The sequence below is a fragment of the Cyrtonyx montezumae genome, unplaced genomic scaffold (genome assembly GCF_038088225.1).
Source record: "Cyrtonyx montezumae isolate F1298 unplaced genomic scaffold, pur_monq_1.0 scaffold_16, whole genome shotgun sequence".
NCBI classification, from domain to species: Eukaryota; Metazoa; Chordata; class Aves; order Galliformes; family Odontophoridae; genus Cyrtonyx; species Cyrtonyx montezumae.
Window position 1 is genome coordinate 9,276,431 of NW_027071892.1, and position 241,939 is coordinate 9,518,369.

At 50.1% G+C, this 241,939-nt stretch overlaps 8 protein-coding genes and 1 non-coding gene across 22 annotated transcripts; 4 read left to right on the plus strand and 5 right to left on the minus strand.

The window, feature by feature from the left end:
* Window positions 1-1,797: 1,797 nt before the first annotated feature.
* Window positions 1,798-29,766, minus strand: TRAF7 (TNF receptor associated factor 7). Of its 3 annotated transcripts, XM_065732737.1 has the most exons (21): window positions 29,650-29,766; window positions 20,916-21,034; window positions 20,617-20,674; window positions 19,610-19,701; window positions 15,760-15,876; window positions 14,361-14,453; window positions 12,682-12,715; window positions 11,261-11,444; window positions 10,430-10,564; window positions 9,386-9,603; window positions 8,897-8,970; window positions 7,817-7,865; window positions 7,241-7,368; window positions 6,099-6,181; window positions 5,591-5,630; window positions 5,142-5,258; window positions 4,029-4,151; window positions 3,268-3,387; window positions 2,967-3,098; window positions 2,710-2,829; window positions 1,798-2,464 (listed from the first exon to the last, which is right to left on the minus strand). In XM_065732737.1, the coding sequence occupies exons 2-21, from the start codon at window positions 20,994-20,996 to the stop codon at window positions 2,450-2,452; spliced, it is 2,013 nt and encodes a 670-aa protein (XP_065588809.1). In that variant the 5' UTR covers window positions 20,997-21,034; window positions 29,650-29,766; the 3' UTR covers window positions 1,798-2,449. The 3 variants fall into 3 exon arrangements, with proteins under 3 accessions (XP_065588809.1, XP_065588810.1, XP_065588811.1); XM_065732738.1 differs by lacking the exon at window positions 15,760-15,876; XM_065732739.1 differs by lacking the exons at window positions 19,610-19,701; window positions 20,617-20,674; window positions 20,916-21,034; window positions 29,650-29,766 and adding an exon at window positions 16,159-16,921.
* A 429-nt stretch (window positions 29,767-30,195) lies between these two features.
* On the plus strand, window positions 30,196-30,283 carry LOC136046487 (small nucleolar RNA SNORD60). Its single transcript, XR_010621986.1, has one exon. It is a non-coding gene; the product is annotated as a small nucleolar RNA SNORD60 (small nucleolar RNA).
* Window positions 30,284-32,559: 2,276 nt separating this feature from the next.
* On the minus strand, window positions 32,560-50,182 carry RAB26 (RAB26, member RAS oncogene family). Its single transcript, XM_065732757.1, has 9 exons — window positions 50,000-50,182; window positions 48,269-48,379; window positions 35,236-35,277; window positions 34,589-34,655; window positions 34,455-34,507; window positions 33,703-33,768; window positions 33,257-33,313; window positions 32,977-33,053; window positions 32,560-32,838 (listed from the first exon to the last, which is right to left on the minus strand). Exons 1-9 carry the CDS (start codon window positions 50,180-50,182, stop codon window positions 32,736-32,738), a joined length of 759 nt encoding a protein of 252 aa, XP_065588829.1. The 3' UTR covers window positions 32,560-32,735.
* Window positions 50,183-60,441: 10,259 nt separating this feature from the next.
* Window positions 60,442-142,044, plus strand: PKD1 (polycystin 1, transient receptor potential channel interacting). 4 transcript variants are annotated; one of them, XM_065732716.1, is made up of 47 exons: window positions 60,442-60,728; window positions 93,113-93,184; window positions 93,863-93,934; window positions 94,392-94,535; window positions 95,617-95,786; window positions 97,413-98,081; window positions 98,397-98,580; window positions 101,934-102,148; window positions 103,445-103,557; window positions 103,642-103,768; window positions 105,372-105,649; window positions 106,148-106,897; window positions 107,992-108,123; window positions 109,136-109,311; window positions 109,729-109,862; window positions 110,435-114,057; window positions 115,026-115,172; window positions 117,230-117,373; window positions 118,334-118,613; window positions 119,879-120,095; window positions 121,150-121,300; window positions 122,032-122,184; window positions 124,330-124,474; window positions 125,327-125,929; window positions 126,390-126,546; window positions 127,852-128,104; window positions 128,815-129,010; window positions 129,379-129,549; window positions 129,740-129,883; window positions 130,174-130,384; window positions 130,739-130,865; window positions 131,697-131,813; window positions 132,265-132,314; window positions 132,754-132,956; window positions 133,500-133,605; window positions 133,748-133,866; window positions 134,990-135,192; window positions 135,511-135,705; window positions 136,478-136,617; window positions 137,494-137,621; window positions 137,997-138,165; window positions 138,312-138,437; window positions 138,602-138,776; window positions 139,131-139,418; window positions 140,074-140,208; window positions 140,520-140,834; window positions 141,170-142,044. In XM_065732716.1, exons 1-47 carry the CDS (start codon window positions 60,466-60,468, stop codon window positions 141,770-141,772), a joined length of 13,293 nt encoding a protein of 4,430 aa, XP_065588788.1. In that variant the 5' UTR covers window positions 60,442-60,465; the 3' UTR covers window positions 141,773-142,044. The 4 variants fall into 4 exon arrangements, with proteins under 4 accessions (XP_065588788.1, XP_065588785.1, XP_065588786.1 ...); XM_065732713.1 differs by lacking the exon at window positions 94,392-94,535; XM_065732714.1 differs by lacking the exons at window positions 94,392-94,535; window positions 107,992-108,123.
* Window positions 142,045-144,260: 2,216 nt separating this feature from the next.
* Window positions 144,261-174,978, minus strand: TSC2 (TSC complex subunit 2). 7 transcript variants are annotated; one of them, XM_065732695.1, is made up of 42 exons: window positions 174,948-174,978; window positions 174,016-174,180; window positions 172,998-173,084; window positions 172,243-172,353; window positions 171,365-171,509; window positions 171,110-171,227; window positions 170,592-170,640; window positions 170,073-170,198; window positions 169,673-169,746; window positions 169,204-169,330; window positions 168,476-168,619; window positions 168,117-168,254; window positions 167,796-167,899; window positions 166,926-167,007; window positions 165,909-166,064; window positions 165,461-165,577; window positions 164,819-164,941; window positions 164,472-164,578; window positions 163,901-164,054; window positions 163,108-163,230; window positions 162,668-162,802; window positions 161,976-162,165; window positions 161,460-161,553; window positions 161,040-161,142; window positions 160,731-160,825; window positions 158,075-158,203; window positions 156,383-156,547; window positions 155,740-155,892; window positions 155,448-155,560; window positions 154,830-155,051; window positions 153,863-154,078; window positions 152,691-152,759; window positions 150,636-150,796; window positions 149,979-150,481; window positions 149,113-149,188; window positions 148,878-148,964; window positions 148,473-148,659; window positions 147,874-148,013; window positions 147,587-147,665; window positions 147,153-147,244; window positions 146,790-146,888; window positions 144,261-146,547 (listed from the first exon to the last, which is right to left on the minus strand). In XM_065732695.1, exons 2-42 carry the CDS (start codon window positions 174,151-174,153, stop codon window positions 146,380-146,382), a joined length of 5,499 nt encoding a protein of 1,832 aa, XP_065588767.1. In that variant the 5' UTR covers window positions 174,154-174,180; window positions 174,948-174,978; the 3' UTR covers window positions 144,261-146,379. The 7 variants fall into 7 exon arrangements, with proteins under 7 accessions (XP_065588767.1, XP_065588766.1, XP_065588771.1 ...); XM_065732694.1 differs by having other exon boundaries at window positions 158,075-158,206; XM_065732699.1 differs by lacking the exon at window positions 158,075-158,203.
* A 117-nt stretch (window positions 174,979-175,095) lies between these two features.
* On the plus strand, window positions 175,096-180,148 carry NTHL1 (nth like DNA glycosylase 1). Of its 2 annotated transcripts, none has more exons than XM_065732703.1 (6): window positions 175,096-175,153; window positions 175,469-175,689; window positions 176,586-176,756; window positions 177,305-177,464; window positions 178,915-179,020; window positions 179,664-180,148. In XM_065732703.1, the coding sequence occupies exons 1-6, from the start codon at window positions 175,096-175,098 to the stop codon at window positions 179,785-179,787; spliced, it is 840 nt and encodes a 279-aa protein (XP_065588775.1). In that variant the 3' UTR covers window positions 179,788-180,148. The 2 variants fall into 2 exon arrangements, with proteins under 2 accessions (XP_065588775.1, XP_065588776.1); XM_065732704.1 differs by lacking the exon at window positions 175,096-175,153 and adding an exon at window positions 175,224-175,280 and having other exon boundaries at window positions 175,473-175,689.
* A 542-nt stretch (window positions 180,149-180,690) lies between these two features.
* NHERF2 (NHERF family PDZ scaffold protein 2) lies at window positions 180,691-209,051 on the minus strand. Its single transcript, XM_065732702.1, has 7 exons — window positions 208,634-209,051; window positions 203,940-204,197; window positions 188,199-188,375; window positions 186,642-186,795; window positions 184,730-184,773; window positions 184,352-184,414; window positions 180,691-182,940 (listed from the first exon to the last, which is right to left on the minus strand). The coding sequence occupies exons 1-7, from the start codon at window positions 208,841-208,843 to the stop codon at window positions 182,782-182,784; spliced, it is 1,065 nt and encodes a 354-aa protein (XP_065588774.1). The 5' UTR covers window positions 208,844-209,051; the 3' UTR covers window positions 180,691-182,781.
* A 6,150-nt stretch (window positions 209,052-215,201) lies between these two features.
* On the minus strand, window positions 215,202-216,981 carry NPW (neuropeptide W). Its single transcript, XM_065733041.1, has 2 exons — window positions 216,598-216,981; window positions 215,202-215,605 (listed from the first exon to the last, which is right to left on the minus strand). The coding sequence occupies exons 1-2, from the start codon at window positions 216,979-216,981 to the stop codon at window positions 215,570-215,572; spliced, it is 420 nt and encodes a 139-aa protein (XP_065589113.1). The 3' UTR covers window positions 215,202-215,569.
* Window positions 216,982-226,865: 9,884 nt separating this feature from the next.
* Window positions 226,866-239,220, plus strand: ZNF598 (zinc finger protein 598, E3 ubiquitin ligase). 2 transcript variants are annotated; one of them, XM_065732705.1, is made up of 12 exons: window positions 226,866-227,108; window positions 229,422-229,534; window positions 230,865-230,994; window positions 232,924-233,135; window positions 233,414-233,631; window positions 233,704-233,821; window positions 234,845-235,023; window positions 236,171-236,243; window positions 236,879-237,639; window positions 238,074-238,209; window positions 238,446-238,590; window positions 238,835-239,220. In XM_065732705.1, exons 1-12 carry the CDS (start codon window positions 226,908-226,910, stop codon window positions 239,180-239,182), a joined length of 2,634 nt encoding a protein of 877 aa, XP_065588777.1. In that variant the 5' UTR covers window positions 226,866-226,907; the 3' UTR covers window positions 239,183-239,220. The 2 variants fall into 2 exon arrangements, with proteins under 2 accessions (XP_065588777.1, XP_065588778.1); XM_065732706.1 differs by having other exon boundaries at window positions 236,174-236,243.
* Window positions 239,221-241,939: the final 2,719 nt, after the last annotated feature.

Below are 241,939 nucleotides of genomic sequence, written 5' to 3' on the forward strand. Positions count from 1 at the left end.
AGGTTTCTTTTCTTTCATTTTTCTTTTTTTCTTTTTTTTTTGGTCACTTTTTCCTTCGTCGTTGGCGAGCACTGGGGCGGGCACGGGGTGGGTACCCCCGCAGCACCCGGACCTCTGTGCCTGCAGCTCTCCAGCCCTGCACTGCTGCCGTGGGCTCTTCACGTTGGGGTGGGAAAAGGGGCTTTTCGTTGGCACCGTTGCAAATGGATGAGCTCCTGCTTGGGGCAGGTGTGGGGCAGCGGGTCGTGCCCCTGCCCAGCCCCTCGCTGCCGGGAGAGAGGTCGTCATAAGCTATAAAGAAGTATTAATTTATTGGAGGGGAGGAAAAAAAAACGACTGAGAGATATAAAGCAGATTTCCCCCCCCCCCCAAAAAAAAAAAAAATAAAACAAAAAGAATAAACTTTAACAAATATATATTTAAAAGATTTAAAAAAAAAGTAAAAAAAATATTAGCAATTATATATAAAGCAGTTTAAAAAAAGGAAAAAAAAGAGAGAACTGGATTTTAGCTTGAGAAAAACTATTAGATTATACTAAGCTGTGTGTCTCGTGGCAAACTCATTCTCCGAGTAGCACAATATTTACCTTTATCTGGGTGGAAGGTACGTGCAAGCCGTTCTGTTCGGGTTTTCCATTGGGTTTCAGTGTCCTGTCTTTTCTTTTCACACGGTTAAGAACTCAAAGGATGTGCCTTGTTTTATGGAGGTTTTTGTTAACCCTTCTACCGGAGGAGTTTCGTTTCTTTCGGAGTGTCTTCAAGGTTTTCGTTTGACCTTTTTTGGCATTTGTTTGGTGTGTGTGTGTGTGTGTGTGTGTGTGTGTGTGCACGTGGTGTGTGCGTGCGTCCCGGCGCACGGCTGTACATTCATGTACAAACAGAGTCTGGTTCAGTCGCTTGAGTTCTGACAAATGCATTATTTTTTTGCTCGTGGTTCCCAACGAAGTGTTGCTGTCCCTCTTTCTCTCTTCCCAAGCCGTGCAGGCTGGGCTCGCCCCTCCCCCTCCCATCCCCCCCCTCCCCCAGTCCCTATCTCCCTCCCTCCCATTGTGGTCGCTGATCCAGATGTGTTTGGCACAACTTTGAAATTTCTTTACAAAAAAAAAAAAAAAGAAAAAGAAAAAAAAATTAAAAAAAAGATACACAACACACACAATCAAAAAAAAAAAAAAAGACTTTAAAAATAACAAAAAATAAAAATCACCCGCCTGAAAATATCTGTTGGAAAGAAAAAAAAATATGTATCTAAAAAAAATCCATAAAGTTCTACATGATGGATATATACATATATATATTTTTTATGATTAAGTTATGGACTCTGTATCGTATCCCATCTGTCAAGCTATGCATCTTGGTGCTTTCCCTGCTCTTCTGTGCTTAGATTTCACCTCTACTCGTCTTATTCTTCCTATTCTGAATAGTAGATGGCTCGTGGTGCTGTGAAGAAGTTTGCTCCTATACGAAGTCTGGCAACAAATATTTAAAGAAAAATAAAAAAAGAATAAAATAAAACCCTGCCGGGCTGCCACCCCTGTTTGTGAGCCAAGAGGTGCCCCCGGGAGCGAGGGTCCTGATGCCATCGGGGCTGGTGGGGGTGTGGTGGTGCTGCAGAGCTCCCAGTCCTCGTTGTGGGGTCAGGGTGAGCTGGGTGGATGTGGGGCACAGCCCAGGCCCCCCCCGTGCCTGTGCCCTGGGGGAGAGCCAGTGCCAGTCTGGGGCAAGGGCTGCAGGGTGCTCCCCATGTTGGTGCCTGCAGTCCTGGCTGGATGTCTGCAATAACTCACGCCGGCCAGGAACAACTCTTTCCACTTTTATTGTCAATGAAGAAATAATCAAATCTATATTACAATCTTAAAAACAGTAGAAAATGTGAGTAAAAATGCAACGGAGGTTTTTTCTCTTTAATGTGGAAACCATTATTACAGGGCGGTGAACAATGGGCTTGTGTTATTTGAGAACTAGCTGTGGCATAAAAATCGTACCTGGCTACTCAAGGAAACACCTCTTCCCAGATGGATCAGCCTGACGTCTTGGCAGTAAAATTAAATACTAGAGACAGAAAGGGCTTGGGGACCTATCCCTGGGCACGGCCAATGCTCAGCTCTACCATCTATGTGGGACCACCTCCCAGCCCCCACCTGTGCCCACCTGAACCACCAGGTCCCGGGTTGGCCACGAGGACCCGGTTGCTGCGGTGAGGGCACCATGTGGCTCTTCTGCTTTCCCCCGTGGCAGATCTGAGGGAATAACTGGAGCACCTGTGGGCCACACTTGTCCTGAGAGCTGCCCGCTGGGGTCCTTGCAAGGGGGAGAACCGCAGCTGGTGGGCAGCAGCGGGCAGTGCTCGGCGTGGAGCTGCAGCAGTTCTTCAGAGTGGTGGCATCACCCAGCAGGCCGACACAGGGAGGAGTTTTTGGTCTTTCAGTGTGCAGAACTAGGGCGGCTCTCGCTAGCACGTCCAGACCTGGAGGAGACAACAGCAACCCGTGGCCCTGGCAGTTCTGAGCAGTTCCACTGGCTTCTCCTCGTCATCTCGTGGAGTTTCTCGTTGGGTTTTCAGCCCCCACAGCACCTCTGCCAGGAGCTCAACCTCCCACCCATTGAAACTCATCTCCTTGGTTATTTAAAGCCAACCCCTCCTTCATTTAACACCCTACTTCTAGCACTGGAAGAGACCAAAGCATCACAGAGGAGGCCGAGGAAACCAACCTTTACAGTGCTGTCCACAGCGCCGGAGAAGAGGCGGCCCCTGGAGACTGCAAGGGCTGTGACACTGCCCTGGTGCCGCAGCAGTGTCTGAGTACAGATCATGTTGTCCATGCTCCACACCTGTGGGCACACACAAGGTATGAGCCAGAAGGCATGGACAGAAGAGGATTCCCCATCCATCCTCTCCCTTCTAATGCTATGTTGCTATGCAGCAGTGCCAAGAGCACAGCCCCAGCTGCACAGCCCCAGACACATACCCTGAGGGACCGGTCGTACGATGCACTGAAGACTTTGGTTTGATCTGGTGTGGAGATGACAGCAAGGGCATAAACTGTACCCACGTGACCAGTCAGCGTGCGGACTTGTTCCTTTGTCTCTATGTCCCAGACCTGTGGAAGGAGAGCAGGGCTCAGAGCTTGCAGGTCATCACCCATTCCAAGGTGTTCATCAACTCTCCATGCTCTGGGTGCACCACAAAGGGACCAGCAGAGCCAGGCTCCCAGTCCCTTGCCCCCCCCTACAGCCCAGCACATACAGATTGAACCCTGCAGCCCTTACATGGATGAGGTTCTCATAGGTGCCACACACAATGTGGTGGTTCGTAACAGCAATGGAGTAGACGCTGCCTCCCGATGTCTGCAGCACATGCACACACTCCAAGTTTCGGATGTCCCAAATCTGAAAAAGCCACCAGAGCGAAGGATGAGACCCATGCAAGCACCTCTCTCCAGGAGGGAGCTTCCTTGAAACCATCCTCCAGCCACACAAGGTCAAAAATGGTGGAGATTGCATACTTTGTGTGTGTGGCTGCACACACGTGCACAAATCTGTCTCTGAGAACACCAGAAACCGATGCGGGCAAACTAATGGGGATTTATTCATACTAAGGAGGGAAACTTCACATTCTCTGGTGTCATCTAGATGCTGAGAGGTGAACTATTCATCAAAGCCTGAGCCAACACAGATGAGAGCACTTTGGAAAGCACGTACAGATTTATGGTAACTCTATAGCCAGACAGTGACCTTCTCCTCTTATCAGCAGCACTGTCAGCACAGATAACACTGCGGCAGCTGCAGAGGCAGCGCGAGGCGCCACGGCCGCCTTCATCTTAGCGAGCATCCCTGGGCAGCTGCACTCACAAGGAGCAGCCAGAGCCCTGAATTAGTGCCCACAAAGATGCAATCAGCACACTAAAAGCTAGCACGTCAGCAGTGCTGCAGCAGTGTTCTCGCATCTGAGCAGCTGCCTTCTGTCCTGCTCAGCCCATGCTGATATGTATCAGGAAGAGCCAGTGGCTTACAACTGCCATGAGCCTCACCTTGATTGTTTGGTATGATCCACTGTACAGATAGTTTTGAGAAGCCACCAGTGCTCGCACCCAGTGATTGAGACCTGTCAGTTCTTTCTTCAGTTTGAGCTCAGTACCCACGATATCCCAGACCTATGGACAGTACAAACACACACAGAGGAGAGTCAGCTCAGGGCCCAAAAAGCTCACCAAGTGGAATCTTGTGCTGGTTCTCCAGCCCCATGGGAATCAGCTGAGCCCACTAGCTGGCAGACACAATAACTACGCTGAATAAGCATGTTTCCTGAGGGCTGGGAAAGCTTGAGCAGATCCTGCACTATTGCTGGCAGAGACCCTTCCTTAGCAGAGCTATAGGCTTGGAAAACCCAATCCTGTGCTGGACTTCTCCTCACAGCCTATCCATTCCCACAGCTCCTGAGAAACCTCGGCTGAAGCCCTCAGCACACAGGGACCAATGGAGCTCCAAACAGCACTGCTGACCCACTCAGCTCACGTGGCAGAAAGTGGCTGAGGATGACAAAAACAGAAGGCCCCATGTGCTGCTTTTGCTTAGTGCTGTCACTTCCAGCCCCAAGCGCATTGCAAAACCACTCCAGGCCCAGATAAAGAAAAGAGCATGTGCTCTCTTACAGATGGACAGTCCCATAAGCCGCCTCACCAGGAGCTGGAAGCAGAACCAAGGGAATCTAGCCAAGGCTTTAAAGGGCAACTTGCAAAGCTGTTCCCTGATTTCTGCATGCTTTGGGAAAAGAACACTGATTCAAGATCCTTTGGAGGCGGTTTCAAACAGGCAGCCTGAATCCCCAGCCAATTCTGGGCACTAGGCACAATTCCCAGAGGTCTGAAGTAGGTGTGTAAAGAGCCCAGGAAAGCACACACTTGGGAACTGCCAAGGCCCTCCACCTGCAGCCTCAGGTTTAGAGTTAGAAGGAACAAAAGGGTCTTTTCAGTCAGGTCTCAGAAAATGCCTAACCAGCACAGAGCACAGTGCTGACTGCTCCAGAAAATGGAGTAATAAGTTACAGACTAAAATGCCGCTTGATTCCTGTGTGGAAACTGCTACCTGACAGCTTGTAGCATCAGTCCCCATGCAAACCAAGAGGAGCTACCCCACAGCTCTACCTTGATGGCTTTGAGGGAGCCGCTGAACAGCATGTTGTGCGAGGAGACCAAAGTGCAAACAGGATTGTCATGCGCTCGGATCGTGTTCACTTTCTGCAGATTTTGGATATCCCAGACCTGCAAAGGACAGGAGGAGAGCCCATGAGGGGCAGGAGCAGCCCCCGTGCTGAAGCCCTTCCTCTTTGCTTCTGGAGTGAAGCAAAAACACAGGCACCAGTGTGAGTCACCAGCCTGGCTCGATGTGCTCAGTCTGCAGGGAGTAACCAAATCCAACCCTTGGGTACCCTGGTTAAAGGCATAGCATAAAGTACACATGAGATATCAATCCCATCACTGGCAGATGAAAAGCTCTATAGAAACCAGGCTGCAGGTCCCTGCTGAACCACAGGGGCTGCCCTGTCAATCCCACATCTCCACTCCCAAGCAGAGCCAGGGTCTCAGGTACTCACAATAATGGTGCAGTCAGCAGAGCCACTGTACAGCTTGTTCCTGTAATGTCACCACAAAACAAAAGGAGGTCAGTGAGGACAGAAGCCAGCACAGGGCCTGGTCTGGTTCCCAGGCTGTGTGCTGGGCCAGGAGCTGCAGCCCCACAGCTTCACTGGGCCAAGCCCCAGAGCAGCAGCCTCAGGAGCAGGGCTGGGGTTGCATGTGGGGCAGTTAGATTGTCAGTTCCAGCAGCAGCCCAGCACCATGCCAGTGAGCAGGGAAGAAAGAAACCAGGGTGGCAGCAGGAGGCCACAAAGATATGCCGTTTGTTAATCTTTTAAGATGTGAGATTTATGAAGGGGTCCATTCTTAAGGTGAAATCCAGGATTTTGGGCTCCTCTCCCCATCACCCACACCTCCAAATGCACACGCAGCCCTGGCATGTGCAGGACTCAGGATGGGAAGGTGCAGTGAGGAGGCCCAGTGCTCATCCCCTGTCCTGCAGGACAGATGTCCCTCAACACTCACCCCTGGATGCAGAGAGCCAGTACAATTCCATCATGACCTTCCAGGGTCTTTTGGCACTTGTATGTGGTACAGGTATCCCACACCTAACAGGAAACACAAGGCAGCAGAGGGTCACATGCCTGCACATACAGTGGCTGGGGGCCTGGGCAGGATGTCAGCAGACCACAAAGGCACAGAAAGGAGGAAACAGACTGTCATCTGGGCACCTGTGTTCCTGTCTTCCAGGCAGAGATAAGCATGTCTAGAAGAGGAAATTTACTGCAGAGTTGGGATGAAGTTAACAAAAGACACTGAAGAGGAGCACGCACCAGCCCTCTCCAGCACTGCCTTTCACAGCCCCAGGCCAAAACAACACTGCTGAACCACAGAAGCAGCTCTTGGGCTCCTGTTTTAGAGATTCACACCCTGTCCCTGGGGGCAAACCACACAGCACAGCCTCCTCTGTCTCTGCCACTGCAGAGCATTTTCCCCACTAAGCTCTCTCTTGACAGAGTTAACGTGAGAATGTGGTGCTTAGCTGGTTCTTGGTGTTGCCAAGAGCAGCCAGCACTGGGGAGAAAGCTGTTCTCTTTCAATAAAACACAAAAATGTCCGTAACTCTTCCATGTGGCTTTGCTCTCCCCCGAACAACCTGACCCCATGTGGCTCCCCAGCTCAGCCAGCAGCCACCACAGTGACACTGGAAACTGTTGCTTAGGTTGCACTGGAGCACTGCTGTCAGTCTGAGCTACTGAAAGCAGGGCAAAGAAAAACAAAGTCATAAAATGGAAAAAGAGCTCATTTTATCGGGAATTTTTTTTTTTTTGAGATGACATTTTCTAACAAGGGAAAATAAAAACAGAAGCTGAAACAGACTTAGATGCCTTAGACACCATATAAAGCAAAACCACAGACAGCAGGAATGAGAGTCTAAACAGGGCTCCACAAAAAGCATGTTTTGTCTCGATTTCCCTATCACATAACATTTCCCTACTGAAGTACATTTTGCCTAACTATAACCATAAAGAATCATTAAGGAATTCAGGAGGAACACTGGGCAGTAACACCCCCTTCAGCCTCCCAGCTGTACTGGAGCTCAGATTCTGCCTCAGCTGGAGCACTTTTACAAATGCAAAGACAAGTGGAAGGGGCAATGCTCTTACCTTAATGGTTTTGTCTGAAGAGCCACTGAAGAGCAAATCTCCTATGGAGTAAACGCACAGACACCAGACGGGGCCCTGGTGCCCCACAAAGGTCCCCTTGCACTTGAAGATCTGCTGAGGATCATAGGCTATGGAAAGAAGAGGGACAACAGTACTGCACCACACCGTGTGCCCTTGGATGGGACAGAGCTCCCTCCTTCCTCAAGTTTTAAGCTGCTGCAGCAGCCTGGTTGGATGGTCCCATGTCCCACCCTTACAGCTCATTACCCTATCACTGCTTTGAGCCCCAGGACTCTCTTCCCTCATGCAACTCTCAGGCTGAACCTAGGGAGGGCAGAGATGCAGTGCCCACTTGATATCTCCCAGCAACCAGCAACCCCGCAGCGCTGTGAGTTAGCTCCCATTAACCAAATCTTGTGGCAGATCATCTCCCACCAGTCTGCTTCAGTGGTGGTCCTGTGCACAAATCACTGCTGCAGAGAAAATTGGTACTTTGCCTGTCTGTGACTCAGCCTGAAAGGGCTTACTGCCATCACCCAAAACCAGCTCAAGCAGATGAAAAACAGGTATACTCACATCCAAGGATGCCCATGTTGAGCCGAGCATTAATGTGGGAAAGCTCATCCTGAAAAACAGAACAAGCTGCATGAGCTGCTGAGCTATCAAGACCAGCCTGCCCTTCTGGGCACTGTCCCCATCCACTGCTAAAACAATTCTCATGTTTGGATAGATTTTGACTCCCTGTGCAGGCTGTCCCCCAGCAGCTGACTCATTCTCCAGTCGGAGATGTCCTGCCCTAGGACTACACGTCTACATTCCTCTGTCACCTTCCTCCAGGGACCACAGGGTTCTGACAGCATCTCAGTCCTGCACTAACATCTTCAGTATTCATGCAGGCACAACAACACCTTCCAGAATATACTGTCCTTGCTCTGCCATTCACCAGATTCCTAATTATAATCAAGTCAGTTATGAGGGCTGCTTGCTCAGCTTGGCTTTTGAAGCCCACGTTGTTGGAGAAGAACTGGAAGATCTCTTTGCAGTCTCCTCCACAGCCCAGTTGCTACTGTACCCATGGGGATCTGCTTCATCAGTATGCTTAGGTAAACCAGAACAAGCTCCTCCTAATCTGTACAGCCAGTGGGATGCAGTCTGCCTAAGCTAGGGAAGAATGTCTGTCCAACATCAGTGCCTGAATAAGGTCCAAAATCATGAGACATCTCTCACTCCCAGCTTGTTAGCAGGGATCTGTTTATTTGCCTGCTTTCTCTGAAGGCAAGAAGGACACACTGTCCCTGTCTAGTATGAAAAGTACAGCAGTGTTCAGACTTTACAGCAGAGGTCTCTCTTTGTGCAGCAGGTGTCCTTTACTCTGGTTACACCTTTCAAGAGCAGCAACAGGCTAAGAAAAGGCAGCATAACCAACTAAAACAGCAACCTAGAAAATACACCTACTGAGCTGTCTGTAATTCAGCCTAGAGGAAACCTTCACCCACACTCCAGTTAATGTAAAAACAATCCAAAGGTGGAGTAAGCAGAGTCAGCAAGCTGGAGGGAGCCTCAAAGATTCCCCCCACCACAGGAGAAGCCCAAGGAACAGCAGAGGCAGGATCTGAATGAGTGCCACCCTGCCCAGCCCCAGGGCCCCATCCTCACATTCAGCATGGAGGCATCCCTGCGGAACTCCATCAGGTCCTCGCTCAGCTTGCTCTGGTTCTCATCCAGCACATCTACAAGAGAAGGACAAGATCATAGTTAACTTCTGAGGCCTGGATAGCACCCAGGGGAACAGAGCAGAGGACACATGCTGCCATCTGACTTTTGAACAAGGGAAGGGCATGGTACTCCAGTATTATTGGCTATTCTACTCATTTTTGTGGGGAAGTGTGCCCATGGACTACACAGAAAGAAGCCACAGAAGAAAGGTGGCAGCTGCCTGCAGACATTCCTAGGGCTCGCTGTAAGAACAGTGACTGGAGGCCCTATGATATACAGGCAGCATAGAAATCAGTGGAACCCCTTTGTTCCTCCTGAAACTGTGCAGCACCAGTTTTAAAAACAGAATGAATCCTACAACACAGCATCCTAACAGTGCTGCCCTGTCCCCATGGCTCTGACCAGGCAGCTCGTCTGGTACAGACTCACCAAATTTGAGCTCCAGGTTCTTTTCCAGCTGGTCAATCTTCTCCGAGAGCTTCCCCAGCATGGAGCGCAGGAAGGCGATCTCCTGGTCCTTCTGGGCCATTGCCACCTGCATCTCATGGAAGCGATCATCCGTCTGCTGAAGAAACTCCTTCAGACCCTCAAACTTGCACATCTCCAAGTGGGTCTCATAGGTGTCTTGATTTCCTATGAATGTACACCTACATGGGGAAGGCAGACACTGGTTTGGAGCAGGGCACACTCTGGGAAATGTACTTGCTCAGTTGGCTCCAGGCCTTCAAGAGTCCCCAGCTGTTTTCCTCCTAGAAGGAGCACTGGTACTGCAGTTTACCATCCTGCTGCATTACAGAGGCCAAGCAGCTCCCATTCTTCCAGACAAGGCACTGGCTACAAACTGGTCTGTCTGTCTAGGTAGTTGCAAGGAGCAGCAGATCTTGGGCGAGACACAATGTGGTATCCACAGGTGCTCACCAGGAACCCAATCTAAGTGCCATCAAAACCAGTGGAAAAAACTGCTGCTGACCTAAAGTGGTGCAGGCTGCAGCATGGCAAGGAGTCAGGGCTGCTTTGGCAGGACTTCATTGCTCTGCTTCTGCCAAGACATCACTTTCCATAACAGTAAGCTTAAGCTGCACAACCTGCAGGGAACCCCCAGCCCAGGCTGCACCCTCTGCTCAGGTGGCAGTCAGCCCTCTGAGGCTGATGAGCAGTCCTCGTGCCCTGGGAGAAGGGCTGGTTTGAAACACTGCCACGGTACTTGCTCTGTCCTCCAGCTCATTCTGCTGCTCACACACCTCATCCCAGCAGCCAGCAGGGCTTACAGCTGTGAGGCACGACCTGCCTGTTCTCAACAAGAGGCCCGGGGGCTGCCTTCTGCAAGCTCTGCCAGCCTAATTGCAGTATAAGGCACTGCACTGGGTAGAGCTGCTCACAGCCCATGGGGCTACCAGAAGGCAGCAGTAGCCAAAAAACAGCTCAGAAATGAGCTCAGTGCATCGCTCCCACTAAAAAGCACCAGCTCCTTACCCGTACTTGGAGTGGGGGCACTTGATGTGCTCGCACTCTTTCAGATGTGCCTCCAGGTTCATTTTCAGGAGAGGTGGGCAGCTGGGGTTATTGGGGCAACGAACTGGCCTGTAATCACAGCTGCTTTCATGGTCTCTGCCCATGGAGAAAAGCAAAAGGAAGGAAAATCAGTGACAAGCAAAAAACTAACGGAAATCACACAGATCACCAGGAAAGGAGCTAAGCAGACCTGTGGTCAAAAAGCCTTCCATTCTAATGCTGCAATTACGGCTTTAAACTTTTATTTGGTCAGCAAGTTGAGAGCAATAGGGTACACTTATTCACGGAACATCTCATTTTGCAGCTGATAGGCTGAGCCTTCAGCCAGCTATTAGCAGCAGGCAACGGCCAGGTGACAGCAGGAAGGTGAATATATATAGAGTAAGGACAGAAATGGATTTTGGAAGGCACATTTCCAGGATATAACCAGGATAATTCCTTTTACAAAAAGAATCCCCTAAGTCCCCTCTTGACCACAGTCACAGTGTTCCACCCCAGAAGTGAGGTGGCTGCTTCCACGCTGTCTGTCCTGATGCTGACTGCCAGGTAAGCCATGAGCACAGAACAGCATCTTTTCCCCGAGACCTTCCCACCTGTCCCCATGCTCAGATTGAGACACAGTGAAAAGAACTGTCCCCAGGTCCCTCTGCCTGTTCCTACATCCTTGCACAACCAGAAGAACGCTGCAGGTGGGAGCTGTGTTGCAGCCCGGGGTATCACAGATACAGCAGCGATTGCTGGTGGCAGGGCCCCCACCCTGGGGATGTCACATGCTGGTGACAAACCACTTACTTCCTGACACTCAGTTTAATTGTGAACGGGCATCCACGGGGGTCCACCTCAAAGGCAGCAGGCTTACTGCTGGCTGTGGGCCGGCAGCCATACTTGCAGTGAATGAAGAGCTCCCCAATCTGCTCAGCTACTGCGATGTTGTTCACCACCACAGTCAGCTTGGCGTTGTCCACAGGGCACTTCTCTGCAGGTGGGGAAGAAAAAGAGTCAGTGAGGGCTGAGACGCTGCGGGAGCACTTCCAAGAGTCTCTGTGTGGAGATTTTATTCTTTAATCTTCTCTATCCAAGATGGCCAGCTCCCACATTGGTGACAATGGCATGAGCCACAAATACTCACACACTGTCTGAAAACTGCCATTTCTGGTCTGCCTGGGAGTTTGGTGAAAAGTTCTATTTTGTGTTAATCCATGGCAATTCAAGGTAATTGTCAGTGAAGGAATGCCACTCTCCTTGAAACTACCTTGTGCATGCTGAATTGCAGAAGTATGCACAGAAAGTGCCCACAAACCTGGTGATGCCCCACACATAACCCCTTCTTCCACCCAAGCCTGGAGCTAGCTAGCAACAATGACACAAGTTGAGAGGACAGGAACAACTCGGGGCTACAACTGCAAAGCCTTTCGTTGCAGAAGTGTTGGTTGGGATAGATTCAGGGCAGCACAGTGACAGAAAAATCGGCATGCAAATCTGAGGGACTCCCTGACATGCAGAAGATGAGCATCTTAAAGCAGAAAGAGCTACTGTTTGCTGGGCTCCTCAGGGAACCTCCTCAGGGCTTGCTGTTCTGCTAATACAAATGGCTTTGTGCTGAAACAAGAGGGACACAGGCTCATGCCAAGGGAAGTAATTTTTGGAGTGCAGAGCCCAAACCAAGAGAGAAGTGGTCAGGCCAGGCTGCCAGCCAGAAGCTGGGGCTCCAGCAGGCTGCTGGGAGAGTGGGGTGAGCTCCAGCAGCTCTGCTCTGCAGGCAGAGCTGGCACTGAAGGGATAGGCAGACAGAGAGCTGGCACTAATGGGCTGGGGGAGGAGGGCTTGGTGCTTCCCTGCCAAACACGGCCCCCTTGTTCCACAGATGGATAGCCACAGAAAGCTTTCATTCTGAAATCAATGGGTCAACTCTGGGCGAGACACGTATTATCCTGGGATTATCCATTGCCTATTCCTGGATCTGAGAACATCCTGTGCCCAAGAGCTGGGCCCAGCCCTCCAGTGCCCGTGCTATACCACATACCATCAGAGCTTAGGGCTTCTCAGCCACTTGAGTCCCAGTCCCTCACTGCTGCAGTGGTAGCCCAGGACTGACAGACAGCTTGTTTAAAGCCCTTCAGATATCATTCTGCAGGTTTCTTTTAAGTGAAAGCAAACAAACCAGAAAATTACAGCATTTAGGTTGCATCACAAAAGAACAGTTCTGTACTCACCAGATGTTAAGGCACATCTCCTACAAAACGTGTGCTGAGGAGACAAAGAGAAAAAGCAGTGTCAGCATACACCGTATCAGATAAAATTATCCCCTGTGGCTAATGACGGGAAAGGTTGGAGAGCCCAAAGCCTGTTGCACAGGGATCTCAGCAGCTGTTCTGTCTGCTGTGTAGCTCAGGGTGCTCTGGGGTCTGTAGCAGAGGGCAAAAACGAGCTTAGAGGAGACAGGTGGTATAGGGAGCTGAGACTCCAACACAGCTCCTGCTCCTGAGAAGCACTAAGTGCATGGTTTGATCCTTTGAGGATCCTGCTCTGTTCAGGATCAAGACATAGAAATGTCCTGCAACACTGACATGCCTACTCCCTAAGTCCACATGGGATTTATCCACTTTGCCCTTCGTTTTAGTCCCTGACACTCCTTTTTTTTTCCTGAGCAGTCTCCAAGCAGAAGAGCATCAGTCTCTCCCTGCCCTTGGCCAGTCAGCCCGTCGTACACACTCCTCTGTAGCTCTTCTGTTGAAGCTGTCCAGCTCCCAGGTGCATGGGACAGCGATTTGTAAACCCCTTTAAATGCACTGTAAATTTTGCCACTTGATAAAGCTCACTCCCCATTCTTACAGCAGAAATGTATGGCAGCCATTTAACCTGATGAAGTAGCAAAGTCAATCTAACATGCTAAAGAAGATAAAGAAAGAAACAAAGGCTGCAGCATTTCACGGGGCCTGAACTCACTCTGATGGGTTCTCCAGGGCCTCCTCAGACATATTCCCCTGCCCCAGGGCCAGGGCTTGGCAGCAACACTGGAGGTACTGCAAGGCGTTATCTGCAGCCCTGCTCACATGGCCTTTTCCTGCCCTGCACAGCTGCATGCTACTCTTTCCAGATCTGCCAAACCAGAACTGCAAATGAAGCCACTCTGCTTCCTGCAGGAGATTATTTTTTCCAATATTAACCAGTAAATCTCTGTGTCTCCATGAAGAGCTGCTTACTGAAATGATGCAGCAAAACTGTACCAGCTTCCAGAACCTCCAGGGACAGCACCCCCCGCAATAAACAATCCCACTCTGTGCTTGTTGTTACAGCTCCATCCTAGCAATCTGAAGATCAGAAGCATTAGTGAGCCTGTCACAAAGCCATCTTTCTTCAAATGTAGCACTGAAGCAGTAATAATATACAGCTTCTATCAAAATCTCAATAAAATGGAATATAGAAGAATATTCATAATACTCTGTGCCTTTCATTAGAAGATGCCAAATCCCTTTGCAAGCATTAACTAAATGAAGCTTCAAGCCATTCCTGTCTTATAGAAAACACTTTTTTAACAACTGAAAAGCAACTGTTTCCAGGCTGCCCAGAGGCAGCAACACCCTGCAGAGCCCTTCAGACAGGGAATGAGGAGTTTTGACATCACTGAAGCCAAAGCAGGGAGACTGAACATGGCCAGGCCTGGCAGGCTGACAGTATACCTCTTCTGGGAAAAGCAGTTCAGTTGTGAACAAGCCTTGGGCTTCTCTGGCTAACTGCAGACTGGTTCACAGCTGCCTTTGGGGAACCCTGCCACGTGCTCAGCAGCATCTCTGCAGCCACTGACAGCCACTGGGACAGTCATGGCTTGGCTGTGGGTCACCTAGGACAGCTGTGGAAGCCAAGCTCATGATTTGGAAGAGTACTGCCTTACCCCACAGGTTGTGATGACCGGATCCTTAAACACACTACAGCATAGCTGGCAGCACAGCTTCACAGATGGCTGTTCAGCAAACACCAGTGGCTCCTAAAGAGAAGAGAGACAGGGACAGAGAGCAGAGTTAAAACAAACCCAAGAGCTTCCAGCTCTGCAAAAGGCTCAGCAAAGCAACTCTTCACTGGTGAGCCAGGGGCCCAGGACACACTAAGGATGTCATAATCTCTAAATAAATATTTGCTTGGATCTGTTTATTTCCAGCATGCAGGAGGTAATGGAGGAATGACGCTGGGAATGTCTGGACACCCTTGGATCATCACAGACTGGGAGCCACTTGCATCTGGCAGGATTGAAAAACTGACAGCAAACTGCCAGAGATCATCTTTGCAGGAAAACCTCAAGTCACCAGAGCTGCATGCACTGCACTGCCTGGTACTGTCTACATGGCTGGACTCAACAGTGTATTGTCAAAAACATTCTCGGTACTAAGCCTGAAGTTTAAAAGCCATTTTATGACAGCTTGCCCTTTTGTAATTTGAAACACCCAGAAGGAAGTGTTCTTTCACTCCCTTACGATACAAAAATAACACTGTTCTGCCCATGTGGGTCCAGCTCTCCCAGTTTTTTACCAACAGAGACTGCTTGAACAAGGGCACTGGGCACATCCTGTCCGAGTGGCAGTTCTGAGTGGGGCTCAGCGCATTTTAAAGCAATCACTGCACTACTTAGAACCAATCACTGCAGTTTACTCTCGCTTTTTCATCCCACGCTGCTCTCACAACTGCAAACACAACCCCCTGGGTCCGTAAATATGAAACACACACTTTTATCCTAGATCTGTGGCAAAATGCCACCTGACCTTTCATGCATCCATTCTAGGTTAGGCACTGGGTCACAAGCTAAGTGCTGCTTAGAAGTGCCTTTCCCTTCAGGGAGGGACATGTGGGCAATTCCTTGCTACCTCCTGGGGCTTACAATGAAGTTAGTGGGGTGCCACACAACCCTAAAGATAGGATGAGGCTCCGAATCAGGAAGGAATTGTGTTAGCTTGCCTGGGGCTAGACCACCAGCCTCAAGATTTACAGCTCCCTACTGCTCTACAGCAGAGCCAGGGAATCACGCACCACTTTGCAAAGCATTACAGTTTTTCAGAGAAGCAGAAAAGTCTCACCATCATCCCCTATTTACTTTTGGGGAAATGGTACACAAGGAAGCAAAGTAACTTGCAGAAGTCAGTAGGGAAAACAAAATTATAACCACGAGTCCTGAACCTTAGTTGGCAGACAACATGAAGATCTCCCCATGCTAGCAGTATGTACTCACGGGAGTCCGCTAAGTTACTCTTTTGACACTGAACTTCCCAATACTGCTCCTTCCGACAATCCCAAATACCTACTGGCTCCTCCTCTTCCTCATGGAGTGAGAACGTCGAGCGCAAGGACATGTTGGACTCAGAGTGCAATGAACGGACGGAGATAGCGGAGTCAGAGCGGCGTGGGGTGCTGATCGGAGGCTTCAAAGAGATAAAAACCAATTCTTGTTATTGCAAATAACTCCCCCTGCTCCAAAACCCAGAGAGTTCAATTCAGCCCCCCCCTCCACCAAACTCAGCTGCTCCATTTGTTCATCCGCTCTGCCAAGCTGCACTGAATGGTCTCTGCATGCCTCCCTGCTGGGGACACCACGCCGTGCAGGGACAGGACAGTCACAGTCCAGCTCCAACTCGCTCAACTAAGCTGGCATCCAGATTCCAAGCACGTAACTTTCTCAAAGGTGCATTTGTTTGGATACTTACTGCGCCCACCCGCAAAGTAACGGCTTGGAAGAATTAATCCTTCGCAGAAAGCTCTGTAAATCTCCCCCAGAGACAGCTACCAGCTCCTGCAGTTTCTCTAATCTCTGCAGCAGCACTTGTTGTTTCGCTCACGATCCAACTTCTGCCAATTTTTTTTGCGTAAGTGTGGAGACTTCCTTCTATTCAATTCAGCAGCAGGCTGACTTTGTCGCTTCCTGCTTGGGAGGGGAGAGCTCAGTGGACACTGCGTGCACCAATCAAGAAAATTCCCACTGGTTACAGTGGCCTTGGGGTTGGCTTTGAGGGAATGCTGCCACTGGAATATTAACCAGCAGTGCATCCCAATGGGTACAGTATCAACCAGCAGCGTGTAGCCAAGCTGCAACTCAATGTCAGAGCCAAAATAGAGACTTCAGACCACTGGGGCTAGAGGTCTAGAGCAGATGGGAGCACAGCTACTGCTGGGATACTCTGGAAAAGATCCTTCTGGCAGATGGAGAAAAGTGTAGGGAGAAGCAATTCAAGCTTTCAAGAGCAGAATGAATGAACTGACAACGAATTGGCAAAGTGAAGCCAAAAACTTTCATGCACTGAACAACAAGATGTCCAATGTCCCAGCTGTCTGCACCTGTGGTACCATGCCTGCAGGGCAGGACCTCTCAATTCAGGATCTCTGAGCAGATCCCACCATACCAGGCTGCTTCCTGCACTACCCTGAAAACAGAAAGCACCCTGCTCATGTTCAGTCTGCCCTGGCTGAAAACATGGAGTAGATTAAACCAATGAAAGAGCCTGGGGGGTGGGAGAGGCAGTCAGGAAATTCAGCAATAAAAGATGCAAGATGAGCTTCAGGGAAAGTGCACTGCAGGGGGAGTACACTCCTCACTGGGCTGCAGGAGAGGAGCAGCACAGGATCCTGCTGGTTCTTCACACTGCTCCACTTGGTAATTTTTATGGTACTGGGATCCCAGGAACTCAGCAATGCTGCATCTGCTTAGAAGCCAAAGTATAAAGCTCCTTCTATAAAAGGCGTGTTTATTGGCTAAATATGTAAACCTTGAAGAAGAATATTTATGAAATAAATCAATTTTATGCACATCCATTAATTACTTTCCTCTACTAGTAATACAAGGTTATTAAAATGACAAGAATGGCTGTGCATAGCTCCTGTTCTGGAAGTGAGACAGAGAAGAGGGCAGCAAAGGCAGGCTCTGCAAAGGCAGTTTAAGCAGCAGCACAGCCCATGTGCAGCAGCAGGCTGCATCCAAGAGCATTTCCAGCAGGCTGGGTGTAAGACATGGCCTGGGTGGATATAGGACACCATCTTCAAACAGCCCAAAGGATAGGAGTGCTCAGACATATTTTGATGGGAGATGAATAGCTTGTGGCTGGCTGGTAGCTTAGCCCAGCCGCTGGTTCATGGGCAAAGCTCCCTGTAAACTGCCCAGACCTTGGACAGCTTCAGTCAGCCCTTCATCCAGCAGTTCATACCTGCCCCAGTATTCAGCAGTAATCTTTAGGGCAGATTTCAGAATAGGTAATCCCCCATCCTCTCCATGAATGCTCCGGTACTGCCCTTGTTCCTGCTCCCTGAGGCTGGGAACACGTGGCACTGTTTTCAGGGAGGACGACAGCAGATGCTCACTAATCCTTGCCTTGCACGCAGAACACTCCACTCTGCTCTAGGTTTCATTAAAAGAAACTTTAAAAAGAAAGAAGGGGGAGAGGGGTCACAGGAGGGCTCTGACTCCTCTCCAGCTGTCTCTTTGAAGGCTGATAAGCCCTTGGCGGCTTCCGGAGAAGGGTAAAACTTTGTGATCAGGAAGGGAAATTCCAGCTTATTTTTTAACTAAGCAAAGAAAGCTTCATAAAGGGGTTAGCAAAGTTTGTCTGGAGCAGCAGGCAGAGCAGGGCAGCTTGTGGTTTGTTCGCACCTCATGCTGCAGGCTGCTTCCTGAACCACTCATTATTCCTTCTGCTATTTTTGCTTAACAATAGTTAGCACTTCAGGAAGGTGGACTGATGCTATCCAAGAAAGACGACTGAGAATAGGTCCTAGGAGAGATCTCTCCTATTGGCTGCACACCTCATTTTGTAACAGGTTTCCAAAGGAACCAAGGAGCTTTTCCATCAAACAGATCGATGCAGTGTCCCCAGCACCCCTGCTCCTCGTGAAAACCCTCATCTCTACTCCCTAAGAACTGTACAACCCATGAAAAGGGCGCAGTGAGCACAGTGCTTGGTCCACTGGATTGGTGCTGCCTGCCAGGAGCTGTATGGAGCAGTGGTCCAGCACCCTGGGGTCAGTGATGTGATGGAGAGCTGCTTCTGCCAAGGACACGAGCCAAATGTTCAAAGGACTTCTTGAAAAACAAACACATGCTCACATAAAACACAGCAAGAACTCTGAGCAACAGAAGGAACTTGATAGGATGCTGACAATAAAGCTCTTTGCAATCTGGTGTCAAATTTATTTTAAGAAGAGCTGTTGCTCTGCACTGTTGCTGTGACCCCAGGGCCTAAGTGAATCACCAGCAGTGATCCATGTTTCCCAGGTTCTGAAGCTGAGTCTCTTAACATGACACAGTCTACATGCACTCACTTCAGATGGAGAGGCTGCTACTCACATGCCTAAATCTAAGCAAGATCCTGTGGCTGTGAGCTGGGGCTGGGGCACCAGGCACCTGATCACGTACTGCTTTTGCTGCTGAGGTTTGCTTTGCCTCCGCCAATCTTGATTTAACTGATTTAGTCAATTACATTTCTCCTTAAGCAACTGTTTGGTCACTAAATTGAAAAAAAAAATTACTCAGAATTGTGTAAGGTGAATGAGAAACTGGATACAAAACCAGGCAGGGCTTCTCTGCAAAGACTCCGGGACATGGGCACATTTGTCTGAAAAGACCCTGCTGATGCAATCCCCAGGAGCTGAGCAGTCTGCAGGGCTGGACATCCCACTGCAGGTTTCAGTCTTGCTCCCTGTGGTCAGAAGCCCCACCTGGAGGTGGAAGGAGGAATGCATTTTCTAGTCATAGCTGCTGTATCAGCTGTGCTGCTGATGGAGATTGACACAGCCACAGCCATTGGTGCCAACAGCCCAGGAAGGTCAGAGCATCCTGCTCACAGCAGAAAGAAGGTGCACCCCCACAAGTAGGTCTGTGGGATTTGTAGCTCTTGGGCTCTGTAACAGCGTGACACTTTCAAACAGTCTGAAAATGAGGCCTAGCAGTGCCAGACCAATGGCCCAGGTCGGAAGCTGCCTCTGCTGCCTCACTGCCCAACCACAGGAGCAGGCAAGAAATGCTGAGGCTGCTCCTGCCTCCACTGCAGCTATCTGTAGCTGATGTAACAGTGTATGGGAATGCAGAGGGAGACAGAGCAGCACCAGATGTCTGTCATTTGAGATACAACCGGCTAAGCCAGTCACAATGGGCCTCTTGGCAATACCTACCATGCCATCGTCCTCATCTCGTGGGGAGTAGGTGAGTGTGCTGGAGGAAGATGGGGTCCGACGATGCTGCTTAAAAGTATTGGTTCCATCAGCTTTAAGGCAAATGAGAAGGAACAAGAAAGCTCCTTAGTAACATTTCTAAGCTACAAGTGTATGTAGCTGTAAGTGTTCCCTGGAAAAGATTCCCTTTCATCAATTCCTGACCTGAACATATCAGTACACACACAATAATCCTGATCTCTGACAGTTTGCTGAAGTGCAAGCCATCAGAGATGTTTATATAAGGATAGTATTACTGACTTACACAAAATTTAAATGTAAATACTCAGGAGTCCAAAATGATCTAGAGTTTACACATGTAATCCAATCATTTCCTCCAGGCAGGTCATTAATTTCCTTATCTAAATCAGTGTCAAGTGCCAGTTTCTTATCTTCACTAAAGTAAGAATATTTTTATTCCAAAGTGAAACCAGATCTTTTCCTACATTCATGCTGCGTATCAGAGCTCAGACTCCTCACCTGCTGGGCTTTGAAGAACAAAGCAGAAGAATTTTAAACAAGCAGGTACGTTCACACCCCCTTCCATGAGAGCTAAAATGACCACGGGGGTTTTACCGAAGTGTCCAGAGTGATACACAGGCAGAGAGTGAAGATCAGAATTTTCAGCCCTGGTGACGATTGCATGAGAAGTCATCACAGGGATAAATAAAATTTGAAAGTAAGCTCTGTATCAGATCCTGTTGTACTATCCTAATTTCAGCAAGATCTTCCCAGTAGTTCTCTGATTTGTGCACATGCTCATTCCATCATGCCTGGTGAGCAGATGTCATGATTAAGTAACACTTGGGCTGTGTAAAACTAAAAACAGCACTCTGGCACCTGTCTGCAGTGAAAACACAGTGACTGTCCCTACAGCTCTCTGAGCTGTGAAACAACGACGAAAAGAAGCCTGGTAGGATTCACACCCAGTGCTCTGGGGAGAAGCCCCACACATGAAATGCACTCACCCTTTGTGATAGTCGTCACAGCAGAGTACGCTGGCCCAAAAGTTGTTTCCATTCTTGTCTGAAATATAGACAGAGTGAATGTCAGTGTGTATCAGTGCAGCACAGCCTGAAGGCTGAACTGGTGACTATAGGTTAGTATAGTCCATATGCATTCTTAAGTTTCATTTGTGGCTACTGTGAATTTTCAGGGGGGGAAAGTATCAAGTTTTCTACTGTTGTCATCATTTTCTCAGAAGAAAGGATGAGAACACGAGAAGCAACCCCAGCCCCTGCTCAGTGCTCATGGCACCCACACTTACCCCGTTAGTGTTGTCTGAAGTAGTGATGGTTGGTGTGCCACTGGAGAAACGATTGAAGCGAGCGTTCTTGTTAGAGCTCATAATCTAGACCAGCACTTGTTAGTCATGGGAAGTTAGCTCTGTGGAAGAAAATGGACAGAAAGAGAGTTAGGTTTGTTGTACATCTTCTGGGCTTGGGGAGCATTTTCCTCTAGTATTAAGTCCAAGTATTTACCTACATTCACATAAGCCGAGCTTTTCAGAAGCAAGTGGCAAAGTCAAAGTCAGGCCCCTTCATACCACTCCTGGGAGAAGTATTCAGCATTTACAAGCGTAAAACTGCTTCAATTGCAGATGAGACTCCTCAGCAGTTGAAGAAAGACAGCACCCCACTGTCCCACTATCACTCTGTTCCAAATGAGACCCACAGAGACAGCATGTGCCAGCTGTGCCTGACAGTCCCATCACAGAGCATACCACACCATGAACAGGCAGAGGGGTCTGAGCTGAAGCCACAGAGGGCAAAAAGATGTAAAGCTGCACCAGCAAAGCCCTAATCTCTCTAAGAAAGAAACCTTACTTTAACTAACACATCTGTGATTCTGGATTTCCCTCAGTTCCTGCTCAGAAACAACCCACAGATCATCATCCAGAGAGAGAACTCCCCTCCCTCAGAAGGCAGCACAGGGGCTCATCGCTCTTCTTCAGTTGTTTACCAGGTTCAAGTTTGCAAAGTCAAAATATTGCACAATAATAATCTGCAGAAGCACATGGAGTTTGCTTTCTGTAAGTTATTCTGAAACCCGATGCTGGCTTGAGGGTCCTAAAACAACCTTTAGAGCAGGGTTTCTGAAGCTGCTCCCCCAGGAAGGAGCTGCAGCTCCTCACTGCCATCCTAAGGAGATGCTGCTGCCCTGGACAGTTCCCATCGCGGGCTCAGCACAGCACCGAGCTCTCCTCCCTGGCTGCCCCTTCATCCTTGTGGCTGGAAGTCAGTGTTGGCACTCACAGCCTGTCCCAGCACGCACAGTGCTCCAGGAATAAGCTGCTCAGGAAAAAACCTGCTTAAGGATCCTTTTTTGTCCAAGGTACAGTTAAATCTTGGTGTTCTCCCTGCCAGCCTTGGAGTCCAAAGGCTAAGAAGGCAAACCAGACAGACAGCAGAAGTGAGAACTGACTGGCCAGATCCTGTTGATGAAAACACAGTCCAAATCTGTTTCTGCAGGACAAAAGCCAAGCAGCAGCCAAAGCACCATGGGCTGCATCCAGGCAGGGCAGTGGTCCTGGTCACATTCCCTGCAGGAACACCTGCCTGCAGCCAGGCTGGGGCTGCTCCCCATGCAGCAGCTCCTGATGCAGGCAACTTGGCTCCTCCTAGCAAGCAGTCTTCTCTTATCCAAGGGTGACACATCCCAAATCTCCAAGCACTTCATAACAGTGTGATCACCTCTTCTACAGATGGGGAAACTGAAGCTCAAGGTCTGACATGACCATGCAGTGCAGCTGGGACCCAGGACTTGTGTGGGGCTCCCTCAGTCACAGCCCAAGAGCCCCAGCTGTGCGTGTGTCCTGTGCTCACATTTTAAATGCTGCAAACGTGATGCTGGAGAAATCTCCAGCCCCTGCCTTGCTCGTGGCCAACTGCTCTGCTTCCTGGCACAGCATGCTGTGTCCTGCATGGGACAGCATCCATGGAGATCACTGCCCCTGGGGCTAAACTCTTGGGAAACTCTACAGGCTAAAAAAAAATTATTAAAAAAAAAAAAGAAAAACAAACTAAAACCCAACCCAAAGCAACAAACAAACACCCCAAAACGAAGTCCAGAGCTATCTTAAAAACACAGATCTGAATAATGTTTTCCAAACATTATGAAGCTCTGTCCTGGCTGCTTTCAAATGCCAGATCCCTTAGGAAATGCTAAGCAGAGTTGCTGATGTCCAAGAACAGCAGGAACGAAGCAGGACCACGCTGCTGCATCGTGCAGATCGAGGAGCTGCCTCCCAGCTGCAGCACAGCTCCAGCAGCTCAGAACTGCAAGTAGCTGGGGTATTCAGGGGCACCACTTCAGTAAAAATGCAGCTTCCCCTGCTACAAAGCTCACCCTGAGGAATGCAAGATCCCATTTCAACAGATTGCGGATAAATCCAAAACAAGGAAGGGAGCACAAGCTGGAACACAGGGATTTTCCATCCATTTGTGCCCCAAACCCTGCAGTGTGGCTGAGCAGACTACCTGTGAGCAGCAGGAGGTAACCTGCCCTGCATCTCCTCTGAATAGAAACGAGGGGAATGCAAGCAATGGAAAAAACGTCAAGTTGAATATTTGCCAACATATATAACACCAGCTACCACAAAAATAGCTGCTCTCAGCCCAAACCTCTGCAACCATCGAATATAGGAGTGATTTCAACAGAGCAGGCACGTCTGCAGAGCAGCCTGCTGATGCACTCTGTCACAAGGCATTGAGAAAGGCCTTTGCCAGTTGATATCAAAGAACTTAAAAGGAAACAGAGAAGAGATGGTGTTCTTGACATTAATAGCAGCTTCCTGAAGCACTTACAAAAATCCCCTCCAGATCTCTGAACCACGGCTTTGCACCCAGACCTGTCGGATCTGAGCAGAACCATGTCCAGAGGAGATGCTGCCAACCATAAAGTGAAAGCCTGGATTACTCTGTGTTATAAAAGACACGCACTCTGTGACCTAGAAGGAATAACTAAGATTTAAAAGCAATCACAGGACTGTTTCGGTTCTTTCTCAGATGACAAAATACAAAGGGGCTGCAGAAATCCTGAGCATCTCCAGCAGCACCACAGAGCAGTGGGTCAGCAGCACTCACACAGGACATAGCATCCTGATATTCTGTCCCAGGACTCTGCAGGATCAGCTCATGGCTGACAGAAAAAAAACCAGCAGCTGCAGCAAGAGGGCAAGCTCCAATCCTCCTGGTGCATGAAGAGCTGCTGGAAGCCCTCATGTGTCCAGGCAGCACAGCCCTGCATGGGCCCAGCCTATGACCCAGGCTCTCTGTGCATGAAGTGGTGTTTATTTTTGACAGTAAAAAGGGGAAGAAAAAATCTCCCTTGGAAAAAGGACACTGTGGGAACCCGTTACTCACTGAATCACATGGCTGATAGCAACCAGATGCAAAGGAGGGGAAGGGCTAGTTTTCAGCATTTGCACGACACAGGGATAGATGCAAGCTTCAGATGCAAGGAGAAGAAAAGCCCTGAAGTTCCTAGTTTGGTAATCCAGGCAAAGAAAAACCCAACCACCAGCAGTAGCTGCAGACAGCTGGGAAAAGCAGCACTCCTTTTCCCCACTGTAGAGCCCAGAAAAGCAGCAGCAGAGCCGTTCTTCACTGGCTGTTTCCTGCTGCTGCCCCAGCACTACACCTGCTTTGTTCTTCCTTCTTCCTCCCTCCGTTCACTGAAACTGCCTCTGAATCTATTCACCCACAGTGGGGCTGGCAAAATCATACCCACAGGAGTTCTCGCCGGCAGGCAAGGCATGGTGTGCTGCTGAAGGCAGGCATGGGGGTACCCTGCAGCCTGGGAACGGGCCGCACTAATGTGAATTTCCTTATTTCACTGCCCACGTACTCATGGTAAAACACAAGTTTCTGTTCCTCTACTACACCGCAGCCAGAACAGGAAGGGTTACACATCCTTTAGGGGATTGGCACATCACTGGGGAAATACTACTATTACAAAAGTTAAAGTGAGCTATGCTGCTCTGGCAGCCCGGCTCAGCAGGATGTGGAGCATCACCCCACAGAAGGTGGGTGCTGAGAGCAGGGGACCCAGCTCACTCCTTGCCCAGTCTTTGGGCAGGCTCTGTCCACCCTGTTCTGTGCTAATGAGGTGTTCTCATTGTTTTCCATCTGTGAAGTGATTCTCAGTGGTCCACAGCAGCCTGAAAAGGGAGGACCATGCTCAAAGCATGCATGAGGCAGGGCTCATGAGCTCAAAACCCAGAACTTCTGCACCCCACAACCTCAGCACAGTCACCAGCCTTCCTGCCCAGCGTCTCTGGCAGAAACAGCATTCCTTCATCAGTGCTTGTGAAATTCAGTAACAGCATTTAGAGAACATTGCAACAATGGCAACAGCAAGTTATCTAGTCTGACCTGTAGGACATGAGCCTGGACAATGTGGGTGAGCTACAGATCCCTCAGACACATCTCACAGGGCGGTCATAACATGGGAAGGGAGAGGGTACAACTCCTCAGGTGATCCCTTTGCACAAATGCAGTTCAGAAAACGAAAACATTTTGTATGAAATATTTTTCTCATCCAAAAGGTTAATGATTCTTTGGGATGGACAGGCTGTTTGCAATAGTTGACACCAAAATGTAAAGCAATAACTTTCAAATACAAGGTCCCCAAGAAGCACTGCTGAGTAAGCTTCGTTCAACATCCTCAGTTATGGAATAAGTGGTGAAATCTCAAAGAGTACAGATTATTCTGTTTCTAAGCTTTAAGATTTACAAAGTCAGGAAGCCTGTGAATATACCAAACTTGGGTCTGTTATCCCCCCAACATTCTGTCCCAGTGTGCCCAGTGAACCTAGCAGGAATCTGATCTAACACAGGCAATAGGAAGCATTCCTTCACCCTGCTAACAGGGAACACCAGTGCCTGCTGCCACTGTGTGCAGCAGCACGACTCAGAAATGTGCAACAGGTCTATTAATGGATACAGAAGGACCCATCGAGGACATGCCTCCTCACATTCCTAACCCATCTGCTCTGAGTGCTCAGAAATGGTGAGGTGAATGGATGGTGGAAAGCAGTCGGGCTCGTGCTCCGCGCTGACAGCTTTCATTTGCAAGGTGGCTGCAGAGAGCTGTGTCTGAGCTGCTGGCTCCTCCTGCACCCCTGGGGTGACCTATACACGGCCAGGCATGTGTGCAAGAGATGTGCGTCAGTGCCAGAAGATCAAACATGGAATGAAGCTCAGCCCTACCAACAAAGCACGGCACTTCCAGCTGGTGGTTGCTTGCTTTTGTGGAACAGAAAGGCTTTTCATCATGCACAAGATTTTTTGTTGCTTTTAAAAGCCATACAAACTTCTCTGAGCTGAAGTGAGACCAGAGCAGTGCAGAGCTGTCATCAAGAAAAATAAATGTGACATTTTTAATTGCTGTTGCTTTTACCATTGCTTCATTTTACTGTGGAGCTGAGAGGACACATCCAGCATGACAGAAGCACCGCTGTTTGAACGCAGCCATTCCTTTCTGCAAATTCAGTTCAGAAAAGGAAATCATTTTGTAGTAAATGTTCTTCTCTTCCATAAGGTTAATGAGCCCTTGGGACAGACAGGCTGCTTGCAATACTTGATGCTAAAACCTAAAGCAATAACTTTCAAAGGTGGCTGAAACAGGATCAAAAGCGACTGCTCTGGTGGAACAAAGCATCTCATTTTCCTCAAAACACTAAAATTGAGTTAGAACAGAGGCCAATGTTCAATGCTGTTTCCATGTCACAAAAACCATAGTTGAAGCTTTACTTCCATTTTAGGAAGCACCCATCTCCCACAGCATTTTCCTTGCACATGAGCTGCAGGCGAGGTTTGGCAGTGCCTGACCCTGGTTGGTGCTGGTTGAGTGCCTGCACATTGCTACTGGTTTGGCTGGAATGGGTGTGAGCAGAGCCTTCACATCTGGCCCTTATGCACAATGAGCCTTAGCACTGGCCCTAAAACTACAGTGCCACACACTTGTGATCTTTCCCTTATTCTCACTTAAAGAATAGGAATCCAATAGATAAAAGGGCTCAAATTCCTTCACAATACAAGAAATGCACAATAGAATTCATAAATAGTGTTGGTCAAGCTCAGAGCTCTCCACAAATCCACCACAGCCCAGGGAAGGGAATAAGGAATTCTTCCAACACACACAATTTACATGCAAGGAACTCTATGGCACACCAGGTAATAGAACACTCCTGCCAATGCTGTCCTGGTAGGACAGCATATGAGAAAGGAAAGCCTATGCCTGGAAGGCTTCAGTTCAGTGAGCAGTGAAGCAGCAGCAGGAGCTCACGCAGCAAACCTGCTCCAGCAGCTCCTGACTGCCTTGCTCACCTCTCAGCTCCGCTGGCACTGTGCAGGTGGCTGAGGCCAGGTTCAGCAAAGCTGCAACAGATTAAAACAGAAAGTAACCCAGCCAGGTTAAAGTCACAAGAAACCTGAGCCTATCATCATTACTCAAAATCCACCAAGCATCACTTCCTTCCCCTGCTCTCCCCAAACATCTTCCAAAGCCTTGAAACTTGATGACATGCTCCTGTTTGCCTTCTGGGTGCAATCAGCACTTTAAAGATCCATCTGAAATACATCAGCTTCTTCCCAAATAAAAGATTCCAGAAAATTTCAGTCATCTGTGCCTCTTTTTTTTTTTTTTTTTGCACAGTTTTCTGCTGAGAACAAGCTGGAGAGCCCAATCCAAAGCAGCTAACACTGTGCCAGGGACTGTTAACCAGCAACCCACAAACTGTAGTGCCTTACATGCAGCATGTGAGCTGAGTAATGTTCTGCCCTTAGATAAACAAGCACAGAATCTTTGATTCCTGAAGTAATCAACAGAGATCAATTGTGGCTCATCTACTGAGCACTGAAGCTCTGAGCATTGAGCTTCAGTGTCTCACACCACACTAGGAAGGTTGTGTTTGAATTACCTCAGTGGACAGCCAGCAGCTGCACTGCAGTCACGACAGTTTGGGATGCAAGGGAGAGGCACTGAGATGCTACCTCACCTCACCAACACCACCTCTTTAAACAACATAGATGGTTTTGTACTTCTGAAACCACCAGGAACAACCTCAGAAAACACTCGCTGCATTGCTCCACACATATTACACGTCCTTGCAAAGGAGGGTCACAAAACTAGCTCAACACTGCTCCAACTAGCTGCAGGCAACAAGCACCTGCTTCTGAACCCACACTGGATTTCAGACACCTCTTGCTCCCCTTTAAGGCACGGGGAGGAAAACAGCTCCTCCACGCTGCTGCCAGTGAGCACCATGTTCAGCTGTGGGATCCAGCCAACGTGCACACCATGCTGCCCTGCTGCCCCCATGCTGTGCTGTGCCCACACCAACCTGCAGGACTCACCACTGGCAGCCTGGGTGCAGCAAGGCTGGGCGACATGCCACCAGGATCCAGTTCCTGAGCTGCAGGCAGGCTTCCCTCAGTGAGAATGCTATCTGTGTGCGTGTATGTGTGTATTGCTCCCCAGTGATGTAAACAGAAAGGCATGCGAAGCAGTGGGCGACATGTAAATTCGGCTGGAAAATCCCACAGCTCAGCCAATCCTCGTGCTGCCCTGTGACTTAGCCCTGGCTGTTCACAGACCAGAGAGGTTAAGAGAAAACAACCTGAGCATGCACTGCTCAGTGCCTGGGACCTGAGAAATCCGCAGGGACAGGAATCACCCACCATTCACAGTGACAGGAGTGCCTCGCCCTCTTTAAGTAGTTCCCAAACTGTTCATAATACTGAATATCGAGCAGCCCAACAAAGAGCAACGCAGTCTGTGCTCACAGAGATGCTCCAGGGAAAACCAGCTCACTAAGTCAACTCATTGGCACAGAAAGGAAGAGCATACCCAGGCTGCTAAGTGGAGCCCTTTAGTAAGGAGCAGCACATATACCTGAGGATGGGAGTCCATGGCACAACAGCCTCCTCCAGGCAGGTGTTACGTACCCAGCCAGCCCCAGGGCAGGGGGACATGGCCAGCACGGACTACACTGTGAGGGACTGCATGGGAGGGATGACACCAGGCATAGAACAGGGAGGGAAGAGGTCTGATAGCTGGAGCACGTCCACATTACACAAGTATTTGGTTAGTGAAACCAGGATTTGCCTTCCTCCTGGCACAGCTGGACTTGGCTTCAGAAAGTGCCAATCTGGGCTACAAGGGGCTGGAAGATGGCTCAGAATCAGCCGATGCTCAACCCATGGGGTGACAGCTGAACACCACCCAACTTCAGCCACAACTCCAAAATGTCTGGCACACAGAACCAGCCCATAAAGAGCCCTCTGTACTGCCGTGCCTAGATTTACCCTGAGTTTTCACAATGCCACCTTGGACAGAAGCACTGAGGGGCACCCCAGGATTCAGGAAAACCTGCAGGGCACTAAGCAGTGCCCAGATCCTGTCGCTTCCTGCCTGACCCTTGGGAAACTCCCAAATTCTTCGGTTTCCTCTTGCCAGACATGCAATGAGGACAGCGCTTTCTGTTCTCTTTGAACCCCTGGTCAGTACGGATCAGCACAGCCCAGCACAGCACAGCACAGCACAGCAGCTTTTAGGGGTGCATCAAGCACTAGAGCTCGCTGCTTAGGACGCGCTGCAGTGCCTCGCAGGGGTGAAAGTGTACAGGGAGGCAACAGCAGCCTGCTGGGGTAGGAGCGAATTATTGCCTCCCACGGCCAGGTGTGGGGCTGAGGAGCCCTGAAACGCTTCTCCCGAGGGCCCGGCCCCGGCCTGCCGCCCCAGTCCGGACCCCGCTCTCGTACCACGCTTGTCGGCCCCAGAGAGGCAGCGCAGAACGGCCGCGGGTGCGGAAGGCGCCCATCCAACAGCGGGAGGAACCGCTCCGGAGCGGTGACAAACGCTCCGTGTCCCGAACTGCGTGAGGGGCCCGCAGCTCCCCGCCCGGCCCGCCCGGCCCCAAATCCTCCCAGCGTTTCCGCAGATCCGCGTCGGCCCCGCTCGGCTGGGGGTCCCCCTCAAGCACAGCCCCCCCGTACCTGGCAGCGGCGGCGGCCGGAGCGCCGGCACCCGATCCCGGCACATCGCGGCCCCGGGCCTCCCAGTCGCTCGCCTAGCGGCTCAGCTGCCGCCCTAGCCAGAAGAGCAACGCCCTGCGCTCCTCGGGACTTGTAGTCCCGCCAGCCCGCTCCTCTTCGCGCCGCTGCGACGGCCGGGACTACAATTCCCAGCAGCCCTTTCGGCACAGCGCTGATTGGCGCTCCCGCCGTCACTGCGCGCTACAATCACCTTTGCTACTGGTTTCTCCCGACACCCCGCGGGAGCCAATCGGGAGACAGCAGACCACGCCTCGGGCCACGCTGCGCCGCGCGGCGCCATTGGAGAAAGGAAAAGCGGCGACCAATGAGCGCCGGGAGAGGCGGGACGGCGATCACCTCAGCTGCTCAGCATTGGCCAAGTCCACAGGCAGCCTGACCAATAGCGGCGGGGGGGTATGTATAAATTCTTCTGCGAGCGCGTGTTTGGCCCTTTCCAAGCGTGAGGTGAGTGAGGTGCTGTGCGGGCGGGCACGGTGAGGCGGGGCGAGCCGGGGATGATTCCTTTCCTTTCTGACACCTCGTCTGAGGGCGGCGGGCGGCCGCGGCCACTGCTGACGCTCCGCGGCTGAGGCTCGCGGTCCCGCGGCGGGGCCGGGCGGGGCGGCGCGGCTCTCTCTCACCGTGCTGCCGTTTCTCCTCAGGGCCCTGCGGGAAGCGGATCGCGGCGGGTCCCCGCTTTTCTCCCCGTGCGGCGGCGGTAAGTGGCGCCGAGCACGCGTGGGGAGCGGGGCCGCGCGAGGCGGGGCCGTCCCTCAGCGCGTGGCGGCCTCCGCGTGTCCTCGCGCGCTGCCGTGCCGGGCTGACGGAGCAGCCGACGGGTTTAATAAAGCTTTAAAACACAATTCAGCTTTAGCTCCCGTTCCTCCCCGCGTGGCCCTTCCACGCAGCCCACTGGGGGCGTCCGGATAAGGTCAGAGTACGAGCCGGTCGCTGCTGTAAGCGATGGGCCGGCGGGGCCGTAGCGACGGTAGCCAAAGTAGCCGCGGAGATTGCTTAAAAAAGTTTATTAACAGGAATGAAACGTAAAGCTGTAAACAAGAGCCGGCGTAAATGAGAAGTGCGAGGAGCGCCGGGTCCTGCGTGGGTGCACTGAGCCACGCTCCGCCGCTTGGCGGCGGTAAAGGCCAACGGGTGAAACGTGGCCCCGTGTGAGGAAGGGCGTCAGCAGCAAGGTGGGGCCCGGGGAAGAGGAGCAGAGGGGCTGTGTGGCAGGGTGCGGGTGGGAGTCGAGCCTCACTGAAGTGTAGGCGTGTTAAGAAGTGCCACAGATGCAGTCCTGATGTTTCTGCTGCTTAGGTCCTGATAGGTATATGCAAAGAGCAGTGTTTGTATCTCTTCTATTTTAATTTTTTTTTGTTTGCTTTTGGTCCCACATTAAAGAACCAAACAACAGCCAGCTTTTTCTTCAAGGTGGAAAGTACTGCTCCCTCAGCAGGCTGTGGGCTGCAGGAAGTTCTGCTCCTTTTTTAAACCTCAGCTAGCAAGCGTGTGCTGCAGCCCCGAATGAGAATGGAGGTAGCTGTTAGCAGCCTCGTGGAAGTTATTGATCAGCTGCAGGAGCTCAACAAAGTAGCACAGAACAGTTTGACAGATTTCCACTCGCTTCTTATAGTGCCTGATCAATGTGCAGGGCAGCAGCTGTGATGCTTGGAGGCTAGAGGGGAGGCTGTCTCTGCTGGGGCCAGATAGGGCAGGGCAATTGTTAGAGAACAAGTGATTGGCAGGGCTGATGAGAAACAGGAGGCTGTGTGCTGCAGTCATACCCCAGGAATAGGTTTTAACAAAACCTAAAGACCACTGAAAGACGTTTGTCCCTAAAAAGCTTTTTATGAAAAAGTTTGCTCTGTGCATTGCTGTGCTGGACCTGTTTCAGTGGCACATTGTTTTACTGCCTGACTCCTGAGCTGAGGGTCCTTGTCCTCTTTAGGAATACTGCAGCTCAAGCTGGCAGAACGCAGGGCAGCTGCACCCAGACTACTGCTGAGAAAGCTGGGGTTTGGGGAGTGAAGGGTGGGTTGACTTATGTGATCTGTTTAGGGCAGTGCAGGGAGGTTCAATGCAGTGTGCACCTGGTGTCAGTGCATGTGGAACTGCTGATTAAGAAAATTGCCAAAGGCCAGACACATCATCCAAATTTGTACTTTGAAGTGCAACTTGGAGAAAAGCAAAAGCCAAATGCTTGGCACCAGACAAAAGGGGTGAGGAGTCCATTGAAGAGAGCTGGCAGAAGAGTCTTAGACCTGTACAATCAATGCCTATGGCACTCCTTTCTTCTGTTAGAAGTAAGAGCTGCCCAAGAGAACTTTGAAAATAGCAAAGCATTGTTGTGGTCTAAAAATGCTATCACACTTACATAAAGGTATTTAGAACAAGCTGCAGAACAATTATCTTCTCATTAAGTTACTGGAAATGGCTGTAGTAAGAGAACCAAAGCCTTTACCAAACAGATAAACAGTCAGGAGATCTCTGTACACAAACGCATGTGTTTGCAGGAGCTCACTCAAACAGACATCTAAGCTCTTGTCTTCCACTGGGAAGAGGAGAAATCTTCATCAAGGAGGTGTGTTGCAACATGAGAAAGACTGACAGAAGTAAGCAGCTACAAAAATGGTTGCCTTGAAAACAAAGCCTTCCTGTGTGCCTCAGGCCAGGGATCTGAACAGCTGAATTCCAGGGATGTGGGAAGTGGGAATTCAGGATTTGTCCTGCCAAGGTGTTTGGTGGGGTGTGGGCACTCTCCCACATCATCACCCCCAATGCTAAGTGGCTCTGGGCAAGGCAGGAGTGGAGCAGCTGGGAGAGGTGCTGCTTCTCTGCAGGGACTGGAGCACCTGTGGGGCTCAGGGAGCAGCACAGCCAGCCCAGTGCTGGCCTGAGGAGCTTCTGGTTTCACCCCCCCATGCCTCAGCTCACCTTTTATGCACATACAGACACAAGACAGACATGCACACACTGTCCACGAGGAGAGAGTGCTGCGCACAAACATGTGGCATGAGTCCCTGTACAAATGCACTGAGTGCATCACATCAGAACCTGCAGCAGCCTGAGCCTCTCACTTCCTTCTTCACGTAGTCGTGGAGCTTGAATTTGGGCTCGTTGGGCAGCTTCATGGACCTGTGTTTCAGTTCTCTGCAGGAAGGGGAAAGCACATTACCTCTCTGCCCATGCAGCCTACTTCTGAGCTATATTACACTAGCCCCTCCACAGTGACCAGTGCATGCTGTCCTCCCCACACCCAGGAACACTCCCCTTTCCCCCCTCCCTTACTTTGCAATGGCTGTGAAGGCTAAGTCCACATTGAGGCCGCTTTTGGCACTGGTCTCCATGAAGGGCACCCCGTACTCCTGCAGGACAACATTTGTACAGAGCTTCAGAAGTGGTATGAGGACACAGAACTAAAGAGGGTAGCAGAAGTTTAAAGGATGAGTAGATGAGGGAGATGAGAATGAGACTAAGGGTGAATCCCACTGCAGTTACCCCATGACTATGCTGCCTGCCCAGCCTGAGGATAACAAATACCCCCACTCGCCAAGAGAGCCTCCCGTACCTTAGCCAATTTTTCTCCATCTTCTCTTTTCACCACTCTGTCCTGGGCTGAATCCACCTGCCAGCACCAAAACAACAAAGGGAGATTATGTGGAGACTCAGCATTAAAGTAAGCCCCATGGCCCAGGAAAGGTTTAATTCCCTCCCATCAGCAGAAGCAGCAATACTCTGGCAGCACTGGGGATCAGGGGCTCAGATCTGCAGGGTGAGCACAGGACACTGCTTCCATCACCTCAGCTCAGCGCAGCATTCCTGGGAGGGACTCTGCGGTCTGTGCACCAGGAGGGAGTTGGGAGGAGCACACCTCTGGGATGACAGCATCCCTCCTTGGGACAGGTGGCCACTTCCTGTGCCTCTGCTGGTCCAAAACACACAGCTGCAAGGCTGTGCTGCACCCACCCCTGCCCACATCATCCTGGTAGGACCAGCTCAATGGGGCCAGCTCACCTTGTTTCCCAGTAACATGAGGACCACGTCCTGCTGCGCGTATTCTTGAATCTCTGTCAGCCATGCCTGGAGGGAGACAACCAGAGATGGGCTGCAGTGAGATGGGCTCCAGGAAGAGTTGGCAGGAAGAGTTGGCTGGGACTGCCCAGCCCTGGGCACCGGGTGCCATGCATGGGGAACCTGTGGGTGTGCAGGGAATGAGGGGCAGTGGGATGTGGTTCTCCTCTGCCCAGGTTTGCTGCTAAGGCAATAGGGCAACGTGGGGATGCGCTGGAGCATAGCAGGGACAGGTGAGCGCCTCGCTGCTCACCAGCAAGCTCTCCACCTGGTGCTGTAATTACACATGGTGTAAATCTGCCACTGAACCAAATCCATCAGCCCTTCTGGTTGCCAGGAAAGGGAAAACATTGTCTGCACGTCCTTTGGCGTCCTCACCGACTGCAGCCCTTGGGGAATGACCGCGTCTCACACTGCCAGTATGCACCTCCCACAATGCCACCTCTGTGCTGGGGCAGCACCAAGCACAAGCTCCTTCCAGCTTTCTTTTTTCCCCAGGCTCCCCAAACCCCACTCATCACCAGCACAGAGCATCACGAAGGCTGCCAAATCCCCACCCCACCTGCAGCCAACAACCCACAGTTTGTTCTGAGCACCAGCCAGGGCTTCAGGGCTTAGGGAGCAACAACAGCACCCCAGAAACACACAGAACTGCCCAAAGCCATCAGGAGCAGACCGGGAGGTGCCACACATACCTGGATGTTGTCAAAGGACGCCTTGTTGGTGACATCATACAACAGGAGCAGGGCTGTGGAGAGAGTGGTGGCTGTTAGTGGCAGCACCATGCTGGGCTCCCCGAGCCCCCCGGCCCTGCTGGGGACGTGCTCACCGTGGGCATCCCGATAATACGCGTGTGTGACACTGCGGAAGCGCTCCTGGCCGGCTGTGTCCCAGATCTGCAAGGAGAGGAGAGGGGAGAGAGCATCATGGCAGCACTCAGAGGATGGAAACAGCACACAACCATCGCGTGCTGCAACCCCACAGTTTCTTGGGAATTTTGTTTCTAACTGCAACCTAGGGGCTGATGTATTTGCACATGAGCAGTTTACAGCTGGAGAGGAGCTTTCTGAGGACGCTAAGAGGAGAAGTGACAAGTGTAATAAATATGTAAGCAGCACTTCCCCGTTCTTCAGCACATCTGACCTCAGGGACATGATGTGTGACAAAGGGCTCGTGACCTCCATCGGAAATGGACCAACAGGATGCATGGGGACCATGCATTGAATTGATCCAGTTTTAACACAATGATGTTTCCAGAGCACTGAGCTGCTATCGGGAAGATGGGTACAGCTGGCATAGCAGGGCTGCACATGCACACGTGCACATCTGCATGCCAAAACAGCTGGCAAAGTGGGGACAGGGTGTCAGCTTCCAAGCACAGGATGGAGGTGGGACACTTTGGGCCATCCCCAGCCCTGTGGCTCGGAGGGGTTTTCCTGCACCCTGAACACTGTGGGCGCAGCTCCAAGGACTCACCTGCAGCTTCACCTTCACCCCGTCCACTGTCAGCACCTTGTTCTGCAAGATAAGAGAAAAGCAGCGCAGCGCTGAGGCCAGGAGCTGCTGCCCTGCACCAACTCTGCCAACGCGTGGATGCTGATTTTCTCTCCCCTTTTTTTACATTTGCACAACGCAGCTGCAGTGCCTGTTGGAGCATTTTGCAATTTGCACAGCGAGAAGATCATTTCCTGTGTCTGCTGCAAGTTACATTTATTTGGATACTTAAATCTTTGTGTCTGCAGCGCCGATTTAATGTGGTGCACGGCTCAGGCTGGACCACCTCTGGCAATAAATTAATGAGTGCCAGCATCCCATCTTAGCAGCCTTCAAGAGGCACAGCTAACCACTCCGTATTCACTTAGGAGCTTGTACAGATATGCTCTTCCTGCTGCCCTTACTTGTTGCTCTCCCAGCAAGCACTGGGCTGGATCCCCACAGCCATCTGGGGCGAGGTGATGCCTGCAGTGCCCCAGCTGGGGCCAGGCACCGTGCTGAGTGCCCTCTCCCTACATAAACAACTGCAGATAACGATCCAGCAGCTCCCACAACAACACCAGGATGCTCAGCAAATTAATTGGCCCCAACAGCGATTGCTGTGTGGACAGGCTCCAAGGTGAGGCTTGAGCTGTCACCATGTGATGTGCAGCAGCAGTGCCTGGCCAGGCGGGCACAGGCACACACATACCCCTGGCACCACCAACCACAGTTTTCCTATTTGGTGCCACACACTCCCAGGCTGCTCCAGGACTGTTTGCAGTGCACCACCAGCTCCTTGGGTGCTGTTTTCAGAGCCCCACTGAAGCCAGCAGAGCTGCAGGATGGGCACAGCGAGGCACTCAGTGTCCCCAGCACCCACAGCCCCACGGATGGAGCATTAACCAAGCACAGTCCTAAAGATACAGCAATCCCAGAGCAAGGAGCAGAGATCCACAGAAATTAACACAGTAACCCCTAGGGAGTGATTAAAAAAGCCCCAAACAATGGTGCATGACAGGGCCAGGTGGGACAGGGTGGTGGCACCTGCATGATGCCAATCCCATAGCTTTCCATTAGAGGTGGCATCGCAGCTCCTGCTTGGCCGTGAGGAGGTGGAGAGGAGGATGGCGTGGAGCAAAAAAGCACGCTAAATTTACACTGTCTGCTGAAGCGGGTGCAGGGAGACGAACATGGATTATAAATACCTTCAAAGGCAGTGATGGAGATGAGGGAGAGGAGTGACTCACAACCCAGGAGAGGAAGAAGTGGGCAGCACGGCTGCAGCCGCAGAGGGGAAGGGGAAAGGAAAAGGTGCAGGTGCACAGCTGGAGCTGCTGATGGAACTGCTGCATCACAGCTTCAAGCAGCACCAGTGCAAGCACCTGGCCCAGCCTGGAGCCACTGCCTTCCTAACAAAGCATCAGCACATTTGCAGTTTGCCTTGGTAGGATGTAAAATACCTTGCAATAATTGCATGTTATTTTTCCAGGATGCCTGTTCGTTTCTTTGTTGTAATCAGCCAGCTCTCACTAAATATTTCATAGCACAAACCACATTGCTCGGCGAAAGGAAAACATTTGCCAGCGGCCACAGGTGATTCCCTGCAGGCGGCAGGAACAGCTCAGAGACCTGCGGAGCACTCCCTGCCCTGCAGCACAGCTCAGGATGATACCCATATCCCAGCCAGGCTGCAGACGTAGCTGTGCCTCACCCAGCACTGAGCAGTGGGGGCAGCAGCCCAGGATGCACGTGGCTACTCCTCGACCCTCTGCTGGCCGAATGATGCCCGGAGCACGACAGGCAGTGGCTGTGCTGCAAACCTCACTCTGCACACCACCTCGTGAGCACCAACACCTCGTTCAGTGCCTGTCCTCTGGAGGAGCTTAATTAAAAGCAAGCGAGCAGCAGCGGGATTCACACTAATTGCAACTGCCCTATTTTTTGGGTTGGGGGAGGATTCTTAAGCTTAATCACCATCTGGAAGAGCAGCAGGGAGCTGTGCATTGAGGTGCTGCAGGACAAACTCAGTGCAAGTGAGGTAGCACTGTGCTTGAGCACAGTCTCACACAGCACACTGTAACAGAGGCAATGCTTGCAGCAAAGCTGTCCGTGCGACTGAGCTCTGCTGTCACTCTCTGCATGTCCAGGAAAGCAGTTCTTACATGGCCTTTCACACAGGCTATGACAGTGCTGTTAAAGCATTTTCTAGTAGGGATTACAGTGTGGAACACTCAGAGTGTCTCTGTTGCAGGAACAAGAGGTTTGTAAGTTAAATTGTCCTCAGGACATCAGATAAATAAAGCTGGAACTTTGCAGCTGCAGGGGCAAAGCAATTACTGTACAGACCAACCTCAGTTATGGGCACTGTCACCCACCCAGTGCTGCACCCATGGCATGGTCCCACCCAGAACTGCCACAGGGAAGCAGAGAGGAAGGGAAGATCCACAGGCTGCTCCCCGCACCCCGCAGCTCCCCAGTGCTGTGCTTGCAGCTGCTGTTGGGGCACTGCCCACTGCAGGAGGTCCTACTGGGAAACACATGCAGTGCCCACCAAGGCCAGAGCAGCAACTTGAAGTCAGCGACTGCATGGACAACCTGACCTGCTGTTCTCTGCCTCCCTGCAGCTTTTCCACACATTAGCTCATTAATTAAGTAAAGCCTTAAGCATTCAAATGGGTACATGGATTAGCTTGCTTCACAATTAGTGACAAATCAAAAGCTGCTCACTGCAGCCCTCCAGCACATGGAGGGGGAGAACCTGAGGGCTCAGGATAACCCAGCCGCAGCATCATCTCCATGCACATCAATGGCACAGGGACAACGATGGCATGGGGAGACTCAGGGATGGGGACATGGCCACTCCCTGAGGACCACATGGCAGGGCAGGCACTGAGCCCAGCCTGCTGCTGGGAGTTCAGCCACAGAGTGGACATCACTGCCACCCCTGCACTGAGACTGGAACAGAATGCCACCAAATGCCATTGGTGTGCTCTGCAGGCAGACCCCAGCCACTCCCTAGGCACAGATACCCCACAGCCACAGGGCTGCACCTACAGACAGACACACACACACACGCACTGCCTGCGAGAGTGGCAATGGGAATGGATGAAGGATCAATATGGAAAGCTGCCCAGAGCAGCAGGACACTGCAATTTGCTCATTACAACCCTGGAGCTTCCCCAGGGCACGCACACGTGCTGCCAGAGAGCCCAGCACCCCTAGCCATGGCATCCCGACCTGGGCCAGCACAGGGGCTCTAAGAGAGGCCCTGCAAAATTCAAGAAGCCTCAGTGGGTAGACTTTAAGACTGAGGGAAAATGAAAAAATCCAACCCCTGCTCGCCTGCAGCCCAGGATGGCAGTTTTGCCTTTTTCCAGCATGCAGCTCACACTGATAACACAGCACTGAGCTGGGGCACGTGGGATGCTCTGAGGGAGGAAAGTCCCAGGTGAGAACATCCCATACCAAAACTGCTGTCACCATGGACCTCAGCCCCAAAGCATCCCTCAGCCCCACTCAGGGCCAGCCCTGCAAGGCAGCTGGTTGTAAACCTCCTGTGGTGTCTGATGGGGGAAACGCACAGCAAGAGAACAGCAGGTGAACAATGCTCATGAATCTGAAACCAAGATCAATTAGCAGAGGTAAATACAAGCTGGGAACAAAACCTAAAGTTCCAACAACTGCCAACAGACTCTAGAGCAGTACTGCTGTGCCCTTACTGCAGCTTCACATGAGCCCTCAGAGTGACGCTGGGTTGGTGTCCCCACGTTGGGGAGCAGCAGACGGGGCACAGCACCAGGCACAGCACAGCGCAGGGAAGGAGCCCACCTGCCCCTCTCCTCCAGGCCCATGCATGCTTCATTAAAGCACAATTAGCATCTCCCTGTCTGCCAGCCCTGCAGCAGATAAGATTCAGTCCTCTTTTTAGAGCAGATACACCGAAGAATTAGGGGCTTATCAGCTTCTATTCACATCGGTCTGCACATAAAAGGCTTTTCTGGCAAGAAGCAAAGAGATGTGACTCAGGGACAGATTAGGGGTAAGAGGATCTGCTGAAGATCACGGGTTTTACAGTAAGGCCCTCAGCATCCTCCCCTCAGAGCCCCCCTTCCCAGCCCAGCAGTGCCCATGGGATGGGCACATCATGATCTGGGAGCATGGGATGCTGCAGGGAACAGCCCCAAGGAGATGTGGGCAGAAGGGGCTCAGCCCTGCTTTATCACAGAAGAGAGATTTTTAGAATATCCATGCTGACTTCCCAACCAGGAGCCTTGGAAACAAAGGGGCAGGAATGGCACACCGATCCGTGCCAACACCAGAGATAAGTAACGTGGTGCTCAGCACATTTATCTTCATTTTCCTCACCAAAGACATAGCGTGGTGCAAAGCAGAACAGGAATCTCTACTGCATGTTTATTGTGGCATCAATTCTCATGTACAACGTACACAGCACCTGTCAATGCTACGGGGATGAAAAATGGGTCATCAATTAATGCTGTACAGGGAATTGTTTGCTCTGCTCCTGAGGGAAAACAAAACCTTGCATCAGTTTTTGTGCCAGAGAAGCATCAGAAATGAAATGATCTGCTCTGTTCAGCATCTCTCTACACTAGCTGCCCCAGGATGAGCCTTCACAGCCCTGATTGTAATCCTAATCCTTGGATCGGGGTCCTGGGAATCCCACCTGAGCACTGCAGCCTTGGGGCTGCTCCTCTGACCTCGTGTGGTCACAGCTGCAGGGCTGTGCCTTCCCCCAGCACAGTGGATGTACCCCGGCTCGATGGAGATGTGCTCCCCAGTTCCAGCCACCATAGTGTGCAATTAGTGGGGTCTGTGACTGCAGCTGGAGGTGCAGCCAGGCTTCTTCCTATCCAGCACCCAAAAGGATGGAAACCTGCATGAACTTTCAGAGATCACTTTGCAATCCAATTAAAGGAGATCAGGTTTGAGCATCCAGCAGGAAGCATCCTGGCAGCATCTGGCAGTAACAGAGCACCTTCTGCAAACAACACCACAAACAGCATTATTAAACAGCACTTCTCATCCCTACACAAATAAATAAATAAAGAATCCCACAGATCTGACAAATGGATCTGGAGCTTTTTATCGCATCCCAGCACAAACACACTCATCCTTCACCCACAGCTGTGCCGCCGGGCAGCTCTGGGAAGCCAAACTACTTCTAAGCAGGAATCCTGGGTCCAGCTGAGCCTTTCAAAGGAAGGATTTAGGGAAAAGAGAGCAACTAAATGACTGCAATTCATTTTGTATGACTCCACTGAGACACCGGCAATGTGCAATATATATGAGGTCTTGGTGCTTGGAGCCCATCCCTGCTGCAAGCCAGCCCTGGGTGCACGATCAACTTTTCTGCTCTCCAGCAATATCCCCAGCTCTTGCATTCCTATTGCTATCAGAGCAGGCTCTCTGCAAGGTTTCTACATCGCTGCTTGGAGCTGCCAGCTGGGAGGTGACCCCAAAGAGCCCCCAAGGGAAAAAACTGTGGGGGCACCAGTGGCAGAAGCCATGGCCTGGCCCCACCTGTCCCACAGCCACGTGGGACCCACAGCACACCGGAGGTGCTGGGCAGCACTGCTGAGCACTGACACATTTCAGATGGTGAAGAAGGAAACACAGCTGCATGCTGTGATGGAAAGCAGGCTGCTCCAGTCCGGGTGCAAGGCTCAGAGCAGGCACGCCGCAGCCCCTCCCAGACCTATCTTTGGCATCTCGCTGCACCTCGGCAGCAATGATAGCAACGATGCTGTCTGCCAGGCACAGGCTGTGCTGCAGCGTCTGCGCTGGGAATGGAGCTGATGGGCACCTCCTGGCACCCACAGCTTTGGTCTCCTTCCACCAGCTCATGCTTCCCCTTTGCCAGATTCGCCTCCAGTGCCAGCACCCTGCAAGCAAAGGCTGCCACTGAGAAAATGTTCTATCTTCAGGGAGTGAAACCCCAACCAACCTTCAACTCCTGTCACAGCACAGATGCAACCCAGTGAAAGTCAGATGAAAATGCCCAGCGAGCAGCCACGAGTCACTGCAAACACATCCTGCACCGCAGCACCCAGGGACTGCGAGGGGCTGAGCACAGCAGGCACTCTGCTGCAGTGCACTGCCACAAAGATCTCCATCCACGAATCAGTTTTTTTCCACAGCAGCAGATGCCCAAATCCTGCTGCCCCAGCACCAGGGCAGTGCCAGTGTGCACCAGGCTCTGCTCCATGGAGCGGGCATCTGCAAACCCTCCTGCAAATCAAACTGAACCCAAAGCCGCCTGCAGCCACAAGGGTGGGATTTGCCCAGGTCTCATGAGTGAGCTGTGCTTTTAGCAGCAATGTGACCTCACGTGTGTCAGTCTTCAGTGGGGAAAAAACACATATGCCGTGCAGTAACACTTACTCAGGAACGAAGTTATTTCGGGCACTGTGAAGCACCTCTCACATTAAGTCATGCACATTAATACATGTTAATGGGTTCAAGAAAGCCCTGCGTGGCACAGCACCCACAGCACCCGTGTCCCTGCCAGCCCTTCCCCAGGCTGGCACTGCTCGGGGCCGCGTGGGCTGCCCAGCACTGCTGCCAAAACCCACACTCAGCTCTAAAAAGAGATGCTGTGAGTAGCAGCGAGCCCTCAGCATTTCCGCTACAGCAGCAAGCGTGCAGCGAGTGGGGCTGTGCACACCAAGGAGCCCACGCGAGCTGCTCCGAGGGAAAGTGCAAAGGGAGCCAAAGGTTCTGGGCAGACACAGGCTGGGTGAACCCAGAACAGGGATGGGGCTGACTTCATGCACAGGACCTTGGCTGTGTCAGTGGATGCAGCTTCTTTCCACCACTGGGTCGCAGTCTGCAGCCATCAGTATAACACCAGGAAGCAAACCCCAGCAATCCTGACCCAATGCTCAGCATCACCACCCAAGCATCTGAGCAGGGTCCTTGCCAGCAGGGTCAGCGTGCCCCAGAGAGGGGCTGGCTCTGCCTGGCAACCCCCTCAGCCTGGATCTGTGGGGAAAAATTCATGAATGGGCATTTTTTTAAGGTTCAGAGCAAAGGACATGGTGTCAATGCCATGAACTCTCCATGGCAGGAAGGGAACTGGGAATTATACATATATCGGATCAATGAATTGCTCACAGAATCACTGAACCAGTGAATCCATCATACAATCATGGAACAAATCACAGAGTCACCGAATGCCCCGAGTTGGAAGGGACCTCAAGGACCATCACTGGGATGGCAGCGTGGGGCCAGACTGGGGGCAGAGCTGCCTCGGCCTCATGGGGTGACAAATCCCAGCACCAAAACCCATAGCAGCACAGAGGGCCCCACTGATCCCGGGGCCAAAGCCCAAACAGTGCATGTTCCATAAGCCCTTCCCTTCCCACTGCCATCGGAGCCCGCTGGCGAGGGGAGGACGGCAGAGTGGTTTCCATAGAGACACCCGCGTAAGCAAAGCTGGAAAAGCAAAAGCCTCCATTTCCCAAATGTGTCACTTGGGCATAGGAACAGCATGGCCTGAGAGCCAGCAGGAAAGCATCTGCAGGTGCACTCAGGATTCAGCCGGGGCCCACGAGATTCCAGCTCGCTGCTGGTCCGTGGTTTCAGGGCACGGAACTGATGTGGGATCGTATGCACAAGTGCAGCTGAGCACAGATTCCCTCCATTAAACAGCTTTGGCTGAATTTAAAACAAAATGAAGCAAAACCACACCAAATGTTCGCAATGGGACCGGCTGCATCCCCACAGCAGTGCTGTGCTGGTGCTGACATGGTGGGTGTGCTCCGTGCCCCGGGATGTGCACCGTCCTCTGGAGCCGCACAAGCTCCTGACAGATATTACATGCAATCAGGGAGAAATATTTTCTCCCACGCAGGCATAAATATGAAATATTTGCTGTTGTTTCAGAGAGGTTTCTGCAGTCCTTCGAGGTAATGATTTGGTGCTTAGCCAGGGTTAAAAATACACCGTGCTCCTGTTGGACAAACAGAGCCATGGAGTGCTCTGCACAGCGAGCACCGGATGGAGCAGGGACAGTGCAGCACTCCTCCAGCACTGACCAAAAGGAGAACCCCATGGGGAGGGCGGGGATGTCCTGCGCAGGAAACCTCCTGGCTCCCACTGCCCTCCTCTTCCTCCCTCCTCTCCTTGTGCCCCCAGCAGCCATCAGCACTGATGCTCAGTGTTTGGTTTCCTCATGGCAGAGCTCTGCGGGTAAACAAGCTCTCGATCTGCCCATTCCCCATTTCCATAGTAACCAGTACCCCCCCTCCCCCCCCCCCCACTGCCAGCCAAGGACGAGTGGACAATGGCTCAGACACAGCTCCTTCCCTCCACAAACACTGCTCCCGTGCTCTGGATGGGATTCTTTTCTTAAACGTTTCCATTATCCGAAGGGAGGGCCGTTATTTTATTTTCTATTTTCATCCAAAAGGAGATGACCACTGGAGGACACCGCCTGCTGCCAGCGCAGGAGCACGAGTGCCAGGACACCATGCTCTGCCACCAGCATGCACTGCCAAAACCCATTCCCTGCCCGGACACGGGGGTGACTGCAGGAGCCCAACTGCCATAGCCACAGTGTCAGCACCCACTGCACTCCAACACCCAACCACAAGTGCTGGGTTGCTGACTGCATGGCCAAGATCACCAGGACCCGCTGAGCTCTGCTGCATTCCACTCCTCCAAAGGCTCCTTTACTCCGAAACGTGCCGCAGCGTGCTGGGGGCACATAATTAATCGGCAGTAATGAATGAGTCAGCAGCAGCTCAGGGAGAGGCTGCCCACGCTGTCTCTGCGTTGGGTGCACGTGGACTCGTGGCACCGCACCCAGGACCCCGCTGCAGTCAGCACCCACTGTTCCCAGGGGAACTCTGAGGGACGGCCCCCAGCAGCCGGTGCTGGGACAGACCATGCAGCCCCGCTTCCCTCCGCTGTCAAAGAAAATCTCAGTTCTGCACTGCTGAATTCAATATTTTATCACCAGCGGAAGATGAAAGTGAAATTAAGCCAAATTTATTCCATTAAATATTCAGACCGTTTGGACTCGCTCTGGCCCTATTTCAATGTTTTATGGGCTGTGAACCACCCCCTCGCAGGACCCGGTGATGAGCTGGGAGCAGCAACTCCTGCAGAATCCACCCCCTGCCCCAGTGCTCTCACTGCTGGCTGGGAGGGATGCAAGACTTCACAGCTGGGTTAGGTACCAAAGCCATTCTGGGCTGTAAGAGAGCCCCGTGTGCACCACGATCACCTTCACATCACTGCGCAAACTGCCTGAGAGTTTTCTTGCCTGGGCTCTGGGGCTCATGTAAAGAGCAACTCGAGCACTTTTTCGCTTTGAATGCATTCATCTCATTTCTTCCTGCCTTCCCCGGGGCAGGAATTGAGGCTGCTGCCCTCTGGGATTACCAGCTCACCGCCGTGCTGCAGAACCAGAGCACACTGAGGTTTATTATTTTCCAAATGTGAGAGCCAAAGAGACATGAATAAAACACCGTCAGCTGGGAGGGAGAGGGTGCAGCCCGCCAGGCTCTGCTCTCAGCATCTCTTGGCAACTGAGCCCTGCATGCAAATGACAACTTCGCCTTCGTGTGATCGGGAGCAGACTGCAAAGCTGCATCCCTCTGCAAGGGAAAGGAGCAGCAGCTGAAATCAAAGCAGGGCTCAGCTGCTCACGGGTAACGGCTATTGGAGAGGCTGTCCTGGGAGCAGGGAGCGGCTGCACAATGGTTGCTATCCAAATGTGAGGTCCCTGAACAGCACCGGCCCTACAGGAGCACCTCAAGCACCCTCTGAAGGCTGGCAGCAAGTTGGGGAGCTCCTCTGGGCAAACAGAGCTCAGCTCTCATCACAGCAACAAATGCCAAAGTATAAAATCGGCAACTGGCTTCTATTAACATTCAGAGAGCAGCGAGAAATGCTCAAGCAGAGCAAGAGCAGCTGGAGGGGTGCACCCAGCACAGGGCTCCCTCCCAGCCCCAGCAGGGCACCGAGCACCAGGTGAAATGGGCACTGCCCCTCGGGGATGTGTGCTGAGGACGTCCCCCTGTCCCCACACTGCTGCTCACGGCACTGCCAGGACATGCACATCCCTCAGCCCCTGCATGGGGACACTGGTGGGGTCACAAACAGCAACGCAACTCACAGCTTGTGCAAAGAACAATCCTGTCACACACCACTGATTGCACCTCCGGAGCAGCACAGGGCTGCACGTAACCACCTCGCTGCTCAGGGCCACCAGGGACAGCTTTTATTTACCGAGCACGGGAGCTGTTCCTGGGGGCAGATTAACAGCGGCAAGGCCAAGGATGAGCAGAGCAGTCCCTGCGAGCAGGGCAGGGTCAGAGCTCCAGGAAACATTCCCTGCGAGGGACAGCCCACGCAGAGCCGGAGTGGGGCTGTGGGGATCCCATGGGTCACGTCGGGAAAAGGAGCAGCAGAGCTGCTCCCCACAGACCTGTCTGTGAGGCTGACTGACACAGAAAGCATCTCCCCGGCTCAGCACGAAGAACCTCATTAGTGCCTCTTCCCAGGGAGAAAAGGCTCATCTTGAATTTTCTCTTTTATGTTCTCTCCTTTCAGGTCCAATTAGCACAAAGCCCTGAATTCACCCAACTCAGCTGGGCTCTGTGGGCAGCCCCTCTGAACCAACCCAGTCAGCTGCCACCCACTGCTGACCATCTCCTGCCGCGTTCCCAAGGCACGGCTGCTACAGCCCCACTGGGGAAGCTGGGATTCACCCCTCTGATTCCTAACATGGTTCTGTTTGAAGGCTCCTTCCTGCCTAAAGCACAAAGTTTTGGGGCAGCTCTGGGTGAGGTGAACTGCAGAGACACTGGATGAGGGCTCTGGAGACCCATAAGTCCCATGAGAAAGCAGTGCCTGGGGAGGAGGAGGAGGGAGAATGGTGCTCGACACAGCACAAGTGGCCACAGCTCATGGGAGGGGATAACTGGGCACCCATTGATCAGTGTGTGCTGGGAGTCCCAAAGCTGACAACATCAGAGGTGTTTAACATGGGTTGTTCCCCAGTGGAACGGGGCAGTGATGGGCAGAGATCTGGGTGCGTGGTGGTGGCCAGAGCCTGGAGCTGACCTCAAACACTCCCACCATGATCACTATGGGACAGAAAGCTGAAGGACATCTCCAAACCCAAAAGCCAATGGGTTCCACTCTGATGCATTTTATCCTAATGCCAACATCGTGATTTTCCCAGTCTGTTTGGAAAAGGAAAGGCTGCTATTTAAATCAAAACATTTTTGTTCTTTGTTTAGGAGAGAATTATAAATAAACAACAAAATGTGAACGACTCTCCATAACATAAAACAACGGGAGGGAAAAACCTAGGGGGTCATTAGGAATTGCAACGCCTGATTAATTTTATATGGATTTCTATTCATTTACATTTGCTCGAGCAGCACCATCCTGCAGCCATTTGCCCGAGCAGTCCCAAAGTATACAGCTGAGGGCCCCGGGTGCCCCATGGGGACCGGGTGAGGTCAGAGCAGAGCCCATCCTGAATTCAGAGCCACCCACTGGCACACATGGACTTGGGGGCTTCAGCCAGAAACCTGGCTTTGAATTCAGGGATGGCAAAGGAAGGGCAGTGTGACAGCTCTGTTATTAGCTGGATGCTAATTAAACACCAAACGTGCTCATGCAGCAGCAGCCTCTGGTACTCTCAGCCTGGAGTTCTGTAATTGTTCATTGTAACAGCAGAGGGGCACAATCATTCGGTGCCTGCAAACAGGATTATCATGATGGCAGCGGAGATGTACAATCACAGAACTATTTCCACGGCCCTGAAAAATGATGAGCATCTTACTGAGATGGTAATAATGAGGTTTGGACACACTCCTGATGTTTCCCGCTGCATAATCCACCCATTTTAGACCCATGCGCCTCCAGCAGCTCAATTACAGGAGTAAATTAACCCTAATTTGATTGCTGCTCGGTGGCAGTTGTTTCAGCACTCTGATCAATAAGTGACAGGTTGTAAGGCTGCCCTCGGTATCAGTCACTGTGATCGGTAATACGACGCTTTCCTTTTAAGAACACTTGAAATATGGTGTGGTTACCTTGGTATAACACTATGGGCTTTGATCCACCACTGTTTGTGTCCCCTGTGGCCTCACTGCACCAAGAGCTGCCATGCTTGAAACGCTCACACCTGAGCACAGGGAGAGCACTGCAGGAATAGTGGCACTGGAGCTTCTGTCTGTGCCCAGGACAGCATCTGTGCAGGCTCTGAATGAAGAAGGCAGCCAGAAGGGCACAGCACAGCCAAGGGCACCCCATGGGAACAAGCAGTGCGGGAACATCCACGGTGCTGACAGAGGTACTGTGCTGTCCTGCACAGTACCACACACCCCAGGCTGCCGCAGGGAGCAGAAGGGGGCTGGCAACCATCCTGCAACCTTGATCCATCCGCTCTTCTTCCAGCTGCCACTTCCAGACTGACACAGCCCATCAGCACCCCGGGGGGACGCTAGCTTGCCTATTTCCAGATCCCCCATTCAATCCAACACCCCCACCAAAAAGCCTCCGGGAGAGCCGGCCACCAGCTCCCAGCAGAGCACCCGAAGGCAGCGGCATTAGAAAACACTGCCTGGGCTATGGCCACTGCCCTCAGCCTGGGGAGGATGGGCTGAGGATGCACAGCCCAAACAAGGACACAGAGCTCCTGCACCGTGCCCCTGAGCTTTGCTTTGGACATGTTTGGAGGAGATGTTGGGCTGTGTCACTTTGTTATTGTTTTCTATCATTGTTTTTAACGCCAGGACACTGGCTTAGGGAAATATTTTCTCCGGGCAGATGGTCAGAGCCAAACAGTTGTGCGTACACAAACCCTCCCCAGGGCACGCAGAGGGCGCGCTCCCATCATCGCCGTGCAGAGCCGTAATTAGGCACTGCCGCAGCCATCAGCTGCCTCCTCCCCCCGCAGCCCCAGGGGTGCAGGGCCCCACACGGCCGGAGCAGCGTTTCGGTGTTCCGAGGACAGTCACCAACCCCAGGTAAACGCATCCCCACTTACCCTGAAGTCGATCCCCACGGTGGAGATGAAGCTGCCCGCCAGGAAGGCGCCGTCCTTGAAGCGCACCAGCAGGCAGGTCTTGCCGACCCCTGAGTCACCCACCAGCATCACCTGCAGGACGGAGGCACAGGGGTTAGGGGACGTTCTCCTGAAGCAGCCTCACCGCGGCCATTACCCCTCTGCAGCCCCATCCTGGGGACAAGCAGCTGCCCAGCCCTGCTGCACCACTCCGTGGCACTGCTCCACAAAGCCGGGGCACGGCACTGCCTCCGTGAGCCCGGCTGCCATTGTCCCTGCAGAGATTGTCAGCCCGTGACCAAACATCAGCAGTTCCAACACAGGCACTGCCCTGGGTCAAAGCAAACCCACACAGGAGCCAGCAGCACCAACCAGCACCACGGGCTCTGCCACTCTGCCCACTGTGCAGCTCTACTCAGAGCTGTGACACAACGAGCTCTGAGAAACCCACATGTATGTGTGGATCCAAGGGATGGAAAGAAGTCTTTTTTTTTTAGTACAAAATTTGAGTACAAAATAGCGGAGCTGATTTTCTTTTTTTTTAAACTTTCCAACACCAGTCCCCCGAGTGTGCCCACCTCTAAGCCCAGTGCTCCCAGCAGCACCACGGGGTGCTGGGCTCCCACGGAGGCTCTGCCACCAGGAACCAGCCCCACATCCACTCTGGGGAGCTGCTGCTGTCTGTGGGGCAGCTCAGCAGAGGGACCAGGGGAAGTACGTCGGGTAGGGCTGGCACCAAACACAGCACAGCACCCATCAGGGAGGAACACTGGGACACGCAGCACGGCCTTTTGCTGCACGGCATGGTGGGGTTTATTTGAGAAGTGAGCTCAGGGCAGCGTCCACGCGGGGTCAGCTCGGTATCAGTGCAGCTGTACCAGCAACCACTGCCTCGCAAAGGTCCAAACCCACAGCCCAAATCCTAACAATGCCACGGCCACACTGCAGGTGCTGCTCTCCTGGCACCGTGCACTGATGCTTGGACCTCACCGAAGCAAACACTGCCTTCCCCATAGCTCAGAGCCCCGCGCTGGGTTACACTGAGCTGTATTGGAAATGAGATGGGCTGTGCTGTGCTGAGCAGCCTCTGCCAGAACTGGGCTTGCGAGGGGCTTTGTGGGGGGCAGGATGCAGTGGGGCTGACGACGTGTTCGGGCTATGGCTCACAAGCCAGAACCCGAAGCAGTGAGACAGAGCCAGCAGAGCCCTTACAGGAAAGCACAAGCAGCAGACAGTTCAACAGCAGCCAGAGCAGACCCGACGCGACGCAAGGAAACCATCAGCCCGGTTTATAACCCAGTTCTTTACGTTGGTAAAGAGGGAGCAGAAGGTTATGGTAACGAATCCCAGCAGAAAGCCATCTATCACCACTTGCAAAAGTTGAGCGGAAGCCCTTCGGTGGAAGGCTTTGCACGGAACCTCCTGCGGAGCTGCCGGGTGGTGGGGCTGAGCCCCGCAGGTGTGGGGCAGGGGATGGCAGCGGGAAGCGGGCGGCCCCGGTACGGGGTGGGGGGGGTAAGGGCACGACGGTAGGTGCCCCACGGCCGCCCCATCCCCAGGGAACTTGCCGGCGGTCGCGGGGAGCTGCTCCGCTCCGCACGGCGCGGAACGGCACGGCGCGGAACGGCACGACCCCACGCAACCCCGGGCACTCCCCGCTTCGCCCCGGCCCGCCCCTCCCCGGGCATCCCGTCTCCCCGCAGCCCCTCGCACCTTGAAGGTGAGGTCGTAGAACTCTCCGCTGCTGCTCAGCGAGGGCCGCCCGGGCGCAGCACCGCCGTTCCGGGGCAGCTCCGGGGCGGGCGCGGGGCTCCGCGGGGCGGCGGCGGGGGGGGGCAGCGCGGCGGAGGGCGCGGAGCCGCCGCCTTTGCTCCGTGCCGCTTTCTTCCGCGACATGCCGGGGCCGGGCGGCCGCGCTGAGGGCGCGGGGCTGTGCCGCCGCCGCCGCCGCCGCTCCCGGGCCCGGCCCCGCTTCCAATGGCAGCGCCGCGGGGGCGGTGGCGGGGGCCGGGCGCGCTCCGCTCCGCGCCCGCTCGCTCCTCCCCGGCCGCGCGGCGAGCGGTGCCCGTGCGGGAGGGGCGCGGGTGCTCACACGTGCGGGAAGGGACGGCCCGTGGGTACCCACGGAAGGAGCTGCGCTCCGCGCGTCCGCGCGCTCCAGGGGCGCAGCACGGGCGCGTTCACACCGAGCTGCTGCGCCCCGTGCTGCCGTGTACCCGCACCCCACGGCAGTGCACAGGGGCGGCTGCTCTCTGGGTCTGGGCCCACGCTCTCCAGCGCTGCTCCACGCGTGGGCAGAGCCGTGGGCAAGAGGCAGGCACGGGGCAGCGAGGAGCAGGCACAGCGGGTGCTGGCTGCTCTGCTGGCAACTTGTGCTATCCCCGGTCTGTCTCAGCAACTGGTTTCAGCGAGGAACACTTCGCATCTTTCTTACTGGCTGCAAATGAAGTGTCACCCGAGGCACTTGCGACTCTCTCAACTGAAATAAATGTCTTTAGCTGTGTGACAGAGTTCCAGCGGCACAGCCTTATCCTTCCTGCAGAAGGAAGCTCAAGCAGTTCTGTCGAAGCAGGGGCAGAAAATAAATCTCTCTGGTGAGAAGCCAGGCAGGCACACAATGAAGGCATAAATAAGTAACAGGGTTTGCACAAGCCCAGGAGGAGCTGATGGCCAACACAAAAGAGCAGAGCCCAGGCTGTGCCACGGTGAAACCAGGCTGCTGCTGCTGCTACAGTCAGAGTGAGTGCTGATCTTTGGGCCCTTCTGTGTCCCCAGAGGCTGAGCTGCACAAGTAGGTGCCTCCGTGCTCCCAGGTCCTCTCCTCCCCTCCTAGACCTACAACATCCAGAGGCTGGTGCTTCCCCACGTACAGCAGAACAGCTCCTTTGGAAGCATTTAAAGCTGCAATGAGCCCCCGTTCTGCACTCCCAAAACATTCCCACCATGAGGAGGGGGAAGCAGAGAGCAGAGCTCCGAGCACTTCTGTCGTGGATGGAGAAATGAGCCTGGCTCAGCTCCCCCCTGAGGTCTCCTTCTGCCACCCTGAGCCGCACACACGGCCATTGCTGCAGAGCTCTGGGCTCCCTCCTGTCGTTGTCGGAGTGTCACAGCAGAGACTTCTCACCCTCTTCCTGCCGTGACCCATCCGCGAGATGTAGGACCTGACTTGGCAGGGCAGACTTGATGCCAAGGCTTTGCTCTATAATCTGATTTTCCGGGACAGCTGTGATCTATAGAGGCAGAGGGAGCTAAGTACAGTGCTGGAGCTACTGATAGCTCTGTGGGATTTTTAGCTTGCCCCCACGCAGCAACAAACTGTCACGGGGCATTCCCTGCACAGGGGAGAGGGCTGTGCAGCCTCCCTGGGCCTGGTGCTGCTTTAGCAAAGAGTCTTTGCTTTTCCTCCCCTCCCCACCACAGCCGATGATGATGGAAATCTTTAAGAGCCGTGTGCTCAGAGCAAACAAAGCCAGCTGCTTATTGCCACTGCCAGGGAAGGCCCCTTATCACAGGTGGCAGTGGGGACACTGCCTGCTGGCTGCTGCTCTGCCAAAGGTCGCGTGCTGCAGAGCTCAGAGCCATGTGGCCATGGGAGCACTGCGGGAGGAGCAGCCCCAGCAAGTTTCTCCCTCTGAGAAAATGCATATGAAGTGGCACAGCCTGCTCGCAGCTCTCAGTCATGCCTGGAAATGTTGCTCCTCATATAGTTACAGGAACTAATCAGATAACTGCTGCTGAAATAAGGGGAATGTGTTTGCTAAAAATAGCTTAATGGAACAACACACGCCTGGAGATGCGGCGTGCCTCGGGGAAGCAGGGCTGCAGGATCTGGCAGGCTCTGAGCGGGGCCGGCAGCAGTCAGTTGTTTCTCCCATACATCTCCATGTAAGTGGATTTGTTTCTCGAGGCAGCCCATCAGCACAACCCCATTAGGGCCATCAGCCCGAGAGCTCTGCTGTGCTGCAGCTCGTGGAGGACCACAGCTCTCTGCCTCCTGCCAGACCCGGGCAGAGCCTTTCCTGGTGTTGGTTGAGACAAGAAAGCATACCTTCATGGGAATGGCCAGCAATGCCTTTCCCAGCAGCCTGAGCCCACTGCTCTTTGGTATTACTGCTGGCTCAGGCAGAGCGGAGCTGTCCCTGCAGCAGAGAGGCTGCAAGGAAGTGCTCTTCCCACCAGAGACGATGTCAGCTGCCTTAGAAGATACTCATCTTCTTTGTTGGGTGGCCTGGCAGCTGCAGGGAGGCCGATGCAGGCTCCTGCCATGCTCTGCTAGTGGCTCAGCTTGTCCCTGCTGTCACTTATGGCAGTGCCTCCAGCCAAGGTTATATTCTCCCAACTGCTCCAAGGCCTGACATCCCTCCCTGCTTTCTCTGCTGCTATGATTGAAGGGCAAACACAGCTCTGACTCCAAAGAGAAGCCATACAGAGAGAGGACAGACATCACCCAGATGGGAGGCACAGGAGGGCATCCAGGCAAAGGTGACACCATGGTGACGAGGCCAACACCTTGGCCATGGTGCTGTCCTAGTGCAGTAGCAACAAAGAGCCTGGGCAAAACACTGAGAGCTCAGTGCTTTCCTTCTGCCTCCATGCAAGGGGCCCAGCCCACGCAGAGCTGAGCACTCATTGTTCCCTGCCTGCCACTTACTGTTCCTCCCTCCCCATTGCTCACTTACCTCCGAACACTTCAATCTCATTGCCTTTGTCAGTGTCGCTGGCTTTTAATTGAAATTCCTCAGACATCTCCTCGTCAATGCAGCCCATCAGTTATTTTCGTGTGGGAAGTGATTGTTTTCCATTTGCAGCTGTGAAAGTTAAATTCCAGTGTTTTGCTGGAAGACTGTTTTTGTCTTTCCACTTTCTTTTATTGCCAAGACAAGTCTTACCTTGCAGACCTCCTTCTTCTTTCTGGCTATTTCATTTGCCATCTCTCCTATGCACAGTCTCTGTTTCCATCGTTAGCTCACCTCTCTGACCCCTCCTTCCTCCCCATTGGACCTGTAAAGCACATCCACCAAACCCAGCAGCTGAGAGAGGCTGAGCTCAGGCTGTCACCCACTGACCAGGTGCTGGGCTCAATCCCTGCTCCCCAGCAGGGCAGGAAATCCATTGGTGCAGCTGCCAACCATGGGGCACTGCTTTCCCTTGTCCCCTTGGAGGCGCACCAGTGCCAGAAGTCTAGGGTCAGCCACTCATGACACCCAAGCTGGATGCTGTCCCCAGGATGAGCAGGGCACAGCCCTTGCACAGCTTCACAGTCCCAGCAGCAGTGCTGGGATGCAGAAAAGCTGCCTCGGCACTGCTCCATGGGCATCCCTAAGGAACCACAGTGCTGCACAGGCCCATGCCCGGCCCTTTGGAGCACAGCAGAACAACCATGCTAGGTCTCAATGAGTCTGGGCTGGGGAGAGGAAATCAGTTTTTCTCGTGCCAAGACAGAAATGAGCCAAGATTTCAGCCAGCAGAGCACCAAGCTCATGAGAGCCCTCACCCCGGCTCTGCTCCAGCAGTCACCCATGAAAGCTTTCAGATGTGATAAAGTCAAATACTCAAAAATCCTTTGAAATGTGTCCTACAGAGAGAAGGCTGAGTAACAAACCCTCAGCCTCACAAACAGAAGATGCTTCCAAGCTGTTTGGTATACTGCAAATGCTTTTCAGACATACCTCAGTGACATCCAACATTTTAGACATATCTCAGCTTAGAACCATCTAAGAGTTTATAGTGAGATACAGAGTCATCCTGCAATGATGAAAGGCTGGGACATGGGTATGATTTCCAAAGTAAGTTGCAAACATGGCACAGAGTCATTCAGTGCATGCACAGGTGGGTTTGCAGCATGCATAGCAGGGCAGGCAGCAGCTCCCTGCCTTCCTCGTGGCGCTCATGTCCTGTATCCATCCCAGCTGAGGCTGTGCTCTGCTGGGTCTCAGAGTGCTGTAGAACACACACAGATGCACAGCACCTGCAAGAGCAGTGCTGCAGAATGAAGGAGAGGTGCAGAGCAATGGAGCAAGTACCTTGACTGCAGGGTGCAGAGGTTCTGGATGCAGACAGCACAGTGAGTGCTGAGGGGCTGCTCATCCCTCAGAAATACAATTTGAATTTTGGTGGACCTGTGCAAAGCCAGAGGCTGGACTCAATCATCCTGGTGGGTTCCTTCCAGCTCAGGGGAGAGGATAGTCTGAGGGCTCTTTGTGCTGCAGGTCCCCACCACCAGCCCTGAGCCCAAGCAGCCTGAGCAGATAAAACCCTCCTATCTCAATGTGCAAATGCACTCGGAGTTTTTGGAACTATGGGGCCAGAGTCAGCTGGGGCCAGCCATAGCTCAGCAATGTGTGCAGCACTTGTTGTGGCATGGTAAAACAATAAACAGCAGTAATGAGCTAGCACAAGGGTGTGCAGAGGCTCATCAAGCTGCTACCTAGAGAATAAGTGAACTGCTAAGTGCCAGAGCTGGGAAGGAGCCCCTGCTGGAGTGAGCCCTTGCACTGCTGCTTGCAGCTGTTCTGACGTGGCAAGCAGGTTCCACATCAGGTAGAAGCAGCCTCACCTCCCTGCCTGGGGCAGAGCTGTGCTCCTTGGTGCCAGCAGATGCAGCTCCGTACCTGCAGCTTGTTCAGCCATCCATCAGAGCGAGACAGGACACTGTTCAGACGCCAGGCAGTATTTATCAACCCCGATCAATAGCTTCTGTCTTTCTGCTTATCCTCTCACACACCTGCAATGATGCTTGCCCATGGTCTGAGCTGTCAGCAAGCAGTGTTCTCCAAGCAATTAATAATCTGGGCTACAAACGTGCAGTGCAGTGCATTAATACGGTTTGTTAATGCTTTTAGAGGAAAGCTGAGTGTTTCCACTTAAGCAGAACTCTTGCGAGTTTAGGCAATTGCATTTTTCTTGAAGATGACAGTGAATGAGCAGCATGGGCAGCCCAGAGCTGGGCACATGAAGGTGCCCTTAACTCTGTGACATAATCAGCTGTGATGGATCCACACAGTCAGCACTTTCCTGCTGCTGCTTACTATGATTTTACAATTTCCTGCTTCACTGTAAAGTGTTTCTTCTTTATTGCTGGAAACATCCTTTCCCCCAGCAAAGCTAAGGGCTGTCCCAGCAGCTCTGCAAACATTTTGTCTGCAGGCAATTTCATTTGCATCTGCTGTCCTTCTGCAATCAGAGGGACTAATCACGTCTGAACAGCTGAGCACAAGTGGAAGCTATCGGGTCTGCCGGCAGGAGGCACAGCCAAGTGCAACCAGCCACAGCCAATTCGAGGCAAAGACACTGCTGCCAAGTGCTCCACGCTGGAGCACATGGTCTTTCCTACCAGCCGTGCTGGGAACAGCCTTAGGCCACCAGCACCTGCCCTTCTTTCTGATTCTGCACCTCTTGCTGGCTGCCCTCTGGCTTCAGCTTCATCAGCACTAATTAATGCACAGCTGTTTCTTCTGCATCATTGCATTACAAAGGAACAGCTTTTGAATCCTTGTTAAAAAAGATAAAATCCCATTTTCTGAAGTTCTCAAAGGCAGAGGCATGAGAGGGGGCACCATGCAGACCTGGCCTTGGGGGTGCCCAGCAGCATCACCAACCTCCTGAGCCATGTTTGTGCTTGTGATGATCCGTGAGTAAAGGTAAGCGAGGGCAATAGGAGTGGGGAACGAGAGGGGAGATGCTTCCCATAGCGCCTGCAGCAGGGAATGAGCATCTCCAGCCGCTAGCTGCCTACTTACCCAGCTGAACTTGCCTCTGTTAAAAACACCAACACCACCGCGGTGCCTCCTGGTGGTGTGCAGACATCAGCATTGCCATGGCAACGAGCAGAGCAGCAGCAATTTGGGGGGGAAGCGGTGCTCGGCCCCTTGGGCGGCCCCTGCATCGTTCCCTGAACTCCTCCTGTCTCTTGGAACTTCAAACCCTCCGGAGAGAGGGATCGTGAAGTTCTGTTTGCTTTGAGTGCTTGGTGAATAAAGCCACGAATGCCACCAGTTAGATCCTGAGCAGAAAGCGCTCAGCTCTGCTTTGTATTCACACTCCATCAAACAGTTGAAGGTGTTTGGTGTAAATAAATTCCCTTATTGGGTTGAAAACACCCACAAAAATTACTCAGAAAAAAAGCCCAACAGGGGCTCAGCCTCACGCAGCTAAAACCCAGTACAGAGCACCGCCCTAAGCACAGCTGGCTGGGGAGTGGGGGGGCTTTTCCAGGCATCCGGGGATGAGCCGGGTACCACGCTGTTGGTACCAACGCATCCTGCCCTCATCCTCTGCATCCCGTGCCTGGCGAGTGAGGGTGTGCAGCCCGGAGCACTCTGGAGGGGGGGGAATCGCTGCTTGGGTCACGCCGCGTGGGGTTGCGTCTGATTTTTGAGTCCGCTTGCCTTTTTTTCCCCGGTTTGGAGTTAGTGTTTTTTGTTGTTGCTGTTCGGTCGGGGCTTTTTTTGGAGGGAGGGAGAAGAAGCGTAGCGGCGGGCGGTCCTAGGGGGCGCCCGGAGAACACGGACCGCGCCGGGAGCCGAGCTCGGGGGCTCCGCGGGGCTCGGAGCTAGCAAACCCTTCCCCGGGAGCGTTCGTAGCATCCTAGAAGCCCAGCAGTTGAGCATCTCAGTAGCCCAGCAGCTCATCTCCTTGGCCCCAGGCCACCCCGTGCCCCACATACAGTCTGCCTTGCTCCACCTCCCCTCTCCCCCCAGATCACAGCTCACCCGCTGGGTGCTCCATGCTACCAGAGCCTTCCTGTGGCTCAGGACTGAGCTGCAATGCTGCTGGCAGAGGTTCCCAGGCTGGTATTCATTGTATCGACACCACAGAGTTGGCAACTTTTCTGTTTTTAATTTTCAGCCCTCTCTGAGAGGTGTTACATCTAACAGCTGGCGCACGAGGAAGTCTGTCTCAGCTGCAGATCTTGAAGGTGCCACACCAGCACGCTGAACCATACCCTGAAAGTCAACTAAAGACATCTACTACATCAGAAAGAATGAACAGTGGTTGGTGGTGGTAAACATAATATAACATAGGATGAAGTTTTGGCTTTCAGCTGCCCTCTTCCCCCAGGCCTTTCGAGCAAGGGAAGTATTATGTCTGGAGGAAAGGCAGCAGAGCAGAGGAGGCGGTTGCAGTCACCGGGTCGTGGGTGACAGCTGGGAACGCTTGTGCTGGCTGCAGGGCAGTGGGAGGAGATGGCTCTGCTGGGGTCGCTCCAGGTTCCTCCTCATGGGAATGGCCACAGTGACTCACGTGTGGCAGCCTGCAGGGATGGAAACTGCTGCTTCCTGATGGGAGAAAATAGTATCCTCGCCTCCTCCGAGGTACTCATACCCCACGTAAAAGGAAATATGACAGCTCTTCCCACCCCTTCCCCCCCCCCCCGGTACACACTGAGTGCACGCTGTCCTCCTGCAGTGCAGGAGTATTTGTTAAGCTGGGAGCTGCTGAGGATGTTGCGTGTGCATTCAACTTGTGTTGCTGGTGGGATGGATGGGGAGAATTAGCACCCTCTTAATTGGGTTTTAATTCTACTCCAAGTAAACAGTATTGAGAAACTCTCCATCCGCTTGCCAGTGGGAGGAACAAGAAGGATCCCTTCCCCACAGCACGCCCTGCTCTGAGCCTCCCACCCCCACAGCATTTTCCACTCCCATCATTTTCTGCAGGCTGCATTTTTAAATCCATCCCAGCTCGGTGCTGAGACCTTCCCCCAAGATCAAAAATTATGATCCAATGTGAACAAATTACTCTCTTGCAACTCAATCACCATTTGCCATCTTCCTCCCTGCTCGCTCCATTATTTCCCTGTTTGCTGCCTGTGTTACAGCTTGGCAGCCCCACACTGGGGGGAGAGCCCTTAACCTCATTACATCCTCTGGATTACATTAGCGACCCAATCTGATTACCATCCATACACAGGACATTTTCTCCCTGCTGTTATCTTAAGAAATATGGGCATCAGTGCAGGAGGTTAGGGAAGAAAAACTGAAAGCAGTTTGCAGCTGAGAGAGCAGAAGCAAATACACAGTGGCCACATGAGGAGGCAGCAAAAACCGAGCTATTCGGGGCATGATGCATTGTGCAAAACACGATGATGTGTCCCTCAAGTCAATTTCAAGTTCTAAAAAGTGCAAAACGTTTTCGGAAAGTAAATCTTCATATACTTTAAGTGCTGTGCCAAGGGGTGGAATAAGATGCTGTCAGGCATCTCAGATAAGGTATGTGCAGCATTTAGATAAGGAAAGCCAGAACCCAGCTAATACAATTTGCTGTTGCTCCTTGGTTTCAACAGGATGATGCATGTACCTGAAACCCAGAAGGTGTTTATGGATTTTATGGGATCTGGACCATCACAACAGGCAGAGCAAAGCAAGCAGCTCTGGAGGGACAAGGATGGATGCACTTCAGGGAATCCAAAGCATCAGAAGTCATACAAGTGGCTTAAAAAATCCTACAAGAAACACAGAGCGGCCCCCAAGGCCGTTCTCCCTCCACCCAGATTTATCCTCAGGCTCTTAGGCTCCCATCCTCCCCCTCATACCACCCCAAACCACCGTTCTGGCTTCCTGCAGCTCATCGCACCCTTTTGTGTTGTGGTTTCTCCCTTGAAAGCTGCCAGGAAGATTTCCTGAGCCCAAGAGCTGGCCTCACTGACACCATGCCTGCAGCAGGTCTCAGCAGGCCTGCTGCAAAGTGCAGGGGCACGACATCCCCAGCACTGAGCAGCACCAGCAGCAGGAGGCTCTGTGAGGAGGCCAGCCTTGGGCTTTGTGAGCTGCTCCAAAAAGCAACATGCCCTTTGCTTGGCACTGGGCTGCTGGAGGGGTGCAACCTCAGCAGATCTCAGCTTGAGTCGAGCACACGAGCAGTCCTGAGGGCTCCTACAGGACAGACACCAGCACTGAGCCAGAGAGATTTCCTGTGCTCAACTCCAGTGTTACAGGCAAATATTTGAAAAGGCACAAAGGTCTGTGAGAATTGATGCAATCGCATTAAGAAAGAGTGGATGGGCACAGTGCTGAAAGATTCATCTGTATCGACAAATCTCTCCCAAGGAGAGAGTGTTTTTGCTGGGCACTTCAGACAGAGCTCAGCAGTGACAGGATCGGGCTGTGCAGGGTTTGTCCCTCCATTCACATTCCCTGCCCCAGCTGCTTGCTCCCCTCCAGCCCGCCCCACGCTGCTCCCAGCAACATGCTGCCTGCTGCCACACTTCCAGCTACAGCACACAGCTGCAGTGAGAAATCCCCGGCAGGCAGGGGCTGATGGCTCTGCTTTCCAAAGCGATGTGGCACTGAAGGAGATGAGCAGCTCAAAAGCAAGAACTCCTCCCGTGTTTTAGTTGGTCTTCCTTCTGTCCTCCCCTGGGCTGATGCTCTGTGTACATCACACATGGTGCAAAAAGCACTAAGGAGTTAGGGCCCCTATAGATTTCCAACTAGCGCACCTTCTTCTCCAGTGCTAACAGATGGGGCTGGGCTTGGTTTTGGAGAGACACCTTCTGTGAGGACACAATTCTGCTCCCTTTGTATACGAGCTTATTTTAGCTACGGCCCTGAGCCCGAGGAGCCCTCAGTGCCGACCTCAGCAGCCCTGGCCCGGTCCGAGCCATGCCCCGTCCCAGTGCCGCGGTGTGCAGGGCCGAGCAGCACGTGGGGCCCGCCGACCTCCGCCCGGCGTTACAAAGCGGCCCTGCGAAGTCCGTGCCTTCCTCACCTGCGTGAACCGCTGCTGCGCTGCAGATGCCAAACGCGCGGCTCTTACGATACCCGATACCGTAAGGCTGCAGCGGCCTCGAGAAGAGGCGCCAGCCCGGGAGCGGTACCCGCAGCTTCGCAACGACCGGGAACGGAGCCGGGGGCGGGCGGAGGGGCTGGAGCGGCGCCGGGTTTCCGCCGGGCGGGAGGCGGAGCGGGAGGCGGCGGGCCGCGGCCCGGGCGGAGCGCAGAACGGAGCGGAGCGGGGCCGGGGCTGACAGCGCGGGGAGCGGAGCCCGGGGGCCGGGCCGGGCCGGGTCGGGTCGGGCGCCGCCGCGGGAGCAGCGCGCACCGCAGCGCCGAGGGGAGCCCGCCATGCGCTGAGCCCCGCGGCCCCGGAGGAGCGGAGCGCGGAGCCGAGCGGAGCGGAGCGCGGGGCGCGGCCGGGGGAGCGGCGGAGCCGGGGCCATGCCATGCTCGTAGGAAGAGATGCCTTTTGGAAATGGAGACACTGGAACACAGCGCAAACATGGCGTCCCCGCGGCGCGGCTGCCCCTCTCGGGCTGGTGCCTGCTCTGCTCCCTGCTGTGCGGGGGGCTGGCGGCCGCCAGGACCCCCCCGGCCTCCTCCTGCCAGCCCTGCGCTGCCGACTGTACCTGCGCAGGGGGTCGGCCCGGAGCCGCCTGCGTCGTCAACTGCTCCGCGAGGGGCCTGGAGCGGCCTCCGGACGGCCCGACCGCCGCCACGGCTCTGTGAGTACCGCGGGGCCGGGAGTGCCAGCGGGGCCGGAGGCGGCGGCGCCCGGAGCGCCGCGTTGCAGAAGTTGCAGCCCTTTCCTTCGGCGTTTCCGTGAGCCTACGGGCCGGAGAAACGTTGCATGACAGCGGAGGCAAACATGGAGACGGCTGGGAAAGTTTGGAGGCGGAGGCGTTAGAGCCGTGCAGAAGTGGCCCAAGCCACGCAAAGGGGATGTGTTGGGCTGTGCACCTGGAGAACGGTCCCGGGGCTCATCCCAAACTGGGTGATGCTGTAATGCTGCGTGGGTCCCATCGCAGCCACCCACGGGCGCGTGGCACGCGCTGCTCCCCGTGGAGGAGGTGTGCTACCTGGAAATGTATAGGGCCTCTAATTGGTTAGTGTTTAATTGTGCCTTTTGCGCTGTGGGTGCATCCAAGAGAGCTGGGGTGCTGCTGCCCCGGGGCCGTTGTTCTGCTCTGGGGTTGGGTATGGAGGGAAATAACTGTGTTGTGACGTGAGCAGCTGGATGTGGTTCCAATACTGCTCTGCTAACAGCAGATGTAAGAGACTCAATTAAGAAGTCCACGTCAAAATTTGGTGATGAAAGCATTCAGAGAAGACGGGGGATGCTTGCATCCCAGGACTGACTTTGCTGTTTTGGAGCCTCAGAGAGGAGTGTGTCATGCTCCTGCACAGTCCACATGAGAAGCCGTAAAGTTAGTGCATGATGTGAAAAACAGTCAGGGGAGAGTGGGGAGGGAGGATTGTTGTGAACCTAAATTTGTTTTCTAAAGGGAGTAACTTTTCTTTAGGAGATGAAAGCTGTGAGTGATTGGTGCAGAAGGGATGACACGGTCTGGCATGATGGAGGGATCTCACAGGAACTGAGTTCTGCTGGGTTTCAGTACGATGAGGACATGCTTTTCTGAGTGTCTGCTTTGTACTGTCAGCATAGAATAAAAAAATACTGCAAAAGTTGCATACAGCATGGGTAACCATTGGATTACAGATCTAGCCACCTTCAGAAGAACGCACACATCCGTAAATGCAGCAGATGAGGCATTTCCAAGTGTTTCCTTACATGACATGCTTTGTCTTTTCCAGACAAAGCCATGGGTGGTTTCTTTTTTGCAGAAGGTCCCCAGCTGGGGGAGGTCGGCTGTCCTTTGGGGCTCCTGGTGCACGCTATCTGCTGTTGGCTGTGCAGCTGCAGCTCTGGGAGCTGAGGTCCCCCTGTTACAGGAGTGGGACGTGTCAGTGCTTTGCTGCTCTGGCTGTGATGAAGTTGCTCATTTGACTCATTAAGGGCTTGGGATTATAACAGTGTGTTTTTAGGATCGTTAACTTTGAGGTCACGTTCTGTCTGAGACTGTTCCTCTAATTGTTGTTCGGAGGAGCTGAGTTGTGAAAGCTTGCAGAACGTTTTGGGTTAGGTCCTGTTACGCAATGACAAATTGAAGTTAGACATAAAGCTCTTGCCTGTCCCCAAAACGAAGTGTGGGAAGGGGGAATCAGCTGAAGGAAGTCAACTGGAGCTTCAGGCTGGAGTTGCAGGGTGCAGAGTGGTGGAGAAACAGCTGATCTGCTGCATGTGGCTCAACTAATGAATGCGTGCTGGCCATATTCTGGGGGTGGTGAGATCATGCTGCTGTGGCACTTGGATTTCCTTCAGGGAGAAGTTTATAGCCCTGATATACCTTTGGCATGAGAGTGAGGGAGGCTGTGCTTGCATTGTCATCATAAGCAGGAAGGATGCACAGCTGAGTTTGGTGTTGGGTGAGGGAGATTCCAGCTCATGGTGCAGTTCTGTGGTCAGCTTGATTGTGTATTTCATGTTCCTTTTGTTGAACACCATCACATTAGTTGTGCTTTTTGCAATTTACTGCTGGCTCTCTCATTAGAGGGAAAAAAGCATGCATCTCATCAACTTTGAGACTTTGAGACTTTATGACTTCGAGAAACAGAGTTCAGAATCCCTGAAGCTCCCGGTTGTGCAGCAGGTGTGTGCTGGCCATTGTGCTAACCACCATGATCTCATGGCTCCAATGGGCAAGGCTAAGGAGATGAGTGCCTCTCATATCTGACATCACAGATGGAACAACTTTCAATAAGAGAATGCCAATTTGGGCAAAACTGTTTCTGTGAGCACAGGAGCAATGCCACATGCAGGGGATCACTGAGGAAAGCCAAGTGGGCAGCGGTCTCCAGGCAGCCTAGGGGGGCACCAACCCCCTCTCACTGCTGCAGACTAATTCTGGAGCTTTGTACTGCTGAGCTTGTCCAGCTGAGGAATGCTCTGCTCTGCTCTCAAGCTCTCCGCTTTCAGGGTGCTGGGTTTTGCTTCACGCTGTGACTTTGCTGTTTTGTGGGATGCTATTGCTGCTTTTGTTTCTCAGCTGGGAAAAAATCTTGTAACGATTTTCTGACTTTCCCTTGCAAATATTGGCTATTTCTGACACATCATTAGCATCGTGGAAGTTTTGGAGTGGAGATAAGAATCTCCATTTGTAGGGCTGTGGAAGTGAAACTCCCTTATTTTTTTCCTTCATTGGTGCGGAGCAGTATCAGAGGGGCTGCCGAAGCTTTGCAGATCTGGGATTGTCACTTTCATCCAAAACCCAGTGGGTTTTTTTTTGTAGACTTGATGGTGAACCCTGGTGCTGTCCTGCCCAAACCTAAGGATAAGTGTATTTCATGATTTGGGAACCTACAGCCTGTACTACTTTAAATCACAGGAGCTGGCAGTGGTCACTAGGTAGTATTACATGAGGCAGTGAAAGTTTTTTTTTAAGGCTCAGAGTGTCTTCAGAAGCTATTGGAGGAAAAAACCTGAAATCCAGCTCAGGTATAAGCACAGGCGGTGGAGTGTCTGTACCATAGTGTCCAGCCCTCAAAGGGGAAATAGATTAACTTCTTTTCCCCAAAAAACCCTTAACCTGGGGTGCCATTCTCATATGAAGCTGTATCCCAGTGAAAACAAGGCACTGCTTCTCTTTTGTAAGGAATTTTGGAGGGGGAAAAAGGCCCAAATGAGGTGCTAGATAAATATTTTGCAAACAAGGTTCATTCAGCCTGAGGAGGGGACCAATCACATAAGTGACTGTAAGTGCAGTTAAAGCTCCAAACAAGGAGGCATTTCTGTGTTATTCTGTCCCAGCATAATGGTTCCTGGTGTTAGCAGAGTGCCTTTGTAACGGCACGAGGTTTGGGTTGGTTGGAGGATCCAGGAGCTGTTAGGCACAGTGAATAATTCCTTCCCTCATTCACTCTGGAGAGGTTTCAGGAGTGTGGTAACTTGTGATGCTACTAGAAAGGAAAGTTGTGTCAGTGCTTACCTCATATTTTGGGGTTCCTCTGAATTCTGGTATGTATTTTACCAGATCTCTTTATCAGATCTGTGGGTTTAAAGAGCAAATCACTGCATCAAAAGTCAGGGTGGGACTCTCATCTGGTTAGTGGAATTCCTTGTTTTCTCTCTCATCATGCTGCAATTTCCAGTGTGGTTTCCACACTACATCTCCACGTCGTCCTTTTTTCATTTCTTCAAGCTTTGCTGTCCTTTGATTGATCACTGCAGTTTGGCCTCATTCTGTGTCTTGCTTTTGTCTGCCCGTGTGTCCTCAGATGTTTCTCAGGGCCATGGTAAACGAGTGAGGGCTGAGTGCAAAGCATGTATGCACAGGGTATCACCATGTGCCACTGCCTCACTACCCTTAGTACAAAGAACTCCTTCCTTATATCCAGTCTAAATCTCACTTGAATATCCACAGAGCTGGAGCCACCTCTGCGCTGTGCCATGTGCCACTGCCTGTCCCAGCACCTTGGGCCTCCCAGGCCTTACTTTGTCACACGTCTTAAAGAATGAACTTGTTTTCCACGTCAGAAAGCTGTTGTTTTCTTAGACAGTGAATCTGTGTTGATGTCTTTGCCAAAGCTAAAAATATCAAATTGAAGCACATTAGTTTTTGCTTGCACAGAAATCAAAGAAAAAAATAAAAACAACAACCAACAAACAAAAAAAAACCCACCAAAAAAACAACCAACAGTACATGATTATAACCATTCCCATTTTTTTTAAGGATAACTGTCATCAGGAAGAGCCCAGCAAGATGCAAGCTGACCATCCCTTGTGTTTGTGGCGAGTTACAGGAGCTGTGACCAGCAGACTGATTCTGTCCTCGCTTTCCAGCTCCTTTCTCCCAAAAGATCGCCTCAGTTCTGATGCCACTGCTTTTAAGCAGAGAGAATCAAAACAAAGCTCAGCACCGTATCTTCAGTCGGCTGCTTCCTGCGGTCTGACGGGGAGAACAGTTCCCCCTCAGGTTAAGAATCGTCTCTGGTTTGCCAGCATCAGCCCTGGAAAAGACTTCATTGAGCTGAGATCAGAGAAGAGGCTTCAGATGTGGTGTGCTGACTTCAGTGTAGCGTCATCTTTAATTTCATGTGAGGCCGCTGTGATACGCTGGCGTGGTAGTGGTGCCTGAAGGACGGATGCTGAGCTTGTGGCAGTGTGTCTTTCTCAGCATTTTTCAGTCAGAGTGCATACATGCTGCTGTGCCCCACGTTACCTCCACCCGGGGCGCTGTGTTCTGCCCCCTCGTGCAGACAGCCCACCCTTGGCTCAGTGTAACGCAGCTTTGCATGCCTGAGGTGAAGTCACCAGCTCTAATCGCTGGTTTGAAACTCAGATTTCCAGGGTGGAGTTTGCGGCCCGTGCTGGAGCCCGTGCCCGCTTCCTGGGGCAGACGTCGCCGACGGCGCTCGCGGGGCCCCCGCTATCACCTCCCCACTTCCATCGCAACATCTGCTGGCAGCATCAGCCCTGGCTGCCGCTCGGTGCTCCTGCAGCAGGGAGGTGGATTTGGCAGATCCCAGAAGCAAAGCGAGGAGTTTTCTCTGCAGCCCTGTTTGAGGCTGGCAGAGGAGCCTCTCTTTCCTTTTCCTTGTAGGTTGGATGGGACTCTGTGAACGGTTTTGCTGCCTGATCAGGGGGCACTGATAGTGCTGGGAATGGGTTAAAGAGGTTCTGCTCCAGTTAGGCAGAGGTGGGAGTGGCTCTCTAAAAAGAGAATCTGGGGTGTGGATTGAGTCCTCCTGAGGGAGGAACCGGGGAACAGCTAAGCCTGGGAAAGCGAGAGCTGAAGCTGTGTTGGCCAACGTTTTTAGTTTCTCTCTCAAAGCCACGCCTTGGGAAGGGGGTGGAGTGAACACAGCCCAAAGCGTGCGGGTTCTGGTGGAGGTCAGGCTGATAAGAGCCCATCTGAGTCCGGGCCCATTGGGGACCTCGTGTGTGACCCTGCGGATCCGTGGTGGCCAGTTGTTGGGTGGCAGGAATGTGCTGTGAGCGCAGTCAGGGATCCTGCTGTCAGCAATGGAAGCGCACGAGTCCCTCTGAAAAAAGCGATTGTTCTTCTCTGTGTATTTATTTTTGTAGGACAACCTCGTGTTGCTTGAAAGAGCGCTCCACAAGTGGCTATTTTTGTACTCCTCAGTTCATCAGCTTGCCTTGCAGCTGGGCTGGGTGCCTTTTAAGAGTTGAATGCAGTTTAGCCTTTCCAAGCGTGGCTTGGATTAAACAGATGTTTCAGTTCCCATCCCCGCGGCTCATTCTCCCCCGTGCCGCATTTCCAGCAGGAGGACATCAGCCCTTGCATGCAGGCCCTGGCGGAGCCCCTTGGGACTCTTCAGCTCCCTGGCATCCACATACCAGTCAGGATTGCTGGGGAAGCACGTGGTTCTTCAGCAGCACCTGCACGCAGCCCAGGGCCGGCACCCCATGTCTGGCTGGCAGCAGATGCCGGCACGCTGTCAGAATGGGAATGTTCGTGGGTTTTGCCTCATGAGCTGCTTCTGTGCTATTGCTTAATGGCTTTCACATGCAGAGGCTGTGGAGCTGTTTGCGAGCAGACAGAATCATCAGAGCCAGGCTCTTCAACCAGTGCCAGGCAGTCTGTGGGGTGATAGGAATAATGATGAAGGGCCCCATCCTGCGGTGTGTGCTCCCAGCGCAGGGCCTGTGTGCTGCATTTCCTCTCCCAGGGCTCAGAGAGCTGCAGGAACAGTTGGAAATCACAATGAGATGCAGAGTGGCGTCTCCAAGAAAAGTGTTGCGGCCACATCCATCCCACACAGCTATGATTTTGGCTCCTTAGACACCTCTGTAAGTAGGCTTTCATTGTCACAGAGAGAAGGACGGGTTTGGAGACAGTGTCTTGCCTTGCCATTGACAGACAGTTCCTTGCGCAAGAGCATCGTGAAGACCTCTTGGAAAGGTCTGCACTCTGTCTGAGCTTGTGCAGACAGTGTTTGTGTGCCACTTGCAGCGTGGAGCTGGCCCCAGCACAGCTGTACTGCACCCCTCCCCAGACAAAAAGGCTTGAAAAATCTTCTGGAAAGAGTGAGTTTTTGGAAAGGGAAGTTTGGATATGGAAAGAGAGATCAACTGGCACTTTTATTATTATTATTATTTTTACTGCTGTACTGCTTCTCATAGCTTAGGCACTGTGCAGATGCAGCCAAGAGACAGGTCTTGCCCAGGACATGCAGATGGTCTAGACAATCCTGCGGAAGCATAAGCTTGGATGTGGGCACTCGCCTCTGAGGTATTAGCATACCTTCTGCCTTTCTGATATCAAATGGTTTCAGCAGGTCAGCGATTTGTCATGAAACTGCCCTTGTGCCTATGTGTAGCACAATTAAAAAGAAATCATCTGCTGTTTCCTAAAAGAAAACAAAGCTGTATTAGAAATGTGATGCAGGGTGATTCCCTGGGAGAAGAGTTTCCATCGGAAAATATCTTGTCTCCTGATCAAACCTCTGTGCAGCAGTCCTGGAGGACAGCTCATTCTTGCTACCTTGGTGGTTTTCTAGAAGAGAACTGTTACATAAGAAATAAGTTGATGAATCCATAGCCAGGATCCCTTCTCAGCCATTTCACATGTTGGTGTGGTTTGGTTTTGATTTTTGCTTTTTAAAAAGGGTTCTCTGTCCCCCTAGATCCAGGAAGCGACTGAAAGTAGCCACTGAAATGAACAGAGTGATGTTGGCCAGAGATTCATAAGTAATGAATTAAATCTGTGCAGATCAAAGGTTTCTATCAGAGTGTGGGAACATTATTTTATTCCAACAGAGGGAAAACATGTAGTCATTGGCTTTAGGGACTGAACTCTGTCAAGATTTGCAATCCCTGATTGCATGGATCAGTGCAAAGTTTGTATCGGAAGTCTTAAAAATTTAGTGAAGACAAAACTGTGGTAGTAAGACAAAAGCTGGGAGAGGCCAAGTGTCGGACTGCCTTAGCTTTTGAGTTACATTTCAAGAATTCACTGTAGCTAGCGTTAGTGGTGGATGGGTACACAATGTAACACCAGGGCAATGGGTTTCCTGAAGAAAAAGGGGAAAAAAACCAAAACACAACAACAACAAAACCAACAACAAACTGCTGCCTCTTTGTGCAGTAGGACTGTGTAGGTTGTGGAACATAGTAGAACAAGACCACGGAAACAAAGCTTGGGTGGTCCTTGAGGCTCTGCTAGACTGACAGAATACAGTTTCTGAGTTTTAATTTAGACAGAAGGCACACCCCATTTTTACAGGGGGTGCCAACAGCATCATTCATCCTAGATTTTGTATGGCATATAAGACAAAACAACTTCAGTAGCACAGCAGTCAGAGCCTGAACTCTGAGGCCCTTGAACCTCACTGCTACCCCTGCTGTCTTATTGCATCCAGCAGTAAGTCATTGCTTGAGCATTTTTTTGCCTTTCCAGTCCTTGCAGGAGAGTAAACTGTAAGGGTGGTAATGTCACTGTCCATGGACAGTTTAGTTTCTGATTACATGCACAGATTGCATCTGATACAGCCACCAATTTAAGTCGTGTTGCCTCAGCTTTGCACTGAGTGCAGTGACCCATATTATGCACTCAGTGAGAATGGAGGATTGCCCTCTGGTGTAATTTAGAATTTGAATCATTTAAAGTGTTAATTACAGTTAGCCATCAGATCTCTACAGCAAGCCAGCAAAGCCCACTGCTGCATTCTGCCTCCCTTTGGACTAACTGTGACACTTCTGAGTCTGGAGCTTGGTCCCATAACTTTGGAGAGAACTGAGAGAGGAAACTGAATTTGGAAATAAATCTCCTGCAGGACACAAAACTTTCCCCAAAGCAGGTAAATTCTTAGGCTGCTTGGGAAGGGCATTAATGAGTCACTGCAGTGTCTTGGATTGCTTGATGTCATACAGGCCTACCCCAGCTCCTCTCCATTTGCTGGTGGTTGGTCCCATCAGCAACATGGAGGCCTTTTGTCCCTGTGCTTGCTGACCTCAATTCCTGTCCACTCCCGTGGAGAGGGGGAGTGGAAGTAGAGTGTTATATATTTGCTTGCCATGCAGTTCCTGGAATTGCCAAGTTCTGCAGCAGTTATGAAGGCTGTGTACAGCACCCATAAGACCAGACCGTTTCCACCTTTGTATTCCCCTCCACAATCAGGGAATTAAAGCGCATGCCTTAGTTTGGGAAGAGAGCTGGGCTACTGGGGGCAGTGTTGTCCTACAGCTGGAACACAGGGGGACACAGGGCGTGTTGCTTTTGTTTTCAACTCAGACCCTGGCTGTGTGGTCTGGCTTGTCATTGACTGCTGCATGCAGTCTCCCCTGTCTGAGCAATGAGGTTGATGGTTTCTTGCCTTGCAGGAGTCCTGTAGTGGTTATTTATGTGAATTAAGTGCTTGTGGATGGCTTAAGTGCTTGGCTGCTGGATAAATGCCCTGGGTTTCTAATTTGTACTTGTTTGGTTCTCTGCCATCCTCACGAGAAGGCAGCAGAACATTGTCCTGTACCAACTCTCAGATGCTGAATCTGCAGTCTGAGCAAGGTACAGGGCAGGGCAGCAGAACGCCCATGCTTGCTTGGTTTTTTTTTTTGGTTTATTTGTAACCTTGGTCTTGCCCTCCTGCCGCTGTTTCTGCTTCAGCCCCAACTTGCCATCATCCCCCAAAAGCAGCATTATGCCTCACCTCCACATCCTGTGGCAGGTATAGCAGCCAGCTGGATCTCATTGTGCTGCTGTAGACAGCTGAGGAGAACACAGATGTGCTCTGCAGGCTCCTGATGGAAAGGACGTGGAGCTGAGAGGGTTTTCCTCACCAGCAGCATTTTGAGGGGCCAAGCTGTGCAGCCCCAGAATGCAGATGCAGAGATGGCTGTGCAAGGCCAGGGCTGTGCTGCTGGCACAGGACATCCCGTGCCCACCCAGCAGGTCTACAACCATGATTGTGGGCATCACTGCCCTCTCTGGAGAGAAAGGCCTGGGCTGAGCCTCTGGTGCTGCTCCCACAGCACCCTACTGCAGCTGAGCACCATTTTGCCTCAGCTGGATCCCATGTTCTTGCTCTATGGGCTGTGACAACAACAGAATGAGGCCTTCTTGCCTTTTTATCTACTCCCAGTCTGTGGATGTTGAGGAAGGAGCTAGTGGAGTAAATTTCTGATGTATCAGCAGTGGTGGCATTCATTTGTATGTAAAGCTCAACTTAAACCATAGACATCCATTTGTATCTTCGTACTGTGCATAGTATGTGTGGGCTTGCAGAAAAGACCCTAAGCTCTGAAAGTGGTTATTTGTACATATAGTCCCAGACAGGACCTCATAGTACTGGGTGCCATATGTAAGGATGCTGAATGACACTTTATCCTCAGAGTCTTGCACCAGAAATAGGTAAGGCAAAGGAAAAAGGAAGTCTTCCTGTTCAGTGGTTGACTGAGACCGAAAGGTGTCTGTATGTAGAGTGGACCTGCCTGGGCTCTCACAGGCAGCGTGTCAGAGCTAAGCCCAAGCCTTCCCCCTCTTCTGAGATGCAGCTGAGTGTGGTAAGCACGTGAGCTTGCACGTGTATGTGGGGCCAGTGTGACACGAAGGTCTTACAGTGTGAGATGACTTGCTCGGGGTGCATGTGCTTCAGCTGGGAAATGGCTGCTGGATTGGGCTAACCAAAGCAGTGGTTCCTGTCCAGAAGAGACTCCCGGACTGTGCTGGTCAACAAAAAGTAGTAGTGCATCCTACTGTCTGTGTAGTGCAACGTGCTATGAACTGCAGGACTGGAGCCCAAAAGTAATTTATTTACAAAGCCACTGTTTATCCCATTGGGTAAGGGAAGTTTGCTGTATTTTGGATGGAGCTGTTAATGAAGGGTATGCTTGCTGAGATATGTATCTTCAGCCAGGTTTACATCTAGCTGCCTCTACTCTGGAGCGTCTTTGAAGTGGGAGAGCTGTGTTCACTGTCTTGTCCTGGTTCCATATGTAACACAGCATGGCTTAGATGTGATTCATTTTGCTGGGAGTAACACCTAGTCACTGTATTGCTTTGCTGCCTTGTAAACAGCTGTCCTTTCTCCAGACCCTGTTCCTGGTGTGCAGTGGAGGTCCTACATCTGCAGCTGAGACTGTTCCTTCAAGATGAGCTGCAGGAAGCAGGATTAATGTAGGGAAATTTGGTGTGACAAGAGGAACTGTGTTTCATCGTGAGTTTGTGCCGGGGCTCTGGATTAATCATTACTGCACTTAATGTGTTTTAGCTCAGAGTCAGAACTGTCCACATCACCTGACCTTTCTGCAAGCAAAACCAATGGGATATCAGATTTTGGCATGGCTTTGCTACCCGGAAGTGGGGTTTCTGCAAGGCGTGAGAGAATGGAGAGCAATGGTTAATCGGCAGGATGGAGTTAATCATTCGCAGAATTCCTTAGCTACGAACTCTTTCCTCAGTCATTTTTTGGTGCGTTGCTGGAAAGGAAATCGGGGTATGCAAAGCAAAACTGTACTTTAACAAGTCACAGTAGCCCTGGTGTGTGTAGGATTTCTTGCTTTCTGCTGAGGTGGAGCTCTCTTGAGGGAGGAGATGGTTAAATGAGCTGATAGAGCTGAGCAGTGCAGGGGGAATTTCTCTTTGGATGTGCATGCCAGAGGTGAGATTGAAGAAAGAAATGTCTGGCCTTTCACCTGTGTGAGACCCAAGGCAAATAGATGTGGGGTTTTTGTTTTTGGCTTTTTTTAATATTTTTTTTCCAGCAATCAATGGCATCAGCAACACCTCAAACAGAAGTGGGAAAACTTATCTTAATAAACTAGCGAGGATGCAGTTACTCACAAGAGTCCTTTGGCTCTGCCAGCCAAAACATGAGTCAGCCACCTCTCATAAATCTCAAAATTAAAAATAACCCCCAAAAAAGCCAAATGTTGCCTTGAGCCTAAAGTCCCATGTAGGAGACATTTGGAGGCTGTTAAAAATATATATTAAAAAAAAATGGAAGGAAAAAAATAGAGATTATCGTTTAATGTCATGATTCCAGGAGACAGGCTTAGGGAGCCCACTCCTTCTCATATGACTAAGCTCAGTACATCCTCTGAGTCCCTTTTTTGGATAGAAGTGGGCTGGGGAATGGTCATTTAGAGCCTTGTACCATGGGAGCAGAAACAGGAGTTGATTAAGATTCAAGCAAGATTGGTAAGGGCTTTTAGATTGCTAATTAAGAAGCTGAAAACATAGTCATTTTTAGGGGATTTATCATGTGGTCAGATGGATTATATGACATTTGTGCTGTTTAGAGGTAAATATTTAATCTGTAGGTGAACTGCTGAACTGATTTCTGTGCCAGACAGAGCTAGCCTTCCATCCAGGAATCTGAGCCTGCCTTCCTTCCTTACAGCTCTGATTCACCTCCCAGACACCACTCAGACCTCAAGAAATCCTGTTCCTGAGCTTCTGGCTTTTGCCTCATTCTGCTCAGAGTGGTTGTGGCGTTGATGTGACATGCTCAGCTGTGACAGACCTGCTATCTTCTGAAGAAGTGCAGAGCAGATGTAAAATGTGTGACTGCAGTATGGGGGCCTGATGGCTCAGGCTGTGTTTCATGCATAGTACGAAACTGAAGTGGCATAAAGTAATAGGAAGGAACGTTCAACTCAATACTGTAAGCTTGCTCTACAAGCACATAGGTAGGAGAACAGATTTAGATTTCTGTGCTGGTACAGCTTGTAAGCCTTTGAATGTCAAGGCCAGTGACTTGTGTCAGCCCTGGGGGCTGTGCACACAGCAGACATGGACTGATTACTTGTGAATCTGCTTGTTTCCAACTTGAAATTACAAACAGTAATTGCTCGCTGTAAGCTACCCAGACTCCCTGCGTGGCATCTTATTAAATAGTGTTGTTAGCAGGAGAAGCATTTTGAAGTGCACTGGATGATACATTGAACTAGGAAATAACCAAGTACAGACACCATTAGTTGGGGAATTTTTGCTATGGTTATTTTCCCTACTTCTGAGCCAAAAGTTGTAGTTTTGGGGTTGTCTTCACATCAATACAGGTAGGTGACTGCAAGAAAAGGGTGGATTTAATTTACTGGTGGTTTCTTGCATGTTTTGTTTTGTTTTTTGAGACTTCTCATAGTGTAAGGGTTTCATAGATCTGTGATGTCAGGTCACAGCAATGGGCTCTGTGGATGCTGCTGCTGTGGGAGCCCTGCTTTTCTCAGAAATCCAAAGCTTTCAGTTTTAGCCTTGGAAGAAGCTGTTTTTGACTGCTGAACATCTGAAAATCTGTATATAAAATGTGGAATGAGATTTCTTGCTTCAGCTTCCATTCCTGTTCTGAATTCTCCCCACTCTTGCCTTGTCCAAGAAGTTGCCCATGGAGTGGCTTATTGGGCTGACAGCTTGCTGGCCACGGAGGCTGCAGTTCTTGAGCTTCCTGCTTGGATTCCAGGTAGGATGAGCATGCCAACTGTTTCCAGGATCCTCTGGGAGCTGCTGTTGTGCAGGGAGGGGCTCCTGGAACTGTTGCTGTGGTTGTGTTTCTCGGGAAGTCTCTCCCATTTCTTTCCATGCTATTAATGATGTTCCCAACCTGGTTTGCCTGCATTACAGTGAAGCCGCAGTCTGGCAAGGAAGGGAAGAGGCCATGGAGGGAGAATTCTGAGATCACCAAAATCCACAGATTAGAGACATCCAGTTGCAAAAGACTCTTCCTGGTAGGGGAAAATCTTGGTTCCACAGGGTGTTTGATAAAAAAATAGCCTGTCCTCTGGGCCTGCCTGTCCCTGCTGCCAGTTAAGTGTGTGCCATTGACCAAGAGTCTGATGGCGACTTTTCAGGGGAGTGGGGGGAAGGAAAAAGTGGGTAAGAAAATCCCTGATCTCCTGAAAGTACTGGGCAGAACATTGCTAAGTATTGCTTTTAGTAGCACTGGTACAAATGCAGAAGGGCCTGGCTAATATAGCAGAGGTACTGCAGCTGTAGCCAAGCTGGTGGGCAGTCACCTTCCTCCTTTAACCTCTCTGTCTGGGGCCTCTAGTTCTTCATCTTTGTCCTTCTGCTATTGTTTCGCTTCGCTGCATGGCTTGCAGTTGGCCTCACTGAATCCAGGATTGGCACGCTTGTCCCAACACTTTTTTAGTAACAGAGTAGCTGGTGAGCTCTTATCCCTTTTCCACCCACATCCACAGCACTGTTTATCACCCACCTGGGATTGTGCTGCTCTGTTCGCTCTGCTGTCTGCTGTGACAGGCAGGTGGAGCCAAAACAAGCCAAATACGACTGAAAAATAACACACTTGGTGTTAGTCAGGCTGCAGAATGTGTTAGCAGATCAACAATGGCCTTAAACACCCAGTGGGATCCAATTTAAACCCATAAAAGTGAGGAAGTCCGGACTTGGATCCTGTTCTACCTGTGTGAGCAGCCGTGCTTGTGGTAGCTGTGGCACAGGCAGGCTAGAAGGCAATGGGATTTTTTTTACTCCATTAAACAATTGTCATTTGTTTCCAATGATTTGATTTTATTGCTGCTCCTATTTCACACTGCAGGAAATTAAAGAAAAAAAAATACAAGACACCCAGATGCAAATTTTCATTTCCTCAAATTGTGTTGAATGTGGGAGCTGGGACTCCAGGTGGCTTCCTAAAAATGGTGTAATATTTGACGATTCTGAATGTAATAGAAATATATGAAATCCATACTAAATGCTTTGACAGAAGACCCATAAACTCAGAGCATGGCGGCTGTGGGAAGTGTCCTCTTTGGGTGTTTTTAAGTTGTAAGTTTTTTTCTGTTCTGACACTGCAGTTGAGAAAGGGTTTCTTTGGAAAAAAAATCAATCAAACAAAACAACCTGAAGTTAAGTGGATTGGAAAGAATTTAATCCATGGGAGATTTCTGGGGAGAGGAATGGCTGTGCCACATCTCCTGGACTCCAAGGAAGGGGCTGGGTCATGCTGATAAAGGCCAGCAAATTCTGTTCCCCAGTCCCTTTTCCTTGGGAAAATTTCAGGCATCTGAGGTCAGGAGGTCTGCATTTGTGTGTTGCATGGGGACAGCAGTTGCAAGAATAAACCCTTCTTGCATTTTCAACCATGCTCTAAGCATGCGCACGTGGCTTATAGCGAAAGGCTTCCAGACCCCATGGGAGCTGGGGAGCTGGCCTGCCTGCGAAGAACCCAAAATGCCTAGCACACCTCACAGCCTCCCTAACCTGCTCCTATTAGAGGTATTGCAGGAGTAGCAGCCCCCTGGTGTGGAGCAAAGACAGAGCTCTGCAGACATCCTGCTGCGTGCCTGCCTGTGCAAGCTGGGGGGACTGTGCAGTAGGAAGAACTTGCCAGACATGGCAGGCAGCTCTCTGAGTTTTCTTGGCAGGAGAGTGTGGAAAATGTTGGAAAGGAGTAACGGAGCAAAGGCAGTCTGCAGCTCAGTCTGCCTCGAGATCAGACGTGTGCGCTGGGCTGGGAAGTTCTGCGTCACACGTTTCTCAGTCCTTCTGCCTGTGTGAAATCCCTCTTCAGTCCCTGTGATACTTACAACCCCTATGTACTTCTAATTTTATTTCATTTTGAAGGAAACAGTAGCACTCTGTCAGCCTTCCAAGGGATAAGAAGGGACTGTTCATTGTGTTAACGTGGAAAACCCTCAGGGTCTTTGTCTTCCTGAACCCACCAATACACAGCAGAGCTTCCAGCAAGTCTTTGCTGCTGTTGTGCAGACAGAAAGAGGGGTGCAGCCAGTGTGGGTTGTTGCTGTTGGAAAGGGGGGAACCTGGCAGCATGACTTGGGTGAACAAGGGGCGGTTTTTGTCTTTTAGTACAAAGCCCAGGGCCTTTTCTGTCTGCAGTGGCCGTGTTTCAGTGGTGGATGACATAATCCTTGTGCGTGCAGAGGGTTTCAGGGAGTTACACTGGTGATGTCCTTTTGGATCTGAGAGGCAGAGAGGTGCTATGGAAATGCAACGTGTTATTATTATATGGGAATGAAATTTGTTATTTCACTCTTTTGCCTCAGTTTGTGATTACACATAGAGCAATTTTTAGCCTTGGCAAGAAGGTGATTTAACATAAGACCAAAGATGCAGCTTAACTCAGTGTCTCCTATAAATCCTGAGAAATGATGATGCTGTCTGAGGCTCGGTACAACTGGAGAAGTGGTCAGATGTTCTTTCTGCCAGCAGAGCTGATGTAAGGTCTGATTTATGAGTGCAGTACTTCTTGACATTGCTGCGGTGTCCAAATATTACCAAGGATGTTTACCAAAACCCTCTGGAGTCTCTGTGCGGAGCCCAAGAAGGGATCAGGCTGAATTTACACATGCTGCTGTGCCAGGCCTCCCTTGGTAACCTTCCAGTCCCGGCTCAGGGCACAGCACCAGCGGTGCTGGGCACGCTGGCACCCACTTTGCCAACCACATAGTGTGGGATTGCAAGCTGCTCACCTCTGCTTGTCCAGAGCCTCTGCCCTTAGTGCTTCAGGGGCTTGGCATTGCTTGGATTCATGCTCTTTCCGTTTTAAACAAAGTAAATTTACTGGTGGTTTGTATTTACCACTAACACCCTCTTATGCAATCACCCTCATGTTTTTGTTTCCTTTTTTTTTTTTTTTTTAACCTTCAGCTTATGAAGAATGGGACAGAGTAATTTTTAACGTACTCATTAAGTTGAGCTGTAGTTCACGGCCGTTGTCTGTCCATGTCCTTCAGTGTTTCATGTCAGAGAGGAGAGTTGCTTTCGTTTGCTGTTGTTACATTTTCTGTAGAGTACAACAAAATCAGCTTATTTACCGTAGAGAAAAAAGTATGAGGTGGAAAGGATGGTCTTTTTTGGTTTTGTCTGTCTCTTCTCCAGTGATATGTGCCCGGTTGGGTCTGTGATGGCTCGCCTCTCCCTTCATGCTGTGTGCTTTGATAAGTGTGTGATGTGCAGTGGGCGTTAGGTAGCAGTGAATGCCTGTGGCTGAGGTGGATCAACAGAGGACCTGTTTCTGGGATCTCTGGAAAAAGCCTGAACAAGGGAAGATTTCATATGAATAATGAGCAAAGTATTTCTGAGAGCAAGAATCCAGCTCCAGGGGAAAGCCCTTTTGCTGCAGCCCTATGAAATGGGTGTAGGGGAGGTGGGCAGGCAGTGCATCCTGCACCTGGGCTCGGTGCTGGGCTTCTGCCCTGAGCCCTGTGCTGGTCCTAGCAAGTGCTCAGGGGAGAACACACGGTCCTTGAGCAGATGTTACCATTTGGTGTGTGTGAATGTATTCACCTGGGAAGGAAGCATCTCCTGGCTTTGCAAATGAAAAGGGAAAAATGGAATGTGGAGTAGGTGAGATTCACCCTTGGACAGACAGCATAAACATGGGCCATGAAGCCGCTTCAGCCTTATTCTGAGGTCTGAAGGGGGACAGTGGTGTTGCATGGGCCTCATTCTGGTCTTGTACGCCTAGAATACTCTAACTTGAGCTAGCTAAACCACCACAGTCTTTGCCAGGGACATCTCAGCAGGGTTCAGGTGTGTGGCATGTTGAGTAGGTGCAGAAGTGAAACTGTGGGCTCTGGGATGTCCCCTGCCTGTTCTTGCTGGTGTGATTAAGGAATAGGGGGAAAAAAAGCATCAAAAAAACTGCAGGAAAGGGATGCTTGCCAGAAAGGAAAAATAATGACAGAAAAAGGGTGGCTGTAGTAGTAGAAAAATGCTGATTGTGAATCATCAACTGTCCGTGACTTTCCCGCTGCAAAAGGTTGAGTGGCCCAGTCTGTGTATTTGTGCTGGCAGTGAGTGATCTCTACAATAACAGCCATACCCTGTTTAGCTTTGCTACTATGTGGAGGATCTGTGCCAGAATGTATTGGAATCCCCCAGGCAGGCATTTAGAAGTCTTTAAAAATCACAGGGGACAGGGGGAACAAAACCCCTACTCCGTCTCCAGAGAAATTGGCTTCATTTAAAAAAAAAAAATAATAATCCACAATAAGATGCTGAAGTGTGGTGAGACTTTTAATACAAGAGCTTTTAATGCGATCGGGAAAGGAATACCTCCCAGTTGTACTCACAGGTATTAAATCATTAGGAAGATTAGTGGAGTTGCAAAGCCATTTCCATCCCCCCCGGCAGTTTATTCCACACAATAACAGTTTAAAAAAGGGCTGTGAGCATTAGTCATGTGGGAGAAAGGAACAGATTGTGGTGATCCTCCCTTTAGCATGACCTGTAGTATGAGATGAATGAAATTATCCTTTCTGTGATTCCCTCACAACAAAATCAGACCGAGTCTGCATTACTTGCTTAATATTAAGGACAGCCATCTCTTTTCCAGAGCTGATCAGAGACTGCAGTCTGCAGGAACAGAAGGAGGAAGTCTGCTGAGTGGCTGCTGTGATTTCCTCCTACCTTTGCTCAGGCCGAGTTGAAAGATGCTCAAGAGATGATGTGTTCTTTGTGTGCTGACTTGGATGTATATATATGCCAGGACAGAGGCTGGGCCTGGCACTGAGCTGTGGATGCTGTGAAGGATCAGGGCCTTCTGTGCCTTTCCCTGAGGAAGCACAGGACTTCTTCCTAAGAAGAGCTCATGTCCTGCCTTCTGAGCAGTCGGTGGCTTTGGAACACAGCCCCAGCTTGCCCACTCTGCAGCATAAGCCCTTCTTGGCAGCAACAGTAGGAAGAAGTTGCAGTTGCTGGAGGTCTTGCAGTAAAGCAGCACGGAAGCTTAGCTAACACCAGCAGCAGCAAGCCCAAGAGGGCTTGGACTGAGCCAGAGGTCAGAGGAAAGTTGTTTTCATGGCTCTGGACAGGTGGAGGGCAGACTGTCGAGGGGGAGAGCTGAGCAGAGAGGAGCGGTGCAGGAGCAGGTTACCTCAAGGTCAGCTGAGTCTTTCCAGGACAAGCTGATGACTGGACTGGAGCATTCCTGCAGAGCTCTTTCCAGGGATCTGTCCTTTGGTCTCCACCCCATACCCCCAGATTTGCCGCATAGTGGATTTATCAGCCATTAATATTTGGCAGAAGTGTGGACAGCTATTCTTCACAGGCAGATCATGTTAAAATCTTGGCTCTCTCCTATCTAGAGTTTAAATTTTCCGAGGAACAGGCAGAGAGTTGGATGTGCGACTCCTGTTTAACCCACGAGATCCAAACATTTCCTTTTGTGGTGTCAGGCTCAGACTGTTTAGCTGCAGCATTGTTCATGTGATGGTTGTGACATCTGTACCCTGTGCATGTTGATGAGCTGCTAGCATCTCTTCATGTACAGTGCATCAAGATGAGTGGATCCCTGGGGTGAGGCTGTTGACGTCAGGGATGAATTTGGCCCATTGCTTCTTGCCAGGATTTGTTCTAAAATTGCCTGATTCTGGTGTTTCAGTGGATTCAGCAGGGAAAAGTCCATCTCCTCTGATAAGAGAAATATGACTAAAACCCAGAGTTCAGAGAGTGCTAAAACCAGGAGGGGTTCAGAGGAGGACACTGAGCAGATTCCTGTGCACGTGGATTCAGAAACAAGTCAGAAATGTGCATCGCTTCCTCCAGGCCAGGCGCACATCTGACCTGGGGAGGACCTCCCCTGCGCTGGCAGCGATATCTGCAGACACGGAGCCTGGCTGCTTGCTGAAGCGTGAAGTATGGGCAGTGACCAGAGCAAACCCCACATTGCTTCTGGCTTGTGGGTCTGATCCGAGTGTTTGAGGAGCCTTGAGAAAGATTTCCATCTTCCTGAGAAGCGTGTGGTCAGCTGTCTCTGCTCAAGCCTCTGTACCTGAACCAAGAGCAATAGATGACCAAGGATGAAGAGAACAAGGGCTCCTCCACCCATACACTGCAGTTCTAATTGCAAATGCAGAGGCAGGGAGAGGAGAAAGTGCTGCAGGCTGCAGTGGCCACGTCCCCTGTGCTGGAGCAGCATGAGGAACTGCCAGCCCTTTCCCTGTGATGGCAAAGAGCTGTGCTTCCTGCCAGCTTGTGTGGAGAACAAACTGGTGATTGTTTCCCTTGCCTGTTTGCAAGGTCTTATGGAGGGGGCAGCCCTGCCTCAGAGCTTGGGGCCCTTCTGGGCCCAGGCAAGCTGCTGATTTCCCTTTATGCCTACTCTGGGGCCTCTGAACATCCATGTGTTTTGGAGTCAAAATATTCAGACTGCATCACAGAAGACTTTCTAATGCTGAAAGGAAGCAACGCAACGACACATTATTAATGCCAGAAACACGCAAATCCATTTTGTCCTGGACCCAGCAGATCTATATTGGGTTCTAATTGTTTTTTGTTTAAAGAAGTAGGATGTTAAAGGATCTGTAGCAAACGTATTCCAAAAACACTCCGAGTAGAGCCCTCCAAACCAAACAACCACCTTTGAAAGGGGGAACTCATATCAATAACAGCACTGGAACACGTGGATTAGGGAGAGGCTTGTCCTTGGGCGTTCTGTAAACCATTTCCCTTTTCTCCTTCTGCCTGTCTTTCTTCCCTCACAGTTGCTGAGCAGAATCCCTCTGGGTCTTTATCATGCCCTGTGATTTATGGTACATAACAGCAACTGAAGCTGCTGTTTAAATGAGTTCTTTGAATGCTTGCGTTCCAATAGGGATTCATGGGCCTGGCTTTGAATTACCACGTCCTTGTGCTTGAGAGATGTTTACAGCAAAGCAGGAGGCTGGAAGCCCTTTGTCCCTGGGAATCATGGAAATGCCATCATCTCAGACTCCAGCAGATGCAGTGGCACAGGGAAGCCTCCAGGTGCAGCCCACCTGATGCCACGTGTGCTGCCTCTGCTCAGGGTTTAGGATGTTTGGTTTCAGATGCTTAATTAATCAGGTTTGCTTTTCTTCCTTTACGTGGAGTAAACCTGTAAGGTTGATTGTGAGTACTTGTCAAGCAGTCCAATGCTAGGTGTGTATTTGGACAGTTTCTATAAATGTGTTTAACTGATAGACACAGCAACTCCTGCAAAACTGTTGTCTGGATCTTTTTACAAAGCACATATTTTAGGTATTTAAAACAACAGCCTTGGATTCATTTGTTTCTGTATTTGCTAAAACAGATTTGAATAATGAAGCCCCTTTGGGGGGCAAAATATCTGTCTGTCTCTTTGTCTATGGATGTATCTGTTTGTCTATCTAATTTCAAACACAGAATATTTAGACACCAAGGAATGTAGGGAGCATGGAAGTGAGCTGGGAAAGGAAAGCAGATGTGCTTTAGGAACTAGCCCAGGTAATGCTGTTGGATATGGCAGTTGCACTCAGGAGTAGTGGAGATGCTGTAGGCCTGAATTCTTGGCCAACATTTTGGAAGTCACCCTGGTGCTTGATGCCCAGTCAGAAACAGAGGAAAGAGACGAGGGTTTCGGGAGCTGTCATCTGCAGCACCAAACCCCTGTGCCAGGCTCAGCAGCAGCTCATTGTGGTCCCAGCTGGGCACAGCTCGTAGCAGCCTGGCAGCATCTGTGCCTTTCCTGGGGCCACCCAAAATCGCCTCTGACGTCTGCTCAGCCCACCTGCAGCCTGAGCACTTGCAATCATGACTCCTGACAGAGTATTACTGCCTGAGGACCTGCAGGCTTTTTTCTCAGATTGCTGTAGCACAGGAGTGGTTTCCCTCATTGTACTCATGTCACTTCTTGCTGTTGGTATAGACTGCCAAACGTTTTGTTTCTACCTCCCCCGTAGATATGTCTGCATCCACTGCTGTTTATGTTCCTGCTTTCAGTTAGAGCATTTTTTACTTTTTTTTTTTTAGTATGTCAGTTGCATTTTTCTCATATTTTGTTCTTGCTAGTTACAGATCACTGTACTATGGGATGAGGGAGAAGACACCATACAGATAACCACCTGCTGCCTCACCTGGCTTAAGTATCCTGGTCTTTTCCTTCATGATACAGGTGGGGTACATGGAAGGAGTGTGACCTAGGCCACGGCCCCTTGAAGATGACCCCCCTGGGATGCAACTGGTGTTGGTGGGCCGGTGCGGGTGCTGCCTGGGCTGGGGAGCAGGGCCAGCAGCGGGTGGAGGTGGGCCGGCGTTACATAACGCGCCGCTCGGCTCCAAAGACACATCCAAGTGATTAATTTGAGGCTCTGGCAGCCGCTTCCCTGTAATAATATTTTAAACATTACTTTTCCACTGCTTCTTGCCAGCAATCGTTATTTTGCGCTGTGGAGGCTGTAAAATTTCACTTCAAGGATGGGTTTCACTCCCGTTACAAAATGTGTCTGGAATGTGCAGATGTTTCCTTCGGGGAATAGAGAGCCAATCCGCTGTAACACATCATCCCCACAGGGAGGACTCAACGTGCTAAGCAGCCCTATTCACAAAATCACAAACAAACACACGCACACGGCGCCCTGTGGAGCTGTGCCCAGGCTGGGAATGTCACTCAGAGCCCTGTGGGTGTAAGCAGCCCAATGCTTGTGCCCCTGGAGCTGCAGCAGGCTGCGGGTCTGGGTGCTGCTGTGCTGCAGGGACACGCAGTGCTTGCAGATCCTGCAGGAGCTGTGCAGGCTGTGCGTGCAGCTTGGCTTCTGCACGGTGCTGTGTCTTAGTGTTTGCTGGAGGTGGATTGAAGGAACGATGAAAAGGTTGGCTTGTTGGGTGCAAACATCCTGCAGGCATCCAGTCTGTTGGGTATGGGTGCTGGATCAAACCCTGCCTGTAGCACTCTTAGAGAGAACCTCATTCGGGCCGTTAAGATTTTGGTGGTGAGATCTGCCTTGATTCTGATGTGCACCTCTGTGTTAATACAAGGCTACCTTTGCCTCTCATACCCCACATAAAAGCGAAGTGGAGCCTGGAGGGTATGTGAAGGCAGTTATGTACACAAGGGAATTGTTGATAGCAACAAGCATCGGCTTAGAGTACAAGTCTATCAGACACTGATAAGCAAAATACAAGGAACAATCTTTGTCCAGGAAAGCTGAGAACACTAAGAAGTTGCCCAATAATATTAGGAGCTAAAGGGATTAAATGGTATTGGTCTGTTAGTAAACTATCACGATTAAATTATCAATGAAAATACAGAAAATGCAGTAAATATTTGTTTTCTATTTGGAGAAAAGCCTGGTGATGTATTTGTATCATATGAGGATGATGAAATAATTTCCACTCCAACAGTAACTGAAGAGGATGTTAAACAGCTGCTATTAATGTTAGACCTTCTTAAACTAGCAAGTTCAGATATTTTGCATCCAAGAATTTTTAAAGATCTGGCTGAGGAGCACTGTGGGCTATTAACGTTCTCTTTTAGGGAATTTTGGGGCAGCGGGGAAATTCTTGAGGACTGGACCAAAACGAGCACAATGCCAATGATAACAGAAGGTAAATGGGATGGTAGAAGTGTTTGTTAACCTGGTGTCCCAGTTTTCTAACCTGAGGAGAAACAATGCTGTGTACAGTATGGACAGAAGCTAAAAGTTAAGGGGGATAGTGTCATTAGTGGCAACCAATGTGGAATTTTCACTTACGGAAAATAGATCTCATGAATGTCTGCCTTTTAAGTGAGTTTACAGATGGAGCAGATGAAGATGATGATGTTGATGTAATACACATATGATTTCTGTAGGTATTTGACTCAAAGCAACGTATATTTGTTGGGAATTGGAAAGAAAGAAATCAGCACATATACTGAGGGGATTAAATACTGGCTTCAGAATGTAAGAGCAAACTGGAGTCACCCCGAAGAGCTGTGCTGCAGTGAAGTCTCAGAGACTGATTGCTGACTACCTCTGTAGCATGTATGTCAGCAGGCTGGGGAAAACAAAAGCACCAGTGATGCTGTGCTGAGAGTACAAAAGCACAGTCCTGTGGCTTGCAGTATGAGAGTCATTGGACTTTAGCCTTAAAAACCTGCAAGTCACTCTCGTTGCTTTGTGTTAGTGTAAGAAGCAGACTACCAAAAGGGAAAGGTGAGTGGCTTTATGTCCCATTCCCCTCTCTTTCTCCAAACCAGCTCATGTGTTGTGTGGGTCCCAGAGCTGCAGAACATCTGGAGAGTTTGTCCTTCACTTAGGAGACCACAGAAAGCAGGCATAGCATCAGGATTGCAAGGAAAACACAAACCGGACTGCGCTGCAGCCGAGGTTTGGCCAAGTCTTGGTCTTGAGCATGCTGTGCTTCTCTTTCTCTTCAGGCTCCCCAGCCTGTGGGTTGTCTGTTGCAGGCAGTGGGCTGTGAACTCTGTGGTTATGCTTCGCATCGTTGTTTTCACAGAGCAGCACCATTTACTCTGTGCTATTTTTAAACATATCAAGTGCTAATGCGACTGCCACAAATCAGAGTTCTCTGCCTGGAGGAGAAGAAAATGAGTAAGGGGCTCAGTGTCTTTCCAGCTAGAGTGAGTGGTCCCTCTCTTTGCTTCTTGTCCCTTTCCCACCTTAACTTTCTTCAGCTGGCAGCCGTGCTCGGAGCCCAAGGGTGCTGCTGAGAGCCTGGAGCAGGGAGAGTCTTAAATGTGTGAAAATGCTGTTGGTAAAACATATTGGAGGTGAAAATCATTTGACAGACACAGTTAAAATACACACCAAAATGTTTTTCTTTAGCAGCCACCCGGGAAACTTGGAAAACTTGCTCGTCTGTTAGGGATTGATGTTAGCTAAAGGTCAAACAAACACGTACTGTCAGATACAAAAGGGAAAGTGTCTGAGGGAGTGTTATCGCTCGTAGGAAGTGTCTGCAGAGATCTGGCTACTGGGCCAGCCTTGTTGGTGCTGGAAGGAGTGACTGCTTGCACATTGATGGGGGTGACTGTAAGTCTGCACCAGTGGTGGTACATGGGATGGTGGCAAGCTGAGTAGTGGCACATGGGGTGGGAGCACGAAAGGTGATGGCACAGAGGGTGATGCTACATGACATGGTAACTCACAGGATGGTGGCACACCAGGTGGTTGCACTGCAGGCAGCTACTGCCCTGTGCCCCGCAGCATGTGGGGGCTGGGGGCTCTCTGGCACTCCCTTTGGCAATGACTAATGAGGAGACAGCCATGGAATATGATAGCTCTGCTTCTCCCTTGTGTCTTTGCTGCTCTGGTGGTGGGAAGTCTGAAGCAGGGAGGGTGCTATGGTACTGCAGGGTGTGAAGGGGATGTCAGCAGAGGGCAGTGATGGCTGTTGTACTGCCAGCAGCTCAGCAGTGCTTGACCCTGGGACTTTCCCTGTCTATTTCTCGGTGTTCTGGGTCTGGATTGTCCATTTTGCCTAGTATACATAGGTAACTTTGTCTGGGAGGTGCTGGTCCCATCAAATCATCAGTCTTTCATGAGTCCTGGTCAGGCCCCTTCTTGCTGCTTCATGGCTTTGCACCAACACTGCTGCAGTTGATGCCCAAGTTGTTTCACTGCTCCTTTTGGGATGCTGAGCACAGATTCCCAAGAAGGTTTCCAAGGAACAGTCTATGCAAATATTGTTTTCATATTGTGTCAGTGTTTGCAAACCAGACGTGTGCTTCTATGGAGACTTTCTTGGAGTTCTGTGCTCCTCTTGCCTCTCGCTGTTCTCAGTCCAGTGATGTGCTGTTGCTATCAGTTCATCATTAAGGACGTGGTTTAGTGGCCATGGTGGATTGGTGGTTGGACTTGTTGATCTTAGAGGTCTTTTCTAACGTTTATGATTCTCTGATGCACTGCCTCCTGCATGCTGTGAACTGCCTGTGGCTCTCCCTTGTTGTGTACAGCAGGGCTTGCAGCACTGGGAAAGAATGGTGTTGCGTTGTTGCACTTGCTGACATCTGGAAGATGGCTATTCAGGCAAAAACCTCATATTAGAATAAATAAAAATAGAATAATAATAATAAAAAAAAAGACCTGAATATCATCTACTTCATCCTTTATGTCAATTGTGAATTACTATCGCCAATACCTGATCTTTTATTGGGAACTCCTCACTTTGTGAGCAGGGTTGAACACTTGGTAGCTCAATTGTGTAATTCCTAAATTGCAGCTTAGAGAGGGCTCACATGCCATGGTTAAACTTAAATATCACGGGGCTCTGAACATGCTGATGTGGGTGGGTATTGGAGGAGCCATGTGCCAGTGTGTGGTGCCAGTGAGCATGGGCATCCCCTGGCTGGGAGTGTTCTGGGGAGAGAAGTGGTTATCTGCTTGGAGAGAAGCTGGATTTGGACTGCAGGCTTCAGTGTTGTCTCCTTGCTTGAGCTGTGCCATGTGTGCTGGGAGGATGCTTTGTTTTGATGGATCTTTGGTTTTTTTGCAAACTTTCCATGAAACAAACATATATATTTGCAGGGCTGACATTTAGCTGGCTGAAACTGCAGACAGCTTGTTTATGCGCAGCACTAATTATGGACATCAACTTTATTTAAATATTTGAGTTGCTGCTTTCCCAAACTTAGCCTTCTCTGCTGTGATCTCTCAGTGTGATGTTGCAGAGGCCAGGCAGGGCTGAGTGCCTTCTCCTTGGTGATGTTCAAGCCTTACTGTACGCCAGCTCCAGCCACCTCTTAGTGGAGGGGAGCTCCACTTGCAGTGCCAGCGGTGGTCTCCACAAGTGCACAAGGTTCTGGAGACTCCCCAGTGCCCCCCTTGCTCGCATTTCCATTGTTTAAATGTTGGGAACAAGGAGATGAAGTCAGTCACAGTCTAAAAATAGCTTGTAAATCAAACAGTTCTGTGGGTCCCTGTGCAGACAGCAGCACTCCAGTTCCTGGGAGCCTCCTGTGTGCGAGGCCCCCACCCAACCCTCCTGACTGGGGAGTGGAGGGATGGAGCGCGTGATGCCATGGCCTACAGGCTGCCCTGCCAGAACATGACATCACTGCATGAGGTAACACGTCCCCTTTGTTCGAGTGGCTTCATCCCTGGTCCTGCTTATAACCATATTTGGGAAAGTCTGAGAAAAGCTCCCTGGCTGTGGGATGCGAGGAGCCGCTCTCTGGGACTCAGCTGTGCTTCAGACGGCTCCCACCTGGAGGTCGATGCCTTTGGTGTGTGCTCAGCAGCACCAGATCCCCAAACCTTCCCCAAGCTGCAGGCACAGCAGCCAGGAAGGGTGAGGGTAGGCACAGCTGGGCCTGAGGTGTCCCAAGCTCAGCTCCCTTTCATGCAGGGCTCAGATTAGTTCCATTCTTATGCCGTAAGGAACCCAGACACTCAATGCTCAGCTTCACCTCTGAGCTCACTCACTGTGTTGAGAGCTGCAGGATGCGCTCCGTGCCACTCTGCAGTGTGTGCAGGAACCTGTGCCTGGAGCAGAAGGATGTGCAGGATTGACTCCTGCAGCTTGGAGTGCTCTGAGAGAGCCTTGTGCTGGCTGCAAGGGGAAGGCACCCAGAGGGGCAGCAGGAGCAGGCAGTGGTAGGGCTGCTCCGTGTGCTCCTGGCCCTGCAGTGGGCCTGCAGCAACACTGGGCATCACATCTTAGTCTCCTCACATAGAACACCACTGTCTCCGTGCTGATCTGCCTTGCAAGGGCATATGTGAGAGTGTTTTGCAGTTCTCCCAGGAGAGCACAAAGTGTACGAACATTGCGTAAATGCTTGTAGCCTTGCCTTACATTTTCGTATCAACAATTATGATTTTACTGTGGGAAGAGAAACATTTATTCTTTAGATGAATATCTGTGAAAAAGTCTTTTGGGGCAAACTCCTTAGAGAGAGCTGAGACTTGAGCCAGCATTTGAAACTCATAAATTCAGAATGAGCAAATAAATTGTCAGCATGCTGTGACAGCCTTGTGGAGGCAAGGGTGCTTCCCTCTGCCTGTCAGCTGCAGCAGCACTCCACGCAGACCTACAGCATCTCCCAGTGAGCCTTTCCCTGGACACTGTTGCATCTTCATTCCATCTCTAGCAGCTTTGCTGTTCTTTGCATGCTGATCTGTACAGGTGAAATGTAGCCTCTGCAGCAACATGCATTGGCTTGCAGTGCCCCTCTGCTGCATGGCTTTGGGCAGGAGGCAAAGCCCTCTTTTCCTGGCCTCACACCAGCAACTAAAACCAGTAGCTGGTGATGAAAAATCTCCATATGCTCGTGCACTCCCATTTGTGGAGAAGCACTGGGAGCTCATTTTGCCTGGGGGATGTTTAGGCAACGTTGCTCTCAGTCTGCAGCCGGGATGCCCCTGTGCTCAGTGCAGGACTGCAGCATTTTCCCCCATGCTCCCAGCTCTGCTCTGAGTGAGCTGGAGTTTTTTCACATTTCCTTAGCCACTGTGGCATGAATCTCTATTCCCCACTCTGCACACAAAGTGCTGTTACTTCTGCTGTGCTCCCTAGGAGAGGTGCAAGCCAAAAGACGAAGTGAAAAAGGAATCAGATCAGCAAAAAACTGTAATTTTCCTGGCTCAAGCATGAAAAAACACATAGGGTTTTTCCTCCACTTTTCTGGAAAGTCTATTATGTACGTCAGGCACAGCACTATTGCAAGAGGTACTGTGCTGCCTTGTGTTCCTGGAGCCCAGCAGAGCATTTGCCATGGTAACACCTCAGATGGCGTTGTGTCTGGGCTGCCTCTTGCTGCTAAGAAAGGAGTGGCTTGTGTCTCACAAGCTGTCTCCTGCATCCCTCTGTCACTTGTCATGCTCCGTGAGTTGTACATGCTGCAGCCTGTCTTTTGGGGACTGTGTGACCTAATGTGGGGGTGAGAACAGGGAGCAGAGGAGCCCTGAGAGCTGCGGGCGTTCGCTGGGTAGGTGCCTTCTGTCCCTGCGAGCTGCACAGCTCCAGCCTGGACATCCATCATGTCTGGGGCCAGTGAGGTGTGTGGAGTGGGCTGAGGTTCAGAAATGGGGAGCTCTTCACACTTGAAGTTGTGCTTGAGAAGACGAGGGTTTAGGTAATACAGGAGAGGCCTCTGAAATCAGGAGTGGGGCAGAGAAGATAAAGAAGAGCAATTGTTCATCATTCACAGAGCAGAAAGTGAGGCAGTGTCCACTGAAATTGTATGTCTTTAAACCAGTCAAGGGGAGTAGTGGTTTCTGTTAAAGCACGTGAATGTTGGAGCTTGTTGGCTGTAGATGGTGTTAGGCAGCATTGTCTGCTTTGATCCCATGGGTCCTTGTGGCCGCTCATGCTGTGGAAACATGGTCTCCGGACTAAAGTGAGGCTGGGGGCTAGATTTTCCTGTGACTGAGAAGGTGAGCATGGTGTGCTGGAAGCCAAACGCTTTATCCCTCTCACTGCTATAAGCCCCCTATAAGCAACTCTGGAGCTCCACGGACCTCCAGCACATAGCTAAGCTGAAGCTTACCAGCCTGGAGCTCCCTTTCTAATGAATTGCTGCAGCTTTTCCCCAGCCTGCACGCCGCTCCTTTCTGCACAGACGCTTCTCCGTCTGTGGATGCTTTTCCCATTACTGTTCTGGCTGGGTTCCGCACACCAAAAGGGCTGTGGAAGGCACGAGCCAGCACTGCCCCCTTCTCTTCCCTCCCTTTTTTGTGAAATGAAGGCAGAGCAGGCCCGCAAATGACATAATGAGAGCATGATATCAGGCTTGGCAGGCGGAGGCGTGCTATACCCCGTTCGGCATTATATGTTCTGTGGAATTAGGGAAAAAAAACAGCAGCACACAAAAAAAAAGCCTGTCCACCACAGGCTGCAGAAATAACCACCCAGCTCCCCAGGGCTGCCACAGAGGCGTGGAGAGCTTCTCCCTGCCCACTGGATGCTGGCTGCTGCTGCTCAGGGGCACAAGGGTGCTGGGTGTGTTTAACTCCCGGAAGTGCTCCGGCCCCATCCATGGGATGTCCCTGGCGTTGATAGGGACTGGTGTGTCCTTGCACGCCATCTGTGAGGTGGATGCTGTCCCTGCCGTCATCTCGCTGCAGCACACGTGGCTCTCCCAGCCTCAGGCAGGGATTGGTAGCAGGGCTGGGATGGAGCTGCAGGCTCCCAAGGTTCAGGCTGATGCCCTCATTACCAAACGTTCCCTTACCCACAGCTTCACCTTCCCCACATGAGTGAGCCCGCTTCCAGAAGTTTTCTCACACCTCCTTCACTCTGCATGTAAGTCAAATGTGTCTGTATTCTGGGAGGTAGCTGGGAAGCTTCACAAGGAGCTTTCTTCACGAGGCATCTTTCACGCAGTTCCAGTTCGGTTCCATAGTCACTGGTGGTGTGTTCTGATGCCTCTGCTTTCAAGAGTTCTTCATAGGAGCAGGCCGAGCCCTCGCAGCCCCTTTGGCAGCATGCAGCTCCATTTTACAGATGTGGAAACTGAGGTGGGATCAGGAAGCTGGGACTGCTTCTGCTTCACTGCCCTCTTCCAGGAGCACACCGTGTTCCTGGTGTCACCCGCCACACAATTAAACACAATTTTTCTCTCTCCTCGTGGGCAGAGCAGCAGTCAGCATGTGTGCTGCGATTCAATGGAGGGCTTTGTTTTCTGCTGGCTTCAGCCCTGCCTTGAGCCTGCTCCGAATTTCCTCCAGCCTGGCAGTGGGCTGGGAAAATATAGTTGTGGCAGTTTGTGGCACCGAGAGGCTGAGCTCCGTCCCACAGCCTGTGCCTGGGGTTTTATTGGCGAGCAGTTCTTTCCTATCCTGATTTTATTTTTTTAGCCTCTTTTGGTTCACAGCCCTCTTTCCCATGCCAGGAAGGTATGTTATTTTCCATACAAATTGGAGAGGGAACAGTGGGAGAAGGCAAACAGGTGGCTGGAGGTGGCAGTTGCTGGCACCCATCACCACTCCTGGCTTCTTCAGGGCTGGGTTGTCTGCAGGAGCCTGGCTTCCTCACGGAGATCTGGGGAGTTGGAAAGCCAGGAGGTTTTATACTGGTTCTTCATCAGATCGTGCTGGTGAGGGTGGAAAATAGCAAAGGTATTAGGCTTTGATTTGTAGATTGCCCTCTAGTGACTTGTCCCGTAGAAGACATCAGCATTTCCACCAGTGTGGGATGTGAGCTCAGGCTGTGAGGTTGGAGGTATGGGGATTTCTTGCAGAGCATGCAGGTTGTAGTTGAGCAACAAAACATGGGCATTGCTGGGGTTTGGGTTAACTATAATCTCCAAGGGTGCAGAGCATCTCTGAAGCAGCCTGCAAACCGAGCCCCATTTTCTTCTTGGAAGCCTGCTGTAGAGGCTCTGTGTGCAGGGCACTGGGTTGCATTGGCTGGGTGCAGCAGTAGGTGTGGGACAGATGGGCAAGCTCAGACAGTAACAGCTGTGAAGGACACCAGGTTAGAGCTGTCAGGAGAGAAGGCCCAAGAGAAGGAGCCCCTGCAACCTTACAGCAGGACTGCATGATGCCTGCTCCTGTGTCTGCTGTAGGGTTGGGATGAAGCTGTTTGACCCCAGGAGCTGAGGGCTTGGGCTCTTGGCGCACGGCTTATCCCTTAACTGGAGTTTGGAAGCTTTCTCTGAGGTGAAGTGGAAATAATGAGAAGCAGTATTTGTAAGGGGCTTGGAAAGGCTCAGGACTGAGCCCTCAAAGCACTGCAGGGGGATGGAGAAGAGCAGGCAGCCCTCTTGGAGACCTTTTCTTCCTCCTTGCAAAACAGGAGAACGAGAGGTAGAGGGAAGCAGAGGGAGCTGCAGGGACAGCAATGAGCTTGGGGCTGCTGCAGGACACCACACAGCTCCCAGTGCTATTGTGGTGCTGCACACCATGCCCTGCCCTGTGCTCACTGCCCTGGCTCTGTAGCAGCAGGCGGTTGGGTTTGGAGTTTCTCTTGTCTGAGTGAGGAGCAGGAAGGGCAGAGCATGAGACATCCAAGCTGGAAAACTACTTCTTTCTGTCTGGTGTGTGAGGTGCAGCCTCAGAATTAATTGGGTTACATCCAGGTGTCTCAGAGGAGAAGTGAAACACTCTCCCTGTTACACCAGGTCACCCAATGCCCAGTGTGTGCACAGCTCAGCTGGAAGATGGAAGATGCTGGCCCTGCTCACCTGCCAGAGCCCTCCATGCAGGCTGCATGCCTGGCTGGTGGACTTGCTTTTTAAGTGTCTGTTGAGCTTTTATTTTGCACATTTCTTGGCTTTCTTTATTGGTGTTGCTGGTGAACTCTTCTGAATCCACTCTCAGTTTGGCAAAGAACTCCTGGACAGCAAAATTGGGAAAAATAAATCTTTTAAAGAGACATCCATCCCTGTTACTTATCCCCATGGTTTCCTGGAATCATAAGTAATTTTTCTGCCAGTTTGGCTTAATTCTCTTCATTCAGATAAATTAAGTTCAAACATCAGATCAAACTGAGACTTAATCCATTAGGGGACAAAAATAAGAGGTGAGACAGCAAGGAGAAATTATGAGGTGCTCTTAGGGAAAAAGGTGAGGAGGGAGCTGGGACTCTGTGCAGTGTGGCTGTAGGAGCTGGGCTGTGTGCCCAAACCTGTCCTGCAGCCCTGCAGAGATCCTGAAAGGAGAAGAAGAGTGTTGGTGTTTTTAACTGAAGGAGATTCATTTGGAACTAAAAACTGAAGCTTATAGGGAGCAGGCAGAGACTGATCAGTGAGATCTCACTTCTTAGCCGAGTGTCATCTTACAATTGAAAAAGAGGACACGAGGTGAAAGAAGAGAAATGAACCAGATGGCAAAAAGAATTTTGCTTTGGATAAATTGAAGGATATTAGTGTTACAGGGGAAGAATTAAAGATTTTTTTAAATGTTTTTCATTTTAAAGGGAAAATCTGGCTTGATTTTTAATATAGAAAATATTCTTAGGTACTTCTTTTAAGCTGTTTCTAGGAGATCTTTGATAATATCTTTAAACATTAAAAGTTGAGCCTATCAGTTGTGTAATTCATTTCCTGTTCTTTGGCATGAGAGACAGACGTGGAAGTTCACTTTTTTTTCAGTAAGTTAATTACTAATTTAGTCTACATTATTCAAACATAGAATAGAATCATTTCTTGAAGGGTACCTCAAATTTAGTAAGATATTAATTAAGTGTGATTGCTCTAGATGTGCTGTAGAACGGTATACATAATAACGGTAGGCCTAGTCTGTTCCTACACGTTATACAAAGCGGGGAGCAGCACATGCTTTGTAGCTGGGAGAGATGTTTTCTTTGGCTTGGAGAACCATTCCACATTAACACACCGAAACCTTTCTGTCTGCAGTCTGGATGGAGTTTGGAGAGAGGCTCTTCTAAGCTTCACCGATGGAGGAATGACAAAAAGTTGAACAAAAGCTGAAAACTGTTTTTTCTTTCTCTAGGGATCTTTCCAGAAACAAGATCAGTGCTTTAGATGTCCAGATGTTCAGAAGCCTGACTTCTCTGGCAAAACTGTAAGTACATGCTGCACACTTCTAGTCCTCCAGCTAGCAGAGTGCGTTTGGGCTGGTACCATGACATGCTCATGTGTCACGAATTAGCCTTGTTCTTGGTTGACCTCATATTGGGCCCCAGCTGTACATATCTGTGCATTGCTTGCACTACTACTTACTGATAGCTCCAAGAGAAGGTTAAATGTATTTTAAGAAAAAATGGACTGTCAGATTAAAAAATGCACCTATACAGCTAGCACCCAAATCTGATTTGGTGGTTCAACCTGGGTAGCTGATAGCCAGGATAGCCTACCATCATTACCTGGACTTGAGCGTAGGACCAGGCTGCCCAGGGGGGTTTGGAATCTCCTTCCTTGGAGATGTTCAGAAGGGGTCTAGACATGGTCTGTGCATTCCACTCCAGTTGGCCTTGGTTGAGGAAAGGTTTGAACCAGATGACCCTCAGAAGGTACTTCCAACCTCATATACACTGTGATTCTGTGACTTAATGCCTCGCAGAAGATTTTGCCATTGTATGTGCATAGTTTTTGAGACTGGGAGTGATCAGAGGGTAGGTGGCCACCAAGCAGAGACTGGGACTGAGGCTGATCCTGTTCTGTTGGTCAGGAATTTGTTACCAGTATGATGAACAATTTTAAAACTCATTTTTCTGTTTTTTTTGTTTTTTTTTTTTTACAGAGATATAAGCCACAACAAGATTTCTACATTAGAAGATGGAATATTTGATAATTTATTTAATTTAAGTGAAATGTAAGTTCATCCTCCTTGTTTCCTAGTTCCCTATTGAGACTTTCCCTGGGAATTAAGTGCTGCCTTGGGGAGATCTGAGCCATGTACCATACCTCCTTCCCATCATGTGTCATGGCACATGCTTTCCTGTTTGTGTTAATTTGGTCACTAAAGCCCTTAGTGCCCGTTTACCCATCCAGCCCTACCTGCTTGACAACTGCTCCCTTGGTGAGTTTATGATAGTCTAAACCTCATCTTTCTCTGTGGCATGTTGAGAACTTGTGAGCATTAGGAAACACAGAGTTGGTGCAGGGAGCCTAAATCTGCTTGGCTGGTGGAGGGACAAGTACATACAATGACTCCCATCTTCTCATTACCAGGCCTCCCTGCTGTTACCTGTCCTCCTCTTTCCAGCTGCTGCTTCCTCATCCTCCTGCACCCTCTGCAGTTGCAGGACTCTCTCCAATTTCTTCCTCAGGCCGTATCCTGCTCTTGGATCCTGTTGGTGCCACTTGACCCTAAACTCCTCTCAGACTTTGCTTCTGTCTCCTGGATGCCTCAAATCTCTGCTGCTACGCTCTTGCCTCCTCTGCTTCTCTTCCACACCACCTCTGCTGAGATCGTTGTCTCCAGCCACACCCCTCGTTCCTGTTGTATGGTCACGGTCACACCTTGGGACCAGGGGACCTAATGAAAGGGCACTGACCTGCCACATGTGCGTCAAAGTCACTAGAAGTCACTTGAAGATCTTCTCCCTAAGCAATGCAGGTTCTTATGCTTATGATGATTTTTAATTGAAGTAATTAAAATATGTGTTGATATGTGAAGGATATGTGGCAAAGGGATGCCACACATTTTCAGGAGAGGTACGTGAAATCACAGCACAAAATGGCATTTCTGTATCTGGATGAGCCAAAGGATCAGCCCTGTGCTGTTTCTTAGCAAGCAAGAACAAAGCTCAGCTACACATTCTCCATGAAGACAAGGCACAAAGAGCATTGTCAGCTCTGCATTTTAGCTTGAAAATTGCACTGGAGAGACAGAAGGGATTCCTGCTGTGTCCAAGTGAGCCTGTCCCTGCTTAGGCTGGCCTGCAAAGTGGTACTTTCAGTATAAAAATCCTGGGTTCAGCCCCTGTGGCAGCCCAGCCCAGCTGGCGTCAGCTAAACAAACATCTTTCCATCTCTGTCCTGTTCGCAGCTGAATGCCAAAGGCTGTAATTTGGATCAAGCTTAGCTGCAATTAAAGTTTCCATCTTTTCATTAAACTGCCGCATGGAAAGATTATCATTGACTTTGCATTTCTTTTTTGACAGATCAATTTTATTCTCTTAGCTATTTTTTAATGGAGCTCTAAATAGTCTCCCTTAGCTGCAGAGGCTGCCATTACATCCAATGGCTGTTAGATGGCAGACTATTTTAAATATAAGATTGTGTCTGTAATTTGCTTCTAATTGCAACAATTATTTCTAGAGTGAAAAAAGTACTTGGAGTACTCGCCTAATTCTAGCCTCTAGAAAAATCATGTTAATTATTGCTTGATTCCCTATTCATTAGCTCCCCTAGCAGTTCTCTCTGAAGCATTTTGCTGGAGTTGCGCAGATGGGAACAGTGAGGGATCTGCACATTGCTGTAATTAACACTTAGCACATGCTTCCCATTGTCAAGGCAAGGCGTAACTTTTCTCTGATCTCCCTATTACAGAAACTTAAGTTGGAATCCATTTTTTTGTGACTGCAAACTTTCCTGGTTGCCCCGCTGGGTGGAAGACAGAAAAGTGACGGTTATCCAGGCATCAGATACACGATGTGCTCACCCTCCTGGGGTGGCAAACCTTTCTCTCTTCAGTGTTTCGTTCATCAATGCTACTTGTGGTAAGGAGGCACGATGGGCTGTTGGTGGGGAGGGAGGTGGAAAGCTTTAAGCAGCTGTCAGGTGGTTCTAGCTTTAGACTTCCATTCCCTCAAGCAGTTAACGGTCTGACTTCAAGCAGTGGTAGTTGGTGGGACCTGAGGACATAATTTGGATCTCTGCAGATGACAGCACTCCATGTCAAGGGTGTCATATAAACTGCCCTGATCTGCAGGCTGTCACCATCTCCTGGTGCATGTTTCTGCCTGCCTTATTCAGCACAAACACGGGGTGCTAGTTACTAGGCAGGTGGGGAGGAGCAGCCCTGAAAAAAACTGAATCCCCATCAAAGGTGGAGTGCTCCTCAAACAGCATCAGTCATCTCCATTGATGCAAGGAATGGGAACTGGTGGGAGCCAACTGAGCTGCCCAGCGAAGGGCAACATTCCTCAAAAGCCCAAGCCTAGCAGGTAGCTATTCTGCTTTCCTCACACATCACCCAGCAGCCCAGCACCACAGCAGTACACTGCTTACCTGCTGCAGGACTCGCTGCTGCTGTCATTCCCCTTGATAGTTAGATGTTCTCCTCTTCACATACCCCAGGCTAGTGTGGAAACAATAATGTAAGGCTGTTTTCTGGAGTAGCTCAGAGTAATGAGGATAGGCTGGGGAGAGCCTGCCAGCTACTGACAGTTGTTCCTAACATGCTGGGAGCTAAGGAATACATCTAGGCTGGTGTTGAAGATGGTTCCCATGTCATGGTTCTCCTCACAAGGGACTATTGTTAAGAAAAGTGACTTAGCATTTGCGGGAAGGCCATGGAGCAAGGCCGGACAGTTGGATGGATTCGATATGGGAAGATCACGCAAGGCCAGGGCTGTTGAGATGTTTGGGGGGAAATGTTGTAGCAACAAGCAGAAACACACAAGCAACTGTGACTGGTCTGCGTGGGCAGAGCTGGACAGGAGGCTAGGCCGTCCCAGCTGGGCTGTGGCTGTGCATGCTGCAGCATCCATGTGTATGTGTTCGGGGCAGGATGGTGTCCCACCCCTCACGAGCTGGTGGGGGAAAAACAGACTGCAGGGGACAAGCTGTTGCTCTGAGAAGGGCGTTGTTGTGACTGCCATCATAGTGCATGCCTGCATGACCATGCATGCATGCATTTGTGCTCCCTGCAGCCAGGTACACATTGTTTCTGTACATCTGTACCATCTGTACACATTATATACGTGCATCCTTCTGCACCACTCAGACTGTGCAGCATTGCCCTCCTTTTTAGCAGCATGTTTTGCTTGCCAGTAGGTGGGAAGCTCTTGGCTGTCTGCACGGTGGAAGGTGGTTGCTGTGTCTGCCCACTCCAGCATGGGCCTGGGGCATTTCCCCCATACCCTACTGTGCTGCTTACCCAGCTGTGTTTGGTTACGAGTTTGTTACTGGAAGTGAAATATGCTGCACCAGCCCAAGCCATAGTACAACCAAAGGCCAACATTTTCCCCTAGTCTTAGTTGGTGCACACCCCTTTGGGCTCCTTTGGAGGTAGCTCAAAGCAGCTCTTTGTCCTGTGGTGTGTCCTGGGTGGTGTCTCTTTGTCACATCGAGCCATGGCTTCAGTGTCTGTTTGCAAGAGAATCTTCTGTTCTGTCCTGCAGGAGCTCAATATGTCACATGCCTGACAAGCAACCACACGGGTGAGGCTGAACTTGTCATCCTCTTCACATCTTCTCACCCTGGGAACCTCACTGAGGAGACCTGCAGTGCCCTCTGTTATGCTGAAGACCAGGAATATGGAGGTTTCAGCCCCCAGGGGCAATGTCTGTGTGGTACTGCCCACGAACCAAACTCTTCTTCCAGTTGTTTGCTGTTTTGCACTGAGCATTCATCTGGGCAGGCCTGTGGTGGCCCATCCCTCATCCACTTTCCCTTCCAAGCACAGCTGTCTGTGTCTTTCATAGGACTCAAGCCCCGGTATGGCCTACACCAGGCTGTGCTCTTCAATGTCAGTATTCCAATTGCTGTCAGCACTTTAATGTGGGAGTTTGGGGACGAAACAGAGGTTCTCAACACCACTGGAAATGTAGCTGTCCACACGTTTGTCTTACCTGGGCAGTACAATGTCACCGCCACTCTCTTTGTGGGTACCAAAGTCTCATATGTGCAGGCAGAAATTGAGGTGGTGGCGTCACCCCAACAGTTAGAACTGCTGTGTCCTTCCTTGATCAAGACAAATGAGAGCCTGGATATAAGGATCCGCAACAGAGGTGGCACTGGCCTCACAGTGTTATATGGAATCACAGCAGAGTCTGGAGAGCTGGGCAGAGGTAAGCACGGTTGTCTAGGAGGCCAGTGGGTGCTGGGCAGAGGAGGGGGTGTCACAGGGTCCTGGAGCTACCCTCTCTGTTTCTTCCAAGTGAGGAGGAAGGGATGACTCCTTTGGGTGCTTTTTCACTCCTGTGCTTTGCCTATGCTGACCAGGCAGTGCTTTGTATTGTGCTCTGTACTGTGCTGTACCAACAGTGCAGCTCAGCAGTGAATGGGATTTAGCAGCATTGAGAGATTGGGAGCCTTGCTCCTGAGACTGAAATGTATGGGCCCATAAGGAGGGCATCATGCTTATGTTTTTTTACCTCATGCAGCAGTTCACCCCATGTGTCCCCACGATGGCTTGGTCTTCCCGGGCAACAATCACTGCTATCAGCTGGTGGTGGAGAAGGCTGAGTGGCTGGAGGCCCAGCAGCACTGCCAGGAGCATGGCAATGGAGAGCTGGCTTTTGTGAGCAGCCCCGAGATCCAGAGCTTCCTGGTCACTCATGTCATCAGGTAAGTGAGGGGAATGAGGGTTAAGATTTGAGTGAGTGTTAAGATTTACCTGCTCCTAGAATGGGGCCTGAAGAAGGAAGAGCCCAGCAGCAAGCAGCTCTCTGCAGCCAGTCAGGCTGGAAGGACACGTGGGTCCAAGCTGAGTGCGGTACAGCACAGGACAAGGTTGTGAGCAAAAAGGAGGAACTGGCAAACTTGAGCCTTTGCTGTGCTTAACTCCTTTGCTTAGAGGCTGTGGAGGAAAGAAGATGAAAGGGGCAGAAAGACGGGGAGTCAAAACTGGAGTCTGTGGGATTGCTGCTGGTGGGCACCTGGCAGACTGTGTTTGTGCCTTTGGGTGCCCCTGAACTGAGACAGAGTGCAGGGTCAAGATCAGGAAGAGCTGGGCTGAGCAGACATTCCACCCAGGGGTCCAGCACTATTTGCAGACTCAACCTGGTCAGTGGAGAGACAGGTGCTGGTGTCTGCAGGGTGCTCAGCTGCCAAGCAGGACTGGAAAGTGACCTTATAACCAGCTCCCTTGGTCAGCAGAGTCACAGCTGGGTCATCTGGTATGGGACACTGTGACATCCAGCAGCTGCTCTTGCCGAGCACAAGCCAGTGCTGTAATCCTGCCTGGGAATCTCACATCCTCCTGGACACACGACTGCAGCCTGAAGCCCAGACCACTTCCCCTCTCCTTTTGCATCTTGAGAAGGAGCAGTGCTCCTCTCTGGCTCCAGAAACATCCGTTACACGTCAGGACTTGGGCTTTATAAAAAAACAATGCAAAAAGTGTCAGCCTTTAGTTATATGGACCTCTCCAAGTGCCCTTTCTGCAACCAGACAGCATGTGGAGAAAATGAACAGGAGAGCTAGTAGAGCCTGACAAGCTTTTGTCAGCGCTCCCACGTGCAGATGTTGGAGATGGCCAGATAATAAATGTGACCCAGAAAGCACATGAAAGGAGTAGCTGTGTGTGACATTGTCTTTGAATGGGCCTGATAGAGAGCTGACAGCCCTTCTCCCCAAGTGTCATTGCCTTGTTCCCTTTGCTCTGGGCTCCATGTTGAGATCACAAATGTGATCCCTGTTCTGGAGGAGTCTGTCCTGGCCACTCAGTGCGCTGATTTATCAGGCGTTGCGTGCAAGGCTTTTGATGGAGTGCAGCACAAGGAAATCATGAGACCTCAGAGGAGAACGAGCCGCCCAAGCTGTTTCCCAGCTGCTGCCCCACATTGTTCTCTTCCTCAGTCCCCTTTATTTCATCTATTTATTTTATTAATCCATTCAGATAAACATGAATGAGATGGTTCCAGGATGCGATTTCCCTGGTGATAAAAGACAAATCAAGTGAGCCGTGGGTTTTTGGAACATGAAGCATCCATAGTTTCTTGTGGGAAAATGACAGCAGCAGAAGTCTGTTTCCCATTAGAGCACGCGCCACAAGGACCGCTCTCTTTTCTCTATCGCTTGGTGACTTCCCCAGGAGCAGTACGTGTTGAACTGGTCCCTTCTCCTCCTCCAGAAGCAGAGTACTTCAGTCCACACCCCTCTAAGAGACCCACTTTCCCCTTGGAGGCAGTGCAGGGAGCTCCTCTCCCCTTTCAGGCCTCCTCAGACTTCGTTCTTATCCTACTGCCCCAAGGAAGGCAGCTTGTTCCTTCCCCAGAGGGACACCCACATCTTCCTTCAGAGCAGGGTGTTGCCCTCTCCATTGAGCCCCCTTGTTCTTCTCTGCAAAGTAATGTGCCAACCCACGGGGCAAGGATGGGAAGCAATCCTGCCAGCCTTTTCCTTTTTTTTTTTTTTTTTTTCCTTATGACTTGTGCTTAGATCATAGCTGGAATTAGAAAAGGAAAAACTCTATTGGGTTTTACTGATGGCAGCAAGCAGGCGGTTTCCTAGGCCATTCTCCCTAATCCTCTGCCAGTGGTTCGGGAGCAGAGCACAGCGGTTATTTATTTTTTAATCTTATTTGCAATGAAAACTACTGATTCACAGAACAGCTATTTTCGTTGTCATTTTTCAGCATGACCTCATTAATCATTTCATCTGGCATGAACCTAGTGGTAGAGAGACACCAGTTGTCTCCCTTGTGTGCTCCTTGCTGAGCAGCTGTACCAGGCCGTGTGTGCATTGGAGCAGAGGGGTAAGGCAATGCAGAAAGCGTGCAGGACAGAACATGGGGAAGAAGTAGGGGGTTCTGGAGGTTGCATACTGAGGCTGTTCTCCCCAGAAGTTAATGTGGAACAAATGCCTCACTTTCTGCTGGGCGCGATTAGAAACAGTTGTCCAGGCTGTTTGTGGCTATGAAAGACCACTCAGCACTTTCCACCAGAATCTCTGCTGGGTTTCAGCCAGTTTCCAGCTGTGGAAGGGACATGTCATTTTCCTAAAATGATCCTGGCAGTTTCTCTTGTATATGGGGTTCTTTTTGCTGCAGAGCTTTGGCCACTGCTGCTTTCCCTGCTGCATTTCTGCCTTTCAGTGGTGACTGAGGAGTTTGTTATCTCCTAGCATCGGCATGGAAGGTCCCCCAGGTTGAACAGGAGCTCCTGTAACTGGCACCATCTGAAGTTTAATCTTGCCCAGGTGCTAGTTTCACTTGCAGTGGAGAATCGGCCAGTGGCAAATTCCACAGGTCTCCAGAAGCGAAACAAAAGCTTTCTGAAAGATGCAGGTTTCTTCAGACAGTTTATTAGAATCACAATATTCCTCTTAAGTCATGACAGTATGGGCTTAAAAACGCCTGAGGAGGTCGTTTAAACTCTAATGCAGGCAGGCTATTTCAACAATCCACTCTTCTAACAGGATCTGAGTTTGAAGTCAACCTGTAGATACTTAATTTGCAGATAATCCTGCTTAGCCATGTTACACTGTGTTTGCTCAGCTACAGAGAGCTGCTGCCAGCCCTTCCAGCCCCATCCCTCTGGGCAGACTCGACCTATAGACCAGAGATTTTCAAGGGTCTGAATCAGCTGTGCAGGGATCCCCGTGAGCTCTTTCTCCTTCCCAGCTCTGTTCCACTGTAGTATACTGTAGTGCTGACATTGATGGCTCTCTCCAGATCCTTTTGGTTTAGCTCTCCTCTCAGTACATCAGAGGGCAGCTGGCTTTCTGTAACCTGCAGATAAGAGATCTGATCAGTTTGTAGAAAGAGGGATGGTGTACCATCTGGTGGCAAAATGTATTAAAAAATCCTTTAGTAACTAAAAGGCTCCTTTAAATGCAGTGTGTGACACACAAATGGAGCCGTTGTTAAGATTATTATTCTCATAGGGAACCATAGATGGCATCTGTCCCAGATCTTTCTAATACTCATAATTTCCTGAAATCCACCCCCCTTTTTTTTATTATTTCTTTTTTTGAAGGAGCCTTGATGTCTGGATTGGATTCAATGATTTTGCAAGCACTGGAGCACAGCAAAGAGGCGAAGGATTTAATATAGAGAGCTGTCAGAACTGGCTTCCAGGAGAACCCCATCCATCCAATGCTGATCACTGTGTCCGGATGGGCCCAACAGGCCAGTGTAACACAGACCTGTGCATGGCCAAGCACAGCTATGTGTGCGAGTACAAGCCAAGAGGTGGGCTCTGCTTCTCTCCTACTCTCAGCTGGCATCATGGCCAGGCAGGTCTGTTGGTATGTGCCAAGGAAAAATAGGTCTGTGAGAGAGGGCTGTCCAAACCGTTGCCCCAGGTCAAGTGGGACCAGCAGCAACCACAATATTCCCATTGTGAAGAATTTGGCCCACCCCAATCTTTGCCATAAAGATAAGTGGAGAAAGGAGTGAAGCTTTGATGTGGAGCTCTGGTGTTGTTTGAGGGGTCTATTGCTGCATAGGTCTAAGGCTGTGGTAACTGCCATGCTGACTTCTATTGTCTTTCTGTGTTATTTGTAGTCAGTTGCTGGGGTATTGTGATTTAAGAGGCTGTAGAGCCTCGAAGATTATTATGTGAGCTTTTAAATGGTATATAATATGGTGTGCAAGTGTATACAGCATCCCAAATCTGGTTTGGCAGAGTAGAAATAGAAGTTAAGTGGGGTTTAAAACAAAGGGTCAGTTTTGATCCACTAAACTAAGGCTGAAAGAGATAAATCAGCATCTGTTAACTTGTTGGTCAGCATCAACCTACTTTCCTCATCTGGCCCTGCCCAGTGAGGTACAAAGGCTGTTTCCAGAGATAGACTGGGCAGGTGTTGGTCCTTTGCACTGTTTTGAGGACGCTGTTTCAGAGAGGATGTCAGGTGAAGAGTCAGTTCCTGCATCTTGGGCAGCCACCTCCCCAGTGCAGCAAGGTGTATGGTGAGTGGAATGACTGGAAAATACATTCTCACCTTCCAGAAAACTCTAATGCAGCAGGGGGATGTCAGGAGAAAGATGGAGAAGTGGGAAGAACAGTGAATACAGGATGTGATTTAGGTAAGAAGGAGAAGTCAGATCTGGGAAGAGAGCCCACTGGCCCTGGTGGGAGGAACAGCATCAGCTGGTTGTGCTCAGTCTCCAGAGCCTGACCTGGCTGTGATGGAACCAGAGCTGTTTGCCAGTGATGGAAACCAGCTGGGCCTGGTCATATTTCCCACGAGGGGGACAGGGGGTATGGGGAGTGCATTCAAAAGCAGTTTGTGGGGTGTTGGAAGGAGGAAGTATTGACAGAGCTCCTACTAGTAAAGTTGCTGCTTATACCTGTAAGAGGATGCTATTTGCAGCATTACAGTAGTTGCTTCTCTAGTAAAGTTCTAGTTACAGATTTTTTAGTGGTCCTAGCCCTGCTAACACCTCTCTTGTGTGGTATGAACAAACATAAGCATCATGGGGGGAGATAGCTTCAGGCCCTAATGATTCTCATGGGCTTTCTTCAAATACTTCCTTTGCAAACAGGAGTTATCTTAAATGCTGAAAACTTCTTTGTGGGAGACCCTGTGTTTGACACACACGTGGCTGCAAAAAACATGATAGAAGATGTGCTGTCATCTCCACTGCAAGCTGGGGAGGTAAGCAGGGCTTGATCATCCTACTGCTGCAGAAAGAGTCCAGGAAGATGCAGGTAGGTGAGAGAGTTTTGTTTTGCTTTGCAGGTGATGGTGTTCCCTGAGCTGGCATTCAGGCACGAGGGATATTTGTCTGCCCTGGAGTTTGTGACACAAGAGCTGCCTCAGCCCATTCAAGTGAGGTTTCAGGTGCATAGACCAATAGATGGAAAAGGTGAGACGTCTCTTCTAAACACTTTTGGTATTGTTAGAGCAGATACCCCAAGGGAATGTGTATGTGGCTTTCATGTGGCTCTCTGTCTTCAAAGCAGAAGCTTTGAAGCCTTAAAGGATTAGAGATTTGGTTCTGTGTTTTGTGGAGTCTCAAGTGCAAAATTTGTGGGTGTAGTTGGACAGACTGGGGTTGCTTTTTAGAAGTAGGTGTCCTGGAGAACTGAACAGGGGGAGAAATTGAGTGGGTGAACTTCACATCAACCTGGCAGTTTAGAAGGGGACAGAGCCCCAACTGCATGGATCAAAGCCAGAGATCAAAGCAGCTCTGTTGGAGCCAACCAGAACAGCTGAAGAAGAGAATTCTGGATGGAGAGGTGGTCCTAGAGGAGCAATGACCTGTGAATGGCCAATGGTTCATGACCAATCAAGAGCTGAGGAACCAAATAATGGCTCTTCATCAGTTATGAAAGTCTGGTTAGTGGTGGTTTAACAATGAGGACTGCAAATTCTTGACCTGTGCCTGTGACAGGGATGGTACAGAGGGACAAACTCCCCTTGGCTGCCAGATGACTGCATTGCTGGAAGTGTCTCCTCTCCTATTGCTTCTGTGACCGAAATCTTAAAACGGGAGCACTTTTCTTCTTCAGAAGCCCTGGGGTATATCCAGTTTTCTTTGTGGTTGTCACTAATTAGCCACTCTTGCTCTCCTGAACCTTTGTGTGACAACAGTTTTGGGCACATTTGTCCACCGTTTCTGACTTAGAATATTTGAACCAGATATCAAATTCAGAGGTGGTAGTTATAGAAGTACAGGGTCTTGTGTTTCTCTGTTTAGTTTAAGCTGACCAGCAGCTGCAACTTAGGAATGATACTTCTTCCCCACGAGGATCCCAAGTAGTAACAGTGCCAATATGGCATTGTTACCTGTCTCCATGCATCAAGAATAATGAGTGTTTGAAATGTGTGTAGAAGGAAATTAACCTTCTGAGCTGTACTTCTATGCTTTGGGAAGACATGATATGTCTGAAGGGAATGTGTTCTGGTCCATCTGGCCCCACAGGTTAACGAAGAAGAATATTTTCTTGAGTCTATTTGTTCCTGATGGATGAGATGATCTAATAAGCCTTTTATTCCTTGTACAACAGCTCAATACTTGCAATTTTGGCAACATTTAATTTTGCTGCGGATTTTTTGCTGTAGCCATATAGTTGGCTGGTTACAAAAGGGTATCTTTTGACACTGAAAAACTGATACTTAAACATGGAAACATTAATTTAAGAAGAGTTATTTAATGTGTTTTCAGTGTCAAAGCCAGCTCTGCTTTTGCTTGGACTAGCTTTCACTTGAACATAGATCTCTTTTAGATTGCAAATTGGCGCATTCTCCCTGGAAAAGAGACTAACTTTGTTTTTAACAGTCTTTGTGCCTTTGTGAAATTTCTCTCTCTCTCTTTTGACTTGTGTAGCACCAGAATGCACTGCAGCTTTTACAGAGTGGAGTCAACATCAGTCACAGGGAAAAGAATATGGTGAAGCTAAGTAGAATTGCACTGGAAGTATTGCCTGTTAAAATGGTAATCTTTGCTTTCTCTTCACCTCTTCCAGAGTACCAGCAGGGGCAAAATGCTACAGAACCATTTCCTACGTCACAGGATGATGGGAACTATACTGTAGTTGAATGTCCTCCTGGCTTCCAGTGGTGTCATTTGACTAATTTGTGCTCATCAGTAAACAACTGCTGCAACACGACAGAGTGTGCCAACAGTTCTTTTGCCAGCAGCCCAATTCCTGCGTCCTCTCAGCACAATGGAAGCCAGATCAGCTATGAACTCGTCAAGGAATTTCTCTTTACAATACCAGCTGGCCCTTCTTCCCCTTATCTGGTCAGTTCTTATTAGCTGCTGTAACTAGTGAATAGGTGTGGCAGTTTTCTCTGAGTGCTCTGGGCAAATTAAGAATTGCCCCCCGTCTGCAGATGGAGAAGCTAAAGTCCATTCATATGAAATGGCTCACCCAGGGAATACTTGGCAGGTCTGGCACAGAGCTCATGCCACCACTTTCTGTCTTCCTCTCTGTGAGCTGTGGTAACACCACCACAATAGTACAGTTAGTCAAAAGGCTGTGTGGATGCTTTGGGCTATTCCCATTGCACTTGAGAAGTGGAGATAGAGCATAAAGCTGACTTCCATGTTAGAATATTTGGTTCAGAGTAGCCAAGGAGAACAGCAGAGTGTTGAAATGTTTCTGCATGCAGTGTATGGATCTGTGGTTTTTCTGTGAGTTTGCTCATGGCAGTAAATCCAGCTTTGCCCAGGCAAGAGTTGGGTGCTGAGTGCTCTGATGTTCACGCAGCAAACCAAAAATGTCTTCTCTCCCTGCAGGTCACGTTCAGCAAAGAAGATATTTTTGTGAGGGCCAAGGATGTCTTGAGTATCCAGCACAGTGCAGGCTTGGGCTCATTCCTCCAGTGCCAACCGAGTACCACATCGCCTTTCAGAACCAGTTTTTTTAGTACAAACTCTTCAGATTGGACACTTGGGCTCCCTTCTGGCTCCATCAGTGCCACCTGGATCCATAACACTGTTTGCTCTCTCCGAGTTCGCTATGCCAAGGAGCAGCTGGTCCCAGTGATCAGCCCCAAGAATGCAGGACTAGCACATCCAGGACTTTACACAGTCAGAGCCAGTGTGGACAACGGGATCTTCAGTGCCAATCTGTCGTGCAATTTTTGGGTCACTTCCTGGGTGTCAGGCCTGCGTGTTGTCCACCCGGTTCCTCAAGGTGGCAAGGTGTACGTACCATCCAACCACGTCACCCTGGTGGTCAAAATCTCTTCGGGGGTGAATGCAACAGCTCGCTGGCTGGGAGACAACCACACCTTCCCCTTCGAAGGGGCCTGCCCACTCTCTATTGCACCACTGACATCAGACTGTGCCAGGGAGAACAATGACACCTGGTTTGCTGTGGTCAGCCTGAGTGGCCTCAAGGAGGGGCCAAGTACCCACATACTTGTTGCAGAGAATGCCATCAGCTCCCAGAACATCACCATCACAGTAAAAGTGGAACAGCCTATCCGTGGGCTGAGGGCCACCCCTGACCCTGAGAGCAGAGTCCTGCTAAATACACGAGTGGTGAGTAGTCAGTGCTGCTTTTACTTAATGATTTTTAGCCTCTACTGCTGGTGGTGTGGGTTTGACTCAAGAGGAGGACTAGGGCTGTGTTCCACACGGGGTCAGGGCGTAGCACTGCTTGCTGCTAAGCGCTGGCTCGTGAGCCATGCAGTCAGCACTGCTCTGGTACGTGCATGTGGCAAAAACCACTCATGCTCTCTGGCAGGGAAGCAGCTCAGCTGTACGCTCACTTGAATTCCCTCAGAGGTAAGGCAGCGCTTCCTGCGAAGGCAATACTAGCTTTTCATTTTCACAGGGATTTGATTGGAAAATTGATGGGTTTATCAGAGGCCAGTGCTTACCTTGTTTTGACCTGTCAAAATAGTTTATTCCTTTAGGCATTTTGATTTCCTCTACTAAATCCTTACACCAGCTCACAGAAGCTATAGACACATTTCATCCATCCATCAGAGGCTTGGACTTGCTCTGATGTCTTCAGTCTGTTTTTTCCCCTCAAATCCCTTGTCCCCAGAGCTACAGCCAAGCCCTGAGAACCTGTTTAAAAACTGCCCATCATTATCTGTGAAGCACTGCATTCAGTTTCTGGCTGCTTATGGCAGAATTCTGTGCCTGCAATGCCTGTTAGTCTCACGCTCCCTGCTCAAGAGGTACTGTAGGATTAGAGAACTTACCCTGCCCAGCGCAATGCAACCATTTCAGCCTTTGAATCAGGAAGCATCCGTGGACGAGGGGCAGAGACTGAGTTTGCAGGTGTAGGTAAAGCTGAGTTATTTCTACAAAGATCTCAGAAAGTTTGTTTTTTTTAGCAAGAAAGAGACCTGACCCCAAAAACAGAGCACTTGGATGTGAGAGCAGGAAATATGGCTTGTGTTCCCAGCTTTGCTGTTGGGTTTATGGAGTCAGGATCTGCATTGCTCTGTCAGTGCAAAGTCACAGGTGATCCTGCACCTGTGTCACGCTCTGAGAGCACTGTCTTATGGGTGTGTGATGCCTCCCAGTCTGGCTCTGCTCCTTCTCCAGTCCATCTGGAGATCTGGGAAGCACTGTGCATGCTTTTCCCTTGCACTAGTATAAAATGTCCTCATGCCTTTCAGAGCTATGTCCCTGTGATGGAAGCCGGGTCAGATGTGACTTTCCGATGGACGGTAGATGATAAACCATCTTTCACTTTTTACAATGTTGTCTTCAACGTTATCTACCAAAGCCCAGCTGTGTACAAGCTTTCGGTAAGCCGAAATACCATAATACCACCTTAATCCTGGGTTTCCATTTCACAAGCTAAGCAGGAAAAGGAGTAGGGAGAGAAGGCAGCAGAGCTTTCTGCAGACAGCCTGCCCCATTCAGGAGCTAGTGCAGTCCATGCCATGTGCTGCAGTTGAGCTGAGGAGATTTTCACTGTGCTCCTAACAAGCTAATCTGCCGTTCCTTGCAAATGCACATAGTGAGTTTCTTATGGCTTCCTTTCCTGCTGACTTCTCTGTCTTTCTTTACCTTCTCCTTTTTTCTCCATGTTCTCCCTTCTGGTCGTGGAACATCTGTCCTTTTTTCTTCCCAGCAAGAATGAGGCAGTGAGTCCCACAGCAGGGTGCTGCCCACTGCTTTGGCACACAGGAGATGTGCGTTCGGAACCAGGCAGGGATAGAATTTAAATGTAAGATTTTCATAGCCAGGACAGAGCTTCTGCCACAAGCTCTTCTGGTCTCTGTCCCGTCTGCTTTCTTCTAGCGCAGTCAGGAGCACCAGAAGAAGGATAGAGCAAAAAGTCTGGACAGAGGAAAGTATCTCTTGTGGAACAGGAGTTTACCCCTGGCCAGAACACCTTTCTGGTTCTTGCTATGTACTGCCATGCAGAGTCTTTGTCTGGCTAAAGGCTGCTTAATACATTTGCAGGATGACTAGTGGCTGGATAGACACCAGCCCTAGCTCTGAAGGCACGCTTGCACTAATTTTCTGCGTGCTGCACTGTGCTGACAAGTCCTTCCTTGGACTAGTATAGCATCAAAGGTGTGGGCCTAGCAAGAAGTGGCTTTGCGAGATAGGTGACCTTCCAGTCTGTGCTGCTTTCCAGAGCCTTTCAGGCTATTGCTTCTGCCTCCCTGTCCCACAGGCTACTCTTCTCTGACCTAACCTGGTGCCTGCCTGGGGGGATCTCTTCCACACAATGAAGCCCCACTCTGAGGAGAGGGCATCATGGCAAGGAGATTCCAAGTGCGTTCTTTGTCCCACTGTCCTCCCCAGCTCACCGCCTCCAACCACGTCAGTAACTTTACAGTCAACTACAATGTCACGGTGGAGATGATGAATAAGATGAAGAACCTGACTGTGCTGGGCGTCCTGCCGGTCCTCCCTCAAAACAGCACCGTGGAGTTTACAGCAAGAGTTCAGGTTGATTCAGCTGTGGATGCTGTATTCCTGTGAGTCCTTTGCAAGTTGCCTGAACGTAGGATCTTGCTGTGCCTGGCTTACCAGCCTTGCCTGTGGTCTTTCTTCTCTCTGGGACAGTTGATTTCAAGTGTCCCTTTCTTCCTCTGCTGTCTAGGTAGTCCCTGGAAATCTGATTCAGTCACACTGTTTGAGACCTGTAATTGAAGCCTGAAATAATTTTCTTTTAAAGGATTTCAATGTTGCTTCAATATTCACTATCTCTTCTTTTTAGCAGTGCTGTGCTCCTCCAACAGCCATGGTTCTGCAGCATTGGTATAGCTACTTCTTTGATATTTGGCATTACACTTCCTATGTTTTTGTTTTTTTTTAACCCCAGCCTAGTGCCTGAAAGACTCAGGCTTGGGGCTGTTGTGGTATAGTGCAACACAGTCTGTCTGTTTCTCCAGGTGGGATTTTGGAGATGGTATCCAGGAGACATACCAGTTCACACCTCCCTACAACAAGTCTTTCCTTGTTCCTGATCCTAGTGTCCACGAGGTTATAATTGAGCACAATGTGTCACACATCTATGAATACCCAGGTATGCTCAGGCTGGTTTTTTAGGGAAGAAAGAACTCAGATGTTTTTGTTTCATGGGTGTCACAAGACACCTTCAAATAACACAATAGTCTTGAAATCATTACCTTATACCTGAGCAAACTGCCAGGGCGATTGGAAGTCTCTAGCAGTTGCCATTGTCTATATCTCTGTTTCCAGATCATGTTTTTTTCACACTGTGTGTAAGAAGCACATCCACCATGCACAGTCCCTTTTTTGGGCAGTCTCTGCAGAAAGACAAGTAACAGGCAAGCTCTGTACTTAGGGCAGGTGGGATAGGGAGCACTACAAGAGCAGAGTCTGTTCTATGAATGAATGGGAAAGAAGTCTGTACTTTCAGACTGGCTCTTCTTGTTTGGTTCTCACATCACATGGCCTGGTCGTAATTCCTGCTCGTCCTGGAGCAGAGGAGGGAAGCACAGGGTGCGTGCAGTGCAGGAATGGAGCATCTCCCTGGAATTGCCCATCATGTTCCCATACTGTTGCAGCACTGAGAAAGCTGTTGCACGAGCACTGCTCTCACCGCTGTTCTTTTTCTGCTCTTTTCCTGTGCAGGTGATTACATCTTGGTGGTTCAAGTGTCAAACCAGTTTGAGAACCTCACTTCCTTGACCCCAGTTCGCATCCACAGTTGTTTGGTTGACGTGCAAATAGAAACAGTGGAGGATGTTTTAGTTGTAAACCGTTCGGTCACTTTCAGAGCCATTCCACTGCCATCTCCTTATGGTGTCATGTACACTTGGGACTTTGGGGATGGGTCCTCACTGGTGACAGAGAGCCAGTCTACGGTGACATACAGCTACTCCAGCAGGGGGGTATACAACATCACTGTGTCAGCAAACAACACCATAAGCAGCGTGGAGACAGTTGAGTGTTACCAAGTGTTTGAAGAGATAACTGGGCTCCATGTTTCCGTGGATGAGGTGGCAGAGCAGGGTGCAGCTGTAACCCTTAATGCTTCAGTGCAGACGGGAGACAGTATCACCTGGATATTTGATATGGGGGATGGGACGGTGCTGAGGAGTCAGGTGCCAGTGGTGGAACATGTGTACACAAAAGACATCAACTGCACTGTGAATGTGACAGCTGTGAATCCTGTGAACACTGTTTCCCAAACTGCTCCTGTTTGGATATTTGTCCTGGAAGTACTCAAAATAGACCCTACTTCTTGCATTCTTGAGCATCCAGATGTGCAGCTCACTGCATATGTGACAGGGAATCCTGATGAATACATCTTTGATTGGACCTTTGGAGATGGCTCGTCCAATGTCACAGTCAGTGGGGACCCTGTAGTGATGCACAACTTCACTCGAAGTGGGACATTCCCCCTCTCCCTGACTCTCTCGAGTAGGTTTAACAAGGCTCATTATTTCACCAGTGTCTGCGTGGAGCCAGAGATAGTCAATGTCACGCTTCTCCCTTCCAAGCAGTTTGTGAGGCTTGGTGAGGATTGCAGCTTCCAGGTCAGTGCTATGCCCCTCTACCAGTACCGCTACCACTGGGATTTTGGCAACAATGAGTCCACTAGATCAAGTGGAACTGAAGTGAGCTACAACTACAAGAGCACAGGGGTCTTCCTGGTTACAGTGACTGTCTCCAATAATGTCTCTTTCAACAATGACACAGCATTTGTGGAAGTCCAGGAACCAGTTGGGGTAGCAAAGATTGAATGTAATGGGACAAGGGTTTTGGAGCTGAACCAAATCTACCTGTTCTCTGCCAGCATGAAGGGAACCAAAGTGAATTACTCTTGGGACTTTGGAGATGGCATTACCCAGCCTGGCCAAACCACTACCCACTCCTACAACAATACTGGCCATTACACTATTTGTGTGACAGGCCAAAATGATGTGAGCACTAATGAAACCAGGATGGATGTCACAGTGAAACGTCGCCTCCAAGGGATTACTATCAATGCCAGCAGGACAATTGTGCCTTTAAATGGTTCAGTGAGTTTTGTGGCCACGCTTGTAGCTGGCAGTGCTGTCCGTTACTCTTGGATCCTCTGTGACCGGTGCACTCCTATCCAAGGCTCCTCCACAATTTCCTACACCTTCCGCTCCGTGGGTACATTCAATGTCATTGTGACTGCAGAGAACGAGATCAGCTCATTGCAGGACAGCATTTACATCTACGTCTTGGAACAGATTGAAGGCCTGCAGGTGGCTAGCAGTGACCTGGTGGAGGATCTGTATTTCCCAACTAACAAAACACTCCATCTGCACGCGGTGGTGAGAGAGGGGACAAACATCTCTTACAGCTGGATAGCCCAAAAAGATGGCAATGCTGTGCAGACATCCACCGGGAAGACCTTCTCCTTGAATGTCTTAGAAGCTGGAAACTACACTGTCTATCTGAAAGCTACTAACATGCTGGGATGCACAACTGCTAACAAGACATTGGAATTCATTGAAAGCCTTGGTCTTCTGAAGCCTTATGCCTTCCCCAACCCAGTTGCTGTTAATACATCTGTTAACATAAGTGCCACCATAACCAGTGGCACCGGTATCACATATGTTTGGTACCTGGAGGATGGCTTCTCTCCTGTTACATCTGAATCCTTTATCATACACTCCTTCCAAAGCCCTGGAGCTATGGAGGTTGTAGTTGGAGCAGAAAACAAGCTGGATTCAACCAATGCAACAATTAGTGTCTACGTAGAGGAGGTCATAGAAGAACTGAGTATAGGGACTGCAGAACTGGACTGTAGATATGTCTCATCGGGCTCCACTGTGGTCTTTGAAGGAGAGCTACAGAAAGGGACAGAAGTGACCTGGCTTTGGGAGGTACCAAACAGCACACTGACAGGCCAGTCTGTGGCAGTCATGTTCCCCACAGCAGGGTTTTACACAGTCTATCTAAATGCATCAAATGACATCAGCTGGGCTGTGGCCAGCAGGAATATCTCTGTGCTTGACAGGATTCAAGGACTGGAAGTTATTGCCAGCAAGAAGGTGGTAGAGCCAGGTGAGCAGGTCACCTTTGTGATCAGGATGTCATCGGGTACCTCTGTGAGTTACCTGGTGAGCATAAGTGGGGACTACTCCGTAGTACTCAATGGGTCCAAGTACACGCACGAGTTCACCAAGAGCGGCGATTATTTGGTGACAGTGACAGTGCAGAACCAAATCAGCATTGCTCATGCCCAGGTGCTCATCTCGGTTCTGGAGGCCGTCCGTGGCATCAGCCTCCTGAACTGCTGCGAGCGAGGCATTCCCACGGGTACGGAGAAGAGCTTCAGTGCCCAGGTGGAGAGCGGCTCCCGGGTGTTGTTCTCCTGGCAGTTCTCCCTGTGGAAGGAGCAGGGCCGCTCCGTGGTCACTGCAGCAGGAGAGAGTGTTTCCTACACTCCAGAAGCTGCAGGGCTGCTTGAGATTCACCTCAGGGCCTTCAATGACCTGGGAGGTATCAATATCACCAGAACCATCCAGGTCCAAGATCCTATCCTCCAAGTCTCCCTCACTGCCTCCAATGCCTTTGTCAACAGGACAGCCCTGTTTGAAGCAGCAGTGATGCCCAGTGGCAGGGGTGTTGAGTTCCTGTGGACCTTTGGGGATGGCTCTTCCACTCAGATGACCAGGGTTGCAGTGGCCAACTATTCTTACCTGAGCCCTGGGGATTACCTGGTGGAGGTGAATGCCACCAATCTCATCAGCTTCTTCATAGCCCACCTCACTGTCACTGTCAAGGTCCTGGAGTGCGAGGAGCCGGAGGTGGAGCTAGCCTTGCCCCCTCAAGTGGTCATGAAGCGGTCCCAGAGGAATTACCTAGAGGCACAGCTCGACCTCCGGGGCTGCATCAAGTATCAGACGGAGCACCTGTGGGAGATATACCGAGCACCCAGCTGTCTGCACCTGGATGACTCCAGCAGGATCCATCTTCCAAATGTTGATGTGAACAGGCCACAGCTTGTTATACCAAAGCTTGCCCTGGAAGTTGGGAGCTATTGCTTTGTCTTTATTGTCTCCTTTGGAGATACACCACTGTCCAAAAGCATCTTTGCCAATGTGACCATGATACCCAGTAAGCTGGTCCCAATCATTGATGGGGGGTCATACCGCGTGTGGTCCAACACTCAGGACTTAATCTTGGATGGAGAGAAATCCTATGACCCAAACTTGGATGATGGTGACCAGACTCCGTTGTTCTACCAGTGGTCTTGTACGTTCTCCTCCAAGGTAAGAGCATTTTTGCACAGCCACAGAGGGTGATCTGGCTGCACGTCAGCTTCACTATACATGTGTTAGCATCTGGGTTGAAGTGGTGTCAAGGGGAGCTGTTGTGGGCATCTTAAACAAAGCTGCTTGCGTAGGAGGATTGCAGATGTTACCCAATTCCCAGCTCAGCGCAGTGGTACAGAAGTTTTTGTCAAGAGCTGTGCAATGCAGCCCGCTGTAGTTCAGCACTGCATGCTCTCCCTGTGCACTTCAGAAGCGTTTGCACTGGAAGCCAAAGGCATTCACATTGCTGCTTCCTTTGTTCTTGGCTTCTGCTTCAGGTTCAGTGTAACGTCTTCCATAACCTGAAGGAATCACAGAGCTGCTGACTGTTGTCCAAAGGGTGGAGGGCTCTGGTCCCTTTTCTGAGGACAGTTAAATGTGTGATAGCAACAGCTAGACTTTAGAGGAGTGGCCACAAGCCAAATCACCTGTCACCCTCACACTGAGGGGATGTGACACTGTAGTGAAAAAGGAACAGGGGAGGTGTGGTCTTCATGTTTTTGTGGGAGATCCACCTCAGAAGAATATTTCAGTTGAATGCAGGGTTATTTTCCTTGGACAAGATCATTGTTTTCTCTCTTTACAAAGTGAAAATATGTGAAATATGCATGGATGAGACTGAAGTTGGAGATTTTTGTGTTGTTTAGCAATGTTTATGAAGTACTTGATGGAGGAGTCAGTTGCTATAAAGTAAGAATCTGAAACTCAGAAGCAATACAGGAGTGTTCATACTAACCTGAAGAATAGGTTACTGTGCTTTGTTGTTCACACACCACCCCGTTTGTCCCACCCTGGTGGTGGCATTGCACAGAAAGCTCTGTGATGGTAACTGGGCTTTGTGTGGACCTGAATGTTTTGGCTGTGGACTAACCCAATGTGCACCCGTACCAAGGAGGGTTTGAAAGTTCTTTTCTCCTTGCAAGCAGAGCTCGGCTGCAGGGTGCTCTCTGAATTTCAGTGCCAAGGGAGGAAATGTCACAATTCCCAAAGCTGAATTAGAAGCAGATGTGGAGTATACGTTCAACCTCACTGTCTGGAAGGAGGGTATGAATCCCGAGGCAACAAATCAAACCGTACGTACCACAGAACTCTGTTGCTTTCTGCCTGTGTGCCCATTGCTGCTTTCCCAGACTGATCCCAGAGGCAGATCCAGTTCAGCTCAGCACTGCAGAAGGCACTGCTGCTGTGACTGCACCAGAGGTGCAAGGGAAATTGAATTTAGGGCATTGCTGGGGTTACATGAGCAATCCTGTCTTGGTCATTGGCAGAGACAGGTGCAGCTCTTTCCGTGATATATTCATCTCATGCAGCACTTTTTTCTTGTCCTGCCAAGTCCTTGTAGTTTCTTCCTGCAGATTTGGGGTTAGTCTCACTTTACAGCCCTAGTGTTCATGACCCAGCCCTGGGCTGGCTGCATTTCCTGGGACTAGGGGTCACCAGCAGCGCATCTGCTGTGGGAGAACACAAAAGGAGCCTGTGGTCAGTAGCTGTTCTACTGCTGTACGGAGTCATGGGCTCTTTGTACGTCACGTTACCAAGTTCTCCCCTGAATTTTGCTGCAGAGCTTCCTAAATGCTGATCCTTAATTTCACTGTCCTTCTGGATGTTATTAAGGGAGGATTTCTTAAGTGCACGTTGTTTATGTCAAATTAAACCTAACACTGAATGCATCTGCAGTCCAACAGCAGCTATGGTTTATGTCAGTAACATTCATCATGGTGTGTTTGGCAATTAGAGATGTAGTTAGTCTGAAAGTGGAAATTCTTACTGCCTGGGTTTTAAACCAAAGCTGGAGGATAAAAAGAAAAAAATGAAATTGATAGTCTTTCAAGGACATTCCGTACTATCTGGTTTCCATGCATGAGTGCAAAACAATGATTCCAGTTTCATAGGAAATTTGCGAATACCGTAGGAATGAATGAAGCTTCAATGCACTCCGGCTTAATGCTGAGGAGTATTTATCCTCAAAGTCTGCCATCCTCAGCAATGTCTTCATTGCTGTCTTTCTTTGACTTTGGAATATTCATTAAGCCAGGGCAGAAGACTCTGTCCCATACTGGACACCCTAGGGGAACAGAGGAATGTAGGCAAAGAATGGAGATGTTATACTCAGCTCTCTGGAAAAGCTGGCTCTTCCATCTGCAGAGCAAAGAGTATTTGATGCATAGTGGGAGTTGTGTCTAGCTAATTTTGCCATTGTTTCTGTCTCTTGGAAGTATAGATAGTGTCAGAAGTGCTCACACAAAGCAGTTATGAGCCCAAGGGTCAGGTCCTGGCATGCGGCACATACTTCAACACCAACTTCTGGAGATCAGAGCAGAAACTGGGGAGGCAGCCTTTGTGGCCATCCTGGATGGGGCAGGTGCTGGTTTTGTACAGCAAAGAACATCCTTGGCCAACCCACACTCTCTTGCTTGCCCTGAGCCCTCTGTTATTCTGGGCTGTAGACGCTTCCCATGTAGCAGACTTCTGTGCTGAGGACAGGCACCCATGGCCCCACACTCATGGGTGTACCACAGAAGGGTGCAATCCCTCGAGGCTGGATGCTGCATAGTTGCAGAGGTGAGGCCAAGAGTTCGGTCCACAGAAAACAAAGGAGTGTTGCAGTAGCTTCCTGGAGCAGGTGCTCACCAGATGTTTGATCTGTGTTAAAATGGAGGCTTTCCTCCTCCCATTTAGACTTCTCCAAGCTGCAAAACAGATCCCTTTTTTGTTGGGCTGGCAGCTGTTGAGAGATGGCCAGAATGACAGAGTGCTTCAGGTAGCATCATTCCCACCCTAAAGGGCAAGCAGGACTCGCTGGAAATTCAGCACAGGATACTAGAGGGGCACTTTGAAAATGATTTATATTAAAAAATATAAATAAAGTAAACCCAGAATTTCCTAGTTTGGTCCAGCGTGGCACTGTGTAGCTCTCAAAAATTAGTGGCTGAAGATAAGTGATGTAGCTTATATCTGTCGTGAAATCCTTTGGGAGTCCCTTTCTGTTGTTTCCTTAGCACATGCTGGGCTGGTGCAGGGCATCTCCCACTTGAAAACCAGGTGCTGCAATATATGCTTACTTGTTAGATGTCTGTATTCTTGTCCCCCAGCATCTCAGATCTCCTGACAGAGCCACTTGCTTTCCCAGGTATTCATCAAGAGGGGAGGAGTCCCAATTGTATCCCTGGAGTGCGTTTCCTGCAAAGCTCAGTCTGTCTATGAAGTCAGCAAAAGCTCCTATGTCTACCTGGAGGGGACCTGCCAGAATTGCCACAATGACTCCAAGATTGGGGTAAAGTGCTCAGCAATGCTGGTTGTTGCTTTGCATTTGCTAGACTTCAAGAAGAGCAGAAAGACAGGATTCCCTGGCAAGCTGTCAGAGCATGCCATACCCCAGGGTTGTGCCAGCTGCAACCTGATGGAGATGTCTGCTCTCAGGGGCCTGGAGGCTGTGGGACACACAGCCCTCCAGTCCTACATCAGTGTCTACTTGCATATACCTTAGGACAAGTCTGACTTGGCCATGGCCATGAGTGGCCAGCTCTTTTTACACAAAGGCCACTTTTTTCCCCCTAAGAGATCAGGAAAGTGTTTTCTTCTCCTTGCTGGTTGGCATGTTACGCATTATTCTGTTGGTTGAAGCAGAGGTTGTTCAGTCTGTTCTGATTCTCTAAGTCCCTCATGCTCTCTTCTAATTATAGATTCCACTAAGCATCATCTCTGCAACCTGTTGAATGGAACAGGTTGTAGAAGTGGAAGTCCCATTCTGAGTGATAAGCTGTATTGCTCCCAGCAGGCCAAGCATGTACCGGCGTGGCATTTTCTGGCTGGCCATCTCAGAAGTCCTCTTGTTATCACAATTGTACACTTGTGCTATTAACGGTAACAGTCCAGGACACGTTAAGCTTACAGCACATAAAGCATGGTATCCCATGGAGATTCCACCAGTACTTAATTTATTTCCTGTGTTTTGTATTCCGTATTATGAAATATGCTGTTGGAGGGTGATGTAATCCCAGAGACTACAGTAGATCTCACAGTGGAAATATTCCCATCAGACGTTTTGGAAAAGTTCCAGTTCTTGTTGCTGTAGCACACGAGACTAAAGCTGAATTATCAACTGCAAATTTGGCAGACGCTCCCACTAGAAATCTGTTACTTTTTATAAGAGACTCAATCTGAAAACGTTTTAGGTACATAGCTTCAGATTTAAACAAAACCTCTCCTGTCTTTCCCTTCTTCATCTCTGTAGAGATGGGCAGCGCACAGCTTTAAAAACAAGTCTCTCATCCTGGACAAAAAAACTACCTCCACTGGTGACACGGGAATGAACCTGGTCTTGAGGCAAGGGGCACTGAAGGATGGGGAGGGCTATACTTTTACCCTTCACATCACAGACCTCACAACAGGGGAGGAAGGGTTTGCCTCCATTGACCTGCTCCCCAATCAGCCACCCATCAAAGGATCCTGCTGGCTGTCTCCTGAAGGACCGCTCAAGGCACTGATGACAAAAGTGCACTTTGAGTGTTCAGGTGAGTGTGCTGAGCACTTACCAGCCCTCTCTGTTCTTCTTTCTCCTCCCCAGTGAGTTACCAGCTGCCCTTAATCCCACAGTTGTTTTATTTTCCCTTAACTCATATCCCAGGACAATTTTGATGTGACGCGAGTTCGGGAGCGGACCTTTCTTTTACTGTTCCCCAAAGCTTGGACCGTGAGCAGTTTTCTGTGCTCAAATTAAGACACTCTGTAGAACTCATGATGGCAGGCCGGCTCTTTTCTTTACACCTAACCCATGTATTTGAATTGCAGTGTTTGGGCCAGGACTGTGCTTGTAGAAGAAAGTGGTGCTTTGGGGCAGGAAAAAAGAAGATACATGCCCAAAACAGTCACACAGATCTGGGAAGAGTAAAGACAAAGCAGTGGGGCCCTCTCTTTCATATGGGGAATGTATTCCCATCAGCAGTTACCTTCTCAACAAGCTGCAGAGACAGCAACAAAGACTGCAGCTTTGGAAAAGTGGCCTGGCTGACAGTCTATCGCCTTGGGCCAAGTGCCTCTGGAAATCTTATTTCCCCAAAAGATTAGAGGTTAACTTCTCTGTGCACAAATGCTGGGAAGCCACGCTGCAGAGGAAGTGACGAGTTCTGCTGGGTCTGGGGAGGCTGCTCAGTGATGCACAGCTTAGGCTAGGGGAGCAGCAGCAGTAGATTCAGCGTGATGTAGTTGCAACTTTGGCCTGGGCTATGCAGAATGATCATGAAATACGTACATGTTTGGAGTGGTGGGATTTTTAGGTCTCTGTCCAGTGCACTGATGGAGCCATGTTCTCACAGTCCTTCAGTGGTGGATCTCCCAGCTGCCTCATCCCTCAGGACTCCCTGTATTTCCTGGGAGCTCCATGGAAATCTTTGTGCAGGCTTTATCCTAGACCTGTTCCTGAGATGCTGAACTGCCTGGAGGCCATGCTGAGCTCTGTCTAATGTAGGGTTTTGTAGGATTTGTACAGAAACTGTGACCTTGCATGAGTGCTGCTCTCATCCCCAGCAAAGCTACTTCAATTTTTGTTACAATGGGTAGCTCTTCACAAACCTATTTAAATGCATAGGACCCAAACACCCAGTCAGAAACCCCTGAACATCAGAAAAAGAGAGTCAGAGCTTTACATTGCAAGCCCTGAAGATGTTCTCCAGCCTGGTGGAGTCCTTAAGCCGTCCCAGCTGATGGCTCCGGGGTGGTGGCAGCAGCTCCCCAGCGCCCTTGCCCTCAGTCATCAGTGCTTTTGGGTTTTGTTTTGCAGGCTGGCAGGACACAGAGAACGCAGAGGACCCACTGGTGTACATCCTGCTGGCGTCTCGCCACCGCGCCGGGCACTACCATGAGTTCTGCGTGTACAAGGGCAGCCGTGCTGAGCACAGTGCCTTCCTGCCCCCGGGCTTTCACGAGAGTGGCTTCGTGGTGTCTGTGTCAGTCCTTGTTCAGGATCAGCTGGGAGCAACTGTGGTGGCCATTAACCAGTAAGGCTGGGGAGAAGCTGGGCTGGGTCTGCACCCAGTGCCAGGTTCCTGAATCGCTGCCTCGTGGCTGAGCTGCTGAATCCTTTTCCTGAAGGGCCGAGTGTATTCTGGATGAGACACTTCCCAGATGAGGTTGCTGGAGGCTCAACAAAAGGGAGATGCTGCTGCCGCAGACAGCCCCGGTCTTTGTGGATCATCTCTCAAAAAGCAGACTTTTTTCCCAAAAGTTAACTGCTTTCCAGGCCTCCCTCTTAATTTCCTGATGACACTTTGATTTGTTGACATCGTATTTTTGGAAGATCTCTGTGCTCTGCCACCTTCTCTGTATCAAAAGGCCTCAACTGACAGTTGGCAGCAGCAAGCACTGGTGCTGTGGGTGGCCTGGTGTCTTCCTGCTGAGAGCCAGGGGAGACGTTCTGTAACCAAGGTGGAAAGCATATCAGTTTGAATAGGGTGAAAGGGATTGCAGCTCAAGCCTCAGCAGGGCTACAAAATCGGTTATCACCTGCTCCATGCAGGTGACAAATGCCCTTGAGTTTCCAGCTAGTATCCTGAGTGCTTTCTCTGAGTCTCAGTGCTTTCTGGTGTAGCTGTGTGCCTGCTCCTTCTCCAGACTGATCTGTGGTCCTGGCCTCCTGAGGAGGAGCATGCTGTCCTGCATTGCCTATGGAGGAGAACATGTGTCCCAGCTGTTCCTCAGACCCCAGGGAGTGCCAAAAGTAATGCAGCTCCTCCCAGCACACTGGCCTTATTTAGCTGCTCTTCATACTCCATCTAATTAAACTTGGATTTTTTTCCTCTGGGCTCAGTGCACCCATGTGTGTCCTCTACCCCAACCTTCAGAGAGCTGCACCAGCCAAGCTTCAGGCCCATGGAGCTCCTACATTCAATGCAGATCAGGTTGCCAGGGCAGGTGTTAGTAATGCTTTCACTATTGTTTAACAACCTGTTTCCCCTCTATTTTCCTTCTCAGCTAAAGGACAGATTCTGCTCCCTGCTCCCAGCCCTGTTTGAAAGTACTGCATCTCAACCAGATGCCTTTTTTCATTGGCAGATCCATGGAAATTGGCTTACCCGAGGGGTTCCCCAGCCTCTCCTACTGGCTCTACAATCAAACTGACACTGTGCTCCAGGGCTTAGTGAAGCAGGGTGACCCTCAGCAGGTCATTGAGTACTCTCTGGCCCTCATCACCATCTTGAATGAGGTAAAGCAGCACTCTCTGCACAAGAGGGGCCTCTGGAAGCTCTTGCAATTGCTATTAATATTCTTTGGCCTGGTTATCTACAGTGATGTAGGAAAATGATTATTGCTACAGGTTTTTGTTTTTATTTTTTGTTGTTTTTTGTTCGTGTTTGTGTGTGTAAATCAGCATATCTGCATGCTGGGAGCTGGGCTAGAGTTATTTTTGTGCATCAGAAGGAATAACAACCTCCAGGCACACAGTGACTAGAAAAAGCTAAGGTGTTGTTAGATAAAACAGTGGTCCCAGGGAAAGCTATGGGCTGGACGTCCACCATGCAGCTTTCATTTTCAGATAGTGTTTCCTCTCTGCTGCTAACCTCAGGTCTAAACAATGAATTTAAAAGCATAAATCTTGTCCTGAATTCTGCCACCTCCTCCGTGCTTCCCTGAGGCAGCCACCCTTCTCCACCTCAGCATCCCCATGAGCGCAGGCACTGTTCTTAGCTGGGTAGGGAACACACACTGGTGTGCTACTTAGCTGCCAAGTGCAAGGCTGTTAAGGTAACACACTTGAAGCACACTTGTGAAATTGAGAAAATTCTACTGAAAACCCAGCTCATTAGATGACCATCTGGGGAGAAAAAAAGGCAGGAAGAGGATGGAGAGTACAGGAAAGGTGAATTCAGCACAGCTCATCAGCCTCTGAAAGAGCCTGATGCATTTCCTCACTCTGCCTGCTTTGATCCCCCTCAGTACGAGCGGTCAGTGCTTCTGGAACCTGAGACTGGGAACGAATTTGAACTCCGGACTTGGACTCGCAACAATATCACTGAAACCCTGAACTCACTGAATGTGAACACAGTTGATGATATCCAGCAGATCTCAGCAGCGCTGGCTCAGTGCACGGTATGTACCTATCACTGCCTCCAACCTTCTGCTCTTCCAGGAGCAGCTTAGATGCTCTTCAGTTCTTTTGCTTTCCTGTCCCTCTTTCTCACACATACAGACCACACAGGGTTGGTAGGTGTCATTTGTTGACTTCACTAGGGTTTCAGTGGGGATGTCCTAAGTGTTATCAGCTCTGCTCCTTGCCATGCCAACATTCTAGTAGGCATGGATAAGGTGATGTATTTGTGTGGTGGAAGACAGCACCTAGGAACTCTGTGCTTCTTCTCCATATCAGTGCTGGTGTGGCAGCTTTGCTAGCAAGTCGCTCTCTTAAGGCCTCAGCAGGTTGGAGAAGTGCTGGAATACTGGGGGGTGTGCAGAATCTCCAAGGACAAGCTGGTCTCTATCAAGAGTAACACAAGTAGAGTCAGTCCTGCCTTGAGAAAGGGAATAAGTCATGGACTGATGTTTTCTTCCAGCCCTATTTCTGCAGTACAAGATTAGAAGCACTTCTCTGCTCTGCTGTTAACTGGAAGCACTGTATTCCCTGGCCAGCTAGCAATTTCAGCTCCCTGGTGCTGGGGCTGCTGCCTCTTGGATTGAGGAGTGGTTTTCTGTGTTTTCTCAGATGGGCAAAGGGAAGAGAGCCCAGTTATATAATGTGCTTGGATTTTGGTGTTCAGCCAGTCTGCTCTGGCATGCTGTTTCTTCCCCACCCTCCCAAGTCTTTGCTTTTTGGGAGTGGAGTCAGGTACCCTGGCCTTGGTTGCGCATCGCCTCCCCAGCCAGGTCAGCAGCCTTGCTGACTGGGAGTGGGCAGTCACTGAAACGGTGGACAGACTCTTCTGCGTGCCACCCACAGAGTCCCTGTTCTGCTGCTCCTTCATTTCTTTCTGTTCATCTTTGCTCGGGGATTTGGGGTTCAGCGTTTTCCACTCTCATGCTACATTGGTTTTCTCTCACATATGCGCTTGCCTTGTGACTTGGTCTCGCTGTGGAAGCTTGAGTCTAGAAATAGAATTATGTTCTATGGGAGAAGCTGACATTCTAGGATTAGTTCACTGTGGATTGGAATGAAGCATTTGTAAAAACAGTGATCTAGAATTTCCCGAACGGTTGAGAGTTCCCAGCACAGAGCTCACAGGTTTCCATTCCTGTGGAAATTTCAGTCATTGCAGATACTTCTTTGGTTTTACCTACGGGGAAAATGAGAATGAATTTCTCTTGGAGGGCGGAAAAAGAATCTCAGTCTTTAAGTAGTTTCTTCTTTCTTCCCAGCTACCTGGCTGTCTCACTCCATCTTGCTGACTCTGATTTTCGTAGCATATCCTCACTACTCATAGCTTACAAATACAAGCAAAAACAGGAGAGTTCTAGACCTGCAGATGCTGTTTTGATTCTTCACCAAAACATATGGTGAATCACGTCTGAATCTTATGATTAAAATGAAAAGATGAATAAGAACTAGGAACTGGATTGTGGTAACAGCTTCCATGTGTTGCCTCAGTCCCTCCCATCCAGCCCTTAAGAGTGCTGGGAGCTCCAGGCCATGGCTAGAACATTCTGTTTCTTGGACAAATCTGGGAGCAGAGGGAGGGCCATCCATCATGCCTGAGTGGCAGGATCCCTCCCACAGCTTTCAGGAGTGTTTGGACACTGCAGTGAATTCAGTTAGGGCCAAGTCTTACTTCCATTGAAGATAGCCAAGTTTATGGAGGCATCCTGTTCAGCTCCTTGTGGGAATAGTGGCCCCAAAGGGGTGCTCATGAGGTGCAACAACAGGAAACATGCTTGGCCCTCACAACTGAACTTCAGGGAATTTGAACATACTCCTTGTTGCCCTTTCCAATCCTAGTACATCTTCCATCAGCTCCTAGCATGCCTGCCTGTACAATGGCAATCTGTAACATGAAGGGAGGTGGATGGAAGGCTTCCAGAGACACCAACAAATTCACAGCATCCCTCAGTGGTGGAGAGAGCAACTCTGGTCTCTAAAGATACCTTCCTGGGACTGGAAAGGGCAGGGATAACTTGCAGAATGCAAACAGTGTTTGAACAAATGTTCTCAGGTCTTTGGAGGACTGAGCCAGCTGAACTGGGGAGGTTGCTTTCGTCTTTCTCTCTGAGCATACCTGCTGAATCAGACTGTGTTTTTCTTTGCAGGTGGTAAGCAAGGAGCTGGTTTGCAAGTCCTGCCTGACAAGGACCTTGAACAAACTGGAGAGCATGATGACCATACTGCAAGGGGAAATGACCCAGGGCACCGTGACACCAACGGGCATCGCTGACAACATCCTCAACATCACAGGTCGGTTTTGTTCAAGTGAGAATGGATGATATTTGACCAGGCACTGCTGTGGGTACAGGCTTCCCTGCTCATGTTGCTGGGGAAAAGCAGATAGAGGGAAGTTCTGTAGGCTTGAAGCCATTGGAGATTTGGCTCATGCCTTTTCAGGATGCTAGGGAGATAATGCCTAAGAATTGGAACGTGGAACCCCCTTTGCTTTATTCTCTCTGCGCTTTTCCCAGGGTTATCCTGTCTTTGGCAACTGTCCCTGTGGATGTTTGAGTATGAGAGTTGTTAACAAACTCACCAATACTTTAGGGAATTGTCATTTTCATAAACAGTGAATAACAGATATGACTTCCAGATGCTTGCCTTCCTGGTTGCAAGCAAGGAGGGTACCAAACATCACTGGCGTGCCTCTGAATGTTGTGTGGAAATTCCAACCAGATTACTTTAGTAGGACGCAGAGATACCTTCCTTTGCACTGCTCATTATGCATTTTTGAGTGCTTTGCATTATGTAATGCAGAACCTTAGTCACATGTTTGATTTATCCATCCCTTCCCTGTTTCCCAATCTGCTGTTCCAATTGCTTCCCAGAAGGTTTTCCTGTGGTGATTAAGTCTTCACCACCAAACATTGTAGATGAGCTGAGAAACTGCAGGAGGAGCTGGCAGCTCTATTTTTAGCCACAGGCTACTGAACACTTCCAGTGTGGAAGGTCTTGTGCACAGTGTAGAGCTGTGGTGAGATGACAATAAGGAAAGAATTGTCTGATTGTTTTGGGAAGGTGTCAGATATTATCTAGACTCTTGCAGTCATCTTGATTATTTACCAATTCTTCTGTTTTCACTCTTACTTCCCTCCTTGACAGGCGACTTAATTCACCTCGTCAATACTGTTCCACAAGAATCCAAGCCCCAGGAACTGCTTGCAGATTCCCACAATTTGCTGTTAGCTCCCAAAGCCTACAACCTGTCTTCCAGCCTGATGCGCATCCTCATGAAGTCTCGAGTGCTGAATGAAGAGCCCCTTGAGCTGGTGGGAGGAGAAATTAAGGCTACAGGCAAAAGGTCTGATCCCTTCAACTTGCTTTGCTATGAAAACACGCCAAACTGCCAGTTCTCCATCCCCCAGGCTTTCAACACCACCCTTTCCAACCTGACAGATGTCATTCAAGTCATGTTCCAAGTGGACTCCAATCCTTTCCCATTTGGTTACATCAGCAACTACACTGTGTCCACAAAGGTAGCCTCCATGGAGTTTCAGACACACAATGGAGTGCAGATCCCCATTGGCAGCTTGGACTCGGAGAGAGCCATCACTGTAATGGTCTCAAATAATACGGATGCTGACAATCTGTCTGCTGGCACTGAAGTCATCGAGGCAAGAGCATCTGTGAATCTGATTGTGACTATGGAGAACAACAATCGAGAAGCAGGACTGCACTTCCGGCTCACTTACAAAGTGTTGAATGGTAGCTCAGGCAGAGCCAGCCCTCTGTGCTCTTTGCTTTTTCTTCCCACGGGACAGGGGGGCAGGGTGTTGCAGCAAAGGAGAGCTGTGTCAGGGGATGAGCTTGGCAGGGGGTGACAGGCCACTGAGTTCCATGCTGCGCTGTTGAGGTTCCAGTTGTCATGGGCATGATCAGTCCCTGGTGTAATTCTTGGCTGTGGTTGAGACACTGAGAAGCCTTTTACTTTGCCCAGCTCTTTTGTGAGCCACATTAGCACTGGAGGGATTTTGCCCTATGTGTGGGTCAGGTTCAGTGGTATCTGAACTGCTGACAGAGACTGCAGTCTGGAAAAGCATCTCTCCCAACTTTCTGCATTCCTGATACTCCTCCCTGAGCATCCATTGCTGGCAGCAGGCATGTGGTTGAGCTCTCCCAGGCATTTATAAAGTGCTTTCTGTTCTTTCTCTCCCTCTCCATGCAGACCGCTACATTGCAAGTGAGCCTGAGCCATTCATCATGGCCTATCTCCACCACGAACCAGAGCCCAATGAGCACAACTGCACTGCCTCAAAGAAAATCAGCCTGGAGGCCCTCTCAGGAAATGACCACAAGCTCTACACCTTCTTCACCTCACCACTGTAAGAGAATCCTCCCTTGTAATCCCTGCCACCCACAGCTCTCACGCCCGCGTGTCCTATGGATGCACAGGAGAGATGCTCAGAGCCTTGCTGTGGGTTATGTCAGGCTTCTCTGCCAGGCTGCTGCTGCTGTGGCTATCCACTGTGTGCCTCTGTGCTCAGAGGAGACAGCTCTCCTGGGCAGGCGGCTCCAGGTTGCTATCCCTACACCCCAACATGGCACTTTGTCCACACTGGCTCTTTCTCCTTCCCAAACATCATCTACTGCTGGTGTGAAAGCAGTTCAGTGCTCTGTGGTTTGCCTTTCACCTGAGCCTTATCCTCGTGATGAATTTCCCCTTGCTGCCCTTCTCTTTGCTCACTTGCCTACCAGCTGCTATACTCTTTGACTGTTTCTTGTCCAGACTTTCATCCATGTTCTGCAGGGCACTACCACTCCTGGAGCTGCCCATCTTTAAGAGAACTGTTGCCCCAGGTGACTCACTTTGACCTTTGCAGATACAGGGACGGCTTCTTGCATCTCATGAAAGCATTTCTTGGAGCAAAGCACCGCACTTGTTAGCCTGGTACATGAGTTGCAGTGCAGCCTTCACAAAAGCATCTCTGCCTTCCCAGCACAGGACAGGAGAAGAACACAGGCCCCCTCATGGGCTGGCTCCCTTTCCCCCTGCTTGCTTTCTTCTTGGAGTATGCTGGGGCTCATTCTCTTTTTTTTAACAGAGCAGTCATTCTTGTAATTTCAGTTGCTGACTTGCTGCCTTTCTCGGGAGTGTGTGTTCATGCCTCGTGTTATTTATGAGCCATTCCTAGGCATTATCTAAGACAGATAGGCAGCATGGGAATAGGTGGGGCAAGAGTGGAGCCACTGTTGTGTAAGTTGACACAACTTCCATGGCTTTTGGTAACAGCATGCTCAAAGAGGGATTAATAGTCCTAACGAGCAAATGTGCTCGCAGCCAAGAATCATAGTTGCTATGGAAGTATCCTGGGGGTCAGTGGGACATAGGGAAGAGTGGGCGGGAGAGCTGTGCAAGGCTGCCAGCATGGAGAAGAAAAGAGGATGTGCAACGTAGTGCTCCCAGGTACTGAAATAATAGGAAGACTGAAGAAGAATTAAAGTGATCTGTGTAGCTCTGGAGTTTCTGTACAGTCAGAGAGCTGTGCAGGTTATACTGCATTCACTGCTTTTCCCTTACCTGTCCCTGCAGGGGGGCAACTTCTGTGGGTGCAGATCCATCAGAATGAATTTGTGTCTCTTCAGCCAGCAGGCTGATAATGTCTTCTTGCTGTCCTTCCCTTCTCCAGAACTGATGACACCATCCAGAAGTATTACTTCAACATCACAAACCATTTCAGCTGGTCCCCAGTGGAGGTGACCCTGGGGTTGTACACCTCTCTGTGCCAGTACTTCAGCGAGCAGGAGAAACGATGGAAGACAGAAGGCATCATCCCCCTGGAGGAGACCAGGCCAGACCAGGCTGTGTGCTTAACCCAGCACCTCACTGCCTTTGGGGCCAGTCTGTTTGTCCCACCAAACTCTGTCCAGTTCATCTTTCCTGTGAGTAAAACAAAGCAGATGCTGTGTGGCATTGTCACATCTGGGCAAACTAGTCACCTAGAAGTCTAGGGCTCCCATTGGATTCACATTCAGGTTGGATGTTGGCTTAGTCTGTTCCCAGACAGCACACATACGTGAGTGCCTTTGGGAACTCAGATGTGTGCAGCTCACAGGGGTGCTGTATCCTGTGGTCACGAATCCTAGTTGCAGATGTTAAAAACAGGAATCCTAGTTGCAGATGTTAAAAACAGGAATCCTAGTTACAGATGCTAAAAACAGACCTTTGCAGATGGTTTTATTCTTCAGTCAAGAACACCTTGCAGTGTTCACTTCTTTCATGAGGTTGCAAATGCTCCTCCCAGCTGTCACCCACCACTGTTTTGTCCTGGAGAGCTTGCACCTGCCAGCTGCTCCCAGGCTCCCAGGGACATTCAGGCTCTTTCCAGCTCTGTCAGCATGACGTAGGTGGGAGCAGAGAGCTCTCTGCAGCTGCTACAGCAAGCGTCAGCTGGCTGCTGTAGTATGCTCTGCAGGGACTATGAGCAAGTGAGGCCTGACCGTGCAGTCTGTGCTGGGACAGGTCTCTGTTTGTATGTGGTGTTGCATGTGAGTGATGATAATAGCCAGCAAGGAGGCAGCGCAGCTCCTGGGGAGCAGGGGGGTCCTCCTGGGGAAGGAGAGTGCCTTTCAACGTGGTTCTTTTCTTTCAGGCTCCAGGCTCAGGTCTCAACTACATCGTTCTGCTGACATGCGCCGTCTGCTTTGTGACCTACTCAGTGGCTGCACTGATTGTACACAAGCTGGACATGATTGACATTAACCGAGTTGGGGTGATTCCCTTCTGTGGAAAGAATGGGCTGTATAAATATGAGATCCTGGTGAAAACTGGCTGGGGCAGAGGATCAGGTTAGCCTATGGACTTCTGTGCTTGATTGCAAGGGTGACATCTGCGTAGTTCCTTTGAGATCTCCCCTCCCCAGGGCCCAGAGCTGAGCTGGTGGTTGGCGGAGCACTGAGCAGCAGTCAGATCAAGGCTTCCCCACAACATTCAAATGTTGTTTTATTTTTGTATGATGGTCAAGAGCTGTGGAGAAAAGCATGCTGTATCACCTCTTGCTGTCAGAGTACAACTGCTGCTAGAGGGAACCACCCAGTACAGAAATACCCTCAGTGCTCACCATGCCTCAGGAACAGCCAAGAGACAGGAAGGCAGGGCTGGGGAGCAGCTTTTCCTTGGGTGAACTTCTCTAACTGGGCCCTGTTAACCCTTCCAGGCACCACGGCACACGTGGGGATCGCACTGTACGGTGTAGACAATAAAAGTGGTCACAGACATCTGGATGGAGAAAACGCCTTCCACCGCAACAGCCTCGATGTGTTTCAGATCGCAACAGAGCGGAACCTGGGCAGCATCTGGCGCATCCGCATTTGGCATGACAATAAAGGTGAGATGGGAGCAGGCACATGGGGCTGAGGCAGCTGTCAGACATCACAGGGCAGGGCCAGGCCATAGCCTGACTGATGCAAGGGCCAGGGATAACCAGGAGCTTCTTTTGTTGCCCTCTCACCTTTGCAGGTTCATGCAGGAAACATCTACCAGTGAAACACATTTCTTTATTCCCCCTTAACTTTTAGGACTCAGCCCTTCCTGGTACCTGCAGCATGTCATTGTCCGGGACCTGCAGAGCAGCAAGAGCTACTTCTTCCTGGTGAACGACTGGCTGTCAGTGGAGAGTGAAGAGAATGATGGCATGGTGGAGAAGGAAATTTATGCTGCCAGTAAGTGTTTGACTCCTGGGCGTGGGGCTGGGGTGTCTGGGCAGTGTGGCAGCTCTCACTGCTGTGGAAATGCCCACACCAGAGTGCCTGCATGCTGATGACTTGCACACCCGGGTGCTTTGCTGGGTCCTCTGTGCTGCGGGACAAGCCACGGCCAGGATGCAGTTGTGTCAGAGAGATGCAGTGTGGATGTTTGTTGATTATCAGCCGGCAAGGAGGGTCTGTGCCAGCCCCAGCTGGCTCTCCTCTGCTGTGCTGCTGACCCTGAAACTGTCTCTCTTTGTGCTCAGGTGAGACAGAGCTGAGGAGCTTCTCCCGGATCTTCGTAGCAGAGCTGCAGCGAGGTTTCTTTGAGAAGCATGTCTGGCTGTCCATGTGGGACCGTCCCCCTCGCAGCCGCTTCACCCGCGTCCAGAGAGCCACGTGCTGCTCCCTGCTCATCTTCCTCTTCCTCTGTGCCAACGCTGTGTGGTACGGCGTGGTGGGGAATGTACACCTCAGGTGCGCTGTGCCCCTTGGTGCTCTGGCCAGTCTCCCACCTCCTCGGGACCCCTCCTGTGCTTCCCATTATGTAGGGCAGGACAAACCTTATGTCGGCTGGAAATAGGGGGCTTGCCTGTGGCCTTGAGTCTGCAGTTTCTGTTGCATAGAATTTGGGATCAGTACACAGATCACTGAGAGCCAAGCCTAAGCAGCTTCCCCCCTTCCCGTGTCATCTGTTAGCACAGCCCGTGCCCATTTCTTTCACTGCTCACTTCAAGTGCTCAGCTGTGCTCTTGTCTTGTAGTTTGCATGGCTGGCAATCCTGAGTGCTCCTGGTAACACGAATCTCCAATCTCTCTTGATTCTCTGCAGCAGTGGAGCTGTTTCCAACCTGATCCCTGTTAATGTGGACACGGTGGCTGTTGGTTTGGTGTCCAGCGTGGTGGTCTACCCTCTCTACTTGGTCATTCTATTTCTCTTCAGGATGGCTCGTGCTAAGGTAATGTGAACTAGTTTCAGGCTGCACAAGTGTGTGATGCCACCAGGTTTGCTTATCGGGGGCTGGACTCTGCCCTTTGTGTTGCATCACTTCTCCAACTGGTCACTTCCCAGCTGACTCTGCACTGCCCTGCACCCTGAACTTAGCAAGACTGTCTCCCTGTTGAGCTGGGAGCAACCAACCTTAATGGGGCAGATCACTGCTGTGCAATACTGGATTCTGACAATGCCCAGGCAGTTACCAGAGGGTCAGATTCTAAAAGCTATGTGTGCACTTGGTGTTGATTTTGGTACATGATAGGTACCTAAATGCTACTGAAAGATAAAACCCTTCACTGCATTGATAGGAGCCTGAGAGATGCTCAGTCAAGCTTTTCTAATGAAATATCTGCCCTGGGTACAAATTCAGCTGTCTGAATGGAGCTGTGGTTAGGCAGCTGTGGAAGGATTAGCTGGGGATTTAATGACTAGTTAGACTCAATTAGCAGCTCCATTAAGTACTGCAGCCTGCTGCTGAGTGACTGATGAGCAGCAAATGTGTTGGATACTTGTTTTTCCTATAAGCACTCCTTGCTTTGCAGGATGCTGCACACTTATGCAGCTTCCAGGGAACTTAGGTCTAGGACAGGCCAGATGCTACTGGGTGCTGGGACAGTGCCCAAGGACATGCCTGTTGTCAGACCAGCTGGGCAGCCCTTTGTGCACAAATGTAGAGCTCCCCAGCAAAGTGGTGAGCAGCAAGAATGTGCTGAACAGCAGGACTCCAAACTGCAGTCACACTGTCACCTCCACCCTTCCCTGTTCCTCTCAAGCCTTCCTGTGTTTCCTGCAGGTCTCCATCAACCACACTGTGACTCATTCAGACCAGCAGTCCTTGGAGATTGACAACTACCTGGACTCCTCAATCCTTGATAGCTCCTTTCCCACCTTCCCTGGGCTCCGGGCAGAGGTAATATGTGCCACACCTGAAAGCCATACAGGCTGCATGGGTTTGTGGGCTCCCTGCACTGACACAGTGTGTATCCCCACTCAGTGTCAGATCTAAAGGTGCCATTGGTACCACTTCAGGTGCTACTGACCAGCACTGGTGGTAGGAGAGACCACAGCAGTGAGAGACCCTTTGTCTTTCACCTCCATCTTTGCTCAGGCCAGTTGCAGGTACTGAGCACAGGCTGTGTACAGCTTCAGCTCTGCATCTGAGAGCATGGTTCTTCCAGCATGCCTGGGCATTACCTGCTGTAGCAGAACAGGGTCCAGGAGGTGTGGTGTGGGCCCAGAGCTATCAGCAGCTGGGGTTCCAGGCTTTCAGTGAGCCCTGCTGAAGCAATGCTGGCAACCTGCTGTTCTAACCAGGCACCAGTTAGTTTCACATACCTGAAGTGCCTCCTCTTCCTCCACAGGCGTTCTCTGAGCAAACCAAAACAGATCTGTTTTTGGAGGACTCCAAAAGGTAAGTAGGCTTCTGGGGCTGGAGCAAGCAGGAATTCAGTGTTGTTTTCTGCTTTGAGTCTCCCACATATTATTTCTTCCTTTCCAGTGCCACAGGCTTGCAAATATGAAACACAGTGTTTCACAGCTTACATACTGTTCTGGGCGGGAAAACAGGGCCATCAAAGACCATCAAAGTTGCCTGCAGGCAGTGGAGCTCTGCTAGCTTGTTTTATAAGAGCTGGTAACTCCTTGTTGCCAGAGGGTGGAGTATGATATCCATCACCATCTTTGTTCTGAGTAGAAACCCAAAGCACTCTGCAGGTCTCAGTGCAGCCATGTGCTGGTATACTATGGTGGTCCCACTTCTAGACAGGCCTCCACACTAGCACAGTTTCCTTTCTCATGCTTCCCATTCTTCATGCATACTTGATTGCACCCAGTCCTCTGCTCTCCCACAGCCTCGTGCGGTGGCCCTCCAGCGAGGCCCTACTCAGCTGGCCAGACCTCCTCAGTGACCCCTCCATCATGGGTAACACCATTCAGAAGCTGAAGCGAGGCCAGGCCAGCCGCCACCTTGGACTCGAGGCCCCTCTAGCAACTGAGGAGGACAGTTTGTCACTTGGAGTTCATCAGGGACAGCCCAGATATTTCTCTGCCTCAGGTGTGTGTGTAGCATTGCTCTGTTCCAGGGTTTGAACATCATGGGGAGATGCAGGAGGGACAGTCTTGCTCTTGGGAGTCCTGGCTCAGGTTTGGAGAAGTCAGAATAACAGAGCCTGCCCCCTGGCTTCGATTAGCAGGGCAGAATAGGAGGGTTGTGTTTTCTGAGGATTTCAGTCTTGGGAAGCAGAAATACTGACATGGGTCAGTTTGAACTGAGTGGGAGCAATGAGAGGTTCCCCTGGGATCTGAATGTTGCAAGCAAGCAGCACTTCTTCACTGGTTGCAATGCTACTGTGCATCTCTGAACCTGTAAACATCACCCTCCTGTACCAGGAATTTCATGTCAGATTTCAGACACAGTGGGGATAGACAGGAGCTAGAAGACCAGGAGGAAGGGAGGGCTGCCCTGGGGGAGAAGGGCCCCAGTACTGTGTATTCACTGGCTCAATGAGCGTGGCTGAGCCCAAGGGATGTAGGACCATCTCGGTGTGTGGGTCTGTGTGCTGTTCTCCTCTCAGCGCCCTTTGCTCTGTGTTCCCAGATGAGGATCTGATAAGGCAGATCCTGGCAGATGGAGCTAGTGGCATCTCACACTCCCAGGACTTAGGACCGTACATGAGGGCTGAAACAGATCTGATCTCAGGCCTGTAAGTACTGCGGAATAGAGTCCCTCCACCAGGGCAGGCCTGGTCCAGGGCTGCTGCTCTGGTAATGGTCTGCTTGCTGCAGAGCCAGCACCAGCTGGCAGAGCCTGTGCTGCTCACCAGTGCACCCCTTTTGCCTTGGCAGCTCCAGCGTGTTTGGGGAGAAGGTGGAGACTGTCATGATGCAGAAGCTGAATGACAAAGGCCAGAGCGTGGCAGCCCCTCCGAGGGAAGTGAGCAGATCAGCTAAGTCGACGTGGACAGGTACCAGAGCTGCATGGCTGTGCCAACCATCAGCAGCAAGGGCAGGGTTGGTGGGCAAGGGCAGGAGTCTTGCAAATAGCAGCAGCTGGGAGAGATGAGGAGGTAATTAGCAAAGGAGCCGTAGGAGAGGCTGCTCCCCAGCTTGGGTTGCACTTGCTATTTCCTGCCAGTTTGAGAGCCTGAGTCTGAGCAGACTTTAGAACACCATTTGTTTTGTCATATATAATAACATGTACCCTAGGGAAGCTCAGCTTGATGCTCCTCCAAATACTCTGCTCTCTGCAGCCCTCTGCAGACATCAGTTCATTTATCCTGCATAAGGATGGAGAGTGAGAGTCCCTGTACACAACCAGAGAGGTAAGAGAGTCAAATGCCAGTGAAAGTTCATACCAACTAACAAAGCAGAGGAGAAGAGATGCTTCCTCCTGAGTCATGCAGCACAGCAGACAGACAGAGTGTGTTGCACAATGCAGCAGACATGCTGTCAAACCCTGTGAAGGGCTGGGTGCAGACCCTGAAATGTCAGTTCTCATAGTGTGAGCTCTTGGCTTCTTGAGGCGCAGCCTCTCTAGGACAGGCTGCAGCACGGAGAATTGGACACAGCAGCAGTTCTCCTGTGTCTGTTAAAATCTATCAGTTCATCGTGCTTGATGAATGGCTGCACTGTCTTTATGCCAGCAATGGTTTGCATGGGTGGATGAAAGCAGCTGTGCCTGAGCAAGCCCCAGGGCTGAGTAGCTCAGTAGTCTGAAGGCCAGCCACTGTGACAGATCTGTGTGGCTTTTCATGGGTCTTGACAGCATCACTTCCAGCCAGGCTGGGCATGCCTAAATTGCTGGAGCTCTGATGGAAAGCAGGGAACTGATCCCTCTGCCCAAGTCAGGATCCCATGTCCTCCTCCTGCCCATCCTGCTTTCTTCAGGTGGGGGGCTGCTGTTCTGAGGCAGGCCGAGTTTCAGTGTGCTGTCTTTGTTTCTGAGTGGGTAATGCTTGGGATGGTCTCTCCAAACTCACTCAGGACTAGTGGCAAGCTCTCTGCTGGGATGAGGGATGTGCTCAGCCCTTCCTGTGCCTGATGGAACTCTTTTGCAGTAACATTTACTCCTGTTTTCTCTCCCTCCAGTTGCAGACCAAACATTCAGGAAGCGCTTGCTGCCATTCTGGTGCTCCTATCTGGCTCATGGTATCAGTTTCTTCCTCTTTGCCACCTCCACGGGGGTCTCCGTGTGGATCGGGGTGGGCTTTTCCTCCAGCGTTGCCCTCATGTGGCTTATCTCAGGGATATTCAGCTTTCTGGCATCCTTCTTGGTCTGGGAGCCCCTGAAGGTAAGGAAATCAAAAGTGACTACACGAGCATGTGGCTGTACAGGTGCATGTATTAGCGTAATTAGCATCTTGTCCAGTTATTAATCAAGTTGTATCAGACACTAGTTGGACTGAATGCTGTGCAGGGGGAAGGGTAGACATGATAGCAGCATTAGGGGAGGCAGGGCTGGTGGCAGTTTGGTTTAGAGGTAATCTAGCTCCTCCCAAGGCCCTGCCTGCTGTCTGTGGCTGTGCTGGAAGGCAAACAGGAGCTGCTGCCCATGGTGGTTCTGGTGACATGGCTTGCTCTGCAGGCACTGATGCTGTTTGTGTCTCCAGGTCCTGCTGGAAGCCCTCTATTTCTCACTGGTTGCCAAACGCTTGCACCCAGAGGAGGATGATACCTTGGTGGAGCATCCATTTGTTGAGCATGTTTCTGAGAAGATCAGCAAAGTCCGACCCCCACAGGGGTTTGCCCTTTTCCAGGCCAAGGAGGAGGCAAGGAAGGTCAAACTGCTACACAGGATGCTGAAGGTAAGACGTGTTATCTGTTGCCTAGGGCAGAAGCAGAGTGCTGGCTCCAGCAGTTGAGATACATCCTCGTTTGGGTCTCTTAAGATAATAAGCATGTCTCCAGCCTCTGCCTCCATTTTCCCATTTGTAGAAGGCAGACAGTGACATTCGTCTTCTCTGTGAAGCTGAGATCTGAGGTGTCTGTGAAGCAGGACTGTAAGTGGGTGGCTGTACATCCTTGGTTTGTTATGTTTGTCTCCATGACTTGGGTATTTGAGGTGAGAGGGCAATGTTTGCAGCAACTTGCACAAGAAAATTAATTAACAGTGTCTTGTGAAATGTAAGAAGTCCCCATCTAGGAGCAGAAGTTTCACTTTCCTTGTAGGTCATTCAGTACTTCTTCTCCATCCTAGTAGTAGGAATACACTGCTGCTGTGGAGTTGTCATTTTGAACTGTAAGGTATTTCTTTAAAGCATGGAAACTCCCGTTTCTGCTTTTACAATCCTAACTTCCAGCTATAGGAGCTGCTACAGGGAGTTGTGCAATGCACATCAACTGAAACATGTGCTGAGCTGGCCACTTTGAGGAAAAAAAAATCATATTGCTATGCATCTACGGTCTGGGTTTCATTTCCATTTGCTTCCCATGTGGAAAAAGAAAGACTTGAGGTTCTGATCCTGCTTCATGCCAGCCAGCAATCAGTGGACAGTGTTAATTTGCTGCAGGACTGGGACTGCCACCAGATCCCACCCTGTTACTGGCTCCAACCCTTTTCTGTTCTCTGCTTGCCAGAATTTCCTCATCTACATGATGTTCTTGCTGGTGATCCTGCTCACCAACTATGGAGATGCCACCCGCAACAGCAGGGCCTTCCTTCTGCAGAGCTCCATCAAGCAGCAGCTGGGTAGCAGTGAATTCCTCCGCATCAAGAGGTAACTGCAAAAGATGTGGGTAGCAAGGGGATGTGGGGTATTGCTTGAAGTCAGATAAACTCACACACAGGCACAGAGTGGCAGTGAACACATCTCTTCCTTTCCCCATGGTCCTACTTCTCACTTGGAGAGCAGAGGGAACTGTGGGGATCAAGAGCTTTAACATACTGGAACTTTAAATACCTCCACCGTGTGAATTACAGCTGTTGGTCTTTCTGTGTCTGGTCAGAAGGACACAAGTTTGCTCTGTCTACAAAATCTACAACTTAAAATGAAGTTTAATCATAAACATGGTCATGAGAACTAAAAATAACATCTCTCATAAATGCAGTCTTTCCCTTCGTTGCTCTGCACATATGGTTTAGCTAGGTTAAAATTTCCCAGCTGCATTTCCACACTGCTGTAAACTCCAGCAGTTGGGAATGACACTGGGACAGCTGCCTGGGATTAACCGTGCCTTTGAGCCCTTCTCACTGCAGATCTCTTGATTCTCCTGTGCCAGCAGGCTTGGCTTGTCCTTGTCACACAAACTCACAGAAGTTTTGATTCACTGCAGCTTGAATTGGGAATGATTCCACTGAGCTCAGTGGAGTTCCTGGGATGCAAGAGGGAGAACAGATCCGTTCTCCTTTAGGTCTTGCCCATCAAATAACAGTTCCCCTTAACCCACCCCAACAGAGCTCACAATGGGTAGAAGTCATATCCCTGCCTGCTGACAGAGCTGGGAGGAGGGCAGCCCAGGTTACCTATACAAAATTCAGTCCCTTCCCTCCGGGTGAAATTCGGATGACCAGACCCTGGCTCTGTGACGTGCAGAGTCTGCCCTCGCAGAGCTGCCCCCGAAACTTTGCCTCTCACACCTTTTCCCTCTTGCAGATCAGATCAGTTTTGGGTCTGGATGTCACAAGTGTTCCTTCCTTACCTCTACAACAACCAGTCGGGCCAGGAGAGCTACAGCACCACACTGGGGGTGGCCCGGCTGCGCCAGCTCCGGCTGCAGGAAGGTATGGGGCAATGACCCAGGGCTTCACTGTCACCTGCTGGGAGGTGGCACTCTCTGGGAGGAGGAAATGGCCGGGTCTGGATGCAGCTAGGGGCTGAGTGAGGCAGGTCACAGGTTCTGGAGGCACTTTTCTCATTGCAGCATGATTATCAGTGTGTATTTGGTTCTGCTGCCACCAGTGATTAAATGAGGATAGGAGGGACTTACACTGAAGAGAGAGGTTCTCTTTGTTTCTGGAGGTGTGACTGAGGACACAGAGGTGGAGGGGGCTTGGGGAAAAAAAGGGGGATGCTAGGTGTGAAAGCTCTACTATGTACCCTGTGCTGTTTGTCTGCATTGGGATGCTGATGGAGTGATGATATTGGTCTCATTTCAGCTGAGTGCCAGCTCACTGCCCAGGACGTCCTCCATGGGCTGGGCACAGTTGCCAGGAAGGACTGCATCGACTCACACAGCTTCTCCACTGCTGACTATGCAGCTGGCTGGGAACGGGTGGCCACAAACGTGACGACTGTGTGGTCCTACTCACCACCTGACCTCACAGGGTGAGGAGCTGTGCCTGCAGCTAAAGCTCTTCTCCGTGTCCTGAAGACATTTGAACTTCTCAGTTGTTTTGTTGCCTAGGGTGGTTGTTAGGGGCTGTTCTGTCTCTGTCTCCAGCCCTCATCCCCTCCTTCCTCTTCCTCTGCAGGGTCTGGTACTGGGGTTACCTCTCTTTCTATGACAGCGGTGGTTACATCCAGCAGCTGGAGGCTTCACTGGAGGAAAGCAGGGCTCAGCTGAATTACCTACAGCAGCACACCTGGATCGACAACATGTACGTGTGGCAGGGGCAAAAGAAGTGTTTTCTGTCACCTAGATTCTTAAGGGGCACTGCTGAGGCCATCACCGGGGGGACAGAGAATCTAGGGTCCTACAAACATGGTGGTACCAAAGCCTGAGGTGTTGTCCCAGGGCCCTGAGCTGTTCTTACCTCCTCAGGAGCCGGGTGGTCTTTGTGGAGCTGATGCAGTACAACCCCAGTGTGGACCTGCATGCTGCCATCACCCTCCAGCTGGAGTTCCTGGGCGCAGGCCAGGCTGTCACCACTGTCACCATCAGCCCCTTCCCACTGCTGCGGCTCAGCAGTGGTGTCACACTGCAGCTCCTCATGATGGTGAGTGTGGCACTTCCCCCTTTTGATCACTACACAGAGGTGCTCAGGGGTCCAGACTAAAGCTGCTGCTGGCTGGGCCTGGGCCAGGAACGAGCAGAGGCGTCTTGCTCTAGGCACTGCCCCCCTGCCTCAGGTGCATTGGATGTGGTCTGAGGAGCTTTGCTGCTATTACAGGAATGAGCAGGGCAGAGCGATTGAGAGGAAGGCATGGGAAGGCTTGCAGAAGTGCACTCCTGGTGTGGGATTGCAGAGCTGAGCCTGGGGCTTTTGCTGTCCTGGGGTGCTGTGAGATCTCCTGGTGCAGCCCAGTATTGCCCTCTCCTTCCGTGGTAACCACTCCATTCTTCCTCCCAGGTCTTCCTCATGATGTTTGTAGTCTACTTTGTGGTGTCTGAGTCACTTTCCATCAAGAAAGAAGGCAGGGCCTACTTCACCGTGTGGGGCAACTATGGCCAGTGGGTCTTCATCCTCCTGACCACCTGCACAGTGGTGGTGCACCTCAGCCAAGCCACCCTGGCTGACCAGCAGTGGCTCAAGTACCTCAACAACCGCAAAGTCTTCACCAACTTCTACCAGGTGGCTTTTCTCAACACTGTCTTCAGCACCTTGGCTGCCTCCCTCCTCTTCCTCTTGATTGTGCAGGTACGGAGAGGGCTGGGTGGAAGCAGGATATGGTCAGAGATGTGTGCTCTGTTCCTGTGCCAGGTTGTCCTCTCAGTGCAGTCCTGAAGTAAAAACGTGCACGCAGCTGGTACTGCTGTGCCAGGCACTGATAAATGCAAAGCAGCTGCTGCCATGTTCTCCCACATCTGTAGCAAGACACAGGTGCTGGACAGTGTTGCCACACACCCATGTGCACCTCTGCTGCAGCACTCTGAGTCTTCAAAGCCTCTCAGCAATCAGTTCCCTTGGAGAATTGTGGCTGATGGGTTATTTTATCTGCAAGGAGCCCTTGGACTAGAATGTCCTCTGTGCTGCCAGAGTTTGCATTTCTCAGACATGTTTGAATGACTCTCAAGAGCCTTAAGAGGTTGTGTGAAAGGACTGAGATAGGCGAGCAGGATTTGAAGGCAGGGCACTTCCATGTCCTGAGCCTTTGGGCTCTGGTTTAGTGCTTGTGCAGAACTTAGTGTGTGCTGCCTTCCCATTGCAGTCTGAAAGCATGCAGTGCTGCAATGCCCCTTCCTCTGCCAGGGAGGGGAAAACAAGGAAGAGGCTCTACAGTACTGGGCAGATCTTGCAGTACTCTCTGTACCTGAGCCTGTTGTTGTGACACCATCCTCCCGCTTGGTCCTAGGCTGCCCAGCAGCTGCGCTTTGTCAGGCAGTGGTCGGTGTTCGGGAAGACCTTTCAGAAGTCCATGAAGGAGCTGAGTGCAGCAGGGCTGGCTTTTGTGGTCCTCATCGTGGCATACGCACAGCTTGGCTTCCTGGTAACTACCTGTCCTCCCTGTCTTGTCTTGCAGAGGGGCTGGCTGGGAGCAAGGACTGCCCAGGATTGACCCTCACTGTGCCACAGCTGCGGGCAGATCCCAGCCAGCCACCAGCACGGGCAGTGCCCAGCTGTGCCACGTGCTTCATGGGGACACGGTGGCTTTGGCCATGCACTGTCTGTGACCAGTCCCTGTCACAGCTGATTGAGGAGCTGCTCCTCAGGGCTTTGCAAAATGGAGTAGTGAGTGTCAAGAGACCCTGTGCCATCAATGGATCCCTTTTCACCACGTCTCCACTGTCCCCTTTGCAGCTTTTTTCTTCCTCCTCGGAGTCCTTCCGCAGCGTTGGCAGCAGCCTCCTGCTGCTCTTCGCCATGGTGCGGGGCAGCGTGAGCCTCTGCCCCTGCCCACCTGAGTCCTCTGGCCTCTACTACCTGTTCTGCACCAGCTACATCATCCTGGAGGTGTGGATCGTGCTGAGGCTGTTCACCGTGGTGCTTGTCTACAGCTACCGGGAGATGCACTTGGAGCTGTACCGCCCTGCCTTCGAGCCCCAGGACTACGAGATGGTGGAGCTCTTCATGCGCAGGCTGAAAATGTGGATGGGCTTCAGCAAAGCCAAGGAGGTGAGTGCAGCTTGGGAGAAGGGGTCAGGTAGCACACCTTAAGCTGCAGACTTGTACAGGGAAACGTCCCCTGTCCTTATCCCGCTTTGACTCTGGCTGCTTCCAGCTACAGTTGGGTGCCCCAGCCCCTCTGGCAGGGGCAGATCCTGGAGTGGCAGGGCACTGCAGGGATGTAGGCTGCCGGTTCTCAGCCCCAGCATTCCAGGTGATGTTACTTGAGGTCTGAGCTGTAGCCTGGCCCACCAGGGGCTGTTTGAAGCAGGGCAGGTGCTGCGGCGCAGCGTTCCCACTTGGCAGCTCCTGAAGTAATTCTGAATCCCATCCTCTTCTTCCAGTTCCGCCACAAGGTGAGGTTTGAAGGCATGGAACCGCTGCCATCCCGGGACTCCAGCGACTCCAAGTCCATCCGGGGCCCCACTCCCAGCGCCGCCTCCGACAGCTCCAGGGCCTCCACCTCCTCCAGCCAGCTGGACGGGCTGAGCCTCGTGCTGAGCACCCGGGACAGCTTGGAAGTGGACGCCGACCTCCAGCGGCTCCTTTCCCTCTTCGAGATGCTGCTAGCCCAATTTGATCGGGTCAACCAGGTGACGGAGGACGTGTACCGCATCGAGCACCAGCTGCAGGGCTCCCAGAGCCGCCGCTGCAGGAGCAGGCACTCTCTGGGGCCAGAGGACGTCTTGAGCAGGTACTGTGCTGGAAATACAGAGCGGGGGCCCTCGCCCGAGACCTCATCCACCGTGGACCCACAGCTCCCTCTGTCCCCCCACTCTCCGGGCAGCAGGAGCTCTGTGCCCAGCCGCCTCATCCGTGCCAGCAGAGGCATCAGCGTGGTGGCTTCTGCGCTCCCCCCGCACAAAGCTCACTCCACTCTGGCTCCAGCCGTGAAGAAGAAGCGGCCCCTCCGAGCCAAGAACAGGGTCCACCCCACCATCAAGTAGCCGTGCTGGGCAGCGAGGGGAGCAGTGCCCCTCGGAGGGCAGAGAGAGCCTCTGAAGGGGGGATGTGAAGGCGGGCTGTGCCTGCCGGGCAGGCCTGGAGCCTGGGGAGCTGCCTGTGGTGGCTGGGGTGCACGGGGGTGCTGGCTGCTCCTGCCCCCCCCCGGCATCCACGCTGTGCCGACTTCCTCTGGTTTCCAGTGCTGAGGGTTCACTGGAAAAGGCTGAGCCTTCCCAGATGGACGGCTGGGGGAGGCTGCACAGGGATAGGGTCAGCGTGCAAAAATACCAGTTACGGTAAGGCAGTATTAAAAAGTGGTCTCTCTTTTGTTAAATGGCCCCGTCTGCAAATGGACGGCGCCGGGCGGCTGTCACAAGGACACTTTATTGGGGACTGGTGTAAGGGGGAGAGGGCCGAGGCTGCCTCGCTTCCTGCTGGCTGTGCCGGGGGAGAGCTGAGCCCACGGCCTTGAAGGTCTGACCTCGGAGTTTTGCCGACCAGACGCACTGTGGAGGAAAGCTACAGGTTTCAAGAAGATGTTTAACCTTTTCGTTTGGTTGGTTGGTTTTAAGCATAAATATATATAAATATAGACAAATGCTATCTACACCCAGATCAGTTAATTTCCAGTATTGGTTCCTTTTATCCTCCAGAAATTGGTTATTATTTGTATTTAAAGAAACCCAATATTTAAAACCGGTGACGTTTTAGCTGCAGCGAGCTGCCAGCCCGCTGTCCCAGGTGCAGTGCGCAGCCCCGGGGCTGCATCCAGCCTTCTCTGAGCAGGGGGTGCCACCGTGCTGGCTTCGCTGCGGCCCCCCCTGCCCCCCACACCGCCACCCCCGTGGTGCGTGTGCTGCTGCCTGCTTGGCTTTTCTAACCCAAGGAATGTATTGACCTAAGTATATGTATTTCTTTTCGGTTTACTTGTTCGTATGTACTGCCCAGCACTTTAAACAATGCTTTCCTCAGCTAACGACGACACACGCGATCTAACAAGAACGGGATAATATATCAGTATAAAGCAGTATTTTTTTGTTTGTTTGTTTGTTGAGCTCATACCTTGAAATGAGGAAGCGGTGATGAAGCGAACGCAGCCCCGTGGCCGCGCCGGTGCCTCCCGGAGAAGCACAAATGCAGTGGGAGAGTGAGGCATCCCAACCCCCCCCCCAGCTGCTGCTCTGGGGCTGCGTTCACTCTGCCCTCCCCATTTCACGTTATGGGTACTGTAAGTAATTTATATGGTGTTCTGTTGTTTGTTTGGTCTTTTTTTTTTTTTTTAATGTATATATTTTTGTATGTTTGCTATATTTTCATAGCATCGGTTAACGTGTTTGAAACGTGTAGATAGGAGACAGAATACTATTGTCAGAGTTATTTAAAGGATGTATTAAGTGCTTCTTTCTGGGAATGTCCCGTGTATATAAAGGTTCGGGTGTCTGTGTGCATGCGGTGCGTGTGCTCTCGAGGTGGGGGCAGCCCCTGCAGGCAGAGCCCCTCGTGCACGAGCTGGTGTGCTCTGCTTTGGGCTGAAGGGAGTGAGAACAGTGCCCCAGGGAGCAGCAGTGTTACTGCTGGAATGATGCTGAGACGCGGGGCTGCGGGGCTCCAGGCAGCTGCCACACAGCACGCTGCAGGCGGGGGTGCTCCGTGTGATGGCTTTGGGACCGGTGCAAATTGCGTTTGAAAAACGTGGCTGCTTGAAGGACAGAGGCTGTGGAAAGTTGCAGGTTACAGACAGAGGAAAAGAAGTGTGCTGGGATGGGGGGGCGGTCAGCTGGAAGGCTGCTGTGAAAGAGCAGCGAGTGTAGAGCACAGCAAACTGTTGTTAGCTAACTGAAAGCTTTCCTGAAGGGGCAGGTGAGGCGGGTGGAGGGAGGAGGTTACAGAGAAGTGCCAGGAGCTCAGCAGAAATGGGGCAGAACCCTGTCTGGCTGCAGGCACCAGCTCTCAGCTGTGTCCCCAGCGGGACATGGGGAGGGACAGGCACCGGGCAGCAGCCAGAGGGACTGTGCAGGGAGGAGAGCAAACCAAGCAGGTCTTGGAACCCTCTTGCCTCGTCCAGAGCCAAAAGAAGGGGTATCCCAAGAACCACAGTTGAGCACTCAGCCCCTTCCCCCCAGCTTAGCTTGAATATGTTCAAAGACATAAAGTTGTTAATGGGAGAGAGGCAGGCAGCAGTGCTTAGAAGAGCCCTGATGGGTGCAGCTGGACAAGGATGCTCCCCAGGGGGGCACCGGGACTCGGTTCCCCAGTGGCCGTTTCTTACCCCCTCGGCTTTGTGTGCGTGATTGTGGTGTGATGTGTGTGACTCACCAAGTGCTTCTTCTAATCAAAGAGGAGCAGAAACAGGCTAGGACAACTGCCCTACTTCTCACCTTCATTTGAAGTATGGAGAGCAGCTCTGGAACCCACACAGTTGTTTGTCAATACACAGACAGCACCGAGGGCCCGCGTGCCCAGCGGGCACCACAGACAGCTTCCAAGCAATCACAGTTCTCAGTGCAGCATTTATTTGTACAAACTATAGCAACACTCACAGAGTTCCTTCACTGTCACAGCTGAGGTACCACGTAGACACACACTTTGCTGCAGTCAGTGAGTGTGGCAGCAACCAACGTACAGCCCTAACCAATAAGTACTCCTGAATGTATATTTCTGTGTCTGTAGTCGCCAAGAGATGGTTTCTTATTTATTAAGTCTCATAAAGATGCAACAGTATCAAGCTGCTTCAATTAAAAAAAAAAAAACACACAAAAACAAAACTATCCACTAGTTTAAAAGGGAGAGGGAGGGACCTCTATATAAATGCTATTTTGTTTTTAAAAGCAGATGATTGTGACCAAAATGCCAATTGTTACCATCTGGTCAGCATTTACTGCAAACAAAAATTCCGTATTTTGTAACTGTGGGGATGTTTCCTAAAAAAAAAAAAAAAAAAAAAAAACCCGACAAGGTCAAATAAAAGCTGACTGCTACAGACTGCCTCCATTGCTTTTGTTGCTCTCTCAGCCCCACAGTGACCCACGCACTGCTGCCAGGAAGAGCTCAGGAGAGGCCCAGGGGCACTGCAGCACTCACCAGAGCCCATCCCCACCACGCCAGCCTCACTCCTCCTGCCTGCGACCAGAATTTCAGCTGACACCTCCTGCACAGTGCACTCCCATCAGCCTGCCCACGAGGGAAGCTTTGCTCCATAGTTAACTACAACAGCTCGTTAGTGAAGGGGCTGCAGCCAACACAGAGTGCCTGCAACGATGTTACTTGAGACCTCCCAGGCCAGCAAAAACCCACTGACCGTACAGATACTGTTATTTCCTTTAGGACTTACGTATAAACACTCAAAACACAACGCACACTTAGGGTTCCCAAACAGCCCTGCATCAGTTAGTAGGGTCGCTCTGCAGTTCTGTGTGCTGACTGCACTCAGCCCCACTGCTAGGGCTCTATAGGTACTGTTATCAGAAAGCCACGCTTCCCATTTACTCACGAAGCAGGAGCTTCAGTACTCACAGTGTCATCCAGCTTACGTGGTGTCTTCCAGTTTGGTAGTGTAGTGGCTGACAACCATCTCAGCACAGGATGGGCCACACAACCCCACCCCACCTGTACACACCTGCACTGAGAGCACCACCACTGAACTACAACAGCCAGGCTCCCAGGAGGGGATACTGCCCTCGTGTGTTAGTGCCAAGGGCAAAACTCCTTCACAGCTGATGCCACCACGACAAGCCAACTGCCTTTCTAATTGGCTTTTCCAAGGTGCACAGGGAGGGAAAAGTCACCCTCAGCATTGCTACAATTGGTGCAGCTGAACCTAGAAAGCACAGCTGGCTTCTGACCAAGTCCTCGCAGTCAGTCCCAGTGGGTCAGGGCAGTTCATCCCCAGTGGTCTGTGTCTCAGCTCTTCGCCGTCCTGCTGCTCCACTGAGAGGTTCCCATCTCTCTGCTCTGCGTTACTTCCAGCAGCAAAAAGGGATCACTGACTCAAGAGCAGATATCATCCTTGGGAATTTAAGCAGGACGTCTTGCAGAGAACCTGGATTAAACCCTACTAAACTGGCAGCACAGGAAGCCTCACAGTCTGTAGAGTTCAAGTGCCACGAGGCACCAAGGCCTGCAGGGGAACGGAGATTCTGGACTGCTTAGAAACAATGGCTGGAGCTTCAGTACTTCGTATTCTACTCCCACTAAGGGTGTCAGAATTTCCCCAGCTCTTGTACCTTCCACGTGTGTGATGAAGTGCAGAGTTATCAGACTCCATCTGCCCCCACCAGACACTGGTGTTTGAGGGAGCCCAGAAGGTTCTGCAAGAAAGTTCCCACCAGAGATGGAAGTTTTGGAGGAGCTCAAACCAAATTAAAACAAAGCACGTGGAGTTGGTCCTCTCTTGGAGCATCAGACAGCAGTGGCAGGCTGAGACAGCAAACACGTTCAATCCTCCTGGTAAGTTAGGTTCAGTGCTGAGTCCACATGAAAGCAGCACAGTCACACTGCATTTGCCAAACCCTTCTCCTCTACGTCCACGCAGCTGCACCGAGTCAGCATGCAGGTGTAACACATTCCCTGCCTTGTTTGACACCAAACAGACACACCAACCCATGGGCACCTACACAAACTCAGTGAAGTCATCCACCGAGGAGATGAGCCGCTTCCTCTGCCCGGTCTCGTAGGCTGGAGGTGGGTCCTGAGCCATCTGGGGAGAGGGCTTTGTGGGAGCAGAGGGGTGCATCTGCAGGGGAACACCAGGAGTTTGGTACTGGGTTTCTTCACGTAGCTGAAAGTCAAATGAGAACAGATGAGCTCCATGAGCTGCTGCAAGGGGAGCTGTTCGGAAGCTCCCAAGTCCAGACTTATCTCACTACACCTGCTGTTCCCACAAGAGCTGGATTCTAACCCTCAAACACACTTCATTCCTCTGATTCGAGTTTTGATAGCTGATTTTGTTTGCCTTATTTGCAACGACGCTTTGTAAGGCAGAGGTTAGTTGTCAACATCCAAACACACATCCCTGCTTACCCGGTGCCTCAGCCGCTTGATGTGCCGCAGCCGAGCGATCCACTTGGACGGGTACGTGTCAGTAGGGTTGGATCGACTATGGTGAACCTGGGAAGCCATCTAATTCGGGAAGGGTGGGGAGAAGCAGGGAAAGAGAGGATGCACATTAACATAACAACATGATAACATGAACAGAACGTTTCGGTCCAGCCTGGCAGCGACTGAAATACAGCTCTAAGTTATAACTGTCCGTGTGGTAACTGACTGAAAGGTTGGCAGAAATAACTGGGGCAGAAAGCTGACTTGCTTTAGCGAGCTCTTCTTGTTTCCTTTGTAAGCTGCCAGCTGAAGGACAGAAGGTCCCAGGGAGCTCAGGGTACTCACGTTAGCATGCAGGGCCATCTGTCGGGCGACGAACGGCAGGTTCTTGTCAGAGATAATCTTAGCAACACTCGTGTCCACGAGGCCCTCCATGTCTTCGTTTCAAAGGAAAAACAAAAATCTTCGTCAGACAGTTAAGAGAGAAGAACAAGACAAAAATCTGCCAGTAACTAAATGGAGAATCTCAGGAGTTCCCACCCAGCACTACAGCTCCAACGTGACAGACTGCAACTGAACACAGCCAACCCAAATTCTGGCTGCTCTATGGGGGAAGACACATATATAGGATGTACACAGGTGCTGCTATGCAGCAAACTGGTTTCAAAGAATTTCTCTTGGAAGCGTTTACTTTTGGAATGCAAAAACACTGCAAAGTGATGTCAGCTATTGCCAGCAATAAAGGAAAGGCTGAGAAGAAATGGGGGGGGGGTTCCTACCTTTTCGACATTGCAGCGTGACCAGGTTGCAGTCATAGTCAAGTGGTGTTATGATCACGTGCACAAAATTGAACTGACCCTAAAGGGAAAACAATAAAACAGTCAAACACACATTACTGGCAGCTGTTGTGACTCTGGTGAATGCCATGTGCCAGCATGCATAAACCCACTGTGGCAGATAACCTCCGCTCGTGGTCACTGCTTACCAAGAGGACACATGTCAGATCAAGGGTTTACAAACAGCCAAATGCCTGCTCTGTAACAGGCCTGGAGGGAAAATCCTGTACCTTTATTGTTCCCAGTTTGAAGTCCTCACCAGAATCATTGTAAACAATAGAAACAAAATCATTCCCAAGGTGCCTCTTCTTGTCGCAGCGGTATTTATCCAAATCCTTTGTGGGCATCAGTGTAGCAATGTGGAAAATGGCTGAAGAGGAAACAGAAGGACCCTTAGGCTGAGCTTAGGTAGTGCTGCAAGCAGTAATGTTTAACTCTCAGCATTTGCCTGAAAAACAAAGTAGTATGGGCACCACTGTAATGAGAAAAACACACTGTGCTCCCTTGACAGGTCTGTCCCTATTTGGGACAGCTGAATTCAGCCCTTGCAGACTGCTCCAGCAGTACCTGAGCACAGAGCATTGTGGGTGGCTGCCACTCTTAAGTGCTGCCCTCCATGGCCTGCTCCAGCAGCTGCTGAGACTCTCCTTACAGAAGGCATGTACACACCTCTCCCAAACTCAGAGACTTCAGAGAGAGAACGGAGGGAAAACACAGCCCCAGGTCATCCTCACTACACCCCCAGAAAGGAAACAGTCTGTAGAAAGTGGCTCGGTCTTGAAATGAGAAGAAACCATCCTTGCACTTCTGCCTCCTGCAGACACCGTACCTTGCATGATGTCATCGTGCCAGCAGTAGGTGAACTGTCCATCCTCCCCACACACATCCAGGCCACCGAGGTAGATCTTATCTGGCTGGCAGTCTTTGAGCTCAATGAGCTTCCCTAAGCCCGTCAGGAACTCGGTGTAGCGATAGGAGCCGTGCTCATTCGACAGAATAGCGATTTCATTGTTGCTCTAGGAAACAAGAGCACAGAGGCCCAAAATGAAGGCAAAGAGCACTCCATCAGCGTGAGCAATTGGGTTGCCACCTCCCCAGAAGGGCCTCGCACAGGCACTGATTTCTAACGCAGGAAACTAAGGCAAAGCTCAGCTCCTCACAGCTGGAGAAGCAGCGCCCGCCCTTCTGCTGAGATGGAGCCATTGAGTGATGAATGCACCTGCACACAGCTCACCTGGCCCTCTCCAACGTACAGCACTGCGATCTTGTGCGTGTCATAGGAAGGAATCTGATCCAGGAGCTGCACCGATTTTTCAAATGTCTGCAATCAAAGCATTTGTCACATCTTCACAAAGGCAGCATCTCTGAACGCCCGCTGCTCCCCCCGAAACCTCTTCAGGATCTTAATGAGGTCAGAAAAATTGATGACGGGAATTGAAAGCGTTACAATACAACAAATCCTTGCCTACCTCATTTGGCAGCAGGAGGGGCTTGTTGTTTTCATCACCAAAGAACGGGGAATGGTACAGTTGTAAAAACACAAAGCTAAGGGAGAGAGGGGAAAATGCGTTCTGTTATCATAAACATTCGATCCATTTTGACGTGCTGTATGCAAGAACTTTCTGTAAAGAATTAAAAATAGGGACAATTAAAATTCTAGCAGAGTATTACTCATCTTCCAGAGCCAATGGGTGCCTGGACTCCCTGCAGCTTGTCAAAAACCCCTGTCACAAAAACAATCTTTATGTCAAACAGCGGCAGCTGCACGAATTCCCTGTTCAAAAGGCAATCTTCACACACAGCAAAGGAGCAGGAACACACTGCTGCCTCACAGCCACACGGGGCACTTCCAGCCCACTGCACCAACCATCGTACAGACACTTGCACTCTACAAAACAAATCTGCCCCTTGTAAGATGAAGATTGTCTAAGAACACAATCTGGGGCAACTCCCTACAGCTGGGGTTCAAACTGCTATATACTATCATCTTTCTTTTGCACAGTGTTTTGCATATGACATTTCCCAGACAGCAAGACCAACAGCTCATCCTGCTCACCTGAATAAACTGGGAACCATTTAGGAGATTAATTTCCTAAGACTGCAAAGTTAATTTGGCAATACTAAGTTGAACATTTCTGTGTTAAAGCCTGAGAAAAGAAGCAGTTATTCTTTTTAACCAGCTACTGTTTTGTAGATCCCATAAAACCTACAGACCCACTGGGACAAATCCAGCCACGGCTCCAGCAATTACAAGCTCCACATCATAGAACTGTTACGGTCATTGAGGCTGGAAAAGACCTCTAAGGTCACGTAGTCCACACGCTCCTCAACATACCTTGGGTTGATTCCAGGTACTTTCTCAGCATTGGTGGCTGCTGTTCTGCTCTTAAAGGCATCTCTCTCCATCCTCTTCCCTCTCCGTGATGGGGCAGAGTCAGAGATGGTGTACCCCCGGGGCCGGTGCCCGGATGGGGAGCGTGGTGAGGTGGCGGGGCCGCTGCCATCCAACCCCCTCGAGCCTGCTGCTCTGGCATCCTCACCCTTGCTCAGCCAACTGCCCAGTCCTTCCCCTTCCAGGTTCTCAGACTGAGATTTGGACTTCACTTCCGTGCTCAGTCTCCTCGTTACTTCTCTGCCGTTTGCATCTTTGAGGATCTCCTGCAGGGTCTGCAGCTCAGGGGAAGAGCTCGACTTGCTGAGGGGCTGGGAGGGCTGGAAGGAGAGCTCCTCCAGTGCCCGGCCATCCTCTGCTGGCAGCACTCTCCCGATGGGAATACCTCCCTCCACCAGCTCATCTGACTTCAGAGATTTTTCTTCTTGGCTAGAGGTTGAGGAGGACTTAAGGAAGAAGAAACAAATACAGTTTTCCTAATTCACAGAGTAACAGCTGACAACAGTGACACTGAGGCAGCCCCGGGCAGAGCACAGACACCTCTCAGGCCTTTCTGAGGACAGGGCTGTAATGCAGCACGGAGCTGCCACCACTGCTTACCCTGCTGTAAGACTCCTGGGCTTTACCAAACCTTTCCTCGCTCAGGACTTGCTCAGAACACGATGTCTCAAAATCTTCACTCTCTGGAGACTCAGCTGGGGACTCTGTTTCCTTCAGCTCCATTTCCAAGGGGCTCCCTTCCTCCAGCACTACCGCAGATTCTACCAAGACACAACACAGAAGCACTGAAGTCTGCAGAGAGGTGTGGACCGGCAGGCCCCCGTGCTTTCCTCTCAGGTCCCAGCCTTTTCCCTACGGGATCTCAATGGCCATATGGAATGAGTGGTCTGGTTCTTTGGTTTGGTGTTTTATCAGACTTGCTCCTGCTTTCCCTTCTGTACAGAATCACTGATTGCCTTACCCTCACAGCAAAGGGCTGCAGCTGCTTTTGTCAAAACATGTGCAGTTGTTTCCAATTGTCACTGATGAACAAGCAGAGGGACAGAATGAAGGAAATGGGACCTTGTACACCAATGCTCAGCTATCAGGACACACAGGAACTACAGAGGTGCAAGAAAATACAAGACTGGTATTAAAAGTTCATCATTATCCAGGCAATGAAGACATCGGTTCTATGCAAGTATGCAAAATATAAGTTTTTCTTGTATGCTCCTGTGCCTTGTAGTGGCCTAGAAGGAGGTAAGAAATTTTCCTAGGAGCAGTTTCCTTGCAGTTTGGCAGTTTTCCTAGTATGTCTCAGTAGAAGCAAACCAATTCAGCCCTAGACATGTGAAAGGACAAGAGAGCAAGAGTAACACATGCACTGCAGCAATACTGGGAAACCTGCACGTGGCATCTGATCAGACAAATGGTTAACAAACCACACTGACAAGAAAGCTCCTTCGAAGCCCTGTCTATGGTGGAGGAAGTATTTGCAGATTTAACCTTGCAGCTACTCCAGGCCGTGCCCTGACCACAGGGCTGAGTGTGACCAAGGGCTCCTCCTGGCCTTGTTTTTTGTCCTGAGGAAAAGGCTGGAGAACAGGAGGCTTCCCATTATGCACACAAGGGACTGGAGGACCAATCTGAAAGGCCAAGATTTGTTTTTCAAACTTAAAAACAAACAAAATAATAATAATAAAAATTAAAAAAGCACACACGAAAAATAAAAAACAAAAAATCAGCAAAACATTAAAAAAAAAAAGAAAAAGAAATCACTAAAGCAGCTTTTCCTGGATTGATTTCAGCTCGCAGGACCAAAGTTATTTCAAAGAAGCAATTAAGAGTTAGCATTGCACACACATACCTTCTAAAAAACAAACAAACGAACAAACCAACAACCAAAACACGTGCTGATCTGGTTAGCTGTCCAAGCCAGAACACACCTGCACATACCCAGCATTTCCAGGCTCCTCCAGCTCCTGCATTACTGCCAAGATTGCTAGTGTTTTTAAATAATGTGTGTGAGCACTCACTAATTATACTGTAGGTGGGAATAATATGAGCAGAGAGGAAAAGCATAGAAAAATATTTTACTGCAGCATCATTATGCTGCTTTAAGAGACCTAAGTCAAACAACAATAGCAGTTAAGAATACCTTGGTGCTCTACAGAGAATTTTCCACTGAAGGAAAGTAGGCAGGAGGAAACATATGTACACACACATACATCAACTTCTTTTATCAGATTCTGTGTCCCATTTTGGGCTGAGTAGCATAGGATTTGATTTCTGGGTAGTTTGTCCTGCTGCATACTACATGTTATTCTCAGAAGTGGGAGCTTTCACCTTTAGTAAAGCACAAAGCCAATTGTAAAATGAGGCTGAAAGTAATAATTCACTGAGAGGCCACTGCACTCTGAGCCTCACAACTGACAATCCACCCAAGCTAAAAGAAAAGGTATTTTAAGAAATTATCTGCACTTGCAAATGTTGCATCTGGCTTGGACTTCTTCATGCTAGTCAGGATCCCATTTGTTGAGAGTAATGAGACCAGGAACAGACAGGAGACATGGAAGGGAAAAATGAAGTATGAGGGATATATTTTCTATGAATCAGAGGTGTTCTTCTATGGCAATACTGTTTTTTGTTTTTTTCCTTAAAGATATATAAATATACCTGCCCAGGATATGCTCCTGTGCAACTTCCCTTGACAACTGGACTGGTACATGGAAGAGAAAGAGGCCACTGCAAAGGGAAATCAAGTGAGCAGCTACATCAAAAGGAAGGAGAGACTATGTGAAAATAAATAAATAAATAAAAAAGCACAGAGTTTAAAATGTAACCAAGAGCCTATTTAAAAACAAATAAAATAAAACAAAATAAACAAAGGAAAGAACAAGCTGGGATAAGCTCACTAGATGCAAAGGGATACTTCCAGGGTGCAAGGTTTCAACATGAATAAGAAGGCATAAACACATCCAAACAATGCAGACTCGAAATGCTCTCTTTGAAAAATACATCTTTTGGGTTACAGAAATGGAAGATTGCTCAGTGATAACCCAGCACACGCAGAAAAACCAGCCTGAGCTTTTCCTGAGCTACGTGCTTTTGGCAAAAGATCGCTTTTAAATGCACAGAAAAGTTTGAGGAGCAGGAATGACGTAACCTCTTAAGGTTTAGTCATGACATTCTGACAGTAAAACTTCAGAACATTCACCTGACTTGTCGCAGCTGGCTGCTGCAGAAGTTGTGTCAGGAAGAATAAGGCCAAAACAACTTTCTCACTGACTGATAAAGGAATGGCATTTACGTAGGTGCTTCTTTTAATTCATAAATCAGAGGCCTATATACCACAGTATTGGCATTCTGTTATTACTTTAGGATCTGATCCTGGCTGGCAAGGCTTGCATAGGCCATCTTCCTACCAACCTAGCACTGCCAGTGCTTCAGAAAAAGTGTTAAACTGAAGACAAACGGAAGCACTGCATGGGAAGATCTATCCACATGTGGGATGCTCAGATCAACCCCAAACAAATAAGAAAGGCAAAAGGTCCACGATGTTGTTCATTTCCATTTGGCAAGCAGTTATCATGAAAGGCATTACTCCTCCAAAGCAGTGCCACTGCTCCCCTCTTTCTCGAAGGCAGATTTTTCTGATGGAACATCAGAAGCAAGGAGAAAGGGAATGTTGCACAGCAAACTCTCAAGGAGAACTCATTCCCCTGCTCATTTCTGTGTTACTCCTCAAGCTACTAACTTACAGTTGAGGAAGATTTGCAGTAACTTCAACAGATGTGAAAGCCTCGTGGCAGCTACGCTAGACACACGGTTGCCTTGGCATCTCTCACCTGTGTTGGAACGCTGGAGAAGGGATGGCTTGGCTGTCCCAGTGGCCAAACTGGAGGAAGGGACAGACAGGGACTTGTAGAGAGCTGTTTCTCTGTGCTCTTTAAAACGCTCCGCAGCCATGAGTGCATTGGACAGCTCTTGCAGGGGCATATTGTTAATGTCTGAAGAAAAGGGACTGAGCGGGTTCTCCAGACTCATTAGCCAGCTTGTGTTGCCTGACAAAGACAAGCAGGAAAGGTAGATAAGTAATTTCACTCCAGAAAGCTCACAACTAACACTGGGGATGGGGGAGAATAAAAAAGCACAGATTGTTTTTGATTATGTAAATAAAATCCAAACAGTGAAAGTTCTCAGCTCCACTGTCTCCCACTGCATCCTTCACCCCGGGCTCTTCATAAACAATCCCTGGTAAACTCATTACCACACCAGGTTCCCAAAAGGGGAATACTCAGGTATTTTAATGAATGATACTGGGTCAGTTATTTTGTCAGCAAGCACCTTCCAGCTGAAACAGACAATTCCCAGTTAATGTACTGCAGCATTCAAGAATTTTGACTTTTAACATCTGCCATTACTCCTTCTCTAACAGCACTCAACTCTGCAACTGCTCTAGCCATAAGCCTCAATCATCTTAACTCTAGCAGGGGAAGATGAAACATACAACAGGCAGGTTTTCAAGAAACAACACAGACCAGTGTCAACATCAGCCTTACTTCAAGCCAGATAAACCAGCAGACACAGCTTCTGCAGGAGTTCTTAATCTACAATTAGAAATCCTCACTCCAACCTTCTCACAGGTCTTTTGCAGTTAAAAACAAGAGTGATTACAAAGAATCAGGTATCAGATAAATTGCTTTAAAGAGCCAGTAAGCAATCAAAGTGATTTATTTGAGCTAAAAAAAGGATTTTTCCTTTTCATTCAGGCTCCAAATCAGGAGAGCTCATTCCACACCCAGATCACAATACCTGTGGGTCTGCGCACGAGGATTTCCGCCCAGCCCTGTGTCAGCAGTGGGACATATGCAGCTAAGTTTGCTTTTTCTTTCTGCAGGGGTGTCTGTGGAGCAGGATTAGTCTTCTCTGTCCGAGATGCAGGAGCAGGAGGACTCTGTGTCCCCTGGGAAGCTGAGCCACCAGGGAAGTGGGAGGCTGTGCTGTCTAAGGCACCAACACGTAAGGCATGACCACCTAGCAAAACAGGCACAGAAGGGAGAGCCATGTTTAGCTGACAGTAAAAATATCAGAGAAATAGTAAGCTTGCTGAGATCCTCTAGCAGTTGTGCTCACAATGTTGGAAACCCACGAGAGCTTCACCTTGCGTCTGTTTCTTATAAACAACGTCTGACAGATCTAGGTGATTCTCATTGCAAATGCTCTTGCAATGAGACTTAACCAGCTGCCAATTTTCCTGCAAGGAAGGCAAGCAGGAGAAATACTAGTACTCCTGAGGCCAAAAGCTGCTGCTACCTGCTCCCTATTAAATACTAGACAAATCCAGATTCTCAAATGAGCTTAGCAGTAGGTGCTAGAACACTTAAGCCTGCAACACAGAGCCAGCAGTAAGACGCCAGGACAGGAATTTACCAGACATGGATCTGACTCTGTTGCGAGAGCTTCTGCAAACCTGCTGCCCAGCTTGAGATTCGAGCTTTGCTGGAGCTTCTTTAGTTTGTCTCACTTGCAAAACAGGGTCTGAGCTGTGGAAAAAGAAGATATCAGTGATGCTGAGAGAGGAATTGGTCGTGTTGACCAAACACAACAGTACTCTTGTGATAAGAAGAAAATTAAAAAAAAAACCAAAACCCACAATAATGGTGGTTAAACATTCAAATGCCTTTGTTAGGTGGGAATTTCTAGAACTGGGAGCAGTAATTACCCTGATTCTGTGGTGCTTTGGAGCTCTCCAGAGTCTAGGCCAAGCAAGGACCTTGTCCCTGTTCCGACACTTGTAGTGATGGTCACCAGCTTGTTGCCAACCAGCCATGTCTTTGTTCTTCCTCCAGCCAACAGAAACTCACCCACAGGAGACCTAGAAACATATCTGTGATGAAGGCAGCTCTCAGACTACAGAGTACAGAGCCTATGCAGGCTGCTGACTTCCTCTGTATAGGAGATGCTGTCTGCTTTCCTCCTTTTCATGGGATTTTTAGCACTCCCCAATCAATGAACATGTTACCCTTCAGGAAAAGGGATGATCTGACTTTAATATCAGTAGACAGTAGCACTACTACTATGATCCTGGACACAGGTTACAGAGAAGTAAGAGTTTGTCTGTGCTATGCATCTCCCCTGGGAACTTTTAACACAACAAAAAAAAGTGCCCTTGATTAGAAGCCAGCTGACGTGATACTCAGCTCCAAAGCAAAGACTGTGACCATCCTGCAACGATGGGGAGCAGGTCAGTGCTCACAAGCAGCATGCCTCCAGGGGCTGCACAACCTTCAGTGCATCCTCTGGACCAATAAGGTGAAACACGAACTTCAAACCAAACCACCCCCTCCCCTGTCACTGACTGTCACCTCTTAGGCACTGCGGTGAAGTTGGAGAAGACATATCGGGCCATCATATCCAGACAAGTCTCAGTGAGTTCCAGATGGAGATTTTTTAAGTTGTCATCAGCCTGAGCCATTGAATTTTCATCCGCAGAGCCCAAGCTGGAACTAGTGATGGACGTCTGTATCCGACTGGAAGAGAACATTTCCAGCTGACAGATACCACTGCAAAATGTTCGTCCCCGTCACCCAGCAGACACTACGATGCAGAACCACCTGTGATACATGCATGTGCCCCAACAGAGAAGTGCCAGACAGTAAACCCAGGACATAAAGTATTTTTGGATCACCCTCATGTTGTGCTTTCTAGATTTTTACTAGAGAACATGTATTTTATCTTCAGACTGAGAAACATTTAAATGACCATCAGCTAAGCCAGGCCAGTGCTCTCAGATGCCGGGTGGCCCATGGGCAAGCACACTGAGTGAGCAGTGAGTGCAGCACCATGCTTGGAACCCACTACTCCACAGTGAGGGCAAGCATCCTGTGACATAAGCAACCTGCAGAGTTCCCCAGGCTGTGTGCTGCCCATAAGCCACAAACTGCATCTTTCTAGACTTGACTTTTTAACGTTGTGGTTTCCTTTTCACTCTGTTGCAGCTCTTTCATATAGTGATTTTTTTTCTCCAGGCTAATTCAATTGATACATAAGATTGAAAGTCATTTGAAAGAGAAAAGAATTGCACTCTGAACAAGATGTTGGCAGAAGATCAGAGAGCTGCAATTTACATAGAAACAGAAGAGAAAAAAATCACCTAATAATTTAATGAAGACATCAGAGAATTAAGTGCCAGAATTACAATCACAATCCAGCTATGTCAGCACGTTTATCTTGACTGACACATCATCAAAAGCTCAAATACAAGCAGTGAAGTTCTGTGGACAGGAATCCTTATGGATCGAGGCACAAAACTTCAGGCTCAGGTTTCCATCTGATGTGTTATGGACAGCAATTTAACACTCAAGGGAAATGATCCAGAAATAGGTTTAGAAACCTAGCATAAGCCACTTCATCTTTCATGGGAGAAAATCAACTTCTGTGATCAAAACTTGTGTTCTTTAGCAATGAAAACAATAGTTTTGTATTGGCTAAGTGTTATAAGTGTACAGTTCACCTTTAACTGCTCTATGGAGAAACAAATAAAAAGCTTTTTATGACCTCGTACTCTGGTTAAAGTACTTCTATCAGCTCTGTGTCAAACAAATCCCAAACCCAGAACTATTGCTCTCAGTTTGGGAGGAGGGCCTGTAAATCAGTTAGCAGAGTACCAAAAGCCCCTCCTGTGGCATCACCACTTTGAAAGCTTCAGTGAGTTTAAGCATGATTTTCACTTACTTGCACAGGAAAAAAAAAGAAAGAAAAATGTTGCGTTCTCTCTCCATCACCACCTTTACTTTGCAAATAGAAACATTTGTTCCTAAAGCACCATAGGGAAGGCAGGCACACACAACACAGGGGGTGATGTGACCACCTGACAGCCAGCACTAGGAAGTCCAGAATACCTTCCCAAAAACCAGGCTGTGGCTTAAGACCAGGGTTGTACTGCAGAGTCATGCAAGCATCCCACATGCAAATCCACCCTGCTTCCACCCACCCATGTGGTAAAATGTCCAAGTGCTGAATTGCTCTTGGATTCTCCCCATTTAAAGTGCCTCTACCTGCGGACCACATGTTCAGACACACTGATGCTGCGGGATCGGAAGGCATCAACTGCAGAGGGTTCTTTCAGTTCTTTCACTGGAGGAGAGTTATTCAAGCCTTGCTTTGCATTTTTGGCTAGTCTTAAACTACTAGGTGGAGAAGCACCAAGCCCCAAAAGAGGTCACAGGAAGGGAGGAAATCATTGTAGGGATGTAGGTTGAAAGGTCACAGGTCACAGGGTCAATATTGGGGGATCCCGGAGGGTGATGTAAAATAAAACAAATGCCAAAAAAGGAAAATAAAAATTAAAATGTACAAACAAGCAGAGCTGAAAGCTTTAAAAAGACAAACCACATTTTGAAAACAAGATTTTAAACGTGCTACAAAACAAATGAAATTAGTACAAGTTAAAACAAAAAAAAGCTGATTGAAATGAGAGTTGGAATACTGAACTGTTAAACAAAGGCAAAAAGCATCAGAACGCTCATCTGGCAAAAATTTCACAAGTCCAAGAAGTTTTGTGCAGTTCAGCCACCTCCTGTTACCCCACCTCACTGCTTCAGGACACCACAAAGATCCCCAGGATCTTAAAATGCTTTGCCAAAATCAGGTAGCAGTACATTCCTCTAAGAGTGACAGGTATCTGTCTGTCCATCTCTATGCTGTTAGGCCTGGCCTGAGTCTGAACTTCAGCTGAACCACAAATATCCCAGGGTCAGAGAGAGGTGTCCCCTGGCCCAGACCCTGAGACACTGGGGGATGCTCAGCCCATGTGAATGAAACTGATGCTTCTCACACAGTGCAGATGGAGGGAGAAGGGAAGCATCCCCTTGGCTGCTGGCTGCATGGTGCTTTTCTGTCCTGCAAGCTATCTTACTGCAGGTGGCACACAGTAACCCACTTGACGTGCAACTGGAACAGAAAGATAACCCTTCATTCCACATGGAGCCAACCACATGTGGGAGGAGACAGCAATTAACATCTAAGAGACACTTCAATCAGTCACAGCTGAGGTGTGTGCCTTCCTGACTCTAATCTGGACACAACAGCTGGTCCAACAGTTCACATCACTGTTCATAAAATACAGAGACTCACTTAACGATCCTGATCATCATTTATTTGCTGTCCTTTCAGTGAATGATTACATTTCAGACAGCCACTTGGATGGATTAGAATTTATTTCTCCTACTCCTCCTCCCAGCTATCCCTGACAGAGATTTTGGCCACAACTGGAGATGTAATCACAGAGAACATAAGTTCATATTGAGCTTTTCACCTACACCAACATCATGCGCCTCAGCAGCTGTGGTAACTGTACAGATCTTCATCTCTGTCAACAAACAGCACCTTAGCTAGAGCACAGAAATGCTTATTCTTAGGGGTTACAGGGCAAAAGCCAAGCACACAAGGTTTCTGAAGCAAGGGAACATATCTACTCAAAGTTATTTGTTCCCTCATTTGACCAGCATCCAAACTGAGACTCAGAGGCATCACCGTCATTCTGGTGTTTCAATTGCTGCCTGAGCTCACACTGCTTAGCAGACATTTCTGGGGAAGTGATCCAGCAGTGTTAGGGAAAACCTTTAGATACAGTAGTATTCCAACCTGATTGAATTTAACAGGTTTTTGGGAGGAAAAAAAAAAAAAGATTAGTTGAAATTCTAATTTGAGAGACGATTGTCAAAAGTCTTCTCTTCCAAATTTCTGAATGAAAGAAGAGGAGATGGGAGAGATGAAACACAAAACAGGGTTTACAGCTATAGCATTAGGGAAGGGGTGGTGTTTCTTCATTGCAAGACACTCACTGAGCCTTGCAGTTAAAGTAGAGGCACTTTCCCCAGGGTTCAAATGCCACTGAATGCTTACTGCACATTAACACTGAAGCAAGTTAAGTGAACCAATTTAGGTATGTCCTCCAGGTAAAAGGACACTGGAGAAATCTTAAATGCCTTAGAATCATAGAAGCATGGAGTAACCCAAATTGGAAGGGATCCACAATGCCTTCCAAGCAATATTCTTCCATTCTTGCATGTGTTACTTTGAAAGACCACCAGCAGGGAACATTCTGAATTCTGAAGATATCAAGCTTTGCTTCAAATTGACATTCTGGTTTCAAAATTCAAATAAAATAACAGGTCATTCACACATGCACAAGGCAGCTGTCTGCCTTTGGTCATTTAGTCACATACAATGACATCCCCATGGAAAAACACAGGTTTTGCTATCTCAATTTATACTAATCACAATAATTTCCCGGGCAATCATTTACAGCAGTCATTGCCAATCAGTTATTAAAAGAAGTTAATGCTATAAATATAAATACGGTTCATTATTACTTCTGGTATTTCCCTTCTCTTCCCTGATAGCATTGTACCTGAAGGAAGTGTTGCTTTTCAAAAACTAGCAATAAAGAAATTCATACTTTACTGTAAAAACTTACAGAACAGACAGTGACACTTTCATATGTACTATCAGACTGCCAGCTTGGTTTGATTTCAACTTCTTACCAACCTCAATTTGTCTTTTACCATTTCCCTAAAGAGGTTTACTTGGCTTGCTTAAATGCAGTCAGATTTCGGATAACTAGACAGTCTCCTTCAGAATAAACTCAGGGAAGGGTGTGAGCACTATACAAGGAACACAGGACCCTGCTGGAATTCTAACATCATTTACCTTTTTGGCCTCTCATTGAGGCTTGTACTACGAGCCCTGAAACTGTCCTTCTCAGGCGTGTCATCAAAGGAGAGCAGCACATTGGAGCGCAAACCCTGTCAATCAAGACAAACAGATACAAGTTTGAATGAGTAGGGCTTAAAGCTGAAAGACTGCAATCACAGGCACAAGAACTCGCTTATCGTTTTGAAAAAGATGTTCAGAAGGAAAGGTATCATTTTCTGTCTTCATACAGGACCATTATACTTCTTGAACCAGTATAAATCACCATTTTTATTGCATGCTGTTTGATTCAGTAGTATTCATTACCTTTGTAATATAAGGAACAAAGTCCTTTCGGAAGGGAAGGCGACACCGAATGAACCACATAGCTATCACATGGTGGGCCAGGCAAACAATGTACTGGTTAAACCTAAAACAGCAAAAACCACAGTTCAGTGTTGCAATATGACATCATCCCAGAACTGAACACTGGGACTTATCTGTCTAAGAAACACAATTGTTCCTTTAAGTTTAATTTAAAAAGAAAAGCAGACTTCTATTTAAGAAAAACTGACTTTGTGTCCCAGAATGCATGTGAATAAGGTCCACCTTCAGAAAAGGCTCAGAGATACCAAAATGAGCAATATCCCATAAATAATCTTGACATGAGCACTACAAAAAAGCCTGTCTTATCCTCTTCGATTTACAGATGAGGAAGGGGAAGAAGGAGATTTGCCACAAGCTTACTTGGAAGGGTTTGTGTACGGCAGGGAGATGGCAAACACACTGGCATACTGCTCTGCAGCGAAGTTCCTGTAGAGATGAGGCAGCCTTGCTAGAGCTAGAACAGTTCAAAGAAGAAAACCAACACAGGTGAGTTCTGAACATGAGCTCTTCAATACCAGAATTCAGCTTAATTTGTATTGTTTTGTTTCTTTTAAGTCATCAGCTGACAGAGAAGTTAACATCATGTTTAACATCACAGTAATTTCATGCTGCTGAAAGTCATGAACAAGGGAGGGAGAGCAGCTTTCTATTTCCCACTACTGTACAGCTGCACTGTAAGCATGTGCAAGTGTCTCAAAAACAGTTAACAAATGAGATAATCAAACATTTACATATTTTGAGGATGCTGAAAAGATATCACCAAAAAAAATAAACCCTTACAGCATGATGCATCTGACTAATGCAATCAAAACAGTCACACTCAAGTCTAAACATTTACAACTAGAAGATCAAACACAGAAGAACCTTATAACTTACTTGAAAGAAATTCTAAGAGAGGGATTGCCATATTGGCTGTAGCAGATATGTGGGTTAATTTGACTATTAAGACAGGAAGAGCCTTTATGATGATGTCAGGCATCTCAACACTGCAGACAGAGAGTGCCACAACGCACTGGTTTGCACAGCGATAAATAAGACCGTGTTCCAGGCAGTACACTATTTCACGCTAGAAAACAACAGGGAAAAAAAAAGAAAAAAGTCACAATAAAGAGAAAACCTGTGACATCCTACCTCCTGACTCCAGTTAGCATTTCAGAATAACTTATAAGGCATCACTACTGCAGTGCCTGCATGACACACACCATTCAAAACGCACTGACACAGAACCCTAAGAAATGTTGCTCATCTTCTAGGCCAAAATCTTTTGATGGAACTTTAACCAGATAGAAATTTCAGAAATTATTACTTAACAAACAAGGAGATGTACCAGAGCCTTCTTACAGAAAATACTGTGTCTTTCTGTTCAGTTTTTACATTTACCAGGGTCTTCCAGCAGTAGGTAAAGTCACCCAACAGTGTGTGAGCAGCGGAACAAGAATGAACGGCCAATGGTAAAGTCAGCTGATCAGACAGTGACTGCTGCACAAAGTTAGGAAAGCAAAAAAGAAAATGCTCTACTGTAGAGGCCCAGGCCCTGTTCCCACCACATTCTCTGTCTTTTCCTGTACCTGTTTAGCTTTGTCCAGATAATTATGGTAAGATATCAATGCTGTCAGTACTGGAACTACAGCCAGATGCAGATCGGTGCGAGAAAAGCCTTCTGGGGTATTATGGAGCCTGTCAGTTGTCTTCTTATCTGTGAGCTGAGGAATCACACATTAAGTCAGAATATCTTACATCAAGAATGCATCAAGAATAAAAGGCAGTTGAAAGGCAGGGCCCATAACTCCTTTTGCATGTGGATACATATACAGTACATGCATAGAGAAGAAAAACACTAATTACAAAACACCTAAAACAACCCCCCCAAAAAAGAGAAGGTGAGCAAGGACTGGCAACAGGCATGACAGTCTTGTAAACACTAGACTGAAGCAAAACAACAAAGCAAAAAAGTGATGAGTAAACTAAGGATCTGTTAATTATACTTCTATAGGGTGAGTGGAATTACCATGTAGCTCAGTGCAGATGCCAGAAGGTCTATGTTACAAGGAGAGGTTAAGAATAGCACTTTATAGCGGAGGGATTCTGGTAGCTTGTTGAGGACCAACTTCAACACCTTCCAGTCTGTCTCCTGGAAAGAAAGAAAAGGTTTGGGAGGAAAATTTTTGGATGATTTTCATTCAGTTTGAAAGTAAGAGCTATCACATTTCAGACAGCATGCCATTTCCTAGGCAGATGTTGTCTTGGCATGGCAGCTGCACAAAAAGAAATGACATTTAGCTGTTGCACATTATTTCCTGTCTCTCACCCAGCTCTAGGTGCAATACTGGCACTACATGCTGAAAGAAGACTTGTACCCAGACTAAACAGAGCTCAACCACATAGAGGCAGAGTTCAACTCTCCCCTAACTGCTAGTACAAATTAGCCCCAAAGCAAGACACTCTCTCAGAGTGCAGCTCTATCCAAACCCAACATTAATGAGCAATTTTCATTTACAGTTCCAAATGCCCTTTCAGAAATAGGATGAATTCTTTCATTTGTTCAACAAACACATTTTTGCCCTTGTCCAATGTGATGCAGCATGCAATGAAAGCCTTGCTGAATTTCTGGAGAGCTGAACTGGTGCTCCCACTGGTGGTTGTAAAGTTGCACAATTACATACAGATGTCCATGAAGGAGGACTTAAGTATTGTTTTTCAGGCACTGTTTAGATATGAAGGGATAGTGCTCTCTATCCAGACCTTTTAAAAGCTGTCGTATTTCACACAAAGATGACAACTGTAGTTAAGAGTAGACATACTTGTTTCAAACACTGCAGAAGGACACCAAAGACCATCGAGTAAGGCAAATGTCCTATCCGAATGGTGCTGTTCTGGGAAGGCACACTGGGACTTCCTGAAGGTGGAGAGAGTGTACCAGCAGGCTTTTTCTCAGAAGCCCTCTTCTCTGCTTCTCTATAACATAGGAAGGAAGAAAAATAACATAAGGTAAACTTAAGGACAGAAGACTGGGAATTTTTGAGATGTATCTTTTGTGGTATGTTTCACAAAAAACATCAGAACAAGCCATAAAACTAAGACAGATCTGTACAAATAATTGAATCAAAGCTTAATATCAGAACTGGTTCCAGGCAGGAAACTGCAAGCATATTTGTTAAGTTTTGTGATGGGAACAGAAATGTCTGAGATCGAGGGCTCTAAGGAGCTCAGCATTTTTAGCTGGGACCATTCTAAGCTGTAACTATAACTGTCTTGTAATAGATTCATCAGCATTTGGATGATTCAGACAAACTGGAAATAGATGATTATATTCATGCAAGAATGTAGAATAGTTCTGAAAATGGCATTTGCTAAACGCTATGAGAAACCTACACAAAATCACACAGACAGTAAGGGCTGAACCTCACTGCTCCATCCTTGTTAGAAAGGCCAAGACGGTGGAGCGAGTCAGCTCGAAGCATCAAGAGGAAATCAAATACCTGCAACAGAGAAGACACTGAAGTAACTGAAAACTCAGGCCAGTGGAATATTCTCCCAACTCCCACCTGCAGGTATAGACACAAGGATTTTTTCCAGGTGCTGTGGCTAGTTCTGTACACATACTAGCCAAGAAACAATTTTGACAATCTCTTCAGAGCTTCTGACAAGCTCTACAGAACATATTTCCCACCTGCATCCCAAGGTTCCCAGAGACAGAGTGCATGGGTTACTGTTCATACCTGCAATCTGATGCTGCTAGCGACAGCAAGGCTGTACGCATACGTATAGTGGCGCTGGATGTGGTGGATCAGCATCTCGTACACACGCATGGCATGGCTGGAAGGTAAGCTGTAGAGTTTTGTCTACAGAGGAACAGAAACACAATCTAAAGGCAGACTGACACTAGTTATTCAGAAATGTGTATCTGCACTGAGAACTCAAGAACAACGTCGCTAATTCTGGCTCCTGAAACCAAGATAAAAGGACATTTCTGATCAGAACTGCTGCAGACTCCAGAACAAAAACTGACTTCTGCTGTGTTCAGATCAACTAGCTCTTCACAGCTGCTTAAAACGCATCCTAGGACATACTATCCAAACACGATTCAAGGTTACAAGCCACTCCCCTTCTGCTACAATTTATGAACACATCTGCCCTCCACGCATGAAAATGCACTCGTATGTGCTGTAGACTGCAAATAAGAGAAAATAAAACATCTAGCAAATGGCCACAAAATACTCAAAAACCAACCAGAAGAGTTAAATATTAAGTGGATAAAAACAAAGGAAGAGCATTTAATAACAGAATAGTTATCTAAAAAAGCTAGAGACAGGTAGAAGTCTACTTGGAAGAGGATCAGTTTAATGCTCTGCCAGATTTACCTGAAGAATTATTAGAAGTCCAAGAACTGCTGTCTTCACGTCCTCCAAAGAAGCTGAATATGATAGCAAATCCCTCTCTTCCAGTTCAGATGGAGATGAGAGAGAATGTGCAGCCACCTGTTTAAAAACAAAAAAAAAGCAAAATACTTTAGATCTACAACACAGATCTGCTGTAATTCAATCCTGGAAGGTCAAACAAGACTATAGCAAGTTATCTTTGCCAGAAATTCTGCAAGCCCTGTCATGTAGCTTGGATGAGTGTTGATAGGGCTTTTCAAGTTCCATTCCACTCCCTGCTCCATCTCTGCATCCCACAGAACCCAGTGATTTTACAGTACCCCACTGACCCATGCATGTGATGACATTCACCAGTTGGTCTGAGCCACAGCAGGAGGATCTGGATAAAGCTGTTGTGACACCACTGACAGTTGACCAAACTCTACCTCACCTTTTCTATGATATCAAGCAAGCTGTTAAAGTGATGTGTGTTGCAGCCTTCAGCAAGGTCTACAAGCAGCTGTGTGGCAAGTTTTCGAACTTGATGGTCTTTGTCCTCTGGAATGTGAGCCAGCTGAGAGATCACAACCAAGTTTATCAGCTCTTCCTGCAAGGGAACAGACTTGAATAAGCCTGGACATTTTGCTGTCAGTTTTTAAATCAGCATGTTAAAGAGACAAGCAGCTATAAAAAGAACACTGGTATCAAGCTTGATCCTCAACTGTTACATGCCTTGATCTTTCCTCTTCCCTCCAGCTAAGCATTTCTGTTTCCCCCTTCAAAATATTTATGGCTTTTTGCTGAACTCAGACTCAGTGTTGGGCTTTTCATCTATCCTACAGATGACATCAACAGTCTATTTGAGCCTGGGCTAAGAGAATTTTATGACTTGGTTTCTTAACAGGCAGGAAACATACAACAGCATCAAGTTTTCATAAATCTTAAAAAAAAAAAACCAAGAAGCACCTCTGCCCCTTCCTGTCCTCTGACACACTCTGGGTACATTCCAGGGAGCTGAAGACATCCCCAGAGCTCTTGAGCAAATTCATTTTCAGACAGTTTCTATATAGGATGGCAACTGGAAGCACCAAGACAAGTCAATCTGCTCATGTCAGATCCTGCCCAGACCTCACATTTCCACAAAGCTTTTATATCAACTCTGTGCCTCTCAGAACAATTCTGTTTTTCCAAAACAAAATGTATATGGAATCAGTGACTTTAAAACAGGGAAAGGAATCCACAAGCAAGGATGTCCTCAAAACATTTCACAGCACTGCACACCGCAAGTTGCACAGACCTCTGTTTGGATAAGGGCAATTAAAAGGCAATTCCTCCTACGTGTCAAATTGAAAGCACAATTCTGCACACTCTTCAGTGGCAGAGACAACAGTATAAAACCTGTCACACCAAAGCCTTTCCCACCCCTTAATATCGCACATGTAATCATCAGAAACTGATAAACACACACCTCATAGAACTGTCTGTTAATACTCAGTACAAAGGACAAGACATCCAGAACTTTAATACGAACAGCACTACGACTTTCATTCCTAAAATAGGAAGAGCAAATTCAAGATGAGTAAAATAAAGTTGCTGCTATTTAGGGGAGGGGGGAAGAGGATAAAAAAGGAAAGTAAAACTAAGATAAACTAAGAAACTTTTTGAGTCAGAGCAATAAACATTAGAGATCAGTTAATGTCTCACAGATTCAAGAACAACTGGAAACTAGAATCCCAATTCAGCTTTCTCTTACAATTCAGCTTTTACTTCTACTGAAGACCTGTAAATGCATTTTTTCCACTTCCAGACCAAACTAGGAAGTTCTGAAGGGCAAGCGCTCCAGTGAGCAAATTCAAAACCAAACATGCAGCAGAGAGAAAGTTCTACTCTTCAGCAATATTTCACAAATGAGAGATAAGTTTTCTTTATTACTACATACTGGTATTTTAAGAGCATAAAAATACTTCTAGGAGTGCCAATTCAAAAAACATATTACTTTAATACCAGACTACCACATACAATCATGAGGCTTAACAGCCAAAGTCTTGTTTGCTGTCAGAACTACAAAGTGTTGTGCAGTAGAGCATGTAACTGCCTATGTGAAGTGGAATAGCACCAACCAATGGTAACAAAGGACAGAGGGAAAAAAGGGACATAGCTCAGTGGAAAGTTTTTCTTTTGCTAAACAAATCCTTTCACGTACTGTGCCCAGGAACTACTGCACTTCTTAGTGGTCATTCGCTAACATTAGAACTTGAGAAAACAAAATCACTTAACACAAAAAGGTGGCAAGAAACATTTGAAAGTACCTTGTATTCATAAAGTTATGATTTCATACCTGAAGAATCTCTCCATTAACATCTGCAGGTTGTGAATCCAGCCATCTTTGGCAGGATGAATGGATTGAGCTCTGTATGCTATCAAGTTTAATACAGAAGATTCCTTTCATGGAAAGATCAAGAATTTTTTTTTAGTGTATAAGCAAAAACAACACATTCATTTTTGTCTTCCCTCTAAGAACAAGGTTCATGCGAATGTTAAGTCCTTGCTGAGGTTTTCTAACTACTTGCTATTTCAGGACTCACTGTTCTCAACTGTAACAAGTAAAGAAACAGTTTCAACTGACCATAAAGAAAGAAGCCATCAGTAAAAGTCTTACCGGTCTCTGATCAGCACATCTTTCCACCAGCTCAAAAAACCTCTCTTCAGAACCATGAAATTCATTCTGGTCACAGAGTTCTTCTACTGTAGTCAAAAGATCATGTACAATGGATTTAAGTTCTTGGCTCTCTAAACTCTGAAACAGAAATAAAAACATTCCTAAAAGACTTCCACTTTACCAGAAGATATCAACTGTCAACAAATGGAAAACTCAGCTGACAAGCACTGTGTCAAGAAGTGGGACAAACCTTCATTTGACTTCAAAGGTCACTGAAGTGTACAAACGAGATCAATTTACAAAAATATTTATGGCAAGGTCTTTCAATTGAAAGTGCATCACACAGGCTCAACACTTACCTGCAGCTGCTGCAGTAATCGCTCCATGATGTCCAAGAGGATATCCCAGGTTACAGCTTGCAGTTCCTTCCCATACTTCTTGATTAGACGGGTGATGGACAGAACTATCTCATAAGATACAACTGCATTGGGACATGTCATGGCCTGAAATACAAAGTGTTTCAGTCAGTTAACCACTGGAAAACAGCAGTCAGAAGCCCTCTTGAATTCTCAAATGAAACATGCCTTACTCATTACAAAGTTAGCCTGAAGGCCTGTCTAAATGCAGCCAAGTCTATACACACAAAGGCCAAAGCAAAGAACTGTTTTATGAAGTGCAGTTACGCCCTCCTGCAAGCAGCTGTAGATCAGCTGCCAAATTCAGCCCTATCCTAAAGGAGTAGGCTTCTGAGGTTTTAAAGCTTTAAAACTTCTTGATTCACTTGAATGAGAAAATTTTAAGGGAGCTCTGAAGACAATGCCCCTCAGATTTATGCACCATGCATTAGGAAGACAGCAAGTTTTTGCACTCTGGACAACAGATATTGAAATGTTCCAGAAGGAAGCTTCAGTTTTAAACCTAAAATCTCTGTTGTTTTATTCTTCCCTTATACATCACCTAGCACATCCAATTCATATCTTTCAGCCCTGCAAAGACCTCTTCGATGAAGGGGATCACAATTTTGTTCTACATTTGTACAGGTCAGACACACATCTGATTAAATACTTCCTCCAGCATCCCATCCTACCTTGAGGAATGAAGGTAGCACTGAAGTTGGGGAATTCTTGAGTGAGTTGAGGCGATGAGCACCCCACAGAGCCATCCCAACAAAGAATACTGCTCCTCTCAGCAGTGCTGCATCTGCCATGTAAGCTCTAAAAACAGATGTGAGGAAAGTCTTAGACCACGCTTAGATTATTTTAGGGCATAAGGCTCAATAGCAGTACAAACTGTTATAACACTAATTTCCAGCAGCCACACATCAGAGCACTGTAAAGCAGTTTATAAACACAAAATCTAGAGAACTTTTTAGTATGATTTTATTTTTAAATGAAAGAAAATTAAATTCAGAAAAGCTGAAAAATGAGTATTCTGGCAGATTTATAAGGAAGAGGATTCACTTCTAAGGACCAGAACTCTCAGCCTGCTCTACTGAGGTAAGTGGCTCAATGGGACTTCTACAGAATTACCAGGGTTTTGATACACATCCTCTTTACCTGTCTTCCATGATCCTGCACATGTTGTAGATTGCACTGTGTCCCAGATGAGTTCCCAAAAGGTTGCGCATGAGCTGGAAATTCAAAGAAAACACTTAAATATCCAATTGTTATGACATGACCCTAAACATGCACTCATCTGGTCAATCGTAACTGCTTATGGAAAGAAAATGTGTTCCATGCCATTTCCATGCCACAACAGAGAAGGCAGCCTGCCACATCAGCTGAAAGCACAGGTTAGTCACATGGAAATGACGGAATTTACACTACGTGATGAGCCCTTAATGCTTGAAACAATTAATTTACTTCTAAAAACAACCTGAAAATTATGACATATGTTCACAAGCAAGCAGCTCTTCACCTGCAAGGAAGGAACAGTGAACTCATTAACAGTTCTGACCTTCCAGCAAGGCTCACAGAGTTCCTTCACATTGATGGTACGGCACAGAGTGATGATAAATACTGGCAGGTTCTCCGAGGGCAGACAGTTATAGCAAACCACAGCATCTAAAACTTGCAAAGAAATCTTTGAGAAAGAGAAAGATAACATTGTTATACACATCCCTAGGAATAACACAGGTCAAATCCTAGGCTGACAGACCCAGGAAATCTTCTGGAAGTTAAAAAAGATGAAGATATGGTTTTTTTCTTTCTTTTTTTTTTTTTTTATATATATAGAAAGTAATCAATAAAAAGCACTGTTAAAAAAACTGATTTGCTTAACAGATTTATGCATGCTCTACTTCTTTTGGAAAAAAATAGTATTGGTGTAAGAGATATTTTTGCTTATAAACACTTCATAACATTGTATTAACTCTATTCTGAGATAAGAATAAACTGGGAAGAGAGTCTGACTTTGTTTGTAACAGATATGGTTTCAAAGAATTTCAAAGTACTGAAGCAAACTCAAATTACTGACCTCTATGTCCACAGATGATGAAGTCTGAATACACAAGATGCATATCTTGCTGTTAAGAAAGAACATTTAATTATAATTGTTTGCTTGATGTGATTTTCAGCAAATTACAAAGAGCTAAAACAGAAAAGTCAATTGGCATGTTATTTCCCTTATCACTCTCCCTACTTTGGCACTTTTTAAAACATTCCTAAAGACACTGAACAGTATAACCTTTTATAAACAGCTTAAAGTTGCACTTGAGTAACCCCATTAAGCCTTTGTTAATAAAAGAGCAAACAAAGACTAAGCACTGTAGTTGGGTTCATCACATGAAATAGGGAAAGTATATGCAACATTTTAAACTAAAATGGACCTAAACATTGTAAGAAAATGAAATATTTATCAAAAATGTCAGATATGACCCAGAACAGAATAGATTCAGATCTGATTAAAAAGATTCCACTTCTCTGTATATTAATCTGAAGCTGTGCCTTGTAATAAGCCAAGAATAAACAATTAGAGGGTAAAAATAAACTTACTGGACCATGTCAGCTACATAGTCTTCCAGATAGCAGCTGTTGAATTTCACCAGGTTCACTAAAACTAAAAGGAACTCTGAAGACAAACCAACATCCATCCATTGTAGCACAAAGTCAGCTAAAGGGAGAAAACAAATCATTACAATCAGCTTTCTGTCCAGAAGAGTTATTTCTACTACCTTTATCTCACATTGCTGGATGCATGTCCCTTGGCTTATCATAGGCAAATGTTAAAGGAATGAAGATAATACTCACCTAACTCTTCTTCTAAGTAAGTGATGTATCGTCCATTCTCTGTTAGAGCCTTAAACACTTCAAGCCGTTCATGCAAGTCCTCATTGGAGGGATAGTCCTTAATAACCTTAAAAATATGTGCTCTAAGGATCCCTAATCTCTCACCCTTAGGAAAAAGAAGAACGGGGTTGAGGGGGAAGAAGGTGGAGAAATAACAGTGTCACTAAAGAAAAAGAAGCCCTGGACCTGATTAAAATCTGTAACAATAAACTTGATGCTTGAAATTACTTTATTTTTCCACAGGCTACAAAAATAACTCAGTCACTACTGGCTGCCAGCAATTGCCCAGGACTTCTCAATCTGTTCTAACATTTCTTTACCAGCATTCAGGGCTTGAAGGCTATTTTGACCAGCACCACACAGACAGCCTCTTATACACAAAGCAACCCACAGAAACTGCATCTGACAGCATGGCCATGAGAGCATTTATAAAACAAAATGAAACAGAATTGATGCTTACTCTTTTCCTAAGCATCTACCACTGCCTTTACAAGATACTGCAAAATAGGACTTTGGGCCAACATGATCTTATGTTTGAATAGCACACTGTGACATCTGAAGAATTCACAGCATGCTTAACTAGGCCAAGCTAGGAAAGTATCTCACTCAGAACTTCTTGCATACGTGACAAGCTGAAACATCAAAAACTGCTGCAGATTAGGACTAGCACATCTGGACAAAGGCCGTATAAAATTTGCTACATTATGCCTGAATTTAAATTAAAACACCAAAATAAGAAATGTGGAAAGTTGTAAGAAAAGGCTGCCCAATAGTTTTTCACATTCATTCTCTACACAAATCCAGTTTAAGTATAGTTTTTTGCCATAGTTTGTTTTCACCTGTCCTTGAACGATTGACTTCAGGAGATGAAGAACAGCATGCCTGGCTTCAGCTGGGCGCTCTGGCTGAAGCATATCAGCTACCACCTTCCATATTGCTTCCACTGCATGCTGAAAACAAACGTGAGAGGCAGTAAAAGAAAAGGTAAGCTTCTTCTGGGAACTTCACCCAGCAGGCCAGCCATTAATTATTGCAAGTTAATAAACAAGAATCTCTGGGAATTTTCATGTCCAGAGGTCTCCTCGCTGAGGGACACTCCCACCTGCCAGTCATAAGCTCAGGTGAAGCACATGAGACACCAGTTCCTGTCCTGTGTGACAGCCTGCACCTCAGTCACTCAAGTTCTTCATTCATATAACATTTGTGAAGAAATGTTCACCCAAACACAAGGTGAGTTCAAAATTAATTGGAAGTTGCTCAGTAACAGGCCAGGAAGCCAGCAAACACCATGCCTCTGCAGGATTAACATCATCTCCTGTTAAATGTCCTGACTGGGCCTATATACTCACACCATTATCCTTCCATTTCACACAGGAAGCCTGTCAGCTACATGTTCTCCTCCAAAACTGGTAGGTTGGACAAGACTAATTTCCTTGGCATGTGGGCCACCTTACTACAGGCTCAGACAGCACAAAATGTAGCTTCTGAGATTAGCAATTTGAAAAGGCAGTCTGAACTACAGGAACCTCCTACAATGGCTCAGAGATGTTTACATTTTATGCTTCAAATACTCACTGAACACTTTGAAACTTACCTCTTCAATTTTTTTTGTTTTTGCCACTTCACAGATTTGGCTGATTGCTCGTATCCTATTACTTAATCCACATTCTATGCTCAGTTCCTGGAACGAAATGCAGAAATAAGCCAACAGTTTATCTTTCTAGAAACTGTTATCCATTTCTCAAAGGGGTACATGGGCTGTTAAAAAAGGAATTAAGACATTTGCCCACAATGATCTAACTATTAGTCATCATCACTGGAGCTTTTCAGGAATTTCTCCAAAAACATTTTTGCATGAGCACATGATGATTCGTCAAAACTAGAACTTTCCCAGACCTGGAGCCAAGCAGCTTTGCACCTCCAGGACAGAACAACTCATTTTCTTCAGAAAAGTTAATTCTCTGGCTTTGACACTCATCCAGTACATAGAAGGCAGGGAAAAGATGGACACAAGTCTCTCCCCAGCTTCCAGCAGGTAGAAGCTCAGTTGCTTCAGCAAAGACAAGAAGAGAACCTGATCGCTTTCCCCCTTGAACGTGTCCTCTCTGTTTGCCAACTATTCTGTTTGACACAATAGGCCAATTACTGGAATCATTTGAGGGTTTTTTTCCACGAAAATGTAAGTTTTTCATGAAACAGAAATAGTTTCAAGCTTGCACTACGTGCTGTCATATAAACTTCATCAAGCTCAGACTATCAATGCAAAGCAACTTATTTTGACAAAACAGCCTGTAATCTGCCAGAGAATAACACCATCTTATAAAACATCTCAGAACTATTTGAATAATTCTAGTAGAATAATTTTATATATATAAGTATATATATATAATTTTATATATATAACTATTTATATATATAACTATTTATATATAAATAGTTGAATAGTAGAATAATTCTAATTCTAACTCCACAAATTTTATATCCATTACACTCAAGAGTGAATAGAGATATAAGGTAAAAATGCAAGAACACATTGCCACAAAGAAGGCAGAACAACTGACTGAGAGCCCTCTGCTTTCCCAGGCAATCCAGACTATGCCCATTTCTCACACCTTGAGTATTTCTGCAGTGATGATGAACTCCGTTTGCTTGCCCTCTGATGACTTTGAACTTCCCCGGGATGTTCCCAGCCCCAAGAGATTCTTGAACTTCTCCTTCAGCCCAGAATCCTTGCTTTGAGGCTTTGCCATTGCTGACAAGAAAGCAGCACCGAGCCCCTGCAAACACAGAGCAGTGACTGTTCAGAGAAGCCCAGGCAGAATCTCTAAGCATGAAAACACCACTAACAGCCTTCACAATGCAGCATTTACAAACAGCTCTGTTGTTCCAAGCTGTTTACAGAGAGAAGCTCAATGCCAAGGACAGCACTGAGCTGCCCGGGGCTGACAGCACTGAGTAACCATTTGCAGGGAGCCCTGAGTGACCAATACCACCACACCCTGCACATGGCAACCTCCATTTTAACATCACTGAACTGAATTTTGAAGCACAGAGATGCACACTTTGAGGCAGGTATGAGCCAAAGCTCTTGCTTTCTTTGCCCACAGGTGCCGTATCTCTGGAGGTGCTCCAGGCCAGGCTGCATGGGGCCCTGGTCTGATCTGCTGGGGACAAGCAGCCCACAGCACGAGTGGGGCTGGGGAGGCTCTGGTGGCCTTTCCAATGCAACCATTCCGGGATTCCATTACTCCCAACCCAAAAGCAAAGCGTGCATCTCCTTCAACCGGTGATATTCCAAAATTCCGTGACAAGCACGCAGCATTGTAACACAAACGTTAACCACGACGGCTTTCAAGACAGCGGGGCACCCTACCCTCCAAGGGTCACCCCAACACCCCGCCCCCCACGCCAGGGGACACAGCACAGGCCCCAGAGCAGCCCCGCGGCCACCCAAACCCACAGCAGCCCACACCCCAACCGCTCCCAGGCACCCCGGAGTCCCACGGCAGCCATAGGCCGCAGCCCCACGCCTGGGGCCGCTCACCCTCCGCAGGCCCAGCCCCGCCGCCCCGGCCCCGCTCCGCGCCGCGCCGGCCCCGCCTCCGGAGGAAGTCCCTCCTGGCACTTCCGGTGCCTTCTCCGTCGCGGGGCATTCTGGGATTGGTAGTCCCGGATGTCCCGGGGCTGCCGCCATGTGCGCGGCTGTGCCTGGTGGGCGGGCAGCTCGGCGGTTCGGAGCCGCGACCGCAGGTACGGGGCGGGGATAGGGGTTGCGGTTGGGGCTAGGACCAGCACCGGGTCCGATCCCGTCGTGGAAGGGGGCGGAGTCTGGGCAAGTTCAAAGCAGCGTCCCCGGTGGGGCTGCTGAGATGGATGAGTCCTGGAGGGTTGTTATCTGTATGCGGGGGCCTGCTTTGATCTGATAAGGTGCTCGTAATTTTAGCTGATGCCCGCACAAGTACTGCTGCTGGTTTGAGGTTGTGGGGAAGGAGCATCTAGTGCAGGGCAGGCGATGGAATCTGACAGTAAGTGTTGGCTTCAGGCATGAACATCCCCCTCCTGCAGGGAGCCGGGTTCCCGGTGCAGCCCCGAGGTGTAGCAGGAGGACGAGGAGGGTCCCTGTTGCCTATGAAGCTGAACCCAGGCCGGAGTCCCCCAGCCCCAAATGGGAGCCAGAGAACTGGCGGCAGCAGCTGGAGCGCATCCGGGAGATGAGGAGGCACCGAGATGCTCCCGTGGATGAGATGGGAGTGGATAAATGCTATGACGCCAGTGCACCACCACAGGTAACAGCATCCTGGGAGCACCACCAGGCTCCATAGTTCTGGTTTGGGAACCTCCATAACAGCAGAATTAATACAGAGTGTATCCAGGTGTATCTAGGCTCCAGGCAGGGATCAGTTCTGCAGGAGGTTATGGCACAGGTACGCATGGGAGGGAGCTGGCTTATCCCGCAGGCAGAGAAGAGCCAGCAGTTCATTGTCCTGTGCCCAACTCTGCCTTCAGACACTCCTTGTGATGTGATTCTGGATTCTGTGCTCCCATCCAGACCATTCTCACTAGCAAACACGGCTGTGAAATGCACTTGTCCTCTGGACAAACTGAAGAGTTACCAGCTGGGAGTTACTAGCTTGAAACAGGAGCAGAGGCTGAGGCAAAGATGAGATGACTTGGAGTGGGAACCTCAAAAACATATTAGGGCTGTACTTTCAGGGCTGGGTGGCAGGGTGTGAAGGCATGTCCCTTCTTTCTGTAAAAGTCCATGCAGGAGTCCAAGGAAGATACTCACCAAGATGGCTCTGTGACACAGAGGAAAAACATTTCAGGGAGAAGCTGAGAGAGCTGTGGAAAACTTTCCAACCTGCTGTTGTGCTCTTAGGACAACACAGAAGTGCAGATTGACGTCCTGCCTTCTTGCAGCCCTCCTTTAAGGGGATGCTGGTTGAAAGGCAGGGATCTGCTGGGATGGCAGTGTGCTCCCCCATCATGGGAATGAAATGGGGGAGTGGAGCATTTGGATCATATTAAAAACAAAGCAAGGCAAGGACATGGTGCAGGGCTGTGCTGTCTGCGTGCTGGGCATGGGGATGCAGAGGAAACCCACAGACTGTCTCGGCAGTGTGCTGAGTGGGAGAGTCCAGAAGAACCTTCTCAGAGCCTTTTGGTGTCTCCCTTCCCCCAGGTTATGCGTTACCAAGTTCTGCTGGCGCTGATGCTTTCCAGCCAGACCAAGGATCAGGTGACATCAGCTGCCATGCTGCGCCTGAGGCAGCGTGGCCTCACGGTTGACAGCATTTTGCAGATGGATGATGTGACGCTCGGGCAAATCATTTATCCTGTAGGATTCTGGAGGGTGAGTGCAGGATTGATGTTGTGTGCATTAACCTCCTCCACCTTCCTCCATTCGCATGTGGAGACTCATGTCTAGGACTGCTCAGAAGCCCAGAAGTGGGACACAAGGTGGCTTGGCCTTTGCAGGCTGTGTCTCGTGGCCAGTACCTGTGCAGAAAGCAAGTGCTGGAGGCAGAAGGTGGGTGTGAATCAGCCCTGCATCTGAGACTGCCTGCCAGCCGGTGTTCAGCCTTTATTCCGTGCCCTGTGGTGATCTTTTCCCTGGAGTCAAGTTAAAGGCTGTATTTTTATGCTGTTCTTTGTGATTTGTATTCACTGCAGGATTGTTTGCTGCAGTGCCTGCAGAGTGCAGAGGAGGTTAGAACTAATCAGCTTTCAGCATTTTGCTTTCAGGAAGAAATCAAAGACCTCTGTCACCTCTCTGCAAACTCCAGTACTTGGCCTCACACATAACCCACACTGAGGAGTGGAATGTTTTTTTCTGTTTGTTTCTTTCCCCTGTATTGGAGGGCAGCTCATCTTTTCTGCTTTTCCCTTTGATTTTTCTAGAATAAGGTGAAGTACATAAAGCAGACAACAGCCATCCTGAAGCAGAAGTACGGGGGTGACATACCAAGCACTGTGGAGGAGCTGGTGAAGCTGCCAGGAGTTGGGCCCAAAATGGCCCATTTGGCCATGAACATTGCCTGGAACAGCGTGTCTGGGATAGGTAGGTTGAACTGTGTTTTCCACATTTCTCTCTTCCTGAATCCTGCATGATCCATCCTTGGACAGAGAGGGCTCATTGCAAGCTTTCTGCCCCAAGGAGCTTAATAACATCACTTTAGTTTAGTCATATGCAGAGTGTATGTTGTACTTAGATGGGTGCAGGGTGCAACCACTCAAAGTAGATGTATTGCTAGGATTTAAGCATGGACCCATTTAGTGTTTTGCCCAAAATCTGAAGCAAAAATGGCCAAGTACAGTCGCTCCCTCCTCTCAGATGCTGGTAAGCAGAACAAATGTTGCTTAATTGGGTAGGCATCCAAAAAGATGTGCTAGTAAAATAAAACTTTGGAATCTCATTGGTGTCAAGTGAAAGAGAATTGGGGATAACTGTGTGATTTGCAGATAATTTTAGGGTGTCCCGAGAAGCTGTTAAGCAGGTAGAAATGTGTCTTAGTCTCCACTGTCAGTTGCTTGGAATATTGTGGTTCAAGATGCACTGTAGAAAGAAAGGGCTGCCCTGCACAGCCAGCAGATGGGGCTGGAAGATCAGCACAACCGCAGGACCCTGGGGACAGATTAATATTCCAAGTGTATTTGCTGCTTAATGGAGGGCCCTGGGAAAGCCAGTAGTGGTGCCACCTGATGAATGACTGCCACAGCCCAAGGTCAGTGCGGGCAGCAGCTGACCCCTGCAGCCCCACTGGTGACTGTCAGCTGTGCAAAATGTGGCTCTTGTGCGAGAACTCAGCAGTGTTCAGGGTCTGTTGTTCTCTCCCTGTTGTGGGGGAGGGAAGTCCAGTGGGAGCCAAACTAGCCAACTGTTTTCCAAATAATTGCCTGTTCAGTTTTGATTTAGGAGGCAAGGCTTAGTCTTCCTGTTTACAGCAATTTCCTGGGTTTTGCCCAATTAGCCACAGAGACAGGTTTATCTCTACTGATCTAACAATAATATACTTTGCATTCTGAGCTTTTTAGCTCAAAGCACTTTATAAACATTTGTTTAAACCTCACAAACCCTCTTGTGTTAGTAGGTATTATGAAATGTGTTTTCCATCTGGGTAAACTGAGGGGCAGAGATTGCAACTTGCGTAACAGCAGCTGAAACACCCAGAGGAAGAGAACCTGGGACAGGCTGCCCTGTGCCTGCTAGATCAGAGTGCGGAAACCTTTGTAGGAAGGCTGTGTAAGATCATGTCAGTGTGTTGCTAGCTGTGTGGTATGAGATACCCACCCTGTCTGCTTTTGGCTCTGAGCGCAGGAAGAAACCAATGTGTTTGTTCTGTGGGTGAGCCTCCCCTTCTGTTTCACCTGCCTTATTCCTGCAAGGCTACAAAGGAAGCTTATTTCAGCTTATCACTGTACCTGGCTGACTGTGACAGGCAGTCCTGGCTGTGCTCTCTCTGTTCAGGCATTTTTGTCTCCCACCTAAACTCTGGGCTCTCACTTCCTAGCTGTGGACACCCACGTGCACAGGATCACAAACAGGCTGAAGTGGGTGAAGAAGGAGACCAGATACCCTGAGGAAACTCGGGTAGCACTGGAGGACTGGCTGCCCAGGTGAGGTGTGAGCCCCCCAGGCTCCTTCTGCCTTGTGCTAGTCAGGGAAGCCACATCTGCACACAATCCTATTGCATTTACAGTGACTGCAGTGTGGATCTCTTTTTTATGTACAGAGCTGTCTGCAGATGTCTCTTTTCTCTCAGGGTGTTTCAGCAGCATCTCAACTACTGAGTGGTTTCTTTGCTATCAGATGTGTCAGTCAACACTAGTTCAGGAAGGTACCTGGAGGCCTTGATACCACGCTCTTTTCTAGGCAAACTTAGAATGATGTAAGCCAGGTGCTTTTCAATGTGGGACCTTGCTGAGCTGAATGGCCATAGCAGTAGCAGGCCATGGTTGGATTCTGGACTTCAGTGATGCTTAACCTTCAGTATCAAGTACCAAGTAGAGCATTCTAATATCACATCTCCACATCTGACACCTGCCTCAGCACAAGGAAATGACCACATGTGCTTTGCGTGACTGTCCTTCCACATCCCCCACACTTCAGAGGGATCAAGATGGGTTAGGGCTGTTCTTAAGCCTCCAGGTGGCTTGGGAAGCCAAGAGGGAAGCAGTAGGCAAAAAGTATCTGTGTAAAAGCATGGGCTGCTTAACCCCCCTAAGCAGCTGCACTGAAAAGCTCACTCTCTCACTGCAGGGATCTCTGGAGGGAGATAAACTGGCTCTTGGTGGGCTTTGGCCAGCAGACCTGCCTGCCTGTGAATCCTCGCTGCAAAGAATGCCTCAATCAAGACATTTGCCCTGCTGCCAAGAGATGCTGAGAAACCATTCTGGCTTCCTAGGGCAACGGAGCCACTTCAGCCCAGAGTCAAGCAGTAGGAATGCTGTGCTTTGCACAGGGCTGACTGTGTGACTGCAGGGAAACAGGACACTGCTGCAGCCAGCCCAGCATCTCTGGGGAGGGGCAGCTACTGTTGGTGGCTGGGCTCTCCAGGGGAAAAAGGGTCTTTCAAAGCATAATAGTCCTCCTGTGTCAGTGCTGCCAGTTCCAACCCGTGTGAATGCTTGAGTGTGTGCCCCAGCAGCACAGCAGGCTGTGCAGTGTCAGGAACAGCTGGAGATGCAAGACTTGCTGCTGCTTGTAAATACATGTTGAATAAAGGTGGTGGGTTATTTTTTCTACCTGAGGTTTGCTAGCATCTCTGTAGCACAGGGCAAGGGAAGAAGAGTACTGATGGCCTCACCAAAGTGAGGACCCACAGCAACCAGCCCTGCCAGCTGAGAGCAGGAAGCTAAGTTGCCTGGCCCTGGCAGTGAGAACCATGGTTTGTAAGGTCCAGCTGGAGATGTCACAAGCCAGGGTCAGATGCAGCCACAGTCTGAACAAGTAACCTTTGAGTTCTGCTCACAGAGGAGCCTGGGGGAAGGCAGAGAATGGCAGAAGGTAACAAGGCAGCTTCACTCTTTGAATGTGCGAACGGTTTCCAGTAGCTGCAGGATCCAGGTTAGTGTGTACCTCAGAAGCTGACAGCAGGGCCACCACCACCATACATGTTTTGTTCTTCAAAGAAAGGGCAGCACTGACTTCACTGCAGAGCTACAAAGGGACAATTTCAGCTACACCTGAAACAGGCAAGGGAGGAGGCAAAGTTTTTAATGTGCTAAAGAAAGCAGTACTACCACCCTCAAGTTCCCCCCGAATGAGCGGATGAGCAAATAAGTGGTACATGGGAAAACAAAGTTTATTACTGACATTACAGTGTATATTATGTTTTTACAATACAGCTAACAGCCTTACATTTTATTGATTTTTTTTCCAAGTTAAATGTACAGGAACTGAATAATTACTACTGAGCTACAAGATGTCAGAAATACGATAAGTGCTTTAACCAGGAGCAATTTCCATGGAATAAGCAGAGATTAAGATTTCAAAATCTTATCAGTATGCATTTGCACACCTGATTTCTTTTGATCTGCTTTCAGAACTACACGTTCTTTTTCCTCCCCCCTTAGCTACAGTGGTCCAGTCTTGTATGAGAAGTGTGGTATTTACAAATGAGTCTTCGCTCTTGACGTACATCGTAGATTAAGTTCTTGGTGTAGTGGGAGTGCTCTGCCCTGCACAGAGGAGCACTGTGGGGTTTGGCTATGCAGGCACTGGGAACAATGTGCATACCGTGAAAATGTGGGGCTCCTTCAGTACTTTCTTAGTTCTTATAGAAGCAAATATTTCAGGGACTAAAAAGAGAGGAGCTAATCGTCTTTGAAGTGGGGCAGGGAAGAGGCCTCTAGCTAATGGCAGAGTCCTGGAGGGGAGGAAAAGTCTTCCCTTATCCTGAGCTGTCATCCTGCTTCCAGTCTTGTTCCAGTAGTCTAACACCTGCACCAGACCCTCTTCATTTTTTTCCCCAACCTATTCAGCCCATCAACAGTTTGCACCTTCGTAAAAGAGAACTCCTCTCCTTCACCCCTGAGGGTTCTGTGCTCCCTCCAGCCAGCAGCCAAACACTGGCCCTGTGCTGCAGCCAGGAGAGCAGCACGTGGTATAAGGCACCTTTTAGTTCAGTGTTTAGGAAACACAGAGCCATGGCAATATCCATAGTGCACTGACTAACCCAAAGGCCTCTACCTTGTAATAAAACAGCTCTGGGGAATAACAGAGCAAAGTTGCAGCCAAGTCTTTTCTTTAGAAGAGTCATCAACACCCAACTTATTGCTGCCATTTGCATTCAGCTGGGGAACAGGGCTTTACCAGATGCCCAGTCCCTCTCCACTGCTGCATGACCAGCACAAAGTGGGGCTCAGGGCTGCCAGGGGGAGCAGACCCAACAGGCAGACCCTCTCCGGTACGCTACATTCCATTTTCCTCCTTCATAGCCAAAGGCAAGCAATAAAGAGCTTAAAATAATTTAAGCTGTCATGCTTTACATTTGGAGGATTTGAAAACATTCTGGGTATTAAAAGGAGGACACAAAACAAAAGCAATTGCCCGTGACATCAAACCTCTCCTAACCACAGAGTTCACTCCATGGCTGGGGACATGCAGGGGGAGCGGGACCAGGCTCATCATGCTCAGCCCGAGGGCTCCACAATGACACACTCAGCCCTGCAGCATCTCTCACACGGTGCAGGCCACAAGGTTGGTGGCATCTGGTGCCAGGTTTGTGCTGTCTGTGCATCCCGTCTGCAGGGTTGAGAAGTGGAAAAAAGGTTGCCAGGGCCAGGACAGGAGTCGCTGTTGGGGAAGGAAGGTCCCTATGCTAACTGGAACAGATGGGGCTTCATTCGAAACAACAGCAATGAGAATACTTCCATTCCCATAGCAAAGCTAGCAAGTGATTCATGGCCACTGTCAGTTTTCCCATTACGAGGGGCATGCCAGCCCCACACCATGGCAAGGTGCCCTCATCTGCACAGGGGCACAGAGCATCCCACGGGGCTCAGCCTGGGACACCTGCAGACCCAGAATACCCCAAATAAAAAACAGTAACAAAAGCCTAAATAACACAGGTAAGAAACATGAGTGAAACTCTTCCAGTCCTTTCTCAGCAGGAACAGGGACAGCGGGAAGCCAACCAGGCTGAATGCGAGCAAGGAAAGGAGCTTTGGTCACATTTGTCTTATGAGAATCACTGGTGAGTAACAATAATAATAACAATAATAATAATAACAATAAAAAAAAGGACTTTAAAATACGCTTCATAAAAGCAACCAGTGAAGAGCAGAGCACAAAGCATCTCACGTGGACACTGCAGGAGAACTGTGGGCACCTCCGAACGTCCAGGCAGGGCAGCGAGCACTGCCTCCAGCAGGGCTCAGAAATTACTGAAGATCTCCCTCTTCTTGTTCCAGTCCATCTGCGGAGCCCTCTTCTTCACTCTCTTGGCCCGCACCTTCTCCTTGGCCTCAGCTGCTGTGGGGCTCAGGCTCAGCCCACTCTCCTCAAAGGGGTCCCTCTTCTCTGAGTCTCCATCCTGCAGGGAGGGATGGGATGGATCAGTGGATGACCTTACTGGAAGTGTTGCTCTGGCTGTTGGAACCACCAAGCAGCATCCAAGCCTTGTGCACCCAAGGCTCCGTTAATGTCAAAGGATGAGAACGTGGTCTCTGGGCACCTTACCTAGCACTTAGTCTGAACAAGGCTGGGAAATCAATACAGTAATTACCCTGGCTATTAGCAGGGGATTGGAACTGGATGATCTGCGAAGTCTTATCCAACCTACCCATTCTATATTCTGTGTCACCACAATGCCACCAATGCTCCTGCCCTATGCAGTCTATGGTTTAACCAGCACAGGAGCTGCAAGGCCACAGAGTTCATCCCTACATTGCAGCCAGTGGCTCCTGCCTGCCCTGCTGGCTGTGCCCAGTGCATTCTCCTTCAGGCACTGTTCTGAAAGGTGCAGCTTTCCATCTGCCTGATAGAAGTGCTTTATGGGAAGAAAATCACTGACTTTCTAAAGTCACTGCCACTGCTGCAACGTGCCCTCAAGCCAAAAGGCCCCACTGTCCATAGACTCCTCTTGCCCCTGTAATAGGTAAAAGATGATGACCACATTATACCCTGGGGTACAATTAATGCATGAGCCCAAATGCTTTGTGCTAAGCACTGGGTTGTCCCCACCCTCACCCCTCATTGGGGTCTGCGGGGCAGAGAAGGAACAATCCTGCTGGGTGCTGCACCAGAGCTGCTTTCAGTGGGCGAGCTCCAGCTGCAAAGTAAAGCTCCTCTACCATCACCCACATCTGTGCCATGGGTTTGGCAGTCAGTGCAGCTCCTGGCCCTGATGCCTGCAGAGGTGCCCCAGCGCAGTGCTTTGCATGTACCGTGCTCATGTAAGCACAGCAGGTAAGCATAAAGAACAAAGGCCTCCACTTCCAACATCTTAAAGCCTGTCCTGCCCTGTAGCACTGCTGCCCTAATGCACTCGCTCCAGCTTTGCTCTGGCTCATGGATACAGAGCAGTTCACATGCACTGTGCAGTCAGGCCATGCATTATTTAATGCTCAGAGTGAAAGGGAGCTGCCAGCCTGCAGGCGCCTGGCTCAGCCCTGAACACAGCTGCTGCTCGCAGCCCCCTGCCCAGCCAGCTCCAGGTGCTCAGGGGGTGCACCCCCAGCACAGGGCTCTGCTGGCATCGCAGCCACACGGCACTGCACGCCTTCATCCCTTTGCAAGGGGAAGGAATGCAGTGGCTCGTGGCTGCACCTCATTCAGATTTACAGGGCAGGGCGTGATGGATGTATTGATTGCTGGGTGGATGCAGGTGTACCTAAGCCCGCAATTTGAAACTGAAATTGCATTTAAAAGCATTTTTACACAGTACTGTGGCATAAACATGTCCATACATACGTGAAAAGAAAGCGTGTGTTTGGGGTTTTTACCTCTGATTCCTTCCCAGGACTTTGAAGGTCGCTGTGAGATGAAGATGTGGATCCTCCATTCATCTGCAGGAAATGGAGACATGAGCTCAGGTTGTGCAAAGGCAGAAGCAATAAAACCCAATAACTGCATAGGGACAAACATCACAGCCAGCCCCAGTGCAGCACCCCGTGCCTGTGGGGATGACAGCACATGCAGGGTGCCATTCCTGGGAAAAGGCACAAATGGGGCTGAGCCCAGCCTTGTGCAAACCTGAAACTAAACCTACAGCAGGAAGCAATTCTAATTAGCCAGTAGCAGTTAATTGAGCTCAATGAGCCTTGGCAACCCTCAGAGGTTCCCTGTGCTCTGAGGCAACCCGGGAGCAGGCAGGGACTCACCTGCATCTGTGCAGATCCGTTCGTCATGGGCTGAGGCACCACACCTGCGGACCATGCAGAGGAAACACAGTGAGTGCACTCACGGGGACTGCCAGGCTGGGCTCCATCACAGGGGCTGCAGTCCCAGCACTGTCCCCAGAAACCCCATGTGCCCCCTGTCCCAGAGCTGCAGCCAGACCCAGCGTGTGCCCCCCAGGACAATCCCAACCTCATTCAACTGCACCCTATTTTCATCAAAAGAAAGCCCCTTCCAAGAGGGGGACCAAACCACTTTCCTCCCTGAGCTCTACATTCAGTGAACTCCTGTTTTTGACAGTGAAATCATTTTTCCTGGGAACTCTTTAATCAGAAATCTTACAGACCAGCCCAACATTCTTTGCTGAAATCAGCATCTTGTTGGTGTTGCAACAGCATGTGGCAACCAACCCGCTGCCTCTCATGGACCTTGGCATTTTATTGTCCACTTCCAATAATTTGTGTTAATATTGTTTCATACAATGGCAAATTCGATGCAGATGAGCCTGCCAGTTCCCATAACCAAGTCACTGCTCAAGGCAGCCCGGGACAGATGAGACACGGTGCAACAGATGTGCGAATTGTGACAGGGTTAGTGACTGAATTATGCTGAGCACAAAGACTTCCTGGGGGCATAGACCCCATTCTGTGCTCCTCCGTGGCCCCAATGGGACCCTGGGCAGCCCCCAGCCTACAGAAAGCCAAGCAGAGAACACTGTATGCACTCATTGTGCAACACAGGATGCAGTGAAGCAAGAGCAGCACTCAGTGCCAGAGCAGCTTGCAACTGGAGCAGCCCAGGACTCCTAACTTACAGCTCCGTAGCCATTGTGCATCACAGCATCAGTAAGGTTGGAAAAGACCTCCAAGACCACCAAGTCCAACTCCACCCCATGCCACCATGCCCACTGACCACGCTCCTCAATGCTACATCTCTATGGTTCTTAACACCTCCAGGGACGGTGAGCCCACCACCTCCCCAGGCAGCAGTGCCAGTTACATGAGCACTCTTTCAGAGAAGAAACGTTTCCCAGTATCCAACCTGAACCTCCCCTGGTGTAACATAAGGCCGTCACCTCTCATCCTATCACTGTTACCTGGGAAAAGAGGCTGATCCCCCATCTCACTACACCCCCATCCTGGTGCAGGGAGCCAGCACCCAGCACTCATGTACCCGCCTGCACAGCCCTGGCTGTGTCCCTGCTACTGGAACAAGGGCCCTTTTGTGCTCATGCCAGCAGACCAGGCTCACACCGCTCCTCAAGTCCATTTGGAGCATCTGACACCACTCTCACCCCTCAGAATACTTTCTCTGGACCAATCTTCCCACGGAGCACCTGACCAACTTGGGTCAGATGGTGACAGGGTGTGGAGTGGACAGACAGCTTTCCCTGCCAGGTTCCAGCAGCAAGGGAAACATCTCCTGCTGCAGCCATCTGTGTGATCACAGCTGCGTGAAGCCCTTCCCTACTTGTGCACATGGGGGCTGTGCCACACTTCTCTCTGCACCCTCAGGCTCCTTTGCCAGGGGTCATCACGCCCTGAAGCCCCGTGGCAGTGCTCCTGGGCAGCTCTGCTCTCAGACTGAGCAGCTCTGGGATGTGCCACCAGCACAACATCCCCACAGCTGGACTACTTGCACCAAGTGCTGCACCCATTGCTGCATCCCACAGCACTGTCACCCCACAGCCTCCTTCTGGCAGCCAGTCCCTATGTTAATTATTCACCGTGTAAAAATAATGAGCTGTTTTGTGGCTGGGAGTATTCTCACTGTTTATAAATAGCTGGGTGGTGCTCAGGAAACCACTCAGGGATGAGACAAGGGAAACATGACTCTGTCACTCCTGAAATCCCACCCGTGTCCTGGTGAGTCATGGGGGCAGAACCAGGTTCTCACCTTTGGTGTGCTCCTCGGTGGGGGTCACCCCCAGCTTCTTGAAGTACTCATCTGTCTCAGGGTCCACCACCAACAACCTGGCTTCATTCTCTCTGGCCTTGATGTGGGACACCACCTCTGAGTGCCGCAGCCCCTCCACATTTATCCCATTCACCTGCAAAGCAGTAGTGTCAGACTGCAGGAGAGACATCTCTGACATCCCCAGAAACCTCTGCACATGCTCCATCTCTTCATTGCAGGGAGCTGGACCAGATAACCTTTAAAAGTCTGCTCCAACTCAAAGGATTATATGGTTCTATCTCCTGAAGTCCACTGGGCCCCAGGCTCTGTCACTCCTCCACATACACAAGTGCTCAGGACCATGCTTGTTCCCCTCTACTGACTTCAAGCCCAGTATTCACCTCCAATCTGCCCCTAAAACCTCATCCTGCCTGAGCTCATCTGTGTGTCCCCCTCCAACAAGAGATGAAGGAGGGTATCCCATGTTCTGGTGGTCAGGCAGAGCGTGGTGCTTGTCTGTCTGTGTTGCACTGACTCATTTTCCCTTCACTGCACGCAACCTGGGAGCCACAAGTAGACAGGATTTCTCCTCCCAGGCAGAAAGAGAACAATTGTGATTTCTAGGCGTTGTTTATGCTCAGAAATGAACACACACATTGCCTGGGGTTGGTACAGCCCCTGCAGTGCCAGCACTTGGGCTGTGGGAGACACAGTCCCGAGGAGCCAGCCTGGCTTGTAGCCATGTTCCATCCCCACCATCACCCCATGATCACCCCACCATCATCCCAATCCTGCCCTGGGTTCAACCTGGGTACACTGACCCATAGGGAGATCCCAAAGGGGGCTGCCCTTGCTCTCCCACCCCAACACAGGTACAGCAGGGCTGGGAGCATCAATTATTTATTGGAGTCCCAAAGAGCCAGATCGGGGGGGGATCGGGTTTCCGAGCTCTCCAGCTCACCCCTTGCTGCTTTGTGTGTGCTGGGCACTTGGCCAAGGGACAATAAATAAATAACAAAACCCCTCACTGCCATGAACTGCAGCCACGGGTGCCCCAGCCCCAGCATTACATTGCTGCAGTGCCAGGGCAGAGCCAGGCTGGGGGCACGGTGTGGTGCCCAGCTGGGAACAAGTGCTGTCTGTCCATCTGTCTGTGCTGCTTTGAATGGGGGAGCTCATTCTTCAGTAAAAACATCAAGAGACAAACAAGCCGAGGGGAGGGTGATCCTTCGCAACATCAAAAATTCTGTTGTTCAGCACTAAGCAGACAGGAAATCGCTTCCAAGATCATTTTTTCTCCCCATCTTTCACAATCCTATGCTTTAGTATCTCTCTGCCAAGCGTTTCCCCTGGCTCCAAGCTCCTGCCCTGCCCAGCAGAGTGATGGATCTGATGGGAAAGGGCAAAGGACGGACGCTGGATCCAGCATCACACTTCCCAGCTGAGCATCACATCCCTTCTGGTCACCCTCTCCTCATTTCCAGAAGGACCTATGTTGGTAGGACCCCAAAAAAACAACAAAAGGGCCCCAAAGCATTGTGCTGAAGGTGGTGTTACCTCCACCAGGCGGTCCTGGGGCCGCAGTCCTGCTCTGGACGCCGGTGAGTCAGGGTCAACTGAGCGGATGAACTGCCCTGGGCGGGACTTCTCACTGTGCAAGTTGAAGCCATAACCATTGGGGCCTTTCTTCAGGTGGCAGAGGCGTGGACATAGCTCTTTCTGTCCGTTTAAATCCTGATTCAAAGAAGAAATAGAATGGGGGGGGAAGGGGAGATGAAATATTGTGTTTGATTTATAAGTTTGGTTTTGTTCCGAATCAGAATTAAGCTGAGAAGGAAGGAACATATCTGCACACCATCCCCTCCTTCCAGCTCAGCAGGGACAGGTTAACAAATGGATTTCCTCTCATTGAGTTTATTTTTGAAAACTGATTGTCCAAAACCATTCCAGAGAAATTGAAACAACAACAACAAAAAATGCATTTCCGCAGCCAACAGCAGCCCAGATCCACCCACCCCACCACCACCTTAACCCCCAGCACTCATCAATGGCAGCACCGTGCCCAGCTCCCAGTGACTCCAGCACGGCTCAAGGCTTTGTCCTCACTCTGCTACTGCTCCCCCCATGCAGGGATGCTCCAGGAGATGCCCAGATCTGGAGCTGCGTCCTTGGCCACCATGGAGATGGCATGAGGGAATGGGCAGCCCCATCCTGCAACCAGTTCAAAAATGTCCACGAATAACTGGGAGTACTCAGCAGAATCAGGGCAGAGTGGGATCATCTGTGTACCCACCTCAAGCCACGTAGCCCAGCTGCTCTGCAGCCTCTTAGCAATGAGCCTATGGAAACACTAAGCTGGGCAGAATGGGAAAGCCCTGAGTAACACTGCAGAGCAGAAGCACTGACCCCTGAACACAGGGCTGCCCCGAGTGCCTGCAGCACATCCAGGCTGAGCTCACTGCAAATGCTAGTGGAGCACGTGAGGAGTTCAGTGCTTCACATGCAAAATGCTTTACAGCTCCTTGGGGCTAAGAGGGAACAGCACACAGCAGGTTTTATCCCACTGATGCTCTCATGCTCCAGGCACCATAGCACAGCCATGCTCTGGGCAGGAGCTGCTCAGAAATGGAAGTGTCTCCCAGGGCTTTTTTGGCCTGTGGTTTAAGGAAAGCATTCCCTGTAGCTGAGTTTTAAATCTGCAAGGAAAGCAATGCTGCTCCTGCCTGCTATCAGACCTCATGTATTTATCTACCAGTGGAACAATCTCTCACAACCTTTCATTTAAAGTAACGATAAAAACACACAAAAATTTTCCCCCAATGTTCCCATCTCGGCCAAAATAAGTGCTGGGAAAGACATCCCCATCTACCAGCCAGCTGGAAGAGGTGGGTGGGGACCTCCTTGGGGCACTTCTGGCCAAGAAACACACGGGGATTCCTTCACCCCTATATACCCACTCAGCAGTGACCCCTCCCACACACGTGGGGGCTTTCCCTTTGGGAAGGGACATACAGCACTCACAGCGTGCAGCACCCCAAGCTCACTGCAGGTTCAGCCCTGTTCCCATGCCCCTGTGCTGCGGGTTCACCCCATCTGCAAACACTTCCAGCTCTGCGGCAGCAGAGGAAAACAGGAAATGATTCAGTGCTGGAGCGGGCTCAGTGCAACCTCCAGGGATGCACAGGGCTCTGAGCACTGGGAATGGGGGCTGCAGAAAGGAACATGTCCAGAGTCACCTATTGGGGCGTAGAAATCACCTTTATGAGCCGTTGTTCTCCAGTTTTAAGGGCTTGCAGCTTCAGCAGCAGCTCCAAAGCACCAAAAAAAAATCACCAAATGAGCACAGTGCCAGCAAGCAGGACTCTGGGCTCCACCAGGGCCATCTCCAAAATGAATCACACAAACTGCTTGGGGTACACAGCACTGTGCCCTGCGTGGCAATGCTCTGCTCCCACCACCACATCCTGAAGTCAGGGTCTGTCACTAAGACAATCCAAACTCTTTCCCATTTCAGCCCCAGCATCAGCTCTGAGCAGCACACAGAACTCCTCAGGAAGACCTGCCCAAGAGCTGTCACTGCTCCAAAAACTCCCTACCATGGCTGTCTGCAGCTGCTGGAACCCATGGGGCTCCAACAAACCCCTCTCTGGGACTGAGCAAACCCAAATTAACTCCACTCAGCCTCTAGCACACAATGAAGCTCTCTGCACCGATGCACTCCGTTCCTCCTGCCAGCTCCATCATTCATTCCCTTTACAACCTGTGCCAACGTTTTCCTGTTGGCTGCTGGGAAGATGTTTCCTGAGCTCCTGGGGGAGGGGTTCTGCCTTTGGGACGTCCTAACCACACTCTCCCAGTTCCCACCTGAGCCCCCAGGTCCCACAGAGGCTCTGCTCCTTCCCACAACAGCTCTCCCATGCTGCAAAGCCACAAAAAAAGACCTTGTCTTTCTCCCCCTGCATGTGAACAGCAATCCTTTTATGAAGCACCCAGATGCTACAGCACCCTCTGATTCCACACATGGGATTAAAAAGAGAAGGATGTCACATTCGCCCACTGCTCTGTGCACACCCACAAGTGTGGATGTGTCCATGCAGATAAGAGCTGCACCGACACAACGCTGCGGTGCCACAGCTCGAGGCACACCACTGTCATTCCAGGAGGAAGCTGTGCAAGCTGGCTCCACTAAAAGGCCACAAACAAGACATTAACAATGAAACACTTCCAATTAAAACAGGAAAAATAATAATAATAAAACTCTGTTTTGGGTGTTGCCAGCTTACATGACTTCATTGCAGCACCTGAGGTTGCCAGCACTGTTGTCTCCATTGAGGACCAGAGGCTGTGGGAGCAGCATCCCAGCCCACAACAAAACCCAGCTACCCCACAGAACTCCCAGCACCCATCACACCTTCATGTCACAGCCCCCCATGCTTTGTGGCTGAACACAAACACCTTACAAAGCCACCCTACTGGGGTCACCCTGGAAATGCAGTATTGGATCCAGTGTAGATGCAGAGCTGTCCTGGACAGGAGGATGAGGACAGAACATGTGTCCCTGGAAAAGGGACAAGATGATGGAGCTCCTTGGTAGCAGGGTGCCCCAGCACAAGCCCCCATCCCCATGCCCACCCCAGCTCAGGGTCACTGCTGTTTATTTGCTGCAGCCAAACCATCCCCCAAGCACTGTGCTAGGAGCTGGATGTCCTCCAAGCTGCAGATCACCCCGCAATGCATCCAGCTTTTCTGCCTCTGCTTCAGCGGGGTTGGAGAAAGCACAGGCAGGATCTCTCCTGACTAATTTGCATTGTTCACATACTTTCTTTCAAGTCAGCTCCCATGGCGTTTCCTCTCCTTTTGCACACAGTTTTGGACAGAAAATGGCCCCTTTGCTTGCCTCTCACCCCTGGTGGCAACATCAGCACTGGGAGATGCCATGAAGGGGAGAACCCCAAGCAGAAAGGGATTGGGGCTGCAGCACAGGGAACAACAGCACCACTGATAGTGGGGTACCCCCACATGGGCACCCCAGGCTGCACAGGGAGCAGAGCAGCAGACAGGCTTTAATTGCTGTTATTAGCAGGGCTTTGTTGGATGCTCAAAGGCTCAAATGAACAGAACTTCATGCAGATGCTCATCACCCTGATTTGGGATAGATGCTGCCCTTCAAGGACTTTGAGCCCTGGGCACAGTGGAATCCCTGAGCCCTGCTCACCCTGTGACACCGGCCAGATCTGGGCTGGTGCCACTGCCAAGATTACTGCTGCCATTCAGTGCAGTGCCTGCACAGCAGGGCTGGGCTTCATTCCTCTTCCCCCAGGAATGATTCAAGTGTTCCCTGCAAAGCAGCACCAGAAAGGGGCTATTATGGACACATCTCTCTCCAGGCCAGAGGGACTTTGGTGACACTGGGGGCAGGGCTAGGCAAGGGGACCAGGGCTGATGGCAAAGACTCCTATGAAGCAGCAGAGAGCCCCTAGGCAGAGCATCCCCAGGGTCCACTTACCCTCTGTCCCTGCTACCAGCAGAGGTTTGCTGGTCAGCTTTGGGAAACACAGGGACAGGATGCTACAGAGCTCCCTGAACCCTCTGACAGCCCCAGATCTAACCTGGGGTGCTGGAGGTTCCCTGCAGCCGCACATTTCACCCAACTCCATTCCACAGCCCTGGAGGCAGCCAGAGCCAAACACAGCTCCAGATGTTGGTGGAAAGCTTTAAATAACAAGGGGGAGGGGGGGGAGGGCCACTTGGATGTCAGTCCCGTGGAAACACAGCAGATGTTCCCTCCTCGTGGTACTGGAGCTGGGATGTGTGGGCTGCTTGGGAAGGCTTTAAGAAGGAAAGTGGTATTTCCAGCACCCAGAGGTGCCACAGCCACACAGTTCAGTTTAGTGGCCCTAACTGAAAGGTTTTTCAGCCAGGAGCTCGCTGCCCTCTCTAAGACCAGGAATAACCCCAGGGCAGGAACAGCTCAGCCTCCCCACAGTAATCACACTGCTGCCATTTTTATACAGCCACAGCCCTAATTACCACCCTGCTCATCACCCAAAGTGTCCTGGCTCAGACAGCCACAGGCAGGAATGAAAACCTCACCTTCTGCAACACAGACCCATCAGCCGACTGACAGCTGCTCTACAAACTCCTTTCCTTGAAGCATCCTCCCCACACCAGCACATCACTCCACCCAGGAGAAAGTTCTGAGCATTCCCCACAAAATAAACATCAACTGGAAGGAACAAAGTGTTGCAAGAGCGATAAGCAATGGGTACAGCAGTGCTTATGGCACCCCAAAAGCACAGCCCCCTGACCCTGAGCAGTGCCGAGGGCAAATAGGCAAAGATCTAAAAATGCCCCAAATCAGCCAGCTGCCAACATGTAGCCTGGGCATCTCAAAGAGGAGGAGACAAGCAGAGTGATACCATGACACAGTGTCCCCCATCCTTGCTGGCCCCATAGCTTTGTCATTACTGCCCCAAAACACAGCACAACACCAAACCTGAGCTCTGGGCTTCTGCAAAGCATCACAATTGCTTCCATTATTCCAATTGCTCCAATTATCTTAATTACACCAGCTGGGCTGGAGCAATAGAAGCACTAAAAAGAATATCATCATTATTTAAGGGCAAGAGTCATTACAAAGATTTGCACTGTTTTCTTTACCAGCTCCTTTTGCAGGCAGCCCTGCAGCAGGCAGGTGCTCGAGGAATGCAGCTCTGACAGCACCGCTCTGGGTGCTGAGCACGCACAGGAGGCACGGTGCCGGCTGGATGCTGCCCAACACACAGCACAAAGGGAGCAAACGAGCATCGCAGGCAGGCTCGCAGACAGCAAAGTGATTCCAATTAGCAGTGGAAAGCATCCAACTCGGGTATTCAGCAGGACCTACAGCCAAGCTGCAGATGATAGCGGAATCTGGACAATTTTGGTGAGCGAGGTCTCAGCTCCTACCAGGGCTGCTGCAGTAGAGAAAGCACTAAGGTGAGGGTGGTGACAGCACCATCCTCATCCGATCTCATATGGGACTGACAGCAGGCTCAGTACCCAGCCACAAAGCCCCTGACTGAGGAGGTTTGTCCCTCACCTGGTTCTGCTCTGCCCACGGGCACAGCCCTGCAAGGATGGGATGAGCCATGCACTGAGTGCTGCAGGCAGCGGGACACCCACGTGCAGCACAAGCACTCTGGTTCAGCACAAAGCCCCTAAGCCCCAGCTGCATGTTGCTGTAAGATAACGATCCTCATGGCTGCCAGCCCCGACCCTGCCAGCTCTCGAGAGCAGAGGCTGTGCCAAAATGCTGTGCTTCCTCGAGAGCAGCAGGCACCTCACTGAGATCAGCACTGTGCTGTGTGTCATGCTCCCCAAGCCATGGTATACATGCATCTCCACCAAGCTACATCATGCTGTGACACGGAGCTGTGCTGGTACACCCAGCAAGCACCAAGCAGGAGGGAACATGAGCAGGACTCAAAGGGCAGGGGCAGCGATAGAGCCCCAGCCCTTTAGTGACAGTGCTGCCAGACTCAGGCACCCCGTGGGCACCTCACATCAGGGAGAGTGATGGGGAGAGCATCCTGCTGGCAGCCTGCCTCCCTCCCACATGTCACCTCCCAGCAACTTGCTGCCAGAGAAACAAGAGCATGGCCTCACTGGGTGCAGATACCCTAAGGAGTGGGGTTAAGCCTGGATTGACTTCTCTCTACACTCCCTCCCCGTGCAACAAATCTCCATGCAGCACAGGGCATGCATTAGGGTGCCTCAGAAGGCATCCCCTGGTGATGGCCACACACATCTCCAGTGGGGACACACCAAACAGGGAACCCAGGGCAGTGTACAGCTGCCCCATGCAGGGCATCATCCTCCTCACCATATGCCATGCGCTCAACCCAGCCCTAATGATGCAAGTGCCAAGCTCTGCAATTTCCATGTCATTTCTCAGGAATCCTTGCTAGCTAGGGAATTTCCCAGCAAGGCACTGCAAGATGCAGCCTTTCTCCCTCCCCCTTGGCTGGCACTGGAGCAGATTTGGACACCAAGGGAACCCCACTCCCCCAGTGCACGCATTCCCACCCGATGGGGCGGGTGCAGCAGCACGTGCTTGGCAGGGAGCAGCTGGCCCCAATGGTGGAAGAAAAATGGAGGGGGCAGGACAGAGGAACAGAAAACGCCACGTGCATGTGTTTGCTTTCAGAGAGAGAAACTTTTCCAGAGTGATCTGCCAAGGAAACACGCAGCCGGGAAGCCCGTGAGCTCCCTGCTCCACAAGGGAATCACTAGAGGATAACAGGGCAGTAATGCAAGTCCTTGTGGGCTGGAAATTTATCCACCAAGAAAAACATGGGATCGACATTCCAGCAGTCCAACAGAACCAAAGGGAGCAGTGTCTGCGGGTAGGAGGAAGGCAAGGAGCAGTGGCTGAATACACAGTGGTGCCAGGCAGAGGGAAGGAGGAAAATACCTTTCCCACATCCTTCGCACACCCACCATCAACCACTCTCTGTCCCAAAGCCCCACTGCTACCACATCTCCGTGCACCCAGCACCTCTCCAAGCACAGGCAATGGAGCACAGACCTGCCACCCCCCCACGGCAAAGCTCCAACACATCCCACACGTGGGCTGCAATTGCTTACAGCAGAGCTGGGACAACAGCTCTTGCTAGAGCCTCCCCCGTAAAAGCACTGACCTCACAGCATCAGCTGCCCTTTAGACTCCCCAGCTTCTCACCAAGGCCAAGCCTTGAGCAATCACCACATCATTCATTAATGCTGACCCCATTAACTGCCTTTAATAATCCAGGTCATTAGCAGGAATCCAGACTTATCAGCTTTGTGCTCCTACTGCATGGGGGGGGGGGGGAAGAGAGAGCACGGGGAGCACCAGGTATCACTGCAATGTCCCCAGCCCTGCAATGACCACAACTGCTTGGGGAACCCCTTCAGGGGACGGCAAAGCTCCCATGTGATGCTGCAGGGTCTCATGCCATGCAATGGACACTGTAAAGCCACTCACTGCTGAATCCCTGTGCCTGAAAAACACAGCACGGCGCGCAGCCCAGGGCTTCCATCTCTGCTGACCCCATGCAGCCTCCCCCAGCCCTGGGGTAAACCCAAAGTTGTGGCTATGGGTGCTGTTTGCAGTGCACCCCATGCCTGGTGCCCACCCTGCAGCCCCAGTGCCCAGCCCTATGCATGGAGCTGGGGAACAGACGCTGCTCTGTGAGCACCAGCAGCACCGGGGAAGTTCAACAGTTTACCACCAATATTTGTCTTGGCCAGGCAGCACAGCTCGCTGGAGGAAATGGGGTGGGGGGAGGGCTCCCTACATCCTCTGCATTCCTTAGAATGAAAGTAAAGGCAGTGCCTTACAGCACCCATGCCGAGAGCTAGACAAATGGAAGGCCTTTTTGATTTAAAAGCCATGCAGTAAAAAAACCCCAGGGTGCAGCTCCCATGGAATGAACCACCTCACCCCGACCCTCAGCATGTCCCACTAACTAACCCCAAGCCCCACAGCTTTTACACCAAACCTACCCACAGCAGACCTGGGAACACCACCCACATCCCACAGCTCTGACAGAACCTCTCCTCCCTGTCTGTAATCCATTCTCTTCCGCAGTGATGCAAAGGGATGCGAGCTGTCACCAGCACAGGGAGAACACAGGACTGAACTGACACGATAGGGAACAGAGCTACTTCCCATACAGCTGCTCCAAACCCACATTTTAAACCCAGCTCCAAATGGCTGGGGATCATAGAAGGGCTGGGGTTGGAGGGGACCTTAGCAATCGCCTTTAAGGCTGCAGGGCATTTATCTCCACCGAGGCAGCTGTGCTGGGGCAGATAAGGGAAGGCTGTGGCACAGCCCTGCATGCCTGGCACGTGCAGCACAGGCTCAAGGAGCCCCGATAACCACTGGTGCCAGCACCAGGCCCCGGCTGCAGGCACTGATAACCATAGGGAGGTGAGTGCATGCTTCCCAGCTGTCCTGCACTCAGCTGACACCATTTCCCCTTTCTGAATCCCCCCACACCCCCGCTGCAGGCTGCCTCCATGGGAAAAGTCAAACAGAAATGGGAGCCCCAAAGCAGCACCAAAAGCAGCCCCCACCAAGCATGGCCTGGGCTGGGAGATTGGGTTGAGGTGCTGGGGATGCTCTGCAGCCACTGGGCAGCTTTTACTCCTACCTTTGGGATGCCCCTCCAGCATGCCACACACAAATCCCACCCCCAGGAGACACACTCAGCCCCCGTATCAATGCAAGCCCTGTGCTTATAAACAGCTTCCAGGCAAGAGCAGAGCACTTTTCTAGGCAAAGTACTATTCATCCTTCTTAGTACTAATTAGGGCTTGTCTTAATTAAATCCCTCTAACCCTGAGCAACCACAGGGCCAGAATTAACTGCTTTACCTGAGATGCTCTTTAGATGCCCACACGGGATGTTCAGCCCATAGGGATGGGGAGCACTGAGGCTGAATGCCATGCACAGCAGGGGCAGCCAAAGCCCTATGAGCCCCATCAGGCACCTGGGGGAGGGAGGGTGACACAGCCCTGTTCCCAAGGAACACACTGGGGCAGGAGGTCAACCCACAGGGCAGTGAGCAGGGATTAGCCCGCCCGCTGCCCTTTGTGCCGCTCATTTCTTCAAGGGGATTAGGCCCTGTAAATCTCTAAGAGGGTTTAGTGACATAACGCTGCCAGGACTCCTGCAGGGAAAGGGGCTGCACTTAATGGGATTGGCAGCACCGAGGGTTTTTACCACAAACCCACCAACACACCACTGCCCCATCCCCTCCACTGCCACTCCAGCACCTTGGGGACAGCTCAGTGCCCCCCAAGAGGGGAAGAGTGCACAAAGCCACCCCACAACCTGCTGCAGCACTGGTACCCATAGGGAACAGCCTTTCCCCTAATGGGGCAATGCTTTGAGCTTAGCTTTCAGGACTCACTGCTAATGGATCTCTGTACTCACCCCTTGACAGACTCATGCAACAGCTTTAGTGGGAAAAGAGAGACACTTGGCCAAAAACCCAGCTCCAAGTCTGGCTACAGCTCAAGCACACGCAGCAGTGGAACCAAAACACTCAGGAGTGCAGGGCAAGAGCAGCAGTGAAATTAAATTACAATATGGATCCTGCCAGAAATAATTATGTCTACAACTCAGGTTTTAATTCCTTACGTATAGAAACCTGTGGACCAGGAAAAGCCCTATGTTGATTAAGAGTTTAGTTTTCTCTCATTTCCCAACCTGGAGCCTCCGGAGGCCACCACCTGTAAAAGCTCCATGCTGAGAGACAAAACCAAGCACTGGGAGCAAAAACTGAACCTGAATTCAACATGCCGAGCTCTCCTGTAACGCTGGGTAAATCACTAAACCTCTCAGACTCAGTCTCCCCAAACCAAAGAGCAGAAAACGCACTGAGAGGTGACGACAGCCATCACATCTCACCCATGAGCTGTGACGGCTGCAATCAGTGCTGGGATATTGCCTTGCAGATCAAAGACAGCGCTTTAAAACCTCATTTGAAAGCAGTCTGCCCACCCAACAGCTGGAAGCTACAGCCCCCTCCAGCCCAGGAATGCGTGCTGCAAAGCTGCTGTATGCTGAACGTTCGCTCCATGTGTTTCCACTCCCCACAAGCACTGATGTCACTCTGGCACCTTCTCCCACGCTTGCTGCCGCCCTCGGTCACAGCAAATCTCCAGTCCCATGCACCAGCACTGAGCAGGGATATGCCCAGAGCATCACCGACAGCAGCACCAGCACAGGAGCCAGGCACACACTGCTAGGCACTGGGGATGGTGCTGGAGGGACAATGGGACTGCACAGCCCCCACAGCTCAGCAGGCATTCTAGGAATAAGTAATGCAGCACAAAAGCAACATGATTTTAAGGTGATGAGCTCCAAAGCATTGAGCACATTAGAAATCAAAGCACTTATGAAAACAGACAGCTTTGCACACAAAAACAAACCCATCACAAGAAGCATCTTGCAAAATTAATACATGAATAAAGCCTGCCCTGCTGATCTCCAGCCCCGTGGTTCATGCCACCCCCAGGAGCCAGAGCCCCTGCACCACAATGGGACCACCATCCTGGCCCCAAACTGCTCACAGGGACACAGCAGTCACAGCACAGACACAGCACTGCTGCCAAGACACAAAATAGGCCCGGCTCCTGCCAGAGGATTTTAATTTATTGGAAACCATTTAATAATTGCACTATTGAACAGAACCTCCAAGCAGCTGTTATTAAAGTAAGCTGCTCAGAGCATCCCTGTGAGCAGAAGTGGATGGGGCTGGCTGTGCTGGAGCTCACTGTGCTCTGAGCCGCTCCCATTGGATATTGGTGCTTTAGAACATTTTGAAGAAATGCCTTTGATGACCCAGGGATGCAGATGGAAGGGACTGTGGGACGCAGGAGCCATGGGATGCAGCACGCTCACATCTCCCACTGTCAGCAGTGTCACCATTTCTGTGACTCACCCAGCCATGCTGCTGTCCCCTTCCAGGTCCCCAGAGCTGACCCCTCCATCCCCTTGGGAGCACACAGCCCCAGGAACAAAGGCTCCTGGCAGAGTGCAGCTCCTCCCGGCGCTATCTGCCCCTCGCTCCCTTCCACTCGCTTTTGTGTTTCACTAAAAATATCCCGTGGAGGAAGTTTCAGCCACGGGGTGGATGCTCTCCTCCGGGGATGGGCTTCCTGCACCACCCGACATGAAAATCCCCCCTCAGAGAGCTGCACGCTGCACCCACTGCCCTGCAGAGCCCCTTCCCCGAGTGCTGCAGCAGTGCCCGATGAATCCTTCTCCTCTGCAAGTTCATCACAACCTGAGGCTCCAGCACATCCCACAGTGCCAGCCTAAAGTTGACAGCAGAACAAATAAAGCCAGAAATTGACAGATTGCTGATCCTCTAGGGGAGAGCTTCAAAAGCACAAGAATGGGACTGACCCTGTTCCCAGCAAGACAAAGGGACAGAGCCCCAAGGTGCACAGACCCAAACAGCTGCCTGCACAGCACTGCACTATGGAGAGCTGCAGAAACACAGAGCTCCTGGAAGTCACAGTGCTCCTGGGAGGGTACTCTGCAAAAACACAGGTTTCATCCCCCTCCTTTTCACTAAGCACCACTTTCCATGGGTGGTCAGGGAGTGCAACAGCCTGAAAAATGGCTATTTGTGTGCATTTCCCCAGTCCCCATGTCACCGTGGGCTGGAGCTGCTCCCATGTCGAGCGACACACGATGCCAACAAGCATGGCTTCATCAATAATGCAGTGGGGTCAGTGCCAGCACAGGGCTGCCGGCTTCCCCACACACCAACTCTGCCTCTGGGACTGGATTAACATGCTAATCCCAAAAGCAAGCCCAGCCTCAGCTCCTAGGGCTGAGCTCCAGCAGCACAGGGCGCTGCCCCCAGGCTCCTTACAACCATTTTCCCTTTTCCAGCTAGGGCATAGGACACCGTGCTCCATCCCAGACCCACAGTACACAGCAGAGCAGTGACCCAAACTGCCAAGGGCATTGCTGATGTAGCAGCTCCAGTGCAGAAAGGGGTTGGTAAAGTTAATGCTTGTAAGGGGGCTGCCAGGCTGCATCCCTGCACCACACCAGGCTGGAACTCGGCTGCAGCCTGAAGCAAACTCAAGCAGAAATAAAGCTGCAACTACCACAGTGTTCACAGAAAGATGCTGCAGGAAGAGCAAGGAACACGACTAGGATGCAGCCACGGCTCCACTGCTCTGTGTTGGAGGGTTTATCTGAGCCTTCACCTGCCCTGGGCAGGTGCCAGGACCCAGGGATGGGTCCCACTGTCCCCTCTGCTCTCAGCCACAGGGACCAAGCAGCACAGGATGCTGCAGGAAAGTGCTTTAATTTAAGTCATGCACTTAAAGACTCGTTGCATTTTTTTCCCCTGAAGTCCATAATTACTGCAGACACTTCTGCTCATGTTAGGCTTCACTACATCTTTGTGGTTATTCTACAAGCCCTAAGTTTTGGGCCTCAACTGAATTGGCAAAGTTCTCCAAAAACATCTGTGCTATGTTACTCCTCTCCCGGCACTCCGGCAGAAAGCTGGCGGCAGGAGATGTTGCAATGCAGAGTTTTGTTTGCAATAGAAACAGAACTCTTATTCCTGACCCCAAACAGAAGGGTAAATATTTACCACCCCGATGTCAGTGCTGCCCACACCTGCAGGACCCCTGGGATGAATGCTCCTCAGGGAGTCAGCACAGCCATCCCTGGGTCCCCAGCTGCTCCTGGTGTGGGGTGGGCTGGAGACACACAGTGCTGCCACTGCAATACCCCAAATCCAAAGGGATTGCCTGTATTCCCACTGTTTATGACTTGTGGTGCAAAGCTAAGGCTGCACCATCCCCCCGACATGGCCAGGCTCCTCCAGGATTTCCAGAGCTGAGAGCTGAAGGACACCACTCATCAACTGCCCACAACACTGCTTGCACTGCACACAGTCCACGTGGGGTGTGACAACAAGATCAGACCTCTGCCTGCAGCTGGGCCCATCACCCAGCCCCAGGGATGCAGCCAAGCCCAACAGGCAGCACAGCCCCAGCATTTTCATTTAACACCCAGACACCAATTCCCCTGCATTAGGACTCTGGGAACAACAAGCTGCATGAGCCCAGGAGCTACTAAAGATGTGTGCTCACTATCCAAATGTGAAAGGACAGTCACAGCAGTCCCTCCACATCCCCAAATCATGCTTCAGTGTGACAAGAACAGCAATGGGAGAATTGCACCATTCCAAGTGTGTCCCAAAGGCCTTGCTATTCTTGTTTTTCCTGCAAACACAGCTGGAGAACACTGATCCCAGCAGCCACAGCCAGCCCTACACCACAGCCCCAGACCTCGGTTGCCCACGCACCGCAGCACACCGGCCTGCTGCCTCGTCAGCCCAAGCATTCATTTAACAGCACTGCCCCAAAGGCACCTTTACAATAACAGCAGCTCCCAGCAGGCACATAGAGCAACACTGCAGAGATGGGATCACATCCTTCCCTGCAGGAAGCATCAGGGTAACCAGCTTTATTTGCCTGCAGGGAAAACTGCACCTCAGATTCACAGCAGGATTCTTCTAGACTAGAAGTCAGGCACTCATGTGCACCTCCTCCAGTAGAAAAGGAGGCAGACAGAGCTCAGCACTGCAGAATGGGGCCTTGCAGTCCCCGCTCCCCATGGTACCTCAGCTCTAAGTCCCCATGGTGCTGCACTCTGCCGGGCACACACTGCTGGCAGCCAGCCCTGCCACCCTGCTCCCTGATTTTAAATAGGCACTGAATTATTCATAGCACTACAGTGCTTGCTGGAGGCACTGAGTCCCACACACCAGGTCACACCTTCACCTCTCTGCCCAGAGCTGCTGGCACTTCTTGCTCTAGAACAAGTACAGCAGGAGGCTTGCAGAGCTGCACCCACCCTGCCTACTGCAACACACCCCCACTGCCACATTTCCCTCCTCGTTTCCAGTTGCTCCTTGCTGCACTGAACAACTGCCCAATACCTGGTGCTGAACAGACCTGGTTTAGGGAGCCTAACTGCAAGGCCAGCAGCCTGCCTGAACCCAGCACTGCAGGTGGAGTGCTGCAGGATGGAAGGTACTGCAATGCACAGAGCCAGGTCCTGCAGCTCTAGCCACCTGCAGCCCCAGCGCAGCAGTGACCTTGGACAGGAAATCCCACAGTGCTCAGCTGCTCAAAGAGCTGCTGCAGGAGCAAAACAACTGTGGAGCCACTGCAAGCACCCAGCAGGCTCAGAGCCACTCAGCTGCCCCACAAGGAGCCCCCATGGAGGGAGTGACAGCTCCAGGAGTCACTGCTTCTGGGGTGTCCCATGGATGGTATCAACCCAAGACAGCCCCATCCCGAGCTCTCCCCAAGGCAAAGCCACCACAGGTCACCATGCCCTGTTTGGGCACTGCGTCTGTTGGATGCCAGCACAGGTTCTGGCACGACCAGCCTCAAACACAGCACTTGCCCTCACCAACCCCACAGCCCCTCTGCAGGGGGGTCCAGGCACTCCCCCTCCACTGCACTCCCCCTGCCTGCTCAGCTCTCCCCGTCCCACCCTCTCCTTGGAGGAGCTGAAACCCAAAGGCCGGAAAGGACCAGCCCGTTCCCCGCGCCCGACTTCCCGTCAGCACAAACTGTTGGATTTCACCCAGCAAAAGGAACAGAGACAGGATAGGAAACCCCCAGCCTGGGAAGCCTTGTATGGCTGTTACCACTGCAGCCCCTCTCTCCCCAGTAACCCCCCCCCCCACCATCCCACCATCCACCCCAGAGTGCCACAAGCCCCGCAATACTGACTTCCATTGTCATCCAGAGCCCTTTGGACACCTTCACACCACAGCCCATCCTCCAGCACCCCCAGGAAGGGCGGACCCCCAGACCAGCACAGCCCTGCCCAACACAAGCAGTCTCATACAAAGGAGGGGGGAGGGCTGGAGGCAGAACCCCATGCATAACTCTACAGCCTGCCCTATGCCTCATTCCCATGTGGAATTTTCTTGAGCTGTCACTACATAAGGGCTCCTGAGGACATCAAGTGCTAAAGCTGGATTTGGGAGCAGGGAAAGCCTTCCACAGCCTGGTTGTAAGCAACACCACGGGGCTGCGGGGTTCACTCCCCTCAGTGATTCAGGTGGGGACAGTTAGCTGCATGGTGGTGACAGGGACTGGCTCGGTCCCTGCCATGTTCACACCCCATGCACAGGCAGCACTGGGGCTGAGCACTGCGTATCTCTGCGTGCAAGGCTGTGCCATCGCCGCCCTCCCAGCAGGGAGCCAGCCATGGAAACTGGACATCTTCCACCTCAAATTCTTTCCTTGCTGGAAAGGAGTTTACCAATAAAAGGCGCTTACTGCAGAATCGCAGCCCAGACTCAGACCACTTGAAAAAGGAACTAATTTCCTTCCTATTTCAGCAAAAAGCTGAGAACACATTCAACCCAGCTGTTCCCTTCATCCTAGAAGCAACAGAGAAGAAATGGACTGAGTTAAGGAGTTCAGCTTCACCACATCTACAGCCTGTGCTGCCTGCCCCCACAGAAAAGGGACAGGGACATCAGCCAGGGCAGCCTGGCTGTCCCCAGGGCCGGGTGCCCTCCTCATTTCTCTGTGGCTCCTCCAGGAGCAGCCAACGCTGCCTCCAGAGGACCAAACAAGGTCACAGGGCAGCTCACCCACAGCTCTGGGACACGCCGAGGTCCCTAAAGTCACATATAGATTTACTTGAGATACATCCTGCTGTCCAGCCCCACACTGTGCCACCAGCTCCACCCTCACCTTCCTGCTGCCGTGCGAGGAGAAGCTGTGTGAGTGCCGCTGCAGGCTGCCCGCGCTCAGCTCCAGCTGTGGTTTCCACACCTCCCCGTTGTCGCTGCCCACTGATTTGGAGGGAGAGATGCTGGAGCCCAGCAGGATCCCACTGTGTGCCATCTCCTCCGTGCACGTCAGGCGGAGGCTGCACAGGTACTCATCTGTCTCCTTGTCCACCACCAGCAGGCGTGTCTCTGACTCCACGGCCTTGATCCGCTGCACCACCTGCGAAGGAGAAAGAAGTGAGCAGAAGCACTGGGACTCCCCACTTTTGAGGGAGAGCTGTATCTCAGGACCTTGCTAAAGGATTTGATTTAGTAGTTGGGTAGGGATAGTGATAGGAGGATGGTTGGACTAGATGATCTTGTAGGTCCTTTCCAACCTTATGAACTTATGAACCCTCAGCCCATTGGTGTTCTCCTGTGGCTCCCATTTCACTACAGAGTGCACATCCGTTACCTTTTCTACAGGCAACAGGGGAAGAGGGCAGGGATTTGGGATCCCACATGATGGTGCAGCCTGCAGCCATGGGTGACAGTGACAATTCCTTCCAACCCAACCCAAGGGATGGATCTGTCTGAGGCAGCTGCATGCATACTGTTGGGCAGCACCCCCTTCTGCTCCATCTGCAAGCACACTGCCCTGTCACACAGCATGTATCCCAAATTCTGCTGCCTGGCTTCATCCCTCAGAGGGTCAGCTGCATAAACAGCCCTGCAAGCTCTCATCCCCTTTACCCAGGGCCTCTCTCCCCCTGCATACCCAGGTGCAGGACAAAGAACCAGACATAGGGTGGAAAACTGGACTGCACTGAGAACCACAGCACAAACGCGGTGTCTCAATTACCTTTGCTGCACTCTCCCCATCAGCATTCTGGCTCCCCCTGCCCCGGGCAGATTTATGAAAGCAACAATCTGATCTACGCATTCATCACTCTGTGCGACGGGACAGCAGAGATAAGGGAAACCAGCACCAGGAGATGAGCCCGTCCCTGCTGGTCTCCAGCTCCAGGCATGGCTGAATGGGACCATTGTCCTCAAACAGCCTCACTTTTTTTCACGTTTTTTTGTGACTGCAGATCCTCTGAAAGGAGCTGGCGGTGTCAGCCCGGCGGGGAGGAACGGGAGCACGGGGCAGCTCACACGTGGGAAAGTGGAGAGCTGTGCTCAGCTCTCAGGGAGTTGAGCAGGCACATGAGCACAGCACAGCAGGGTGGGGTGGGAACGGGGCACACTGAGGACATATGCAGGAAAAGGGCAGAAAAAGCCTCCAGAGCCCCCTGCCTGCAACCTCAGGGCAATATCCCACAGGGCATCGCTGCTGCCTGCACGGGCCTTCATTCTGAGGAGGAGGATGGTACCACTGGCGATGCAGCTCTGCCACCCTCCTGAGCAGCAGGGGGACATTGCCACCTCTCATGGCCCTGTGACATCCTGGGCATGCTGGGGAAGCCCTGAAGCAGCGCAGGGTTCCTTACAGCTCCTGCCCTATCTAGGTCAGGCCAGCCAGATACTGCAGCCACCAAGGTTAGAAGTGACAAATGAGCCTAATGTGCAATTAAGACAGCGTTTATTTACTCCCCTGCAAGCTCCACTCAAGGTCAACAAAGCCTGTATCTGCAAATGAAAAAAAAACAACCAAGACAAAATTTATAGACTGCAAGCAAGGCTGAGTGTGCTGAGCAAACCAACCCAGCGAGCAGCAACGCCCACCACCACACAAGGAGGGCTCCCACCCATAACCTGCCTGCAGGGTGCTGCTCCACTGAGCCCCAGAAAATCCACCTGCTCCTTTTCAGATCTATTTCAGCACAACCCCAGGAGATGCTGCTGACACCAGTGAGGCAGCATGTGTGCCAGGGCACACCTCCAGAAGAGGACTGGGAGCTGGCAGCTGATGTGCAGTTGCAGGGAGTACAGATGGGCAGCAGCATGGGGAAGCATGCTGGAAAGAGAACTGCAGAGTCCTGCACATCCCTCCCTCCCTCTTAAGCCCTACAGTTTGGGCGGGACCTGCAGGCTCTACTGCAGCACAGTAGTTCTCACTTCTGGCAGAGAGAAAGTCATACAGATCCAACACAGCACCACGGATCTGACACCAGCACAGGAGCTGCGCCAGTCCCTGCCAAGCACCACACACCAGGGAAACCACAGCTGCCAGGGCATGCTCCTCAAAGCTGCCACGCAAAGCAAAGTGTTCTCCTTTTTGGAAAACCCCAACGCTGCTGCCTGAGCTCAAGCATCGTGCAAACTGCACTGGGAGGGATCACATTACCCCCCAGCAAGCTCCTAAATCCTTCCAGCAGCCACAACATTGGGACAGCAAAGCAGAACAGGACAGCAGAAGCATCCCAACACAGGTGCCACGAAGCACTGCCCATGGCACAATGGGCCAAGCTGCCTTCAGCTCCCACAGGAGATGGAGCAGCAGGGCTGAGAGCAAAGCAGGCACCCAGCAAAGCACCCCATCTCCTACCCGCCTCCGAGCCATGGCCAGCACCCAAACCCGCAGCTCTGAGGACAGCTCAGCCTCTGTTCTGTATCCAGCACCTCTGGACCTGTTCCGCACAGCTCCTCACCCCACATCCGCTGCAGCTCCACCCAAACCCGCTCCCACCCTGGGAGCCAGCACTGGCCCAGAGCAGAGCCCAGCAGTGCTGGTGGGGGCTCAGTTCTTCCCTTCTTCTCTGGATGCAGTGCCTCCACACACAGCTCTGGTGCCACAAGAGGGGAACTAATGGCTTTCCCATGCCACCAGCACAGCCTGCTCACCTTTGGGCTCGCATTCCTGGTGGAGATGCACGAGCAGGAGAAGAAGAGATCCTACCTGAAACCACCACAAGCTCCCACACACTCCTCAGGATGCACCATGGCCCCACAAAGGGGTTCCTCTTGGTCAGCAGCATTGCAGGCACCCCTGGAGATGCCACAGCTACAGGACACACACGTCCCACACACAGCCAGGGTTTCACTGTGCCATGGGATCAGAAACACAGCACCCACCTGCTCTGCCACCACCAGCAGCAGGCTGCAGTGTGCATCCCAGGCAGAACAGGACACCCTGGAAGCACATCCTGCTCCTTATATCATTCGCTTTGGCCAGAAAGAGTTACACCAAACAGCAAGGCCTTGTTTGCTCCCAGTGCCATCCTGACACAACTTCATATGTGCATGGAGAAGGGTTACTTTGTCCAAGGTCGGGGATCAGAACAGCACGAGGAACAGAGACTGCAGCAGTGCTCAGACACCAGAGCAGCATCACCCATCCTGCAGCATTGCCCATGGTTGGCATTTCTGGGGGGAAGTTATCTTCCTTGGCTGGGCAAGGAGAGCAAGTCTTGGGGCACGCTTAAGCACTGGTGCCATTGCAGCAGGAATAATTCGGGGCCGTCTGCTCCCTGACAGTCCCATCCTATGCTGTGCAGCAGCAATGCCACAGCTCCATCCACCCCAGCTGGAAATAGGAGAGGGAAAATCTCCTCCATTCCTCTTGGCCTTCAAGAAACCCCTGAGCATTTCAAAGCCGCAGCAGGCCGCCTCGGATCCGCTATCGCTCCTTCCCCAGCATCCGAATTCCAGCGGGGAGCTGCGCTGCTTTCCACCAGGGGAGCGCTGCCCAGCGGGATCAAAGCACGGAGCCTCCTCGGGTGGTTTTGAAATCGCATTCAAGACAAACATCAACTTTCACAGAGCTGGCGCAGATTATCCAAACAGGCAAAAATCAGCATGGGAACCTTCAAATCCAGGCACGGGGAAAGGGGGGGGGGGGGGGGGCTGAGGGCTTTATTGGAGTCACCTGAGCTGCTCACGGTGCCCAGACTTGGAGCACACCACAGGTGGAACTCAAAACCCATACACACACCCCAAAAGTGCTGGATCTGAAGGGTGCGCATGGCACGACCCTGCTGTGCAACGATACATCACTGGCAGTGGTGCCAGGCTCCTGCACTCAGGCCCTGGACCCAGCGCAGTGTGTGCCCCGGCCTCGCTGCTTGATCTCTGTGCTGAACTATTTGACAAACGCCAAGTTTTGGTTTTATAAACAGAAAAGGGACGCGGCCTGAAGCGTGCGGTTCTTCCTGCAGAGCTGGGACCCGACTTGCTTGGATCCCCTCCAACTCCAGCCATGCCCTATAGCAGATACTAAACCCTACAAAGCCCTATCACCTTTCAGCCACTCAAACCGCTGAACATCTGCGGAGTTGTATCTGTAGATTTGGAGGCATCCTCGCCCGGCCCGGGCTGCAGCAGCTTACCTAAAGCGGACGAAAAAAAAGCACCGAGCAGAGCCGGAAATAAAGCCCGGGTCTCCCGATTCCTTTTCGCCACAGATTGCATAACACAGCAGTGCTCTGCCCATGCCAAAACACCTTCGGCTCTCCCACCTCGCTCTCCTGCCTGCCACGATTACAACATCCTCCTGCAGCGGGGACACGGCTGTTCTCGTGGGAGCGTTCCGGGCTGCAAGAACTCCACGCAGGCCGAGCCCTGCGTCGGGTCAGCCACCCTGCCCGGCCATCCCCGGGACCGCGCCGGGATGGGATGCTCCGAGGGGATCCGGGGCAGCCAGCACCGCGGCCGTAGGGGCTCATCCGGGGGCGGGATCCCCGCACTCCTCCCCCTCCCCCTCCCCTCCCCTCCCCCCTCTCCCCCTACCAGGACCTGGTGGTGCGTTTCCTGCTCCACGTTGATCCCGTTCACCTCCACGACGCGGTCCCCAGCGCGCAGCCCCGCCGCTTCGGCGGGTGAGCCGGGCTCCACTTTGCGGATGAACTGCCCGCTCTTGCCCTTCTCGCCGTGCAGGTGGAAGCCGTAGCCGTTCTCCCCTTTCAGCATATGGCACAGCCGCGGCTTCAGCTGGTCCTTAGCCATGGCCGGGGCGGGCGGAGGAGCGCGGCGGAACGGAGCGGAGCGAAACGGGGGCGGGCGGCCGCGGGGCCCTTTTATGCGCGGAGTGGGGCGGGCGCGGGGCGGCGGGGAGCGGAGGGGCGGGTCCGGGCCGGGGCCGCGGTCGGGGCCGGCGTTGGGGTCGGGGCGCTGCGCAGCGCGGCCATACTGCGCGCTGCCCGGGAGCGCGGAGAGCGGGGAGGGGACGGGGCCGGGGACGGGGCCGGGGAGGGGCGGAGCTGAGGATGGGGACGGGGGACGTGGGCGGGCGGAGCCGGGAACGGGGAGGACGGATCCGGTGGTGTCCCGGGGGAGGGTGGAGCGGGGATGCCCGCGGTGAGGGGATGTCGCGCCGCGTGGATCGGGGCCGCCCGGGGCTGCTTGGAGTGGGATGGATCGGGGGTGAGCAGAGCGGGGCCTCCCGGGGCTCTGCTTCGGATGCCGCGGTCCCCCCCGGGGCCGCTCGAAGGGTTAAAGGCAGTGGGGGCTCCCGGGGGTACCGCAGCAGTGCCCCCCCGGCATGGGAACTGATGGGACACAGCTCGGGGCTGCGCGGCGCTCTGGGAGGAGAAGGGCAGGCAACGGGGACCCCTTCCCCTCCAGAGAGCTGCTGTGAGGTGATGGGTTCAGAGAGGGGAGGCTGCAGCCCAGGTAGGATATCTGCTGATCCACCCAGCCCAGCACTGGCCTGACAAGCTCCGTATGTTCATGGGAAAGAGTTCTGAGATGGCACGCAGCTTTTTCACTAAGGACCAGCACGGGCTCAGCTGCCCCATCGCCCTCTCAGCATCCCATTTGCCTCTGTGTCCCCCAGCACCCTCCCAGCTTCATCCATGTGCAGCCTCGAACAAAAGTTTGGCATCCCCCCACTCCAGGATGCAGGGATGGGCTCAGCAGCTCCAGCTTCCCAGCAGCAGAGCTGTGCTGCACCCAGCACCCGGCCGAGCTACCTTCAGCTCACTGCCATCGGCTGTGCTGGAACGCAGAGATTCCCATCTTCACCCCTTTGCATCTCTGATTTCATTTCCTTGAGAGCTTTTACAGGAGGAAGTGACCCAGATCTGTTGTCACAGCGCTGGTGCTGTGGGTCTCGTTCCAGTGTCACAACTGCTTTCCAAGCAGATTTCTACAGACCTGAAGAGAGGAGAGGACTCCCACTGGAGCTCTGCATTGTTACTTTTCAGTGAGACGTTTGAACCAAAAAGATGCTCGGGGTGCTCGGACGCTGGTTGAATTCCTGCTATGCAGAAAAGAATAAAATACAAAAGCATTATTTTTCTCTTTTCACCCACATTTCCCACAGGCAGTGAGGATGTTTGGGTGCTGCACACCAGCAGGGGCTGTGCAGGACACAGAGGTGGTCGCAGAGCGTTGGGTGCACGGCTCAGATCCACTGGGTTTGTCCCTGCAGCACCGCTGCTGCGGGCGAGCAGGGAATCCAGAGAGCATTTTATTTGCTGTATAACATAACTACTCCCTTGAGCCTCTTTGTGGAGTCCTGAAGCTTTTTTAATCAGTTTAGAGGAGTGCGAATAATTGATTTTTCCACTCACTGGCCAAACTGAAAAAAAAAAAAGAAGAAAAAAAAACAGGGAGGGAGAGAGGAGAAGGAATTGTTTCGAGTTTATTTGAACAACGACAAAGAAAGTTTTTATTCTGTGCAATAAAAATAGAAGGGAGAAAATCTTTTGGGTGGTCGCACAGGACTTTTTAACCCTTCTGAATATTGTTTCTAGACAGTGTTGGTAGCTCATAGAGTAAAAAGGGGGTGAAGTACAGTTTCAAAGAGGTGGAAATGGAGTGCTTGAATGTTTCCCAAGTGCTTCTTTATTTGAGCATAAACGTTTTCTCCACTGTGACCTGAATTTGTTGGCCTTTTTCAGCCTTATACCCGAAAACTATTAACTTATTAATTGTATTAATTGTAGAGAAGCGAAGCAGAATCAGTCCTGGCACTGAATGCTACCTGCCAGGTGAGAAGATGCAGCCCAGCACAGATGCTGGCATCTGTGAAGTGCTCTGGGAAGGCTTTTGCAGACCTTTTGCAAAGCTGAAGGCAGAGCTGGCAAAGGGCAGAGGGAGCCCAGGAGCTGCTGGCGATATTCAGCAGATGTTGCACAGATTAATATTTTCTTTCCATTTGAATTTCTGTGTGCTTTGATTCACCCCAGTATTCAGATCTTAACTGTGCTCACCTGAAGGCTGGGGAAATGTATGTGTTCATCTGTGTGCTCATGGGTCCGGGAGGGCTGGAAGCTCTTTCTATTTGACATCTGCTCACAGCTCACTCACTGCAGGAAGCAGTAACACAGAACTACACCTGTGTACCAGCACTGTTTGCTTTCGACCTGCTGACATTGCATAACCCATACGAAACACACACACCGTGACGAGAGGTTGCACCAGGGCAGCAATGCGGGCAGACCGGCACAGGAGGAGCGGGGCAGACCCACACCTCAGAGCTCTGCCTACATCCACCACTTCTCTGCTCTGCAGCCCTGCCTCCACAGCCTGCCTTTGAGGCTGGTGGAAGGGCAGTGGGGCAGGAGGAGGAGGGTGGTGTGCCAAGGCTGATGATGGGCTGTAGTTTCCATATAAGTCAGGTTTTGCACACCTTTGGGCCTGCTGCAGCAGGTGGGAGAAGGGTGAAGAAGGCTCCTGGTGCTTCCCTCCGCAAGCAGCACTCATCAGAACCAGTTTCCACCTCTGGTGTAGGATTTGGCAGCTGCTGCCAGGGCAAAGTTCTTCCTCTGTGCAGTCTCTTCCTCTGTGCAGTCTCTTCCTCTTCTTCTCCTCTGGCCAGTGCCAGCTGCAATGTTCACTCATCCCCCACAGGCAGTTGTGCATAACCCATTGTCACTGCTATAATTATCTCTGTCCGTTAATAAGCACAGTCCTGGCAAAGTATCTGTGCTGCAGGAGGAACAGGGAGTGAGATGAAGGCTCCTGAAATGCGTTGTCTCGTTTTCACAAGGTTTCTGTGTGTGGCACTATTGAGCTGTAAACAGGTGAGATTGATAGGGATAGAAGGAGGATTAATCACCAGGAAGATTAATAACACGCTCTGTGAGTTGTGAAAGTCCAGACAGCTCGGTGATGCTCCCAGGAGCTGGGAGATGCCTCTTTCACAAGGTGGCAGATGGGAATCTGCCCAAGTCCTTTGGGATTTGCAACCAGAGAACAGAGCTATCAGCACTGTGCTGGAGAGGGACCGACTGCACTTGGTGCTGTGCAGAAATGTGGCTACTGTCTGTACATCCCCATCTGTCCCCATCCAAGGATTACCTGGACAACTGCAGTGTAAGGCAGAAAATAATCAAACACAGTTCCAGGGAAGGCATCCTACACTCTCTGCTTGTTGCCTGTATCATTCCGGCACACTACCAACAGCGAAAACCGGGCACTAAAGGGGCCACGAATTCGGGTGGTGCCCTCAGGTGGGTGCTGCAGGCCATAGCAGGAAGGGCCCCGGGCACACAGCAGTGCCAGAGTTTAATGAGCCCATTGGGATGCCCGGTGCCTCTCCGAGCCATGCCACAGATGCTAGCAATTACCACCCTGCTCAGTCTGGCACAGCACCAGGGACAACAGGCTCTGCTACTAAGCAATTAGCCCTGTTCGTTTTATTAAATAGCCAGGCCGTGCTAATTGCTTGCTTTGCTTCAAGCTCAGTAAATCAGAGCTGGATGCGGATAGAAAGGAGAGCAGCACCAAGCCCTGCAGTGGGCTCTGGGGCACCCATCTCTGAGAGTACCCATTGCTGTAGCTTCCACCCTATGGGCACCCGCCCTACGAGCACCCAACCCTGGGTGCACCCATCCCCAGACACCCACCCCAGGCGAGGCTGGCAGCTGAGCAGTACAGGTGACCACGTCCACGGAAATACCAATGGTGCAGAGGGGAACTCCCAGGGCAGGAATGTGTATGCAAGGTCACTGCCAGACCTGGAAGAGATATTCAGTGTTAATCCATATTTCACTCAACTGTAGCTGTCTCCTCCCTGTATCGCAAGCCATGGGAGCTGGATTGGATCCGGGGCCTGGGTTAGCCATGTGGAGGAGCAATGGAAGTGGTCTGAGCTGGGAGCAGCTCTGTCTTTTGCAGCTGGGGTGCCCATCCAGATGCAGGATGCTGGGAGCCTGGAGGCTCCATGCTGGTGTTTCAGCCTGGATTTAATCCTAATGGGTTAACCCCACAGGCTCAGCTGAAGGAGATCTCCGCCATGTCTCCGAGCTGCTCTACCCTTATCAGCACTCTGGACAATTTCGGAATAGGCTAAAGCACAGAAAGCACAGAGATAGCATTATCTCCCTGCTCTCTACATCTCCTACCCCTTATCTCTGTCCTTTCAATTTCCCAAAGCAGCCTAAGTGTGATGGTGTGGACAGGCCAGGGGCCAGCCCCACAGCTGCTGTGGATCAATAGGGCAAAGGCCAGTATGGCCTAGCACAGCCTGGCACCACAGTGATGTCCAGGGCCATCAATGCACCGATGGGGCTACCAACCTGCCCAGGGATCTCCATTCCCACCATCACCACACCATAGCAGGGCTCAGCCCAGCAGGGTGAGGAGCAGATCCAAGGAGGGAGGAAATTCTTCGGGGAGTTTTCTTCCTCCCAGAGCACATGGAGCCCTGCAGCCATTGTGTGTGTGCAGAGCACACGTGGGCTCCTCTGGGGCTGCTGGTTCCTGCCAAGCCTGGGCCCCACTGTGCCCACTGCCATCCTGGATGCTGCTGGGCTCCTGGGAGAGGCTGGGAGCCGGGAAGGAAACGGAGCCGCCCCAGGCTGTGGCTGGGAGGGGTGGGACATTTTCCTGCCCGCCGCAGCCCCCAGGGTTTGCCTGCTGCTGAGCCTGGAACACAACGCACCCGCTGGCATGGAAGGGCTGGAGCCAGCATCACTGCATCTGCTGGAGCCAGGCTGGGCATGCAGAGCCCCACATGGCATGCACGGAGCCCCAGAGCAGCCCCATCCCTGTGGGGCTTATGGGATGGGCGTCGCCATAGAGGAACAGCCTCATGTTTCTGGCAGGGGCTCCGCAGAGAGCCCTCCACGGGGGCTGTGGTATGGGGTCATGGTGCCACGGTACAGACCTTTTCCTCCTGCCACCTTCCTGCTCTCCCTCGTCTCACAGCACCCCATGGCCACAAGATGGCATGGCAAAGCCATCGGGTGCCACTACGCTCCCCTAGCACCTCCTGCTCACAGCCTCTCTACAACTCCTGAACCCTTCAGTTCAGGGTCTCCATGGGGCAGCTCTAGGGTCCTACATCCCACCCACAGCCTGCATGGCTGTGAGCAGGAGGGAGGCAGAGCTCTCCTGGGGCTGCTCATAAAGGAGGGATTGCTTTAATGCCGGTGGGAGAGGAGTAATTGAACACCTTGGGAAAGCTTCTTCCTCTTGGCTGGTGTTGCTGACCCCCAGGGAAGGCACGGACCTCTGCAGAGCACAGAGGAAATCACTTTGTGGCTCTGGGTATAAAATAATGAGCCCATGCTTCACAGCTGCAGGAGGAATTATTTTATGAGGTGAGTAGTGGAAGGCTGGAGGCTAACCAAGCATCTCAGTGGGACTGCCCCAGTATTGGAGCATTGCAATGCTTCTTCCCTGCACTCTGCAGCCACATCTCCCACACCAGCGCCCTTCATCACCCTCTCTACATCCCCTGTGCAACACTGACCTTTGCATTTCCCACCTCCTGTGGTCACTCACCTCCACCAAGAGCAGCAATCCATGTCTGATCCAGTGCCTGATGGGCAGGACAGGCACAGCCCTGTTCAAGTGCCCTAAAGGGCAATCACACATCATTTGTGCCATCCATGTTCCACACTGTACTAATGACAAAGAGAAACTTGAAAACCTCAGGGAAATTCAGAAAGGTCTCAGAGGGGATCCCAGCACAGGAGCCAGCTCACAGCTCCCACCCACCCCTGCCCATCCCCCTGCATACCTGGCTGCCCCAGCCCCAGAGCTCTGCATGGTATTAATGGGGAATAACGTTTTTCTATCATCACCATAAATGTCAGCACAATGAAACTCTTAAGCAGTCAAATAAGCAGAGGGGACCAGCAGAGCTTTAGTTCAGCAGAATGGAAGGAAGATTTCAACCTTTGCCATCTGAACTGACACCCAGCCAGGCAGCAACTCTGAGAGCAATTCTCTATAATGCTGCAGGAAAAAAAACCAAACCAAAACAAAACAAAAAACCTATGTCAAGAAGTTAAATCATGCCAGAAAAATCTGGGAGTGACCAGAATGCTGCAGCGCCTGCCCTGGCTGAGCCACACCAACCTACACTAGAAGGATAAGAAAACTGCACCATGACACAAGTTTCCTTTGATTGAGTCGCAGTTTAATGAGGGCAAGTTCCTAGGAAGCAAACAGTATGTGCTCATGTCATATTGCCAACAAGCTAGTACAGATATCTAAAAAAAATAAACAAAATAAATATCTTCCCTGTTTATTTCTCCCCAAGTTCATAGCACTAAGTTGACCTGAAAACAAGATGGATTTACCACTGCATTTGGACAGTGGGCGAGAAAAAATCTGATATATACATATTTGTTTTTGTTTTTTTAATGCAATTGTCTGTATGCTTTCAGAGGTCAGAGCAGCCAGAGGAGCACCGATGGAACTCAGCAGTCACTGAAAAGTCCCCACCGTGGGCAGCTGGCACTGCTCAGCTCCTGGAGCATCCCTGTGCGGCCTTCAGCGCAGCACAGCTATGTCTTCAATGGGGTGAGGCTGCAAGGAGAAAAGGGACCCCGTGTTATAATTATTACACACCATTCACGCTTCATGCTCCCTGTTGTGAGCTCAGATCTCACCTACTGTCAGCACAGACCCCTTCTGCCCCAGCAAGACACAGTGCATGCAGACTGAGCTCTGCGGCTGCCAAGTGCCCCCATAAGCACCCCAGCCCCGGGCTCAGCCCTGCCTGCAAGGCTCCAGAGGAGATTTTACCATGAAATCAGAGCACTGCACCCTACTCACAGGTCTGGGCCGCGAGCGTGGCACCCAGCACTGCTCTGCCCCTGCTTCCAGCCAGGTGTCACCAGGACAGCACAGGCGTAGCACGGGGCTGAGCCTGGGCTTTCTCAAAAAGGCACTAATCGTAGATTTCCTCCAAGAAGAAGGGGGGGGGGGGGATGTGGCTATGTGTTTTGGAGTTGATCCAGCATGTAGAAGCATCCTTGGATTTCAGCTGGATGTTGGATCCTTACTGACATAAGAGGTTTAATGTTTGGAAACAGCCCTCAAACAGTCCCACGCAGTTGAGCAAAGCAAAGAGGGCGAGGAGAGGGGATCTGGGGGCTCCTCATCCCTGCAAACACTTCTCTGTGGCATTGACAGCTCGGGGGGTCATACACATCATCCCTCATTCAGGGGCACAGGAATCACCCACCCCCTTTTTTCACCCTAAAACCCCAGAGCAGCCTCTCTGAATAGAGCCGGCCACCCCAGCTCATTGCGCTCTGACCTCGTGGTCCGAGTTTCAAAACGCAGCACACACTTCTGCAAACTCACACGATCGCACCCACCCGGTGACAGGGCTGAACCTCCCCCCAGGAGCCGGGCTGTCCCGCGGGGTTCCCTCGCTCTGTAGACGCTGAAGGCATCGTTGTGCCGGCGGGCAGCTCCTTGCACCCAGCGATGCTCACAGCTCCTGAACACCGCTCCCCCCACCCCACTCCAGGACCGCGGTGGCCGCTCCCCACGTCGGTTCCCGGCGTTACCTGAGCTCCGCGGGCGGCGGGCGGTGGCCGGGCGGGGGCAGGACGCGGACCCCCCCAGCCCCAGCCCCGGCGGAGCAGACGCTGCAGGAGGCGGCCGGGGCCGGGAGGAGGCGGCGGAGGATCCCCCGCGGAGTTCCCCGGGGGCTGCGGGGCGGCTGCGGGCGCGGTGCCCCCGGGGCGGTGCGGGGGCTCTGCCGGCAGCTCCCGGCGCCAGAGGTACGGGGAGCGGCGGACGCCCATCAGAAGCCCCGAGGCGCGTCCCACCGTGTGGTAGCGGGGGCTGGCGACGTGCTTGTACCAAGCTCCCGCCGGCGCCGCCGGTAGCATCAGCCCCAGGAGCACCAGAGTCCCCCAGGTGCCCCCCGACAGCTGCCCCTTCGCCATGGCTGCAGGCAGGAGGCGTCTCGGCGGCCCCAGGTGCCCCAGAGAAGGCAGCCCCGCGCCCGCGCCCCGCCGGTTTATATCGGAGCCGGGAGGGGCACCCCGCGGCTCCGCCCCGGCAGCCCCCGGCAGCCCCGGCCCCGCGGACCTCCTCCCCGCCGCCCTCCCCTCCTCGACCCCTCCTGAGGTCCCGGGAGTCCCTCGTGAGCATCCCCTGCGGTACCGAGCATCAATCGTGCCGCCCTGAGCATCCTCCCTGCAGCTTCAAGCATCCCTCTCCTCCTCGAGCATCCTCCTTACCTCCCCAAGCATCTCCACTACAGCTTCCAGCATCTCTCCTATCCGTGAGCATCTCCCCAGGCATACAGCTCATGGTCAAGCACCGTCTCTATGGTCCTCTTCACAGCCCTGAGGGTTTTCATTGCAAGTCTTAGCTTCCCCTCTTCAGCCTTGAGCATCCTCTGCATGGTCCCAGGTGTCCATCCGCAGCCCTGCACACTTCTCTTCAGCTCTGCATTCCCCCTGCAGTCCCAGGACCAGCCCAACAGAAGCAGCATTTATTGCTGAAGGAAGATAAATGTCTTGAACTGACTGCAAGTGAGGAACCACAGAAGGGACCTGTGCCCACTGCCAGCCTCACTGAGGGTCAGCTGCAAGACACAGGGACATGTCCTGAAGGAACCATAACAACACTCTCTGCAACTTGTGCTTCTCTTCCCCAAAGCCTATTGCAGTTTTGCATTCGCTGCTGTTTGCAGTGGGTTTGTGAGCTCTGCTGCCCCTCCTCTTCTGCAACCCGGTTCTTCTTAAGTAGGTTATCACCACCAATTTCACAACTTCCCTCAGGTGACTATTCCCCTCTAGATTCCCTAGTAAAACCAAGTAGGTCAAATCTATGCTCATCAGAGCAATTCTAGTTCCTTCTGTTCATTACCCAATTTGTTGGCTTATCACACTGATCTACACCTAAACCACCTCTGCTCCCCCAGCCACACAGTAACTTGATTCATTTTGCTCTCAGGACTTTGCATGCTCCCGTGTACCTATTTCACTCTCTGCTGTTGTTTTAACCCATCCCCATGCAGGCAAGCACCCCTTACCCAGCTCCCAGCCCCTTCCTTCCAGCCCATGGTGGGCAGTTCCTTGGAAGTGAAGCTTTCTTGTGCCCCACATGCTCAGCACATGGAGGTTCTGTGCCTATCCAGAAGGAAGTGCAGTTCCCAATTGCTAAGAGGAGGGATCTGCCCTTTTCCCATTCTGAGTGCAAGAAGTCACATGTGCAGAACAGCAAACGTTTTTGTTATTGATCCAGAGGCAAAGAGTCAAAGTTTTCCATGGTGCAACTTCTTGGAAGCACACAGATTTACAATAAGGACCGAGCCCGGCTCCATCTTCCCTGAGCAGATTGCTGATGGACAGGCTATTTTTGTCACACTTTGAGTGCTCTGGATATGATGAAAGGCTGCACTGCTCCCATGTTTCAACAAAGCCATTAATGAATGGCAGCAGTACAGCACACAGTCACATCGCAGCCCCGGCCATCACGATGGGACATGCAGTGTCAGGTTTATTTCCTTCAATAAAAAGCCATTATACTTCCTCTCACCCTGACAGCAAGGGTCCCAAGCAACACAGTGTCAGGCCTGGAATAGGCAGAGATTTGCATCCCGATGAAGCAGGCAGCTCAGCAGCTTGTGCTGTGCTGCATCAATGTGCAGACGTGGGCTCAAACTTCCTACCAAGAGAGATGATTTTGCATTCCCAGACATCAGCCTGAAGTGTCTTCTCCATGTATTTTTGGTATAACTTGAATAACGTGTCACACTGACAAGCTCCCTGGGAACTGAACTGAACTCTCCTGGCTGTGCCTGCAGGTTTCACGCTGCACTGCTCCAAGGTGGTCCCCACTATAAAGATTTCAGCCTTTCAGGTCACTCCTGCAACTCCAGGGGTTTCTTTTCACCCAAGCAGACAATCTCAAGCCCTTTGAAGCCCCCCTTCTATGTTCTCACTTAATTGACACGATGAACCTCAGCACCACATTTATCAACAGCATGAGGACTGAGGCAGGACTGCTCCACTCTCCCACTGCTCAAGCAAACCCGTGGTGAAGTTATTCTAAATTGGTAGAGGTGAAGAGGAGTGGGATCTAACCACCTGGCTGTGCTCCTGAAAGCTGCTTCTTCTTCACTTTTGGACCAAAACACTTCTTCTTGTGAGGGGAAGACTCTTTCTCCTGGTCATGGCTCAACGCTTGGTTCTCCACCTTCTCTGCAGGGCCCAAGCACCAGAACATGAACCAGAGCTTCAGTCTGCAAAACTGGGGGGCAAGAGAGGTGAGCAGCCTGAGCATCATGCCTTAACTCCTGCAATAAACCCAGACAGCTCTTGTTGGAGCCCTGCCGCCGCCCGATGTAACGCACGTTGTGCTCTCGCCTCCCACCACACGCATTACTGCACCCATTCAGGATTTGTGGCTTTTGAGAATGATCTAAATGAATTTGATGTCCCAGAAAGAGGCACTTGGAAAATAAACCAGCGTGGTTTAATGGTAGCATTTTCCACATTTTTATTATAATGACTCTGGTGTTTATTGGAAGGTTAGCAGCTCATCCGAGCATGAAAACAAAGCAATTTAAAAGGCCAGACACATGATGGGGTCTCTGGCACTCTCAGACATTAATGCTCCTCTGTGTATGGCACTTCTTGGCCATTTGGGCTCTCCAGCATCTTGCTGTGGGTGTTCAATGGGAGGACAGAGGCATCATTTTGGATGTACACAGGAACAGAACCTGTCCTCCTCTGGCCATAGGGCACTCTACAGAGCTACAATCCTAACTCAACTCGGTTGGGAAGCTGAGGCAGAGAGTTAAGAATGTCCAGACTGGAGAAAAGGAGGCCAAGAGGTGACCACATTGCTCTCAGCAACCTTCTGAGGAGGGGAAGTGGAGAGGGAGGTGCTGGGCTCTGCTCCTGGTTTGGACAATGCCCTCGGTAATGTGTTTCAATTTTTGTTTAGCCTTGAAGTAGCCAGATGGACTCGATGAGTTTTGAAGGTTCCTTCCAGCAGGACTTATTCATTCCATCCCATCCCATCCCATCCCATCCCATCCCATCCCATCCCATCCCATCCCATCCCATCCCATCCCATCCCATCCCATCCCATCCCATCCAATCCCATCCCATCCCATCCCATCCCATCCCATCCCATCCCATCCCATCCTATTCCATTCCATTTTTCTCTTCCATGGGCAGTGCCACTCCCTGAGGCAGCACAAGCAGTGCTTCTGCAGACAGCCTTCCTTCAGGTGGGGTGTGAAGCTCAGCACCTGAGTGACCACACGTGCAGATCCCAGCAGAGGAGGTGAGCACGGTCAGCTCTCTGCTGCCTGCCCAGGGCCATCACTCTGGGTCCTCACACTCCTTGCACCAAATCACTGCAGATCAGCCTTCACTGACTCCTGTATTATTTCAACCCCAAGTGACTGCAGTTTGACAGCAAGAAGAAACAATTCCCACAGCTGTGCTCAGTGAACCCTGGTGGTTTCCAGTGCAGAGCTCACTGCTGGATCAGCCCATGTGTTCTGCTCAGCAGAATGAGCCACGCAGCGTGCAGGACCCGCAATAACAGCTGCCACTCCTCACATCCCCACTACATCCCAATGTAATAAATTCAGGTTCGGGATTGATTCCTCTCACCAGTGATTCAGAACGTGCTGATTAAACGCTGTTTCTTTGTTCCCCTGTTTGCTGATCCAAACAAACTGCAGCGTTGCACTGTGAGCAAGCAGCACCTTGGCTCAGCGAGGCATCCTGAGTGCTCTGGTGGCTCTGGAGAGAAAGAGGAAACAGTAAGTGGTGTTTCCTAACATTTCAGATCTTCCTATCACAGTGCCCTGCATTCATTATTTCATTCCTAAGAAACAACATATTCATCACTATTTTTAGGCTCGTGCACTATTTTGAGAGATTCTTCCAGGGTCCAGTCACATGGAAGTTAAACAGCGAGCAGTGAAGTCTCCAAAGGATAATAAACTATCTCAAATTACTTTGCTCATGGAACAAAGCGTGCTGCAAATGTCACACACGCTATTACAAGAGCAGCAGAAACCTTTACATGAAACAATGGATCCATTAGCACTGAACTTGAAAAAAAATAGAGCCCGGACTCGCAGCCCTTTTGCACAGTTCTGCTCTGAGCCAAAGGAGCTTTCTTTGTTCCCTCAAACTGCAGCTGAGCTCACACCACAGCACCCAGCTCCTAACTGCTCCGATCACTGCAGATTTCAGAGCCCTGTAGAGAGAGTAATCAAGCCCCACTGCACCCAGTTGAGTCAGTGGTTTTATTTCTGCTTCAAACCGAGGTACAGAGGGGGGTTGACTGAATCACTGGTGGGAGACAAACTCTGGGCAGAGGCACATAGGGCTCGTGGGCACCGCCTGGCCCAGCTCTGCAGAGCAGATCAGCTCCAATGTGACTCTCTGACATGGCACCACCAAGAGAAGTATGGACATGGCACACCAACACTGAGAGTTGTGATAAAAAATCACAAGGATGTACTATGACATCACCTTTGAAAAGCAGTAAGGAAGCAGCAAAGACAAAAATCTGAAAAGTAGGTAGAAGAGCAGGGGAAAAAAAAGAAAAGCTTTTGTCAAATGGTTGTGTCTAAGGCAAGCAGATTTCTCAGCCCCCTCCATTCCATGATTCAGTCTTTCTCCTGGAAGCAATTTTCAATAACGAAAGCAAGCTAATACTCAGATGTGTATATGCAGAGTATATTTGGCTCCAGTCAGAGGCATGTTTACTGTAAGGGGGAAGAGTTGTGAAATCAATCTGTTCTTTGACAGCTCTGAGATCTCTCAACCAAATCCCACACAACCCCAAAGCGCTCTCCTATTTTTTCTGACATTTAATTAGCTGAGGCTAGATTGCACATGCAGCCATATGCATTGAAGGTGATTGGAGAGCTCCAAGGCATGGAGCTGAGAACCAAATTTGCCAGTAAGCAAATCTGTACAGGTGAAGCATGTTTAGTTTGTTGTGAATGCTGCTGGATTAGGAGCTGTGGTGGTGAAGCCTTTAGAGATAATAGAAAGGAGGCACATAGCATCACGGACCATCACTGCGAGCAGAATAAATGTGCTACAACTGCACTGCAATACCAGGAAGCACTGTCCTGCTGCCCACACCAGGTATGGTGGCACAAACAACCACGGGGCCACAGCGGCCGAGCTGCTCTGCTTTGCCCATTGACATTTGCTGCCTTAATGCTAGTTGGAAACTCTCCCTGGGCCCTCATCCTGTTCTGGGAATTGGCACGTCAGCTCTTCACCTTGAAAGCTTAATGGTGCTTCTTCCCCCTGCTGTTCTCTGAATTCCCGTCGAGGCACTGTGCCTCCGTTAGCTGCACTTACTGTGCTCTCATCCTCCAGAGAGCAGCTGCTAAAGAAAACCCTTCCACCAGGCTTAAAATGCCTTAAAATACACCTCTGCTTCCCAGCATGTGCCTCTGTTTGTGCCGTAGGGATGGTTCCCCCCCTGCTCCTCGCCCCCTTTAAGGAATCACTGCTTTTCAGAAGAGAGAAGCTTGCATTACCAAATTATGTTTGTTCTCAAATATAGATTTTGGAGGAAAATTCCCTCGTGGAATCTGAAATTGTGCAAAGCATGTTGTGCCTCTCCGCTACTGAGCTCCCAAAAACAAAAACAAGCTCTCCTTAAAAGTCATGGCAGACCAGGGAAACTAACAGAGCACTTCTCCATCAGTCCCACGGATACCAGTTTGATCCCAGATGGGGAGTGGAAAAAAAAAGACCAAACCTGTCAACACTGCAGCGTTTCAAGCTGCACAACATGTTGCAGTGTGCCACAGCTAAGAGGCAAGAGGGGAGCAACAGGGAGAGCTCAGCAAAGTGCTGGAGATATAGGAAAAATGAGAAAGTTATCACTTTTAAGAGAAACTCCATCCAACGAGAGCATATCTCAGTGTCAGGCTCTAAGTGTCTCCACTGCAAATGAGCCGCATCTGCCTCAAGCTGTGAGGGTGAAATTAATCTTAGGCATAACCTTTAGGTCTGCACTCCGACAGTATTTTAGTGGTAAGTCATAAATATTTGATCTGTCGCTCTTCTGAATAAAACGGATTTGTTGTGCTCATCTGCAGGTTATCAATTATTCCGCAGTATATTTATTGCTGATTAAATGACTCAAAGAGTGCCTTTTTCTTCTGATATTATTGTGTGATATTTGAGGAGTAAGCACAGAAATTAAATATCACTAGCATCAGTGTTAACCCTTCATTTTGGGGAGAAAGCAGCACCATCTTGACAACACATGGAGCCAAGTACCAACCAAGATATTTGCAATAGACACCAAAGCTGAGTTAATTAGATATGATTGCATCTCCTGATGGTTTTGGGTCACACGTAGTGCTCAGATCTGGACTCCATCTGCAATCCAGAGAGAAATAAACCAGCATCCTTAAGCCATCAGCAAAGAGTGATTCAATCCACTGGAAGACTATTATAAAAACCTCTTTGCGCCGCGAAATGAATTGATCCACACCCATGACTCACAGGCACTGGCAGTGTGATTCTTCAGAATGACAATGAGCCGAAAGCTGGCTTCGGAAATGAAAGTTTGGGCATTGGCTTTTTAGCAATTCTTGGTTCTTCTTGCTGGAGTTCCAGACGTCAGGAGAGCAGGAGCATCTTCTGTGATGACATGGAGATGGCACAGAGGTTTTCCTTCCGTTTTACACCTGCACACAGAGACAGCACACAGCTGCCAAAGGGTTCCTGCTCTTTGGTAGAGCCACGCAGCGAGGACCAGAAGCAGGAGTTAAGCAGACCTGAGCTCTGCTGAAGGCTGCAGAAGCCAGGAGTGTGGGGATTGGGTTTGTTAAAATCGTGCTTGTAAAGGGCAGGGAAGGAGCTGGCCCTGAAGTTTGCGCCGTACAACTCTTTGTTCGAAATAAACTTCCTGCATTCACTATGAAGCCAAAGACTCAGTGAGAATGCAAACTAATCAGTAGGAAAAGTGAGCTTGTACTGCTATGGGATTCGACAAAGGGACACAGAACCACCAGCAGTCCAACCCTACCCACAGAATCCAGAGCCTTGAGCTGAAATCTGCCAAGCACAAACTCCGGCTGTGCCCTGTGACTTTGTCACAACATTCGTTGTGATGAGTAATATCACTTTTAAGCCTAATTATGCAGGTGTATTTATTATCCTAAGCTCGGCCATAGCGCTGGGGTACTTGCGTAATTTCACAGACGAGTGACACTTAAGACAGCACATTACTGTCGGCAGCCTCCATCTCATTTCGTGCTAATTGCTCTCCAAAATGGTGTGATGCAGTTTGGACACAAAAACATTTTCAACAGTATCATTAATTCGGAGGGGGGGGGTCTACATTTCCTGAAGTAATTGCAACCAACATCCTCGGCCATTCCTAATTATTTCATACAGCCCCACCCAAACCCACTTCGGTGTCGATTATCTGCTCTCTACTTTGAAGTGTGATAAATGGGTCTCTTTAGGAGGAAGTAAATATTACCTGTTGTACACAACGACCCAAAACGTGGAATTACTTAGTTGATCTGTTTTCCAAAATACTCATCTCATCTATTATTTCATTTATTCTACAGCATAGATGTTGCTCAGTGCTGCTGGTGTTGGATGAGATAACATCGTGACACATTGTGATGGACTCACTATGTTTTTTAAATTGATCACGGATGCACCAGAGAAATGAAGACCCTCTTTTAAGTCAACTGACAAGGAATTCAGTGTAAAGAAAGCAGATCTGAATGATGGAGGTGCTGCTCATCCAGGCTTCCAGCTAGCAATGATGAATGAGAGTAGATCCTAAGAACCTATCGTACATTTTAATGTGTGACTTCATACAGTTTGTCACTGTTTCCCTTCTTAGAAAAATGAGTTAATTTTGAGATGTTTTATCACAAAGTTAACATGTTGTGCCACCAAGTCAGCCGGGTGCCTGTCCACCACATACCTCCTTCAGTATGGGATCTGCTGTCCTGGGATCACTCCTCAGGTCCCTCTAACACCACTCCCGGGAGGGGCCCATAAATAATGGGACTACTGTGTCATTTCCAGGACAGATGGCAGCCTTGACTCAAGGGATGGGACTCCAGGAATGTTTGCTAATTGCAGTGACATGATGCTCCTCTGGTGACACATATGATGATGTGGTAGGACAAGCACCCTGTGCCAAGACCTTGGTCTTTCTTTGGTCTTTTTGACAGACCCAGCAGCAGAATTCCTGTCTTTGTAGGGGATCTGCTCTAATTTTTCACAGGTGGAAAAGAAATTGGCTCTGCTCAGAATACTCTGTGAGAATCCAGGAGAAGGAAAGATGGGACATCATGGAAGTCTGAAAAAAAAAAAAAAAAAACCAGCTTGTACCATCTCTGTGCCACATCCCAACAGCATTTATGCATTTTGACTTCTCCTCCAGAGGAACATGGCTGCTGAGCCTCTGCTCTCAGTGCTCCTGGAGCACCCTCTTCTGTCTGAGGGGCTGCGGCTCTGCTCTCTGAGCACCAGCATGACACGGCGACCTTTAAAAGGTGAGATCAATCCTGAGAGCAAACGCTGGAGCACAGGTTCCTCTGCCAACAACCTGACGTGTGGACGATCAACTCGAGCTCCATTACCTCGTTCCTGAAGCACCGGGCAGCTGTCGTGTGCTCAGATACTGAACGCATGAATCACTGCCTGCGGCACATACCCAAACAACATCATTTTCCTCTAAACACTGTAACTAACATATGTGTTAACACTGATATGACCTATTTGTGTTACTGTCCTAATGTGTGCAACATTTAATTTTATATAGAATTTTATGTACGTTTTGGGGAGTTTTTTGACACCTGTGAAATCCCCTTCTTATGGATGAGTGCATCCCCTGTAAAATTGCAGACGACACCAAGTTGGGAGGAAGTGTTGATCTGAGGGCAGGAAAGCCTTGTGGAGAGATCTGGATGGGCTTACATGTACGAGCTGAGGTGAACAAGCTGAGCTTCAGCACGGCCGAGTGCCAGGTCCTGCACTAAGCTCACAACAACTCCGTGCATTGCTGCAGGCGTGGGGCAGAGTGGTTGAGAGCTGCGCAGAAAGAGGAAAAGGATCTGGGAGTGTCGGTTGACAGCCACTGAACGTGAGCCAGCAGCGTGCCCAGGTTCAGGCTGGGTATTGAGAAATGGTTCTCCTCCGAAAGAGCACTTTCGCCCAGGGAGGGATGGGGTCACCGTCCCTGGAGGAGCTCAAGAGCTGCGTGGATGTGGAGCTCAGGGACGCGGTGGGACGGGTTGGGGCTGGGCTTGAGGATCTTGGAGGTCTTCTCCGATTTCAATGATTCTAAGACAAAATCCGATCCCGAGGCGGAGCCGCTGGCCTCATGCATCCACCGTGAGGCTGCGTACACCACCGGGGCAAAACAGAGCCCGAACCACGACAGAATCACAGAGCATCCCGAGCTGGAAGGCACAGAGGAGGATGGCGGAGCCCGACTCCACCTAGAACCAGCCAAAATTCGGCCCACGCAGCGGGAGGGGACCTAGCACGGAGACGCTGCAGGCGACGCTGCTCCACGGTCGGGGTCCCGAGGACCGGGAGAACCCCGGCGTCGATCTCCGCGGTCCCACGCCGGAGGACGCGGGGTGGCGCCAGGCGGAGCGGCGCACCGGATGTCTTCGGAGGATAACCAGGAGCGCGAGGCGGCGCTCTAGCCAAAAACTCTATGGGTGGCGCGGCGGATGCGGCTCTCTATGGTCGGCGATCGGGCAGAGAGTCGCAGCGCGAGCGTCCTGTCCAGGGCGGCGCTCTAGGCTTCCTCTCGATGGTGCTGGCGGTTGCTAGGCTGTGCTGGGCCTAGGCCGCGGCGGGTCGGCGCCGCCATGGCCGCCTCGGCCTCGGCCTCGGGCGTGGCGGCGGCGGCGTTGGGGCCGGCGGAGGGCCCGTGCGTGCTGTGCTGCGGGGAGCTGGAGGTGGTGGCCCTGGGCCGCTGCGATCACCCCATCTGCTACCGCTGCTCGGTGCGGATGCGGGCGCTGTGCGGCGTGCGGTACTGCGCCGTGTGCCGGGAGGAGCTGGGCCAGGTGAGGCCGCGGCGGGGACGGGGACGGGGGTGGGGGGGGTGGAGGCGGCGGTCGCAGCGCTGGGCAGGTTGATCCCGAGGCGGTGCCCCTCGTTCCCGTTGTGCTTTGGTTGCTCGTCGCGTCGCCACGCGGCGGGGATGGGGCCCAGGGTCTGGCGCAGGGGTTGGGGATACTTCGCTGTGGGGCGGCTGTAAGAGCCGGGACTGCGAGGAGAGATGCGGGGAAGAACGGGTACCGTGAGAGGAGAAGAGCTGCTGCTGAGCTGGGTGAGAAATCACGGCGAGGTGGTGCAGGAGACAAAGTGAAGCCCGTGTCCCGGAGGAGGGGTTGGCCACCTCGCTCCGGCTGCTTCCCATGGTGCTCGGATGGGGCTGAAGATCTCCGAAGATCTGAGTTGGTGGGTGATGGAAATGCCGTGGTTTTGCTGTGTTGGGTTTGGTCTTTAAACTGAGCTCGCTTGCACATGAGCAGCGTCTGTGTAGGGAAGGATGCAGATCACCTTTGGAGTTGAATTTACCATAGAATCGTTAAGATCAGAAAAAAAACCTCTGAGATCCCCAAGTCCAACCCCGACCCATCCCACTGTGCCCACTGGCCCTCAGTGCCACATCTCCACAGTTCTTAACACCTCCAGGGATGGTGACCCCATCCCCTCCCTGGGCAGCAGTGCCAGTAGCCAACCTGAGCTTCCCCTGGCGCAGCTGAAGGCCATGATTTCTTTGCACACCTCTTCTCTTAGGAGGAAGCAAGCTGTGATGTTGCCCTGCTGCCATAAAACCACTTGTCTCACAATCACAAATGGACTGTGAGCACTCTGGTTTTATAACAGTTGGTGAACTTCAATTCGTTAAGCCATCTTTTACTCTCATTTGTTAATTGTTAAAAATGATCCCTTTGTTATAGTTGTGTGAGAAGTCCTTCTAAATGGCAGTGCACTTCTTTTTTTTTCCTTTGTTTCCTTCATGCCCAAGTACCACTATAACACTGTTTAGTCTGTCCATCTCTCTGCCCCAAGAAAAGAGATGCAGGCCAGCATGTGTCACACCACATGCCTTCAAATGAACTGAATGAGTATGTAGGATCTAAACCAGGACCTGTTCACTTGGCTAGCGTGTGGAGTTAGAAGAGACACATATAGCTCACCACATCTCATCTGGTGCTGTACTGATGAGGGTAGGCTGGACCATGTCACAGCATGATGCACAGAGGAAATGGGAATAACTTTAAAGATGGCTGGCATCGCTACGTGATGGAGGAGAAAGCAGGATATACTTGTTATGGTAATGTGTGCTCTCAGTGGTGTGTAATTGCTGTGCTGGAGTTAGGCAGGATTGTTTGTTGGCCTGTGAAGTCACCGTGATGTGTCCTTGGGTCAGGCTCAGAGGACTGGTCAGTGTGTTTGTTACACATGTGTTTGTCCTTGGGACTGCTGCAGGAACCTGTGATGGACTCCAGTGATAAGATCTGCGTTCTGCAGCTCATTCTTCCCTTCTTTAACTTTCTTCAGGTTGAAATGGAAGTGAGCTTTACAGAAACAAATTCAGTAGATTTTAATAGTAGCCTTACTGTAAAGAAAGCTTTAAAAACTAATCTAACCAGAAAAAAAACACCAACCCAGAAGGTTTGCTTCAAGGTGTTTCACCCCAGCAGGGGTAGAAGAGCAGCTGAACAAAACTAAACTGCACCTGTATTCTGTAACAGCTGTTCCATGAGTGTTGCTGCTACCCCAGCACCGCTCAAACTGGGAATGTTGTGCAGCAGACAGCAGTGTGAGCAACCAGGCTCTGCTGGAATGGAGGCACCATACAAATAAGTTGGGAAGTGGTGTAGGATTTTCCCTCACTTCACTGATATTTGAGGAAAGAGGAGGCAGTGGTCTCCCCGACAGACCCTGAGTGGTGTCATTTTCCCTGGCAGGCTCCACCTTTGTGTGGTTTCCTGTTGGGAGATAGGAGGTGGCTGAGCACGGGTCTCCGGGCAACGAGTGGGTTGCATTGCTTGGAGATATTTATGCCCCATGTGCGTGGTTGGAGTAGCCAAGCATCATAAAAGAGTTTCCTAATCTAGTTCAAAATCCAAAGACCAGGCAAGTCCAACCCACCCTACGCACTGCTCTTGCTGGAAGCTGATAAGCAGTGGCAGTTGCTCAGCTGAGGGCTGTGGGGAGCAGTGGTGACACACAGCTCTGGTCCTGTTGCCTGAGCCTTTGGCTATGGTGAGATCCCAACAAACAAAGCTTGAGTTCACCTGCCAGCCCAAATACTGCACAGCCCATGGGAGCCCCCCCTGATCCCCGTGTTGTGTTGCCTGTAGGTCGTCTTTGGGCGGAAGCTTACGTCTTTCTCGACGATAGCACTGAGCAAGTTGCAGCATGAGAAGAAGTACGACATTTATTTTACAGATGGAGAAGTTTATGCGCTGTACAAGTAAGTACGAGAATCCCTTCTGTAACCTGACCCTAAAACATCACGTTGTGAGCTGTGCTGTGTGGCCAGAAGTGTGAGCCCTGATAGAGCGACGTGGTTTTATTTTATGGAATTGGTGACTTTGGTGCAGTGGCCATTGGTCGCTGGGCAGCACAGGTGGCTTTGGTGGGATGAGGACAGCACAGCTGGTGGGAGCTCTGTGCCATAGCTGTGGAGGGAGCAGCTCCTTTGTTAGGTGTACAGAAGCTCTGCCAGCAGAAGTTGCTTTTTGCTTCTTTACCAATGGCCAGCTTGCTGGAAGGCTCTTCATTCCTTGCGTGGCTGCTGTGTAAATTAGTAAAGGCAAAATTGCTGTTACAGTGTTGCATAAGGAGTAATCAAAACCAATTGTACCATATGTCATATGAAAAGAAGTGTCCTCTTCTTACAGAGGTCTTGGTTATAAATGGGTGAGAAAAAAGGTGCAAATGAAGTTAAAGGGATGGTAAAAGTGTGGCTTCGGCATCATGCTCTGGAAATATTTTTCGTAATGCGTTTAATTGGGAATCTCAAACTTTACTTAAGACCACAGGAAGTGAAAGAAGAGGGAAACAGTGAAACCGGATAGTGGGTGGTCCCACTTTCTTGGAGAGCAGTGCATTGTATGTGATCCAGGCTGAAAATGCACCTTCGTGATGCCTTTATAATTTCCATTTCATGAGGTTGGGCAGTGGGTTTTGGTGAGGAGAAGCAGTTGGAAGCATGTTCTGATTAATTACACCAGCCCTGGGAATTAGTTTTGATGACAGGATTTGTGGAGGGCTGCTGAGATCGCTGCCCACAGGATGGTAATCAAGTGTGAGTGAGTGGGGGCTCCCACTGAGTCCAGTGCTCTGCCTTTAGCTCTTGTTGGGAATTGTGCTTACGTCTTTTCCTCCTTTCCTATTGCTTTTTATCTCCCCACCCCATCATGTGCTTCAGTTGCTGACAGTATAAAGCATAACTAATTTAGATGTGAACATAGCCCACATCAGCTGAATCTTTGTTCAGGCAGGAGTGAGCAGTACAGACGTGCTCCTGTCCTCTTGCAGGCTGTGTGCTGGTGGTGTGCTGCTGGCAGCACTGCTCAGCTCCCTTCTTAAGGTTCAGGCCTCCGTGTACTTCGTTCTCTTCTGTTCCTGACCAAAAAGTATTCTTGGACTAAACAGAATGCTAACCTCATCACAGATAGCTGGGGGAGCAATAAGAGTGCAGAATTGTGCCATGGACAGAATGATTATCTTTCGATAAAGATTTCAGGTTGCTGAGAGGGAACTGGATAACTTTTGGCAAATCTTCCTTTGTCCCTCAGGAAGCTGCTGCAGCATGAATGCTTTTTATGTCCAGATTTGAAGCCATTCAATACCTTTGCAGATCTGGAACAGCACATGAGAAAGCAGCATGAACTCTTCTGTTGCAAACTCTGTGTTAAACACTTAAAGGTGAGTCAGTTTTACGCTTTAATGTGTGGGAAGGAGAGGGTGGTTCCTTATGTGACCTGCACATGGGAGCTGGGAAGAAGGAGATGCTGAACAGTACCACTGCTGTTGAAGTTTCTTTTGCCTGCCTGCAGTCAGGTCAGTTGTTTTATCTGAGGCTTTCTTCTTTCATAAACTGATTAATGAAAGAGGCCTGAAGGTTCTAAATGGATTATGTTTTAAATTAAACCCCACCATATTAATGAGCTTCGAAGGTTAGCTCCTCCCCCACGATGCCTGTAAATACCAAACCCTATCTATCTGACAGGAAGTGAATCCTGAGTTGTAGACAGGCTTTGTTACAGCTCTTACTGTAGTGATTTAGGTATCTTTGAGGACTTACGAGGACTTTAGGAATTAAATCTGTGACTTAGAAAATATTAATGGTGGTTCAGAAAGCAGAGTGCGTCATGGAGCGATGGATTTCTCTCTCAGATCAGAGTCAGTGTAGGATTTACAGTTGAATCACGTACAGGATGAGGATCCATCTTGCTGGTTTAATGAGATATACATATTTGTTCACGGCGAATTTCCTGCATCTTGTTGATTTGATTGGAAAGGGAAACGTGAGTGTGTGCAGATGAGGTCTGCCGTGTCTGATGTACTCACACACAACGCGAGCAGGGCTGGTTTGAAATGTAAGGATGAAGCACTTGGTGGAGAGCTGAGTGGCCTCAGTGTCCTGAGCCTTAAGACTACTCCTCTTACTATCACCATCATTGCCTTTTTTTGTTGTTTCTTAGCCCATTGGAATTTTGCTCAGGACAGCTGCTGTTCTGTCAGTCAGGCAGTACATTGCTCAGCCTGGAAGTCAGAATTCCACCTTTCCCTGGAGCTCAGGTTTTTGTTGTTTGTTGTCTGTATTTCTCAATGATGTGTCAGGCAAAATCAGACGTTGTTGTTAAATGAATGCCGGGGCTGCTAACCTTTGTGTCTGATAGTTGTCAGCACTGTTTATTGTTGCAGGAGGGAATTTAATGCATGAGCATGTACTTACAGAACTCATTTCATGTGGTTTTGTACATACATTTGTTTTTTCTGAAACCAATTGAATACTGAATCAGGGAAATGCATTTATGTCGTGGTTTCACTGTTAGTTTATGCTGGTCAAACTGTAGCTTGTTGCCCAGGGGGGCAGCAGAGGATCCAGGAGGGGTCAGGGTAGACTCATATGAAGACCAGCGCATCTTTTTTGCAGGATTAGTTTTCATGGAACTGATTTGAATCTCAGATCACTACTGCTAAGTCAAGGGAAGGGAAAGACGAGGCAGTTTCTTTTAGCTGCAATGTCCTTTGAGCTCTGCTTATGAGGTGCTTCCACAGGCAGCCTAGGTAGGCAGTGCTGGAGTAGTAAACTAGCAGAATGTGTGGCTTCTAATTTCAAAATACTGAATAAACCCTTTTATTTTGGAGAAAGCTTCTGTGCTGTCAGTACTCCCTGCAGAGAAGTTCTTAAACTTGCAGAAGCTTTGGTCAGTCAGTGCTAGCTAAGGCAAGTGAACCTTTTCCCAGAGTGAGTTAAGATTCCTTGTTAAAGAGACAAGAAATAAAAGGTGTTCTGTTCTCAAGGATATGTTGATCTTTCTGGCATCTTCAGAACCCTTCCTACCAGAGCAGTGTTAATATGGGCAGAAGATTGGCTGACAGTGCAGAATTTGTTCACTGAACAGTATTGTTCTCACAAAAGGAGAAAGGGTGAAGTTGATCTTATCCCAATGTTTGAGGTGGCTGAAGTGAGATGCAGTTTGGATCTGTCTCTTGTATCTTGCTTCCTGGTCACTGAAAATTCGAGTTGTGAGCTGTCAAGCTGCATCTTTTTAAAGCAGATCTTTGACTCCTGCAAGCGAGTAAGTGTGCAGAGCCTAGCTTATTCCATGCTGTGTATTTCTTCAGATCTTTACATACGAAAGGAAGTGGTACACTCGGAAGGACCTTGCTCGCCATCGAATCCATGGAGATCCAGATGACACCTCTCATCGTGGCCATCCCCTGTGTAAATTCTGTGACGAGCGTTACTTGGATAACGATGAGCTACTGAAACATCTGAGACGAGATCACTATTTTTGTCACTTCTGTGACTCTGATGGTGCTCAGGAGTACTACAGGTTTGCATAAATAGTTTTATTTCTCTTTTAGCTTGAATTTTATAGGAGAATAGTTTGGATTTGTGTTGGGTTTCCTGAAGTGATGCTTGAAGAGAGTCCAGGAACAGGAGCAGTTTGGCTATAGGCTCTTCTGCTCCTTAAACCGTTTCTATCTAGTTCACTTAAGTTTTCCTCAGCAGTGTTAATGTTAAGTGTTACCAGATGGAGTGGAGGATAGCCACGTGCCATTAGTGAGATATGCTTGCAGAGCTGCAGCTCGGCCTCTCTTCCTTCCCCAGCGATTACGAATACCTTCGCGAACACTTCCGTGAAAAGCATTTCCTCTGCGAGGAGGGACGGTGCAGTACTGAGCAGTTTACCCATGCTTTCCGCACTGAAATTGACTACAAAGCACACAAAACGGCCTGCCACAGCAAGAACAGGGCTGAGGCCAGGCAGAACCGGCAGATAGATCTTCAGTTTAATTATGCTCCCCGGCACCAGAGGAGAAACGAGGGTGAGTGTGGCTGGGGGGTGTTGCGATGGCCAGGGGCGTCTTCATGCTTTAATAACTGTCCCTCTTGATCAGGTGTTATAGGTGGAGAGGACTATGAAGAAGTTGACAGGTACAACAGGCAAGGGAGGTCAGGCAGATTGGGTGGCCGAGGAAGTCAGCAGAACAGAAGAGGCAGCTGGAGATACAAGAGGTGAGTAACAGCACTGTGTGCATTTCTGTTGCTGATTAGTGTCGTTTCTTACTTGGCAATTAACAGGTTGGAAGGAAGCAGGGACGAAGTTTGGAAGCTTCTGTAATGAACCCTTAACTGAGAGCAGTTAGTTTTCAGTCTGAGCCGTCGTGCTGGCTGTGTGCCTGCTGAAAGTGAAATTACTCTGGGTATGCTTCCTGGGCTTGCCAAAGAAAGCAAACACTGTAATCTTCACCACGTGGGATAACTGAAATCAGAATTCTTAATTAATTTCAGCAACTATGTTTGTGCTAACTTCTTTTTAAAAAGATTTTTCCAAAGGAAGTGATAAATCTTTGGAGGTTTAATGGACCTTTTGGTCTGGGTAGCCGTGAAGTTTCTATTCTAAGGCCCATGCTTTTCATTGAACAAACAGATCTCTGTGTGGCCAGACTGAGTACTTTGGAGAAAGAAGAGGGTTAAGTATTGATATGAAAGTTTGCATTTATTTCTCTCATTTCACGCATACAAGACCTAAGTGCTTTTTACATACTGCACCTCTGTTTTTCTTTTTCTCACTGGATAGTCAGCTGGTTCCTTACTGGTAATTTCACTGGGAAAGAAGTCCATCTCTGAACACCTTTACATGTGGGTGTCACATTTGGATTTTGCATTCATTGAGAGTTTGAGCCATATTTCAAATAATTTCTTTGGTCTACAAATAAGACTTTACATTTGAAAATGGGAGAAGTAGGTGTCTGCTAGCATTCTTGGTACTGTCTCTCCCAGTTCACTCCAGTTGATTTCTTCTGTCCTGGATTGTTATAACCACACATAGAACCTGCAGATCCCGAGGTTAGATGTTGCCTGTCTCACTAGCCAAGGGTGCATTGGAAGAGTGGGTTTGTTTCAGTCTTCTCAGCAGGTGGCAGCACAAGGCCAGGGACAGCCATCAGAGCTTACTGTAGAGACAGTAGGTGTAGTGAGGCAGAGGTGCCTTATAATCCTTGCTGTTTTACCAAGAAAATGTGCCCTGTCCTGTAGGGAAGAAGAAGACAGAGACGTTGCAGCAGCTGTCAGGGCATCTGTAGCTGCTAAACGACAGGAAGAGAAGAAACGGGTAGAAGACAAAGAGGACAGCAGCAGAGGTAAAAAGGAGAACTTGAGGGATTCTGAAGTAGCCAGCTCCAAACGTGTGCCAAAGTCTTCAAACGAAGCTGCAGGTTAGTGCTGAACATATTCTGCAGCTGCAGGGAGGTATGAAGGTGTGGTGATGGTTCTGGAGATCAGCCTGGCAAAATTGTTGTTCTCAAAGCCAGTGGGTATGGAGAGAGCTGTGCAGTCTTACTCCAACAACACACGTTTACAGTGAAGCGTGTCTTGAGTGGGCTGGGATTTGTACAGCCAGCTATACTTAAAATGAAGCTGGGTAGAGATACCAAACATAGTTAAGGTATGACTGTATCTGTGATATTTTGTCCAAATAATGTCATCTAGGATTCCTGTTTTCCTGCTCTGTCTTGCAGGAGCTGATTTATTGTGATGCTTGGGATGAAGTTAGTCCCAGTAAAAGTTTGTAACTGGTCAATAGAATTGTTTTGATATTACTGTTGCTTCAAATCCCTTTTCCACTGTTTTATTGCTCCTACAACAGGATTCCTACTCAAACTGTATATGCTTTCATAATGAGCTGAGAGCTGCTGAGAGCTCGGTCATCTAATGGGTACAGCTCAGCTGGGGATGGCAGGCAAGGCTGTCTTACCCTGCTGCTAGCCCAGCTTTTGCTGCATGTGTGTCAAAGCTGTTATCAATCTGTTCTTAAGCTGATGCAGTCCGCAGCACTGCGTTTTAAGACAAATCCTAATTGGGAATGATTTATGTTTTGATGTAAGCTGACTGCCCAGGCGCTCATTGCTTAGCAGTGTGAGCATCTGTGCAGTAGAGGTGTTGAACAGCTCAGAGGAGCAGCTTTCCAAGCAGAGAATTGGCATACTGAGTCAGTGTGTCCTAACCCTGTGCAGGCAGCTGAGTGCTGGCCTCTGGGAGAAGTGTAGAGCAGGCAGCTAGGGGCATTGGCTTCTTAGTTGTGAAGGAATCCTCTAGAGACTGTCTTATCAACCAGTGTTTTGCTCACATTAAGTTCCATGAATTGCCTGTATGCCTGATGTCACAGTGGTGAATGTGGTTAACTGAAGGAAATGGTGATGCATGGACTTATTAACTGACATTCCAAGAGGACAGTGACATCAGCAGCTGCTGAAAATAGGGCTTGTTAATGCTACTGTCATGTTTGTTGATAGCTTCCACTTTGAAACTGATGGATTTTAGTTGAATATATTTCTTTGCTCTTTTTGTCAATACCCCCAAAAGAAGCAGCTGCTAATGGTGCTTTAAGCCAAGATGACTTTCCAGCAATTGGTTCTGCAGTGGGACCTCTACAAGGGTAAGTTTGTTCAAAACTGCAGCCATGAGAAAGCTGATTTAGAAACTTACGTGGGTTGTGTGTTTCTGGAAGAAATAGTTTTATAGATCTCTTGAACTGCAGGTGCTCCCCTCGCTCAGTTCCCCTTCTGCTTTGACCTGTTCCTGTGTTAGCTGCCTGCATGAACAGCATAGGCTGTTGCTTCAGTTCATAGCTTGATTTTATTTCTTTCTTTATTTTTGTGTGCTGCAGTTACAGGCAACTTTTCAGTATTCTTAACTCCACTCATTTTTAACTTGGTAGCTTATCTTGAGGGAGCCATTTACTATTGGGGTTTTAAAATAAATCATCTCGTTAAATGGGCTAAGTCTGTGAATAGAGTCTTTGCAGGATGTGGACACTAGAATGCACTAGAAGCACACGTGTATGGCCTGCTGGCCAGGGTAAGGTGTGCTAAGGCAGCACTGATAAGGCAGCAGGGCCAGCGAGACTGCTTTGATGCAGAATTTGCATCCTGTTAACACAGCTGTGCCAGCTGTGCCACTCTAAGTGATGGATTGAGAAAGAATGCAGTCAGGCATGGAGTCTCTTCCACCTGGTGGAGTTTTGCTGTCTGCAGTGGTGGTGTAACTAGGTGTGCTTTTCCTTTCTCACAGCTCTGCTCAGCTAGCAGCAGCTAAGCTTAAAGAGGATTTCCCAAGCTTGTCGTCCTCTGCAGCACCCACTGTCTCTTCTGGGATGTCTCTGACATATACAGCGACTGCAAAGAAAACAGCTTTTCAAGAGGAGGATTTTCCAGCTCTGGTGTCCAGAATGAGGCCTAACAATAAAACAGTAACTAACATCACATCTGCGTGGAACAGTGGTTCCAGTAAAAATGTGGTCAAAGCCATTAGCAACCCTTGTGTAAATCAGATAGCCAAAAAATCATACTCCTTGAATAGCACTAAAGGAAATAAGAAGAGCAATAAACTCTCTCAGTCGGATGATGAAGACACCAGTAGTGGCTTGACAACCCAGGAGATAAGGAACGCACCGACAATGTTTGATGTATCATCCTTGCTGGCAGCTTCTACCTCACAAACTTTCACAAAAGTGAGCAGGAAAAAGAGGATGGGGGTTGAGAAGCAGAGACCATCATCCCCACACCTGTTACAGGAGACCTCGCTTCCCAGGTCATGTGTTGAGAAGCTGCCAGAAGCAGAGCGGACATCAAACGCTGCTTCTGCTCTTCACGCCTCTGACAGATCCACAGCTGTCGTGAATGGTCATTCAGAAAAGCCCTTAGCGATCTGTAGTGCACCCAAAGAGCCCCCTGGCCTTAAAAAGCCCACAGTGACGAACCAATGCCCTTTACCTCAGGAAGACTTCCCAGCTCTTGGGAGCTCAGGATCAGCTCGAATGCCACCGCCACCAGGTAGGCACTTCAGGGCACCAGCAGCTTTCTTGGCTGTAGCTTAGAGAAATGTGGCTAAAGTTAAAAGGCAGCCTGAGTAGCAGTCCTCTGTAGAGTAATATCAGCTGCTGTGAAGTGCTTCTTGAGCTCAGGGACACGATTTAGAAGTGGGTTGTTAGGGTAGTGTGGTTAGATTGCAGTTGGACTTGATGATGGTTGAAGGTCTTTTCCAACCTGAGCAATTCTGTGATTCTTGACCTGAACGTTAAGGCAGCAGATTTCCACCTCTGTAATATTTAGGTTTCTTTTGAAATAGTGATGACTGCCCTGTTGACTCCTTACTTCTTGATGCTTCTGGAGAGCACGTCAGACTGGTGGTGTTAATTTTACTTGCTGGTGTGTGGGTGCCACAGATATGTGCTCTAACTTCCTGCCCATTTCTGCTTTTCATTTAGGCTTTAACACTGTGGTGCTTTTAAAGACTCCTCCTCCGCCTCCGGGACTGTCAGTGCCTGTTAGTAAACCCCCTCCAGGTTTTGCTGTTATTCCATCTACCAGTATCTCTGAACCTGTCACTACATCTTTGAAAGAGTAAGTAGAAGTCCTTTTGGTTAGAGTTACTTTACACATTGCATCTGAGATACGCCATGGAAGCTTCAAACGAAGCACAAACACTGAAGGGATTACTGTAACCAAGTGCCACTTACAGTAATTGCACGTGTAGTTGGGTGGAGAAAGGGAGAATAGTCACGTAATGTATGTCTGCAGCATATTTCCACACTGTGAAGCAGTATCAAATTGCATTGCTATTCTTCCCCCAAATGCAGGCCAAAATCCAGCCATGGGTCATACTTGATACCTGAAAACTTTCAGCAAAGGAACATTCAGCTCATACAATCCATTAAAGAATTCCTCCAAAGTGATGAGTCCAAGTTCAATAAATTTAAAACTCATTCTGGGCAGTTCAGACAGGTGAGTGGGCAGGAACCTCTGCCTTCCTGAACCCTCCTCTGCTCAGTTCGTGCAGTGCCTCTGTCTGTGTTTGGTGAGTGGATTGGATGGAGGTTTTAACTCTGTGCTCCACCACAGCTCTTCTGTAGCACTAGCAGAAAAGCAGTGAGTGTGGTGTGGCCCAGGAGCACGTGAATCTTTTTATAGATGAATCAGGTTATTATTTTTTAGATGCCTAACTATTCCAATTTTCTTTTCACTGAAGGGTCTGATTTCTGCAGCACAGTACTACAGAAGTTGCCGAGAACTGCTTGGAGACAATTTCAGGAAAATTTTTAACGAGCTGCTGGTGTTGTTGCCAGACACAGTGAAGCAACAGGAACTGCTTTCTGCTCACAACGATTTCAGAATCAAGGAAAAGCAAAGTTCAAATAAATCCAAAAAGAACAAAAAGAATGCTTGGCAGATGGACTCCAACTCTGATCTCGACTGCTGCATCTGCCCAACGTGTAAGCAAGTACTAACACAGCAGGACATTGTCACTCATAAAGCTTTGCATATTGAGGATGAGGAGTTCCCCTCCTTGCAAGCAATCAGTAGAATCATCAGTTAGCTCTTACGAAGACCAATAATGCACTCTCTGTCTATGAATATGCACTTTTTGGAATGAGGTTTGACTGTGTAGTGTGGCTGAGAGCTGGTGCCAGTTGAGTACTGATACACAGGTAACTGTTAGAGAGCCCTCTCAGTGCTGTTCATAAATACTGTGCAAAGGGATCACTGGACTGTGCCGTGGCTAATTAACATCCAAAGTCTGAGCTTCCAAAATGCCTGAGTAGAATTAGGCCAAAATGGCAGGGTGTGCAGGCAGGGGGCCACCTTTCTCCTGTATCGCAATAGCTGAGAAAATACTTTCTGATCTGAAGTCTGACTGGGGACACAATAGGGGAATACACATCTGGCTTGGGGGTTTTCTTTCTCTAGGGAAGGGTGGGAGTGGAGGTGGGGGGGAGATATTGAATCACTGAAGTGAATAGAAGCAGAAGTGACTTCCCTTATATTCTGATTTTTGTGCTGTTTCTGTGACCACAGAAATCGAAGCAGTCAGGGGTGCCGAGATGCAGAATTGCTCCTCCTTGCTGCTGAATAGGGCTGTTTCAGTTGTGTCTGTAAACGTTGGGCTGCTCGTATAGCTAAGAATATTCCTGTCTGAAAACTGAGTGAATTCTACTACTTGAAGAATTGGACTGATCTGTGTGATTAGTTGAACCTGAGGTTTGAAGTTGCCTCTGACCTTTTATGTAACATGTTCTCTAGAGAAATTCATTTTGTAGCACTGCATGTGGAACAATAATGTTAAGGCTTTACTTTCTGTAAAGCACACTTCACGGTGATTTTATTTAATGATTGCCACGTTTCTATTTCTTGGATGTATTATTAATGGTGGTAGCTCCAACCAACGGCATATTGGGACATTAAATGCTGCTGATCACTGACCGTGTTTATCTGCAGTGCCTTTAAGTGCATTTATCTGTTTACAGTGGTCTGCACTAACGAGGATAATTTGTTCAGACTATGGAGTGTTTACATCCTGTATCTCCCTCGGTGATGTTGGTCTGCAGTAGCTTTGCTCACGTTGCCACCTCTAACTTCCACCTCTAGGAAACAGGAGTTGAACCAATTCATCATCTGGAATACCTTCTGCAGCAGCAGCTGTGATGTGACGGAGTGATATGTCCTCCCCGCAGTGCACTTTCATGGCTATAGTTAAGCATCTGATTCTCGCCCATCTTTGCAGACCAGGTTTAGTTATTTTTAACATGTTGAGATTAATTTATGTAATTTTTAAGTGAGGAAACACTGCTTTTATATAAGCGTTTCTATGAAATTGAGCTCAGACTATTACTGAAAAGCTAGTCCTGGCTACAGCGTTTTTTTTCCTCGCCTTATACTCGTTAATTTTGCTTGCTGTCAGGCTGCAAAGTGCTTTTCGTTTCTCTTTCCAAACAATTCAGACTGTTTTCAATACCTGAGTGTGTTGTATTCAGCGCAGGGGCCAGACTGCATGCCCAGAAAGGGGGAGGGAGGATCGTGTGGCTGCATGGCTGTTTATAAAATGCATGAATGCACCGCGAGGAGCAGCGCCTCCGTGTTCCTGCCGTGAGCAGAGCCCGGGGTGACACGTGTGACACCACCACGCAGTGCTCCAGATTTGATGCCAGCTTGCCCAAGTCAGCAGCGGATCTCCGTGGTCCGCTCCTTCCCCTGCCTGCCCCTTGGGTTTGTAAAGCTCAGAGGAAACACAATGCATCTTCTCTTGGCGGAGTTTCTGACGTCTTCCCCTTGTTTTTCAGTCCTCCTGTGTTAGCAAATGCATTAAGTTCCCAGCTGGCAGGTTGAGAACTCGTGGTGCTGCTGTAAGCTTCCTGGAGGCGCTCGGTCTCCTTGGCCTGACGATGCAGTGTCCTTGCTCCCTGTGCTCACCCGATTAAATAAAGCATTACCAAATTTGTTCAGGCTGCTTCTATTCATTTTAAACTCTTTATTGAAAATAAGTTGCAGTTGGTACACGGACACTGAAAATACATCATCACAGATTGCTCTCTCAAAAGATATTTTTTTATATATATTTATATATATATATGTACAAAAGTTGTAAACATTTTTAACTTATTTCCATACACAGTCCACTTTATACTACAATCCATGTAAGGTTAGTGACAACTGCAACTCCTGGAAGCGGTCTGCTCGTACAGAGGTATCTGCAAAGAAACTTAAATCTGCAAACCACATTTGGTATCGGTTTGTTATTAAAACTTGTAAAGAATCTGAGGTTTAAATGCATATTGCAACAAAATACAGGCAGCTCAACTTGGGTCTCAAGTCGGTACAGTGAAGGCCGTGTCTGAGCCTCACGGGGGTGGGAGGTGGACATACAGCTTCTAAATGCAATCTGGAAAAGCACTGTGAGTAAAACAGAGTGGAACTCGTCTGCTCCCCCAGGAAAACAAAGAAGGCTGAAAGGACGTCTGCAAATACACAGCTTTTAGAGAGAGGAATATTGATTCTACACTTGGACTAATAGCAGACAATGACCACGGTTGGTTTGATTCTACTCAGCTGCACTCGTGGCTGCAGAAAGGCAGCAGATGTGAGTGGGGGGAACGGGGCAGTGCTGCTGAGGAGTGGGACAGATAACTCTGGTGAAGAGCAGCTGTCACTGCTGTAGCATCAACTGATTCTCAGCGCTGCTGTGCAGCTACCCACAATTTGCCCAATGGGAAACTCAGTAAGTGCTGTGACAAAACAGCAGGTCAAATCCAACTGCTCATGGACGTGGTTAAGCTGCGGGAGTTGGTGAAGCATGTTG

Excerpts from the sequence above, each read along its gene's own strand:
- TSC2 (XM_065732694.1), bottom strand. The coding sequence starts at position 174,153 with ATGGCAAAGCCTCAAAGCAAGGATTCTGGGCTGAAGGAGAAGTTCAAG. Across the intron at positions 170,199-170,591 it reads CATCATCTGTGGACATAGAG|ATTTCTTTGCAAGTTTTAGA; the intron begins GTCAGTAATTTG and ends TCTTTCTCAAAG. Across the intron at positions 149,189-149,978 it reads GTACCTGGAATCAACCCAAG|CTTTGTGTTTTTACAACTGT; the intron begins GTATGTTGAGGA and ends TCTCTCCCTTAG.
- TRAF7 (XM_065732737.1), bottom strand. The coding sequence starts at position 20,996 with ATGAGCTCTAACAAGAACGCTCGCTTCAATCGTTTCTCCAGTGGCACA. Across the intron at positions 20,675-20,915 it reads CTTCAGACAACACTAACGGG|ACAAGAATGGAAACAACTTT; the intron begins GTAAGTGTGGGT and ends TCTATATTTCAG. Across the intron at positions 5,259-5,590 it reads CTGCTGACTGCACCATTATT|GTCTGGGATATCCAAAATCT; the intron begins GTGAGTACCTGA and ends TGTCCTTTGCAG.
- RAB26 (XM_065732757.1), bottom strand. The coding sequence starts at position 50,182 with ATGTCGCGGAAGAAAGCGGCACGGAGCAAAGGCGGCGGCTCCGCGCCC. Across the intron at positions 34,656-35,235 it reads GGGTGAAGGTGAAGCTGCAG|ATCTGGGACACAGCCGGCCA; the intron begins GTGAGTCCTTGG and ends CTCTCCTTGCAG. Across the intron at positions 33,054-33,256 it reads ATGGAGAAAAATTGGCTAAG|GAGTACGGGGTGCCCTTCAT; the intron begins GTACGGGAGGCT and ends GTTGTCCTGCAG.
- ZNF598 (XM_065732705.1), top strand. The coding sequence starts at position 226,908 with ATGGCCGCCTCGGCCTCGGCCTCGGGCGTGGCGGCGGCGGCGTTGGGG. Across the intron at positions 235,024-236,170 it reads GTCTTCAAACGAAGCTGCAG|AAGCAGCTGCTAATGGTGCT; the intron begins GTTAGTGCTGAA and ends TACCCCCAAAAG. Across the intron at positions 238,591-238,834 it reads ATTCTGGGCAGTTCAGACAG|GGTCTGATTTCTGCAGCACA; the intron begins GTGAGTGGGCAG and ends TTTTCACTGAAG.
- NPW (XM_065733041.1), bottom strand. The coding sequence starts at position 216,981 with ATGGCGAAGGGGCAGCTGTCGGGGGGCACCTGGGGGACTCTGGTGCTC. Across the intron at positions 215,606-216,597 it reads CCGCCGCCCGCGGAGCTCAG|CCTCACCCCATTGAAGACAT; the intron begins GTAACGCCGGGA and ends TTCTCCTTGCAG.
- PKD1 (XM_065732716.1), top strand. The coding sequence starts at position 60,466 with ATGCCTTTTGGAAATGGAGACACTGGAACACAGCGCAAACATGGCGTC. Across the intron at positions 122,185-124,329 it reads CAGCGCTGGCTCAGTGCACG|GTGGTAAGCAAGGAGCTGGT; the intron begins GTATGTACCTAT and ends TTTTCTTTGCAG. Across the intron at positions 137,622-137,996 it reads CCAGCTCCGGCTGCAGGAAG|CTGAGTGCCAGCTCACTGCC; the intron begins GTATGGGGCAAT and ends GTCTCATTTCAG.
- NHERF2 (XM_065732702.1), bottom strand. The coding sequence starts at position 208,843 with ATGGCTAAGGACCAGCTGAAGCCGCGGCTGTGCCATATGCTGAAAGGG. Across the intron at positions 204,198-208,633 it reads AGCAGGAAACGCACCACCAG|GTGGTGCAGCGGATCAAGGC; the intron begins GTCCTGGTAGGG and ends TCTCCTTCGCAG. Across the intron at positions 186,796-188,198 it reads CCCAGGACCGCCTGGTGGAG|GTGAATGGGATAAATGTGGA; the intron begins GTAACACCACCT and ends ACTGCTTTGCAG.
- NTHL1 (XM_065732703.1), top strand. The coding sequence starts at position 175,096 with ATGTGCGCGGCTGTGCCTGGTGGGCGGGCAGCTCGGCGGTTCGGAGCC. Across the intron at positions 175,154-175,468 it reads GTTCGGAGCCGCGACCGCAG|GGAGCCGGGTTCCCGGTGCA; the intron begins GTACGGGGCGGG and ends CCCCTCCTGCAG. Across the intron at positions 175,690-176,585 it reads ACGCCAGTGCACCACCACAG|GTTATGCGTTACCAAGTTCT; the intron begins GTAACAGCATCC and ends CCCTTCCCCCAG.